Source organism: Brienomyrus brachyistius, unplaced genomic scaffold (genome assembly GCF_023856365.1).
Source record: "Brienomyrus brachyistius isolate T26 unplaced genomic scaffold, BBRACH_0.4 scaffold58, whole genome shotgun sequence".
Taxonomy (NCBI): Eukaryota; Metazoa; Chordata; class Actinopteri; order Osteoglossiformes; family Mormyridae; genus Brienomyrus; species Brienomyrus brachyistius.
The window spans coordinates 16,206-298,787 of NW_026042333.1; the positions used below are offsets into that span (position 1 = coordinate 16,206).

Here is a 282,582-nt window from a genome sequence, read left to right on the forward strand (position 1 = left end):
ACCCAACTGTAAAAGGTCTGTTTACTCCCCCCGTCGGAGAGAACGGGCAGGTGCCCAGGCAGCCTTGCCACCCCCACCCCACTGTAAAAGGTCTGTTTACTCCCCCGTCGGACAGAATGGGCAGGTGCCCAGGCAGCCTTGCCACCCCCACCCCACTGTAAAAGGTCTGTTTACTCCCCCGTCGGACAGAATGGGCAGGTGCCCAGGCAGCCTTGCCACCCCCACCCCACTGTAAAAAGTCTGTTTACTCCCCCGTAGGACAGAACGGGCAGGTGCCCAGGCAGCCTTGCCACCCCCACCCAACTGTAAAAGGTCTGTTTACTCCCCCCGTCGGAGAGAACGGGCAGGTGCACAGGCAGCCTTGCCACCCCCACCCCACTGTATAAGATCTGGCTACTCCCCCGTCGGACTGAACGGGCAGGTGCCCAGGCAGCCTTGCCCCCCCACCCCACTGTAAAAAGTCTGTTTACTCCCCCGTAGGACAGAACGGGCAGGTCCCCAGGCAGCCTTGCCACCCCCACCCCACTGTAAAAGGTCTGTTTACTCCCCCGTCAGACAGAACGGGCTGGTGCCCAGGCAACCTTGTCACCCCCACCCCACTGTAAAAGGTCTGTTTACTCCCCCGTCAGACAGAACGGGCAGGTGCACAAGCAGCCTTGCCACCCCCGCCCCACTGTAAAAGGTCTGTTTACTCCCCCGTAGGACAGAACGGGCAGGTCCCAGGCAGCCTTGCCACCCCCACCCCACTGTAAAAGGTCTGTTTACTCCCCCCGTCGGAGAGAACGGGCAGGTGCCCAGGCAGCCTTGCCATCCCCACCCCACTCTAAAAGGTCTGTTTACTCCCCCATCGGAGAGAACGGGGAGGTGCCCAGGCAGCCTTGCCACCCCCACCCCACTGTAAAAGGTCGGGTAATGCCCTCGTCGGACCGAACAGGCAGGTGCACAGGCAGCCTTGCCACCCCCACCCCACTGTAAAAGGTCTGATTACTCCCCATTCGGAGAGAACGGGCAGGTGCCCAGGCAGCCTTGCCACCCCCACCCCACTGTAAAAGGTCTGTTAACGCCCCCGTCGGACAGAATGGGCAGGTGCCCAGGCAGCCTTGCCACCCCCACCCAACTGTAAAAGGTCTGTTTACTCCCCCCGTCGGAGAGAACGGGCAGGTGCCCAGGCAGCCTTGCCACCCCCCACCCCACTGTAAAAGGTCTGTTTACTCCCCCCGTCGGAGAGAACGGGCAGGTGCCCAGGCAGCCTTGCCACCCCCACCCCACTGTAAAAGGTCTGTTTACTCCCCCCGTCGGACAGAACGGGCAGGTGCACAGGCAGCCTTGCCACCCCAACCCCGCTGTAAAAGGTCTGTTTATTCCCCCATCAGATAGATCGGGCTGGTGCCCAGGCAGCCTTGCCACCCCCACCCCACTGTATAAGATCTGGCTACTCCCCCGTCGGACTAAACGGGCAGGTGCCCAGGCAGCCTTGCCACCCCCACCCTACTGTAAAAGGTCTGTTTACTCCCCCGTCGGACAGAATGGGCAGGTGCCCAGGCAGCCATGCCACCCCCACCCCACTGTAAAAGGTCTGTTTACTCCCCCGTCGGACAGAATGGGCAGGTCCCAGGCAGCCTTGCCACCCCCACCCCACTGTAAAAAGTCTGTTTACTCCCCCGTCGGACAGAACGGGCAGGTGCCCAGGCAGCCATGCCACCCCCACCCCACTGTAAAAGGTCTGTTTACTCCCCCGTCGGACAGAATGGGCAGGTCCCAGGCAGCCTTGCCACCCCCACCCCACTGTAAAAGGTCTGTTTACTCCCCCGTCGGACAGAATGGGCAGGTCCCAGGCAGCCATGCCACCCCCACCCCACTGTAAAAGGTCTGTTTACTCCCCCGTCGGACAGAACGGGCAGGTGCCCAGGCAGCCATGCCACCCCCACCCCACTGTAAAAGGTCTGTTTACTCCCCCGTCGGACAGAATGGGCAGGTGCCCAGGCAGCCTTGCCACCCCCACCCCACTGTAAAAGGTCTGTTTACTCCCCCGTCGGACAGAACGGGCAGGTGCCCAGGCAGCCATGCCACCCCCACCCCACTGTAAAAGGTCTGTTTACTCCCCCCGTCGGAGAGAACGGGCAGGTGCCCAGGCAGCCTTGCCATCCCCACCCCACTCTAAAAGGTCTGTTTACTCCCCCGTCGGACAGAATGGGCAGGTGCCCAGGCAGCCTTGCCACCCCCACCCCACTGTAAAAGGTCTGTTTACTCCCCCGTCAGACAGAACGGGCAGGTGCCCAGGCAGCCTTGCCACCCCCACCCCACTGTAAAAGGTCTGTTTACTCCCCCGTACGACAGAACGGGCAGGTGCCCAGGCAGCCTTGCCACCCCCACCCAACTGTAAAAGGTCTGTTTACTCCCCCCGTCGGAGAGAACGGGCAGGTGCCCAGGCCGCCTTGCCACCCCCACCCCACTGTAAAAGGTCGGGTAATGCCCTCGTCGGACCGAACAGGCAGGTGCACAGGCAGCCTTGCCACCCCCACCCCACTGTAAAAGGTCTGTTTACTCCCCCCGAAGGAGAGAACGGGCAGGTGCCCAGGCAGCCTTGCCACCCCCACCCCACTGTAAAAGGTCTGTTTACTCCCCCCGAAGGAGAGAACGGGCAGGTGCCCAGGCAGCCTTGCCACCCCCACCCCACTGTAAAAGGTCTGTTTACTCCCCCGTCGGACAGAATGGGCAGGTGCCCAGGCAGCCTTGCCACCCCCCACCCCACTGTAAAAAGTCTGTTTACTCCCCCGTAGGACAGAACGGGCAGGTGCCCAGGCAGCCTTGCCACCTCCACCCCACTGTAAAAGGTCTGTTTATTCCCCCGTCAGACAGAACGGGCTGGTGCACAGGCAGCCTTGCCACCCCCACCCCACTGTAAAAAGTCTGTTTACTCCCCCGTAGGACAGAACGGGCAGGTGCCCAGGCAGCCTTGCCACCTCCACCCCACTGTAAAAGGTCTGTTTATTCCCCCGTCAGACAGAACGGGCAGGTGCCCAGGCAGCCTTGCCACCCCCCACCCCACTGTAAAAAGTCTGTTTACTCCCCCCGTAGGACAGAACGGGCAGGTGCCCAGGCAGCCTTGCCACCCCCACCCCACTGTTTAAGTTCTGGTTACTCCCCCGTCGGACCGAACAGGCAGGTGCACAGGCAGCCTTGCCACCCCCACCCAACTGTAAAAGGTCTGTTTACTCCCCCCGTCGGAGAGAACGGGCAGGTGCCCAGGCAGCCTTGCCACCCCCCACCCCACTGTAAAAGGTCTGTTTACTCCCCCGTCGGACAGAATGGGCAGGTGCCCAGGCAGCCTTGCCACCCCCCACCCCACTGTAAAAGGTCTGTTTACTCCCCCGTCGGACAGAATGGGCAGGTGCCCAGGCAGCCTTGCCACCCCCACCCAACTGTAAAAGGTCTGTTTACTCCCCCCGTCGGAGAGAACGGGCAGGTGCACAGGCAGCCTTGCCACCCCCACCCCACTGTATAAGATCTGGCTACTCCCCCGTCGGACTGAACGGGCAGGTGCCCAGGCAGCCTTGCCCCCCCACCCCACTGTAAAAAGTCTGTTTACTCCCCCGTAGGACAGAACGGGCAGGTCCCCAGGCAGCCTTGCCACCCCCACCCCACTGTAAAAGGTCTGTTTACTCCCCCGTCAGACAGAACGGGCTGGTGCCCAGGCAACCTTGTCACCCCCACCCCACTGTAAAAGGTCTGTTTATTCCCCCGTCAGACAGAACGGGCTGGTGCCCAGGCAGCCTTGCCACCTCCACCCCACTGTAAAAGGTCTGTTTATTCCCCCGTCAGACAGAACGGGCTGGTGCCCAGGCAGCCTTGCCACCTCCACCCCACTGTAAAAGGTCTGTTTATTCCCCCGTCAGACAGAACGGGCTGGTGCCCAGGCAGCCTTGCCACCCCCACCCCACTGTTTAAGTTCTGGTTACTCCCCCGTCGGACAGAATGGGCAGGTGCCCAGGCGGCCTTGCCACCCTCACCCTACTGTAAAAGTTCTGGTTACTCCCCCGTCGGACAGAATGGGCAGGTGCCCAGGCGGCCTTGCCACCCCCACCCTGCTGTAAAAGGTCTGGTTACTCCCCCGTCGGACAGAATGGGCAGGTGCCCAGGCGGCCTTGCCACCCCCACCCTGCTGTAAAAGGTCTGTTTACTCCCCCCGTCGGACAGAATGGGCAGGTGCCCAGGCGGCCTTGCCACCCCCACCCCGCTGTAAAAGGTCTGTTTACTCCCCCGTAGGACAGAACGGGCAGGTGCCCAGGCGGCCTTGCCACCCCCACCCCCGCTGTAAAAGGTCTGTTTACTCCCCCGTCGGACAGAACGGGCAGGTGCCCAGGCGGCCTTGCCACCCCCACCCCGCTGTAAAAGGTCTGGTTACTCCCCCGTCGGACAGAACGGGCAGGTGCCCAGGCGGCCTTGCCACCCCCACCCCGCTGTAAAAGGTCTGGTTACTCCCCCGTCGGACAGAACGGGCAGGTGCCCAGGCGGCCTTGTCACCCCCACCCCGCTGTAAAAGGTCTGGTTACTCCCCCGTCGGACAGAACGGGCAGGTGCCCAGGCGGCCTTGTCACCCCCCACCCCGCTGTAAAAGGTCTGGTTACTCCCCCGTCGGACAGAACGGGCAGGTGCCCAGGCGGCCTTGCCACCCCCACCCCACTGTAAAAGGTCTGTTTACTCCCCCGTCGGACAGAACGGGCAGGTGCCCAGGCGGCCTTGCCACCCCCACCCCCGCTGTAAAAGGTCTGTTTATTCCCCCGTCAGACAGATCGGGCAGGTGCCCAGGCGGCCTTGTCACCCCCCACCCCGCTGTAAAAGGTCTGGTTACTCCCCCGTCGGACAGAACGGGCAGGTGCCCAGGCGGCCTTGCCACCCCCACCCCACTGTAAAAGGTCTGTTTACTCCCCCGTCGGACAGAACGGGCAGGTGCCCAGGCGGCCTTGCCACCCCCCACCCCACTGTAAAAGGTCTGTTTACTCCCCCGTCGGACAGAACGGGCAGGTGCCCAGGCAGCCTTGTCACCCCCACCCCACTGTAAAAGGTCTGGTTACTCCCCATACGGAGAGAACGGGTAGGTGCCCAGGCAGCCTTGCCACCCCCACCCTACTGTAAAAGGTCTGTTTACTCCCCCGTCGGACAGAATGGGCAGGTGCCCAGGCAGCCTTGCCACCCCCACCCCACTGTAAAAAGTCTGTTTACTCCCCCGTCGGACAGAATGGGCAGGTCCCAGGCAGCCTTGCCACCCCCACCCCACTGTAAAAGGTCTGTTTACTCCCCCCGTCGGAGATAACGGGCAGGTGCCCAGGCAGCCTTGCCATCCCCACCCCACTCTAAAAGGTCTGTTTACTCCCCCGTCGGACAGAATGGGCAGGTGCCCAGGCAGCCTTGCCACCCCCACCCCACTGTAAAAGGTCTGTTTACTCCCCCGTACGACAGAACGGGCAGGTGCCCAGGCAGCCTTGCCACCCCCACCCAACTGTAAAAGGTCTGTTTACTCCCCCGTCAGACAGAACGGGCAGGTGCCCAGGCAGCCTTGCCACCCCCACCCCACTGTAAAAGGTCTGTTTACTCCCCCGTACGACAGAACGGGCAGGTGCCCAGGCAGCCTTGCCACCCCCACCCAACTGTAAAAGGTCTGTTTACTCCCCCCGTCGGAGAGAACGGGCAGGTGCCCAGGCCGCCTTGCCACCCCCACCCCACTGTAAAAGGTCGGGTAATGCCCTCGTCGGACCGAACAGGCAGGTGCACAGGCAGCCTTGCCACCCCCACCCCACTGTAAAAGGTCTGATTACTCCCCCGTCGGAGAGAACGGGCAGGTGCCCAGGCAGCCTTGCCACCCCCACCCCACTGTAAAAGGTCTGTTTACTCCCCCCGTCGGAGAGAACGGGCAGGTGCCCAGGCAGCCTTGCCACCCCCACCCCACTGTAAAAGGTCTGTTTACTCCCCCGTCGGACAGAATGGGCAGGTGCCCAGGCAGCCTTGCCACCCCCACCCCACTTTAAAAAGTCTGTTTACTCCCCCGTCGGACAGAATGGGCAGGTGCCCAGGCAGCCTTGCCACCCCCACCCCACTGTAAAAAGTCTGTTTACTCCCCCGTAGGACAGAACGGGCAGGTGCCCAGGCAGCCTTGCCACCCCCCACCCAACTGTAAAAGGTCTGTTTACTCCCCCGTCGGACAGAATGGGCAGGTGCCCAGGCAGCCTTGCCACCTCCACCCCACTGTAAAAGGTCTGTTTATTCCCCCGTCAGACAGATCGGGCTGGTGCCCAGGCAGCCTTGTCACCCCCACCCCACTGTAAAAGGTCTGTTTACTCCCCCGTAGGACAGAACGGGCAGGTCCCCAGGCAGCCTTGCCACCCCCCACCCCGCTGTAAAAGGTCTGTTTACTCCCCCGTCGGACAGAACGGGCAGGTGCCCAGGCGGCCTTGCCACCCCCACCCCGCTGTAAAAGGTCTGTTTACTCCCCCGTCGGACAGAACGGGCAGGTGCACAGGCAGCCTTGCCACCCCCACCCCGCTGTAAAAGGTCCGGTTACTCCCCCGTCAGACAGAACGGGCTGGTGCCCAGGCAGCCTTGTCACCCCCACCCCACTGTAAAAGGTCTGGTTACTCCCCATACGGAGAGAACGGGCAGGTGCACAGGCAGCCTTGCCACCCCCACCCCACTGTATAAGATCTGGCTACTCCCCCGTCGGACTGAACGGGCAAGTGCCCAGGCAGCCTTGCCACCCCCACCCTACTGTAAAAGGTCTGTTTACTCCCCCGTAGGACAGAACGGGCTGGTGCCCAGGCAACCTTGTCACCCCCACCCCACTGTAAAAGGTCTGTTTACTCCCCCGTCAGACAGAACGGGCTGGTGCCCAGGCAACCTTGTCACCCCCACCCCACTGTAAAAGGTCTGTTTACTCCCCCGTCAGACAGAACGGGCTGGTGCCCAGGCAGCCTTGCCACCCCCACCCCACTGTAAAAGGTCTGTTTACTCCCCCGTCAGACAGAACGGGCTGGTGCCCAGGCAGCCTTGCCACCCCCACCCCACTGTAAAAGGTCTGTTTACTCCCCCGTCAGACAGAACGGGCTGGTGCCCAGGCAACCTTGTCACCCCCACCCCACTGTAAAAGGTCTGTTTACTCCCCCGTCAGACAGAACGGGCTGGTGCCCAGGCAGCCTTGCCACCCCCACCCCACTGTAAAAGGTCGGGTAATGCCCTCGTCGGACCGAACAGGCAAGTGCCCAGGTAGCCTTGCCACCCCCACCCTACTGTAAAAAGTCTGGTTACTCCCCCGTCAGACAGAACGGGCAGGTGCACAGGCAGCCTTGCCACCCCCACCCCACTGTAAAAGGTCGGGTAATGCCCTCGTCGGACCGAACAGGCAAGTGCCCAGGCAGCCTTGTCACCCCCACCCTGCTGTAAAAAGTCTGGTTACTCCCCCGTCAGACAGAACGGGCAGGTGCACAGGCAGCCTTGCCACCCCCACCCCACTGTAAAAGGTCGGGTAATGCCCTCGTCGGACCGAACAGGCAAGTGCCCAGGCAGCCTTGTCACCCCCCACCCCCACTGTAAAAGGTCTGATTACTCCCCATTCGGAGAGAACGGGCAGGTGCACAGGCAGCCTTGCCACCCCCACCCCACTGTATAAGTTCTGGTTACTCCCCCGTCGGACAGAATGGGCAGGTGCCCAGGCAGCCTTGCCACCCCCACCCTGCTGTAAAAAGTTCTGGTTACTCCCCCGTCGGACAGAATGGGCAGGTGCCCAGGCAGCCTTGCCACCCCCACCCTGCTGTAAAAGGTCTGTTTACTCCCCCGTCGGACAGAATGGGCAGGTGCCCAGGCAGCCTTGCCACCCCCACCCTGCTGTAAAAGGTCTGTTTACTCCCCCGTCGGACAGAATGGGCAGGTGCCCAGGCGGCTTTGCCACCCCCACCCCACTGTAAAAAGTCTGTTTACTCCCCCGTCGGACAGAATGGGCAGGTGCCCAGGCGGCCTTGCCACCCCCACCCCGCTGTAAAAGGTCTGTTTACTCCCCCGTAGGACAGAACGGGCAGGTGCCCAGGCGGCCTTGCCACCCCCACCCCGCTGTAAAAGGTCTGTTTACTCCCCCGTAGGACAGAACGGGCAGGTGCCCAGGCGGCCTTGCCACCCCCACCCCGCTGTAAAAGGTCTGTTTACTCCCCCGTCGGACAGAACGGGCAGGTGCACAGGCGGCCTTGCCACCCCCACCCCGCTGTAAAAGGTCTGGTTACTCCCCCGTCGGACAGAACGGGCAGGTGCCCAGGCGGCCTTGCCACCCCCACCCCGCTGTAAAAGGTCTGTTTACTCCCCCGTAGGACAGAACGGGCAGGTGCCCAGGCGGCCTTGCCACCCCCACCCCCGCTGTAAAAGGTCTGTTTACTCCCCCGTCGGACAGAACGGGCAGGTGCACAGGCGGCCTTGCCACCCCCCACCCCGCTGTAAAAGGTCTGGTTACTCCCCCGTCGGACAGAACGGGCAGGTGCCCAGGCGGCCTTGCCACCCCCACCCCGCTGTAAAAGGTCTGTTTACTCCCCCGTCGGACAGAACGGGCAGGTGCCCAGGCGGCCTTGCCACCCCCACCCCGCTGTAAAAGGTCTGTTTACTCCCCCGTCGGACAGAACGGGCAGGTGCCCAGGCGGCCTTGCCACCCCCACCCCGCTGTAAAAGGTCTGGTTACTCCCCTGTCGGACAGAACGGGCAGGTGCACAGGCAGCCTTGCCACCCCCACCCCACTGTAAAAGGTCAATTTACTCTCCCGTCGGACAAAACGGGCAGGTGCCCAGGCAGCCTTGCCATCCCCACCCCACTCTAAAAGGTCTGTTTACTCCCCCATCGGAGAGAACGGGGAGGTGCCCAGGCAGCCTTGCCACCCCCACCCCACTGTAAAAGGTCTGTTTACTCCCCCGTCAGACAGAACGGGCAGGTGCCCAGGCTGCCTTGCCACCCCCACCCAACTGTAAAAGGTCTGTTTACTCCCCCGTACGACAGAACGGGCAGGTGCCCAGGCTGCCTTGCCACCCCCACCCAACTGTAAAAGGTCTGTTTACTCCCCCCGTCGGAGAGAACGGGCAGGTGCCCAGGCCGCCTTGCCACCCCCCACCCCACTGTAAAAGGTCGGGTAATGCCCTCGTCGGACCGAACAGGCAGGTGCCCAGGCAGCCTTGCCACCCCCACCCCACTGTAAAAGGTCTGTTTACTCCCCCGTACGACAGAACGGGCAGGTGCCCAGGCTGCCTTGCCACCCCCACCCAACTGTAAAAGGTCTGTTTACTCCCCCCGTCGGAGAGAACGGGCAGGTGCCCAGGCCGCCTTGCCACCCCCCACCCCACTGTAAAAGGTCGGGTAATGCCCTCGTCGGACCGAACAGGCAGGTGCCCAGGCAGCCTTGCCACCCCCACCCCACTGTAAAAGGTCTGATTACTCCCCATTCGGAGAGAATGGGCAGGTGCACAGGCAGCCTTGCCACCCCCACCCAACTGTAAAAGGTCTGTTTACTCCCCCCGTCGGAGAGAACGGGCAGGTGCCCAGGCAGCCTTGCCACCTCCACCCCACTGTAAAAGGTCTGTTTATTCCCCCGTCAGACAGAACGGGCTGGTGCCCAGGCAGCCTTGCCACCCCCCACCCCACTGTAAAAGGTCTGTTTACTCCCCCCGTCGGAGAGAACGGGCAGGTGCCCAGGCAGCCTTGCCACCTCCACCCCACTGTAAAAGGTCTGTTTATTCCCCCGTCAGACAGAACGGGCTGGTGCCCAGGCAGCCTTGCCACCCCCACCCCACTGTTTAAGTTCTGGTTACTCCCCCGTCGGACCGAACAGGCAGGTGCACAGGCAGCCTTGCCACCCCCCACCCCACTGTAAAAGGTCTGTTTACTCCCCCGTCGGACAGAATGGGCAGGTGCCCAGGCAGCCTTGCCACCCCCACCCCACTTTAAAAAGTCTGTTTACTCCCCCGTCGGACAGAATGGGCAGGTGCCCAGGCAGCCTTGCCACCCCCACCCCACTGTAAAAGGTCTGTTTACTCCCCCGTCGGACAGAATGGGCAGGTGCCCAGGCAGCCTTGCCACCCCCACCCCACTGTAAAAAGTCTGTTTACTCCCCCGTAGGACAGAACGGGCAGGTGCCCAGGCAGCCTTGCCACCCCCACCCAACTGTAAAAGGTCTGTTTACTCCCCCCGTCGGAGAGAACGGGCAGGTGCCCAGGCAGCCTTGCCACCCCCACCCCACTGTAAAAGGTCTGTTTACTCCCCCGTCGGACAGAATGGGCAGGTGCCCAGGCAGCCTTGCCACCTCCACCCCACTGTAAAAGGTCTGTTTATTCCCCCGTCAGACAGAATGGGCAGGTGCCCAGGCAGCCTTGCCACCCCCACCCCACTGTAAAAGGTCTGGTTACTCCCCCGTCAGACAGAATGGGCAGGTGCCCAGGCAGCCTTGCCACCTCCACCCCACTGTAAAAGGTCTGTTTATTCCCCCGTCAGACAGAATGGGCAGGTGCCCAGGCAGCCTTGCCACCCCCCACCCCACTGTAAAAGGTCTGTTTACTCCCCCGTCAGACAGAACGGGCTGGTGCCCAGGCAGCCTTGCCACCCCCACCCCACTGTAAAAGGTCGGGTAATGCCCTCGTCGGACCGAACAGGCAAGTGCCCAGGTAGCCTTGCCACCCCCACCCTACTGTAAAAAGTCTGGTTACTCCCCCGTCAGACAGAACGGGCAGGTGCACAGGCAGCCTTGCCACCCCCACCCCACTGTAAAAGGTCGGGTAATGCCCTCGTCGGACCGAACAGGCAAGTGCCCAGGCAGCCTTGTCACCCCCACCCCACTGTAAAAGGTCTGATTACTCCCCATTCGGAGAGAACGGGCAGGTGCACAGGCAGCCTTGCCACCCCCACCCCACTGTATAAGTTCTGGTTACTCCCCCGTCGGACTGAATGGGCAGGTGCCCAGGCAGCCTTGCCACCCCCACCCTGCTGTAAAAGGTCTGTTTACTCCCCCGTCAGACAGAATGGGCAGGTGCCCAGGCAGCCTTGCCACCCCCACCCTGCTGTAAAAGGTCTGTTTACTCCCCCGTGGGACAGAATGGGCAGGTGCCCAGGCAGCCTTGCCACCCCCACCCTGCTGTAAAAAGTCTGTTTACTCCCCCGTAGGACAGAACGGGCAGGTGCCCAGGCGGCCTTGCCACCCCCCACCCCGCTGTAAAAGGTCTGTTTACTCCCCCGTAGGACAGAACGGGCAGGTGTCCAGTCGGCCTTGCCACCCCCACCCCGCTGTAAAAGGTCTGTTTACTCCCCCGTAGGACAGAACGGGCAGGTGCCCAGGCGGCCTTGCCACCCCCACACCCCGCTGTAAAAGGTCTGTTTACTCCCCCGTAGGACAGAACGGGCAGGTGCCCAGGCGGCCTTGCCACCCCCCACCCCGGTGTAAAAGGTCTGTTTACCTCCCCCGTCGGACAGAACGGGCAGGTGCCCAGGCGGCCTTGCCACCCCCACTCCGCTCTAAAAGGTCTGGTTACTCCCCCGTCGGACAGAACGGGCAGGTGCCCAGGCGGCCTTGCCACCTCCATCCTACTGTAAAAAGTATGGTTACTCCCCCGTCAGACAGAACGGGCAGGTGCACAGGCAGCCTTGCCACCCCCACCCCACTGTAAAAGGTCTGATTACTCCCCCGTCAGACAGAACGGGCAGGTGCACAGGCAGCCTTGCCACCCCCACCCCGCTGTAAAAGGTCTGGTTACTCCCCCGTCAGACAGAACGGGCAGCTGCTCAGGCAGCCTTGTCACCCCCACCCCACTGTAAAAAGTCTGGTTACTCCCCCGTCAGACAGAACGGGCAGGTGCCCACGCAGCCTTGCCACCCCCACCCCACTGTAAAAGGTCTGTTTACTCCCCCGTCAGACAGAACGGGCAGGTGCACAGGCAGCCTTGCCACCCCCCACCCCACTGTAAAAGGTCTGTTTACTCCCCCGTCGGAGAGAACGGGGAGGTGCCCAGGCAGCCTTGCCACCCCCACCCCACTGTAAAAGGTCTGTTTACTCCCCCGTCGGACTGAACAGGCAGGTGCCAAGGCATCCTTGCCACCCCCACCCCACTGTAAAAGGTCTGATTACTCCCCCGTCAGACAGAACGGGCAGGTGCCCTGGCAGCCTTGCCACCCCCACCCCACAGTAAAAGGTCTGTTTACTCCCCCGTCGGAGAGAACGGGCAGGTGCCCAGGCAGCCTTGCCACCCCCACCCCACTGTAAAAGGTCTGATTACTCCCCCGTCGGAGAGAACGGGGAGGTGCCCAGGCAGCCTTGCCACCCCCACCCCACTGTTAAAGGTCTGATTACTCCCCCGTCAGACAGACCGGGCAGGTGCCAAGGCAGCCTTGCCACCCCCACCCCACTGTTAAAGGTCTGATTACTCCCCCGTCGGAGAGAACGGGGAGGTGCCCAGGCAGCCTTGCCACCCCCCACCCCACTGTTAAAGGTCTGATTACTCCCCCGTCAGACAGAACGGGCTGGTGCCCAGGCAGCCTTGCCACCCCCACCCCACTGTAAAAGGTCGGGTAATGCCCTCGTCGGACCGAACAGGCAAGTGCCCAGGTAGCCTTGCCACCCCCACCCTACTGTAAAAAGTCTGGTTACTCCCCCGTCAGACAGAACGGGCAGGTGCACAGGCAGCCTTGCCACCCCCACCCGACTGTAAAAGGTCGGGTAATGCCCTCATCGGACCGAACAGGCAAGTGCCCAGGCAGCCTTGTCACCCCCACCCCACTGTAAAAGGTCTGATTACTCCCCATTCGGAGAGAACGGGCAGGTGCACAGGCAGCCTTGCCACCCCCACCCCACTGTATAAGTTCTGGTTACTCCCCCGTCGGACAGAATGGGCAGGTGCCCAGGCAGCCTTGCCACCCCCACCCTGCTGTAAAAGTTCTGGTTACTCCCCCGTCGGACAGAATGGGCAGGTGCCCAGGCAGCCTTGCCACCCCCACCCTGCTGTAAAAGTTCTGGTTACTCCCCCGTCGGACAGAATGGGCAGGTGCCCAGGCAGCCTTGCCACCCCCACCCTGCTGTAAAAAGTCTGGTTACTCCCCCGTCGGACAGAATGGGCAGGTGCCCAGGCAGCCTTGCCACCCCCACCCTGCTGTAAAAAGTCTGTTTACTCCCCCGTAGGACAGAACGGGCAGGTGCCCAGGCGGCCTTGCCACCCCCACCCCCGCTGTAAAAGGTCTGTTTACTCCCCCGTAGGACAGAACGGGCAGGTGCCCAGGCGGCCTTGCCACCCCCACCCCGCTGTAAAAGGTCTGTTTACTCCCCCGTAGGACAGAACGGGCAGGTGCCCAGGCGGCCTTGCCACCCCCACCCCGCTGTAAAAGGTCTGTTTACTCCCCCGTAGGACAGAACGGGCAGGTGCCCAGGCGGCCTTGCCACCCCCACCCCGCTGTAAAAGGTCTGTTTACTCCCCCGTCGGACAGAACGGGCAGGTGCCCAGGCGGCCTTGCCACCCCCACCCCGCTGTAAAAGGTCTGTTTACTCCCCCGTCGGACAGAACGGGCAGGTGCCCAGGCGGCCTTGTCACCCCCACCCCGCTGTAAAAGGTCTGGTTACTCCCCCGTCGGACAGAACGGGCAGGTGCCCAGGCGGCCTTGCCACCCCCACCCCGCTGTAAAAGGTCTGTTTACTCCCCCGTCGGACAGAACGGGCAGGTGCCCAGGCGGCCTTGTCACCCCCCACCCCGCTGTAAAAGGTCTGGTTACTCCCCCGTCGGACAGAACGGGCAGGTGCCCAGGCGGCCTTGCCACCCCCACCCCGCTGTAAAAGGTCTGTTTACTCCCCCGTCGGACAGAACGGGCAGGTGCCCAGGCGACCTTTCCACCCCCACCTCGCTGTAAAAGGTCTGTTTACTCCCCCGTCGGACAGAACGGGCTGGTGCCCAGGCAGCCTTGCCACCCCCACCCCGCTGTAAAAGGTCTGTTTACTCCCCCGTCGGACAGAACGGGCAGGTGCACAGGCAGCCTTGCCACCCCCACCCTGCTGTAAAAGGTCTGGTTACTCCCCCGTCAGACAGAACGGGCAGCTGCCCAGGCAGCCTTGTCACCCCCACCCCGCTGTAAAAGGTGTGGTTACTCCCCCGTCAGACAGAACGGGCAGCTGCCCAGGCAGCCTTGCCACCCCCACCCCACTGTATAAGGTCTGATTACTCCCCCTACGGAGAGAACGGGCAGGTGCACAGGCAGCCTTGCCACCCCCCACCCTACTGTAAAAGGTCTGTTTACTCCCCCGTCGGACAGAACGGGTAGGTGCCCAGGCAGCCATGCCACCCCCACCCCACTGTAAAAGGTCTGTTTACTCCCCCGTAGGACAGAACGGGCAGGTGCCCAGGCAGCCATGCCACCCCCACCCCACTGTAAAAGGTCTGTTTACTCCCCCCGTCGGAGAGAACGGGCAGGTGCCCAGGCAGCCTTGCCACCCCCACCCCACTGTAAAAGGTCTGTTTACTCCCCCGTCGGACAGAATGGGCAGGTGCCCAGGCAGCCTTGCCACCCCCACCCCACTGTAAAAAGTCTGTTTACTCCCCCGTCGGACAGAATGGGCAGGTGCCCAGGCAGCCTTGCCACCCCCACCCCACTGTAAAAAGTCTGTTTACTCCCCCGTAGGACAGAACGGGCAGGTGCCCAGGCAGCCTTGCCACCCCCACCCAACTGTAAAAGGCCTGTTTACTCCCCCCGTCGGAGAGAACGGGCAGGTGCCCAGGCAGCCTTGCCACCCCCCACCCCACTGTAAAAGGTCTGTTTACTCCCCCGTCGGACAGAATGGGCAGGTGCCCAGGCAGCCTTGCCACCTGCACCCCACTGTAAAAGGTCTGTTTATTCCCCCGTCAGACAGAACGGGCTGGTGCCCAGGCAGCCTTGTCACCCCCACCCCACTGTAAAAGGTCTGGTTACTCCCCATACGGAGAGAACGGGCAGGTGCACAGGCAGCCTTGCCACCCCCACCCCACTGTATAAGATCTGGCTACTCCCCCGTCGGACTGAACGGGCAGGTGCCCAGGCAGCCTTGCCACCCCCACCCTACTGTAAAAGGTCTGTTTACTCCCCCGTAGGACAGAACGGGCAGGTCCCCAGGCAGCCTTGCCACCCCCACCCCACTGTAAAAGGTCTGTTTACTCCCCCGTCAGACAGAACGGGCTGGTGCCCAGGCAACCTTGTCACCCCCACCCCACTGTAAAAGGTCTGTTTACTCCCCCGTCAGACAGAACGGGCTGGTGCCCAGGCAGCCTTGCCACCCCCACCCCACTGTAAAAGGTCGGGTAATGCCCACGTCGGACCGAACAGGCAAGTGCCCAGGTAGCCTTGCCACCTCCACCCTACTGTAAAAAGTATGGTTACTCCCCCGTCAGACAGAACGGGCAGGTGCACAGGCAGCCTTGCCACCCCCACCCCACTGTAAAAGGTCTGATTACTCCCCCGTCAGACAGAACGGGCAGGTGCCCTGGCAGCCTTGCCACCCCCACCCCACTGTAAAAGGTCTGTTTACTCCCCCGTCGGAGAGAACGGGCAGGTGCCCAGGCAGCCTTGCCACCCCCACCCCACTGTAAAAGGTCTGATTACTCCCCCGTCGGAGAGAACGGGGAGGTGCCCAGGCAGCCTTGCCACCCCCACCCCACTGTTAAAGGTCTGATTACTCCCCCGTCAGACAGACCGGGCAGGTGCCAAGGCAGCCTTGCCACCCCCACCCCACTGTTAAAGGTCTGATTACTCCCCCGTCGGAGAGAACGGGGAGGTGCCCAGGCAGCCTTGCCACCCCCACCCCACTGTTAAAGGTCTGATTACTCCCCCGTCAGACAGAACGGGCTGGTGCTCAGGCAGCCTTGCCACCCCCACCCCACTGTAAAAGGTCGGGTAATGCCCTCGTCGGACCGAACAGGCAAGTGCCCAGGTAGCCTTGCCACCCCCACCCTACTGTAAAAAGTCTGGTTACTCCCCCGTCAGACAGAACGGGCAGGTGCACAGGCAGCCTTGCCACCCCCACCCCACTGTAAAAGGTCGGGTAATGCCCTCGTCGGACCGAACAGGCAAGTGCCCAGGCAGCCTTGTCACCCCCACCCCACTGTAAAAGGTCTGATTACTCCCCATTCGGAGAGAACGGGCAGGTGCACAGGCAGCCTTGCCACCCCCACCCCACTGTATAAGTTCTGGTTACTCCCCCGTCGGACAAAATGGGCAGGTGCCCAGGCAGCCTTGCCACCCCCACCCTGCTGTAAAAGTTCTGGTTACTCCCCCGTCGGACAGAATGGGCAGGTGCCCAGGCAGCCTTGCCACCCCCACCCTGCTGTAAAAGGTCTGTTTACTCCCCCGTCGGACAGAATGGGCAGGTGCCCAGGCAGCCTTGCCACCCCCACCCTGCTGTAAAAGGTCTGTTTACTCCCCCGTCGGACAGAATGGGCAGGTGCCCAGGCAGCCTTGCCACCCCCACCCTGCTGTAAAAAGTCTGTTTACTCCCCCGTAGGACAGAACGGGCAGGTGCCCAGGCGGCCTTGCCACCCCCACCCCGCTGTAAAAGGTCTGTTTACTCCCCCGTAGGACAGAACGGGCAGATGCCCAGGCGGCCTTGCCACCCCCACCCTAGTGCAAAGGGTCTGGTAATGCCCCCGTTGGACAGAACGGGCAGGTGCCCAGGCAGCCTTCCCACCCCCACCCCACTGTAAAAGTTCTGGTTGCTCCCACATTGGAGAGAATGGGCAGGTGCCCTGGCAACCTTGCCACCCCCATCCCAGTGAAAAGGTCTCGTTACTCCCCCATTAGACAGAACGGGCAGGTGCCCAGGCAGCCTTGCCACCCCCACCCCACTGTAATAGGTCTGGTAATGCCCCCGTCGGACAGAACGGGCAGGTGCCCATGTAGCCTTGCCACCCCCACCCTAGTGCAAAGGGTCTGGTAATGCCCTCGTCGGACAGAACGGGCAGGTGCCCAGGTAGCCTTGCCACCCCAACCCCACTGTAAAAGTTCTGGTTACGCCCCCGTCAGACAGAACGGGCAGGTGCCCAGGCAGCCTTGCCACCCCCACCCCACTGCAAAAGGTCTGGTTACTCCCCCGTTAGACAAAACGTGCAGGTGCCCAGGCAGCCTTGCCACCCCCACCCCATTGTAAAAGCTCTGGTTGCTCCCCCGTCAGACAGAACAGGCAGGTGCCCAGGCAGCCTTGCCACCCCCACCCCACTGTAAAAGGTCTGGTAATGCCCCCGTCGGACAGAACGGGGCAGGTGCCCAGGCAGCCTTGCTACCCCCACCCGACTGTAAAAGTTCTGGTTACGCCCCCGTCAGACAGAACGGGCAGGTGCCCAGGTAGCCTTGCCACCCCAACCCCACTGTAAAAGTTCTGGTTACGCCCCCGTCAGACAGAACGGGCAGGTGCCCAGGCAGCCTTGCCACCCCCACCCCATTGTAAAAGCTCTGGTTGCTCCCCCGTCAGACAGAACAGGCAGGTGCCCAGGCAGCCTTGCCACCCCCACCCCACTGTAAAAGGTCTGGTAATGCCCCCGTCGGACAGAACGGGGCAGGTGCCCAGGCAGCCTTGCTACCCCCACCCGACTGTAAAAGTTCTGGTTACGCCCCCGTCAGACAGAACGGGCAGGTGCCCAGGCAGCCTTGCCACCCCAACCCCACTGTAAAAGTTCTGGTTACGCCCCCGTCAGACAGAACGGGCAGGTGCCCAGGCAGCCTTGCCACCCCCACCCCATTGTAAAAGCTCTGGTTGCTCCCCCGTCAGACAGAACAGGCAGGTGCCCAGGCAGCCTTGCCACCCCCACCCCACTGTAAAAGGTCTGGTAATGCCCCCGTCGGACAGAACGGGGCAGGTGCCCAGGCAGCCTTGCTACCCCCACCCGACTGTAAAAGTTCTGGTTACGCCCCCGTCAGACAGAACGGGCAGGTGCCCATGTAGCCTTGCCACCCCCACCCTAGTGCAAAGGGTCTGGTAATGCCCCCGTCGGACAGAACGGGCAGGTGCCCAGGTAGCCTTGCCACCCCCACCCCACTGCAAAAGGTCTGGTTACTCCCCCGTTAGACAGAACTTGCAGGTGCCCAGGCAGCCTTGCCACCCCCACCCCATTGTAAAAGCTCTGGTTGCTCCCCCGTCAGACAGAACAGGCAGGTGCCCAGGCAGCCTTGCCACCCCCACCCCACTGTAAAAGGTCTGGTAATGCCCCCGTCGGACAGAACGGGCAGGTGCCCAGGTAGCCTTGCCACCCCAACCCCACTGTAAAAGTTCTGGTTACGCCCCCGTCAGACAGAACGGGCAGGTGCCCAGGCAGCCTTGCCACCCCAACCCCACTGTAAAAGTTCTGGTTACGCCCCCGTCAGACAGAACGGGCAGGTGCCCAGGCAGCCTTGCCACCCCAACCCCACTGTAAAAGTTCTGGTTACGCCCCCGTCAGACAGAACGGGCAGGTGCCCAGGTAGCCTTGCCACCCCAACCCCACTGTAAAAGTTCTGGTTACGCCCCCGTCAGACAGAACGGGCAGGTGCCCAGGTAGCCTTGCCACCCCAACCCCACTGTAAAAGTTCTGGTTACGCCCCCGTCAGACAGAACGGGCAGGTGCCCAGGCAGCCTTGCCACCCCCACCCCACTGTAAAAGCTCTGGTTGCTCCCCCGTCAGACAGAACAGGCAGGTGCCCAGGCAGCCTTGCCACCCCCACCCCACTGTAAAAGGTCTGGTTACTCCCCCGTCAGACAGAACGTGCAGGTGCCCAGGCAGCCTTGCCACCCCCACCCCACTGTAAAAGGTCTGGTAATGCCCCCGTCGGACAGAACGGGCAGGTGCCCAGGCAGCCTTGCCACCCCCACCCCACTGCAAAAGGTCTGGTTACTCCTCCGTCGGACAGAACGGGCAGGTGCCCAGGTAGCCTTGCCACCCCCACCCTAGTGCAAAGGGTCTGGTAATGCCCCCGTTGGACAGAACGGGCAGGTGCCCAGGCAGCCTTCCCACCCCCACCCCACTGTAAAAGTTCTGGTTGCTCCCGCATTGGAGAGAATGGGCAGGTGCCCTGGCAACCTTGCCACCCCCATCCCAGTGCAAAAGGTCTCGTTACTCCCCCATTAGACAGAACGGGCAGGTGCCCAGGCAGCCTTGCCACCCCCACCCCACTGTAATAGGTCTGGTAATGCCCCCGTCGGACAGAACGGGCAGGTGCCCATGTAGCCTTGCCACCCCCACCCTAGTGCAAAGGGTCTGGTAATGCCCCCGTCGGACAGAACGGGCAGGTGCCCAGGTAGCCTTGCCACCCCAACCCCACTGTAAAAGTTCTGGTTACGCCCCCGTCAGACAGAACGGGCAGGTGCCCAGGCAGCCTTGCCACCCCCACCCCACTGCAAAAGGTCTGGTTACTCCCCCGTTAGACAGAACGTGCAGGTGCCCAGGCAGCCTTGCCACCCCCACCCCATTGTAAAACCTCTGGTTGCTCCCCCGTCAGACAGAACAGGCAGGTGCCCAGGCAGCCTTGCCACCCCCACCCCACTGTAAAAGGTCTGGTAATGCCCCCGTCGGACAGAACGGGGCAGGTGCCCAGGCAGCCTTGCTACCCCCACCCGACTGTAAAAGTTCTGGTTACGCCCCCGTCAGACAGAACGGGCAGGTGCCCAGGTAGCCTTGCCACCCCAACCCCACTGTAAAAGTTCTGGTTACGCCCCCGTCAGACAGAACGGGCAGGTGCCCAGGCAGCCTTGCCACCCCCACCCCATTGTAAAAGCTCTGGTTGCTCCCCCGTCAGACAGAACAGGCAGGTGCCCAGGCAGCCTTGCCACCCCCACCCCACTGTAAAAGGTCTGGTAATGCCCCCGTCGGACAGAACGGGGCAGGTGCCCAGGCAGCCTTGCTACCCCCACCCGACTGTAAAAGTTCTGGTTACGCCCCCGTCAGACAGAACGGGCAGGTGCCCAGGCAGCCTTGCCACCCCAACCCCACTGTAAAAGTTCTGGTTACGCCCCCGTCAGACAGAACGGGCAGGTGCCCAGGCAGCCTTGCCACCCCCACCCCATTGTAAAAGCTCTGGTTGCTCCCCCGTCAGACAGAACAGGCAGGTGCCCAGGCAGCCTTGCCACCCCCACCCCACTGTAAAAGGTCTGGTAATGCCCCCGTCGGACAGAACGGGGCAGGTGCCCAGGCAGCCTTGCTACCCCCACCCGACTGTAAAAGTTCTGGTTACGCCCCCGTCAGACAGAACGGGCAGGTGCCCATGTAGCCTTGCCACCCCCACCCTAGTGCAAAGGGTCTGGTAATGCCCCCGTCGGACAGAACGGGCAGGTGCCCAGGTAGCCTTGCCACCCCCACCCCACTGCAAAAGGTCTGGTTACTCCCCCGTTAGACAGAACGTGCAGGTGCCCAGGCAGCCTTGCCACCCCCACCCCATTGTAAAAGCTCTGGTTGCTCCCCCGTCAGACAGAACAGGCAGGTGCCCAGGCAGCCTTGCCACCCCCACCCCACTGTAAAAGGTCTGGTAATGCCCCCGTCGGACAGAACGGGCAGGTGCCCAGGTAGCCTTGCCACCCCAACCCCACTGTAAAAGTTCTGGTTACGCCCCCGTCAGACAGAACGGGCAGGTGCCCAGGCAGCCTTGCCACCCCAACCCCACTGTAAAAGTTCTGGTTACGCCCCCGTCAGACAGAACGGGCAGGTGCCCAGGCAGCCTTGCCACCCCAACCCCACTGTAAAAGTTCTGGTTACGCCCCCGTCAGACAGAACGGGCAGGTGCCCAGGTAGCCTTGCCACCCCAACCCCACTGTAAAAGTTCTGGTTACGCCCCCGTCAGACAGAACGGGCAGGTGCCCAGGTAGCCTTGCCACCCCAACCCCACTGTAAAAGGTCTGGTTACTCCCCCGTCAGACAGAACGTGCAGGTGCCCAGGCAGCCTTGCCACCCCCACCCCACTGTAAAAGGTCTGGTAATGCCCCCGTCGGACAGAACGGGCAGGTGCCCAGGCAGCCTTGCCAACCTCACCCCAATGTAATAGGTGTGCTTGCTTACTCGTCGTTGCCCCCTCCCACCCTCGACTGGCAAAAGCCACTAAATTTATCTACATGCATCATTATTAATAACAGACATGTAAGAATATACACAGACACCCATTAACAATCCAGCAGTCCATTCATTATCTATTGCATTACAACTTACTTTTGTCAGTTATAATGTTTCTCTATCAAGCTGCTGCCATATTTCTTACATCTACACAAAACAAGCGATCCTTCTGGAAACAATGTGTAGTTTTCTGGGACGCCCCTAGGTGGAGACAAAAGACAGTTAACTAAATAAAGGAGGTTCAGAATTAAATTACAAGAAATCGGATATATGCGCGATATTAATTCCCATGTAAATCAGACCTAGACGTGTTTGAGTAGATTACCAGGTTTCCTCTGGTTATTGCACTTACCACACACAATATTAAGAAAATGTAAGTGAACCGAAATCTCCATGCAATGAATTAGCATCCTGTAAGTATCAAGTGCTGCACCCCATACATTAGCAATGGGCATCGGATCACTGTATTCAACAGGGTGAGGGGATATTCAGAAAGGACGAGTGTATCATTATAAAACAGACTGATAAATCAGCTGGTTTAAGCAGTTATTACTGTATGTCTTGTTCAATAATCATATTTTCCCAGCTGGCAGCTTTCAAAGAGGATTGATCTCATTGTTCTTGCAAAACTCGACATTTATGAAGGCCTCTATACCTTAACAAGCTTACGAGTAAATGCAGCACGGCCTTTGATGTCCTGTCTGGATGTGATTTTCTATACATTCCAGAGGTTCACAGGGCTGCCAGCTTTGGTATGACATTTTCATCCATCCATTTTCCTAACCTTTTCCTACTGGGTCACGGGGGGTCCGGAGCCTATCCCGGAAGCAATGGGCACGAGGCAGGGAACAACTCAGGATGGGGGGCCAGTCCATCACAGGGCACACTCACACACCATTCACACACACACTTGCACTCCTACGGGCAATTTAGCAAGTCCAATTAGCCTCAGCATGTTTTTGGACTGTGGGGGGAAACCGGAGTACCCGGAGGAAACCCCACGACGACATGGGGAGAACATGCAAACTCCACACACACACATAACCCCGACGGAGACTCGAACCCGGGTCCCAGAGTTGTGAGGCGACAGTGCTAACCACTGCACCACCATACCACCCCCCTCATGTATTTAATAATAAACTACTCAGCTAGGGCTTTGGTCTCTGCAAACTATTTCTGTTCATCAGATAAAACCAGCGTGTCATTGCTTTTCTCCCCAGTCATGTACAGCAGCGAGTTGAATGATCTTCCTCAGTCTTTTCAGGTAATCCTGAAGCTCCTCAAAATCACTCAAAGCCTCGTAGGCCCTGAGTCCAGCTGCTTGTCCTGTCAATATTGAAGCTTCCTAGAGGTTCTAATGAAAATATCTGCTCCACCTCTCATGTTATTTTTTTGCTCCCCCTCTTGGAAACGCATCTGTAAGCTGGCCAGCTCCCTCACTTACTGTAGCAGGCCCTAGTATTGCCAGATCCTCTGTATTTCCTCTGACTTTCAAACTAATGCTGGTTTTCTACTCACAGGCCCCTGTTGCCAATCTTCTGACACCATGTATAATATTCTGCTGGGAATCTCAGAATTTCCAACAGACCACGACCACAGATGCATTCAAACTCAGTCTTTTACTTCTGTATCCAAATCAAAATAATTCAGCTCAGTCATTTTGTCATTTTTATGTCTTTTGTAAATATAAAACTTACCAAAGAATAGTGTCAGAATGACAGGATGCACCTCAAGTGTCTATTTTCTACTGTCTCATTGAGCTGAAAGAATCACCCACATAATATGAGGACAGATTTTATTGGAAACCAGCTGAAAAGTATCACTGTCAACACCGACCTCTATGGCAGGTACCTTTACAGAAATGCAGCATAAAAAACCCAAAAATACCCGTATAACATGTTAAAATGAAGAAATGCCCAAACACTACTGCTCAAAAGTTTGGAATCCCTGAGAAAAGTTTGTTTTTGAAAGAAAGTTACATTTTCCACACCCAGAATTAAATAAATTGGAAACAGTCTAGATGCTGTTAATGTAAATGACTATTATAACTGGAAGCGGCTGTGTGTAATGGAGAAGATAGATAGGTGCAATGGCAGATTCACACCACTGGGGGCACTATGCTGATATGATTGGTCACTTGAGTTGATTAGCCAAAAGGGAAACGATGTCTAAACAATAATCAGCTAATCAGTGTGTGTGTGTGTGTGTGTGTTGGCGGGTGGGGGGTTGCCGATGTAAAATTAGTCAAGGGGGTTGGCTGATTTAATACATTTGACTGTTGTGGGAGGGGTCCCTGACTTTGGCACGACTCCTGGCTACAGCATCAGAGTCTCTAGCCTGAACAACAGATGCCTGTCTGGTCCTCAGCCGGCAGCTTTATTAAACAGTCCATGAGATGAAGAGAAATTTGAATGAAAATACCCACAAAAATGTCAGCTAAATGACTCCTGTCATACAGCATCTGTGTGTCAGACTCACAGCGACGATCTGGGCTGTTAATAAATACAGGTCCCTCGTGTTATCAGACTCTGTGTTTCCCCTGGTCCCTGTCAGCCACACAGCTCAGCATGTTGAGCATGTGGTTCTCTGTGAACCTTTTTGTCCTGAGTTTGAATCCTGCTTCCTTTGTTTTTGTATTTTACTCCCTAGTGTTTCATTTGTATGAATTTTTCTAGTTCCTGTGTCTGGTGATTTTGTATTTGGTTTTGGTTAAACTCTTTGTGCCCGTGCTTGTGTTCCTACCTGTCTGTTACTCCCCAGTCTTAGTTCCTGTTTCCTTGCTTAGTTCTTAGTTTCTCTCTTCAGTTCCCTGAGTTAATTAGTTCCACCTGTTGCCTGTTCTTGTACCTGCCCTTGTGTGTTTCCCTGATTGCTCGTTGTCCTGCACCTTCCCCTATCGGTTAATTGTCTGTTTCACTCCTGCTTGTCATCACCCTGTTCAGTGTTTGTATTTAAGTTCCTGCCTGAGTTTTAGTCCCTTGTGCTTCATTGGGGCAGCTTCAGGGGGGCAGCGTCAGGGGGGCAGCGTCAGGGGGGCAGCGTCAGGGGGGCAGCGTGTGGCTCACTGGGCTAAGCCTGTGTCCTTGTAATCAGAAGGTCGCAGGTTCAAACCCAGCCTCAGCACATCTGTGGGACCCTTAACCACCAGCTCCCTGGGTGCCACAATGGGTGGCAGCCCTTCACGGTCAACTTACTCCACAAAGACTGAGTAGAGGGAGGCGTGAAGATAATTTCCCTACAGGGGATCAATAAAGTATCAATTGTTTGTGATTAGTATGATTCTGTTTATTGTGAATGTTCTCATTCTGTTACATGTATCTTCTGCTTACCTGCCTGCTTGTCATTAGTCTTTGCTGATCCCCTTTTGTCTCTGACCCCTCGTGCTCCTTTTGTTTTTTCTCGTGTTCTTAGTCTTTTCTGTTTTATGTAATAAATCCCCATTTGCTGTGAGCCGCAAGTGGGTCGTCCACCATTTCTGTTCCCCGCCTGCATGACGCCTCGTTCCCGCTCAGAACCCGCCCGGATCCATGACAAAGTCTGCGTTTAAGTTTGTTTCCCCAGTCCGGTCACTGTAAAGTCATCGCGTGTTTCCCTGTGTACGATCCTGAATAAACCCCGTGTTCCTTCACTTCTCGGATTCCAGCTCGTGTTTCCCTGTAAAGAAAACAAACTACAGCAGACGTATAGTCTATCATTATCATTCATGAGGACCTATAACTGTCACATGTAAATTCACCTGCAAACTGAAAACTCTCACTTTATCTCACAAAGAGAAGGAGGGGATAATGGCATCAGAGTCAGCTTTAGGTGAGACCTGGGCTTTTCTTAATTTTCTTTTCCTAAAGACGTGCTAGCAGTCCTCTTAAACACATCCTCTTTATTACGTGTTTGGTAATTATTACATAATTGGGGAATTATTACATTATTGATCTCCTCAATGGATCTGGTTGGTCTATGAAGGCGTTCCCATGTGTCATTCTGCAGTGCTGTCTTCTGGAAAACAAAACAAACAGAGATGCAGTAATTTATTAAGCTCACTGTATCTTTTCATTAGAGCAGAACTCAGTGTAATTGGATCACAGAACTGTAAGAACATAAGAAATTTCCAAATGAGAGGAGGCCATTCGGCCCATCAAGCTCGTCCTTGTAGACTGAGACTGGTGCACTGAGACTATAATAAACAGTCTGTGTTTTCATCATGCCTAATGACACATGCATAGGCAAAGGAATTTGAGGTTGGAGATGTAGCACTGACACAGGTCCTGACATTAGTTCCTGATGAGGGCTTAGATGTTCTATATCCTCCACACAGCTCAGTGATGAGAATAGAGAGAAGCTGAGCTGGAGTCGCAGTTAATCTATGTCACAGTCAGTCAGAGAATGAGCCAAACTGACAGATATGCCCAAAATTGCAACTGTTTTTCTTCCATCCATCCATCCATCTGTCCAGATGTAGCTGATATCCTTACAGCTGATAATGTCTCTATAGCAACTTTCCCATTGAAGTTCAGGAACCTAGTTCCTGGATTTGAGTTACTGGGCCGTGTCGACCAGGAACTTATGTAGCTCTTGATCACTTCCGTGTGTTGCTTTCCCACTGCACAACGGGAAATGTGACCTTTATGCTAAGAAAGCCGGAAGACGCAAAAAGCGTGTACGATAAACTTCATACGAAATTACACCACGATCCCAAATCTCTCAACCTCCCACAGTTTCTCGACCTCCACAGACTAAAAATTATGTCACGTTATTCTACTAATAAGTGCTGGCAAGTTTCAGGACTGGAACCACTAATAGACAGAAGTACATTATACTGGCTATCAATCAAATTTTCAGATGCAGAACTTTGGGGACACAAGCAAAAAGGTCATTGATGCCTTTAATGTAACTGAGGTACAAAAAAAATCCTTCTGCTCAATTTTTGCTCTACTTTTCTTTTCCCCTCATTTCCATGAAACTTTCAAGTTGGCGCTGGGGCTTGTGGTCAACCAATTAGCAAAGTTTATCACAATAAGCCCCATCCAGTAGCTCTTGGTTGAGTGAAAAGTACATCTTCTGGAGTAGGAACTAAAAACAGTTCAGGAACAACCTCCTAGGACCTACAATCGGGACAAGTTCCTGGGGCGAGGATGTGATAGAAGTTCCAGGTTCCTGAGAAAAGGTTCTGGTTCTTGAAAATGTTTTCACCTTGCATGCACCCACAATGGCTCGTTTAAAGACACCAGTTCAGCTGCCTGTATGTTTGTCACATGCGGCAGAAACAGCAGTGACTCGGGCAAACCAGCACAAACATGAACATGCAATAGGAGGGGCTCAAATCCCCAGACAGCACCACCCACTGTGCCACCAGCCACATAGCATTTCATTTATCTGTAAATGTACATTTAAACCTTTGAGGTCCATCTAAGGATCTTTGCAAGCAGAGATCAGGTCACTGAAAACTGAAGCAGTGTGTTACTAATCTTACTAAAGCATGACAGAAGTGCTCACTTCTTTAACATTTATTCTGTGATCAAAGCATTGACTGCAAAAAACATGGAGACCATAACGTCTCTAAAAGGTAAAAACACTACATGTCAAGCGCCCCCTACTGGCTGGCTGCAGTACCATTATTAGCACCACCCATCCCATGTGTTTCAGTGGTAAAAGAGGCGATTTTCCACATCATTTTCATGTCTTTCCATCTAGTCTCTAATTCGAACAGTTTTCCCTATGCTAATATCTGCAGATTTTCCCCCAGAAATTAATCTTTAAAACATTATTCTAACTATATTGTAAGTAGGCCTACCTGACATCGACTCTGTTCTCTACGGCACGGACTCGGGCTCCAAATTTGACAACATGCTGAGGGTTTGCTTCACTTCCTAAGACCAGAAGGCAGTGCAGACAAGTGTCCATGTTTTATACAGTCGATGGGTCAGAGTATATTCACAGACAAAAGAGGCTCAGACTGAAACATGACAGAACAGAGTTATAACTTTCTCTTTAAATTTCTCAAAACAAAGGAAAGCTTAATTTATCATTAAATTTTGGAAATATAATATTCTAAATGTCCCAGACTGTTTAATATATCGATCACTTTAAACTGGTATTTCTGATGCATGTCACACCCAGGGTGAACCCCTGCCTTGTGCTGGCTGGGATGGGCCCAGGCTCCCCTGCAACAATGACCCGCATGTGGATGGATGGATATTGTATGTACATTAGTCAGCCACGTATTGTCACGATCGGCACCGATTAAGCGGGTGATCGTTCGGGCAGGCGAGCAAGGAGCAGGCAGACAGGCGGAATACGGGGAAATACTGGGGATTTACTGGCGAAACAGAGATCGGAAGCACGGACATCGACAAACATCAATGATGGACCAGGGACACAGGCAAGACTTGAACTCAAATAGACAGGACAGATCAAAATAACTAGACACAGCTGGGTACGATCAGGGAAGCACACGTGGATAATCAGGGGGGCGTGGCACACACGAGGAGCGGACGAGCTGGGCGTGACACATATGCTGTACGGCTTTGTTCTCCGGACAGTCTAGGCTACTTAGATATGTCACAATTTGATGTGTAAATGCTGACAGTCTTCATATCATCCTTCTTATCAGGAAAGACTACTTGTGCATATAGATATTTCTCAATTTTTAGTCTAATATAAAAATTGGCAGGCAGTACAAATATAATCTTATAAATGCTGAGATTAGAGTATCTGCGATGCAGGAATGCAGGGGTTTCATTGGGGACCTTTCTATGGTTTAGTTGTTGGGGAATTCTACCCCCTGATGCCGGTGTGTGATATGATTGACCGCTGGAGGGCTCCGGTCAGAGAGCACTGAGTCGTTAGGCAGAGTTAAGAACTTTACTATGTAGCAGGTTACAATTCCCACATACAAGATGGAGCACTCAAGGGACAGCATTGACACGTGGACTGAACTGAAGACAGAATTCTCTATAACAAACAAACAGAATAAAGACATTGAGGCATATGGCACTGGTACAACAATACATTCAGCACTGAAGCACAAATCACTATAATTAGAACTATGCAGTATCTATATGAACAGCCTATATCCATTAGCTTATACAATCATTATCAAATTCAGCCATTCATTTGGACGTCGGCAGTGTGCTTCAAGCTCTGTTTGTGGATTACTTCTCTGCTAGTAAGGTAGGACTCTGTTTGCTTTCTGTTTACTGTCTGTTGAAATTGTTGTTGTGTGTAGTTTCGGTCTCCCTGAAGGTGTTAATTAGGGGGCAGGGCTTACTGAGTTTAAATTGAAGGTGACTCCAGCTCAATACTCAGTGTGCTTCAAGCTCTGTTTGTGGATTACTTCTCTGCTAGTAAGGTAGGACTCTGTTTGCTTTCTGTTTACTGTCTGTTGAAACTGTTGTTGTGTGTAGTTTCGGTCTCCCTGAAGGTGTTAATTAGGGGGCAGGGCTTACTGAGTTTAAATTGTTAATTAGGTGTCTGTGGCGGATAAAGGTAAACGGTCTAGTTGTTACTACTGCTTCTAAATCTTTCTCTCCTACTCTATCCTATCCTCTACCTCGCAATCTCTCACACCATCTTCTATATTGATTAATTCTATGAAATTTATCTTACAGTAGGGCAGACTGTTTATGAACTGAACTTTGCCATTTACTGTTACATTGCAGTGTTACTTTTCACATATACCATCTCTGAAACAGTTATACAGGTGAGAGTGAAGCCATGTTAATGTGTAGTTGTGTTAATTTTGCGAACTTCTCCAATACTTTATATTCTGATCTTATGTTGACTGTGGTTATTAATTATGACATGTTGATTATTTGTCACTCTGTATACACTTATCTACGTATTTCGTTATATTACTGTGCACTAGTGATCGTAAAATGATGTTTATTTTTTCAGTGCAGTTTCATCTTCTGAAACAGTGCTGTCTACCACAGATTAAGCAAAAGGGCTTTTGGAAATGCATAGTTATGTGGTAAGCATCGTTTTTATTTATTCCACAACAAATTATTGGAATTTGTTTGCCCACCAGCTCCATTTCAACTACTGTTGCAAGCATTTAGAACAACCAGCACTTGTCATATTTAGTCAATATGCTACCGTGCTCTTATATGTTTTATTATAATTAAGTTGACGTTGGGTATCCCTGACAGTCGGTTACCAACCCAACGACTGCAGCTCAGCAAATCTACAACCGTTTGCAAATTCTGACTAGGGCCTGGTGATCGACAGACCCAGGATATTTTGCCAGAACATTTGTAATCTGTAGTTCGGCATCACATATGACTTACACATTAATGGAATGTGCTGTGTGTTTTATGTGTCGGTAAATGTGCTCGTGGATTGGGGAGGGGGGGCGATTCTTCCAGATATTTTTGTGTATGAAAAAGCGCTACCTGGATTACACCTGCTGGTCACATGCGAAGGAATTTCAGCAGAAACCAGACGTTCTCTTTCCACCCAATTTTCATACATGCAGCAGAATACGTAACCCGTGTCTCTTTGACCATCTCCTCCCTTGTTTTTGGGCAAAACTCCCACTTTTAGCTTGATCCTCCCATGAATACATATGTATGAGTAGGAAAACGTAACTTGCCATTCTGCCATCCTCTGGCATGCAGATTGCGGTTTGAGGCATGTCCGCTATGTTCGTACATAACATGCCATGTTTTTATACGCATGTTTAAATGAAATTCCGTCCGAGACGTACGCAGTCATATTACCTCATTCTTCCAGGGGTGCTGCACGTTAGCTGATCTTACACTGTGATCTCCAAGTAATAGGGAGCAAAATAGTGTCGGTGAAGAGAAGCATTACAATGTATCTCTACTGTGTGGGTTTGTTTTTACTTCATCTACCCCGCAGAATCAACACAACTCAAGAGGGCTTTATCGCCAAACCAACCAGAAACAGATACACAGTCACATGACATAACGTTCCAGACAGTGTGACACACAAAGAAAGTGGCAAGGGGGGGGGGGGGGGGTTCTACAGTGAGAAATAGGGGGCTGGACACAAAGCTTCATATATACAGTGCAATGTGAATGTAAATAAATACAGTAGAATTAAAGGAAGCAATAATCATAGAGAATTGAATAAATTATACAGTGCCAATGAGGGGGGGGAGATGACCAGCAGGGTATTTAATGTCCTGACCTCCTTGGGTCAGGTTCCTGAACCTGCCAGAACTGGATCAGATCCTCCTGTCTTGCATTTTAAGCCTTTATGCAGGTGCAGGTTTAGGCGGCCTTTGACAAACCGGAGCTAAGGCCTGGCCACAGGCAGGAAGCCTAAACCGGCCGCCTGCGAGTTGCCTTGAGTCGTCACCCAGGTGCCACCATACTGACATTGTGTCTGTGCCCCGAACTAAAAATACAGCTGATGCAGACCACCTGCACCACTAAGCTAAAAATAGGATTATTAAATACTACATCACTAACGACTAAGGCACTTATTCTAAATGAAATAATTTCTGACCACGTCCTAAACCTGCTCTGTCTAACAGAGACATGGGTAAAACCTAATGAGTACTTAGCCTTAAATGAGGCGACACCTCCGGGATATATAGTTATGAGCACAGACCCCGACTCCATGGTAAAGGGGGAGGCAGTGAAGCAATTTATGAAAAAACACCACCAATAATGCAGAAGTGGGATTTAAATTTAAATCATTCGAATTATTGTTCCTCAAAATCTCAAGCATCTGTTCAAAATCTAAAACTCTGTCTCTCCCCCTCATTATAATGTATCGTCCAATGGGTCCTTATTCAGAATTCTGAGCTGAATTTGCTGAATTCCTTTCAGACCTGGTTACTTCAACTGAGAGAGCAATAATTGTGGGGGGATTTTAATATTCATGTAGACAACGAACATGATCCCCTGACAATAGCCTTTGCAAATATACTAGACTCTATGGGTTTCACTCAAAAGAAGAATGTTTAATGTGTATCAAAAAGTGGATGTCAGACATCTTCCTCCAGCTGAACCTAGACAAGACTGAGGTTCTTCTTACTGGCACTAAAGCCACCAGAAGTAAACTATCGGACATCACAGTCAATCTGGAGGGACTATCTATTACACCAAGTACTGTTGTTAAAAACCTTGGTGTTATTCTAGACTCTGATCTTTTGTTTGATGTACATGCTTCTAACATTAGCCGTACCGCCTACTTTCACCTGCGTAATATTGCCAAGTTAAGAAACAATCTCTCCTTTCAAGATGCAGAGAAATTGGTTCATGCGTTTATTCCCTCCAGGCTTGATTACTGTAATGTCTGATTCTCTGGCTGTCCAAATAGATCATTAAATAAACTCCAGCTAGTCCAGAATGCAGCAGACAGAGTCCTCACCAAAACTAAAAAATATGATCATATTATCCCAATTTTATCTTCACTGCACTTGCTGCCAGTTAGATTTCATGTTGACTACAAAACACTGCTCTTAACCTATAAAGCTGTAAATGGTCTTGCACCGCAGTATGTGAGTGACCTCATTTGCAACTGCATTCAGAATCGTACGCTTAGATCACAAGATGCAGATCTTCTATCCATACCCAGAATAAAGAATGTTACCTTTGGGGGAAGAGCATTAGCTCATAAAGCACCACAGCTATGGAATAAACTTCCTATTAGTGTTCGGAACTCAGACATAATCTTTAGCCAGGACTGATCAGCTTTCTGTTTAATTTCCAAGAACTGTGGTGAAATTTATAGTTACTTAAAGAATCTTAACTTACAGGATTTACCTGTTTTTAGTCCTCTGTGCTTAGATGGTATCGCAGCATTCATGCATCAGCACAGAGCAAGTACTCACACGCAAACCCCAGACAGCCCTGTCACCTGTTAGATAGAAGTCAGGTAAGTGAAACGTACATTTGGATGAATGTCAAAAAAATCATACAACACAAACATTTTTATAAATATACATTTCTTTAGTTCAATTTGCATTTGTTCCAAAGCTTAACTCAAAGGCATCTTAAGTTTAATTCTATTGGGTGTCGCGTTTGAGGGGGTGGAGCACAGACGACTCCGAGCCCAGAGCTGAGGTCCAGCACAAATTAATCACTGCATATAGGCAGAGAAAATGGCAGGTTGTGTGTGCATCAGTACAATGAAACACTGCATACGGGCAGAGAAAATGGCAGGTTGTGTGTGCATCAGTACAATGAAACACTGCATACGGGCAGAGAAAATGGCAGGTTGTGTGTGCATCAGTACAATGAAACACTGCATACGGGCAGAGAAAATGGCAGGTTGTGTGTGCATCAGTACAATGAAACACTGCATACGGGCAGAGAAAATGGCAGGTTGTGTGTGCATCAGTACAATGAAACACTGCATACGGGCAGAGAAAATGGCAGGTTGTGTGTGCATCAGTACAATGAAACACTGCATACGGGCAGAGAAAATGGCAGGTTGTGTGTGCATCAGTACAATGAAACACTGCATATGGGCAGAGAAAATGGCAGGTTGTGTGTGCATCAGTACGTGCCTTGACACATAAGGTAGATGTTTTTTGTTTGCCCCCCCAGGAGCAAACAAATATTCTGCCTATGGGCTCATCATGCAGCACTATAATCAGACTGAGTCACCACTGTCTCCATTGTTGGAGTCCCCCCCAGGAATAGAATAAACATCGCCATCACTACGACGAAAACCATTTACACAGACCCTGAAGGTGCTATCGGTCAGCTGCTACATGAGATCAAAGTGTCTAAGAAACAGACTATAGTGAGGTCTGTTGAAAGGGGAGGGAAGTGTTAAATATTAACTAATGATTTACAACACCACATTTAGACATTTAGAAGCCTGTAGTTAATGATGAACAGATCATTCGCATATTGTTAATAAGATATTTATAAGCATGTAGTTAAGGGTTCACTAATCATTTGTAAAAACCTTAAACATTTATAAATGATTTAAAGGGTAAATGATCATAAACACATCATTCCTAAATGATTACTAATCCTGTAGTCAATGATGAAGAAATCATTTACAAATTCTTAAGACATTTATTAATTTATGTGAAACATTTGCATGTGATGAATTGCTGATGTTTTAGATTTGGGTTTTTAAATGACTCGTATAATAAATTGTTACCCTGAAGTGTTTTCCACCAATGACGCCATAGCCCACTAGGCTCCGCCCAGTGTACCAATAAATTTGTGACCCGTGCTGACAAAATGAGTCGGAATGCGCACAGACTAATTATGAGTCAAAAATGTTAATTTTCGTCAAAATTGAGTCCATTAAGTCATCACCTATCGATCCCAATAATCAAAATAGCAAATAAATACATTGAACCATCATAATTTAAATGTTTTGTATGGGCTTTGTCTTCAGAAATTAGTCCTTTATCTTAAATTTTCTTGTTTTTCTCCACTCACTCGCTGCATGACTGGGAATCTCCCCACTGATTGTTTGGTTTCACCGTGAAGCGAGACTCGCTTGCTTTCTAAAAATTTGCATAGAATTTCCAATGACATCACTCTGAACCAATAGAACTCGATTTTATAAAGCCCTGTTGATGTAAACAACTTCTAACGGATGTAACTCGGTCATATTTTGTCCGATTCCAAAAAAACCATGTATTAATTTGAAGGTTTTAAAAAGGAGAATCTAATAATAACTACAACTGCATGTATAATTTTAACCACAAAAATATTTGTTGATGCATTATGGGAAAATTATGGGAGTTAAGGTCTGTTAAACTTGGCTTAAAAACTGAAATAAATAAACAAACACAGATTTCAAAGTACCTTTTCTTGAAAATGGTTCAGTGAATGTTAAGCAAATTGTGTATTGGTAATAGCTTGGGACCTTGCCTTTTAGAGGGTATAAGGCTTGTTCATACACTATGGGAAAATTCTGGGATGTGTCCTGTCAAACTTGGCTCATATAAGCAAATTCACGTAGAACCATAGTTTTCGAAGTGCAATCACTAGAAAATGGTACAATTGACTAAATTTTGTCTGGAAATTGCTTAGAACTTTAACGCTCAGATAGTATATAACTTGTTTTTTGCATTATGGGAAAAGAAGAACATTTTATTTTAGTGCATCCTGCACTTCATAGATATGACAGTAAATCTTGAGCCATTTTCTATGCGCGATCGCTTAGAGTATTATTTCCCATTTGATATCGTAATGTTACGTAAAGCGCGCGTGATTTGACCGTAGTCGTTAAGATGTAACTACTTGTATGCATAAATTAGGATATATAACAACAACTGCACTGTAACCCTGAAATGAGAATTGCCACAGTATTATATATTCATGAACTAAGGTGCGGCCACCATTACCTGTGCGACTATATAAAATGCTCCTATACTTTCATTTTCGCATTTGTCTGTAAAACTGCAGCTTTCGAGGGTCGTTTGGAAAAGGTGAGCTTGTTAAAGAAATTGACTTATACACCGTATAAACTGTAGGCTAGTAAACCCCATAACTCGTTAATTTTGTCATTCTGTAATTTTTTTCTAATTTTTTAAGCTCTCTTCTGGAACTGTCAGTGATGTTCTCTAATCATTTTATATCTAAGGAACTTATGTAGATGTGCAGAAGGATTTCAAAATCTGTATTAATAATGGCAGTAATTCTAGCAATTGTATATTAATATTGTTAAATTCCAGATGTACTTATATTTTACCTTTAACCTCCGTTACCCGTGTGACTATATCCAATGCTTTTGAACTTTTACTTCCACAACTGTTTGTAAAAACTGCGGCGGTCGAATGTGGTTTGGAGAAGCCGAGTTTTTTTATACAAATATTTGCATATTTCAGTACCGTGCAAAATGTAAGAAATCCAATATAACTAGTTCGTTTAGTGGTTTTGTGTCCAGCTGATCCATGTTTTGTTGAAACGTCTTTGGCTGGAATTGGTCTTTACGCTTGTTCACCGACCGCGACATTCCTGGGGAATTCATAAAGATTTTGAAATCTTTCTACAAATCTGTATTAATATATTAACTCTTTCTAGCAATTTTTCATTGTAAAGTAGGAAAACAGACGTTGCAATTACGCCATTACCCCGGAGCCCTGTTATAATTCACGCAAATCAGTTTATTTTAAAAGATCAGATACAATATAGAAGAATCTATTTGACTGTAGTTTTACTTTTAAGCGATGTAATTGTTTTATGTTTATATTAGGCTATAGCACAGCATTTTAAGTCAACAACTGTACGGTAACCCTGAAATGACAATTGCTGCAATATTAAATATTCATGAACAGTTGTGTGGCTACCATTACCTGTGCGACTATATAAAATGTTTTGAACTGGAAAAGGTGAATTTCTTAAACAAATAGACCTATATACCGTGCAAATTGTAGCTAGTAAACCCCATATTTCGTATTCTTTTTTTTTTTTTTTTTTTGAGGCGTTTTTTTGGCGGAACTGTTTGATTCAGTTGTTGAATCACGTTATACCCACGGAACTCATTTAGAATAGTGATGTGTCGGTCGCGAACGAAACGGCTCTCGGAGCCGGCTCCTGCCTGTGAGCCGGAGTCAGAGCCGCTTTTTTAGTTCTATTTTTTTTTTCAAGCTGCACGGATTGGTCAACCACACGATGCGCGTCTGCTCTGAGCAGGACGGGGAGCGCGGTGATGCAGGGTGCGTTCGACTTGGGCTTTAAGTTTTATAGGCCATAAGGTGAACCTAGAAAAAGTGTCTAGAAATCACTTTTCGTTCCCACGTCTGGGCACTACGTTTTTAATGAATTTCTGGATAGACAACAGTCTTATGGCTTCTATGTTAAAAGTTCTCCACAAGAAATACTGCAGTTTTTGTCAGGATGCAAAAATGTGTATAATTAGGATTTACAAAAAACGAAAATCTCATGCTGCTAGTTTGGCCTGTAACTTTATTAATACGCATTTAATCAAAACGAAATATATGTCAAATCCACATTTATACATGTAGCTACATATCTGAGACAAGTATTGGTGCATTAATAAACTCAATTTTGAAGGAAGACCATGAAATAATGCAATTTGTTTTTTATAACGCACTTCAACTTCACCGATTGGCACCAAATAAAACTGAAGAACAAATTGAAACTTAAACATTTTTGTTATGTTTTATTCATCAAAATGTTCAGTAGGCACTTAGGAATCACACAAAATTAAAGATAAAAACAGTTTTTGGTCCAAGTTGGCTAAAATGACTTGAAATGCTGGACTGCTGCACTAATTTTTCAATAACGACAAATATTAAACATTTTACAGCAGCTTCATTACAGCTCAAATCCAAGTAACCTGTGACACAGATCACCTTTACTCATCACTACTATCCTTATCACTTTTATCAGAACCATCTTCACATGTAGCTCTTTCCTGTGTTTCCTGGAAAACATTTGTACAATTGAGACAGCGGCATAAATCTGTACAGGACAGATTTGCAGACATACAGGAACATCTTCCAGTCTCACATTTGCTTGCAACTGCAGTGGACAACCTGCAAGACACTATCAGGGGCTGGATTTCTAGTCATCCACGTCACTGTTAACTCCCCATCCTCGAGGTGCCATCCATTGCCAACAGGTGAAGGGGCACACATTTTACCTTTCAGAGAATGTCTCATTATGGCTGCTTGGTAGTTTGCCCTTTTGCAGTGTTGGTACAAAGCATCACTTGTCGGAGGCATGGATCGTTCTGGCAAAGCTGATGATGCCATGCAGAATGCTTTGTATCGTGCATCGTTCAGACTTTTAGCACATGATTGGCCATATAGGTGACAGACATATTTGCAAAGCACTTCAAAGGTAGACTGGTCCAAATTAAAACTGCTACCCAGATTTATAAATGCAGTCAGGTATTCCTCTTTCTCGCAAGCAACAGAAAATGACTTTTTTTCCCCCTTGCCATAAAAGGCACTTGTAGAGTCACAGCCTGAGAAGGTATGGATCCAAATAAGTGCCAAACATACACTGTTGCCGAGAGCTGATGACACCTTACATAAGTCAATGATCCTCGTTTTGTTGCCAACCCTAGTGAAAAAATACAATCTGCATGGTGAATCTGGCTGCAGACTTAATGCAATCACTGCCACATCAGTATCAGGGCTCTTGATGACTACAGTTTGGTGTTCCTGTGCAGCATGTTTTGCATGAAAAAAACAACCTGGTGTCACATTCCTCATGATCACATGTCAGATTTTCAACAGCACTGACAGTTTGTAAACCCTCTGTTACAGCCATGCAGTGACACAGGTCTCCATGTGTTATGTATAAATGTAAGTCCTTACCTAAAATGGTAAGATCAGCGTCTCGCCACATTACATAGAAGAATTCTGCCAGTGCTTCTTTGTTTGTCCCATCCGACAGAAACTTCTTCCATTGTGTTGGTGTCTTTTGATCCCGCCCATAAATTTTTACCTGTTGTGTGCCACCAACAGCTCTGCGTGATCGTTCTACATTTTTAATACTAATTTCTGGATACTTGTCTATCACAAAATCTATCCGTGTACAGTTGTGTTTGAGAGCAAGCTTGACTAAGTACTGTAGAATAGTGTCAGCAAGCTCCCCGAAGGTACTTGGTATGGACTGAATGGCTTGAATGACTGCCATGCCATCAAAAAGTATAGCTCCATTTACTGGTACTCTGTCAACTAAACAGTCTCCACCTTTGGTTTCCAGAACATCCATGAGAGCTGATTTGTTTGTTTTTGCAAGAGAACCATCAGCACTTGATAAAGGATATGACACAGTTCCCAAGGAGTAGGAGAGAATTTCCCTCAAGTCTATCTTTCTTCTTTGACCTATGACGAGCAGTCTGGAGAAAAGCTTCTTGTCTGCACGTAGAATTACTTCCTTGCCTGCTGCAGATTTCTTCTTTGTCTTGGCTTGATCACTGAATGTCTTTAGTTTTAGTTTTTTGATGGGGGCAAATATGTCAACTGATGGTGATAGCAGTCTTTGGTCCATAAATTCCTGAACAGCATTTTCCCCCTTTTCTGAAGCTGTGAGCAAATCCATCATAATTTCTTTAGCTGCAACTATTCCAGAGCTAAGACACACAATGCCATCTTGGTGTGAGTCAAAAGGATTCAGCATGGAATCTAGTAGACTTTGTCAAGAACCTGGTGTACTGTCTGTAACAGGACTTGTGATGTCGTACTTCCAGAGACACACGGTCTTTGTCTTTAATATGCACAAGAATGCTAGTGTCTTCCTTCATCTCAGCTGCTTTGAGCAACTGGCCTGTAATAAATATGTATTTAAAAAAAACATAACAGTTCTCACTGTTCATGCATATGTGTATGCAAAAACTGACTGCACTATAAACATTATAATGTACATGTAATGTAAATATTGATGTATTTGAAAGTTAGTTATGGTTCTCAGCATATGGCATATAACTTTAAGTTCAAACGTGTGCTTTATACCTGCCGACAGTGTCTCCGCTTGTGAAAGATTGTCCTTCTGGCGTTTGCCTGCCACAGTGATGTACTTGTCCGTTTTCTTGCAAATTATGCACAAAGCAGGAAGTACAGGACCCGAACAAGCTATCGGCAGTCCGGTACTGGACCTAAGTTTTTTTGTTGGGCAATACGTTGACGAAATACTATTTCCCGATGACACAGACTGGTCTGTGTTATGATCATCACCAGCTTCAGGGCGCCGTGAAACTCGTTTCTCGGCCGCATCCAAGCGCTTTTTGTCAATAAAACGCCGGTAGCAAGTGGAGTGAAACCCTGCGTCTTCGGGCACACGGTCAAACTCGATTTCTAGACAATGTTTGTATGTTTCTGCTATTTTCTGACTCTCACCCAGCAAGTCAAGCCACCGTTTGATGCAGTTTCTAAATGTATCCCACCGTGTGCGTGTAAAATCCTTCGTTTCTTCTTTTTTTATGGACGTGAGATGCATATAGCATTGTTTATAAACCCTTTTACTGACTTTTGGTGGAGGTCTGACAATAATTTTATCCTCTTCGCTACTCGATAGTGACAACAAGGGCGTTGCCATCTTGGACCATGTTTACATGTCGTTCCGACGTTATGCCATCTCATTGGTCTAGCGGCAAGCACGTGACGCAAAGCCGCATCTCTCACCTTTAAAAAATGATTACGCGAGGATGGGACTATTACCAACTTTATACACTTGTAAAAAAATAACTGCTGGATTACAGATGGAGAACTTTTATTTTTTCATTCTATACCAATTGATCCTTTTATTGGAATAAAAAGAATGTAGTGCCCCATATATGGGAACGGAATGAAACGAAAAGCTGCTTCACCTTACGGCCTATTATGTCGCCTTGCTCTCGTGAGGTTTTTGTACCATGTGACATGGTCACAGGTGGTGATGTTTTGTCGGACAAAAACAATGTAACCGTGATGCATTGCGTCGGGACCAGAATGCATTGCTTTAAGCCAGCGCTGCAAACGGCTGCGTGAAGTCGAACGCACCCATAGACAAATACAGCAATCGCAGGCACAGAGAAAGAAACAGGAAGGAGACGCGCACGACAAAATGAGTGACTGCAGGAAACGGAGTGAAATTTGGATACATTTCAATTACATTGATAATACAAAGGAATGTAGAGTGTGCAAGGTTAAAATCTCATATCGAACAGGGTCTACAAATAACCTGCACTGGCACCTGAGAACTGTACATCCATCAGTGCAGTGGGAAGAAAAAAGGCAAGCAAGTGAACCTGCTACTAATGAAAGTCACAGTTTGTCTACTGCAACTGTTGAAAGTGCCAGTTTGTCAATGTCTACACCATCATCCAGTACAGCACCACAACCACCTAGACCTACAACCTAGAGCTCTATGAGACAGTTTGTGCAAAAAGCTATGACTCAAGTAAAACAGAAAACAACTGATGAGGAATTGGCTAAAATGATTGCACGTGATTTCCAACCATAGTCATTCATTTCACTAATAATTTTACATTATTTTTCTTAAAATATATATTAAGCACCAAATAAAATCTGAAGAGCCACTTGGGAGCCGAAAGAGCCGGCTCTTTTAAAAGAGCCGGAATTCCCATCACTAATTTAGAAGGATTTTGGAATCTTTAATATGAGACCTTATTACAGTAATTATACAACTAGTAAATCCCAAACGTACTTAAATTTTACATTTTACTTCCGTGATCTGTGTGGTTATATAAAATGCATTTGAAATTCTTTCACTTTCATAATCGTCTATAAAAATGGAGGCGGTCGAAGGTATAGTTTGGACAAAGTGAGTTTGTCCAGCAAATATATGTAAGCTACATCTCAATAGCGTGCAAAATGTAACACACCCCAATAACTGGTTAATTTATTGGTTTCGTGAGAAGTCCTACTAAACAAAGTTTTTTGACACGCATTTGGCTGGAACAGTTTCCAGCAATTTAAAGATCCGGGGCTATAGGTGAAGTTTACCTGGGGTTGATTTTTTCAAGGAACATTGGCATCGGGGCGTAAATATTCGGCTTGGGGTTCATGGGGAACTCATGTACAGTAAATGTGCAGACGGATTTCAGCATCCGTATTCATATAATAACTTATAGGCCCTATTCTAGAAATTAGTTAACTATTAAATATCAACCATATTTATATTTTTCTTTGTAAATAAGCAAAACTGACGTCGTGGAACTCCATTACCCCAGAGCGCAATTATAATGAACACAAATCAGTTTATTTTAATATACAATATATAAAAACAGAATAGTCCATTTGACCTGCCTTTTACTTTAAGCCAACTCCAAAGACACTGTAAAAGATACTGCGTGTTGTAACCACAGTAATCTGCGTGACTATCAGAAAGATCTCTTCATTCCTACAGTCAGTTTCATAATAGCCTGTAAAACTGCAGCTTTCCCGTTCGGTTGGGAAAAACGAGTTTAACAACATATTTCTTGAACAGTGTGGGTCACGGAGCCATGCTGCTTATTAATGAGACTGAGATAATTCTGGTTTCAACCACAAGGTGGCCTTTATTGCACCCGGGTCAGTCGTACTCACAACGCACTCATACTGCCCACCGTGCCCGTTGATGCACACACTCCTAACACGTACGGTGGGCGCACACACACACACACACACACATACACACACCGATTAATATTTAACACTATACTTGACATTGCAATGCATGCGGCCATGGAGAACTATTTACAAGCCTAGCATCAGTCCAACCTGCTGCGCTGCCTGCCGGTACCTCAGCGCTACACTACACTTCATCTCTGGGGTTAACTGTCCCAGAACCTCCACAGAGTCCCTGAAACGCAGGGTTCTCTGCCATTTTGTCTAGCTCACAAGGTGGTGAAGTTGGGGCGAATGCTGCATACCCCCCTTGAAGCTGTGTGCACAACTGGGCAGCCTCTGGGGAGTCATTCACTGTTAAAACCTCCATCACCTTCCAGAAAAGGCCTTGGAGGGTGAAGAACGTCCCAGCCAGAGACTTAGCGGCAGGCAGCTGAGCCTCCAGCTTCCTCTAGGGGGCAGCGGCAGCAAAGCGACCTCCGGGGATACTCAGAGGTGGCTTCGGATGATCACACGAGGGGGAGTGGTACACAAGAGGATCGTACGATCAGGTCATAACACAGAGGTTAGTAATAGTAAGCAATCACTCACTGCACCTCCACACCCGCGCACTGCACTCATTCAGTGCTAAATGATAAGCAATCACACTGACACGGGTGCCACGTATTTGTGCTTCACTAAGCAGAGCAATTGTGGTTTATTGAGCGTGTGTGTCCATGAGAGAACTTGCTGGTTAACATTGTGAGACTGTAAAATATTTTTTTGACCATCTGTTTCAACTTCGCACTGTCATACTTATTTTGTTTCTGACAGGTGTTGCAGGATATTCAGTTCCCCCATGTTCTCTCGTCGAGTGCTGATTAGAAATCATGACGTCATCCGCTACTTTATATTTAGACGGTTTCTAACTAGACCCAGTTATCGCGATTACAGCGAAGGATGTAACAGGATTGTAACAGGCACCATATGAGCAACATCACTAAATATACAAAACGGAAACACAAGGTGGTCGGATGCCAAACTGAAAGGTGACTTACGGCGGGGGAGTTATACAAACTAAGAACATGTGAGGATCGGACAGGGGACACACAAGATACGGGCAAACATACACACCACGATCGAGAAGGCAACTTTAGCCATAACAACAACACAAGGGCTATTTACAATTACACAGACACAGGGTTATATACACGAGCGCTTGCGAGACATGCCGGGATTTGCAGATCTCACCAAAGTACATGCCATGCGTGACAATAATTGTGATATTGCTTAATCTAATTATAACTTCATTGTAGCAACTTACTTACATTTATCAGCTACTGCTGACAACAAAGTCTTTGTGAGCATTCAGACATAATCCAGGACATTGTGATGCATGGTTTTCTATGTTAACACACAGATACAGAAATCAGTTTTACATACATCAAAAATACATTTGTGCATGTATTTGAAGAGGGAACATTGTTACCTTAAGCCTAAAACATTGGTTCACCCTGCTAAAACAGACACACAGTGACTCTGGACCTCAGTACAAAAAAACGTAGTTTATTCACAAGTCATTTATTTATCTGAATGGCTTTCTGCCATCTCACATACTTCTCTGACCAAATATGAGAGGGTAACATTTCCTGAAATGCAGGATATTTCGTGCTGCCATGTTGATACGTGCCACCGTAATGCACACAGGCGGTTGTGTGGTTCGACCGAACACCGGCAAATATTAAATTTGGCAATACAATGTGGAACGTTGTTCTTTATTGAGCAGTACAGTTTGAATTATTCAAGTAGTCACATTTGCATTACATGAAATAATATTTCATAATAATGAACAATGAGAATCACAATGGTATTATGAAATACAATTTAAAGATTATAGGATGTATCTATTAACCCTTCATGTTCACAGAGGCCCCAGCAGGAATCAACTGGTCTGGATCAGCACAAAAATGGACAAGGAGAGAGGAAATAGAGGAGCTGCTTCTGAAATGCGCCCCCCTGTGGGGTGTAACAGAAAGAGCGCTGAGAGGTAACAGTGTTACAGCCCACTAGCATGCATGTCTCTCTGGGTCTATAGTCAGGCCACAACATAAAAGTAAACTGGGCTCCTAGCTAGGGCTGGTCAGTGGGCAGCACTTTAATATGTGTAGCTTCATAAAAAGACCTCGCCATCTTCTGTCTTCACCGTCTTCTTCCACAATCAGTCAGTTCTTTTATACTAGAGCTGAGCAACAGACCATCTCTCCAATACAAAATGGCCACATAACAAAACTAAACAAACAAAAACATATATAAACAGGTAAAAAGGAACATCAGTCAAGTCTAGTTGTGGAGGTTTTTAACGGTGATGCTAAAAGTTTCATATAATATCTAGATTTTAGATGAGATGATTTCCTTAAAAGCTGACTGTAAATAAGTTTGTTTACATCAAGAGCTTCACAGCATATCTGTCACGGGACGCTCGCGACCGCTGGGTGAGCGTGCAGGCAAACGAGTGAGCAGGAACAGGCAAGCAGGCAAAGTATGGGTAAACGGGGGTTTAATAGGGAAATACGGGACACGGACCATTAGACAGCGACTAACATCAATGACAGACAAAGGACTCAGGTAAGACATGGACTGAAATACACAGGACTGATTGAAAATAATCAGACACAGCTGAGTACGATCGGGAAAGAACACGTGGGTAAGCAGGGGGCGTGGCACACATGAGGAGGCGACGAGCAGGTCATGACAATATCAAAGTACATGAAGGCAGAGCAGAAGGCTAAACAGCAGTGTGATGTCGTCCCCATTGTATGAATTATATTTATACCATGAGGGTTTGTTTCCTCTCGCTGCCCACAGTGTCCTGATGAAGAGAGCAGACTCCCCTGTACCCAGCTGTGATTCCCTGAGGAGTGACGAATCAATGGAGCAACCAAGCATATTCAGTGAGGGACCTTTTCCTACTGATCAAAGGTAAATGTGGATTTAAACAAACACTGTTAGTGACATTCAGACTCTCAGTCAAATGGCACAGAGACACATACAAGCTATGAGGAAAAAACATATTTATAATGAATGCACCAATTTTTACCTTTAACAGATTCCATCACCTTGAGCATTTAAACAAAAGTTTTGTCTGTATTCTATATAAATAACATCTGAGGTAAATGGATGAGGATTACTGTAAAACCTGACTTTCTGCGAGCTGGAATTGGAAGTTATTTAATTGCAAAGTGGATTTTAAATTTCAGTCCTCAGCACAGAGCTGGAAATTAACTGGTTTGCCTGTTTCCCTCTGCATGTCCATTAAAGAATGACTCGACAATAGATTGTCGCTTCGTGAGACGGATGTTTCTGTTTTGATAACAAATAATTTCACTCTCATGAATTCATTAGATCAGACTCAGACGAAGGCTTCAGTTTAACATGTTTAATCGAACTGTGTGGCTTAAACAATAAACTACTATCATCAGACAAAAAAGAGAAAGACTATTGGTGTCTTTGCCAAATGTGACGTTTAAATACTTGCTGATTCAGATCATAATTAATGTGACACTGCAGTGGTTCTCATCCCCTGAGTATAAAATAAGATGATTTGTTGATCCCAGGGTTAAATTCTCTTGCGTTCAGTAGCAAAGTGCACAGATACAAACATACAATGTAAAACAAAGACAACCTGCAAAGACAGCAGATATAGTGCAAGTGAGTAAACATTTCTAGAAGTAAACAAAATTTCTGTAGGATAATAAGTTTAAGATGTACACAGTACATAATGGAAAAATCCTGAAAATACAATATTGTTCAATAAATAAATAATATATAGAAATGTATGTTATTTATATAATTAAGAACAGAGAGCAGCTTTTACCACATTAAAAATGGGACGTTAAGGCTGGCTGTGGGGGCTGCACATCGACAGCAGGCATTGTGGTGTCTAACGGCAGCAGGCAGGAAAGATCCCCAGTAGCTTCTTAGCTCACGGTGGGGGAATGAGCCGGTGGCTGAAAGTGCTCCAAGATAGCGCCCCCTGGAGCCTCGGCTGGGTTATGGACCGGGCCAGTGGGGCCAGTGCCCTGGGGCCTCAGGACATTAGTGGCTGTGAGTCGGAACATTTATAGTGCAAGCCATGAAATGCCCCCCCTGTGGGGTGTAAGAGAAAGAGCCCTGAGAGGTAACAGTGTTACAGCCCACTAACATGCATGTCTCTCTGGGTCTATAGTCAGGCCATAACATAAAAGTAAACTGGGCTCCTAGCTAGGGCTGGTCAGTGGGCAGCACTTTAATATGTGTAGCTTCATAAAAAGACCTCGCCATCTTCTGTCTTCACCGTCTTCTTCCACAATCAGCCAGTTCTTTTATACTGGAGCCGAGTAACAGACAATCCCTCCTATACAAAATGGCCACATAACAAAACTAAACAAACAAACAAAAACATATATAAACAGATAAAAGGGAGAGGTCACGTGACGCTCGTCGCTAATGGCTGCCTAACTCTGCTCGTCCGCGCGTCCCATCCACCTATTTGCCCTTTAGTCAGTCCCCTTGCCACTTACCCGTTCGCAATTCTGTACGAATTCGGCGCTCATTCTTTTATTTTTCCTGATGGCTGCTAATCAGCGCAGACCTCGCCCAGTTCTTTCCAGTCCGGAGAAGAAAGTGCCCCGCTCTGATGGAGGCGCTTCTGAAGAGGCCCTTTCCCCTCTTCTGGCACCTTTTCTTGAGGAAATGAAGAACTTCGTTTCCGAACAGGTGAACTCCTTAAATGGCACGCTCCAGCAACACCATTCGGAGCTCCGCGCTGACCTGAACTCGCTGAGGGCGGACTTTAAATCTATTCAAAAAGAAGTCGCCTCTGTGAAGTCTGTGACCGATCGACACTCCAGGGAGCTGGCTGATTTTAATAAGGGCCTACTTTCCCTGGATGTTAAAATCACTGAGATTGAGGACCGCAGCCGTCGCCTTAATCTTAAAGTAGTTGGGATTAAACTAGGGCGCGAAGGGGGCGATATGCGGTCTTTTCTTAACAGCCTCTGGCCAGCTATTTTCCCCCATCTCCCTAATTTCCAGCCAGCCATTGACCATGCCCACAGGCTGCATGGCCGGTCCGATACCTCTTCTCGTCCGCCTCCCATCCTCATGCACTTCATGGACTTCCGTGACCGGCAGGCTGTGGTACGTGAAGCCCGCAAAGTCCAGGACCTCAGTTTTGAAGGTGGGAGAATTTTCTTCTTTCAAGACTTTAGCGCCAAGACGGCTGCAGCCAGGAAGGCGATGAACGCGCCGATCCGGAGAGCGAAGGAGTTGGGTCTTTCTCCTTTCCTGATTTTCCCTGCGCGCCTGAAGCTGTCTTTTGGAAGCCAGCAGGTCATGTCCGCTACTCCGGAGGACGCGAATACCGCCATGGATCATTTTCAGTCTCTTGGGACTCTTCCCGTATAATTATTTCGCTCCCCTTTGGGTTTGCCGTTTTCTTTTTTATATATTATTATTATTCATTTATTTTTACATTTATTTTAATTTTTCTGCGATCGCTGTGGGTCCTGTATATTGTTTTGTTATGGGATGTTTTTGTTTTTGTTTTACTCTGCACTTTTCGCCTGCTTCTATTAGTTTATTAATTGGATGTCTGCTTTAGTGCTATTGCCTGACTACTCCAATTTGCCGTTTTTCCTGTTCTGTACACGGGGCAGCAGCAGTGGCACGGGGTCTGTTTTATCTGTGTCTCTGTTACTCAGAATGGGCTGGGGGACGTGTGCGCGGAGTTAGTCTGTTTTGCGGCTTAGCTTCGGGCGCCACGTGCGCGCAGTTTCTGACTTCGGTCGGAGGGGGCGGGAGGGGGGTTGTTCTGGACCTGGCCGCAGTCCCGATTAGTTTTTTAATGTCTTCTATGTTACTGCTGCGTTGCCTGTCCGGAGCATGGGTCTGGGGGATTTTTGTGTCTGCTTGGGGGGGTGGGAAGGGGTTTTTCCCTGAGACTTACTTCTTGAAGTCACGGTTCATCGACCGGCACATTCAGCTTCTGGTTCATGTCTGGCATATTGAGATTTTGTTAACTTGTTTTTTTTTCCTTGTTTACATCTTACTGTCTGTTTTGTTTTGATCATGGCCAATATAAATATAGATTCCTGGAATGTTAGGGCTCTGAATACTCCCAAAAAACGGTCCAGTGTGACTGATTTTTTGAAGAGGCAGCACGTTGACCTTGCCTTTTTAATTGAGACCCACCTTCTCCAGCGAGATGCACTGCGGGCGGCCTCCAGGTTCTACAGGGTTATCTCCACTTCATCAGCTTCCTCACGTAGATGTGGAGTAGCCATATTAGTCAAGCGGTCCCTTCAGATTCATATTCTTAACTCTGGGGGGGATGCTGACGGCAGGTACTGTTACGCCCTCTCTGACCTGGGGGGTAGGAAGGTCTGCTTTGTTGCCGCATACGCGCCCACTCCCCCACGCGCCTCATTCTTTCGGGATCTTTCTGACCACCTTCTTAAATTTCAGGAATTTGACCTTGTTATTGGAACTGATGCTAACGCTGTCCACAACCCTGTCCTTGATAAATCTCCCTCTCTCGTGGGTAGCCGGGTGCCTCCCTCCACACGTTCCCTGTGTAAATTCGTGGAGGACTTGAATTTGGTCGATTCATTCCGCCTAATTAACCCCTCCGCCAGAGAATTTTCCTTCTTCTCACCTCGCTTCAAATCCCAGTCTCGCATAGACTATATCTTTGTTTCTCGCTCTCTTGCCTCTGCTGTTTCTAATGCTTCTCTGATTTCTTCCTCTTTGTCTGACCACAAGTGTGCTCTCCTCCACTTAGCTGTACCTACTCTTTCTCCTCGGGCCCCAAGATGGAGGCTCAACACTTCTTTGCTTCAAAACTCTAAATATATAGCCTATCTGACTCCTAGACTTGAAGAATTTATTTCAATTAATACAGGCTCAACTGATGACCCAGTCTACTGCTGGATGGCAATAAAGGGCTTTCTCCGCGATGCCACGGTTGCTTTTGCCAGTGGCCTGGCTCGCGAACGTCACCGGAAGATCTGTGATCTCGAAAGGCGGCTAGCTCACTTAGAGAGTGCTCGTCCTGTAGTGGTTGATCCGGATCATGAGACCCTCATTTTAAACACCAGGGCGGAGCTAAATGTCCTTCTGTCACACCGCGCTGAGTTTATGGTTCATCGCACTAGGTCACGATATTATGTCTCAGGTGCTAGGCCCAGTAAGTTGTTGGCTCTCAGGCTCCGGCAATGTGACTCTTTCTCCTCAATTTCTTCTGTTAGAACCAAGGACGGAGCTCTCACCACTGACCCACAGGAAATTAACAGTAGCTTTTTTCAATTTTACTCAGATCTATTCTCCTCTCCCACTGTCTTTCCACCCTCTGACCCTGATTCGTTTCTTGACTCTGTACCACTTCCTTGTCTCTCAGGCCCAGAAGCCTCTATGCTCGAGGCTCCCCTTTCAATGTCAGAACTTAAAGAGGCTCTGGACTCCATGAGCCCTGGGAAGTCTCCAGGGCCCGATGGCCTCCCTCCGGAACTCCTTTCTGCCTTCTGGAAGCAGCTCTCTATTCCGCTCTTCCACATGCTGAATTCTGCCATTTCTGCCTCCCATCTCCATCCTTCTCTTAATCAGTCCTTGATGACTTTGTTGCTCAAACAAGGTAAGGACCCTACAGATTGCTCCAGCTATCGCCCGTTGTCCCTTATGAATTCAGACATCAAACTGCTTGCCAAGGTGCTTGCCCGTCGACTGCAGGCAGTGATTTCCAAATTGATTCACCCAGACCAAACTGGTTTTATTAAATCCCGTCACGCGGCCGACAACATCCGTCGCCTCCTCCATGTACTTCACACTGCTCCTTCCTTTCCCTTCCCTGCCGCCCTTCTCTCTTTAGACGCAGAGAAGGCTTTCGATAGGATGAATTGGTCTTTTTTGTGGAGGGTCCTGCATAGAATGGGTTTTGGCTCTTATTTTACCAACCTAGTCCAGACCCTTTACTCCTCCCCCTCTTCTGTCCTTTTGACTAATGCTAACATTTCTCCTCCTTTTCGGCTTCTTCAGGGGGCCAGGCAGGGCTGTCCCCTCTCCCCCCTACTCTTTAATCTGTCGTTGGAGCCTCTGGCTGCCGCTCTCCGTCACTCAGATGTTATTTCCCCTATCCTAGTGAAAGGTGTCCCTCAGACAGTTTCTTTATATGCTGATGATCTGCTTCTTTACCTCGGCAATGCTCCTGTGGATCTCCCTCATGTCCTTAGCCTGTTTCAGTCATACGAATCCCTGTCTGGCTATAGGATTAACTGGGCAAAATCCTCTCTCCTTCCGTTGAATCCTGCCTGCCGCTCCTCTTCACTTCCTCCTTCTATTCCTCAGGCAGGGTCTTTCAGATACCTGGGGTTGGACATTTACCCATCAGTTGCAGAGCTCACAGCTGCTGGCTTCCGCCGCACTCTCGAGGGCATTAAAGCCTCGATCTCCTCGTGGTCTTCTCTTCCCCTCTCATTTCGGGCTAGGCTGGCTGTTATTAAGATGAACGTGCTCCCTAGAATTAATTTTATGAGTTCCATGCTTCCCCTCTCCCCTCCACCTGGGTACTGGGCCTCAGTTAAGTCTACTATTTCTACTTTTCTTTGGGATGGCAAGAGACCCTCCGTCAGACACTCTACCCTAATCCGTGACCGGTTGGATGGAGGCGTCTCTCTACCGGACTTCGAAATTTACCACCTTGCTTTTACTCTAAGGCCAGTTTGGAGCTGGATCAGTCCTCCCCAGCATCCCCCTGCCTGGCTTCCTATCGAAGCAGAATATGTTCTCCCCCATCGTCTAGCCTCGCTCCCTTTCCTCCCTGTTAAATTTAAATCCATCTCTGCCTCAGTCGGTCCGATTATCTGTCAGGCCCTTCGCACATGGAGAAGGGTTGAGAAATTGTTGGGCCCCTTCCCAAAATGGCACCCCAGTGTTCCGTTGCTCCATAATCCTGTCCTGAACATTGGAGGCCGCCCCATCTCTTCCTCGCCGTGGTCTCAGTCAGGTATCTCCACCCTGGGTGATATTTTTGATAGCTCGGGTCTCAAATTGTTCCAGTCTCTTAAGGTCACATTTAATCTTCCCTCTTCTTCATATTTTTTCTACCTCCAGCTGAGGTCCATGCTTAGGGCCTGTAATATCTCCTTTTCCTCACCTCTTCCGTTTCACCCGCTGTGCAGATTTGCTCTGTCCCTTTCTCCTGTTTCTAAGCCCGTGTCCAGTCTCTATTCCCTCCTCCGCAAATCCTCTCATAAACCTCTCCCCATAATTGCTGTCTGGCAGGGGGAGCTCTCTCCCACCCCCGTCTTATCTTGGAGTGTTATTTTTCATAATATTAAAAATTGTTCTAAAAATCCCAATCACCAGCAAACACAATTTAAGTTTGTTCACAGATTATACCCCACTCCCAGGAAACGCCATCTCATGGGCTTAGAGCCTGACCCCTTGTGTCATCTTTGTCCCCTCCAGGTCCCTGGTACCTTTCTCCATATGTTCTGGGACTGTCCTCCAGTGGCTGCTCTTTGGGATTACGTGGCCAGATCTCTCTCTTCAGTTCTTTCCTCTCCCATCCCCCTGTCTCCCATGGTCCTTCTTCTCCTGGACTTCTCTTCTCTCTCTCTCTCTCTCGCTTCCAGCAGAGGCTTCTGATGTCTGCCTCCTTAGCGGCCAAGTTGTTATTAGCCTCTCGTTGGAAGTCTCCTGATCGTGCCATTCCTTCTGTCTGGAAGTCCACCTTTCTTGATCTGCTTCTGCTGGAACTCTCTGCAGCCCGGATTAACAACTCGTCTGGTTCTACAATCCAGAGCTGGGTCCATGACGTGCAGCTGGTCAAAGATTGGTTGCAGGTCATGTCCTGAGGCCATATTCCTTGTTTTTTGTTTTGATTTTACTTTCCTAATTCTAACATTTTTCAGTGGTATAAGTGTGTTATTTCTTTTATCCTCAATTTTTAGCTGTGCTCTCCGTGGCTGGGTGTGCCGGTGACCTTTATTGGTTTTTTGTTTCTTTATATTTGAACTGCTGTCTCAGGGTGTATTGGGGGTGGGGTGGGGGTGGAGTATGTTCTGTTTTGTTCCATTTTGTTCTTTGTTATAAAAATCTCTAATAAAAATTTGGTCACAAAAAAAAAAAAAACTCCACACACATGTGACCCAGGCGGAGACTCGAACCCGGGTCCCAGAGGTGTGAGGCAACAGTGCTAACCACTGCACCACCATGCTGCCCTACATGTACTATATTATTATTATTATTTTTATTCTATTCACCTCCTTTTGTTTTATCTGCAGTGCAATATTAACCACTAGAGGTCACTGAAATACCATGACATTTCTATATTGATTAATTCTATGAAATTTATCTTACAGTAGAGCACTGTTTATGAACTGAACTTTGCCATTTACTGTTACATTGCAATGTTACTTTTCACATATACCATCTCTGAAACATTTATACAGGTGAGAGTGAAGCCATGTTAATATGTTGTTGTGTTAATTTTGTGAACTTCTCCAATACTTTATATTCTGATCTTATGTTGACTGTGGTTATTAATTATGACATGTTGATTATTTGTCACTCTGTATACACTTATCTGTGTATTTCGTTATATTACCGTGCACTAGTGATCGTAAAATGATTTTTATTTTTTCAGTGCAGTTTCATCTTCTGAAACAGTGCTGTCTACTACAGATTAAGCGAAAGGTCCTTTGGAAATGCATAGTTATGTGCTAAGCATCGTCTTTATTTATTCCACAACAAATTATTGGATTTTTTTGCCCACCAGCTCCATTTCAACTACTGTTCAGAACAAGCAGCACTCGTCATATTTAGTAATGGTAAATGGTAAATGGACTGCATTTATATAGCGCTTTTCTACTTCTACGAGTACTCAAAGCGCTTTACATTTCATGCCTCACATTCACCCATCCACACACCGGTGGCAGAGGCTGCCATGCAAGGTGCCAACCTGCTCACCGGGAGCAATTTGGGGTTCAGTGTCTTGCTCAAGGACACTTTGATGGGGTCAGGAGGAACCAGGGCTCGAACCTGCAACCCTCCAGTTGCCGAACGAAAGCACTACCTCCTGTGCCACCATCTTCCCCATATTTAGTCAATATGTTACCGTGCTCTTGTATGTTTTAGTATAATTAAGTTGACGTTGGGCATCCCTAACAGTCGGTTACCAACCCAACGACTGCAGCTCAGCAAAACTACAACCGTTTGCAAATTCTGACTAGGGCCCTGGTCATCGACAGACCCAGGATATTTTGCCAGAACGTTTGTAATCTGTAGTTCGGCATCACATATGACTTACACATTAATGGAATGTGCTGTGTATTTTATATGTCGGTAAATGTGCTCGTGGATTGGGGAGGGGGGGCGATTCTTCCAGATATTTTTGTGTATGAAAAAGCACTACCTGGATTACACCTGCTGGTCACATGCAAAGGAATTTCAGCAGAAACCAGACTTTATCTTTCCACCAAATTTTCATACATGCAGCAGAATCCGTAACCCGTGTCTCTTTGACCATCTCCTCCCTTCTGTTTGGGCAAAACTCCCACTTTTAGCTTGATCCTCCCATAAATACATGTGCATGAGTAGGAAAACGCAACTTGTCATTCTGCAGTCCTCTGGCATGCAGATTGCGGTTTGAGGTACAAACATACCTCACATGCACAACATGCCATGTTTTTATACGCATGTTTAAATGAAATTCCGTCCGAGACGTACGCAGTCATATTACCGCATTCTTCCAGGGGTGCTGCACGTTAGCTGATCTCACACTGTGATCTCCAAGTAATAGGGAGCAAAATAGTGTCAGTGAAGAGAAGCATTACAATGTATCTCTACTGTGTGGGTTTGTTTTTACTTCATCTACCCCGCAGAATCAACACAACTCAAGAGGGCTTTATTGCCAGACCAACCAGAAACAGATATACAGTCACATGACATAACGTTCCAGACAGTGTGACACACAAAGAAAGTGGCAAGGGGGGGGGGGGGGGGGGTTCCACAGTGAGAAATAGGGGGCTGGACACAAAGCTTCATATATACAGTGCAATGTGAATGTAAACAAATACAGTAGAATTAAGGGAAGCAACAATTATAGTAGATTGAATAAATATTACAGTGCCTATGGGGGGAGGCGGGCGTAGATGACCAGCAGGGTATTTAATGTCCTGACCTCCTCGGGTCAGGTTCCTGAACCTGCCAGAACTGGATCAGATCCACCTGTCTTGCACTTTAAGGTTTTTTTGTGAAATCTGATTCACAGAATAGGGGGCGTTCCAAACTTTTTAAATTGCATTTATATTTATCTTTCTGCTCGAACTTCTAATCTGGAGAGACCGACAATCGATTAGACTTTTAAACTTTCTGCGCAGGATTATCAAGCTTATTACGCTCCTTCAACCCGGACGCGCTGGCTTTACAGCAGCTCATCTTCATATCCCCCAATACCGCTAGAACCAACTCTTCAGCGAAACTGCACAAGAAACAGCGTGAGATTTTATTCTAAGATGGCTAGTGGTGTTGATGTGTTTTGTACTGAGTGTAGAATGTTTAGCCTTAGTTCATCCGTCAGCAATGATAGCTTAAATAGTGATTAACTTTATCTGTAGGAAGTGTAAGGCAGTAGAAGCCTGGGTAGTATGAGTACGTAACCTTAAATGAGGCGACACCTCCGGGATATATAGTTATGAGCACAGACCCCCGACTCCATGGTAAAGGGGGAAGCATTGAAGCAATTTATGAAAAAACACCACCAATAATGCAGAAGTCGGGATTTAAATTTACATTATTCGAATTAAGACACACATTCGACAATCATTTTTTTAACAAAAGGTTGAACTTTACACATTACATTGCATACCATTTTGGCACCCCTCAAATTAACAATATTTCGTTTTTACTTAGTGATTCATTTATAATGCGTATATCGCACTAATGTCATGCCAGGGTCCTTTTACCGATATACGTAAATCAATTTATCTTTTAGCTCTAACTTTTTCAACTGAATAAGGTTACACGTCAACTGTATCTATTTATTATATCAAATATAACCGCTTGAATGTGATACGTAAACATACGAAAGTCGTTTATTTTTTGTAAAGGTAGCAAACATTTTTGCATTTGCCACTTTTTCATCATTTACTGCAATTTTCTGACATTTAGCTAGAAGTCAATGGTGTTGTGGATCATCAGGTTTTTTTGCTGTGTAGATTATTTTCAAAATTGTTTATCATATGTAAATATAAATGGTATGTCTATGTATGAATATTGAATGTAAATGTTAAATGTAAATATAAATGTTTAATATGAAACTTAAATATAAATGTTAAATGTCAAATATATATGTTAAATGTTAAATCTTAAAGCTAAATGTTAAATATAAATGTTAAACGTAGACACTAAATGTTGAGAACGTGTGCAAATTAACCACGCCCATCTGCGTGAAAATGGGCGGTACCGACGAGAGCGCGCTAAGTGGTTGCAGGTTAGAGCTGATGCAGGACAACATGGCGAATTCCGTTCACTTAGAGGCCATAGAACGTGCAGTTTTGGTAGGTGTTCGCGCTGCGTTACATGGTATTTCTACACAGCCCGGAGCAACATCATGTACACATTCCACTGTGACATCGGGAAGTTATGAATGTATTTTGGGCTGGAAGGAGGGATTTACCTGTTTCTCCGCCTCTCTGCTTAGATGGTATCCCAGCTTTCATGCATCACGGCAGAGCACGCACTCACACGCAATCCCTGGACAGCCCTGTCACCTGTTACGCCCATCTAGTCTGCACTCCTCGGATGGATCAACTGAAAATGAAAGTCAATAAATGTTTTTCATCTGAGCACGTCTGAGTCCTTGTTATGACATATAACTCTGAAACTACACCAATTAATTTATTGTACATTCTACTTACATGCTAATTTTCAAAAACGTTTCCCAACCAATTTGATGTTTACCTGTATTTCTTTGTGTGTCTTAATGTCCATGTCTTAAATGTAATTTAAATTATTCATATTTTTATGTCTAAATATACTAGTCTATAGTGTAGCTAGACAAGCATCCTAATGTCAATAGATCAGAGTGGATCTGACTGCAGGTGGGAGAATTCTATCTGAACCCAGTCCTAGGTAATAGGTATTACTTTGTAATACTTAGTACTATTAGTAATGAATGTGTAATAAGTCTCACAGTCCAGCTTGGCCTTATTCTGCTATACCTGGCATTTGTCTAGACAAAGCTTAGAGCAGTTCTATGGTGGAAATTAGGCATTATGCTTATCAGCTTCCTAATACGGCACGTCTGTGTTAGTGGCTAAAAAGCTGATTCTTCTGTGCATGTGCTGTGGTTTTTCTCTTCCAAATCAAAAGTCAGATTAGTGAAACATACTAATTTAAGTGGATAAATGTAAAAAAAAAATACAACACAAACACCCGGGTTCGAGTCTCCGCCTGGGTTACATGTGTGTGGAGTTTGCATGTTCTCCCCATGGTTCTCCTCTGGGTACTCCGGTTTCCCCCCACAGTCCAAAAACATGCTGAGGCTGATTGGATTTGCTAAATTGCCTGTAGGTGTGCATGTGTGAGTGAATGGTGTGTGTGTGTGCCCTGCGATGGGCTGGCCCCCCATCCTGGGTTGTTCCCTGCCTCGTGCCCATTGATTCCGGGATAGGCTCCGGACCCCCCGCGACCCGATAGGATAAGCGGTTTGAAAAATGGATGGATGGACAACACAAACATTTTTATAAATATACATTTCTTTATTTCAATTTGCATTTATTCCAAAGCGTAACTCAAAGGCATCTTAAGTTTAATTCTATTGGGTGTCGCGTTTGAGGTGGTGGAGCGCAGACAACTCCGAGCCCAGAGCTGAGGTCCAGCACAAATTAATCACTGCATATAGGCAGAGAAAATGGCAGGTTGTGTGTGTATCAGTACGTGCCTTGGCACATAAGGTAGGTGTTTTTTGTTTGCCCCCCCCCCCCCCCAGGAGCAAACAAATACTCTGCCTAGGGGCTCATCATGCAGCACTATAATCAGACTGAGTCACCACTGTCTCCATTGTTGGAGTCCCCCCCAGGAATAGAATAAACATCGCCATCACTACGACAAAAATCATTTACACAGACCCTGAAGGTGCTATCGGTCAGCTGCTACATGAGATCAAAGTGTCTAAGAAACAGACTATAGTGAGGTCTGTTGAAAGGGGAGGGAAGTGTTAAATATTAACTAATGATTTATAACACCACATTAAGACATTTAGAAGCCTCTAGTTAATGATGAACAGATCATGCACAGATTCTTAAGACATTTATAAGCATGTAGTTAAGGGTTAACTAATCATTTGTAAAAATCTTAAACATTTATAAATGATTAAAAGGGGAAATGATCATAAACAAATCATATCTAAATGATTACTAATCCTGTAGTCAATGATGAAGAAATTCTTTTACAGATCCTTAAGACATTTATTAATTTGTGTAAAACATTTACATGTGATGAATTGTTGATGTTTTAGATTTGGGTTTTTAAATGACTCGTATAATAAATTGTTACCCTGAAGTGTTTTCCACCTATGACGCCGTCGCCCACTAGGCTCCGCCCAGTGTAATAAATTTCTGACTGGTGCTGGCAAAATGAGACGGAATGCGCACAGGCTAATTATGAGCTAGAGTAAAAAAATGTTAATTTTCGTCTAAAATTGAGATTTTCTCAAAAATTAGTCCATTAAGTCATCATCTATCGATCCCAATAATCAAAATAGCAAATAAATACGTTGAACCATCATAATTTGAATGTTTTGTACGGACTTTGTCTTCAGAAATTAGTCCTTTATCTTAAATTTTCATTGAAAATCCGTTTTTCTTCACTCACTCGCGGCATGAATGGGAATTCCCCCACCGATTGTTTCGTATCACCTTGAAGCGAGGCTCGCCTACTTTCTAAAAATTTGCATAGAATTTCCAATGACATCACTCTGAACCAATAGAACTCGATTTTATAAAGCCCTGTTGATATAAACAACTTCTAACGGATGTAACTCGTTCATTTTTTGTCCGATTCCAACAAACCATATATCATTTTGAAGGTTTTAAAAAGGAGAATCTAAAAATAATAACTACAACTGCATGTATAATTTTAACCACAACAATATTTGTTGATTCATTATGGGAAAATTATGGGAGTTAAGGCCTGTTAAACTTAGCTTAAAACTAAAATAAATAAACAAACACAGATTTCAAAGTACCGTTTCTTGAAAATGGTTCAGTGAATGTTAAGCAAATTTTGTATTGGTAATAGCTTGGGACCTTGCCTTTTAGAGGGTATAAGGCTTGTTCATACACTATGGGAAAATTCTGAGATGTGTCCTGTCAAACTTGCCTCAAATAAGCAAATTCACGTAGAACCATAGTTTTCAAAATGCAATCGCTAGAAAATGGTACAACTGACTAAATTTTGTCTGGAAATTGCCTAGGACTTTGCCTCTCAGATAGTATATCACTTGTTTTTTGCAATATGGGAAAACAAGAACTTCATTGTATTTTAGTGTATCCTGCACTTTATAGATATTAGAGTAAATCTTGCGCCATTTCCTATGCGCGATCGCTTGGAGTATTATTTTCCATTTCATATCGTAATGTTACGTTAAGCGCGCGTGATTTGACCGTGGTCGTTAAGGTGTAACTACTTTTATGCATAAATTAGGATATATAACAACAACTGCACTGTAACCCTGAATGAGAATTGCCGCAGTATTATATATTCATGAACTAAGGTGCGGCCACCATTACCTGTGCGACTGTATAAAATGCTCCTACTTTCATTTTCGCATTTGTCTGTAAAACAGCAGCTTTCGAGGGTCGTTTGGAAAAGGTGAGTTTGTTAAAGAAATTGACTTATACACCGTATAAACTGTAGGCTAGTAAACCCCATAACTCGTTAATTTGGTCATTCTGTAATTTTTTTCTAATTTTTTAAGCTCTCTTCTGGAACTGTCAGTGATGTTCTCTAATCATTTTATATCTAAGGAACTTATGTAGATGTGCAGAAGGATTTCAAAATCTGTATTAATAATGGCAGTTATTCTAGCAATTGTATATTAATATTGTTAAATTCCAGATGTACTTATATTTTACCTTTAACCTCCGTTATCCGTGTGACTATATCCAATGCTTTTGAACTTTTACTTCCACAACTGTTTGTAAAAACTGCGGCGGTCGAATGTGGTTTGGAGAAGCCGAGTTTTTTATACAAATATTTGTATATTTCAGTAGCGTGCAAAATGTAAGATATTCCAATATAACTCGTTCATTTAGTGGTTTTGTGTCCAGCTGATCCATGTTTTGTTGAAACGTCTTTGGCTGGAATTGGTCTTTACGCTTGTTTACCGACCGCGACATTCCAGGGAAATATTCATGAACAGTTGTGTGGCCACCATTACCTGTGCGACTACATAAAATGCTTTGAACTCCTTTCATTTTCGCAGTTGTCTGTAAAACTAGCTTTCGAGGGTCATTTGGAAAAGGTGAATTTCTTAAACAAATAGACCTATATACCGTGCAAACTGTAGCTAGTAAACCCCATATTTCGTATTCTTTCTCTTTTTTTTTCATTTTTGAGGCGTTTTTTTGGCGGAACTGTTTGATTCCGTTGTTGAATCACGCCATACCCACGGAACTCATTTAGAATGATTTCGAAATCTTTAATATAAGACCTTATTACAGTAATTATACAACTAGTAAATCCCAAACGTACTTAAATTTTACGTTTTACTTCCGTGATCTGTGTGGTTATATAAAATGCTTTTTTAAATTCTTTCACTTTCATAATCGTCTATAAAAATGGAGGAGGTCGAAGGTAGTTTGGACAAAGTGAGTTTGTCCAACAAATATATGTAAGCTACATCTCAATAGCGTGCAAAATGTAACACACCGCAATAACTGGTTAATATATTGGTTTTGTGAGAAGTCCTACTAAACAAAGTTTTTTTGACACGCATTTGGCTGGAACAGTTTCCAGTAATTTAAAGATCCGGGGCTATAGGTGAAGTTTACCTGGGGTTGATTTTTTCAAGGAACATTGGCATCGGGGCGTAAATATTCGGCTTGGGGTTCATGGGGAACTCATGTACAGTAAATGTGCAGACGGATTTCAGCATCCGTATTCATATAATAACTTATAGGCCATATTCTAGAAATTAGTTAACTATTAAATATCAACCATATTTATATTTTTCTTTGTAAATAAGCAAAACTGACGTCGTGGAACTCCATTACCCCAGAGCGCAATTATAATGAACACAAATCAGTTTATTTTAATATACAATATATAAAAACAGAATAGTCCATTTGACCTGCCTTTTACTTTAAGCCAACTCCAAAGACACTGTAAAACATACTGCGTGTTGTAACCACAGTAATCTGCGTGACTATCAGAAAGACCTCTTCATTCCTACAGTCACCTTCATAATAGCCTGTAAAACTGCAGCTTTCCTGGTCGGTTGGGAAAAACGAATTTAGCAACATATTTCTTGAACAAAGTGGGTCACGGAGCCATGCTGCTTATTAATGAGACTGAGATGGAGACGGCACCTCCACACCCGCGCACTGCACTCATTCAGTGCTAAATGATAAGCAATCACACTGACACGGGTGCATGTATTTGTGCATCACTAAGCAGAGCAATTGTGGTTTATTGAGTGTGTGTGTGTCCAGGAGGGAACTTGCTGGTTAACATCGTGAGATTGTAAAATATTTTTTGAGCACCTGTTTCAACTTCGGGCGGCATGGTGGTGCAGTGGTTAGCACTGTTGCCTCCCACCTCTGGGATCCAGGTTCGAGTCTCCGCCTGGGTCACATGTGTGTGGAGTTTGCATGTTCTCCCCATGTCGTCCAATAATAGTGAAAGCGACTTAAACCAGGATTCGCCATTTTGTCCGGGATAATGGACTTTGCCAACGTCAAAATGACCTTTTAGGATTTTTGGAGATGTCTTTCAGCATCCTGCCGTCTGCTCTTGGACTGAACTTGCTAGGACAGCCTGCCCTGGCCATGCTGGCAGCTGTTTTAAATGTGAATTATTGTGTAAATTATTTCCCGGACAGTGGAATGGCTGATTCCAAACTCTCTTGAGATCTTTTTATATCCTTCCCAGACTCATATGCATCTACAAGCTCCTTCCTGAAGGCCTCACAGAGCTCTTAGGATCTCACATGGTGATATCACTCATTTCCACAATCAAGGGCAAACCAGACTAAATGTCCATCCATCCATCCATTTTCCAATCTGCTTATCCTACTAGGTCGCGGGGGGTCCGGAGCCTATCCCGGAAGCAATGGGCACGAGGCAGGGAACAACCCGTGATGGGGGGCCAGCCCATCGCAGGGCACACTCACACACACACACCATTCACTCACACATGCACACCTACGGGCAATTTAGCAACTCCAATTAGCCTCAGCATGTTTTTGGACTGTGGGGGGGAAACCGGAGTACCCAGAGGAAACCCCACGATGACATGGGGAGAACATGCAAACTCCGCACACATGTGACCCAGGCGGAGACTCGAACCCGGGTACCAGAGGTGTGAGGCAATAGTGCTAACCACTGCACCACCATGCCGCCCACCCAGACTAAATGTCTCTGGTTTAAATAAGACAGGCTTCACCAAAAAGCTCTGTAACGATGTTCTAACCATTTTCACCTGATTTGGTGCCACCTGAATCTAACTCTAGGCATTTTAAATAGTGATGAATGTGAGAGGGTCCTAACTTTTTCCTCAGTGGAAATTAGCATCTCAGTCAATTTCTTTTCATAAATAAGTGAATTTGTTTCTTGTTTTTGCATAGATGATGTAATTACATCACCTTTATTTACATATGGGGAGCAGCATGTGGCTCAGTGGGCTAAGCCTGTGTGCCTGTAATCAGAAGGTCGCATTTTCAAACCTAGCCTCAGCCTGTGGGTCCTTGAGCAAGGCCCTTAACCCCCAGCTCCCTGGGCGCTGCTACAGGTGGCAGCCCTTCGCAGACAACTTCCTCTATGAAAAAAGAGGAAGTTGTGGGAGGCGTAAAGACAATTTCCCTACAGGGACAATAAAAGTATTGATTATTATTATTATATATAACTTGAAAGAAGATTTCATACTCATGTTGATATTTCTTAATAAAGAACTAAATATTTAATGGGGCATCCTAATTTTTTCATGTGACTGTATGTTTTTTATATATATTTTTTATTTCAGCAAATTGGCCTGTAATATATATTTTTAAAAATCTAAATTTACTTGTCAATGTTTTTGATGAAATTACCGACGTGATGCCCCGACCCCCCCAAGTATGGAATTTTAAAATGTATATATAATATATAAGGGAGTATATATATAATCCAGTTACATTGACATTTATTGGTCACTTACGGTTCACAGGGCTATCAGGTCCCCAAGCAGTTCACACGTCATACCTTGTGTTTCTCACGCTGAGAAGTAAGGAATAACCCCCCACCATGGCGTCCCGTTATATAAGGTTAATGGACGTGGCGTAGCCAATCGGAGTGGAGTTTTCCACCGAGTTCATAGCTGTCCCGAGTTATACAGAGCTAATAGCCACCTATCAGCCAATCAGAAAATAGCAAATGTTTTTTCGGGGTAAATTTTAAAATAAGTTACACTTGATCGCTGCAAGAACATTATTGCATAGATGTGCACATGGAGTGCAGACAAGGTGGGAGTGGAAGAGCAGGATCCGATGTTCTGACGGGTTCTGCTCCCTTGTCGATATGTGCCACCGTAATGCACACCGCCGGTTGCGTGGTTCGACCGAACACTGGTAAAAATTACATTTGGCAGAACAGTGTGGAAAGTTGTTCTTTATTGTGCAGTACAGTTTGAATTATTGAAGTCGTCACATTTGCATTACATGAAATAATATTTCATAATAATGACTAATGAGAATCACAATGGTATTATGAAATACAATTTAAAGATTATAGGATGTATCTATTAACCCTTCATGTTCACAGAGGCCCCAGCAGGAATCAACTGGTCTGGATCAGCATAGAAATGGACAAGGAGAGAGGAAATAGAGGAGCTGCTTCTGAAATGCGCCCCCCTGTGGGGTGTAACAGAAAGAGCCCTGAGAGGTAACAGCGTTACAGCCCACTAGCATGCATGTCTCTCTGGGTCTATAGTCAGGCCATAACATAAAAGTAAACTGGGCTCCTAACTAGGGCTGGTCAGTGGGCAGCACTTTAATATGTGTAGCTTCATAAAAAGACCTCGCCATCTTTTGTCTTCGCCGTCTTCATCCACAATCAGCCAGTTTTTTATACTAGAGGCGAGTAACAGACCATCCCTCCTATACAAAATGGCCAAATAACAAAACTAAACAAACAAACAAAAAGGTATATAAACAGGTAAAAAGGAACATCAGTCAAGTCTAGTTGTGGAGGTTTTTAACGGTGATTCTGAAAGTTTCATATAATATCTAAATTTTAGATGAGACAATTTCCTTAAAAGCTGACTGTGAATAAGTCTGTTTATATCAAGAGTTTCACAGCATATCAAAGTACATGAAGGCAGAGCAGAAGGCTAAACAGCAGTGTGATGCCGTCCCCATTGTATGAATTATATTTATACCATGAGGGTTTGTTTCCTCTCGCTGCCCACAGTGTCCTGATGAAGAGAGCAGACTCCCCTGTACCCAGCTGTGTTTCCCTGAAGAGTGACGAGTCAATGGATGAACCAAACAGATTCAGAGAGGGACCTTTTCCTACTGATCAAAGGTAAATGTGCATTTAAACAAACATTGTTGATGACATTCAGACTCTCAGTCAAATGGCACAGAGACACATACAAGCTATGAGGAAATAACATATTTATAATGAATGCACCAATTTTTACCTGTAACAGATTCCATCACCTTGAGAATTTAAACAAATGTTTTGTCTGTGTTCTATATAAATAACATCTGAGGTAAATGGATGAGGATTACTGTAAAACCTGACTTTCTGCGAGCTGGAATTGGAAGTTATTTAATAGCAAAGTGGATTTTAAATTTCAGTCCTCAGCACAGAGCTGGAAAAATCTGGTTTGCCTGTCCCCCCCCCCCCCCCCCCCGCATGTCCATTAAAGAATGACTCGACAACAGATTGTCGTCTCGTGAGACGGATGTTTCTGTTTTGATAACCAATAATTTCACTCTCATGAATTCATTAGATCATACTCAGACGAAGGCTTCCGTTTAACATGTTCAATCAAACTATGTGGTTTAAACAATAAACTACTATCATCAGACAAAAAAAGAGAAAGACTATTGGTTTCTTTGCCAAAGGTGACGTTTAAATACTTGCTGATTCAGATCATAATTAATGTCACACTGCAGTGGTTCTCATCCCCCGAGTATAAAATAAGATGATTTGTTGATCCCAGGGTTAAATTCTCTTGTGTTCAGCAGCAAAGTGCACAGATACAAACATACAATGTAAGACAAAGACAACCTGCAAAGACAGCAGATATAGTGCAAATAAGTAAACACTTTTAGAAGTAAACAAAATTTCTGTATGATACTAAGTTTAAGAAATACACAGTGCATTATGAAAGAATCCTGAAAATACAATATTGTTGAAGAAATAAATATAAATAGAAATGTATGTTATTTATACGATTAAAAACAGAGCAGCTTTTACCAGGTTAAAAATGGGATGTTAAGGCTGTCTGTGGGGGCTGCACATCGACAGCAGGCATTGTGGTGTCTAACGGCAGCAGGCAGGAAAGATCCCCAGTAGCTTCTTAGCTCACGGTGGGGGAATGAGCCGGTGGCTGAAGGTGCTCCAAGATAGCGCCCCCTGGAGCCTCGGCTGGGTTATGGGCTGGGACAGAAGGGTTAGTGCCTGGGGGCCTCAGGCTGGGCTGCAGGGGCCCTCAGAGCACTAATGGCCCCGAGTCCCAACATTTATATTGCAAGCCATGAAATGCGCCCCCCTGTGGGGTGTAACAGAAAGAGCGCTGAGAGGTAACAGTGTTACAGCCCACTAGCATGCATGTCTCTCTGGGTCTATAGTCAGGCCAGAACATAAAAGTAAACTGGGCTCCTAGCTAGGGCTGGCTCAGTGGGCAGCACTTTAATATGTGTAGCTTAATAAAAAGACCTCGCCATCTTCTGTATTCGCCGTTTTCTTCCACAATCAGCCAATTCTTTTATACTAGAGGTGAGCAACAGACCATCCCTCCTATACAAAATGGCCAAATAACAAAACTAAACAAACAAAAACATATATAAACAGGTAAAAAGGAACATCAGTCAAGTCTAGTTGTGGAGGTTTTTAACGGTGATGCTAAAAGTTTCATATAATATCTAGATTTTAGATGAGACAATAAGTCTGTTTACATCAAGAGCTTCACAGCATATCAAAGTACATGAAGGCAGAGCAGAAGGCTAAACAGCAGTGTGATGCCGTCCCCATTGTATGAATTATATTTATACCATGAGGGTTTGTTTCCTCTCGCTGCCCACAGTGTCCTGATGGAGAGAGCAGACTCCCCTGTACCCAGCTGTGTTTCCCTGAAGAGTGACAGGTCAATGGACCCCCTAGTCGACTTCAGAGAGGGACCTTTTCCTACAGATCAAAGGTAAATGTGCATTTAAACAAACACTGTTAGTGACATTCAGACTCTCAGTGAAATGGCACAGAGACACATACAAGCTATGAGGAAATAACATATTTATAATGAATGCACCAATTTTTACCTTTAACAGATTCCATCACCTTGAGAATTTAAACAAAAGTTTTGTCTGTGTTCTATATAAATAACATCTGAGGTAAATGGATGAGGATGACTGTAACACCTGACTTTCTGCGAGCTGGAATCGGAAGTTATTTAATAACAAAGTGGATTTTAAGTTTCAGTCCTCAGCACAGAGCTGGAAAAAACTGGTTTGCCTGTTTCCCCCCTGCATGTCCATTAAATAATGACTCGACAACAGATTGTCGTCTCGTGAGATGGATGTTTCTGTTTTGATAACAAACAATTTCGCTCTCATGAATTCATTAGATCATACTCAGACGAAGGCTTCAGTTTAACATGTTCAATCAAACTATGTGGTTTAAACAATAAACTACTATCATCAGACAAAAAAAGAGAAAGACTATTGGTTTCTTTGCCAAAGGTGACGTTTAAATACTTGCTGATTCAGATCATAATTAATGTGACACTGCAGTGCTTCTCATCCCCCGAGTATAAAATAAGATGATTTGTTGATCCCAGGGTTAAATTCTCTTGTGTTCAGCAGCAAAGTGCACAGATACAAACATACAATGTAAGACAAAGACAATCTGCAAAGACAGCAGATATAGTGCAAATAAGTAAACACTTTTAGAAGTAAACAAAATTTCTGTAGGATACTAAGTTTAAGAAATACACAGTGCATTATGAAAGAATCCTGAAAATACAATATTGTTCAAGAAATAAATAGAAATAGAAATGTTTGTTATTTATATGATTAAAAACAGAGCAGCTTTTACCACGTTAAAAATGGGACGTTAAGGCTGGCTGTGGGGGCTGCACATCGACAGCAGGCATTGTGGTGTCTAACGGCAGCAGGCAGGAAAGATCCCCAGTAGCTCCTTAGCTCACGGTGGGGGAATGAGCCGGTGGCTAAAGGTGCCCCAAGATAGCGCCCCCTGGAGCCTTGGCTGGGTTATGGACCGGGCCAGTGGGGCCAGTGCCCTGGGGGCCTCAGGCTGGGCTGCAGGGGGCCTCAGAGCACTAATGGCCCAGAGTCCCAACATTTATATTGCAAGCCATGAAATGCGCCCCCCTGTGGGGTGTAACAGAAAAAGCCCTGAGAGGTAACAGTGTTACAGCCCACTAGCATGCATGTCTCTCTGGGTCTATAGTCAGGCCATAACATAAAAGTAAACTGGGCTCCTAGCTGGGTCTGGCTGAGTCGATGCACGAAAGCTAGGAGGCCGAGTTCCCTGCTAAAACAGCCACACGCCGCTGAAAAGTGCGAGAACTGAAACGTCAGTCAGCGGGACAGCAGTCAGTTTGTACCAGCTGCATCTTCCCAGTGCCAGCGGTCCCACTAAGGTAGAGAAGTACATTTATTTACAACAACAACAACAAATTTATTTTTATATAGCGCATTATCACAACATTACATTGTCTCAAAGCGCTTTACAGCATCCCCACCCAAAGCCCCCAGTGAGTAAGCCATAGGCGACAGTGGCAAGGAAAAACTCCCTAGAAGGAAGAAACCTTGAGAGGGACCAGACTCAAAAGGGGAGCCCATCCTCCAGGGGCCGGCAGGGATAGTCAAATAGAGAGATGGTTAAGTGCCAGAGATGGGCCAAGTCACATTGTCCCCAATAAGATTTAGGAAATAACTGGAGAGCAAGGAAGATGATAAGCCAATGCCGAAGCCGAGTCATCTTCCAATCGCCAGGCAACCAGAGGTAAGGTAGCGGGTCAAACATGGAAGATCAGAACGGCGAGCTGGATGCAGGGACGTCACTGGTGGTGGCGACGTCACATGTGGCCGGGTGTGCTGGATATCTTGATAGATTGAGGTCTCCAGGCATCACCCCCCAGGAGGAGTAGGGGAAATAAAATGTACAATTAGTCAAAGTAGAGGAGGCTATTGGCAGTGCTAAAAGCTAGGTGAGTGCAATATGAAGTGCAATGTGCAAACTCCGGCAGATATGGCTATGGGAGCATCAGTAGGAGGAAGAGGCAAGTGGGAATGCAGACATGGGGAGTCCCTGAATGTCAGCACTCCAATTCCACAAGGGATTGTGAAGCCAGAGTGACAGCACTGACAGTCCAGTTTATCCAAAGCCAATGGCACCGATCCCCACCCAGCTCTACACCTCACACTACAGGTCTGACTGGGAGTGAGCAGTTAGCTAGAGCTAGAACTAGTGTCCCTATACGCTAAACTAAACAGGTGTGTTTTTAGTCTGGACTTGAATATTGAGAGTGAACCTGAAACCCGCACATCCGGTGGAAGACCATTCCACAGCTGAGGAGCTTTGTAGGAGAAAGCTCTGCAGCCTGCCGTAGCTCTTTCTACCCTAGGCACTAACAGATATCCCATGGCTTGAGAGCGAAGCAAGCATGGAGGGTTGTATGTGGTCAGCAGATCACTAAGGTATTCTGGTGCAAGGCCATTTAGTGCTTTATAAGTTAATAGCAGTATTTTATAGTCAATTCGAGACTTAACTGGCAGCCAATGAAGAAAGGATAGGGCCGGTGTAATATGATCAAATTTTTTAGTGTTTGTTAGAACTCTGGCTGCAGCATTCTGTACCATCTGAAGTTTATGCAAGGATCCAGACGGGCAACCCGATAGGAGGGCATTACAGTAATCCAGTCTGGAACTTACTAAGGCGTGTATTAGTTTTTCTGCATCATTAAGTGAGAGCATCTTACGAAGCTTGGCTATGTTCCGCAGATGATAAAATGCAGTTCTAGTAATACTTCTTATGTGAGCATCAAAGCATAGATCTGAATCGACAAGAACGCCAAGATTTCTAACTACCATGTTAGGTTGTGTAGGAAGGTTACCAACGTTGAGGTGGTGGAACTTATTTCTAGCAGCCTTGGGACCAATTACCAGAACTTCTGTTTTTTCTGTGTTTAACATAAGGAAATTTTTTGCCATCCAGCACTGGATATCTAATAGACAGTCTTCTAACCGAGATAGCAGTGATATATCATCAGGGTTAACAGATATGTACAACTGTGTATCATCTGCATAACAATGAAACCCAATACCATGATTTCTAATAATGTTACCAAGAGGTAGCATGTATAGGGTAAACAGTAGCGGGCCCAGGACTGATCCATGTGGGACACCATATTCAACTTTTGTGGCCTTGGATGATTCATTGTTCACATGGGCATACTGATAGCGATCAGACAAATATGAGCGGAACCAAGAAAGTGCTGTCCCTGTAATGCCAACTACACCTTCTAACCGGTCCAAGAAGATATTATGGTCCACAGTATCGAACGCTGCAGTTAAATCTAGCAATACCAACAGAGATACACAGCCACGGTCAGAAGCCACAAGTAAATCATTCATTACTTTGACTAGAGCAGTTTCTGTGCTATGGTTTGGTCTAAAGCCAAACTGATATAATTCATTTGTATTAGTTTTTTGTAGGAAAGAGGACAACTGACGAACTACAACCTTTTCCATGATCTTTGAAATGAAAGGAAGATTTGAGATAGGTCTATAGTTTCCTAAAACACTGGGTTCAAGATTTGGTTTCTTTAGGACGGGTCTGATAACAGCCATTTTAAAAGGTTTTGGAACATATCCAAGCCTAAGAGAAGAGTTTAACACATTTAACACGGTAGTGCCAATCTGTGGTGCAATTTCCTTGAAGAATTTTGTAGGAATTGGGTCTACAAGGCTAGTAGAGGATTTACAGGAGAAAATTAAACTCAAAAGTTCTGAGTGTGTAATAGGAATGAATGATTCAAAGGTCTCATTATTGGTAGACATAAGACTAGCAGGAGGCAGGCAGCCGTAAGTAGGTAAAGGTGTGCACTGGATAGTCTGTCTAATTGTAGTTATCTTACCATTAAAAAATGTAAGAAAGTCATCACTCTTAAGAGCTTGCGGGATTTGCAAGTTTAATGAGGAATTCTGTGTTATCCTAGCCACGGATTCAAATAGGAATTTAGGATTGGTTTTGTTCATGTCTATTAATCTGGAGAGATACACAGACCGAGCAGTTACTAGTGCTTGTCTGTATTTAGAGAGGCTCTCTTTCCAGGCAGATTTGAAAACTTCCAGTTTAGTTGAGCGCCATTTTCGCTCTAGCTTGCGTGATGCCTGTTTGAGTTCACGTGTATTATCAGAGTACCAGGGGGCAGGTTTGTTATTGCTATGCTTTATACTCCTAAGTGGAGCCACAAGATCTAGAGTGCTGCGAAGGGATTTTTCCATGTTTGAAGTTGCTTGTTCAAGTTCATTTACACACGATGCTTCAAATGTAAGGCTGAAGGACTGTGGAAGTTGTTTCATAAATGTTGTTGTAGTTAGTGCCTTAATAGAACGTCTGATTCTATACTTTGGAGTGGTGGTCAACAGGAGGCTATACTGGATTTCAAATGTTAACAAGTAATGATCTGAGAGCAGAGGACTCTGTGGCATAATAGACACATGTTCTACCAGGATGCCATGACTAATGATCAAATCAAGGGTATGGTTACAGACATGAGTAGCCCGACTACATTCTGACATACACCTACAGAGTCAAGAATAGCTGCAAACGCTGTTTTTAAAGGATCATTATCCTTCTCCATATGAATGTTAAAATCACCCACAATAACGGCTTTGTCAGTACTGACCACCAGGTTTGTTAAAAAATCAGCAAATTCCTTAAGAAAATCACTGTACGGCCCAGGCGGTCTATACACAATAACCATGGTGATTTGGGGTGACGAACTAGAAAGAGATGAGCCAGCAAGGCTAAGAACAAGAGTTTCAAATGTGGTGAAACTCACACCACGTTTCTCAGACACTCCTAAGTTGGACTGAAAAATTGCAGCAACACCACCACCTTCGCGATTTGGTCGAGGGTTATGCTTATAACTGTATTCCGCTGGAGTAGATTCATTTAGTGCCATGAATTCATCCGGTTTAAGCCAGGTCTCGGTAAGGCACAGGGCACCAAGACTAAAATCAGTAATTATTTCATTTATTAATAGTGCTTTAGGGGCCAGTAATCTTATATTCAGAAGTCCAAGTTTAAGTTTAAATATTGCATCAAAACTGTTTTCTAGTGATGGATTCATTGTGATTTTAATTAAGTTATTATGGCACACTCCACGGTGGAATAGTCCTCCATGATTAAAGACGCGGGGAGCAGACACAGTCTCAATGAAATGAACCCTTACACTTTTTTCAATTTGGAGAATTACCTGGATTTGCTATGTGCATGTTAACTATGCAGAAAGGCAATAGCTAGAGTAGTAATAGAGTAAAAGTAATATCTGTGGCTCCCTATTTGAACTGGTAGATCTCAGCACACTGGCCACTTGTAAAGTAGATCTTGAGTTAAAAAAGGTTGGGCTCCCTGCAGTAGGACATTCCAGAGGGAGTGGCGCACGCTGATGACATCATGCATATTATGTCCACTGGGATGAAGAATAGGTGCAAGATGATGACATGTTTAGTGTTTCGCATTTTTAGCCAGCAGTATCGCCCCGGCTAGTGGGGGCCCAGGGACCAGCTGGTACAGAAGTGGGGGGCAGGGCAGGGATGCGGGCAACAAGCTGATTGAAATTAACTCTACTAATCAAGTGAATGACTCTAAATGTCACTGGGTACAAAGGGCTGCATAGAAAACTGTCCTTCCTGCCTGCTGTGTGTCTGTGTGCTGGAGCCTGATGTCACTGGTTCTCTTCTGCTGTCATGAGAAAATTAGGAAGCCGCCCCAGTGAATAAAGCTTAACATGGCAGATACATCTTTCCAAACTACAACCCCGATTCCAAAAATGTTGGGACATTCTGCAAATTGTAAATAAAATCAGAATGCAATGATATGGAAATTTCATAAACCTATATTTTATTCATAACAGAACACAGAAAACATATCAAATGTTTAGACTGAGAAAATGCATCATTTTAAGGAAAAAATGCTAATTTTGAATGTCGCAGCAGCAAAAAGTTGGGACAAGACCATATTTACCACTGTGTGGCATCTCCTCTTCTTTTAACAACAGTCTGTAAATGTCTGGGCACTGAGGAGATCAGTTGTTTGAGTTTTGGGAGAGGAATGTTGTCCCATTCGTGTCTGATACAGGATTCTAGTTGCTCAACTGAGTCATATTTTTCATTTTATGATGCACCAAATGTTCTCAATGACTGAAAGATCTGGACCGCTGGCAGGCCAGTTCAGTACCCGGACCCTTCTTCTACGAATCCATCATTTTGTAATTGATGCAGTGTGTGGTTTGGCATTGTCATGTTGGAAAATGCAAGGTCTTCACTGAAAGAGGCGTCGTCTGGATGGGAGCATCTGTTGCTCTAGAACCTGGATATACCTTTCAGCATCGATGGTGCCTTTCCAGGCTGCCCCTGCCATATGTACTAATGCACCCCCACACCATCAGATATGCAGACTGCCCCTGCCATATGTACTAATGCACCCCCACACCATCAGAGATGCTGGCTTTTGAACTGAGTGCTGATAACACGCTGGGTGGTCCTTCTCCTCTTTAGTCCGGATGACATGGTGTCCCTGGTTTCCAAAAAGAATTTCAAATTTAGATTCGACTGATCACAGAACAGTTTTCCACTCAGCCGCAGTCCATTTTAAATGAGCTTTGGCCCAGAGACGACGTCGGTGATTCTGGATCATCTTCATATTCGGCTTCTTCTTTGAATGATAGTTCAAAGTTTTAATGAGTTTTAACTGGCATCTGTGCATGGCAGCGCGAATTGTGTTCACTGACAATGTTTGTGGGAAATATTCCTGAGCCTATTAAGTGATTCCATTACAGAATCATGCCTGTTTGTGATGCAGTGCTGACTAAGGGCCAATATATCACAGGCATCTAGTCCGGTTTTTCACAGAGATTTCTCCAGATTCTGAGAATCTTTTGATTACATTATGTGCTGTAGATGATGAAATATTCAACCTCTTTGCAGTTTTATACTGAGGAACTTCTTTCTGAAATTGCTCCACTATTTGTCAGTGCAGTATTAGGAGGATTGTGACCCTCTGCCCATCTTTACTTCAGAGAGACACTGCAGCTCTAAGATGCTCTTTTTATACCCAGTCATGTTACTCACCTGTTGCCAATTGACCTAATTATTTGCAAATTGTTCCTCCAGCTGTTGGGTTTTTGTACCACTAACTTTTCCAGCCTCCTATTGCCCTCATCCCAACTTTTTTGAGACGTGTTGCTGTCATGAAATTCAAAATCAGCCAATATTTTTCATGAAATAGCAAAATATCTAATTTTAAACATCTGATATGTTTTCTATGCTTTGTTATGAATAAAATACGGGTTTATGAGATTTCCATATCATTGCATTCTGTTCTTATGTACAATTTGCACAATGCCCCAACTTTCTGGAATTGGTGTTGTAATATACCACAATGTTATTCTTTATCTGTAGTAACAGCAGTTTTAATGGGGAACTTTCCAGTCTCTTTGTTACATTTGTGTAGATGAATTGAGGTCTTTACGTTTCTGTCTAATTCACAGAGACCAAATGGAAGAATGCAGTTCAGATCGATATGATAAATCGGGTTTATCATCCATATTGAAGGTTTGTATTTATTGCTGAAATATGTTTTCTTGGCTGTTATGTGAATTAGCTTATATTTTATACAGCTGTATAATAATAAATTCACCATGTTAAAGGAAATATGTTTTAACTATGATTTACAAGTGAAATTCCGAAAAGGTTTGGTGTAAGTAGCTATAATTAAGTGTGACTGTTTATTTTAGTCACTAGAGGAAAAAGCTATGAAGTTCCTAAAGGACGAGCTGAAGACGTTTGTGAGGCACCTAGATCAGAATTACCCAGAATGCTCTGAACCTCAGCTGGAGGAGGACAATGGCCTGGACTGTGATGGTCAGATGCAGAAGACCAGTGTTAGAGAGGTAGCTCTGAAGATCACACTGTACATCCTGAGGACCATGAAGCAAAATGATCTTGCTGACATGCTGGAGAAGAGTAAGAGCTTTATAACATTATATACATGAACAATATTGTGCAAAAGTCTTAGGCATCCAGAGAAAAGGATGTTTAAATGGTCGTCATGTTGGTGTAGAACTACTATAACATGTATGTCAAAGTGTGTTTGCCATTTCAGAACCTCTCCCAAAATCACCCTAATATTTGCAGAAATCGTGCAGTATATCCACGTATTTTTATACTTGACCACTAACACACCTCATGTGGCTGATCAATATCTCACTGAGTTTTTAAATTAATTTAATTAATGAATGAAGTGAGCTGATGGTGAAATTTAACAAATACATGGACTGGCTGTGGTGCCCCTGAGGAGAGGTTTGGGAAATGAAAAGGGGTTTTGTGTGTTTTTTTTTGGTTCTGAGCAGATATACACTTACTACCCAGATAAATGGCTTTAAACATTTCCTTTGGCTGCCTAAGGCTTATTCAAGGTCCTGTATGCGGTGTTCCAGTAAAATACGCATGATAAAACTTTCAGTTTCACATTCACAGTCACAGGGAAATATCTGGATATGTATGTGTGAAGAAGTGTGTTTTTGGAAAATATTCTTCCTCTCATACTGGTCAGGATCACAGAATTAGTGCATTTTCCTCTCATTTCTTTTCAGGACAACTCATGCTGCAACATCAGCAGGAAATCAAATGTAAACTTAAGAAGCAGTTTGAGTGTGTATTTGAAGGGAAAGCTAAGGAAGGACAGCCAACACTTCTCAGTGAGATTTACACAGAACTCTACATAACTGAAGGTGGGACTGGAGCAGTCAATGATGAACATGAAGTGAGACAGATTGAAACAGCATCCAAGAAAAGGCGAACAGAAGATACTACAGTCAAGTGTAATGATATATTTAAACCCTTATGTGGGCGTGAGACACCTATCAGAACTGTACTCACTAAAGGGGTGGCAGGTATCGGGAAAACAGTCTCTGTGCAGAAATTTATTCTTGACTGGGCAGAAGGAAAAGCAAACCAGGATGTTCACTTCATATTCGCTCTTCCTTTCCGGGACCTGAATTTGATTAAATATGAATACAGTCTGATTGAACTGCTTCAGTACTTTGTCCCAGAACTGAAATCATTTCAATCCACTGAGCTGTTTAGGTACAAAGTCTTGTTCATCTTTGATGGTCTGGATGAGTGTCGCCTTCCTCTGGATTTTCAGAACAATGAGAGCTGGTTTGATGTAACAAAGAAAACGTCACTGGATGTGCTGTTGACTAACCTCATTAAGGGGAATCTGCTCCCATCTGCTCTCCTCTGGATAACCTCCCGGCCAGCAGCAGCCAATCAGATTCCTCCTGAGCGTGTCCACCAGGTCACAGAGATACGAGGGTTCAGTGATGCCCAGAAGGAGGAGTATTTCAAGAAGAGATTTAATGATCAGAGCCTGGCCAGCAGGATTATCACACATGTGAAATCATCAAGGAGCCTCTTCATCATGTGCCACATACCTGTGTTCTGCTGGATTTCAGCCACTGTGCTTAAGAGCTTTTTTAGTGAGACTGACAGGGGAGAAATTCCAAGGACTCTGACTGAAATGTACACACACTTCCTGATCTTTCAGACAAGTTTAAAAAATGACAAGTATATGAAAAACCATGAAACTAAGCTTAAGGAATACAGCAAGGAATTCCTTTTAAAACTTGGTAAACTGGCTTTTGACAACCTTGAGAAAGGCAATCTCATATTTTATGAGCAAGATCTGACAGAGAATAGCATTGATGTCACTGAAACTTCAGTTTACTCTGGAGTGTGTACAGAAGTCTTTAAAGAGGATTATGGGTTGTACCAGGAGAAGGTGTACTGCTTTGTGCATCTGAGCATCCAGGAGTATCTCGCTGCTTTATATGTGTTTCTGTCAAACTCATCAGCTGACTTGCTGAGGACTGCAGTGGATCAGGCATTAAAGAGCAAGAATGGACACTTGGACCTCTACCTCCGCTTCCTCCTGGGCCTCTCAACAGACTCCAGTAAGACTCTGTTACAAAGGCTACTGGGGCCGACAAGAATCAGCTCACATACCATAAAGGAAACAGCCCAATACATCAAGAAGAAAATACAGGAGAATTTATCTCCAGAAAGGACCATCAACCTGTTCCACTGTCTGACTGAACTGGGTGACAATTCTCTAGTAGAGGAAGTACAAAGATACCTGAATTCAGGAAACATTTCAGCAGATGACCTCTCACCTGCACAGTACTCAGCTCTGGCCTTTGTGATGCTGATGTCAGATGAGGAGCTGGATGTGTTTGACCTGAAGAAATACATCAGATCAGATAAACAGCACTGCAGGCTGCTGCCTGTGGTCAAGAACTCCAGGATGGCTCTGTAAGTGACGTGGGGATGGGAAATCATGTCTGGTCTGGCAGTAATACATGAATATTGTTTGAAATGTGTAATATATATTATGTATTTCTCCTCATGGATTAATAAGTGGGTTTTATTTTGATAATCACAGCTATAGCTGTTTGTATAGCAGTAGCTAATCCTGACCACAGACTTTATAATGACTGAAGGTAGTGATGTCACTTTTTGTTTGTTACTACGTTTCCATTCCCATCCAGTCTGCCTTCTGATCACAGGCACAGCATCCTAACCTGCTATAGAAACAGTGAGGGCTCTTTATCCACAGGGTGTATAAGTGGTATGTGAGTGTTATTGTCAGTAGGCGTGTTCATGTGATGGAGCCCAGAGCTGGGAGCTTCCGTATGACTGCTGTCTCTGGCTGCTCACTGGCGCCCTCTGCTGGCCTCAGCTGCACCTGGCTGAGGATGTGACGACACATCTAGTCCAGCAGACCTAGATAAACATTGTTTAAAATATAAAATGAATATGTATATATGTGATTTATTTCCCCTCTTTTATCAACAAGGTTCCATTTTAATCTAGTTTATATTAATTGAAGGTGGTGATGTAGTAAAAACCAAAAAGACAAGATTTCCACGACCATCCTTTGTGTAACTAATAACCAAAGATAGAGCATCATACAGAATGGTCCAGTTTTCATTAATAGTGGGAAAACCCCTCATATTCATTTCAGTTCTGGATGCTGTAGGAAGCATTTCTGTAAATACTGGGTGTGGTGCGTAACTCTTTAGGTTTGGACTCTGTGTCCATGAGCAGAAGGTCGCTGGTTCAGATCTCTTGGCTGGTAGAGTGATGTCATCACTGGGTCCTTGAACTGCAGGGGTGCTGGATGCTGGCCGATCCTGTGGTGCGACCCCCAATCTTCCTCTCACCTGTATATGTGTCGGCGTGTCTCTTGGAGAGCAAGATGGGAGGGGCGAAGACAATTTCCCCATGGTCTAAAAGCACTTTACAGCATCCCTGCCCAAAGCCCACAGTGAGCAAGTCAGAGGGGACAGTGGTAAGGAAAAGCTCCCTAGAAAGAAGAATCCTTGGGAGGAACCAGACTCAAAGGGGGAGCCCATCCTCCAGGGGGCAGCAGAGGAAGCCTTAACCCTACCCAGACTGAAAAGGGGAGCCCATCCTCCAGGGGGCAGCAGAGGAAGCCCTAACCCTAACCAGACTCAAAGGGGGAGCCCATCCTCCAGGGGGCAGCAGAGGAAGCCCTAACCCTAACCAGACTGAAAGGGGGAGCCCATCCTCCAGGGGGCAGCAGAGGAAGCCCTAACCCTAACTAGAATCAAAGGGGGACCCATCCTCCAGGGGGCAGTAGAGGAAGTCAAATGATCAAGATGGCAAAGTCCTAATTCACATTATCCCAATCTTAACATTTCAGTCGCAAAGTGGGGGGCAGGGAGGTGATGACAGGCAAGTGCTGGAGCTGCTTCAGATGGGAGGGCGAACAGTAGTACGGCAGCAGGGTAAACAGGGAAGATGTCACAGGCAGAAGGGTGAGGAGGCCGGAAGGACGTCACAGGTAGTGGAGACGTCACAGGCAGCGACTTAAGGATCCAGATGGGCACCCAGAAAGGAAGGCATTACAGTATCCAGCCTGGAAGTTATAAAGGTGTTAGTGTTTCCGCTTCCTGAAAGGAGAGCATCTTCCGAAGCTTGGCGAGGTTTCGTACATGATAGAACACAGCTTTAGTGATGCTTTTTATGTGAGCATCGAAACATAAATCTGAATCAACCAGAACACCAAGATCTCTGACCACTGTGTCAGGTTGGGTAGGAAGACCACCAAGGTTGAGGTTGTCAAACTTATTTCGAGCCACCTTCGGACCAGTTAACAGTACTTCTGTTTTTATGTCTTTAATATAAAGAAATTATTTACCAACCAGCACCAGATATCTAGTCGACGGTCTTCTAACCGAGAGCTGTGATGGATCATCCAGCTTAACAGATATATATAACTGTGTATCATCAGCAAAACAATGAAACTCAACACCATGATTTCTGATAATGTGACCAATATATACAGTATACAGTAGTGGCCCAGCACTGATCCCTGTGGGACACCATTGTAGGAATATTTAGCTTAGGTAAATTTTAATATCTCCACCAATATGTTTTGAAATTAATTGCCTTTCAATTAATTATTATTTAATGATGTTTATTAACTAATTTTTAGGATGAATGGTTAGTTCCTCCAAACTCAATTGCGAAACCCCGTTAGTCGGTTAATGTAAGACTTACATGGGATTCACGAGTTACCAGTATCGCTTAGTAACATGGAGTTAGAAGGCTCGTCCAGCGAGCTGCATCACCAGGTAATGTAAACGATCGGTAGTGAAGCTCCCCTCAAGGCCGATGAGAGAGAGTCTCGCGATATTTCAGTCGAGTTTGAGGTTTCAGAGCTTAGTAGCCAGATCGCACAGAGGCAGGACTATTGTGAGCACTCAATGAACGGAGGCTGAAGTGGTGTAAAAGACATGCATTTATTCCTAACTAACACTACAACTAACATAAGACAGACATTACATTTAACATAAACAACAAACACAAAATAACGGAATAGAACCAAAGAGAATGTAACATGAAAATGCAGTGACCAGATTTAAAATGGATAACCTTAAAAGGGAAATACTGTTCTGTAAAGCAAGCACAGTTTGTGGAAATACAACCCTAAAGTCATAAAGCAGGCTAACAGAACTGCTTGGGTTGTTAGAATGAAAGGAAGCTGGTTTACTTGTTTGCAGAGTGGAGGGGGTCTTGGCAGTAGGTCGCAGAGGTGATGAGCTGAGGGAATGGTAGCACCCAAGAAGGCGCGGCGTCTGGAGCGGTTGTTGGAGTGGAGCCCCTTGGATTCTCTCTCCTTGTGAAGCTTTAAGGTGAAAGGCTCTGTCTTGGTTGCAGTTCTCTGTTGGGTAGCAGGCCTTCACCGGCAGGCTTCAGGAGGGCTTCTCACGGGCTGCTCTTCTCCCGGGGCTTCTCTTCTCCTCCCTCTGCGGGGCTGATGTTCTCCTCTGCTCCTCTCTCTGTGAGGCTGATGTTCTCCTCTGCTCCTCTCTCTTCTTCCCCCTGCTCTCTTCTGAGGTGCCATGTTTTATGGTCTAAAGTTCATGTATAGGGATGACCAGGAATTGGACACCTGAAGCAATGGCTGATCATCTAGTTGGCAGGTTTTCAGAGGGGTGTCTGTGTCAGTCCTTTTGGTATTCATGACTAGACTGGTACCACTTTACCGAGGATTTTCATTAAACTGGTGTAACTACATACAGTTTCATGGTAACCACTGACCAGATTTGGAATCAGGAGTGATTTTCCATCAGTTTGACACCAAACATGCCATACCAGCCTGGCGGGTCACACCTCATACCATCTGTATTAATTAATTAACGATTTCTGATATTATGTATGTTAACAAATCCCATCCATATACATTATTGCTGTTTTGCGTTGCACATCAACAGAGGTTGCTACTTTGGATCATTTGTACGGACATTACATTACATATTCACATTTAAATAGCACATCTTACCCTTAGATAGGCGTGGCCGTTAGTTGGTGATAATACCAATTTAAATTGCACATCTGGGAACAACATGTTTTGGTTGGTGTGGCTTATCCCAGTTATCTGCTCTCCAGAATTGATAATATACACATTAATTCAGTCTTTTAATGCAGAATAGTAGAGGACAAAGAAGTGGTAATGGACCACAAAGATCAGATGAGGGCCACAGAGGATTGTGGGAAAGGGGGGGTTGTTAAACAAAGAAAGAAAGAACCTCTGATAGTTAGGAGCCACACTAAGATACCTGGTTACATTATTTAATTTTCAAGATTCCTCTGGGATAATCATGAGAGCATGTATGCAGGGGTAGCTAAACACTAAGATTGTCTAAGGACACACAAACATAAGCTATCTGGATATCAAGACTAGTAGTCATGAGTAAGTCAATATATAGGGAGTAAAAAGGCCGAACTTTCTTTTGGAAAGAAACTTTCTTTAGGGTGTTGGGTGAATGTGTGGTATGTAAGGCAGGATGTATGGGGAGGGGGTTGCGTGCCAAGTTGAGGGACCCCTGTCCTTGAGGTCCACTCTGCTGTCTGTAGGTCCCTAAATCTTTGGACCATAAAAGATGGAATGTTGGCCTCCCTTGTTATCTGTGTTTGTGTGTGTGTGTGTGTGTGTGTGTGTGTATGTGTGTGTGTGTGTGTCTGTATGAGCCGTGTGTGTGTATGTGTGTGTGTGTGCATGTGTGGGGTCACTGACCCCCCTTTTGTGCCTAGGCCAGCGAGTACCTCTCCTACCAGACTCGGCCTTGTCTCAGGCAGCCTGGAATCTCAGCCCTGTCGTATGTGCGTGTGTGATACTGCACCATATTTGACTTTAGTGATCTTGGAAGATTCATTGTTCACGTGGACAAACTGATAATGATCAGTTAAATAGGAGCCAAACCAAGAGAGGGCTGTCTCCTTAATGCCAACCACAGATTCTAGCCAGTCCAAGAGGATATTATGGTCCACAGTATCTAATGCTGCAGTTAAGTCTAGTAATACCAACACAGACATACAGCCACTGTCAGAAGCCATAAGCAAATCATTCACTACTTTGCCTGAAGCTGTTTCTGTGCTGTGGTTTGGTCTAAAGCCAGACTGATATAATTCATCAGCATTATTTTTCTGTAGGACAGACAGCTGGCGAGCAACAGCTTTTCCAGGATCTTTGAAATAAAGAAGATTTGAGATTGATTTATAATTTCCTGAATCACTAGGTTCAAGATTTGGTTTCTTTAGAACAGGTCTAATAACAGCTAGTTAAAAGGTTTTGGATCATATCCAAGCCTAAGAGACGAGTCTAACACATTTAACAGGGTGGTGCTAATCAGTGGTCGAATCTCCTTCAGGAATTTTGTAGGAATTGGGTCTACGAGGCTAGTAGAGGATTTGCAGGAGGAAACTAAGCGCAAAAGTTCTGATTGTTTTATAAGAAGGAAACATTCAAAGGTGTCATTATCAGTACGCATAGGACTAGCAGGAGGCTGGCAGCTGTATGTAGCTACAGACGTGCACTGGATGGTCTGTCTAATCTTTATTTTACCATTACAAATGTAATAACGTCATCACTCATAAAAACTTGTGAGATTGTGAGTTTAATGGTGAAGAATTCTGTGTTAACCTAGACAGAGATTCAAATAGGAATTTAGGATTATTTTTTTTCTCTTCCATGAGTCTGGAGAGGTACACAGACCTCGCAGTCTGTACTTAGAGAGGCTCCTTCCAGGTAGATCTGAAAACTTCTAGTTTAGTTGAGCCCCATTTGCGCTCTAGCTTGCGTGAAGCCTGTTTAAGTTACGCGTATGATCAGAGCACCAGGGGGCAGGTTTCTTATCTCTATGCTTTATCTTCTTAAGTGGAGCTACAAGATCTAGGTGCTGCGAAGCGATTTCTCCATGTGCACAGTTACCCGTTCAATTTCATTTTCACACGGGGCTTCAGATGTAAGGCTGAAGGACTGTGGAAGTTGGTTGAGAAACACTGTTGTAGTGAATGAGGCAATGGAACGTCTGATACTGTACTTTGGACCTGGAGCCGAAGGGAGGCTATACTGTGTATCAAACGTTAACAAGTAATGATCTGAAAGCAGAGGATTTTGAGGTTAGGGACCAGACAGTCTATACACAATAAGAATGGTGATTGGAGGTTAGGGACCAGGTGGTCTATACACAATAAGAATGGTGATTGGAGGTTAGGGACCAGGTGGTCTATACACAATAACAATGGTGATAGGAGGTTAGGGACCAGACGGTCTATACACAATAACAATGGTGATTGGAGGTTAGGGACCAGGCAGTCTATACACAATAACAATGGTGATTAGAGATTAGGGACCAGGCGGTCTATACACATTAACAATGATGATTGGAGGTGAAGATCTACAAAGAAATGATGCCGCAAGACTAAGAAGAAGAATTTCAAATGTGCTAAAGCTATAAGCACTTTGATCAGACACTCCCAGGTCAGACTGAAGTATTGCAGCAGCACCAGCACCTTTGCACCGGAAATGATAGATGAGAGAGAGAGAGAGAGAGTTGGGAAGCTCAAAATTCCCACCAGAAAGCTGCACTTGAATGGCTAAAGATAGAAGTTGGTGATGTGACAATACTGAACTTACAAGAATGGCGAACGCATGGTTACTGCAAGGGACAATGCTTGTGAAATTCTGCACAATGTTTCTTTTTAACTGCTTCAGAATCTTAGGCTAGAAAGCTGAACTGAAAACAAATCATGAATCCTTCTGTTGTCTTGCTTTGTATGTAGCCTAAGCGCGTTTCCCCAGCAAAGACGATAATCGCTGGTTAGTCACTGTCTGATATCGACACCAGGATACTCGTCTGATTACACTCATTACCGATAATATCGTCATATCACCCAGGCGTAATTGATGATTTGACATGTTCCCAGGTATAACAATACAGGGAGAAAAAGGATTTTACTCATGGGATCAGGAATCCAAGTGCCAGTTGCTGCTGCATTAGCTGCTGGGAATGTTCACATCTCCTCCTTTCAGTGATATGTGTCAAATGTGGGGACACCTGGCAGAAAGATGGCTGAGGACTTCTCTGGAAGCACTGGTCTGAGTGTTATGGGAGGTTCACGTCCATCTTGCTGTTGATGTGTTTCTATATATTCCTGTATATTCTGTGATTTTTGGCTGTAGCTTCTACTTAATGTTTTTACCTCTAGTTTTGAGCAAAGATGCACTGACTCACAATTAGTGATCATATGACTGCAGCAGATTGTCAGGACGCACAGAACACTCTGCAGACTATAATTCACTTTGAAGTGTAAGCTGTGCTGCTAATTATACTGAAAACAAATGCTTATTGTAATGCTTTGTATTTTACTAATGTGTAGGATGTGTATGTGTCTGTGTCTTAAAATGTTTTCTGTTTCAGGCTGAACAGCTGTGATCTCATAGATGAACACTGTGAAGTGCTGACATCAGCTCTCAGATCAAACTCCTCCCCCCTGAGAGAGCTGGACCTGAGTGACAATGACCTGAAGGATTCAGGAGTGAAGCTGCTCTCTGCTGGACTGGGGGATTCTCACTGTAAACTGGAGATACTGAGGTCAGTATTGCTGGGTATTTCACACTGTAAACTGGAGATACTGAGGTCAGTATTACTGGGTGTTCCACACTGTAAACTGGAGATACTGAGGTCAGTATTACTGGGTATTCCACTCTGTAAACTGGAGATACTGAGGCCAGTATTACTGGGTATTCCACACTGTAAACTGGAGATACTGAGGCCAGTATTGATGGGTATTTCACACCGCAAACTGGAGATACTGAGGTCAGTATTACTGGGTATTCCACACTATGAAGAGGAGATAGTGAGCAATTAGCTAAGGGAAAGGTAGGAGGGGGGGCTGCCTTGTCTTAGACACTAAACTGTAGTTCTTGAAATATTTATTAGAGCATCACATTTATTTACTAATTGTAATGGTGAGGTGATATTATTTATTGGGGAGTTTCTGTCTCTCTGCAGGCTGTCAGGCTGTAGAGTCACAGAAGAAGGCTGTTCTTCCCTGGCTTCAGCTCTGAGGTCAAACCCTTCACACCTGAGAGAGCTGGATCTGAGCTACAATCACCCAGGAGACTCAGGAGTGAAGCTGCTCTCTGCTGTACTGGAGGATCCCAGCTGTAAACTGGAGAAGCTGCAGTGAGTACAGAATATGCATTTTACACAAAAGTAACTGTACACCAAGAAAACCCACAATGCCTTTCAGCAGTTACATAATAAACAAACACAAACAGCTTCTGTTTTCTTCTCCTACTTCCTTATATCCCACAATCTTATCAGCCCTCCATCCATGATAGAAATAATTAAGCAGTGAAGCAGGAAACATCCATTCAACCATATAATCCATGCAAAACATTGGTGTTGTTCAGCAAAGTTAACGGCACTGTTAAACATACTGACTTTAACATGTTATGGACAAAAAAATAATGGACACCAAACAGAATCGGGATGATTGTTAAAATAATTTTTAGTAATTTAATTGTTTTCTGAAAATCCATTATGTCATGGCCCCTATTCTCCTCATTTGAATACAGAGCTGCAGTGTAATAAGTGGATTTAAAAGTGTTTAATTTTTTTAAGGGTGGGCCGGTGTGAACTCACAGAGAAATGCTGTGAGGCACTGGCTTCAGCTCTCAGATTAAACTCCTCACCCCTGAGAGAGCTGGACCTGAGTGACAATGACCTGCAGGACTCAGGAGTGAAGCTGCTCTCTGCTGGACTGGGGGATTCTCACTGTAAACTGGAGATACTGAGGTCAGTCTTACTGGGTATTCCACACTGTAAACTGGGGGTAGTAAGGTGAGTATTACTGGGTATTTCACACTGTACGCTGGAGATACTGAGGTAGAACATAATTAATAATTTCAAAATAAAGCAGGAGTATCTAAGTCTACAGGTTGACTTAAAAAATAACATTAGACTTGCTAAGTGGAATGTCGAAAGGAAGATTGCACTGGAGGCTAAGGACGACATTAAAAGTTTCTTCCAATATTTTAACTCCGAAAGAGCTCTAAAAGCTGAAATCACTCATCTGCAGGATAGTAAGGGCCTTATAATTGAAAATGAAGATTGATATAGTAAATGAGTCTAATGATTATTTTACATGGTTGTTCACAGTAGAGGACATGATTAACTTACCACCATTTAGTACAAATACAGTGTTGTATATAAACAATATACAGTCCCTCCACAATTATTGGCACCTCTTGTAAAGATTTGTATAAAAAGGGTTACCCCTTTTACAACTGGGTGCCAATAATTGCGGAGGGCACTGTTTCCATAACTGAGGCTGCTGTGGTACAAAGCCTGGCTAAGCTCAAAATAAATAAATCGCAGGGCCTTATTTGCATCTTACCTATAGTTTTAAAATAGATGAGGGATATTATTAGCCAACCTTTAACTTTACTATTTCAGAAATCGTTATCTGCGGGTGTGGTACCTTCTTATTGGAAGTATGCTAATATAACGCCCATATTCAAAAAACGGGATAGATGTAATCCAGCAAACTATAGGCCAATTACTTTAACTTGCATAATTATAAAAGTAATGGAAGCTATAATCCAAGTGAAAATGGTATATTACCTGGATACTGTGAGAATCACGGGTTATAGGACGGGTAAGGCGAACGGGCAGGCGGGCAGGAAGAATCAGGCAGGGAAGAGGCAGGCAGGCAGACGAAGGGGAAAACTGGGGATTTATTCGGGAAACGGAGGACTGGAAACATCTGACATTGACTACCATCAGTGACGGGCAAAAACCAGGGCAAGAAATAGACAATGGACTGAAATAGACAAGACTGGGAGAAAATAATCAGACACAGCTGGGCAAGATCGGGGAAGCACACGTGGATAATCAGGGGGCGTGGCATACACGAGGATCGGACAAGCCGGGCATGACAGTTACAAATAACATTCTGAGGGGTAGCCAACATGGATTTAGGAGAGGTAGATCCTGTTGAACTAATCTACTTGAGTTCTTTGAGGAGGCTACAAGAGAAATTGATCACATAGAGTACTTTGATTTCCAGAAGGCCTTGGATGTTGTCGCCCTCAAACGGTTCTCGCTTAAGCTTTAAGCTGCAGAGAATTTAGGAACTGTAGCAGCTTGGATTGAAAACTAGTTAACAGGCACAATGTTATTAGAGGCATAATGTCACAGTAGGCCTGCGTTTATAGTGGGGTACCGCAGGGTTCAATTTTAGGACCACTATTGTTCCTAATTTACATTAATGAAATTGACACCAATGCATACAGTAAACTGGTTACATTTGCAGATGATACTAAGGTGGGTGGTGTAAAAGATACTGACCTAGCAGCACAGAGGCTACAATGGGATCTTGATTTAATTAGTGACTGGGCTGATACCTGGCAGATGAAATTTAACATAGATAAATGTAAGGTAATCCATGCAGGGAGCAGAAATATAAAGTACAGATATTTTATGGGTTCCACTGAAATAAAGGTAGCTGATTATGAGAAAGACCTCGGTGTGTATGTTGATGCTTCCATGTCCCACTCTCACCAGTGTGGGGAAGCAATTAAAAAGGCCAATAGGATGTTGGGTTACATCTCTAGGTGTGTGGAGTTTAAGTTAAATGAGGTGATGCTAAGATTATACAATTCCTTGGTAAGACCCCAGATAGAATATTGTTTTAATGTGAGAGGGAGATATAGGGCTTTCGAAGGAACAATCAGGTTCGCTTTGGTCCGTTCAGAAATATTCATTAAAATATACATAGGCCCACATAACACGCAGATAATTATCTGTGACACCCATGGTGCACTATTATTAGTATGAATTCCATTTATTTCACTGTTCTGTCATATTGCTGTCGCAAGTGTTTCTATGAAGATGGCAAACAATGAAGGAGAGAGTGGGCATGCAGGCCGTCTTCCCCGTCGGAGTGTGAATGCAGGTGATGTGATCCCATCTGTGACACTGTAGCTTTGGCTGAGATGTACAGTATTTTAACCCAGTGGGTGAACGACTCTCTGAAGCCAAATCTATGCAATGTATTAAAGAGGAATGTCCACCTGACTGTCAGATGCCATCTCTGCATCTAATGATGTAATCATGGTTGTAGTGTGGGTATGCTGAGCAGTATTGACTAAATTAAATAATCTATGGATGTTGTCCGAGGCATGTCTTGTCTTGATGAAGTTTGTCTGATCAAGATGGATTATAATGACGAGTGTCCAGAGCATTTGTAATGATTTTCAAGTCTATATTGATTAGTGAGAGTTGTGGGTAACTGGAGGGTTGTGTTTGGTCTTTATCAGGTCTTAATAACACTGTAATGGCAGGTAACTGGAGGGTTGTGTTTAGTCTTTATCAAGTTTCAAATACACGGTAATGGCCGGTAACTGGAGGGTTGTGTTTGGTCTTTATCAGGTCTCAATGACACTGTAATGGCCGGTAACTGGAGGGTTGTGTTTGGTCTTTATCAGGTCTAAATGACACTGTAATGGCTAGTAACTGGAGGGTTGTGTTTGGTCTTTATCAGGTCTCAATGACACTGTAATGGCTAGTAACTGGAGGGTTGTGTTTGGTCTTTATCAGGTCTTAATAACACTGTAATGGCAGGTAACTGGAGGGTTGTGTTTAGTCTTTATCAAGTTTCAAATACACGGTAATGGCCGGTAACTGGAGGGTTGTGTTTGGTCTTTATCAGGTCTCAATGACACTGTAATGGCCGGTAACTGGAGGGTTGTGTTTGGTCTTTATCAGGTCTCAATGACACTGTAATGGCCGGTAACTGGAGGGTTGTGTTTGGTCTTTATCAGGTCTAAATGACACTGTAATGGCTAGTAACTGGAGGGTTGTGTTTGGTCTTTATCAGGTCTCAATGACACTGTAATGGCTAGTAACTGGAGGGTTGTGTTTGGTCTTTATCAGGTTTCAATAACACTGTAATAGCCGGTAACTGGAGGGTTGTGTTGGGTCTTTATCGGGTCTCAATAGCACTGTAATGGTCGCTGCGCTCATATGTGATGGGATTTGTGATGTGTGTTTAATTTCTCTTACCAGTCCATTGAAGATTGGAGATAATATGCCCCAAAAATGTGTGTAGATTTCTGCATGGTAACTATCCAGTGTGGCGATTGGTTGTTAGGCATTTGGTTGAGGACCTTATGGAGTTCTTCTGATGTTAATGGTGCATCAAGCAGAGGTGGACATTTCAGGTTCAAGGAGTACAAATCCAGACCAAGATTTTGTTTCAACAAACCAGTTGAGTACTCTGTGACTGTGACTCTTTTTACTCAACTGGTTGGTTGAAACAAAATCTTGGTCTGGATTTGTAATCTCTGGACCTGAAATCTCCACCTCTGACATCAAGGGTATCTGCTGTTTTATTGGTTAATATGGGTAAGTCTAGATTATTTAAAAATGATTCTATATCAACTGGATCTGGTTCTTGTTCTGAGAAGTATTGGTTCTCATAAAATGTTCAAAAGATGTTAATTTTGCGTGATTATTGAAATATTTATTAGAGGAGTCACTTTTGCTTAAAAGTAATGCTTGTAATGGTGAGGTGATCTTATTTATTGGGGAGTTTTTGTGTGTCTCCCTGCAGGCTGTCAGGCTGTAGAGTCACAGAAGAAGGCTGTTCTTCCCTGGCTTCAGCTCTGAGGTCAAACCCCTCACACCTGAGAGAGCTGGACCTGAGCTACAATCACCCAGGACACTCAGGAGTGAAGCTGCTCTCTGCTGTACTGGAGGATCCCAGCTGTAAACTGGAGAAGCTGAAGTGAGTACAGAGTGTGTGTCTGACACGCTACAGATACTTATGCATGTATGTGAAGAAGAGGCACCAATAAATAAATGGATACAGCAGTACTATGTCATTCTGCTTCTCCTGTAGTGTGGATCACGGTGGAGTGTGCAGGACCAGACCTGGCTTACAGAAATGTAAGTGTGTTTCCATGTTTTTGTTAATAATACCATTAATACTATGTTATGGTTGTTTTCACACAATTGTTGTGATGAGTGTGACTGTGTAGATGGATTTGCATGTGTTTGTAGGTGAGTTTCATGTCATTTTAGACAAACATCCAATCGAGAAACAAAATATCAGAATCATCACCAGAAACACTATCAATTCATGTAATCGTTTATACTCATATTGTCTTTGTGTTTGTGTGGGAGTGTAGGATGGTCAAAGTATATTCTGAATTAGTTATATATCTTTAATTTCACATAAAAGAATCCTTTGCATTTGTTCTTTTTGTGCATGTCGTGAGTGTACAGTATGTGTTTTCTGTGTGAGATTCGTTAGTATTGTCCTAAGATGGCACCCGCAGGCAGTGACACCGAACTCTCTCCTCAAGTTCAAAATGTGCATTTTTACAGGGTGGTTCTGGAACACTCCTTAATATTCATGAGAGAATATTACTGATTGGTCACTGAATCCCTTAAACCTGGGGAGCCCAAATCCAGTCCTGGAGGGCCAGAGTCCTGCACATTTTTGGGTTTCTCAACAACAACAAGAAATGTATTTTTGTATAGCACATTATCACAAGATTACATCGTCACACAGCGCTTTACAGCATCCTCACCCAAAGCCCCCAGTGAGTAAGCCATAGGTGACAGTGGCAAGGAAAAACTCCCAAGAAGGAAGAAACCTTGGGAGGGGCCAGACTCAAAGGGGGAGCCCTTCCTCCAGGGGGCAGCAGAGGAAGACTTAACCCTAACCAGACCCAGAGGGGGAGCCCAACCTCCAGGGGGTAGCAGAGGAATCCCTAACCCTAAGTTCCAAGTCACACTGTCCAAATCATAAGATTTGAGACATAACCAGGGAGCAGGGGGGAGATGACAAGCCGGTACCGACACTTCCTCCAATCGCCAGGCAACCAGAAGTAAGGCAGCGGGTCATACATTGAAGATGACACAGACAGAATGATGAGCTGGATGCATGGACATCACTGGTAGTGGCAACGTCACATGTAGCAGGGTGTGCTGGACATCTTGATAGATTGCAATCTCCAGGCAGTACAGCCCAGGAGGAGTATGGGAAATAAAATGTGCAATTAGTCAAAGTAGGGGAGACTATAGGCAGTGCTAACAGTTAGGTGAGAACTTTCTATGTTCTCCTCATTTAACACACCTGATTCAACTCCTTGTGCTAATTAGCACACAGCTCTTGAGTTGAATCATTTATGGTGGAACAGGGAAAGATCTAAGCTACACAGGGCTCTGCCCCCCAGGACTTGGATCAGGATTTGGACACCCCTGTTTTAGGCAGAAGAAACAGGCAGCGCATGTCGATGTTAACTGGCCAATCGGGTAGTGCCCCTCTCATAAATATTAATCAGCCAGCCAATCGTGCAGGGCTTCGCTCATGAATATTAAAAAGTTCTCTTGATCCACGGTGCTAATAGAAATTAGCGTCCGGGACACACTGGATGTGCGGTGGAAAATATCAGATTTAATTTCGGCGCCCATGTTAACAGATTAGAGCGGCCACCTGCCTGCGCGAGATGCGGGGCTCACGCCTCGCGGCAGCGGCGCCGCATCTAGAGTCACGTACGATAAGCGGTTCTCTATGGAAGCGTATTGCATTCATCTGTAAAAAAAAATTATTTCTGTTTTTCCGAATTAAATAATGATCCCTTTTTTCTCTAAACAATATTTTTCTGAATTAACGAGATAACCTTTATGTTTTTCATGATGCACGCTCTGTGTAGTTTAATCTGCTTTTATTGATGGTTTGTAGACGGTATTATCATTAGTTTGCCGGTGTTCTGCCATTTTTTGCTGCCTTGCCAGAATTTCCTACCCATACTCCTGAATGGACATCTATATATGGATTTATGCTATCAAAATAACTTTCCTGTGCTTTAGAGGGGGTAGCAGTTTTTTACACTTAGTTTTATGCTGCCAGAAACTACTGCCTATAGTTTTTAATGGGGTAGCAGTTTTTATAAGAAAAATGAATGCCATGATAAGAATGTAATGTCATAAAATAATCATCGTTGATGAAGTAGTTATTAGCTTCTTATGCCCCATGCAGTTCTGCTGGTTTTAACCACATTGTGGGCATCTTCCATCCACCCATCCATTTTCCATACCGCTAACCGTTGTGTATTGTCACCATCCCACAAGACCTCTCTCTGAGGGTGTTTCATCTGCTACATCCAGATTCTTAATCTTCTTTTCATCTGTAACTGCCAAAATATTACCAATAGTCCTAAACATACCTCGACATTCCAGCAGTGCACATGCGATTTCCATTCGAGATGCGCTCACAGCACTTTGGCTCATCTTCACATCACTGACGTGACCCCTTGAAAGGTGACGTAGGAGCCTAAATGCATTTCGTATGATTTGAATAATTAACAGTAAATAATATTGATTCAAGTTATAAGTTTATTAGTTTGACAGATATTATTTTACAATGTTAAGATTTATTGGATCTACCTTGTAATGTTTAAAAACAGGACTTTTAATGTAGTCCTGATGGACACTATTGGGGTGCTTTTATTATGATTAGGGGGCAGGGAATAGGAAATTGGAGGGAGAGAGGAGTTAGATTGGAGCGAAATAGTTTTTTGCTCTCGAATTTTGATATAAATGTGTTTATTTTATTTTGTGGATAACATTTTATGTTTGTAATATTGGTTAAAGACTAAGTAAACAGTTAAGTTTTGCGAAGCAGTTTCTTGGAGTTTTATGGGTTGAATTTGGACGGGAGAATCTTTCGAGCGTCAAGCTAAGCTTCAATAGGTACACGCAAGAACCTACAGGTGATGTTCTGCAAACTGCAAAATTCAGTTGTATTAATATTAGTTCAAAATAACTGTCCAGTATAACTCAGCAAACAGGTACCTTCAGAATAAGAACTGCCGGAATCTTGCTGTTGCTCGGGTTTGTACTTGCCACACTGCATCTCACATGTCTCATCTTCAGAAAATTTCTAGATATTGTAAAATACATTAAAAACAGGGTATTCAAATCTGGGAACATAAAAAATCATGCTAAGAATTAAAGCCTGTGTTTTCGCTCCAATGGTCATTACTGAAATGCACGTAATAACTCTTAACATGTTTTCAATTAAATTACATCGGAGTAACTTGTTTAATAAGAAATATTCCCACATGACATCATATGCACAGTTACATCCAATTTCTCAGAACTTTACGTTCATATGCATCTTCCTTTTCCAATGGGCCTACACTTGTAATGGTCTTCTTGGACATGCAGACAATCTTTAAAAAGGCAAATAATGTATAATAATTTCATGAGGACACAAATTACATCTAAAACATAGCGTAAGCAAACTGGATGAGAAACATTCCAAAGCTCTGCTCGTGATCATGTTATAATTGTGATTCCTCAATTTTACAAATGTACAAGAACAGGAAACACAAAATCCTTGACACCATACTTGGTTTGCCACCCTTACAAAAAGAATCCAGTGTGCTCCAAAATTCACAGGATACAGCCAGGTGTCTTCTGTGGGAAACTTCATCTGTGGGATGAGTTGTGTGGCAAGTTAGTGATGGCTCTGTTATACAACCACTTAACTTTTGGATTACTTGAATACCTTCAAGAGGCATCGGAACTTTCCAGAAAATAGTGAAGTTGACACAGTTGCACGCAGGTGGTACTGTATACTGGTTTCTGTTAAAAGTTAACACAAAAGTAAGTATGCAAAGAAGCATGCTTGCACTTTGTAGAAGCATTAGTGCATCAACAATTATAACTTGCCTGTTTTGTAATAAGATGGTGGATAAATACATCAATGACCTATAAATGGAAAATGTTAAGCAAGTTTAGTCATTTACATGGTTTGTAGTTTGTAAGGAATGGTATCGCGTAACCTTTCCATCACTTCTCATGACCCTTATTAAATTTCCCAGAATTTCACTTAAAGTTTAATTTAAAAAATTATAATTTTTATATTAAATCATAACTACACATTGCTGTTTCACTGACATTGAGAAATATTTTAATCAATATAGCAAAAATTAAAATTTAGAAAATCTTTCAAAATGTGCCACTTACTTTTTTATAAACTTTTGTAAAGGTACTCCTTATATATGTGGAGTGCTAACTTTCACTAGCCTTAACCTTCTCATCTCATGACAGACCTTAAACGAGCATTTCTATTAGCAATGTCTAGTCAACAATGCAATAACAGTCCTCAAGCACTTGCAGAAGTAACAGCTATGACTAACTAAGATTAATACATCACGTATTCCGTTATTGTCAAACATTTGCCCATGTATACTTCTGCTTTGACGTAAATTTTGGTATTGGAAGAAATACCGAAAGGCTTGGAAAACCAAATTTTTACTTTTAAAGCCTGTACAAAACCTGATGTTAAACACAACAACATAAGTAATTTTTTCTTTCTTACTTCATCTGACAGCCACTCAGTCCCTTGCAGCGTGTGAAAAGAGTGGTCATATAGCTTATAAGGTCCCACAACTGCTTCGAAATGTCCATGGTCTTTTAAAGCCCAGAGCATGATCACTAAATGATTATGGAAAAGTCAGTGTCTTCTAAACACTGTAACATAAAACAACTCAAATGGGCCAGCGGGCCAACGTAAAACTGGGTAGGGCCAACGTAAAATAATCAGAGTGTACAACACTGTTCCCCAATTCTGATGCTTAAAAAGGCCTTAAAGGAATATGGAAATACTGCTGAAAGAATAAATAAGGAAGTTGAGTTGATACAAGTTAGACAGGGGGTGATCATAAATGTTCAATATTATATTTTTGGTTGGTTATTTAACGTGTGTGGATGTAGAACTTTAGATGAAGGAATACCATCAGATAACTCATGCGTGAACCATAGGACACGCATGGCACCAATCAATAAAAATATTAAATATAACAAGCATTCTGAATATCACAGCTGGCTGTGCATTCTGAGCAGACGGCATCCTTTGTTGTGTCCAAGCTTTAGACACTGAAAAACAGGTTGTGATTTATTCTAATTTCTCCAGCCTCTGTTGCTAACTTGTAACCAATAGGTTAGTACAGCAGGTGGGTAACAAACTTGCCAATAAACCTTTATGTAAAGAACGAATTGGTGGAGTAGGCCGAGGTTGTTATAAGTAACCAACAGGTCAGAAGTAGAAATCTGAGCATGCAACCTTGTTCTCCACAGCTTCTCTTTTGACTGGATGGCATTTCCAGTGCAGGTTCTACAGCTTCTGTGGCTGCTGTTATCTCTTTTGAGTCTTCTGTATGTTCTTCATATTCTGTGGCATATGCAATAACAGATGGTCTTCTTGGGGTTGTACTGTCGTGAGGCTGCTGATCATTCTCCACGGCCAAAGGTTGGTGACTCACAGTGTACTGGGCATGAGGCGTGCTGAAACTTTCATTACTTTTAGCTGAAGATGTGTTTAACTTTCTGATCTGTCCTTATCCGTGCTTCTTCTGTATGGCTTAAGGTGACTTATGTTATATTTTGTTTTTAGCGTAGACCCTTCTTGGTTTTTTAATGTAACCAATTTGCCACACACTGTTTCAATTACATATGGACCGGAGAAATCTGGCTCAATTCTCCCTCCTTTTCATCCACACTTCCTCATATTCAACAGGAGAAGCTCATCACCGACACCATACACGACATGTTGGTACTTCTGAACCCTTTTGGCATATGCTTCTTTCTGTTTATCCTGTGACTTTTTCATATTTTGTTCTGTTGTCTGTTTAAAAGCCTTCACTGTCTTGTCTTTAGCTCATCTGTACTCAGACTCTACAGGGAGAATGACAGTGGAAAGCTAGAATTTCAAATAATTAGGAATGGAATGCCATCAAAATGTAAATGCACAGTAAGATATTTTTGACATATTACAGTGAAATGTCAAAGTTATGATTAAACAGTGTCTTCTAAAAAAGTAAGTGATAAAATATGGACGGACTCACCGGCATGTCAGCAGGAACCTCTGGAGGAAATACGGCCTCTCTGCCATACATTAAAAGAAAGGGAGAGTGTTTTGTGGTTGTGTGCATCTTCGATCACAAGGCTCAAGGATCTCAGAAGGCAACCTATAGACTCACCTTAGTACAGACCAATACTGTCACGATCGGTGGGGAACAGATAAGGCGAACGGACAGGTGGGCAGGAAGGATCAGGCAGGAAGGCGGAGTACGGAACCAAACGGGGATTTAATAGAGGGTTACGGGAATCAGGAAACATCAAAGACGCTAACATCAATGATAGACAAGGGAAACCGGTAAGACCAGGACTTAAATAAGACAGGACCAATCAAAGTAAATGGACAAAGCTAGAGACAATCAGGGAAGCACACGTGGGTAATCAGGGGGCGTGGCACACATGAGGAGCCGACGAGCCGGGTCATGACAAATACGTTACAGTACACTTTATGTAGTTCAGTATACCTATGTTCCTACATTTTCAGAGTAAGCTATACATATCCAGAAATTGTTTGTGTTGTTAAAGCACAAATACAAGACAGTGTTTCTTGTGCAGACTTTTTTAAAGAAAATTGTAAAACACTTGTTTGCAGTTTCCCCCCAAAACGTTCAGTTTTTTAAATGAACAATTAAACATTTAAGTCCTTTTAAATTTAAATAAATTCCACTCAAATTAGTTTATGTTCCACTGAATTGAAAATATTGATCATGCAGGCTGATACTGAATAGAATTGTATTGCATTGCAGTAACAGTTTAGACATCGAATCGCTGCCTTGAAAAATCGAAATCAATCCAATCCAATCGTACTGTAGTAATATAAGTGTGGAATAATGACTTTCTTTCACCAGCAAACACAACTCAGCCTTTCTTGACTCATAAATGAAGTGGGCACGAAGACCTCGCTCTCACAAAATGTTATAATGCTTTTGTATCGAATAAATGTAGTTCGAGATTAAAACAACGAATAATACTTACTTTTCTATGTATATGTAATATTTCGACTCTAACTAAAGCAGAACCCACAGATTATAGTAGTTCCAAGCAGCAAATGAAATACACGTGTACAGCCGAGTTTAATGGTAGAATTTGATCCCATACGTGCAGGATTCAGGGGAGTTGGAATGTAAACAGTACAATAACAATCACTTTGATGTGTCTAATGCACAAAATAAACACAAATATTAACAAATTATTAATAATGTTTAAGATAAGACACTCTTCCCGCCGCCGTCGCGCGCCCTCCTTATGTTTCATAAGCTTCAGTTCCCGCTTCGTTAGGGGAAGCTGTGCTGTTTTTATATCGTACAGAAACATAAAGTACAGGCGGCCTGATGGGATTAATAATTCTTCCTCCTGCCTACAGACTCCTGCCAGCTGACGCTGGACCCCAACACAGCAAGCAGAAGCCTGTCTCTGTCAGGGCGGAACAGGAAGGTGACATATGAGTCGGGGGCAAAGCAGCAGCCATATCCTGATCATCCAGAGAGATTTGACAGCTTGTGCCCCCAATTTCTCTGCAGAGAGAGTCTGACTGGCCGCTGTTACTGGGAGGCTGAGTGGGATGGAGATGCAGCTCAGATAGGAGTGACTTATAAAGGGATCTGGAGGAAAGGAGGGAGGGACTGTCTGCTTGGATTCAATGACAAGTCATGGAGTCTGCGCTGTAATACTGACGGTTACTCTGTCCGGCACAATAATAAACAGACTCTCATACCCATACGGTCCTCAGGCTCCCAAAGAGTAGGAGTGTATCTGGACTGGGGGGCTGGTGCTCTGTCCTTCTACAGAGTCTCCTCTGATGGACTGACCCCCCTGCACAGATTCACCTCCTCATTCACTGAGTCCCTCTATCCAGGGTTTTATGTTTATCCAAACTCCTCAGTGTCACTGTGACGTGTTGCTGGTTCTCCTGGCAAAAGGGTAAAATCTCTGCTTTTTAATCTTTATTATCCTTTTTACTCTGAAATGTATGTTTGACAAATATAAATGCCTGTGTTCAGTGAGCTGGATAACCATGAAAAATATATTTTTATAGTTTTTCTCTCTGACTAAAATGTAATTAAATGTAATCCTGATGAGTGGGGGGGGGGCTTTCCCCCTCCCCTGTATATGTACATTTTATATATTTATGTCCATTTCCTGTATTTCCTCTCTGTACAATGACAATAAAGACTTTCTGTTCTGTCCTATTAATGTCCTGCTTCAGCATCACCCAAAGCATAACTGAGTAACATAATGAAACCACAGTCTGCTGGATTAAGTTAAATTCACTGTATTACTGCAGCTGAACATAACTGACACAATGACACTCAATCAATGTGTATAATAATCATTTAACTGGAGACATAACAGGCACAAAAAAATTGGAAAATATAATGATGTCCTGTTACTGTCCTGCTTCAGTGGATTAAAGTAAATAAAATTATTATTCATATATTTCAATATATAATGAAGTTATATGTTGTTAAACGAGGTGTTAAACAATTAAACCCCCCTCGGTGTAGGCTGGCTTTGCCCCCATCAGACAGAAGGGGCAGGCAGGTGCCCAGGAACCATTCCCCCCCCACCCCAATGTAAAAGGTCTGGTTACTCCCCCGTCAGACAGAACGGGCAAGTGCCCAGGCAGCCTTGCCACCCCCCCCCCCCCCCCCCCTTATGTGTCTGACCCAGAGAAATTGATGCATTGATAGAAACTGAATCCATTGCCCCCTCCCACCCTCGACTGGCAAAAACCACTAAATTTATCTACATACATCATTAATAATGTAACCCTTATTTCTTGACACTGGGTAGCGTGTGCCAGTCTCTTCTGTGGGCTGTGGGTAATGAGCGGGCTACAGTTCCTGATTCAATTCTCTTTAATAAACACCACTCGGCAATACAGTACTGACAACCTTCCAGCCGCGCTCCACTCTCCGTCTTCACTCCGCGCTACACTCTAAACTGTCCCCCGTGTACCAGGGCAAGTAGGAACTAATATTACAATTAACTAAGGGAACATACTGAACGATAATGTAATACATGAAATAATACAGTACTGTAACTGAGAATAAATAAGATAAGATAATAATTAAATCTAATCATTCAACACAACATTGTAAATAAATATTAACATTAAATAAAATTACTGTAAAGCATAATAATCATATATAACATAAATCAGTGACACACTTAATTGAAATAATCCAAAATATCATGTGCACAATAACTACGATTACAATAATAATAGACGTGTAAGAATATTCACAGACATCCATTTGTAATCCACCATTGGATTTATTATCTATTGCATTTTAACATTTTATACAGTGACTGTAGTCAGTTATAATGTCAATATAATTATAAATATAATATCAAGCTGCTGCCATATTTCTTACATCCACACAGTACAAGCGATCCTTCTGGAAACAATCTGTACTTTTCCGCCACGCCACTAGGTGGAGACAAAAGACAGATAACTAAATAAAAGAGGTTCAGAATTAAATTACAAGAAATCGGATATATGCGCGATATTAAGTCCCATGTAAATCAGACCTAGATGTGTTTGAGTAGATTACCAGGTTTCCTCTGGTTATTGCACTTACCGCACACAATATGAAGAAAATGCAAGTGAACCGAAATCTCCATGCAATGAATTAGCATCCTGTGAGTATCAAGTGCTGCACCACATACATTAGCAATGGGCATCAGATCACTGTATTCAACAGGGTGAGGGGTTATTCAGAAAGGACGAGTGTATTATTATAAAACAGACTGATAAATCAGCTGGTTTAAGCAGTTATTACTGTATGTCTTGTTCAATAATCTAACATATTTTCCAAGCTGGCAGCTTTCAAAGAGGATTGACCTCATTGTTCTGACAAAACTCGACATACCCGGAGGAAACCCCACGACGACATGGGGAGAACATACAAACTCCACACACATGTGACCCAGGCGGAGACTTGAACCCGGGTCCCAGAGGTGTGAGGCAACAGTGCTAACCACTGCACCACCTTGCCGCCCCCTATTTGTAACATTATTATTATTCATATTTTTATTGTCATTATTATTATTATTATTGTTATTATTATTATTATTATTAGTCAGGATTGCGGTTAAGCGGACGGGCAGAAGGGCAGGAAGGATCAGGTAGGCAGGCGAAATACGAGGAAAACGGGGATTTGTTCATGGGTAGCGGGCTAAGGGATTCACAGGACATCGCACAGACACTAACATCAATGACGGACGAAAGGCAAGGCAAGACGTGGACTAATAAAGAAAAGAACATAGGCGAAGGGGAAATAACAAGGTACAGCTGGGTACGATTGAGGAAGCACACGTGTATAATCAGGAGAGCGTGGCACACACGAGGATCGGAGGAGCCGGGCATGATTATTATTATTATTATTATTATTAATAATGTTGTTGTTATTGATATTATTGCAGCTATAACTTTTTATTGTTGTCATCATTAGCCTGCTGTGACTTCTTTGCATTAGACTTCTTTGATGTCCTTGTAGTGAGTGTTATGTGTGTCATGCTTGTTTGTTCTCTGCACCCCCTACACTTTGTTTTCTCCATCCCACCATTATTATTATTATTATTATTATTTCTGTTCACCTCTTTTTGTTTTTTTTGTTCTTTTTTTTCTCTTTCTCCATGGTGATTAATGTCTGTTATTGTTATGGTTGTTGTTTCTGTGCCCCCCCTCCCCCCCTTTTTTTTATAATCACAGTAGTAAGGCGGGAGAGTTCGGAGTGGCCACACTGGAATTGAATATTTTTAAACTTTAATTTAAAATAAAGTTGTCTTCCGAAGAGGGGGGATGGTGGTGGGCAGAATAAACTCTTTTACTTTATTATTTCCTCTCCTTTTCCTGTATCTCCCCTTCCCAAATACTTTAGTGACCCCTAGTGTCCTGACATGGTATTACTACACCCTCCCCCTTTACTCAATTAACATAATTCTTTACTCTTCTTTTGAATTGTACCCGGCTGGTAATAGAACCCAACAGTTTTTTAACAGTATTGTGTCTGTTCTTTGATCATGAACAGCATTATTACTCTTCTCTAAACATGATCAGCCTTAAGTTTATTGTTCTTTTCTAAGCTGAAAGGGTAGACTGTCTGATTTTTGCTCTCTTGCTCTGCCTCTTGCCCCGTAAACTTTCTTTGATTCATTTTATCTTCATGTCCTTCGTTTTAATGGCCTAGAGGTCTGGTCACTCTGCTCTGAGTGTTTGAGGAGGGACTGGATCTGTAGACCTTAACCTTCTCCCCATCAACAGTTCTGCTGGTGAGACTCCGTGTCTTAATGGAGCTGTTCCGTAAGCAAGAGGGCTTTCTGATCCTAATCTTTATTCAGTATCTGTTTGACTGCTCTAACAGCTCTCTGACTCTCTGCTGCACTGGGAAAACTCAGGGGCTACTAGTGACATGTTCAAGTTGTGAGAGTCGGCAGATTGGCTCCTTCTATGTATCAGGAGAAGTGATCACTGCAGCTAAGTAGTGACCTTTTTCCCACTGGAAAATATTTGCAGCCGCTCTCTACCGTGGTCCTGCAGGCAAAGGTGTTGTGAGGAGAGGTTCTGTTACTTGGCCAGAATGCTGGCAGATTATGTCACACTGTTCCACCATTTCTCTGATGTCTCTGGTCAGAATAAGGATTTGTTCTCCCTTTAGCAGGACATCCTCTGCTACATGTGTGTCCATTCTGAACGACCAGTAAGGTAAGAGATTCCCTGGGACGGCTTTCCTGTGTTCAGGCTAAACTCTGTCTGCGAACTGTCTTAGTGCCTCATGGTTCTGTCTTTATTCAGCATGTCTCTAATCTGACCCAGTTTAGTCTTTGTCACAGGTATGTGCTCCATGACATGATCGATATAGACTCCACTCTCTCTTTCCAGTGTGTCACTCTCCCTTTCCAGTGTGTCACTCTCCCTTTCCAGTGTGTCACTCTCCCTTTCCAGTGTGTCACACTCCCTTTCCAGTGTGTCACTCTCCCTTTCCAGTGTGTCACTCTCCCTTTCCAGTGTGTCACTCTCCCTTGTGTTTTTGGATCCAAGTGCAGCTTGTGGTTACACACCAGCTGCCACCAGTTGTTATCCTGCAACATGAATGATTCTGTATTTGAATCTCTTCATCCTCAATCTGAGTCTGAGTTCCTCGAGGAAAGTCATCAAGTGGTGAAGAACCTATGAAGGAGATCAGGAGCTTGTGGTCTGTATGCACCGTGACGTCCAATCCCAAGAGACATATGATCATTCACTTACAGGCCCGTGTCACACCAAGGGCCTCTTTTTTGATCAGTGCGTATCGGGTTTCACTGGGAGTCAGACTCCTACACAGACATGTACATCACTGGTCTGTATTCTCCATCTGGCTGGGGGCAGGCAGGGAGAAAACCTGCCAGTGTAGTTCACCATCCCCACGATACGTGTCACTCCTTCAGTACTCTGAGGTTTGGGCATGTTGATAATGGCTTTAATGTTGTCGGGGTTCACCTCAGTTCCTGTGACGCTTATTTTATGTCCCAGGAACTTCACCTCATTCACTCTGAACTCACAGTGTTCATTTAGAGTGAGGTCTGCATTCTCAAACTTATGGGGAACTTTGCATAGCCTATCGTCATGCTCCCTCTGGTCTTTGCCAATTACCAAAATGTCATCGGTATAGCACATTGTTCTAGGTGCGCCTGAAACAATCTGAGAGATTCTCAGCTGGAAGTGCTCGAGTGCCGAGGAGATCCCAAAAGGCAGTCTGTTAAAACAGTACCTGCTGAAGGAGTGTAATGAAGGTCATCAAGGGCTCGGAGTCTTTATATGAGGGTATCTGCCAGAATCCCGATCAGGCATCCCGTTTGGAGAACGCTACTGCCCCGTCCAATTTTGCAAGTGTGTCATCCACAGCTGGGTGTATGTGCCTCTTTCAGCAGACACTTCCATTGAGTCTTGTTATGTCCACACAGATCCTAATATGTGGCAGAGTGGGCTAAGCCTGGGAAGATCGGAAGGTTGCTCGATCCAGCCTGGCTTTGGCAGAATAGCCACATGTCTCTGGGCCCTTGAGCAGAGCCCTTAACTCCCAGCTCCATAGGTGCCACTGCAGGTGGCTGCCCTTTGCTGCCAAGCTGACTCTCACCTACATGTGTACAGAGCTCCATGTCCAGGGGCTGACAGTGCATATGGTGATGCCACCTCAGCAAACTCTTATAATACAACCTTTGTCTCTGACCCCTCATGCTCCTTTTGCTTTTTGTCCTGTTCTTAGTCTTTTCTGTTTTATGTAATAAATCCCCATTTGCTGTGAGCCGCAAGTGGGTCGTCCACCATTTCTGTTCCCCGCCTGCATGACGCCTCGTTCCCGCTCAGAAGCCGCCCGGATCCGTGACAAAGTCTGCGTTTAAGTTTGTTTCCCCAGTGCGGTCACTGTAAAGTCATCGCGTGTTTTCCTGTGTATGATCCTGAATAAACCCCGTGTTCCTTGACTTCTTGGATTCCAGCTCGTGTTTCCCTGTAGAGAAACGCTGACTTAAGCACCAGCTTTATGGCACCTAGTAAAACAAACTACAGCAGACGTATAGTCTATCATTATCATTCATGAGGACCTATAACTGTCACATGTAAATTCACCTTCAAACTGAAAACTCTCACTTTGTCTCACAAAGAGAAGGAGGGGATAATGGCATCAGAGTCAGCTTTAGGTGAGACCTGGGCTTTTCTTAATTTTCTTTTCCTGAAGTCCTGCTAACAGTCCTGTTAAACACATCCTCTTTATTACTTGTTTGGTAATTATTACATAATTGGGGAATGATTACGTCATTGATCTCTTCCATGGATCTGGTTGGTCTATGAAGGCGTTCCCATGTGTCATTCTGCAGTGGTGTCTTCTGGAAAACAAAACAAACAGAGATGCAGTAATTTATTAAGCTCACTGTATCTTTGCATTAGAGCAGAACTCAGTGTAATTGGACCACAGAACCGTAAGAACATAAGAAATTTCCAAATGAGAGGAGGCCATTCGGCCCATCAAGCTCGTCCTTGTAGACTGAGACTGGTGCACTGAGACTATAATAAACAGTCTGTGTTTTCATCATGCAAAATGACACAAGCATAGGCAAAGGAATTTGAGGTTGGAGATGTAGCACTGACACAGGTCCTGACATTAGTTCATGATGAGGGCTTAGATGTTCTATATCCTCCACACAGCTCAGTGATGAGAATAGAGAGAAGCTGAGCTGGAGTCGCAGTTAATCTATGTCACAGTCAGTCAGAGAATGAGCCAAACTGACAAATATGCCTAAAATTGCAACTAATAAGTTTTTCTTCCATCCATCCATCCATCCAGATGTAGCTGATATTCTTACAGCTGATAATGTCTCTATAGCAACTTTCCCATTGAAGTTCAGGAACCTAGTTCCTGGATTTGAGTTCCTGGGCTGTGTCGACCAGGAACTTATGTAGCTCTTGATCACTTCCGTGTGTTGCTTTCCCACTGCACAACAGGAACTTTGACCTTTATTCTAAGAAGACGCAAAAAGCGTGTAGGATAAACTTCATACGAAATTACACCACGATCCCAAATCTCTCAACCTCCCACAGTCTCTCGACCTCCACAGACTAAAAATTATGTCACGTTATTCTACTAATAAGTGCTGGCAAGTTTCCGGACTGGAACCACTAATAGACAGAAGTACATTATACTGGCTATCAATCGAATTTTCAGATGCAGATCTTTGGGGACACAAGCAAAAAGGTCATTGATGCCTTTAATGTAACTGAGGTACAAAAAAAATCCTTCTGCTCAATTTTTGCTCCACTTCTCTTTTCCCCTCATTTCCATGAAACTTTCAAGTTGGCACTGGGGCTTGTGGTCAACCAATTAGCAAAGTTAATCACTATAAGCCCCACCCAGTAGCTCTTGGTTGAGTGAAAAGTACATCTTCTGGAGTAGGAACTAAAAAACAATTCGGAAACAACCTCCTATGACCTACAATCGGGCCAAGTTCTTGTGCTGAGAATGTGATAGAAGTTCCAGGTTCCTGAAAAAAGGTTCTAGTTCTTGAAAATGTTTTCTCTGTCACCTTGCATGGACCCACAATGGCTCGTTTAAAGACACCAGTTCAGCTGCCTGTATGTTTGTCACATGCGGCAGAAACAGCAGTGAAAACCTTTGTTCAAAAGTGCATGAATCATTGAAAATTGCTAAGTGTGGCTGCATGTCTAAGCTTTTCTGTTAGTGTTCAGGTAAACAAACTATGTATAGAAATGAGGTTTCCTTTTGCTAAGCAGACAGATGAAATATCTGTGTTCAGTAATAAAATGAGTTGAATAAGTACCTCTGACTGTCAGTCTCTTTCCCATGTGCTCATGCTTTGTGTGGCTCTGCACTGCCATCTACTGACAGAATAAAGTAATTGCACCCAAGACATGCTAAAGACATGCTGGAGAATTTCCACAGCAATATGGGATGTTCGTGTTCATTGTAACCACATTCACGTTGCCTCCTGCTGACAGGCTTGATCGTAGCACATTGCTATGAGTCTTCAGTCAAACTGAAACAGATCTATAACATTCGTGGTAACTGATATTGTGTTTCTCTCCCAAAGGACCTTCTGAAGTAAGAATTGTGCTTTTGGGAAAAACAGGATCTGGGAAGATGTTATCCTGGGGGAAGAGAACGAGTCAGTGAAGATGGTACTGAAGTGGTTTGGGGAGGAAGCCCTGAAACACACAGGTGTCCTCTTCACACATGCTGATGAGCTTAAAGAAAACCAAACCACTGAGGAATATGTGAAGGAGAACAAGGACCTGAAGGAACTTGCTGATAAGTGTGGAGGCCGAGTCCATGTCATTCACTCTCAGCACTGGAACAGAAAAGATAAAAATGCTCAGTCTGCAGATCTCATGGAACAATTACAGCAAGTGATGATAGAGAGGAGAGAAGCTGGGGAATCACAGGCTGTTCAGACACTGGAGGAGATGAAGAACTGGCAGTTAGAACAAAGATCATCACACCTGATCAGGAACCAGGCCAAGGGTCAGGAAGACCTTCAAGCTCTGATGGAAACCTGGATGAATCTGAGTACAGGAGTAACAGCCTTCAGATTAAACAGCTGCTGACAACTATAGAGAACATGGTGACAAACAATGGCAGCAGTCATTACACAAATAAATCACTATAGGTAATAACAGACGCTATAGAAATGGAGGTGAAAAAGACAAAAAAAGAGATGGAGGAGAGAGGAGAGGAAGCAGGGGAGTCTGAGATCAGGAGAAGAGCAAGAGAGAGAGTGAGCTGGGGCATTAGGGGCAGCAGGAGCTGGGGCAGTTGGGCATTAAGTGCAGGAGCAGTAGCAGGAATAGTGGGTGTCACTGCGGGGGGTTTGGCTGCAGCAGGAGACATAGGAGGGGGGGGGGGGGGGGGGTTGAAAGAGCCAGAGCTGCTGCCAGAGCAGACAGTGCAGGAGACACTGCAAACAATGCAGCTGAAGCTGTGGCAGAGATGGCAGGAAAAACTGCGAAAGAAACTTGGGAATTGGGGCAGAGACTGAGAACAGCAAAGGAAACACCTTATAAAACACTGTAGTAGGTCACATGCAGGGAAGCAGCCGCCTGAGTCATAGATGCAAGTAAATAGCTGCTGCATTAATTATATGCAAGGAAAGAGCTGCTTCATTGATTAAGCTGCAGGCAGGCAGGACTGTCTACTGTGACAGAAGTGTGGGGAGCCACACAAAAGCCAGTGAGACCTGGAGAATAAGCTCACAGACAGCTTCAGCAGGACTCTGCTAAGACGGGATGACTCTGCCCAGCATGAATGGGGTCAACTGTGATCAAATGCTGCACGTGAATAGGGGGGGTTTAAAGATGCAAAATTATCAAGCAAAGACAGACACAATACTGAAGAGATGACAAAGACACAATTTAAAAAGTAAGTATATGTTTTATTGTAAATCTCTTAACTTAGCATATCTCATCCTATTTTAACTTAGCCTATCTTATCATATGTTAACTTATGTTAATCTATTTCATCATAGCCTATCTAATCATATTTTAGCTTAGCCTATCTTATATTTCATTTAAGCCTCTTATCCTATCCTATCTTATCTTATCCTATCTTATATCTATAATAATGCTTAAACAGTGTCTCTATTATCCCTCCGTCCCCGGCCATAACCCACAAGTCCATCAACAACATCGCTATTAACCCACCGTCCCCGGCCATAACCCACAAGTCCATCAACAACATCGCTATTATCCCTCCGTCCCCGGCCATAACCCACAAGTCCATCACCAGTAATGTCTCTGTCAGTCCTCCGTTTCCGGCCATAACCCATGAGTCCGTGCATTCGTTGCAGGAGTTGCTGCTCCGCGGATCGCTGACGCTGCCCCTGGTCTCTCTCTGGTCGTAGATGGCAGGAGCCGTTGCCGTCCGTACGATGAAGGTACTTCAGCTGGGGCCTCTTCCTCGTCGCTCCTTCTTCCTCCAGCGTGGGTAGCCTGTCCCTCCCGCTCCATGGACGAACCCTCTGGCCACGGTCGTTTTCTTCTCTTCCAGTCTGGGATAGCCGGTTGTTAAAACAAGGAAAGATTATTGATATAACACATTTTATGCTATAATTAAAGTGTTCTAATAAGGTCTCTTAAGCCAGGACTTTACCTTCGGCATGTCAGACACCCTCCGTGTCAAACGGGGCTTGTTCATGTCATCCATCTTCTTAATCACGCCTTCGTTCGTTATTTTAACCTTAATTGTAATTTTAATTTTAATCTTAACTACGTTGATTTCTTTGTTCTCCATTTTTTTAGATGTCAAGTCCCTTCAAAATGTAACCAGTCTGTAGGCGGGGATTTTGGATGGTGATAAGGGTTAATAGGAAACACCTGTGAGGCAGAAGTTGGAACAACATAAATTGTCAGTGTTTGTATGTGGTGAGATCTTCTGGTAATGGAGAAGAACGGGTGTTGCACCGAAATCTGTTGAGTCCCTGTAGGTTTGAAGACCCGGATCCAATCACTGTAGCGGGGGAAACGGAGGTCGAGAGGCCAGCAGTGACCAGTGACTGGGGTGACTGGTGGGCCTACCCTTGGGTCATGGGGAATGGAGGTACTCCAGGGGTCCTGGGACCCTCAGAGCAAGAACAGACTTTACCTCCAATCCAGAGATCAGCGGAGGAACAGGGGCCATTGCCTGTGCGGCGATCTACGCCGGCAACACGGGGGTTGGTGCCCCAGAGGTATCGGGAATAGAGGTTGTGGTGATAAATGTGGTAAATGTGAGGCCCCATTTAAAAAAAAAAAGAGGGGTTGGATGTAGGTGGGGATTGTGATGGTGATTAGGGTTAATAGGAAACATCTGTGAGGCGGAAGTAGGAACAACATAAATTGTCAGTGAAGGAGTAAGAGGGGATGGGCTGGCCCGCCATCCTGGGTTGTTCCCTGCCTCGTGCCCATTGCTTCCGGGATAGGCTCCGGACCCCCCGCGACCCAATAGGATAAGCGGTTTGGAAAATGGATGGATGGATGGATGGAGTAAGAGGGGGGGGCCCATATGCTCGGTGGTGCTTGGAGGCCATGCTGCAGCAGCCATATGCAGAAGCGCATGCGCTGGGGAAAAATTACTGCATTGTGGGACATACGGCGAGTTATTGGGGTGCGCCGAGTTGGGAAGCAAACGACGCCGGTCCGCGATTGGTGGCAGCGGCGTGGATTCCAGGCGCCACAGGAAAGGTTTGTGGTTCCTTCTAGGAGTTGGATTATGGTTTGTGTTGTGGGTCTTGTTTTCGGGGGATTGGGCTGTCTTCCCCCAACTAGTTAATTTAAATAATATTGTTTGATATGAATTGATTCTTTTTCCTTGTGTATTTATGTGTTATTTAGGAGGAACCACACGTGATTTTGGTGTTCATGGCCCTTGTGTTGATGTGAGCTGCCCAGGCCTTTTTATTGTCCACGTGTGAACTTTAGCTGGGTGTTTTAGCTGAGTGTGAAATGTTTTCCCAAGTGTTTTAGAGATTGCTGTGCTGAGATCATCGTGTGGGGGGTTGCTGTGTTGCCTGGGTGCTCCATTTACTTATTGGGTCAGGGACACTGAATTGTGGAATCCTGGTAATAAAGGCTTATTGCTATTCTTCTGTTGTGAGCTGTTTCTTATACCTGGTGCCCAGTATAGTCGCGTCACAAACCTGCATCACTGGGGAGAAGTGTTCCTCTCTTACACTACCCTAAATAGGGCTTCCGGTCCGAAACGCTGGTGACGCACGCAGTCGCACATGTACGCTAAAGTAATTTGTATAAATACTCATATTCAATACAAGATGCCACATTCTACTTTGACCAAATTAACATAATCCGGTGACTGATGACAACTGTTTGACAAGAAGTTTGTGATAGTGAATGAACTATAAAAGAATTTGATGGCGCTGTTAACGTAGGTGATGCTGACGGAAATAAATTCTATTCAACTATGTAGGCAAATACTACAATTTTTTGACATTTACTTGCCCTCAGGAGCTTTAGAACTTTAGTTGTACATTGGTACCTTGGAGCATGAACTTAATTTGTTCCTGTAGGCTGATCGAGTTAGGATTTGGTCAAGTTTCAAGTCAGACTTCCCCATAATAAATAATGTTAATGAATTTACTCCATTGCAGGCCCCAGGTGATTATCTATATAAACCTGTCAAACTAGCTAACTAATGATAAAATCAATGAACAATCAATAAAAAACCAACGCAGACGTGAAAATCCACACATACAAAAGCAATAAACATGAAATAAATGGCAATTTATGGCTTTATTTTGTTGATGGTGAGAGACTTTGCAGTTATATTCCTTTCACATACATCCATTCAAATATACATTTAGGGTACAAAGAAAATACATAACCAAAATGCATTTTGTTATATATAGGGCTGTGCGATATGACGATATGTATCGGACGGCGAAACAGAAACGTCTGTCATTTCATGTTACGCCATATTGTTTATTTCATGGTGGCACGAAATGCCCTGTTTATGGTGCCATTTATTCATTATTTGGATGACAGTTTGCTTTAAATAAGTTACACGCCACCACATGGGATGTGGCACTTATATGTACGTTTTTAAGGGACTATTATTTGTAACCTACATAAGACAATCCACAAATATGTAAATAATACACAAATATATATATATTTTTAAGCTTGTGTTTCGTAAAATCATGTCCAGAAAAATACGGAGCGATTTGTACACATGAAACGCGCTTTGCACATTTGTGGATCACGTCCTACCTATTTGTAGATCGTTACATTTGTTGGCTTCCCAAATGTTTATTCGCGGAATTTTTATAGTTTGACCACTACAGCTCAGGGTGGGAAAATATTTCTTACATAGTTCTGCGTTCCCTCGCAATAGATTTGTGATCCCATTGCACTTTCCCGCTTGTTATTTGCTGCAACATGGCAGGATGGATAAACCTAAATAATAGACACGTCCTGTAAACTGTAAACTTTAAGCATTAAACTATGGGGGACAATGTACACCATGAAACTTTAATATTATGTTTATATATGTATTTTATTATTATTACTATTATAAGTATTGCGAGTGAACGCAGAACTATTGAGAAGAAACACAAAGCTATTTAAAAAAGTATTTTCTCACCCTGACATCTTAGGGGCTTTGTGTACTGCAGCTGAGCTGTAGAAAAAAAATCACAAATACATCACTACCAACAAACATATTTTTATTTATGATGTGTAAAATTGAAATCATTGGGACGCAAAGGAAAATAGCTCCCCGCAATTGTCTTTTAAACTGTAATCATAGCCTAATTGATTAAACATAAGTATTGATTTATTTCCGTGACAAAATTGTATATAATACTTATTTGTCACCCTGGTCTATTTCATTGCACATAAGAGACGCCACACAGAATAATAACCAAACGGTGAAGAATTTGATTTTGTTATGGTGTCTGTGGTTAGAAGTCAATGGTGCTTTTATTTTGAAAGATACGTTTGCTGACATCAAGACACGTAGCAAAATGCCGCCTGTATGTGGAGTTATATGTCTGTCTTTAGAGGTAAAAATATAATGTCTGCAGCTGTGATATATTAACATGCTCATTACTGCCATCTTTAGGGGTGCATTTTTTATGTCTGTAGCTGTAAAATAATGCTGCCTCTAGGCGAAAAGTTTAAGACGTTTTGGTTCGGATGGCCTTCATAAGGGGCTGCAGCGAGCGCGTAGACGGCATAGGTTTGCTGCCCGCGAGCGAGTAGACGGCATAGGATTGCTGCTCGCGAGCGCGTAGACGGCATAGGTTTGCTGCTCGGGAGCGTGTAGACGGCATAGGTTTGCTGCTCTCGAGCGCGTAGACGGCATAGGTTTGCTGCCCGCGAGCGCATAGACGGCATAGGTTTGCTGCTCGCGAGCGCGTAGACGGCATGGGTTTGCTGCTCGGGAGCGTGTAGACGGCATAGGTTTGCTGCTCTCGAGCGCGTAGACGGCATAGGTTTGCTGCCCGCGAGCGCGTAGATGGCATAGGTTTGCTGCTTGCGAGAGCGTAGACGGCATAGGTTTGCTGCTTGGGAGCACGTAGACGGCATAGGTTTGCAGCTCGGGAGCGTGTAGACGGCATAGGTTTGCTGCTCGCGAGCGCGTAGACGGCATAGGTTTGCTGCTCGGGAGCGTGTAGACGGCACAGGTTTGCTGCTCGCGAGCACGTAGACGGCATAGGTTTGCAGCTCAGGAGCGTGTAGACGGCACAGGTTTGCAGCTCAGGAGCGTGTAGACGGCACAGGTTTGCTGCCCGCGAGCGCATAGACGGCATAGGTTTGCTGCTCGCGAGCGCGTAGACGGCATGGGTTTGCTGCTCGGGAGCGTGTAGACGGCATAGGTTTGCTGCTCTCGAGCGCGTAGACGGCATAGGTTTGCTGCCCACGAGCGCGTAGACGGCATAGGTTTGCTGCTCGCGAGCGCGTAGACGGCATGGGTTTGCTGCCCGCGAGCGTGTAGACGGCATAGGTTTGCTGCTCGCGAGCACGTAGACGGCATAGGTTTGCTGCTCGCGAGAGCGTAGATGGCATAGGTTTGCTGCTCGCGAGAGCGTAGACGGCATAGGTTTGCTGCTTGGGAGCACATAGACGGCATAGGTTTGCAGCTCAGGAGCGTGTAGACGGCATAGGTTTGCTGCTCGCGAGCGCGTAGACGGCATAGGTTTGCTGCTCGGGAGCGTGTAGACGGCACAGGTTTGCTGCTCGCGAGCACGTAGACGGCATAGGTTTGCAGCTCAGGAGCGTGTAGACGGCACAGGTTTGCAGCTCAGGAGCGTGTAGACGGCACAGGTTTGCTGCCCGCGAGCGCGTAGACGGCATAGGTTTGCTGCTCGCGAGCGCATACCTGCGTACCACCTATTTTGAGAGTAATAATTTTACGCTGAGCGAGCAAATGTTGTGCAGAGCGAGCTTGAAGTGAGGATGGGTTTTCTGCAGGCGACCAGTTTTATGCGCATGAGTTAAACACCATAGACCCTTTTGAGGTCCAAATGGATAAACTTGAAAGGTTCTCGACCCATGCAGGTTTCAATGGGAATGCTCGAGTTCCAAGATTTTGGTCGAGGTACATGTTGAAAAAAATTCGATAGACCCGTTTGTTCTCTACATTCTCATTCTGCAGTATCTGCTAAAGACAGATTAATACTATTTCAGTTGTGACTTTTTATAACCCTGTTTGGCACTAATCTTGCGATACAGCAGCTGAAAAAATACACGAATGAATGTGTCTCTCTGCAGATCTACAGAGCTAGCGAGTGTCTGGGCATCCCACTAGTAAATGTGATTCCCGTGAAGAATTACCATGACGTCGGGGAGTTGAATGACACCTGTGACATCCTGCTCCTCAAGGCCATGAAGCAGATGCTGGACTTTGCTGACAATTACTTGGAAAACTGTGAGGAAAACACAGAGTAGATGAATAGATCATATTGAGGGCTTGTGCCATTGCCTTTCTCTGTCCATGTCTTTGTATTCTATGCCACACGTTAGGTCCCTGTAAACCTGCATTAGGCTGCTTCTGTACATTTCCTGACACACAAACCTTTTCATAACCTGTATTTATAATTGTCTTTTCGCTTGAGTATGAATGATGCTTTAATACAATCCAATATATAACATAATCGAGTACACACTGTAACCCTGCACTAGATTAGTCACTAAGCTATGATGATTCCAGCATGGGTTAGTATCTGCCTCAATCTTAACCATGGCTTGGCTCAGTGTTCTATGTCTATATTCTGAGTTTGCCTCAGTGTCTCTGTCAATTTGATTACTAGAATATGGGTTTGGAAATGATCAAATGAAATGGTCCCAGATTCACGTTCTTCATTACTGGAGTTCTAAGTCAAAGAATGTGTGACATGAATGATCTTTAGAATATCATTCTCAATGTAATTATCTTGCTAGTTTAAATGTGTTTTTGCGCTTCTACACTGACTGCTAATAGATAAGCAGCAATTTAATCACCGACAACTTGTTTGCAATATGTAACATTTCAGGTAATCAAACTAATAACTTGTGTAATTCACCTCAGATGTGGTGTAAAAATGAGACCTTCTGATAAAGGGAAGGGCTGAATATCTACATGGCTCAACATGCAACACGTGCAGGATGAAAACAGGTCCTGGGGGGCAGACAGCCAACAGGGAGCAGATAAGATGAGGCCCCTAGTGCAGAGCAGACAGCAGCAGCCCCAGGAGGGAAGTCAGGGCTGGGATCCCCCTCAGGGATCCCCACAGTAACATCCTCACTGCTGGGGCAGCTAGACAGCAGGCAGAATAAACACCACCATCATTACAAGCAAAACCATTTCTGTAGGCACACAGACCAGCAAAGACACAATGAGCACAATGAGCATCATCTGCATCACCTGTCTACATCCCCTCCATCATCATCACTGCCGTCATAACTTCAGTCATCTCTACCATCATCACCAACTCTGCCATCATCAGTGTAGTAATATGGTCTCAGCATTAACACAGGAGTTACCATCTATAAAACAGAGAAGTGAAATCATCTATCAGGGTTTCTGTTAAGTGTGAAATTATGCAACATCTGATTGGATGGACAAACCCACATGATCCCCATCTGTGTTCACGAGGCTTTTAAGTACCTACAACGGAGTTGTTTTTTTCACTGGAGTATATTTCCATTTAGTAGTATCAGCAACAGACAGCAGGGAGTTGATGTTGTGAGAAGGTCGAAGGTCACTGAGAAGTTTCAGGTATGAAATATAATCACGTCATTCTGGCCGTTATCTGAAATGCTCATTAACTCGATATTTTCCTCCTGATTTCAGAAGAGAAACAGCCATAACTGTGGCTAATAAATTGAAATGTTAGTCATTCACATTTTCCCTGTTTACATAGTATGATGATGGTGAAACAAATTTCCATCCATCCATCCATTTTCCAAACTGCTTATCCTACTGTGTCGCTGAGGGTCCTGAGCCTATCCCAGAAGCAATGGACACGAGGCAGGGAACAACCCAGAATGGGGGGGGGCAGCCCATCGCAGGGCACACTCACACACCATTCACTCACACATGCGCTCCTATGGGCAATTTAGCAACTCCAATTAGCCTCGGCATGTTTTTGGACTGTGGGGGGAAACCGGAGTACCCGGCGGAAATCCCATGACGACATGGGGAGAACATGCAAACTCCACACACATGTAACCCAGGCGGAGACTCGAACCCGGGTCCTAGAGGTGTGAGGCAACAGTGCTAACCACTGCACCACCATGCCGTCCCTGAAACAGATTTCCACACATTCAATTGTATATGGAACATAAATATCTTGTACTCACTTTCCAAGCAATCCCTATCATATATCTGCAGTGCAATATTAACCACTAGAAGTCACTGAAATACCATGACATTTCTATATTGATTAATTCTATGAAATTTATCTTACAGTAGAGCACTGTTTATGAACTGAACTTTGCCATTTACTGTTACATTGCAATGTTACTTTTCACATATACCATCTCTGAAACATTTATACAGGTGAGAGTGAAGCCATGTTAATATGTTGTTGTGTTAATTTTGCGAACTTCTCCAATACTTTATATTCTCATGTTATGTTGACTGTGGTTATTAATTATGACATGTTGATTATTTGTCTCTCTGTATACACTTATCTGTGTATTTCGTTATATTACCGTGCACTAGTGATCGTAAAATGATTTTTATTTTTTCAGTGCAGTTTCATCTTCTGAAACAGTGCTGTCTACTACAGATTAAGCGAAAGGGCTTTTGGAAATGCATAGTTATGTGCTAAGCATCTTTTTATTTATTCCACAACAAATTATTGGATTTTTTTGCCCACCAGCTCCATTTCAACTACTGTTTAGAACAAGCAGCACTCGTCATATTTAGTTAATATGCTACCGTGCTCTTATATGTGTTATTATAATTAAGTTGACGTTGGGCATCCCTAACAGTCGGTTACCAACCCAACGACTGCAGCTCAGCAAAACTACAACCGTTTGCAAATTCTGACTAGGGGCCTGGTGATCGACAGACCCAGGATATTTTGCCAGAACGTTTGTAATCTGTAGTTCGGCATCACATATGACTTACACATTAATGGAATGTGCTGTGTGTTTTATATGTCGGTAAATGTGCTCGTGGATTGGGGAGGGGGGGCGATTCTTCCACATATTTTTGTGTATGAAAAAGCGCTACCCGGATTACACCTGCTGGTCACATGCAAAGGAATTTCAGCAGAAACCAGACGTTATCTTTCCACCAAATTTTCATACATGCAGCAGAATACGTAACCCGTGTCTCTTTGACCATCTCCTCCCTTGTTTTTGGGCAAAACTTCCACTTTTAGCTTGATCCTCCCATGAATACATATGCATGAGTAGGAAAATGCAACTTGCCATTCTGCCCTCCTCTGGCATGCAGATTGCCGTTTGAGGTACAAACATACCGCACATGCACAACATGCCATGTTTTTATACGCATGTTTAAATGAAATTCCGTCCGAGACGTACGCAGTCATATTACCGCATTCTTCCAGGGGTGCTGCACGTTAGCTGATCTTACACTGTGACCTCCAAGTAATAGAGAGCAAAATAGTGTCAGTGAAGAGAAGCATTACAATGTATCTGTACTGTGTCGGTCTGTTTTTACTTCATCTACCCCGCAGAATCAACACAACTCAAGAGGGCTTTATCGCCAAACCAACCAGAAACAGATATACAGTCACATGACATAACGTTCCAGACAGTGTGACACACAAAGAAAGTGGCAAGGGGGGGGGGGGGGGGGGTTCTACAGTGAGAAATAGGGGGCTGGACACAAAGCTTCATATATACAGTGCAATGTGAATGTAAATAAATACAATAGAATTTAGGGAAGCAACAATTATAGTAGATTGAATAAATATTACAGTGCCTATGGGGGGGAGATGACCAGCAGGGTATTTAATGTCCTGACCTCCTTGGGTCAGGTTCCTGAACCTACCAGAACTGGATCAGATCCTCCTAGCTGCAGCTGTCTTGCATTTTAAGGTTTTTTTTGAGAATTTGCAGGTCTGATTCACAGAATAGCGGGTGTTCCAAACTTTTTAAATTGCATTTATATTTATCTTTCTGCTCGAACTTCTAATTTGGAGAGACCGACAATCGATTTGACTTTTAAACTTTCTGCGGAAGATCATCAAGCTTATTACGCTCCTTCAAGCCGGACGCGTAGACTTTTCAGCAACTCATCTTCATATCCCACCAATACCGCAAAAACCAACTCTTCAGCGAAACTGCACAAGAAATAGCGTAAGTGAGATTTTATTCTGTGGTGACATTTATGGTCACTTAGAGAATCTTTACTTACCGGATTTACCTGTTTCTCCTCCCCTCTGCTTGGAGGATATCACAGCATTCATCCATCAGAGCAGAGCACGCACTCACATTCCCCGGACAGCCCTGTCAGCTGTTACGCCCATCTAGTCTGTTGTACTCGGATGGATCAACTGAAAGTCAATAAATGTTTTTCATCTGAGCACGTCTGAGTCCTTGTTGTGACATATAACTCTGAAACTACACCAATTAATTTATTATACATTCTACTTACATGCTAATTTTAAAAATCTTTCCCCACCAATTTGGTATTTACCTGTATTTCTTTGTGTGTCTTTATGTCCATGTCTTAAATGTCATTTATATCATTCATATTTTATATGTCTAAATATACTAGTCTAGTGTAGCTATAGACAAGCATCCTAATGTCAATGGATCAGAGTGGATCTGTCTGCAGATGGGAGAATTCTATCTGAACCCAGTCCTAGGTAATAGGTATTACTTTGTAATACTTAGTACTATTAGTAATGAATGTGTAATAAGTCTCACAGTCCAGCTTGGCCTTATTCTCCTATACCTGCCATTTGTCTAGACAAAGCTTAGTGCAGTTCTATGGTGGCTATTAGGCATTATGCTTATCAGCTTCCTAATACTGAACGTCTGTTTTAGTGGCTAAAAAGCTGATTCTTCTGTGCATGTGCTGTGGTTTTTCTCTTCCAAATCAAAAGTCAGATAAGCGAATCATACTAATTTAAGTGGATGATTGTCAAAAAATTACACAACATAAACAATTGTATAAATATACATTTATTTAGTTCGATTTGCATTTATTCCAAAGCTTAACTCAAAGGCATCTTAAGTTTAATTGTATGGGCTCATCATGCAGCACTATAATCAGACTGAGTCACCACTGTCTCCATTGTTGGAGTCCCGCTCAGGAATAGAATAAACATCGCCATCTCTACGACAAAAATCATTTACACAGGCCCTGACGGTGTTATCGGTCAGCTGCTACATGAGAACAAAGTGTCTAAGAAACAGACTATAGTGAGATCTATTGGAAGGGGAGGGAAGTGTTAAATATTAACTAATGATTTATAACACCACATTAAGACATTTAGAAGCCTGTAGTTAATGATGAACAGATCATTCGCAGATTCTTAAGACATTTATTAATTTATGTAAAACATTTGCATGTGCTGAATTGCTGATGTTTTAGATTGGGGTTTTTAAATGACTCGTATAATCAATTGCTACCCAGAAGTGTTTTCCACCTATGACGCCATCGCCCACTAGGCTCCGCCCAGTGTACCAATAAATTTGTGGCCCATGCTGTCAAAATGAGTCTGAATGCGCACATGCTAATTATGAGCTAGAGTCAAAAATGTCCAAGTTAATTTTCGTCGAAATTGAGATTTTCTCAAAAATGAGTCCATTAAGTCATCATCTATCTACTAGTCATCATAACCCTAACCTTATCGATCCCAATAATCAAAATAGCAAATAAATACCTTGAACCGTCATAATTTGAATGTTTTCTACGGGCCTTGTCTTCAGAAATTAGTCCTTTATCTTAAATTTTCTTAGAAACTCGGTCATTTTTTGTCCGATTCCAACAAACCATACATCATTTTGAAGGTTTTAAAAAGGAAAATCTAAACATAATAATAATTACAACTACATGTTTAATTTTAACCACAACAATATTTGTTGATTCATTATGGGGAAATTATGGGAGTTAAGGCTTGTTAAACCTGGCTTAAAAACTAAAATAAATAAACAAACACAGATTTCGAAGAAAATGGTTCAATGAATGTTAAGCAAATTGTGTATTGGTAATAGCTTGGGACCTTGCCTTTTAGAGGGTGTAAGGCTTGTTCATACACTATAGGAAAATTCTGAGATGTGTCCTATCGAACTTGGCTCAGATGAGCAAATTCACGTAGAACCATAGTTTTCAAAGTGCAATCACTAGAAAATGGTACAATTTACTAAATTTTGTCTCGAAATTGCCTAGGACTTTGCCTCTCAGTATATCACTTGTTTTTTGCATTATGGGAAAACAAGAACTTCATTGTATTTTAGTGCATCCTACACTTTATAGGCATGAGAGTAAATCTTGCGCCATTTTCTATGCACGATCGCTTAGAGTATGATTTGCCATTTCATATCGTAATGTTACGTTAAGCGCGCGGGATTTGACCGTGGTCGTTAAGGTGTAACTACTTTTATGCATAAATTAGGATATATAACAACAACTGCACTGTAACCCTGAAATGAGAATTGCCGCAGTATTATATATTCATGAACTAAGGTGCGGCCACCATTACCTGTGCGACTATATAAAATGCTCCTACTTTCATTTTCGTATTTGCCTGTAAAACTGCGGCTTTCGAGGGTCGTTTGGAAAAGGTGAGCTTGTTAAAGAAATTGACTTATACACCGTATAAACTGTAGGCTAGTAAACCCCATAACTCGTTAATTTTGTCATTCTGTAATTTTTTCCTAATTTTTGAAGCTCTCTTGTGGAACTGTCATTGATGTTTTCTAATCATTTTATATCTAAGGAACTTAGGTAGATGCGTAGAAGGATTTCAAATCTGTATTAATAATAGCAGTTATTCTAGTAATTATATGATGATATTGTTAAATTCCAGATGTACTTATATTTTACCTTTAACCTCCGTTATCCGTGTAACTATATCCAATGCTTTTGAACTTTTACATCCACAATTGTCTAAAAACTGCGGCGATCGAATGTGGTTTGGAGAAGCCGAGTTTTTTATACAAATATTTGTATATTTCAGTAGCGTGCAAAATGTAAGATATTTCAATATAACTCGTTCATTTAGTGGTTTTGTGTCCACCTGATCCATGTTTTGTTGAAACGTCTTTGGCCGGAATTGGTCTTTACGCTTGCTTACCGACCGCGACATTCCTGGGGAATTCATTAAGATGTGTAGAAAGATTTCAGCATCTGTATTAATATATTAACTCTTTCTAGCAATTTTTCTTTGTAAAGCAGGAAAACAGACGTAGCAATTACATCCATTACCCCGGAGCCCTAGCTGTTATAATTCACGCAAATCAGTTTATTTTAAAAGATCAGATACAAAATAGAAGAATCCATTTGACTGTAGTTTTACTTTTAAGCGATGTAATTGTTTTATGTTTATATTAGGTTATAGCACAGCATTTTAAGTCAACAACTCTACGGTAACCCGGAAATGAGAATTGCTGCAATATTATCATGAGTGTGGCCACCTTTACCTGTGCGACTATATAAAATGCTTTGAACTCCTTTCATTTTCGCAGTTGTCCGTAAAACTAGCTTTCGAGGGTCATTTGGAAAAGGTGAATTTCTTAAACAAATAGACCGATGTACCGTGCAAACTGTAGCTAGTAAACCCCATATTTCGTATTCTTTCCTTTTTTTAATTTTTGAGGCGTTTTTTTGGCGGAACTGTTTGATTCCGTTGTTGAATGACGTTATACCCATGGAACTCATTTAGAAGGATTTCTAAATCTTTAATGTAAGACCTTATTACAGTAATTATACAGCTAATGAATCCCAAACGTAATTAAATTTTACGTTTTACTTCCGTGATCTGTGTGGTTGTATAAAATGCTTTTTAAATTCTTTCATTTTCATAATCGTCTATAAAAATGGAGGCGGTCGAAGGTATAGTTTGGACAAAGTGAGTTTGTCCAACAAATATATGTAAGCTACATCTCAATAGCGTGCAAAATGTAACACACCCCAATAACTGGTTAATTTATTGGTTTTGTGAGAAGTCCTACTAAACAAAGTTTTTTTGACACGTATTTGGCTGGAACAGTTTCCAGTAATTTAAAGATCCGGTGCTATAGGTGAAGTTTACCTGGGGTTGATTTTTTCAAGGAACATTGGCATCGGGGCGTAAATATTCGGCCTGGGTTCATGGGGAACTCATGTACAGTAAATGTGCAGACGGATTTCAGCATCCGTATTCATATAATAACTTATAGGCCATATTCTAGAAATTAGTTAACTATTAAATATTAACCATATTTATTTTTTTCTTTGTAAATAAGCAAAACTGACGTCGTGGAACTCCATTACCCCAGAGCGCAATTATAATGAACACAAATCAGTTTATTTTAATATACAATATATAAAAACAGAATAGTCCATTTGACCTGCCTTTTACTTTAAGCCAACTCCAAAGACACTGTAAAAGATACTGAGTGTTGTAACCACAGTAATCTGCGTGACTATCAGAAAGACGTCTTCATTCCTACAGTCAGTTTCATAATAGCCTGTAAAACTGCAGCTTTCCCGGTCAGTGTGGAAAAACGAGTTTAACAACATATTTCTTGAACAGTGTGGGTCACGGAGCCATGCTGCTCATTAATGAGACTGAGATAATTCTGGTCTCAACCACAAGGTGGCTTTCAGTCTTACTCACAACGCACTCATACTGCCCACCTTGCACGTTGATGCACATACTCCTAACACATACGGTGGGCGCACACACACACACACACACACAAACACACACACACATTAACATTTAACACCATAATTGACATTACAATGCATGTGACCATGGAGACCAATTTACAAGGCTAGCATCAGTCCAACCTGCTGCGCTGCCTGCCGGTACCTCAGCGCTACACTTCACTCCATCTCTGGCGTTAACTGTCCCTGAACCCCCACAAAGTCCCTGAAACGCTGGGTTCTCTGCTATTTTGTCTAGCTCACGTGGTGGTGAAGTTGGGGCGAATGCTGCAAACTCCCCTTGAAGCTGTGTGCACAACTGGAAAAGCTCTGGGGAGTCATTCACTGTTAAATCCTCCATCACCTTCCAGAAAAGGCCTTGGAGGGTGAAGAACGTCCCAGCCAGAAACTTAGCGGCAGGCAGCTGAGCCTCCAGCTTCCTCTAGGGGGCAGCGGCAGCAACGCGAACTCCAGGGATACTCAGAGGTGGCTTCGGATGATCACATGAGGGGGAGTGGCACACAAGAGGATCATAAGATCGGGTCATAACACAGAGGTTAGCAATAGTAAGCAATCACTCACGGCACCTCCACACCCGCGCACTGCACTCATTCAGTGCTAAATGATAAGCAATCACACTGACACGGGTGCCAGGTATTTGTGCTTCACTAAGCAGAGCAATTGTGGTTTATTGAGTATGTGTGTGTCCAGGAGGGAACTTGCTGGTTAACATTGTCTGATTGTAAAATATTTTTTTTGACCATCTGTTTCAACTTCGCACCGTCATACTTATTTCGTTTCTGATAGGTGTTACAGGGTATTCAGTTCCCCCATGTTCTCTCGTCGAGTGCTGATTAGAAATCAGGACGTCATCCGCTACTTTATAGTCAGACGGTTTCTAACTAGACCCAGTTATCGCGATTACAGCGAAGGATGAGGGCACTTGCTTGCTAGGACAGAATCACACTTTTTATTTTAGTCCTGAAATGGATTGTAACTGGCACCATATGAGCAACATCACTAAATATACAAAACGGAAACACAAGGTGGTCGGATGCCAAACTGAAAGGTGACTTACGGCGGGGGAGTTATACAAACTAAGAACATGTGAGGATCGGACAGGGTACACACAAGATACGGGCAAACATACACACCACGATCGAGAAGGCAACTATTGCCATAACAACAATACAAGGGCTATTTACAATTACGCAGACACAGGGTTATATACGCGAGCGCTTGTGAGACATGCCGGGATTTGCAGATCTCACCAAAGTACATGCTATGCGTGACAATAATTGTGATATTGCTTAATCTAATTATAACTTCATTGTAGCAACTTACGTCTTTCATTTATCAACTACTGCTGACAACAAAGTCTTTGTGAGCATTCAGACAATCCAGTTCTATTAAAACATTTGTGATGCATGATTTTCTGTTAACACACAGGTACAGAAATCAATTGTACATACATCAAAAATACATTTGTGCATGTATTTGAAGAGGGGACATTGGTACCTTAAGCCTAAAACATTGGTTCCCCTGCTAAAAGACACACAGTGACTCTGGACCTCAGTACAAAACAACGTAGTTTATTCACATGTCATTTATTTATCTGAATGGCTTTCTGCCGTCTCACATACTTCTCTGACCAAATATGAGGGGGAAACATTTCCTGAAATGCAAGATATTTGGTGCCCCTTCCTAAAACAGGGATACCAGGTCCCACGCATTGACCGTCAGACACACGCTGAGAAGTAAGGAATAACTCCCCACCACGGCGTCCCGTTATATAGGATTTATGGACGAGGCGCAGCCAATAGGAGTGGAGTTTTCCTCCGAGTTCATATCTGTGCCGAGTTATGCAAAGTTTATAGCCACCTACCAGCCAATTAGAAAATAGCATCTGTGTCACGCGACGCTGGAAGCCGGTAAGGCGAACAGGCAGGCGGGCAGACAGGAAGCAGGCAGACAGACGAATTACGGGGCAAACTGGGGTTTTAATAAGGGAATCTGGGGAACGGACAGCAGGTAACATCTGACGCGAACTAACATCAATGACGGACGAAGGACTCAGGTAAGACACGGACTGAAATACACAGGACTGAGCAAATGAACTAGATACAGCTGGGTACAATCGGGAGAAAACACGTGGGTAATCAGGGGGCGTGGCACACAGGAGGAGCGGACGAGCAGGGCATGACAATCTGTTTTTTCGGGGTAAATTTCAAAATAAGGTACACGTGAGAGCTGCAAGAACATTATTACATAGATGCACACATGGAGTGCAGACAAGGTGAGAGTGGAAGAGCAGGATCCGATGTTCTGACGGGTTCTGCTCCCTTGTCGATATGTGCTACCGTAACGCGCACCGGCAGTTGCGTGGTTTGACCGAACACCGGTAAATATTTAATTTGGTAATACAATATCAGTGCGAAAGTTATTCTTTATTGTGTAGTACAGTTTGAATTATTCAAGTAGTCACATTTGCATTACATGAAATATTTAATAATAATGACTAATGAGAATCACAATGGTATTATGAAATACAATTTAAAGATTATAGGATGTATCTATTAACCCTTCATGTTCACAGAGGCCCCAGCAGGAATCAACTGGTCTGGATCAGCACAAAAATGGAGAAGGAGAGAGGAAATAGAGGAGCTGCTTCTGAAATGAGCCCCCCTGTGGGGTGTAACAGAAAGAGCCCTGAGAGGTAACAGTGTTACAGCCCACTAGCATGCATGTCTCTCTGGGTCTATAGTCAGGCCATAACATAAAAGTAAACTGGGCTCCTAGCTAGGGCTGGTCAGTGGGCAGCACTTTAATATGTGTAGCTTCATAAAAAGACCTCGCCATCTTCTGTCTTCACCGTCTTCTTCCACAATCAGCCAGTTCTTTTATACTAGAGGCGAGTAACAGACCATCCCTCCTATACAAAATGGCCACATAACAAAACCAATCAAACAAACAAAAACATATATAAACAGGTAAAAAGGAACATCAGTCAAGTCTAGTTCTGGGGGGTTTTAACGGTCATACTAAAAGTTTCATATAATATCTAAATTGTAGATGAGACAATTTCCTTGAAAGCTGACTGTGAATAAGTCTGTTTACATCAAGAGCTTCACAGCATATCAAAGTACATGAAGGCAGAGCAGAAGGCTAAACAGCAGTGTGATGCCGTCCCCGTTGTATGAATTATATTTATACCATGAGGGTTTGTTTCCTCTCGCTGCCCACAGTGTCCTGATGAAGAGAGCAGACTCCCCTGTACCCAGCTGTGTTTCCATGAAGAGTGACGCGTCAATGCATCGACCACTCCACTTCAGAGAGGGACCTTTTCCTACTGATCAAAGGTAAATGTGCATTTAAACAAACACTGTTAGTGACATTCAGACTCTCAGTCAAATGGCACAGAGACCCATACAAGCTATGAGGAAATAACATATTTATAATGAATGCACCAATTTTCACCTTTAATGGATTCCATCACCTTGAGAATTTAAACAAATGTTTTTTCTGTATTCCATATAAGTACCATCTGAGGTAAATGGATGAGGATTACTGTAAAACCTGACTTTCTGCGAGCTGGAACTGGAAGTTATTTAATCACAAAGTGGATTTTAAATTTCAGTCCTCAGCACAGAGCTGGAAAACAACTGGTTTGCCTGTTTCCCCCCCTGCATGTCCATTAAAGAATGACTCGACAATAGATTGTCGCTTCGTGAGACCGATGTTTCTGTTTTGATAACAAATAATTTCACTCTCATGAATTCATTAGATCATACTCAGATGAAGGCTTCAGTTTAACATGTTTAATCAAACTGTGTGGCTTAAACAATAAACTACTATCATCAGACAAAAGAGAGAGACTATTGGCTTCTTTGCCAAAGGTGACGTTTAAATACTTGCTGATTCAGATCATAATTAATGTGACACTGCAGTGGTTCTCATCCCCTGAGTATAAAATAAGATGATTTGTTGATCCCAGGGTTAAATTCTCTTGCGTTCAGCAGCAAAGTGCACAGATACAAACATACAATGTAAAACAAAGACAACGTGCAAAGACAGCAGATATAGTGCAAGTGAGTAAACATTTATAGAAATAAACAAAATTTCTGTAGGATAATAAGTTTACGAAGTACACAGTGCATAATGAAAAAAATCCTGAAAATACAATGTCGTTCAAGAAATAAATATAAACAGTAATGTATGTTATTTATATGATTAAAAACAAAGAGCAACTTTTACCACGTTAAAAATGGGACGTTAAGGCTGGCTGTGGGGGCTGCACATTGACAGCAGGCATTGTGGTGTCTAACGGCAGCAGGCAGGAAAGATCCCCAGTAGCTTCTTAGCTCACGGTGGGGGAATGAGCCGGTGGCTGAAGGTGCCCCAAGATAGCGCCCCCTGGAGCCTGGGCTGGGTTATGGGCTGGGACAGAAGGATTAGTGCCTGGGGGCCTCGGGCTGGGCTGCAGGGGGCCTCAGAAAACTAATGGCCCAAGTCCCAACAATTGTAGTGCAAGCCTTGAAATGCGCCCCCCTCTGGGGTGTAACAGAAAGAGCGCTGAGAGGTAACAGTGTTACAGCCCACTAGCATGCATGTCTCTCTGGGTCTATAGTCAGGCCATAACATAAAAGTAAACTGGGCTCCTAGCTGGGTCTGGCTCAGTCGATGCACAAAAGCTAGGAGACAGAGTTCCCTGCTAAAACAGCCACACGCAGCCGAAAAGTGCGAGAACTGAAAAGTCAGTCAGCGGCACAGCAGTCAGTTTTTACCAGCTACATCTTCCCAGTGCCAGCGGCCCCACTAAGGTAGAGAAGTACATTTATTTACACTTTTTCAGTTTGGAGAATCACCTGGATTTGCTGTGTGCATGTTAACTATGCAGAAAGGCAATAGCTAGAGTAATGATAGAGTAAAAGAGTAATAGCTGTGGCTCCCTGTTTGAACTGGTAGATATCAGCACACTGGCCACTTGAAAAGTAGATCTTGAGTTAAAAAAGGTTGGGCTCCCTGCAGTAGTACATTCCAGAGGGAGTGGCGCACGCTGATGACATCACGCACATTATGTCCTCTGGGATGGTGAATAGGTGCACGATGATGACACGTTTAATGTTTCGTCATATTTAGGCAGCAGTATCGCCCCGGCTAGTGGGGCCCTGGGGACCAGCTGGTACAGAAGCGGGGGGGGGGGGGGGGTGGCAGGGATGCGGTGAACAAGCTGATTGAAATTAACTCTACTAATCAAGTGAATCACTCTAAATGTCACTGGGTACAAAGGGCTGCATAGAAAACTGTCCTTCCTGCCTGCTGTGTCTCTGTGTGCTGGAGCCTGATGTCACTGGTTCTCTTCTGCTGTCATGAGAAAATCAGGAAGCCGCCCCAGTGAATAAAGCTTAACATGGCAGATACATCTTTCCAAACTACAACCCCAATTCCAAACATGTTGGGACGTTCTGCAAATTGTAAATAAAAACAGAATGCGATGATATGGAAATCTGATAAACCTGTATTTTATTCATAACAGAACACAGAAAACATATCAAATGTCTGAACTGAGAAAATGCATCATTTTAAGGAAAAAATAAGGTAATTTTGATTGCCGCAAAAAGTTGTGACAAGGCCATGTTTACCACTGTGTGGCATCTCCTCTTCGTTTAACTTCGTTAGTCTGTAAATATCTGGGCACTGAGGAGATCAGTTGTTTGAGTTTTGGGAGAGGAATGTTGTCCCATTCTTGTCTGATACAGGATTCTAGTTGCTCAACTGTCCTAGATGTTCTGAGTTATGTTTTTCGTTATATGATGCACCAAATGTTCTCAATGGCTGAAAGATCTGGACCGCTGGCAGGCCAGTTCAGTACCGGGACCCTTCTTCTACGAATCCATCATGTTGTAATTGATGCAGTGTGTGGTTTGGCATTGTCATGTGGGAAAATGCAAGGTCTTCACTGAAAGAGACGTCGTCTGGATGGGAGCATCTGTTGCTGTAGAACCTGGATATACCTTTCAGCACTGATGGTGCCTTTCCAGATATGCAGGCTGCCCCTGCCATATGTACTAATGCACCCCCACACCATCAGAGATGCTGCCTTTTGAACTGAGTGCTGATAACACGCTGGGAGACGACGTCGGTGATTCTGGATCATCTTCATATTCGGCTTCTTCTTTGAATGATAGAGTTTTAACTGGCATCTGTGCATGGCAGCGCGGATTGTGTTCACTGACAATGTTTTTGGGAAATATTCCTGAGCTTATTTAGTGATTCCATTACAGAATCATGCCTGTTTGTGATGCAGTGCTGCCTAAGGGCCAAAATATCACAGGCATCTAGTTCGGTTTTTCACAGAGATTTCTCCAGATTCTCAGAATCATTTCATTACATTATGTGCTGTAGATGTTGAAATATTCAATCTCTTTGCAGTTTTATACTGAAGAACTTCTTTCTGAAATTGCTCCACTATTTGTCAGTGCAGTATTAGGGGGATTGTGACCTTCTGCCCATCTTTACTTCAGAGAGACACTGCAGCTCTAAGATGCTCTTTTTATACAAAGTCATGTTACTCACCTGTTGCCAGTTGACATAATTATTTGCAAATTGTTCCTCCAGCTGCTGGGTTTTTGTACCACTAACTTTTCCAGCCTCCTATTGCCCTCATCCCAACTTTTTTGAGACGTGTTTCTGTCATGAAATTCAAAATGAGCCAATATTTTTCATGAAACAGCAAAATGTCTCAGTTTAAACATCTGATATGTTTTCTATGCTTTGTCATGAATATAATACAGGTTTATGAGATTTACATATCATTGCATTCTGATTTTATTTACAATTTGCTCAATGTCCCAACTTTTTGGAATTGATGTTGTAATATACCACAATGTTATTCTTTATCTGTAGTCTTTTCAGTCTCTCTGTTACATTTGTGTAGATGAACTGAGATCTTTATGTTTCTGCCTGATTCATAGAGACCAAATGGAAGAATGCAGTTCAGATCTACATGTCAAATCAAGTTTATCATCCATATTGCAGGTTTGTATTTATTTCTGAAATATGTTTTCTTGGCTGTTATGTGAATTAGCTTATATTTTATACAGCTGTATAATAAGAAATTCATCATGTTAAAGGAAATATGTTTTAAACTATAATTCACAAGTGAACTCTGAAAAGGTTTGGTGTAAGTAGCAGAAATTAACTGTGACTGTTTATTTTAGTCACTAGAGGAAAAAGCCATGAAGTTCCTAAAGGACGAGCTGAAGACGTTTGTGAGGCACCTAGATCAGAATTACCCAGAATGCCCTGAGCCTCAGCCGGAGGAGGACAATGACCTGGACTGTGATGGTCAGATGCAGAAGACCAGTGTTAGAGAGGTAGCTCTGAAGATCACACTGTACATCCTGAGGACCATGAAGCAAAATGATCTTGCTGACTTGCTGGAGAAGAGTAAGAGCTTTATAACATTATGTACATGTACAATATTGTGCAAAAGTCTTAGGCAGCCAGAGAAAAGGATGTTTAAATGGTCTTCATGTTAGTGAAGAACTACTATAATATGTATGTCAAAGTGTGTTTGCCATTTCAGAACCTCTCCCAACATCACCCTAATATTTGCAGAAGTATTTTTTTACTTGACCACTAATGTCACGATCGCTGGGTAAGCGGGCAAGAAGCAGGCAGGTAAGCGGAATACGGGGAAAAACAGGCATTTATTAAGGTGTGGGCAGGCAGGACGGAACACTAGTACCAAGACTCACCAACATCATTGACGGACCCAGCACTATGGCAAGACACGGACTGAAATAGACAAGACTGGGCAAAAATAATCAGACACAGCTGGGCAAGATCGGGGAAGCACACGTGGATAATCAGGGGGGCGTGGCACACATGAGGATCGGAGGAGCCGGCCGTGACAACTAACACACCTCATGTGGCCAGTCAATATCTCATGGAGTTTTTAAACTAATTTAATTAATGAATGAAGTGAGCTAGTGGTGAAATTTAAGAAATACATGGACAGGCTGTGGTGCCCCTGAGGAGAGGTTTGGGAAATGAAAAGGGGTTTTGTGTTTTTTTGGTTCTGAGCAGATATACACTTACTACCCAGATAAATGGCTTTAAACATTTCCTTTGGCTGCCTAAGGCTTATTCACGGTCCTGTATGCAGTGTTCCAGTAAAATATGTATGATAAAACTTTCAGTTTCACATTCACAGTCACAGGGAAATATCTGGATATGTATGTGTAAAAAAGTGTATTTTTTGGAAAATATTCTTCCTCTCATACTGGTCAGGATCACGATGAGAATTAGTGCATTTTCCTCTCATTTCTTTTCAGGACAGCTCATGCTACAGGAAATCAAAGGTAAACTTAAGACGCAATTTGAGTGTGTATTTGAAGGGAAAGCTAAGGAAGGACAGCCAACACTTCTCAGTGAGATTTACACAGAACTCTACATAACTGAAGGTGGGACTGGAGCAGTGAATGATGAACATGAAGTGAGACAGATTGAAACCTCATCCAAGAAAAGGCGAACAGAAGATACTACAGTCAAGTGCAAAGATATATTTAAACCCTTATGTGGGCGTGAGACACCTATCAGAACTGTACTCACTAAAGGGGTGGCAGGTATCGGGAAAACAGTCTCTGTGCAGAAATTCATTCTCGACTGGGCAGAAGGAAAAGCAAACCAGGATGTTCACTTCATATTTGCTCTTCCTTTCCGGGACCTGAATTTGATTAAGGGTGAATACAGTCTGATTGAGCTGCTTCACCACTTTGTCCCAGAACTGAAATCACTTCCATCCACTGAGCTGTTTAGGTATAAAGTCTTGTTCATCTTTGATGGCCTGGATGAGTGTCGCCTTCCTCTGGATTTTCAGAATAATGAGAGCTGGTTTGATGTAACAAAGAAAACATCACTGGATGGACTGTTGACTAACCTCATTAAGGGGAATCTGCTCCCATCCGCTCTCCTCTGGATAACCTCCCGGCCAGCAGCAGCCAATCAGATACCTCCTGAGTGTGTCCACCAGGTGACAGAGATACGAGGGTTCAGTGATGCCCAGAAGGTGGAGTATTTCATTAAGAGATTTAATGATCAGAGCCTGGCCAGCAGGATTATCACACATGTGAAATCATCAAGGAGCCTCTTCATCATGTGCCACATACCTGTGTTCTGCTGGATTTCAGCCACTGTGCTTAAGAGGTTTTTTAGTGAGCCTGACAGGGGAGAAATTCCAAGGACTCTGACTGAAATGTACACACACTTCCTGATCTTTCAGACAAGTTTAAAAAATTACAAGTATATGAAAAACCATGAAACTAATCTTAAGGAATGCAGCAAGGAATTCCTTTTAAAACTTGGTAAACTGGCTTTTGACAACCTTGAGAAAGGCAATCTCATATTTTATGAGCAAGATCTGACAGAGAATGGCATTGATGTCACTGAAACTTCAGTTTACTCTGGAGTGTGCACAGAAGTCTTTAAAGAGGAGTATGGGTTGTACCAGGAGAAGGTGTACTGCTTTATGCATCTGAGCATCCAGGAGTATCTCGCTGCTTTATATGTGTTTCTGTCAAACTCATCAGCTGACCTGCTGAAGACTGCAGTGGATCAGGCATTAGAGAGCAAGAATGGACACTTGGACCTCTATCTCCGCTTCCTCCTGGGCCTCTCAACAGACTCCAGTAAGACTCTGTTACAAAGGCTACTGGGGCCGACAAGAATCAGCTCACATACCATTCAGGAAACAACCCAATACATCAAGGAGAAAATACAGGAGAATTTATCTCCAGAAAGGACCATCAACCTGTTCCACTGTCTGACTGAACTGGGTGACAATTCTCTAGTAGAGGAAGTACAAAGATACCTGAATTCAGGGACGATTTCAGCAGATGACCTCTCACCTGCACAGTACTCAGCTCTGGCCTTTGTGATGCTGATGTCAGATGAGGAGCTGGATGTCTTTGATCTGAAGAAATACATCAGATCGGATAAACAGCAATGGAGGCTGCTGCCTGTGGTCAAGAACTCCAGGACGGCTCTGTAAGTGACGTGGGGACGGGACATCATGCCTTGTCTGGCGGTAATACGTGAATATTGTTTGAAATGTGTAATATATATTATATATTTCTCCTCATTGATTAATAAGTGGGTTTTATTTTGATAATCACAGCTATAGCTGTTTGCATAGCAGCAGCTAATCTTGACCACAGACTTTATAATGACTGAAGGTAGTGATGTCAGGTTTGTTTGTTACTACGTTTCCATTCCCATCCAGTCTGCCTCCTGATCACAGGCACAGCATCCTAACCTGCTATAGAAACAGTGAGGGCTCTTTATCCACAGGGTGTATCAGTGGTATGTGAGTGTTATTGTCAGCAGGCGTGTTCATGTGATGGAGCCCAGAGCTGGGAGTTTCCGTATGACTGCTGTCTCTGGCTGCTCACTGGCGCCCTCTGCTGGCCTCAGCTGCACCTGGCTGAGGATGTGACGACACATCTAGTCTGGCAGAAATAGATAAACATTGTTTAAAATATAAAATGAATACATGTAATTTATTTCCCCTTTTTTTATCAACAAGGATCCTTTTTAATCTAGTTTATATTAACTGAAGGTAGTGATGTAGTAAAAACCAAAAAAGACAAGATTTCCAGGGGTGCTGGATGCTGGCCGATTCTGTGCTGCGACCCCCAAATACCTCTTACCTGTATATGTGTCGGCATGTCTCTTGGAGAGCAAGATGGGAGGGGCGAAAAGACAATTTCCCCATGGTCTAAAAGCGCTTTACAGCATCCTCACCCAAAGCCCACAGTGAGCAAGTCAGAGGGGACAGTGGCAAGGAAAAACTCCCAAGAAGGAAGAAACCTTGGGAGAAACCAGACTCAAAGAGGGGAGCCCATCCTCCAGGGGGCAGCAGAGGAAACCCTAACCAAACTGAAATGGGGAGCCCATCCTCCAGGGGGCAGCAGAGGAAGTCAAATGATCAAGATGGCGAAGTCCTAATTCATATTATCCCAACATTTCAGTCACAAAGCGGGGGGCAGGGAGGTGATGACAGGCAAGTGCTGGAGCTGCTTCAGATGGCAGGGAGAACAGTAGTACGGCAGCAGGGTAAACAGGGAAGATGTCACAGGCAGAAGGGTGAGCAGGCCGGAAGGACTCACAGGTAGTGGAGACGTCGCAGGCAGCAGGGTAGGCAGGACATCTTGAAAATTCAGGGTCTCCAGGTAGCACAGGCCAGGGGGAGGAGGGGAAATAAAATGTGCAATTAGCCAAAGTATGGGAGACTAGAGGCAGTACAAACAGTAAAGTGAGTGCAGTATGTAAGCTCCGGCAGATATGGCTATGGCAGCATAAGTAGGAGGGAGAGGCAGGTGGGAACGCAGGCATGGGGAGTCCCTGAATGTCAGCACTCCAATTCCACAAGGGGTGTGAAACCGCACATCCGCTGGAAGACCATTTCACAGCTGAAGAGCTCTATAAGAGAAAGCTCTGCAGCCTGCCGTAGCTCTTTCTACTCTGGGTACTAACAGATATCCTGCTCCTTGAGATGGAAGGAAGCGAGGAGGGTGGTATAAGGCCAGTAGAGTACTAAGGTATTCTGGTGCAAGGCCATTCAGTGTTTTATAAGCCAATAGCAGTATTTTGTAGTTAATCCGAGACTTAACTGGAAGCCAGTGACGGGAGCATAGAACAGGGCTAATATAATCACATTTATTAGTGTTTGTAAGAACTCTGGCTGCTGCATTTTGTACCAGCTGAAGTTTATGTGAGGATCCAGATGGGCTCCCAGAAAGGAAGGCATTACAGTACCCAGCCTGGCATTACAGTACCCAGCCTGGCATTACAGTATCCAGCCTGGCATTACAGTATCCAGCCCGGAAGTTATAAAGGTGTTAGTGTTTCCGCTTCCTGAAAGGAGAGCATCTTCCGAAGCTTGGCTAGGTTCCGAACATGATAGAACACAGCTTTAGTGATGCTTTTTATGTGAACATCGAAACATAAATCTGAATCAACCAGAACACCAAGATCTCTGACCACTGTGTCAGGTTGGGTAGGAAGACCACCAAGGTTGAGGTTGTCAAACTTATTTCGAGCCGCCTTCGGACCAGTTAACAGTACTTCTGTTTTTCTGTCTTCAACATAAAGAAATTATTTGCCATCCAGCACCGGATATCTAGTCGACAGTCTTCTAACCGAGAGCTGTGATGCATCATCTGGCTTAACAGATATATATATAACTGTGTATCATCAGCAAAACAATGAAACCCAACACCATGATTTCTGATAGTGACCAATAGTCACTAGTTACCAGTATTGCTTAGTAATCTGGGTTAGAAGGCTCGTCCAGCGAGCTGCATCACCAGGTAATGTAAACGATCGGTAGCGTATCTTCCCTCACGGCAGATGAGAGAGAGTCTCGTGATATTTCAGGCGAGTTTAGTAGCCAGATCGCACAGGCAGGGACTATTGTGAGCACTTAATGAACGGAGGCTGAAGTTGTGTAAAAGACATGCATTTATTCCTAAGTAACACTACAACTAACAGGAGACAGACATTACACTTCACATAAACATCCATCCATCCATTTTCCAAGCCACTTATCCTACTGGGTCACAGGGGGTCCGGAGCCTATCCCAGAAGCAATGGCACGAGGCAGGAAACAACCCAGGATGGGGGGCCAGCCCATCACAGGGCACACTCACACACCATTCACTCACACACACACCTACGGGCAATTTAGCAACTCCAATTAGCCTCAGCATGTTTTTGGACTGTGGTGGGAAACCGGAGTACCTGGAGGAAAACCCACAATGACATGGGGAGAACATGCAAACTCCGCACACATGTGACCCAGGCGGAGACTCAAACCCGGGTCCCAGAGGTGTGAGGCAACAGTGCTAACCACTGCACCACCATGCCGCCCCCTTCACGTAAACAACAAAAACAAAATAACGGAATAGAAACAAACAGAATGTAACATGAAAATGCAGTGACCAGATTTAAAATGGGTAACCTTAAAAGGGAAATACTGTTCTGCAAAGCAAGCACAGTTTGTGGAAACACGACCCTAAAGTCATAAAGCAGGTTAACAGAACTGCTTAGGTTGTTAGAATGAAAGGAAGCTGGTTTACTTGTTTGCAGAGTGGAGGGGGTCTTGGCAGTAGGTTGCAGAGGTGATGAGCTGAGGGAATGGTAGCACCCAAGAAGGTGCGGCGTCTGGAGCGGTTGTTGGAGTGGAGCCCCTTGGATTCTCTCTCCTTGTGAAGCTTTAAGGTGAAAGGCTCTGTCTTGGTTGCAGTTCTCTGTTGGGTAGCAGGCCTTCACCGGCAGGCTTCAGGAGGGCTTCTCACGGGCTGCTCTTCTCCCGGGGCTCCTCTTCTCCTCCCTCTGCGGGGCTGATGTTCTCCTCTGCTCCTCTCTCTGCGGGGCTGATGTTCTCCTCTGCTCCTCTCTCTTCTTCCCTCTGCTCTGTTCTGAGGTGCCATGTTTTATGGTCTAAGGTTCATGAATAGGGATGACCAGGAATTCGACACCTGAACCAATGGCTGACCATCTAGTTGGCGGCTTTCAAAGGGGTGTCTGTGTCAGTCCTTTTGGTATTCATGACTAGACTGGTACCACTTTACTGATGATTTTCATTAAACTGGTGTAACTACATACAGTTTCATGGTAACCACTGACCAGATTTGGAATCAGGAGTGATTTTCCATCAGTTTGACACCAATCATGCCATACCAGCCTAGCGGGTCACACCTCATACCATCTGTATTAATTAATTAACAATTTCTGATATTATGTACGTTAATAAATCCCATCCATATACATCAACAGAGGTTGCTACTTTGGATCATTTGTTCAGACATTACATGACATATTTACATTTAAATAGCACATCTTACCCTTAGATAGACGTGGCCGTTAGTTTGTGATAATACCAATTTAAATTGCACATCTGGGAACAACAAATTTTGGTTGGTGTGTCTTATCGCAATTATCTGCTCTCCAGAATTGATAATGTACAAATTAATTCAGTCTTTTAATGCAGAATAGTAGAGGACAAAGAAGTGCTAACGGACCACAAGGATCAGATAAGGGCCACAGAGGATTGTGGGAAAGGGGGGGGGGGTTGTTAAACAAAGACAGAAAGAACCTCAGATAGTTAGGAGTCACACTAAGATACCTGGTTACATTATTTAATTTTCAAGATTCCTCTGGGATAATCATGAGAGCATGTATGCAGGGGTAGCTAAACACTAAGATTGTCTAAGGACTCACACAAACATACTGTACCCTATCTGGGTATCGAGACTAGTAGTCATGAGTAAATCAATATATAGGGAATACAAAGGCCGAACGTAAAAGAAAGTTTCCTTAGGGTGTTGGGTGAATGCGTGGTATGTAAGGCAGGATGTATGGGGAGGGGGTTGCGTGCCAAGTTGTGGGACCCCTATCCTTGAGGTCCACTCTGCTGTCCGTAGGTCCCTAAATCTTTGGGCCATAAAAGATGGAATGTTGGTCTCCCTTGTTATCTGTGTGTGTGTGTGTGTGTGTGTGTGTGTGTGTGTGTGTGTGTGTGTGTGTGTGAGCCGTGTGTGTGTATGTGTGAGTGTGTGTGTGTGTGGGGTCACTGACCCCCCTTTCGTGCCCAGGCCAGCGAGTACCTCTCATACCAGACTAAGCCTTGTCTCAGGCAACCTGGAATCTCAGCCCTGTCGTATGTGCGTGTGTGATACTACACCATATTTGACTTTAGTGATCTTGGAAGATTCATTGTTCACGTTGACAAACTGATAACGATCAGTTAAATAGGAGCCAAACCAAGAGAGGGCTGTGTCCTTAATGCCAACCACAGATTCTAGCTGCTCCAAGAGGATATTATGGTCCACAGTATCGAATGCTGCAGTTAAGTCTAGTAATACCAACACAGACATACAGCCACTGTCAGAAGCCATAAGCAAATCATTCACTACTTTGCCTGAAGCTGTTTCTGTGCTGTGGTTTGGTCTAAAGCCAGACTGATATAATTCATTCGCATTATTTTTCTGTAGGACAGACAGCTGGCGAGCAACATCTTTTCCAGGATCATTGAAATGAACGGAAGATTTGAGATTGATTTATAATTTTCTAAATCACTAGGTTCAAGATTTGGTTTCTTTAGAACAGGTCTAATAACAGCAAGTTAAAAGGTTTTGGAAAATATCCAAGCCTAAGAGACGAGTCTAACACATACAACAGGGTGGTGCTAATCAGTGGTCGAATCTCCTTCAGGAATTTTGTAGGAATTGGGTCTATGAGGCTAGTAGAGGATTTTCACGAGGGAACTAAGCTCAAAAGTTCTGATTGTTTTATGAGAAGGAAATATTGAAAGGTGTCATTATCATTACGCATAGGACTAGCAGGAGGCTGGCAGCTGTATGGAGCTACAGACGTGCACTGGACAGTCTGTCTAATCTTCATTTTACCATTACAAATGTAATAAAGTCATCACTCATAATAGCTTGTGTGATTGTGAGTTTAATGCTGAAGAATTCTGTGTTAACCTAGACAGAGATTTAAATAGGAATTTAGGATTATTTTTGTTCTCTTCCATGAGTCTGGAGAGGTACACAGTATAGGCACCAGGCGGTCTATACACAATAAGAATGGTGATTGGAGGTTAGGGACCAGACGGTCTATACACAATAAGAATGGTGATTGGAGGTTAGGGACCAGACGGTCTATACACAATAAGAATGGTGATTGAAGGTTAGGGACCAGACGGTCTATACACAATAACAATGGTGATTAGAGGTTAGGGACCAGGCGGTCTATACACAATAACAATGGTGATTAGAGGTTAGGGACCAGGCGGTCTATACACAATAACAATGGTGATTGGAGGTTAGGGACCAGACGGTCTATACACAATAACAATGGTGATTGGAGGTTAGGGACCAGGTGGTCTATACACAATAAGAATGGTGATTGGAGGTTAGGGACCAGACGGTCTATACACAATAACAATGATGATTGGAGGTTAGGGACCAGGCAGTCTATGCACAATAAGAATGGTGATTAGAGGTTAGGGACCAGGCAGTCTATGCACAATAACAATGGTGATTGGAGGTTAGGGACCAGGCGGTCTATACACAATAAGAATGGTGATTGGAGGTTAGGGACCAGACGGTCTATACACAATAAGAATGGTGATTGGAGGTTAGGGACCAGACAGTCTATACACAATAACAATGGTGATTGAAGATTAGGAACCAGACGGTCTATACACAATAACAATGGTGATTAGAGGTTAGGGACCAGGCGGTCTATACACAATAACAATGGTGATTGGAGGTTAGGGACCAGGCAGTCTATGCACAATAAGAATGGTGATTGGAGGTTAGGGACCAGGCAGTCTATGCACAATAAGAATGGTGATTAGAGGTTAGGCACCAGGCGGTCTATACACAATAACAATGGTGATTGGAGGTTAGGGACCAGGCAGTCTATACACATTAACAATGGTGATTGGAGGTGAAGAACTACAAAGAGATGATCTTGCAAGATGAAGAAGAAGAATTTCAAATATGCTAAAGCTATAAGCACTTTGCTCAGACACTCCTAGGTCAGACTGAAATATTGCAGCAGCACCAGCACCTTTGCACCGGAAATGATAGATGAGAGAGAGAGAGAGAGAGAAAGAGAGTTGGGAAGTTCAAAATTTCCACCCGAAAGCTGCACTTCAATGGCTTAAGATAGAAGTTGGTGATGTGACAATACTGAACTTACAAGAATGGCGAACGCATGTTTCCTGCAAGGGACAAAGCTTGTGAAATTCTGCACAATGTTTCTTTTTAACTGCTTCAGAATCTTAGGCTAGAAGGCTGAACTGAAAGCAAATGATGAATCCTTCTGTTATCTTGCTTTGTATGTAGCCTAAGCGCGTTTCCCCAGTAAAGACGATAATCGCCGGTTAGTCACTGTCAGATATCGACACCGGGATACTTGTCTGATTACGCTCATTACCGATAATATCGTCATATCACCCAGACGTAATTGGTGATTTGACATGTTCCCAGGTATAACAATACAGGGAGAAAAAAGGATTTTACTCATGGGATCAGGAATCCAAGTGCCAGTTGCTGCTGCATTAGCTGATGGGAATGTTCACATCTCCTCCTTTCAGCGATACGTGTCGAGTGTAGGGACACCTGGCAGACAGATGGCTAAGGGCTGCACTGGAAGCACTGACTCACAATTAGTGATCATATGACTGCAGCAGATTGTGAGACGCAGAGAACAGTCTGCAGACTGTAATTCATTTTGAAGTGTAAGCTGTGCTGCTAATTATACTGAAAACAAATGCTTATTGTAATGCTTTGTATTTTACTAATGTGTAGGATGTGTATATGTCTGTGTCTTAAAGTGTTTTCTGTTTCAGGCTGAACAGCTGTGATCTCATAGATAAACACTGTGAAGTGCTGTCTTCAGCTCTAAGATCAAACTCTTCCCCCCTGAGAGAGCTGGACCTGAGTGACAATAACCTGAAGGACTCAGGAGTGAAGCTGCTCTCTGCTGCACTGGGGGATTTACACTGTAAACTGGAGATACTGAGGTCAGTATTACTGGGTATTCTACATTGTAAACTGGGATACTTAGGCCAGTATTGCTGGGTATTTCACACTGTAAATTGGAGATACTGAGGCCAGTATTACTGGGTATTCCACACTGTAAACTGGAGATACTGAGGCCAGTATTGATGGGTATTTCACACTGTAAACTGGAGATACTGAGGCCAGTATTGATGGGTATTTCACACTGCAAACTGGAGGTACTGAGGCCAGTATTACTGGGTATTCCAGACTATGAAGAGGAGATAGTGAGCAATTAGCTAAGGGAAAGGGAGGAGGGGGGCTGCCTTGTCTTAGACACTAAACTGTAATTCTTGAAATATTTATTAGAGCATCACATTTATTTACTAATTGTAATGGTGAGGTGATATTATTTATTGGGGAGTTTCTGTCTCTCTGTCTGCAGGCTGTCAGGTTGTAGAGTCACAGAAGAAGGCTGTTCTTCCCTGGCTTCAGCTCTGAGGTCAAACCCCTCACACCTGAGAGAGCTGGATCTGAGCTACAATCACCCAGGAGACTCAGGAGCGAATCTGCTCTCTGCTGTACTGGAGGATTCCAGCTGTAAACTGGAGAAGCTGCAGTGAGTACAGAATATGCATTTTACACAAAAATAACTGGGCACCAAGAAAACCCACAATGCCTTTCAGCAGTTACATGATAAACAAACACAAGCAGCTTCTGTTTTCTTCTCCTACTTCCTTATAGCCCACAATCTTATCAGCCCTCCATCCATGCTAGAAATAATTAAGCAGTGAAGCAGAAAACATTCATTCAACCATATAATCCATGCAAAACATTTGTGTTGTTCAGCAAAGTTAACGGCACTGTTACAGTTAAACATGCTGACTTTAATGTGTTATGGACAAAAAAATAATGGACACCAAACAGAATCGGGATGATTGTTAAAATGATTTTTAGTAATTTAATTGTTTTCTGTAAATCCATTATGTCACGGTCCCTATTCTCCTCATTTGAATACAGTGCTGCAGTGTAAAAAGTGGATTTAAAAGTGTTTAATTTTTTTAGGGTGGGCCGGTGTGAACTCACAGAGAAATGCTGTGAGGCACTGGCTTCAGCTCTCAGATCAAACTCCTCACCCCTGAGAGAGCTGGACCTGAGTGACAATGATCTGCAGGACTCAGGAGTGAAGCTGATCTCTGCTGGACTGGGGGACTTACACTGTAAACTGGAGATACTGAGGTCAGTCTTACTAGGTATTCCACACTGTAAACTGGGGGTAGTGAGGTCAGTCTGACTGGGTATTCCACACTGTAAACTGGCGGTAGTAAGGTGAGTATTACTGGGTATTTCACACTGTACGCTGGAGATACTAAGGTAGAAAATGATTTCAAAATAAAGCAGGAGTATCTAAGTCTACAGCTTGAGTTAAAAATAACATTAGACTCGCTAAGTGGAATGTCGAAAGGAAGATTGCATTGGAGGTTAAGGATGACATTTAAAGTTTCTTCCAATAATTTAACTCCCAAAGAGCTCTAAAAACTGAAATCACTCATCTGCAGGATAGTAAGGGCCTAATAATTGAAAATGAAGTTTGATATGGTAAATTGTCACGATCGGCGTTGAAGCGGGTGATCGATGGGCAGGCGAGCGGACAAAGAGCAGGCAAGGCAAACGGAGTACGGGGATAAACTAGGGATTTATTAAGGAACCGGGAGGGGCAAGACGAAACAACAGCTCGAACCTTGACGAACATCAATGACAGACACCGGACTCAGGTAAGACACGGACTGAAATACACAGGACTGATCAAAGTAACTAGACACAGCTGGGTACAACCGGGAAAGAACACGTGGGTAATCCGGTGGGGCGTGGCACACACTAGGAGCGGACGAGCTGGGCATGACATAAATGAGTCAAAAAATTATTTTACATGGCTTTTCACAGTAGAGGACATGATTAACTTACCACCATTTAGTACAAATACAGTGTCGTATATAAACAATATACAGTCCCTCCACAATTATTGGCACCTCTTGTAAAGATTTGTATAAAAAGGGTTACCCCTTTTACAATTGGGTGCCAATAATTGCGGAGGGCACTGTTTCCATAACTGAGGCTGATGTGGTACAAAGCCTGGCTAAGCTCAAAATAAATAAATCGCAGGGCCTTATTGGCATCTTACCTATAGTTTTAAAATAGATGAGGGATATTATTAGCCAACCTTTAACTTTACTATTTCAGAAATCGTTATCTGCGAGTGTGGTACCTTCTTATTGGAAGTATGCTATGCTAATATTACGCCCATATTCAAAGAAGGCGGATAGATGTAATCCAGCAAACTATAGGCCAATTACTTTAACTTGCATAATTGTAAAAGTAATGGAAGCTATAATCCAAGTGAAAATGGCATACTACCTGGATACTGTGAGAATCACGGGTTATAGGACGGGTAAGGCGAACGGGCAGGCGGGCAGGAAGAATCAGGCAGGGATGAGGCAGGCAGGCAGACGAAGGGGAAAACTGGGGATTTATTTGGGAAACGGAGGACTGGAAATTGACTGACATCAGTGACGGACAAAAACCAGGGCAAGACGTGGACTGAAATAGACAAGACTGGGCGAAAATAATCAGACACAGCTGGGCAAGATCGGGGAAGCACACGTGGATAATCAGGGGGCGTGGCACACACGAGGATCGGACAAGCCGGGCATGACAGATACAAATAACATTCTGAGGGGTAGCCAACATGGATTTAGGAGAGGTAGATCCTGTTCAACTAATCTACTTGAGTTCTTTGAGGAGGCTACAAGAGAAATTGATCACATAGAGTACTTAGATTTCCAGAAGGCCTTGGATGTTGTCGCCCTCAAACGGTTCTCGCTTAAGCTCAAAGCTGCAGGGAATTTAGGAACTGTAGCAGCTTGGATTGAAAACTGGTTAACATGCACAATGTTATTAGAGGCACAATGTCACAGTAGGCCTGCGTTTATAGTGGGGTACTGCAGGGTTCAATTTTAGGACCACTATTGTTTCTAATTTACATTAATGAAATTGACACCAATGCATACAGTAAACTGGTTACATTTGCAGATGATACTAATGTGGGTGGTGTAGCAGATACTGACCTAGCAGCACAGAGGTTACAACAGGATCTTGATTTAATTAGTGACTGAGCTGATACCTGGCGAATGAAATTTAATGTAGATAAATGTAAGGTAATCCATGCAGGGAGCAGAAATAAAAAGTACAGATATTTTATGGGTTCCACTGAAATAAAGGTAGCTGATTATGAGAAAGACCTCGGTGTGTATGTTGATGCTTCCATGTCCCACTCTCGCCAGTGTGGGGAAGCACTTAAAAAGGCCAATAGGATGTTGGGTTACATCTCTAGGTGTGTGGAGTTTAAGTTAAATGAGGCTAAGATTATACAATTCCTTGGTAAGACCCCACCTAGAATATTGTTTTAATGTGAGAGGGAGATATAGGGCTTTCGAAGGAACAATCAGGTTCCGTTCAGGTCATTAGTCCGTTCAGAAATATTCATTAAAATATACACAGGCCCACAGAGCACGCAGATGATTATCTGTGACACCCATGGTGCACTGTTATTAGTATGAATTCCATTTATTTCAATGTTCTGTCATATTGCTGCCGCAAGTGTTTCTATGAAGATGGCAAACAGTGAAGAAGAGAGTGGGCATGCAGGCCGTCTTCCCCGTCGGAGTGTGAATGCAGGTGATGTGATCCCATCTGTGACACTGCAGCTTTGGCTGAGCTGTACAGTATTTTAACCTAGTGGGTGAACGACTCTCCGAAGCCAAATCTATGCAGTGTATTAAAGAGGAATGTCCAACTGACTGTCAAATGCCTTTTCTGCATCTAATGATGCAATCATGGTTGTAGTGTGGGTATGCTGAGCAGTACTGACTAAATTAAATAATCTATGGATGTTGTCCGAGGCATGTCTTGTCTTGATGAAGCTTGTCTGATCAGGATAGATTATAATGACGAATGCCAAGAACATTTGTAATGATTTTCAAGTCTGTATTCATTAGTGAGAGTGGCGGGTAACTGGAGGGTTGTGTTGGGCCTTTATCAGGTCTCAATAACACTGTAAATGCCTGTAACTGGAGGGTTGTGTTTGGTCTTTATCAGGTCTCAATAACACTGTAATGGCCGGTAACTGGAGGGTTGTGTTTGGTCTTTATCAGGTCTCAATAACACTGTAATGGTCGCTGCGCTCATATGTGATGGGATTTGTGAGTTTAATTTCTCTTACCAGTCCATTGAAGATTGGAGATAATATGTCCCAAAAATGTCTGTAGATTTCTGCATGGTAACCATCCAGTGTGGCGATTGGTTGTTAGGTATTTGGTTGAGGACCTTATGGAGTTCTTCTGATGTTAATGGTGCATCAAGCAGAGGTGGACATTTCAGGTCCAAGGAGTACAAATCCAGACTAAGATTTTGTTCCAACAAACCAGTTGAGTACTCTGTGACTGTGACTCTTTATACTCAATTGGTTGGTTGAAACAAAATCTTGGTCTGGATTTATACTCTCTGGACCTGAAATCTCCACCTCTGGCATTAAAGGCATCTGCTGTTTCATTGGTTAATATGGGTAAGTCTAGATTATTTAAAAATGATTCTATATCAACTAGATCTGGTTTTTGTTCTGAGAAGTTTTGGTTCTTATAAAATGTTGAAAAGATGTTAACTTTGCGTGATTATTGAAATATTTAATAGAGGAGTCACTTTTGCTTAAAAGTAATGCTTGTAGTGGTGAGGTGATCTTATTTATTGGGGAGTTTCTGTCTCTCTGCAGGCTGTCAGGCTGTAGAGTCACAGAAGAAGGCTGTTCTTCCCTGGCTTCAGCTCTGAGGTCAAACCCCTCACACCTGAGAGAGCTGGACCTGAGCTACAATCACGCAGGAGACTCAGGAGTGAAGCTGCTCTCTGCTGTACTGGAGGATCCCAGCTGTAAACTGGAGAAGCTGAAGTGAGTACAGAGTGTGTCTGACACGCTACAGATATTTATGCATGTATGTGAATAAGAGGCACCAATAAATAAATGGATGCAGCAGTACTATGTCATTCTGCTTCTCCTGTAGTGTGGATCACGGAGGAGAGTGCAGGACCAGACCAGGCTTACAGAAATGTAAGTGTGTTTGCATGTTTTTATTAATAATACCATTAATACTATGTTATGGTTGTTTTCACACAATTGTTGTGATGAGTGTGACTGTGTAGATGGATTTGCATGTGTGTTTTTAGGCGAGTTTCATGTCATTTTAGACAACGTCCAATCGAGAAACAAAATATCAGAATCATCACCAGAAACACTATCAATTCATGTAATCATTTATACTCATATTGTCTTTGTGTTTGTGTGGGAGTGTAGGGTGGTTAAAATATATTCTGATTTATACATCTTTAATTTCACAAAAAAAGAATCCTTTGCATTTCCTCTTTTTGCCGTGAGTGTACAGTATGTGTTTTCTGTGTGAGATTGGTTAGTATTGTCCTAAGACGGCACCCGTAGGCAGTGACACCGGACTCTCTCCTCAAGTGCAAAATATGCATTTTTACTGGGTGGTTCTGGAACACTCCTTAATATTCATGAGAGAATATTACTGATTGGTCACTGAATCCCTTAAACCAGGGGAGCCCAAATCCAGTCCTGGAGGGCCAGAGTCCTGCACATTTTTGGGTTTCTCAACAACAACAAGAAATGTATTTTTGTATAGCGCATTATCACAACATTACATCGTCTCAAAGCGCTTTACAGCATCCTCACCCAAAGCCCCCAGTGAGTAAGCCATAGGCGACAGTGGCAAGGAAAAACTCCCTAGAAGGAAGAAACCTTGGGAGGGGCCAGACTCAAAGGGGGAGCCCATCCTCCAGGGGGCAGCAGAGGAAGCCCTAACCCTAACCAGACCCAGAGGGGGAGCCCATCCTCCAGGGGGCAGCAGATGAAGCCCTAACCCTAAGTTCCAAGTCACACTGTCCAAATCATAAGATTTGAGAAATAACCAGAGAGCAGGGGGGAGATGACAAGCCGGTGCTGACACTCCCTCCAATCGCCAGGCAACCAGAAGTAAGGCAGCGGGTCATACATGGAAGATGACACAGGCAGAATGACGAGCTGGATGCAGGGACGTCACTGGTAGCTGCAACGTCACATGTAGCAGGGTGTGCTGGACATCTTGATAGATTGCGATCTCCAGGCAGTACAGCCCAGGAGGAGTATGGGAAATAAAATGTGCAATTAGTCAAAGTAGGGGAGACTATAGGCAGTGCTAACAGTTAGGTGAGAACTTTCTATGTTCTCCTCATTTTACACACCTGATTCAACTCCTTGTGCTAATTAGCACACAGTTTTTGAGCTGAATCATTTATGGTGGAACAGGGAAAGAACTAAGCTACACAGGGCTCCGCCCCCCAGGACTGGATTTGGATACCCCTGTTTTAGGCAGAAGAAACAGGCAGCGCATGTCGATGTTAACTGGCCAATCGGATAGTGCTCCTCTCATAAATATTAATCAGCCAGGCAATCGTGTAGGGCTTCGCTCTTGAATATAATAAAGTTCTCCTGTTCCACGGTGCTAAAAGAAATTAGCGTCCAGGGCACACTGTATGTGCGGTGGAAAAATATTAAAATTTCTTTTCGGCGCCCATGTTACGAGATTATAGCGGCCACGTGCCTGCGCGAGATGCGGGGCTCACGGCTCGCGGCAGCGGCACCGCATCTAGAGTCACGCGCGCGATAAGCGGTTCTCTACGGAAGCGTATTGCATTTATCTGAGAAAAAAATCAGTCATGTTTTTCCGAATTAGTGAAATAATAATCCCTTTTTTCTGAGCAATATTTTTCTGTTTTTCTGAATTAATGAGATAACCTTTCTGTTTTTCATGATGCACGCTTTGTGTAGTTTAATCCGTTTTTTTTGATGGTATGTAGACGGTATTTTCATTAGTTTGCCGGCTTTGCGCGGCACCTATTTCGCCCCACTCGACACTGCAGTGTTTCTCCCGGATCAGTAGATAAAGTCTGACATGCTTCACGAAAATAAGCCGATGCATGTGAAATGCATTCAGACCGGCTTTGCTGTGACTAAAGACCATGTCAGACAATCGCTGAAAAAACTGGATCCTCATGGAACGCGACTCCGGCGCCGGAATCATCCTTTGTATCCAGGTCCAAACTTTTATTAAAAATCACTTTAAATATGTAATAATATTGCTTAAATATTCTGTTATTGATGGCCATTTTCAAGCCGCACGCACCGACTTTAGCGGTTAGAAGGAAAGACACTGACTTTAGTATTGATCTCTGGTGCTGTTTTGTGGTAAATATGCTTGTGGTTAATATGTCTGATGAATGTCGCTGCTTTGTTATTTAATTTACCCGTAATTACGCTGTTAGTTTAGCTCGCGCCGCATTTTGGCGGCTCTTCCCGCCGCCGTCGCGCGCCCGCCGACATTTCCTGAGCTGTTTCATAAGCTTCAGTTCCCGCTTCGTTAGAGGAAGCTGTGCTGTTTTTATATCGTACAGAAACATAAAGTACAGGCTGCCTGATAGGATTAATAATTCTTCCTCCTGCCTACAGACTCCTGCCAGCTGACGCTGGACCCCAACACAGCAAACAGACGCCTGTCTCTGTCAGGGGGGAACAGGAAGGTGACAGGGGGGGCAGAGCGGCAGCCATATCCTGATCATCCAGAGAGATTTGACCGCTGGCCCCAAGTTCTGTGCAGAGAGAGTCTGACTGGCCGCTGTTACTGGGAGGCTGAGTGGGATGGAGTTGCAGCCTGGATAGGAGTGACTTATAAAGGGATCAGGAGGAAAGGAGAGAGGGACTGTGTGCTTGGATTCAATGACAAGTCATGGAGTCTGCGCTGTTATACTGACAGTTACTCTGTCCGGCACAATAATAAACTGACTCTCATACCCATACAGCCCTCAGGCCCCCGCAGAGTAGGAGTGTATCTGGACTGGGGGGCTGGTGCTCTGTCCTTCTACAGAGTCTCCTCTGATGGACTGACCCTCCTGCACAGATTCACCTCCTCATTCACTGAGTCCCTCTATCCAGGGTTTTATGTTATAAACTCCTCAGTGTCACTGTGACGTGTTGCTGGTTCTCCTGGAAAAAAGGTAAAATCTCTGCTTTTTAACCTTTTAATCCTTTTTACTCTGAAATGTATGTATATAATATAAATGCCTGTGTTCAGTGAGCTGGATGGCCATGAAAAATATATTTTTATAGTTTTTCTCTCTGACTAAAATGTAATTAAATGTAATCCTGATGAGTGAGGGTGGGGGTCTTTCCCCCTCCCCTGTATATGTACATTTTATATATTTATGTCCATTTACTGTATTTCCTCCCTGTACAATGACAATAAAGACTTTCTGTTCTGTCCTATTAATGTCCTGCTTCAGCATCACCCAAAGCATAACTGAGTAACATAATGAAACCACAGTCTGCTGGATTAAGTTAAATTCACTTTATTTCTGCAGCTGAACATAACTGACACAATGACACTCAATCAATGTGTATAATAATCATTTAACTGGAGACATAACAAAAAATTGGAAAATATAATTATATCCTGTTACTTTCCTGGTTCAGTGGATTAAAGTAAATAAAATTATTAGTTATATATTTCAATATATAATGAAGATATATTTTGTTAAACAAGTTGTTAAACGATTAACCCCATCTGGCTATGACCCCATCAGACAGAAGGGGCAGGCAGGTGCCCAGGAGCCCTTGCCACCCCCACCCCACTGCAAAAGGTCTGGTTCCCCCCCGTCGGACAGAACGGGAAGGTGCCCAGGCAGCCTTGCCACCCCCACCCCACTGCAAAAGTTCTGGTTGCTCCCCCGTCGGACAGAACGGGAAGGTGCCCAGGCAGCCTTGCCACCCCCACCCCACTGCAAAAGGTCTGGTTGCTCCCCCGTCGGACAGAACGGGAAGGTGCCCAGGCAGCCTTGCCACCCCCACCCCACTGCAAAAGGTCTGGTTGCTCACCCCGTCGGACAGAACGGGAAGGTGCCCAGTCAGCCTTGCCACCCCCACCCTACTGTAAAAGGTCTGGTTGCTCCCCCGTTAGACAGAACGTGCAGGTGCCCAGGCAGCATTGCCACCCCCACCCCACTGCAAAAGGTCTGGTAATGCCCCCGTTGGACAGAACGGGCAGGTGCCCGGGCTGCCTTGCCACCCCCACCCCACTGTAAAAGTTCTGGTTACTCCCCCGTCAGACAGAACCGGAAGGTGCCCAGGCAGCCTTGCCACCCCCACCCTACTGTAAAAGGTCTGGTAATACCCCCGTCGGACAGAAGGGGCAGGTGCCCAGGCAGTCTTGACACCCCCACCCCACTGTAAAAGGTCTGGTTGCTCCCCCGTCAGACAGAACGGGCAGGTGCCCAGTCAGCCTTGCCACCCCCACCCCACTGTAAAAGGTCTGCTTACTCCCCCATCAGACAGAACGGGAAGGTGCCCAGGCAGCCTTGCCACCCCCACCCCACTGCAAAAGGTCTGGTTGCTCCCCCGTCGGAGAGAACGGGCAGGTGCCTAGGCAGCCTTGGCACCCCAACCCCACTGTAAAAGGTCTGGTTACTCCCCCGTCAGACAGAAGGAGCAGGTGCTCAGGCAGCCTTGCCACCCCCACCCCACTGTAAAAGGTCTGGTAATACCCCCGTCGGACAGAAGGGGCAGGTGCCCAGGCAGCCTTGACAGCCCCATCCCACTGTAAAAGGTCTGGTTGCTCCCCTGTTGGACAGAAGGGGCAGGTGCCCAGGCAGCCTTGCCACCCCCACCCCACTGTAAAAGTTTTGGTTACTCCCCCGTCAGACAGAACGGGATGGTGCCCAGGCAGCCTTGACACCCCCACCCCACTGTAAAAGGTCTGGTTGCTCCCCCGTTAGACAGAACGTGCAGGTGCCCAGGCAGCCTTGCCACCCCCACCCCACTGCAAAAGGTCTGGTAATGCCCCCGTCGGACAGAACGGGCAGGTGCCCAGGCAGCCTTGCCACCCCCACCCCACTGTAAAAGGTCTGGTTGCTCCCCCGTCGGACAGATGGGGCAGGTGCCCAGGCAGCCTTGCCACCCCCACCCCACTGTAAAAGGTCTGGTAATGCCCCCGTCGGACAGATGGGGCAGGTGCCCAGGCAGCCTTGCCACCCCCACCCCACTGTAAACGGTCTAGTAATGCCCCCGTCGGACAGAAGGGGCAGGTGCCCAGGCAGCCTTGCCTCCCCCACCCCACTGTAAAAGGTCTGGTAAAGCCCCCGTCGGACTGAAGGGGCAGGTGCCCAGGCAGCCTTGCCACCCCCACCCCACTGTAAAAGGTCTGGTAATACCCCCGTCGGACAGAAGGGGCAGGTGCCCAGGCAGCCTTGCCACCCCCACTGCACTGTAAAATTTCTGGTTACTCCCCCGTCACACAAAACAGGCAAGTGCCCAGGTAGCCTTGCCACCCCCCCCTTATGTGTCTGACCCAGAGAAATTGATGCATAGATAGATACTGAATTCATTGCCCCCTCCCACCCTCGACTGGCAAAAGCCACTAAATTTATCCACATGCATCATTATTAATAACAGACATGTAAGAATATACACAGACATCCATTAACAATCCAGCATTCCATTCATTATCTATTGCATTTTATCATTTTATACAGTGATTGTAGTCAGTCATAATGTCTCTCTATCAAGCTGCTGCCATATTTCTTACATCCACACAGAACAAGCGATCTTTCTGGAAACAATGTGTACTTTTCTGGGACGCCACTAGGTGGAGACAAAAGACAGATAACTAAATAAAAGAGGTTCAGAATTAAATTACAAGAAATCGGGTATATGCGCGATATTAAGTCCCATGTAAATCAGACCTAGACGTGTTTGAGTAGATTACCAGGTTTCCTCTGGTTATTGTATTTACCGCACAAGATATGAAGAAAATGTAAGTAAACCGAAATCTCCTTGCAATGAATTAGCATCCTGTGAGTATCAAGTGCTGCACCCCATACATTAGCAATGGGCATCAGATCACTGTATTCAGCAGGGTGAGGGGTTATTCAGGAAGGACGAGTGTATTATTATAAAACAGACTGATAAATCAGCTGGTTTAAGCAGTTATTACTGTATATCTTGTTCAAAAATCATATTTTCCCAGCTGGCAGCTTTCAAAGAGGATTGACCTCATTGTTCTTGCAAAACTCAACATTTATGAAGCCCTCTATACCTTAACAAACTTACGATCAAATGCAGCACGGCCCTTGATGTCCTGTCTGGATGTCTGGATGTGATATTCTGTCCTGAGTTAGATGAAATGCATGAATCCATTTCCAAAAGCTGTTTATCTGGGTCCCCGCGATGGGGCCCCTTGGATATGGTGCCAGTATCTCACAGGCCTCGGACACCGAATCACTCAGGCATTTCTGAGTCGCATCTTTATTTAGCTGGATCTTTATTTTTTGTCTTGCAAATTTAACACAAACCAGTGTGTGGCCTGAATGACACACTAATGAAAGCTAATTCAGTGGCAGGAAAAGGTTTCCTGCTTATTTACATACATTCCAGAGGTTCACAGGGCTGCCAGCTTAGGTATGATATTTTCATCCATCCATTTTCCAAACCTTTTCCTACTGGGTCACATGGGGTCTGGAGTCTATCCTGGAAGAAATGGGTACGAGGCAGGAAACAACCCAGGATGGGGGGCCAGCCCATCGCAGGGCACACTCACACACCATTCACACACACTTGCACTCCTACGGGCAATTTAGCAAGTCCAATTAGCCTCAGCATGTTTTTGGACTGTGGGGGGAAACCGGAGTACCCGGAGGAAACCCCACGACAACATGGGGAGAACTTGCACAGTTGTGAGGCAACAGTGCTAAGCACTGCATCACCATGCCGCCCCCCTCATGTATTATAATGTGTTTAATAATAAACTACTCAACCAGGGCTTTGGTCTCTGCAAACTATTTCTGTTCATCAGACAAAACCAGCATGTCATTGCTTTTCTCCCCAGTTATGTACAGCAGCGAGTTGAATGGTCTTCCTCAGTCTTTTCAGATAATCCTGAAGCTCCTCAAAGTCACTCAAAGCATCATAGGCACTGAGTCCAGCTGCTTGTCCTGTCAAAACTGAAGCTTCCTGGAGGTTCTATTGAAAATATCTGCTCCACCTCTCATGTTATTTTCTTTGCTCCCCCTCTTGGAAACGCATCTGTAAGCTGGCCAGCTCCCTCACTTACTGTAGCAGGCCCTAGTATTGCCAGATCCTCTGTATTTCCTCTGACTTTCAAACTAATGCTGGTTTTCTACTCACAGGCTCCTGTTGCCAATCTTCTGACACCATGTATAATATTCTGCTGTGAATCTTAGAATTTCCAACAGACCACGACCACAGATGCATTCAAACTCAGTCTTTTACTTCTGTATCCAAATCAAAATAATTCAGCCCTGTCATTTTTATGTCTTTTGTAAATATAAAACTTACCAAAGAATAGTGTCAGAATGACAGGATGCACCTCAAGTGTGTATTTTCTACTGTCTCATTGAGCTGAAAGAATCACCCACATAATATGAGGACAAAATTTATTGGAAACCAGCTGAAAAGTATCACTGTCAACACCGACCTCGATGGCAGGTACCTTTACAGAAATGCAACATGAAAAACCCAAAATACCCGTATAACATGTTAAAATGAAGAAATGTCCAAACACTACTACTCAAAAGTTTGGAATCCCTGAGAAAAGTTTATGTTTTTGAAAGAAAATTACATTTTCCACACCCAGAATTAAATTAATTGGAAACAGTCTAGATGCTGTTAATGACTATTATAACTGGAAGCGGCTGTGTGTAATGGAAAAGCTAGATAGGTGCAATGGCAGATTCACACCACTGGGGGCACAATGCTGACATGATTGGTCACTTGAGTTGATTAGCCAAAAGGGAAACGATGTCTAAACAATAATCAGCTAATCAGTGTGTGTGTGTGTGTGTGTGTGGGTGTGGGTGTGTGTGGGTGGGTGGGGGGGGGGGGGTTGCTGGTGGTAAAATTAGCCAAGGGGGGTGGCTGATTTAATACATTTGACTGTTGTGGGAGGGGGCCCTGACTTTGGCACGACTCCAGGCTACAGCATCAGAGTCTCTAGCCTGAACAGCAGATGCCTGTCTGGTCCTCAGCCGGCAGCTTTATTAAACAGTCCATGAGATGAACAGAAATTTGAATGAAAATACCCACAAAAATGTCAGCTAAATGACCCCTGTCATACAGCATCTGTGTGTCAGACTCATAGCGACGATCTGGGCTGTTAATAAATACAGGTCCCTCGTGTTATCAGACTCTGTGTTTCACCTGGTCCCTGTCGGCCACACAGCTCAGCATGTTGAGCATGAGGTTCTCTGTGAACCTTTCTGTCCCGACTTTGAATCCTGCTTCCTTTGTTTTTGTATTTTACTCCCTAGTGTTTCATTTGTGTGAGTTTTTCTAGTTCCTGTGTCTGGTGATTTTGTATTTGGTTTTGGTTAAACTCTTTGTGCCCATGCTTGTGTTCCTACCTGTCTGTTACTCCCCAGTCTTAGTTCCTGTTTCCCTGGTTAGTTCTTAGTTTCCCATTTCAGTTCCCTGAGTTAATTAGTTCCACCTGTTGCCCGTTCTTGTACCTGCCCTTGTGTGTTTCCCTGATTGCTCGTTGTCCTGCACCTTCCCCTATTGGTTAATTGTTTGTTTCACTCCTGCTTGTCATCACCCTGTTCAGTTTTTGTATTTAAGTTCCTGCCTGAGTTTTAGTCCCTAGTGCTTCATTGTTTGTGATTAGTATGATTCTGTTGACTGTGAATGTTCTCATTCTGTTACATGTATCTTCTGCTTACCTGCCTGCTTGTGATTAGTATGATTCTGTTGACTGTGAATGTTCTCATTCTGTTACATGCATCTTCTGCTTACCTGCCTGCTTGTCATTAGTCTTTGCTGATCCCCTTTTTTTTCTGACCCTCGTGCTCCTTTTGCTTTTTGTACAGGAGTAACAGCCTTCAGATTAAACAGCTGCTGACATCTATAGAGAACATGGTGACAAACAATGGCAGCAGTCATTACGCAAATAAATCACTCCAGGTAATAATAGACGCTATAGAAATGGAGGTGAAAAAGACAAAAGAAGAGATGGAGGAGAGGGGAGAGGAAGCAGGGGAGTCTGAGATCAGGAGAAGAGCAAGAGAGAGAGTGAGGTGGGGCATTAGGGGCAGCAGGAGCTGGGGCAGTTGGGGCATTAGGAGCTGGGGCATTAGGGGCAGCAGGAGCTGCAGGAGCTGGGGCAGCAGGAGCTGCAGGAGCTGGGGCAGTTGGGGGATTAGGGGCAGCAGGAGCTGCAGCTACAGAAGCTGGGGTAGTTGTGGCATTAGGTGCAGTTCTGATCTGCTTGCGATTTTTGCCTAAAAACAAATGCTGGTGTTATCAAAAACTATGTTATGTGGCTATATTCCAGATTTATTACAGCCAAACACATCTGGGAGCTCCGAGGAACCTCCTTCTCCTTACATTTCCCTCCTTCCCACTCTTCCCTCAAATACTGTCACATTTGTGTTTTTTCCACACTCACACCCTGTCTTGATGATGCTCTCCCTTAGCAAAAAGTAGTTTATTCAAGTGTACTTCGAGTATACTTATTTTAGGCTAAAACTGAGTGCATGTTGCCATATGCATGGAAAACTATTTTACAGTCTTATCTTGTATAATAGGACATAAACATTTAATTTGATAGTTATCTTATATTTTCACATCCGAACACAACGCACGAACATGAAGGGGTGGTTTGCATTTGCAACCAACCCCTCCGCAAACCCCCCAGCGGAATACTGGCCGTGGACCGGGGTGGGAATCCCCAAGCTGGAAGACTGTACTGCGTCATGTTAACATTAGTTAGCTAGTTAGGATGGATACAGAGTGCACCGGACTAAAACTATAAAGGAAGTAAGGTGTATGACATAGTAAAACACTTACTAACTGGTAATGCACGTTAGCATTACGTTAAATGACAACTTTACCTGTTACTTACCAGAATAGTCTCCTATACGTTCGCCGAATGACAGCAGGCAGAAGGCGGCGCGTTTTTCAAAAATACAACGTTACGTCACGTTATTTACAGGCACTTCTAACACCAACATTTGCAGCCATTAATTCATAGGTGGTAGTAACACTGAAATTACGTTTTCTGCTTCAAAATAAGGTAACACTGTAATTTCGATAATTTATTATTTTTCTTTACTTAACCGTACCTTCCTCCGTCTCTGCTTATTGACGTTGGAGAAAGTGTCAAATATAAATTAAAGATGCAAAATTATCAAAGACAGACACAACACTGAAGAGAAAACAAACACACAGTTTGAATAGGAATTATATGGTTTATTGTTAAGCTCTTATCATATTTTAACAGCCTATCATCATATTTTAACAGTCTATCTTATCATATTTTAACTTAGCCTATCATATATATTTAACTTAGGCTGTTAAAATATAATTATAGGCTATCGTCATATTTTAACAGCCTATCTTCTTATATTTTAACTTATCCTATCTCATCTGAACCTCTTATCCTATCTTATATCTATAATAACACTTAAATAATACCTGTATTAACCCTCCGTCCCCGGCCATAACCCACAAGTCCGTCAACAATATGTGTATTAACCCTCCGTCCCCGGCCATAACCCATAAGTCCATCAGTCCTCTTTCTTGTGGCTCCTGCTTCCTCCAGGGGGGGGTGGCTCGTCCCTCCCGTTCCATGGGCGAATCCTCAGGCCACGGTCATTTTCTTTTCTTCCAGTCTGGCACAGCCGATTGTGAAAACAAGGAAAGATTATTGATATAGCACATTTTATACTGTAACGGAGTTGGACTGTAGGGGGCGGCGGCACCCATAATGCATTGCTCCCACCGAGGGGGAGAATCTGTTTACCTGTGATTCCTGTTGTTGTTGTTTGTGTTGTTTGGGGGGGGAAGTTGTTAGTATTTGTTAATGTAATTGGGTTCTGGCATGTTTGGAAATGTGTTTGGGTGGTTTTTGTGTAAACGCACACAGGCTACCGTGGACGGGATCCTCGGTAGTACTGTGTATCTGGGCAGGGTTTTTGTGTGTAAAAGGAGTGCGAGCAAGTAAGCTTATGGTAGAATTTGCCCTTTGCTTGCCTTGGCTGTGCTTTTGTTCTGTTCTTTGCTGATGGAATAAAGCTCGGATACTTCTCTCCTATTAAGCGAAGTTCCTCGACTGTCTCCATTACTCCCTGGTGGCAAAACCCAGAAAACGCTACATTGGTGTCAGAAGTGGGATCATGGAGATTTCGACGCTCGATGAAATCGAAGAGCTCATCCGGCGGCTAGAAGGAGCCAGACCAAAGAAGAAGACTCCAAGAGGCACAAAGTATCAAAGGACAGCTGAGGGTCCTCCGGTGGGGTCTAGCGCGGCTGGCCCAGCCTTCCGGCAGCTGAGCGAGCGCCGAGGGCCGGCAGAAGATGACGCCACTGAGCGGCCCCGACAGCCCGGCGGCTCGACGGTGAAACTTCCGCCGTACAAGGGTGACGAGCCGCCGGACTCCTTCCTGACCCAAGTGCGGCTGGCGTCGGAGTTCAACGGCTGGACTTCGGCAGAGACGGTGGTCCGGGTCGCGTTAACCCTGGAGGGGAAGGCGCTGCGGGTCCTGGACGATCTCCTGCCGCACGAACAGAGCTCGTGGCCCGCCATCAAGAGTGCCCTACAGCGCCGGTTTGGCCAGCGGGTTTGCCTGGAGGACGCCCGTGCCCAGCTAGTTGCCAAGCAACGCCGCGACGGTGAGACACTAGGCGCCTTCTCCTCCGACCTTCGACAGCTGGCACAGCGGGGCCATCCAGACTTCCCGGTGGCCATCCAGGAAGAGCTAGCGTTACAGGCCTTCCTACGCGGTCTTCGGCCGGAGCGGCTGCGGGAATATGTGCGGCTCTCCGCACCCTGCACCCTAGAGCAGGCCGTGGACGTGGCTGAGCGGGCCGAGCACATCCTGGCGGACAAGCGCACAACATCCACCACGGCGGAACGGGTCCGGCAGGTGTCCTACGAGGCGAGCGGCGACAATGCAAGGGTCTGCAGAGCGACGGAGCCGCCCAAGCGGACTGGAGTTCCGAACGTCACGCCGGGGTCAGGACGTCGGTGTTTCCGCTGCGGAGAGCTGGGGCACATCGCTCGCTATTGCCCTGCTCCTACGCCTTTGGACCACGTGCCCCAGCAGCAGTTAAACTAAGACGGGGTGGCGTCGAGGGGGAGCCGCCACCCGCCTCAGTTCCCTTTTCCCCGCTCTGTGGATTTAGTGCGCGTACTGGTCAGGACGGATTCTATGTGGACTGTAAACTGAACGGCGTGCCATGTCGTGCCTTGGTGGACACCGGTTCCACCGTGTCGCTGATCCGTACCGGACTTTTAGCGGATACTGACTCTGTTGTGGACGAGGGGACAGATGGGTGGGGAATCACTACGGTTACGGGACAGAGAGTGACTATGCCAGTCAGGAGGACAGTGCAGGTCATGGTGGGCCCACTCACTCTTGGACACTCGTTCCTTATCGGGGGAATTCAGGACCAGTGCATTTTGGGGTTGGACTTGTTGCGACGGATGGGCGCGGTGGTGGACACTGCTCGGGGGGTTGTACGGCTCGGGAAACGGACTGGGGGAATACCCTTACGCAAGCCAGGGTGGAATACGTCCGGGGCTCTTCTGCCGGTGCGGACTTGCGAACGGCCCTCGGAGTCGGCTGAGGGTGCCACGCGTACGGGACTGTCGCCAGATCGGCAAGCAGTGGATCAGCTGTTTAAACGCAGTTGCGAGGGACTGAATCCAGCCCAGAAGCTCGAGCTGCGCCGGCTGTTGGACAGTTTCATGGGCATTTTCGCAGTTGACGAGAAGGACTGCACCCACACCAATCTAGTCCAGCACCACATCGACACTGGTGACGCGCAGCCAATCCGCCTTCGGCCGCGCCGACTACCGCTGGCCAAGCGTGGCCCTGCCGAGCAAAAGGTGCAGGAGATGTTGGAGGCGGGGGTGATCGAGCCGTCTTCCAGTCCCTGGTCAGCACCGGTGGTGATGGTGAGGAAAAAGGACGGTTCGTGGCGATTTTGTGTGGATTACCGGAGACTAAACGCGGTGACACACAAAGACTCATATCCACTCCCCCGCATTGACGAGGCCCTAGACTGGATTGCCGGCTCTACCTGGTTCAGTTCACTGGATCTGCGGAACGGTTACTGGCAGGTGGAACTAGCTCCGGAGGCGCGGGCAAAGACGGCGTTTACCACTGGGCACGGACTAATGCAGTTTAGAGTGATGCCGTTCGGGTTATGCAACGCTCCGGCCACATTCGAGCGACTCATGGACAGGGTTTTAAGGGGCATTCCACGTTCGTGCTGTGTGGTTTATCTGGACGATCTTTTAGTGCACGCTAAGGACTTCGAAACGGCACTGGGGAACCTACGGGGGGTGTTCACCGCCATACGGCACGCCAACCTGCGCCTGCACCCGCGCAAGTGTCATTTGTTCCGCCGAGAAACTGCGTTCTTGGGGCATGTGATCAGTGAAAAGGGGGTGGCTACAGACCCGGCCAAAATTACCGCTGTCAAGGACTGGCCTGTGCCGGCTAACATCCGCCAGCTCCGGAGCTTCCTGGGGTTGGCCTCCTACTACAGGCGGTTCGTGCGGGACTTTGCCACGATTGCAAGCCCCTTACATCGTCTCACACAAAAGGGGCAAGCTTTCGTGTGGGACAGTGATTGTGAGCGTGCTTTCTTGACTTTGAGAGCCGCACTGATTTCCGCCCCTGTGCTGGATTACCCGGATCCCAAAGGGACATTTGTGCTGGACACCGATGCCAGCGATGTGGGGCTGGGGGCCGTGTTGTCTCAGGAGGGGGGGCACGTTGTTGGATACTTTAGCCGTGCGCTTTCTCGGGCAGAGCGGAATTACTGTGTCACGCGACGGGAGCTGTTGGCTGTGGTGGCGGCCCTCAAGCACTTCCGCCCGTACCTGTATGGGCAGAGGTTCCAGCTCCGGACGGATCATGCGTCACTCACCTGGCTACTGAGTTTCAAGGAACCGGAGGGTCAGCTGGCGCGTTGGTTGGAGGTCTTACAGACCTTCGATTTCGAGATTCAGCACCGAGCGGGCCGCCTGCACGGCAACGCTGATGCCCTGTCCCGGCGGCCGTGCTCAGAGGGGGAGTGCCGTTTCTGCGAGCGGACGGAGGTGAAGGACAGCGCGGGGGAGCAGCTGGCCGCGGTGTGCACGGCGCGCCCTCAGGTCCTCGAGGAGGTGGACGAGCAGCGGTTGCGGGTGGAGCAGAGCCGTGACAGCACCTTGGGCCGGGTCGCAGAGTGGCTACGGACCGGTCATCATCCGCAGTGGGCTGAGGTCTCGGACGGCGACCTGGAACTTAAGGCGTTCGTGTCGCAGTGGGGCAGCTTGGTCGAGAGGGACGGCTTGATCTACCGCCGCTGGACACAGGCAGATGGCGCGAGGGCAGTGCTCCAGCTCATCGTCCCCAGGTCCCTGCGGTCTGTGGTCCTTCCCCTAGTCCATGGAGCGGTGGGAGCGGGCCATTACGGGACGGCCAAAACTTTAAACCGTCTGCGCGCGCGGTTTTACTGGCCGGGCTGTCACGTGGACGTGGCCCTGTATGTCCACAAGTGTGACACTTGTACCGCCCAGAAGGGGCCGTCACAGCGCTCCCGGGCCCCCTTGCAGGATTATCGGGTGGGGGCTCCTATGGAACGGGTCGCCGTGGACGTGCTGGGCCCGTTCCCTGTGACAGACCGGGGGAACCGCTACGTGCTCGTGGCCATGGACTATTTCACAAAGTGGCCGGAGGCCTACGCGGTCCCCGACCAGAGCGCGGCGACTACAGCGGCCGTCCTTGTGGACGAGATGTTCTCCCGTTTCGGGGTGCCGGAGGAGCTCCACAGCGACCAGGGCCGCAACTTTGAGGCTGAGGTTTTCAGCGAGGTTTGTTCGCGGTTGGGGGTGAGGAAAACCCGCACCACTCCCCTCCACCCACAGAGCGATGGTCTGGTTGAGCGGTTCAACCGGACCCTGGCCACACAGCTCGCCACCCTCACGAGCGAGCACCAGAGAGACTGGGACGTGCACCTGCCGCTGGTCCTGTGGTCGTACCGCACCGCGGTGCAGGAATCTACGCAGTCTACACCCGCGGCGCTACTGTTTGGTAGGGAGCTTAGGACGCCGGTGGATTTGGTGTTCGGCCCTCCGCCCGAACCGGAACTTCCAGGTAGGCCAGGGCTGGACTATTTTTATGAGTTAAGGGAGCGATTGAGGGTGGTCCATGGGTTGACCCGACGGGCCTTGGCAGACGCTGGCTCCAAGCAACGGCGGGCGTACGATGTGCGCTCCCGCGGCCGCGACTTCGTTGCCGGGGAAAGAGTTTGGGTATATAGCCCGATGAGGAAGAGGGGGCTGTCACCCAAGCTCATGTCCCATTGGGAGGGCCCGTGCGTTGTGTTGGAGAGGCTGTCTGACGTAACCTATCGGGTCCGTTTGAAGAGAAGGCCGCGGGTGGTTGTCCTCCACCGGGACCGTCTCGCTCCCTACCAACCATCGGTTCCGCCGGTAGAGACTCAAGGGGTGGGGCAGGTTGAGGACGAGCCCCCGTCCCCTGTCTCTCCAACTCCTTTTGAGCGTGGTGCTGGGGACCGGCCGCGGAGGCGTCGCCGCCGGCCCCGGCGCCTTGCAGACTTTGTTACGGACTTTGCGTATGGGGACATCCGCAGCTGAGGTGGGGGCAGTGTAACGGAGTTGGACTGTAGGGGGCGGCGGCACCCATAATGCATTGCTCCCACCGAGGGGGAGAATCTGTTTACCTGTGATTCCTGTTGTTGTTGTTTGTGTTGTTTGGGGGGGGAAGTTGTTAGTATTTGTTAATGTAATTGGGTTCTGGCATGTTTGGAAATGTGTTTGGGTGGTTTTTGTGTAAACGCACACAGGCTACCGTGGACGGGATCCTCGGTAGTACTGTGTATCTGGGCAGGGTTTTTGTGTGTAAAAGGAGTGCGAGCAAGTAAGCTTATGGTAGAGTTTGCCCTTTGCTTGCCTTGGCTGTGCTTTTGTTCTGTTCTTTGCTGATGGAATAAAGCTCGGAGACTTCTCTCCTATTAAGCAAAGTTCCTCGACTGTCTCCATTACTCCCTGGTGGCGAAAACCCAGAAAACGCTACAATACTCTAATTAAAGTGTTATAATAAGGTCTCTTAAGCCAGGACTTTACCTTCGGCATGTAACACACTGTCCATCGGGGCTTGTCCGTGTCATCCGTCTTCTTAATCACCTTCACCATATCCACCCTCTCACCGCTGTTCGTCTCCAGTGCCTCATTTTTTTTCAGAAAATGTCTCACCTTCCTTATGTGCTATTTTCACTTTGATTTTAATTTTAATTTGAATCTTAAGAACCTTAATTTCTTTGTTTTCCATTTTTAAACGTTAAGAGTCTTCAAAATACGACCAGTCGCGAAAGAAATTTGATAAGATAAGTACATGTGATTCAAAAGTAATCAAGCTGTTGTCACGGACGCCCAGGCATTCGTACCATAACAGACAATGCGATCCTATGCAGCTCGTCGGCGACTTTCGGCCGCGTTCGGCTCTGACTGACCGGTCGTAGGTCCGATTCGGCTGTAAGCAGGTTGCCAACTCTGACGCATCTGGCGCGAGACTCGGGCTTTGAGACTCAAACGCTCACAGCAAGAAATCTTACGGCAAATCTCTATTAATCAATTTTAAACCTAACATTAGCTACATCAAAAGCTTTGGGGCAGTTTTGCAAACCCCATTTACAAGGTAATAAAACTGTTATATGCATGTGAATACGTGTGTAGACTTATCCCGAATTGAAAATTTCACTCCAACCAGCTGACCAAAGTTGGCAACCCTGAGTAAGTCGGCCCTATATTTTATATACAAAAATATGCAGGGGGCACATAACTTGTATGAAAGTACTCATTCGCTGTCTAAAGCGATACGTGCGGTAATGTTTTGTTTTGACAGGAAATCACTGCATTTTAGCCTTCATGCCGCGAAAGAAGTACAAATTAGTCACATAAATGTTAAGCTGTACGGTCATTTTATGTCATGACAGCGTGAATGCACATAAAATAAATACGCATTCGCGCTGCTACAACAAGGAATTGCCGCGCGTGTACGGGGAATGCGTACTTGGACTGTGGTGTGTTCATGTTGATTGTTGTCACATCACTGATCGGGGAATCAGGAAATAAGGGATTTATGGGGGAAACCAGCTAGGAATACGGGGCAATACAGGTAACGACTTCAAGGACATGACTGGGGAAATACATTTTGACGCAGACTTAAATATACAGGACTAATGAAAACAGCTGGAAACAGCGAATGACATCGAGATTCCACACGAGGTAAACGAGGGGGCGTGGCACACGGGAGGAGCGGACGAGCGCGCATGACAATTGACATTGTCAAAGACAGACCACCTTGAATTGTTGGACGTGTATTGATTTTTTTCCCCCCCTCCCCTGCCTTTTATCAGTATGCACTGCGCATGGCCTTGGTGTGTCTTGAGTATTACAAAATGCACCATGAACTGTCTATGTTATATGTCTATGTTTTATCTTTATTTAAGCAATAATATGTGCTCTTGATGTGTTGTTTTTCAGAGAGCTGGAGGGATTTGACAAAAACATCCTTTTAGAAATGCGTGAGGAAGTAACTTCTTTTCTTTTTCAAAAGTAGTCTATCTGTCAGGTTTGCGACACGATAGAGAAATTAAATATTATGTTTCACTCAGGGTCAAGACTCTGGTCTCCAGCTCACCGCTCTCTGTCACATTTCCATGGCCATTTTGCCCGATAGTATTATTGGATTTTTCTATGCTGTATTTTATTTATGTGTAGTCATTGTGTGCTGTGTAATAAATAATAGTTTCTTCTCCCTGTGAACTCAGCAATTAAAACCCTTTGTTTTTGGTGTGCGAGGCTGTAAAATGTCTCTCCTTTGTTACCTACAGTGAGGCTGACATTTGGTTAACTGAAATACACATGAATTATATTTATTTAAAAGGAAGACATTTTTATTTAAATCCACGTTAATATGATGGGGAAAAAATCGTTATGTTCATATAGTAGTAATGAACTTGTAATGAATACTGAATGCTCTCAACTGACCAACAGTAAACCTTCCTTAATAATACAACGGTATTTAATACTCAAACATTAATTGCAAGGGGGTGTAGTGTTCTCGTATATGCAACATAACAAACGAGAACTGTAACGGTAATTTTAAATTATGCACCGTATCAATTAAAACATGGCAGATGGGTGCCCCACCCTGGGTTGTTCCCTGCCTTGTGCCCATAGTGTCTGTGATTGGCACTGGACCCCCCCCTTAACAGAACCAGTGGTTGCAGAAATGGATGGATGGACTTTAAGCATCATGTTACCTTAGGAACAGTAGTATGTCAGGTTGTCTACAGAGCCCAAGTGGAAATCTCTGCCTGTCTTCAAACTGACTGGCAGAGTGCCCCTAGACCCCTTGATACTGTGTGATCCTTTAAATTTGGACCCATGGCAAACATTAACTGAATAAATAGTTCAGTTTATCAGAACTGCATAGGCGGAATTGGGCGCTTTTGACTGGAGTCGCTGGAGACCCAAAACATTTATATTTTTAAAAAACGCTCATCATAACAGAAATAGAAAACAATAACATTAATTGATTGACAAATTTATAAATAACTGGAATTTTAAAAAGCACCATTGAGATATGACAAAAAATATATACCCCTTTTGGGTAGATGTGATCTGAGAGTGGGATAATTGGGGATAATTGGTAGATGTGGTTTGAGTGTGTGATAAAAGGGGTTCGTCTGAGTGTGGGATAATTGGGGTTTGGGGTAGATGTGGTCTGAGAGTGGGATAATTGGGGTTTGGGGTAGATGTGATCTCAGTGTGTGATAATTGGGGTTTGGGGTAGATGTGGTCTGAATGTGGGATAATTGGGGTTTGGGGTAGATGTGGTCTGAGTGTGGGACAATTGGGGTTTAGGGTAGATGTGGTCTGAGTGTAGGACAATTGGGGTTTGGGGTAGATGTGGTCTGAGTGTGTGATAATTGGGGTTTGGGGTAGATGTGGTCTGAGTGTGTGATAATTGGGGTTTGGGGTAGATGTGGTCTGAGTGTGTGATAATTGGGGTTTGGGGTAGATGTGGTCTGAGTGTGGGATAATTGGGGTTTGGGGTAGATGTGGTCTGAATGTGAGATAATTGGGGTTTGGGGTAGATGTGGTCTGAGTGTGTGATAATTGGGGTTTGGGGTAGATGTGATCTGAGTGTGGGATAATTGGGGTTTGGGGTAGATGTGGTCTGAGTGTGGGTTAATTGGGGTTTGGGGTAGATGTGGTCTGAGTGTGTGATAATTGGGGTTTGGGGTAGATGTGGTCTGAGTGTGGGATAATTGGGGTTTGGGGTAGATGTGGTCTGAGTGTGTGATAATTGGGGTTTGGGGTAGATGTGATCTGAGTGTGGGATAATTGGGGTTTGGGTTAGATGTGGTCTGAGTGTGTGATAATTGGGGTTTGGGGTAGATGTGGTCTGAATGTGGGATAATTGTGGGACCTCAGTAATCAAAGATCTGTATCACGCACCAGCGGTGACTTTACAAAACAGTCAAATTGAAGATATGAGTTTCTTAACCTATAATAACAAGATGTTTCAGACAAGGCTGGAGAAAGTCAGGCAAAATCTTTCACTGTTACCATTTTATTTAGATAATTCATCCTAAATCTCTTGATTTGATGGATTATTCAGATTATTTTCTACAGATTAGTATGACGTCTCTCCTGTATTGAATTTGGTACATCAGAGTGAAGAAGGATAAAGCCTCATGTTTAACGCATAGGAGTGGCTGTGGTTCATTAGATTGCATATGTGATGTATGTGTACCTGAAGGCAAGCACAAGTGCAGCTTTCTGATTGGTGCATGCGTGCATATCTCTGATTGGTGGGTTAGACATAAGGTGGATTACACTTCTAAAGAAATGTAAGTCTTAAAAAGCGTCATTGACACAGTTGTGTAAGTGATAAGGTCGGGTTACTGGGTTACTGACACAGGGGCAGTTTCTGCCGTGTGTGTGTTCGGCTTTGCTAAATCTAACATGACAAGTGGAACATTCTGTCTTTCTGTCTTCCACTGTTTTTACTCTTGCAATTATCTCTCTCTCTCCCTCTCTTTCTGTATCCAAGTCTTCTCTTTAAACCAGCAAACGTACAATCATTTAACACTATCTGACGTCACAATACACTTTCTTAAATCACTTTCAGAAAGGTTCGCTGATTGATGATTAGCAAACAGGTATATTTCTGTGCAGATACCAGATAACTGAGATATTAACTCATTCATCTTATAAGCAAAGTGTAACACAAGCTCACCCATGCAGATAACAGGAAGCGCAGTAGCAATGCTGGACTGATGAGTGTAACTGCCGGTTTCTCTGGCTCAATTAAGACGTTTTCTCTTAATTACTGCTTGACTTGAAACATGTTTTTCTCTGAAGAAGGACAGTCGCACAACAAGCAGGTGCAAATGCAAGTCACACGTGTGAGTCCATATTTACACGCTGAGCTGAAGTCTGACACATGGCACCCGGACCTGCATTAGAAGGATCGGTGCTTGTACACGCTGTACATCATCACTCTCACAAGGGGACGACCACCTCTGTTTACAAAAATCCATCATGTGATGTATTCACCAAGTAATAGAATACTAGACTACAGAGAACTGCAAAGATTTCCCTCTCAGCCCAAACCCAGAGGTGATCCATCTACTGTATTTCTCCATCATGTTCCCCTAGGAGCAAAGCTCATCACAGAACTAGTCCAAATGCACCTAGGTATCTTCCAGAAGAAGATTTCATAAAACAGGTATTTAAATTATCCCCTATTAGACAGAAACACTGTGGATGTTTATTTCTGAAATGCTGAAGTCACTGGTATGGGAGGAGCTTTGTCGGGATTAGCTAAAACAGGAAGAAGCAGACTTTGATAGGCTCATCACTTTCTGGCTGTATCAGAATCATCTAAATGGCTTTTGGCTGCTGCTTCGCTCCTGTGATGAGTTGCTGGACCTTGTCATCGGGATTTAAGAGGTGGGGCCATCTGAAATGTGATCAAATGAAAAAAAAGTGAATTATTTTCTAAACCCACTTCATTATCAGGCATTGCTGAATGAGCCTAAATGTCATTTCATGTTTCCATTTAGCCAGGTCAGTACTGGGACTCACCACTGACAGGTGTCCATTCTTGGCTTTGGCCACCACCAGCTTGGATCCGGGTTTGAAATCAATGACGGCTTCCTTTCCTCGGCCCACTGCAAACTTTATACTTGGGGGTGGGGGGAAGGGGGGCAGGGGAGGAGGGCACTGTGTCAGCCCGCATTTTACTACAAAATAACTTAATGTGGAAAAAGTAACATGTCTGGAAAATTGATGGAATGAAAACTGGAAAAGTAACAAATCCAGTTAATGACCTGTAACCATCTCTGGAGGGAAACAGTACATCAGCCAATCACAGCGCACCAACACACAAGCAGATTTAGGGGGCAGACATGCAGTCCCAGGAGGTCACAGACAATCTGGCACTCACTTACCTGTCCTGGCTGACATTGACACTGTGGACCTTGTCAGCGCTGATGGGCAGCTTGGTCACGGACTCAATAACATGTTCAGTCTGCAGGACCACATCACCCTGGAATGCAAAGAATGTCTGAACATCTACATGCCTGCACGTCTACATACCTTCACACCTACATGGCTGTACACATACATGTCTACATGCCTGCACATGCACATGCCTTAGTATCTACATGCCTGTATCTCTACATATCAACATGCCCATACATGCCTGCACATCTACAAGTCTGCACATCTACACGTATGCACGTCTACGTGTCTTCATCTGTACACATATGCATCTTTATACGTCTACAGGCCTGCATGTCTACATGCCTTCGTGTCCACACCCCAGAACTTCTACACACTTGCACATCAACACCACACACAGCAGGTCTGGAGTGAAGACACATAACTACGTGGTCACATGATCAGAATGTGTCACATGATCAGGTCTGAGGCCGACTCTTACCTTCTGCTTCTTCTCCTCATAGGGCAAATGCAGAACAAAAATGCCATCGCTTAGGGAGCTGACGGAGATGCCTATGGAGACAAACCCATCAGCCACATCATTGTCACCCCACCCCTCAAAGCTGACCACTGATACATGGCTGTGACCTGACCCGTGTGGCCCCGCCCCTCAAAGCTGACCACTGACACATGACTGTTACCTAACCTGTGTGGCCCCGCCGCTCAAAGCTGACCACTGACACATGACTGTGACCTAACCTGTGTGGCCCCGCCCCTCAAAGCTGACCACTGACACATGACTGTGACCTGACCCGTGTGGCCCCGCCCCTCAAAGCTGACCACTGATACATGGCTGTGACCTGACCCGTGTGGCCCCGCCCCTCAAAGCTGACCACTGATACATGGCTGTGACTTGACCCGTGTGGCCCCGCCCCTCAAAGCTGACCACTGACACATGACTGTTACCTAACCTGTGTGGCCCCGCCGCTCAAAGCTGACCACTGACACATGACTGTGACCTAACCTGTGTGGCCCCGCCCCTCAAAGCTGACCACTGACACATGACTGTGACCTGACCCGTGTGGCCCCGCCCCTCAAAGCTGACCACTGATACATGGCTGTGACCTGACCCGTGTGGCCCCGCCCCTCAAAGCTGACCACTGACACATGACTGTGACCTGACCTGTGTGGCCCCGCCCCTCAAAGCTGACCACTGATACATGGCTGTGACCTGACCCGTGTGGCCCCGCCCCTCAAAGCTGACCACTGATACATGGCTGTGACCTGACCCGTGTGGCCCCGCCCCTCAAACCTGACTACTGGTACATGGCTGTGACCTGACCCGTGTGGCCCCGCCCCTCAAAGCTGACCACTGATACATGGCTGTGACCTGACCTGTGTGGCCCCGCCCCTCAAAGCTGACCACTGATACATGGCTGTGACCTGACCCGTGTGGCCACGCCCCTCAAAGCTGACCACTGATACATGGCTGTGACCTGACTCGTGTGGCCCCGCCCCTCAAAGCTGACCACTGATACATGGCTGTGACCTGACCCGTGTGGCCACGCCCCTCAAAGCTGACCACTGATACATGGCTGTGACCTGACCCGTGTGGCCCCGCCCCTCAAACCTGACTACTGGTACATGGCTGTGACCTGACCCGTGTGGCCCCGCCCCTCAAAGCTGACCACTGATACATGGCTGTGACCTGACCCGTGTGGCCCCGCCCCTCAAAGCTGACCACTGGTACATGGCTGTGACCTGACCCGTGTGGCCCCGCCCCTCAAAGCTGACCACTGATACATGGCTGTGACCTGAGTCGTGTGGCCCCGCCCCTCAAAGCTGACCACTGATACATGGCTGTGACCTGACTCGTGTGGCCCCGCCCCTCAAAGCTGACCACTGATACATGGCTGTGACCTGACCCGTGTGGCCCCACCCCTCAAAGCTGACCACTGATACATGGCTGTGACCTGACCTGTGTGGCCCCGCCCCTCAAAGCTGACCACTGACACATGACTGTGACCTGACCTGTGTGGCCCCGCCCCTCAAAGCTGACCACTGATACATGGCTGTGACCTGACCTGTGTGGCCCCGCCCCTCAAAGCTGACCACTGATACATGGCTGTGACCTGACCCGTGTGGCCCCGCCCCTCAAAGCTGACCACTGACACATGACTGTGACCTGACCTGTGTGGCCCCGCCCCTCAAAGCTGACCACTGATACATGGCTGTGACCTGACCCGTGTGGCCCCGCCCCTCAAACCTGACTACTGGTACATGGCTGTGACCTGACCCGTGTGGCCCCGCCCCGCGCTGCTGAGTTCTACTGTCTGACTGTGGCCTACAGTTACAGCACTACAGCAAGTACACTACATCTAGTCCAACCCCCATATCAAAAAACAGAATAACAACCCAACCAAACATTGTGGGAACATCTTCACATCACCTACATACACGGCAAGGACAACTACAGGACTCACCAGCACTGTGTCATCACCCAGTACCTGCAACACCTTGGGGTTGATATCTTCACTGTCTGAGGGAGGGCACAAGACCACGAATGAAATCAAATGCACAGCTGTTTCAGAAAGCTCCTGTCAATGTTCTTTTTAAATCTAGTAGAAAGGAAAATTTTGACCAGGTAGCATTTATACTTTTTAGTCAAAAGTAGAAAATTACTAACAACAATACCAGCCCAATATGAGGTACAGTCACGTGAGGAACTGATACATTGTCTTGTAGGAAAAGATTCCTTTATTGTTGTGACTTACTGAGAAACACGTTTCCCACATTTGTTCCACATGGATCAAAAGCTGAAACAACAGTAACTAGATAATACTTTTAGCGTAGAGGCGTTCTCACGCATGTGTTATCATAGATAGGGAGGCTACTGTAGGCGGGGATTGTGATGGTGATAAGGGTTATAGGAAACACCTGTGAGGCGGAAGTAGGAACAACATAAATTGTCAGCGAAGGAGTAAGAAGGGGGGCCCATATGCTCGGTGGTGCTTGGAGTCCATGCTGCAGCTGCCAGATGCGGAAGCGCATGCGCTGGGGAGAAATTATTGCATTGTGGGACATACGGCGAGTTACTGGGGTGCGCCGAGTTGGGAAGCTAACGACGCCGGTCCGCGATTGGTGGCAGCGGCGTGGATTCCAGGCGCCACAGGAAAGGTTTGTGGTTCCTTCTAGGAGTTGGATTATTGTTTGTGTTGTGGGTCTTGTTTTCGGGGGATTGGGCTGTCTTCCCCCGACTAGTTAATTTAAATAATATTGTTTGATATGAATTGATTCTTTTTCCTTGTGTATTTATGTGTTATTTAGGAGGAACCACACGTGATTTTTGGTTTTCATGGCCCTTGTGTTGATGTGAGCTGCCCAGGCCTTTTTATTGTCCACGTGTGAACTTTAGCCGGGTGTTTTAGCTGAGTGTGAAGTGTTTTCCCAAGTGTTTTAGAGATTGCTGTGCTGAGATCATCGTGTGGGGGGTTGCTGTGTTGCCTGGGTGCTCCATTTACTTATTGGGTCAGGGACGCTGAATTGTGGAATCCTGGTAATAAAGGCTTATTGCTATACTTCTGTTGTGAGCTGTTTCTTATACCTGGTGCCCAGTATAGTCGAGTCACAAACCTGCATCATTGGGGAGAAGTGTTCCTCTCTTACACTACCCTAAATAGGGCTTCCGGTCCGAAACGCTGGTGACGCACGCAGTCGCACATGTACGCTAAAGTAATTTGTATAAATATTCATATTCAGTACAAGATGCCACATTCTACTTTGACCAAATTAACATAATCCGGTGACTGATGACAACTGTTTGACAAGAAGTTTGTGATAGTGAATGAACTATAAAAGAATTTGATGGCGCTGTTAATGTAGGTGATGCTGACGGAAATAAATTCTATTCAACTACGTAGGCAAGTACTACTATTTTTTTACATTTAATTGCCCTCAGGAGCTTTAGAACTTTAGTTGTACATTGGTACCTTGGAGCATGAATGTTAGGTTGAAGAAACTGTTATTAATCATTTTGTTATCACTCCTGTATGATCAGCAATGAATGTAAATATGTATATACATTATTTTGTTTTCCCCTAGCCTCATACTTTAGATTATATTAATAATAGCATTCCCACCTTAGCAAAACCAGAACTTTCTCTCACCTCCCTGTTCTGCATGACTCTTGCGCCTCCCACTGACTATAAATAAAGGAGTCAAGGGGAACCACCCTTTGTAACACATTCTGCTGTAGTTTGCATTGCAGAGAGTGTGGGTACTCTTGCAAGTAAAAACTATAAAGTGTGTGTCTCGTAAATGTGGAGTTGGGGTGGAAACGCCGGGCGCTTTCCCCAACAATGAACTTAATTCGTTCCTGTAGGCTGGTCGAGTTCGGATTTGGTCAAGTGCCAAGTCAGACGTCCCCATAAGAAATAATGTTAATGAATTTACTCCATTGCAGGCCCCAGGTGATTATCTATATAAACCTATCAAACTAGCTAACTAATGATGAAAATCAATCAACAATCAATAAAAAAACCGACGCAGACGTGAAAATCCACACATACAAAAGCAATAATAATGCTTTAAATGAAATAAATGGCAATTTATGGCCTTATTTTGTTGAAACGATGGTGAGAGACTTTGCAGTTATATTCCTTTCACATACATACATACAAATATACATTTAGGGTACACAGAAAATACATAACCAAAATGCATTTTGTTGTTATATATAGGGCTGTGCGATATGACGATATATATCGAATGGCGAAACAAAAACGTCTGTCATTTTATGTTACGCCATATTGTTTATTTCATGGTGGCACGAAATGCACTGTGTATGGTGGCATTTATTCATTATTTGGATGACAGTTTGCTTTAAATAATTTACACGCCACCACATGGGATGTGGCACTTATATGGAAGTTTTTATGGGACTATTATTTGTAACCTACATAAGACAATCCACAAATATGTACCATAATACACAAGTATATATATATATATTAAGCTTGTGTTGCGTAAAATCATGTCCAGAAAAATACGGAGCGATTTGTACACATGAAACGTGTTTTGTACTTTCGTGAATCACGTCCTGCCTATTTGTAGATCGTTACATTTGTGGATCCCGTCCTGCCTATTTGTAGATCGTTACATTTGTGGATCCCGTCCTGCCTATTTGTAGATCGTTACATTTGTGGATCACGTCCTGCCTATTTGTAGATCGTTACATTTGTGGATCACATCCTGCCTATTTGTAGATCGTTACATTTGTGGATCCCGTCCTGCCTATTTGTAGATCGTTACGTTTGTGGCTTCTCAAATGTTTATTTGCGGATTTTATTACAGTTTGACCACTACGGCGCCCCTGAGAGCTCAGGGTGGGAAAATATTTCTTACATAGTTCTGCGTTCCCTCGCAAGAGATTTGTGATCCCATTGCACTTTCCCGCTTGTTATTTGCTGCAACATGGCAGGATGGATAAACCTAAATAATAGACACGTCCTGTAAACTGTGCTTTTAGCATTAAACTATGGGGGACAATGTACACCATGTGACTTTAAGATTATGTTTATATATGTATTTAATAAAATTATTACTATTATAAGTATTGCGAGGGAACGCAGAACAATTGAGAAGAAACACGAAGCTATTTAAAAAAGTATTTTCTCACCCTGACATCTTTGTATGCTGCAGCTGATCTGTAGAAAAAAAATCACAAATACATCACTATCAACAAACATATTTTTATTTATGATCTGTAAAATTAAAATCATTGGGACGCAAAGGAAAATGGCTCCCCGCAATTGTATTTTAAATTGTGATCATAGGCTAATTGATTAAACATAAGTAGTGATTTATTTCCGTGACAATATTGTATATAATACTTATTTGTCACCCTGGTCTATTTCATTGCACATAAGAGAAGCCACACATAATAATAACCAAACGGTGAAGAATTTGATTTTGTCATGGTGTCTGTGGTTAGAAGTCAATGGTGCTTTTATTTTGAAGGATACGTTTGCTGACATCAAGACACGCTGCAAAATACCGCCGGTATGTGGAGTTATATGTCTGTCTTTAGAGGTAAAAATATGTCTGCAGCTGTGAAATATTAACATGCTCATTACTCCCATCTCTAGGGGTGCATTTTTTATGTCTGTAACTGTAAAATAATGCTGCCTCTAGGCGAAAAGTTTAAGACGTTTTGGTTCTGATGGCCTTCATAAGAGGCTGCAGCGAGCGCGTAGACGGCATAGGTTTGCTGCTCGTGAGCGCGTAGACGGCATAGGTTTGCTGCCCGCAAGCGCGTAGACAGCATAGGTTTGCTGCCCGCAAGTGCGTAGACAGCATAGGTTTGCTGCTCGTGAGCGCATACCTGCGTACCTCATATTATGAGAGTAATAATTTAAAGCTGAGCGAGCAAATGTTGTGCAGCGCGAGCATGAGGTGTGGATGGGTTTTCTGCAGGCGACCAGTTTTATGCGCATGAGTTAAACACCATAGACCCTTTTGAGGTCCAAATGGATAAAGTTGAAAGGTTCTCGACCCATACAGGTTTTTACAAGAATGCTCGAGGTCCAAGATTTTGTTCGAATTACATGTTGAAAAAAATTCGACAGACTCGTTTGTTCTGTACATTCCCATTCTGCAAAAGACAGATTAATACTATTTCAGTTGTGACTTTTTATAACCCTGTTTGATACTAGTCTTGCGATACAGCAGCTGAAAAAATACATGAATGTATGTGTCTCTCTGCAGATCTACAGAGCAAGCGAGTGTCTGGGCATCCCACCAGTAAATGTGATTCCTGTGAAGAATTACCATGACGACGGGGAGTTGAATGACACCTGTGACATCCTGCTCCTCAAGGCCATGAAGCAGATGCTGGACTTTGCTGACAATTACTTTGAAAACTGTGAGGAAAACACAGAGTAGATGAATAGATCATATTGAGGGGTTGTGCCATTGCCTTTCTCTGTCCATGTCTTTGTATTCTATGCCACACGTTAGGTCCCTGTAAACCTGCATTAGGCTGCTTCTGTACATTTCCTGACACACAAACCTTTTCATAACCTGTATTTATAATTGTCTTTTCGCTTGAGTATGAATGATGCTTAAATACAATCCAATATATGATATAATCGAGTACACACTGTAACCCTACACTAGATTAGTCACTAAGCTATGATGATTCCAGCATGGGTTAGTATCTGCCTCAATCTTAACCATGGCTTGGCTCAGTGTTCTATGTCTATATTCTGAGTTTGCCTCAGTGTCTCTGTCAATTTGATTACTAGATTATGGGTTTGGAAACGATCAAACAAAATGCTCCCAGATTCACGTTCTTCATTACTGGAGTTCTTAGTCAAAGAATGTGTGACATGAATGTTCTTTAGAATATAATTTTCAATGTAATTATCTTGCTAGTTTAAAGGTGTTTTTGCGCTTCTACACCGACTGCTAACAGATAAGCAGCAATTTAGTCACTGACAACTTGTTTGTAATATGTAATATTTCAGGTAATCAAACTAATAACTTGTGTAATTCACCTCAGATGTGGTGTAAAAATGAGACCTTCTGATGAAGGGAAGGGCTGAATATCTACATGGCTCAACATGCAACACGTGCAGGATGAGAACAGGTCCTGGGGGGCAGACAGCCAACAGGGAGCAGATAAGATGAGGCCCCTAGTGCAGAGCAGACAGCAGCAGCCCCAGGAGGGAAGTCAGGGCTGGGATCCCCCTCAGGGATCCCCACAGTAACGTCCTCACTGCCGGGGCAGCTAGACAGCAAGCAGAATAAACACCACCATCATTACGACCAAAACCATTTCTGTAGGCACACAGACCAGCAAAGACAGGATCACAGTCATGACCATTATCTGCTTCATCAGCACAATGAGCATCACCTACATCACCTGTCTACATCACCTCCATCATCATCACTGCCGTCATAACTTCAGTCATCTCTACCATCATCACCAACTCTGCCATCATCAGTGCAGTAATATGGTCTCAGCATTAACACAGGAGTTACCATCTATAAAACAGAGAAGTGAAATCATGTGTCAGGGTTTCTGTTAAGTGTGAAATTATGCAACATCTGATTGAATGGACAAACCCACATGATCCCCATCTGTGTTCACGAGGCTTTTAAGTACCTACAACAGAGTTGTTTTTTTCACTGGAGTATATTTCCATTTAGTAGCATCAGCAACAGACAAAAGGAATCATATTGGTTTTACAGCAGGGAGTTGATGTTGTGAGAAGGTCACTGAGAAGTTTCAGGTATGAAATATAATCACGTCATTCTGGCCGTTATCTGAAATGCTCATTAACTCGACATTTTCCTCCTGATTTTTCAGAAGAGAAACAGTCATAACTGTGGCTAATAAATTGAAATGTTAGTCATTCACATTTTCCCTGTTTATATGGTATGATGATGGTGAAACAGATTTCCATCCATCCATCCATCCATCCATTTTCCAAACTGCTTATCCTACTGGGTCGCTGGGGGTCCGGAGCCTGTCCCAGAAGCAATGGACACGAGGCAGGGAACAACCCAGGATGGGAGGCCAGCCCATCGCAGGGCACACTCACACACCATTCACTCACACATGCACTCCTATGGGCAATTTAGCAACTCCAATTAGCCTCAGCATGTTTTTGGACTGTGGGGGGAAACCGGAGTACCCGGAGGAAACCCCACGACGACATGGGGAGAACATGCAAACTCCGCACACATGTGACCCAGGCGGAGACTCGAACCTGGATCCCAGAGGTGTGAGGCAACAGTGCTAACCACTGCACCACCATGCCGCCCCTAAATCAGATTTCCACACATTAAATTGTAAATGAACATAAATATCTTGTACTCACTTTCCAAGAAATCCCTCTCATATATCTGCAGTGCAATATTAACCACTAGAGGTCACTAAAATACCATGACACTTTTATATTGATTAATACTATGAAATTTATCTTACAGTAGGGTATACTGTTTATGAACTGAACTTTGCCATTTACTGTTACATTGCAATGACCAGCAGGGTATTTAATGTCCTGACCTCCTCGGGTCAGGTTCCTGAACCTGCCAGACCTGGATCAGATCCTCCTGTCTTACATTTTAAGCCTTTATGCAGGTGCAGGTTTAGGCGGCCTTTGACAAACCGGAGCTAAGGCCTGGCCACAGGCAGGAACCCTAAACCGGCCACCTGCGAGTTGCCATGAGTCGTCACCCAGGTGCCACCATACTGACATTGTGTCTGTGCCCCGAACTAAAAATAGTTCACGTAGACCACAAAAAGCATCCCTTTCAAATTTAATTTGTATTAAGTTAGAGCAGCTGATGCAGACCACCTGCACCACTAAGCTAAAAATAGGATTACTAAATATTAGACCACTAACGACTAAGGCACTTATTCTAAATGAAATCATTTCTGACCACATCCTAAACATCCTCTGTGTAACAGAGACATGGGTAAAACCTAATGAGTACTTACCCTTAAATGAGGCGACACCTCCGGGGTATAGTTATGAGCACAGACCCCGACTCCATGGTAAAAGGGGAGGCGTTGCAGCAATTTATGAAAAAACACTACCAATAATGCAGAAGTCGGGATTTAAATTTAAATCATTCAAATTATTGTTCCTCAAAATCTCAAGCATTACCTCCAGGCTCGATTACTGTAATGTCTTATTCTCCGGTTGTCCAAATAGGTCATTAAATAAACTCCAGCTAGTCCAGAATGCAGCAGACAGAGTCCTCACCAAAACTAAAAAATGTGATCATATTACCACAATTTTATCTTCACTACACTGGCTGCCAGTTAGATTTCTTGTTGACTACAAATCACCTATAAAGCTGTAAATGGTCTTGCACCGCAGTATGTGAGTGACCTCATTTGCAACTACATTCCGAATCGTACGCTTAGATCACAAGATGCAGGTCTTCTATCCATACCCAGAATAAAGAATGTTACCTTTGGGGGAAGAGCATTTGCTCATAAAGCACCACAGCTATGGAATAAACTTCCTATTAGTGTTCGGAACTCAGACATAATCTCTGCTTTTAAGTCAAGGCTTAAGATGAACCTCTTTAGCCTGGACTGAACAGCTTTCTGTTTAATTTCCAAGAACTGTGGTGAAATTTATGGTCACTTAAAGAATCTTAACTTACAGGATTTACCTGTTTTTAGTCCTCTGTGCTTAGATGGTATCACAGCATTCATGCATCAGTGCAGAGCACGCACTCACACGCAAACCCCGGACAGCCCTGTCACCTGTTAGATAGAAGTCAGGTAAGTGAAACATACATTTGGATGAATGTCAAAAACATCATACAACACAAACATTTTTATAAATATACATTTCTTTAGTTCAATTTGCATTTGTTCCAAAGTTTAACTCAAAGGCATCTTAAGTTTAATTCTATTGGGTGTCGCGTTTGAGGTGGTGGAGCGCAGACGACTCCGAGCCCAGAGCTGAGGTCCAGCACAAATTAATCACTGCATATAGGCAGAGAAAATGGCAGGTTGTGTGTGCATCAGTACAATGAAACACTGCATATAGGCAGAGAAAATGGCTGGTTGTGTGTGCATCAGTACAATGAAACACTGCATATAGGCAGAGAAAATGGCAGGTTGTCTGTGCATCAGTACAATGAAACACTGCATATAGGCAGAGAAAATGGCAGGTTGTCTGTGCATCAGTACAATGAAACACTGCATATAGGCAGAGAAAATGGCAGGTTGTGTGTGCATCAGTACAATGAAACACTGCATATATGCAGAGAAAATGGCAGGTTGTGTGTGCATCAGTACAATGAAACACTGCATATATGCAGAGAAAATGGCAGGTTGTGTGTGTATCAGTACGTGCCTTGACACATAAGGTAGATGTTTTTTGTTTGCCCCCCCAGGAGGAAACAAATATTCTGCCTATGGGCTCATCATGCAGCACTATAATCAGACTGAGTCACCACTGTCTCCATTGTTGGAGCCCCCCCAGGAATAGAATAAACATCGCCATCTCTACGACGAAAACCATTTACACAGGCCCTGAAGGTGCTATCGGTCAGCTGCTACATGAGATCAAAGTGTCTAAGAAACAGACTATAGTGAGGTCTGTTGAAAGGGGAGGGAAGTGTTAAATATTAACTAAAGATTTATACCACCACATTTAGACATTTAGAAGGCTGTAGTTAATGATGAACAGATCATTCGCATATTGTTAATAAGATATTTATAAGGATGTAGTTAAGGGTTCACTAATCATTTGTAAAAACCTTAAACATTTATAAATGATTTAAAGGGTAAATGATCATAAACACATCATTCCTAAATGATTACTAATCCTGTAGTCAATGATGAAGAAATTATTTACAAATTCTTAAGACATTTATTAATTTATGTGAAACATTTGCATGTGATGAATTGCTGATGTTTTAGATTTGGGTTTTTAAATGACTCGTAAAATAAATTGTTACCCTGAAGTGTTTTCCCACCAATGACGTCATTGCCCACTAGGCTCCGCCCAGTGTACCAATAAATTTGTGACCCGTGCTGGCAAAATGAGTCCGAATGCGCACAGGCTAATTATGAGCTAGAGTCAAAAATGTCAAAGTAAATTTTCGTCGAAATTGAGATTTTCTCAAAAATGAGTCCATTAAGTCATCATCTATCGATCCCAATAATCAAAGTAGCAAATAAATACCTTGAACCATCATAATTTGAATGTTTTGTACGGGCTTTGTCTTCAGAAATTAGTCCTTTATCTTAAATTTTCTTAGAAAATCTGTGTTTTTCTCCACTCACTCGCAGCATGACTGGGAATCCCCCCACCGATTGTTTGGTATCACCGTGAAGCGAGGATCGCCTACTTTAAAAAAAATTTGCATAGAATTTCCAATTACATCACTCTGAACCAATAGAACTCGATTTTATAAAGCCCTGTTGATGTAAACAACTTCTAACGGATGTAACTCGGTCATTCTTTGTCCGATTCCAACAAACCATACATCATTTTGAAGGTTTTAAAAAGGAGAATCTAATAATAACAACTGCATGTATAATTTTAACCACAAAAATATTTGTTGATGCATTATGGGAAAATTCTGGGAGTTAAGGCCTGTTAAACTTAGCTTAAAAACTAAAATAAATAAACAAACACAGATTTCAAAGTACATTTTCTTGAAAATGGTTCAGTGAATGTCAAGCAAATTGTGTATTGGTAATAGCTTGGGACCTTGCCTTTTAGAGGGTATAAGGCTTGTTCATACACTATGGGAAAATTCTGAGATGTGTCCTGTCAAATTCGGCTCACATAAGCAAATTCACGTAGAACCATAGTTTTCAAAGTGGAATCACTAGAAAATGGTACAATTGACTAAATTTTGTCTGGAAATTGCTTAGGACCTTGCCTCTCAGATAGTGTATCAGTTGTTTTTTTGCATTATGGGAAAACAAGAACTTAATTTTATTTTAGTGTATCCTGCACTTCGTAGATATGACAGTGAATCTTGAGCCATTTTCTATACGCGATCGCTTAGAGTATTATTTGCCATTTGATATCGTAATGTTACGTTAAGCGCGCGTGATTTGACCGTAGTCGTTAAGATGTAACTACTTGTATGCATAAATTAGGATATATAACAACAACTGCACTGTAACCCTGATATGAGAATTACCGCAGTATTATATATTCATGAACTAAGGTGCGGCCACCATTACCTGTGCGACTATATAAAATGCTCCTACTTTCATTTTCGCATTTGTCTGTAAAACTGCAGCTTTCGAGGGTCGTTTGGAAAAGGTGAGCTTATTAAAGACATTGACTTATACACCGTATAAACTGTAGGCTAGTAAACCCCATAACTCGTTACTTTTGTCAATCTGTATTTTTTTTCAAATTTTTTAAGCTCTCTTCTGGAACTGTCAGTAATGCTCTCTAATCATTTTATATCTAAAGAACTTATGTGCAGTAGTAGATGTGCAGAAGGATTTCAAAATCTGTATTAATAATGGCAGTTATTCTAGCAATTGTATATTAATATTGTTAAATTCCAGATGTACTTATATTTTACCTTTAACCTCCGTTATCCGTGTGACTATATCCAATGCTTTTGAACTTTTTCCTGTAAAAACTGCGGCGGTCGAATGTGGTTTGGAGAAGCCGAGTTTTTTATACAAATATTTGTATATTTCAGTAGCGTGCAAAATGTAAGCAATCCAATATAACTCGTTCGTTTAGTGGTTTTGTGTCCAGCTGATCCATGTTTTGTTGAAACGTCTTTGGCCGGAATTGGTCTTTACGCTTGTTCACCGACCGCGACATTCCTGGGGAATTCAGAAAGATTTTGAAATCTTTCTACAAATCTGTATTAATATATTAACTCTTTCTAGCAATTTTTCATTGTAAAGTAGGAAAACAGACGTTGCAATTACGCCATTACCACAGAGCCCTGTTATAATTCACGCAAATCGGTTTATTTTAAAAGATCAAATACAAAATAGAAGAATCTATTTGACTGTAGTTTTACTTTTAAGCGATGTAATTGTTTTATGTTCATATTAGGCTATAGCACAGCATTTTAAGTCAACAACTGTACGGTAACCCTGAAATGAGAATTGCTGCAATATTAAATATTCATGAACAGTTGCGTGGCCACCATTACCTGTGCGTCTATATAAAATGCTTTGAACTCCTTTCATTTTCGCAGTTGTCTGTAAAATTAGCTTTCGGGGGTCATTTGGAAAAGGTGAATTTCTTAAACAAATAGACCTATATACCGTGCAAACTATAGCTAGTAAACCCCATATTTCGTATTCTTTCTTTTTTAAAAAATCATTTTTGAGGCGTTTTTTTGGCGGAACTGTTTGATTCCGTTGTTGAATCACGTTATACCCACGGAACTCATTTAGAAGGATTTCGGAATCTTTAATATGAGACCTTATTACAGTAATTATACAACTAGTAAATCCCAAACGTACTTAAATTTTACATTTTACTTCCGTGATCTGTGTGGTTATATAAAATGCATTTGAAATTCTTTCACTTTCATAATCGTCTATAAAAATGGAGGCGGTCGAAGGTATAGTTTGGACAAAGTGAGTTTGTCCAGCAAATATATGTAAGCTACATCTCAATAGCGTGCAAAATCTAACACACCCCAATAACTGGTTAATTTATTGGTTTTGTGAGAAGTCCTACTAAACAAAGTTTTTTTGACACGCATTTGGCTGGAACAATTTCCAGCATTTTAAAGATCCGGTGATGGGTGAAGTTTACCTGGGGTTGATTTTTTCAAGGAACATTGGCATCGGGGCGTAAATATTCGGCTTGGGGTTCATGGGGAACTCATGTACAGTAAATGTGCAGACGGATTTCAGCATCCGTATTCATATAATAACTTATAGGCCCTATTCTAGAAATTAGTAAACTATTAAATATCAACCATATTTATTTTTTTCTTTGTAAATAAGCAAAACTGACATCGTGGAACTCCATTACCCCAGAGCGCAAATCTAATGAGCACAAATCAGTTTATTTTAATATACAATATATAAAAACAGAATAGTCCATTTTACCTGCCTTTTACTTTAAGCCAACTCCAAAGACACTGTAAAAGATACTGCGTGTTGTAACCACAGTAATCTGCGTGACTATCAGAAAGACGTCTTCATTCCTACAGTCACTTTCATAATAGCCTGTAAAACTGTAAAACCTCCATCACCTTCCAGAAAAGGCCTTGGAGGGTGAAGAACGTCCCAGCCAGAGACTTAGCGGCAGGCAGCTGAGCCTCCAGCTTCCTCTAGGGGGCAGCGGCAGCAAAGCGAACTCCGGGGATACTCAGAGGTGGCTTCGGATGATCACATGAGGGGGAGTGGCACACAAGAGGATCGTACGATCAGGTCATAACACAGAGATTAGCAATAGTAAGCAATCACTCACAGCACCTCCACACCCGCGCACTGCACTCATTCAGTGCTAAATGATAAGCAATCACACTGACACGGGTGCCACGTATTTGTGCTTCACTAAGCAGAGCAATTGTGGTTTATTGAGTGTGTGTGTGTCCAGGAGAGAACTTGCTGGTTAACATCGTGAGATTGTAAAATATTTTTTGACCATCTGTTTCAGCTTCTCACCGTCATACTTATTTTGTTTCTGATAGGTGTTACAGGATATTCAGTTCCCCCATGTTCTCTCGTCGAGTGCTGATTAGAAATCATGACGTCATCCGCTACTTTATATTTAGACGGTTTCTAACTAGACCCAGTTATCGCGAGTACAGCGAAGGATGAGGGGACTTGCTTGCTAGGACAGAATCACACTTTTTATTTTAGTCCTGAAATGGATTGTAACAGGTACCATATGAGCAACATCACTAAATATACAAAACGGAAATGCAAGTTGGTCAGATGCCAAATTGAAAGGTGACTTACGGCGGGGGAGTTATACAAACTAAGAGCATGTGAGGATCGGACAGGGTACACACAAGATACGGGCAAACATACACACCACGATCGAAATGGCAACTATAGCCATAACAACAACAACACAAGGGCTATTTACAATTACACAGACACAGGGTTATATACACGAGCGCTTGCGAGACATGCCGGGATTTGCAGATCTCACCAAAGTACATGCTATGCTTGACAATAATTGTGATATTGTTTAATCTAATTATAACTTCATTGTAACAACTTCTTACATTTATCAACTACTGCTGACAACAAAGTCTTTGTGAGCATTCAGACATAATCCAGTTCTATTAAAACATTGTGATGCATGGTTTTCTATGTTAACACACAGATACAGAAATCAATTTTACATACATCAAAAAATATATTTTTGCATGTATTTGAAGAGGGAACATTGTTACCTTAAGCCTAAAACATTGGTTCTCCCTGCTAAAACAGACACACAGTGACTCTGGACCTCAGTACAAAAAAACGTAGTTTATTCACATGTCATTTATTTATCTGAATGGCTTTCTGCCATCTCACATACTTCTCTGAACAAATATGAGAGGGTAACATTTCCTGAAATGCAGGATATTTGGTGCCCCTTCCTAAAACAGGGCTATCAGGTCCCACGCATTGACCGTGAGACACACGCATTTCAACCAGTTCTCACGCTGAGAAGTAAGGAATAACCCCCCACCACGGCGTCCCGTTATATAGGATTAATGGACGAGGCGCAGCCAATCGGAGTGGAGTTTTCCGCCGATTTCATAGCTGTCCCGAGTTATACTGAGTTAATCAGAAAGTAGCATCTGTTTTTTTCGGGGTTAATTAAAATAAGTTACACGTGAGAGCTGAAAGAACATTATTACATAGATGTGCGCACGGTTTGCAGAGAAGCTGGGAGTGGAAGAGCAGGATCCGATGTTCTGACGAGTTGTGCTCCCTTATCGAAACGTGCCACCGTAATGCACACCGGCGGTTGCGTCGTTCGACCGAACACCGGTAAAAATAAAATTTGGCAGTACAATATCAATGTGGAAAGTTGTTCTTTATTGTGCAGTACAGTTTGTATTATTGAACTAGTCACATTTGCATTACATGACATAATATTTCATAATAAAGACTAATGAAATCACAGTGGTATTATGAAATACATCCTATAATCGTTAAATTGTATCTATTAATCCTTCATGTTCACAGAGGCCCCAGCAGGAATCAACTGGTCTGGATTAGCACAAAAATGGGAAAGAAGAGAGGAAAAAGAAGAGCTGCTTCTGAAATGCGCCCCCCCATGGGGTGTAACAGAAAGAGCCCTGACAGGTAACAGTGTTACAGCCCACTAGCATGCATGTCTCTCTGGGTCTATAGTCAGGCCATAACATAAAAGTAAACTGGGCTCCTAGCTAGGGCTGGTCAGTGGGCAGCACTTTAATATGTGTAGCTTCATAAAAAGACCTCGCCATCTTCTGTCTTCACCGTCTTCTTCCACAATCAGCCAGTTCTTTTATACTAGAGGCGAGTAACAGACCATCCCTCCTATACAAAATGGCCACATAGCAAAACTAAACAAATAAACAAAAACATATATAAACAGATAAAAAGGAACATCAGTCAAGTCTAGTTGTGGAGGTTTTTAACGGTGATACTAAAAGTTTCATATAATATCTACATTTTAGATGAGACAATTTCCTTAAAAGCTGACTGTAAATAAGCCTGTTTACATCAAGAGCTTCACAGCATATCAAAGTACATGAAGGCAGAGCAGAAGGCTAAACAGCAGTGTGATGCAGGCCCCAATGTATGAATTTTATTTATACCATGAGGGTTTGTTTCCTCTCGCTACCCACAGTGTCCTGATGGAGAGAGCAGACTCCCCTGTACCCAGCTGTGTTTCCCTGAAGAGTGACTGGTCAATGAACCCCCCACTCACCTTCAGAGAGGGACCCTTTCATACAGAGCAAAGGTAAATGTGCATTTAAACAAACACTGTTAATGACATTCAGACTCTCAGTCAAATGGCACAGAGACACATACAAGCTATGAGGAAATAACATATTTATAATGAATGCACCAATTTTTACCTTTAACAGATTCCATCACCTTGAGAATTTAAACAAAAGTTTTGTCTGTATTCTATATAAATAACATCTGAAGTAAATGGATGAGGATTACTGTAACACCTGACTTTCTGCAAGCTGGGATTGGAAGTTATTTAATCGCAAAGTGGATTTTAAATTTCAGTCCTCAGCACAGAGCTGGAAATAAACTGGTTTGCCTGTTGCCCCCCCCCATGTCCATTAAAGAATGACTCAACAATAGATTGTCGTCTCGTGAGATGGATGTTTCTGTTTTGATAACAAATAATTTCACTCTCATGAATTCATTAGATCATACTCAGACGAAGGCTTCAGTTTAACATGTTCAATCAAACTATGTGGTTTAAACAATAAACTACTATGATCAGCCAAAAAAGAGAAAAACTATTGGCTTCTTTGCCAAAGGTGACAGTTAAATTTTGCTGATTCAGTGCAAATAAGTAAACATTTTTAGAAGTAAACAAAATTTCTGTAGGATAACAAGTTTAAAAGGTACACAGTACACAAAGAAAAAATCCTGAAAATACCATATAGTTCAATAAATAAATATAAATAAAAAATTTTAAATAGTTAAAAATCAGATGTTAAGGCCGGCTGTGGGGGCTGCACATCGACAGCAGGCATTGTGGTGTCTAACGGCAGCAGGCAGGAAAGATCCCCAGTAGCGCTTCTTAGCTCACGGTGGGGGAATAAGCCGGTGGCTGAAGGTGCCCCAAGATAGCGCCCCCTGGAGCCTTGGCTGGGTTATGGACTGGGACAGAAGGGTTAGTGCCTGGGGACCTCAGGCTGGGCTGCAGGGGGCCTCAGAGCACTAATGGCCCCGAGTCCCAACAATTATAGTGCAAGCCTTAAAATGTGCCCCCCTTGTGGGGTGTAACAGAAAGAGTCCTGAGAGGTAACAGTGTTACAGCCCACTAGCATGCATGTCTCTCTGGGTCTATAGTCAGGCCAGAACATAAAAGTAAACTGGGCTCCTAGCTGGGTCTGGCTCAGTCGATGCACAAAAGCTAGGAGACCGAGTTCCCTGCTAAAACAGCCCTCTGCCCATCTTTACTTCGGAGAGACACTGCAACTCTAAGATGCTCTTTTTATACCAAGTCATGTTACTGACCTGTTGCCAATTGACATAATTATTTGCAAATTGTTCCTCCAGCTGCTGGGTTTTTGTACCACTAACTTTTCCAGCCTCCTATTGCCCTCATTCCAACTTTTTCGAGACGTGTTGCTGTCATGAAATTCAAAATCAGCCAATATTTTTCATGACATAGCAAAATATCTCATTTTAAAGATCTGATATGTTTTCTATGCTTTGTTATGAATAAAATACGGGTTTATGAGATTTACATATCATTGCATTCTGTTTTTATTTACAATTTGCACAATGTCCGATCTTTTTGGAATTGGTTTTGTTATATATACCACAGTATTATTCTTTATCTGCAGTAACAGCAATTTTAATGGGGAACTTTTCAGTCTCTCTGTTACATTGGTATACATGAATTGAGATCTTTACGTTTCTGCCTGATTCACAGAGACCAAATGGAAGAATGCAGTTCAGATCTACATGATAAATCGGCTTTATCATCCATATTGAAGGTTTGTATTTATTGATGAAATATGTTTTCTTGGCTGTTATGTGAATTAGCTTATATTTTATACAGCTGTATAATAAGAAATTCACCATGTTAAAGGAAATATGTTTTAAACTATGATTCACAAGTGAAACTCTGAAAAGGTTTGATGTAAGTAGCAATAATTAACTGTGACTGTTTATTTTAGTCACTAGAGGAAAAAGCCATGAAGTTCCTAAAGGACGAGCTGAAGACGTTTGTGAGGCACCTAGATCAGAATTACCCAGAATGCTCTGGGCCTCAGCTGGAGGAGGACAATGACCTGGACTGTGATGGTCAGATGCAGAAGACCAGTGTTAGAGAGGTAGCTCTGAAGATCACACTGTACATCCTGAGGACCATGAAGCAAAATGATCTTGCTGACATGCTGGAGAAGAGTAAGAGCTTTATAACATTATGTACATGTACAATATTGTACGAAAGTCTTTCGCAGCCAGAGAAAAGGATGTTTAAATGGTCTTCATGTTGGTGTAGAGCTACTATAATATGTATGTCAAAGTGTCTTTGCCATTTCAGAACCTCTCCCAACATCACCCTAATATTTGCAGAAATCGTGCAGTATATCCACGTATTTTTTTTACTTGACCACTAACACACCTCATGTGGCTGATCAATATCTCACTGAGTTTTTAAACTAATCTAATTAATTCATAAAGTGAGCCGGTGGTGAAATTTAAGAAATACATGGACTGGCTGTGGTGCCCCTGAGGAGAGGTTTGGGAAATGAAAAGGGGTTTTGTGTTTTTTTGGTTCTGAGCAGATATACACTTACTACCCAGATAAATGGCTTTAAACATTTCCTTTGGCTGCCTAAGGCTTATTCACAGTCCTGTATGCGGTGTTCCAGGAAAATACTCATGATAAAACTTTCAATTTCATATTCACAGTCACAGGGAAATATCTGGATATATATGTGCAAAAAAGTGTGTTTTTGGAAAATATTCTTCCTCTCATACTGCTTAGGATCACGATGAGAATTGGTTCATTTTCTCTCATTTCTTTTCAGGACAGCTCATGCTACAGGAAATCAAAGCTAAACTTAAGAAGAAATTTGAGTGTGTATTTGAAGGGAAAGCTAAGGAAGGACAGCCAACACTTCTCAGTGAGATTTACACAGAACTCTACATAACTGAAGGTGGGACTGGAGCAGTCAATGATGAACATGAAGTGAGACAGATTGAAACAGCATCCAAGAAAAGGTGATCAGAAGATACTACAGTCAAGTGCAAAGATATATTTAAACCCTTATGTGGGCGTGAGACACCAATCAGAACTGTACTCACTAAAGGGGTGGCAGGTATCGGGAAAACAGTCTCTGTGCAGAAATTTATTCTCGACTGGGCAGAAGGAAAAGCAAACCAGGATGTTCACTTCATATTTGCTCTTCCTTTCCGGGACCTGAATTTGATTAAGGGTGAATACAATCTGATTGAACTGCTTCACCACTTTGTCCCAGAACTGAAATCATTTCAATCCACTGAGCTGTTTAGGTACAAAGTCTTGTACATCTTTGATGGTCTGGATGAGTGTCGCCTTCCTCTGGACTTTCAGAACAATGAGAGCTGGTTTGATGTAACAAAGAAAACGTCACTGGATGTGCTGTTGACTAACCTCATTAAAGGGAATCTGCTCCCATCCGCTCTCCTCTGGATAACCTCCCGGCCAGCAGCAGCCAATCAGATACCTGCTAAGTGTATCCATCAGGTGACAGAGATACGAGGGTTCAGTGATGCCCAGAAGGAGGAGTATTTCAAGAAGAGATTGAATGATCAGAGCCTGGCCAACAGGATTATCACACATGTGAAATCATCAAGGAGTCTCTTCATCATGTGCCACATACCTGTGTTCTGCTGGATTTCAGCCACTGTGCTTAAGAGGTTTTTTAGTGAGACTGACAGGGGAGAAATTCCAAGGACTCTGACTGAAATGTACACACACTTCCTGATCTTTCAGGCAAGTTTAAAAAATGACAAGTATATGAAAAACCATGAAACTAAGCTTAAGGAATACAGCAAGGAATTCCTTTTAAAACTTGGTAAACTGGCCTTTGACAACCTTGAGAAAGGCAATCTCATATTTTATGAGCAAGATCTGAGAGAGAATAGCATTGATGTCACTGAAACTTCAGTTTACTCTGGATTGTGCACAGAGGTCTTTAAAGAGGAGTATGGGTTGTACCAGGAGAAGGTATACTGCTTTGTGCATCTGAGCATCCAGGAGTATCTCGCTGCTTTATATGTGTTTCTGTCAAACTCATCAGCTGACCTGCTGAAGACTGCAGTGGATCAGGCATTAAAGAGCAAGAATGGACACTTGGACCTCTACCTCCGCTTCCTCCTGGGCCTCTCAACAGACTCCAGTAAGACTCTGTTACAAAGGCTACTGGGGCCGACAAGAATCAGCTCACATACCATTAAGAAAACAGCCCGATACATCAAGAAGAAAATAAAGGAGAATTTATCTCCAGAAAGGACCATCAACCTGTTCCACTGTTTGACTGAGCTGGGTGACAATTCTCTAGTAGAGGAAGTACAAAAATACCTGAATTCAGGAAACATTACAGCAGATCACCTCTCACCTGCACAGTACTCAGCTCTGGCCTTTGTGATGCTGATGTCAGATGAGGAGCTGGATGTGTTTGACCTGAAGAAATACATCAGATCAGATAAACAGCACTGCAGGCTGCTGCCTGTGGTCAAGAACTCCAGGACGGCTCTGTAAGTGACGTGGGGATGGGAAATCATGTCTGGTTTGCCAGTAATACATGAATATTGTTTGAAATGTGTAATATATATTATATATTTCTCCTCATGGATTAATAAGTGGGTTTTATTTTGATAATCTCAACTATAGCTGTTTGTATAGCAGTAGCTAATCTTGACCACAGACTTTATAATGACTGAAGGTAGTGATGTCACTTTTTGTTTGTTACTAAGTTTCTGTTCCCATCCAGTCTGCCTCCTGATCACAGGCACAGCATCCTAACCTGCTATAGAAACAGTGGCTCTTTATCCACAGGGTGTATAAGTGGTATGTGAGTGTTATTGTCAGCAGGCGTGTTCATGTGATGGAGCCCAGAGCTGGGAGCTTCCGTATGACTGCTGTCTCTGGCTGCTCACTAGCGCCCTCTGCTGGCCTCAGCTGCACCTGGCTGAGGATGTGACGACACATCTAGTCCGGCAGAAATAGATAAACATTGTTTAAAATATGAATATGTATATATGTAATTTATTTCCCCTTTTTTATCAACAAGGATCCTTTTAAATCTAGTTTATATTAACTGAAGGCAGTGATGTAGTAAAAACCAAAAAGACAAGATTTCCACTACTATCCTTTGTGTAACAAATAAGCAAAGATACAGCATCATACAGAATGGTCCAGTTTTCATTAATAGGGGGAAAACCACTCATATTCGTTTCAGTTCTGGATGCTGTAGGAAGCATTTCTGTAAATACTGGGTGTGGTGCGTGACTCTTTGGGTTTGGACTCTGTGTCCATGAGCAGAAGGTCGCTGTTTCAGATCTCCTGGCCAGCAGAGTGATGTCATCGCTGGGTCCTTGAGCTGCAGGGGTCACTGCGACCCCCAAACTTCCTCTCACCTGTATATGTGTCGGCGTGTCTCTTGGAGAGCAAGATGGGAGGGGCGAAAAGACAATTTCCCCATGGTCTTAAAGCACTTTACAGCATCCCTGCCCAAAGCCCCCAGTGAGCAAGTCAGAGGGGACAGTGGCAAGAAAAAGCTCCCTAGAAAGAAGAATCCTTGGGAGGAACCAGACTGAAAGGGGGAGCCCATCCTCCAGGGGGCAGCAGAGGAAGCCCTAACCCTAACCAGACCCAAAGGGGGAGCCCATCCTGCTGGGGGCAGCAGAGGAAGCCCTAACCCTAACCAGACCCAAAGGGGGAGCCCATCCTGCTGGGGGCAGCAGAGGAAGCCCTAATGATGACAAAGTCCTAATTCACATTATCCCAATCTTAACATTTCAGTCACAAAGTGGGGGGCAGGGAGGTGATGACAGGCAAGTGCTGGAGCTGCTTCAGATGGGAGGGAGAACAGTAGTACGGCAGCAGGGTAAACAGGGAAGATGTCACAGGCAGAAGGGTGAGCAGGCCGGAAGGACTCACAGGTAGTGGAGACGTCACAGGCAGCGACGTAAGGATCCAGATGGGCACCCAGAAAGGAAGGCATTACAGTATCCAGCCTGGCATTACAGTATCCAGCCTGGCATTACAGTATCCAGCCTGGCATTACAGTATCCAGCCTGGCATTACAGTATCCAGCCTGGCATTACAGTATCCAGCCTGGAAGTTATAAAGGTCTTAGTGTTTCCGCTTCCTGAAAGGAGAGCATCTTCCGAAGCTTGGCGAGGTTCCGCACATGATAGAACACAGCTTTAGTGATGCTTTTTATATGAGCATCGAAACATAAATCTGAATCAACCAGAAGACCAAGATCTCTGACCACTGTGTTAGGTTGGGTAGGAAGACCACCAAGGTTGAGGTTGTCAAACTTATTTCGAGTCGCCTTCGGACCAGTTAACAGTACTTCTGTTTTTCTGTGTTTAACATAAAGAAATTATTTGCCATCCAGCACCGGATATCTAGTCGACAGTCTTCTAACCAAGTGCTGTGATGCATCATCCGGCTTAACAGATATATATATATATATATAACTGTGTATCATCAGCAAAACAATGAAACCCAACACCATGATTTCTGATAATGTGACCAATATATACAGTGTACAGTAGCGGCCCAGCACTGATCCCTGTGGGACACTATTGTAGGAATATTTAGCTTAGGTAAATTTTAATATCTCCACCAATATGTTTTGAAATTAATTGCATTTCAATTAATTATTATTTCATAATGTTTATTAACTAATTTTTATGACGAATGGTTGGTTCCTTCAAACTCAATTGTGAATCCCTGTGAGTCGGTTAATGTAAGACTTACATGTGATTCACTAGTTACCAGTATCGCTTAGTAACCTGGGTTAGAAGGCTCGTCCAGCGAGCTGCATCACCAGGTAATGTAAACGATCGGTAGCAAAGCTCCCCTCACGGCCAATGAGAGAGAGTCTCGCGGTATTTCAGGCGAGTTTGAGGTTTCAGAGTTTAGTAGCCAGATCGCACAGAGGCAGGGACTATTGTGAGCACTCAGTGGACGGAGGCTGAAGTTGTGTAAAAGACATGCATTTATTTTTAACTAACACTACAACTAACATAAGACAGACATTACGCTGAACATAAACAACAAACACAAAATAACGGAATAGAAACAAACAGAATGTAACATGTGAATGCAGTAACCAGATTTAAAATGGGTAACCTTAAAAGGGAAATACTGTTCTGCAAAGCAAGCACAGTTTGTGGAAACACGACCCTAAAGTCATAAAGCAGGTTAACAGAACTGCTTAGGTTGTTAGAATGAAAGGAAGCTGGTTTACTTGTTTGCAGAGTGGAGGGGGTCTTGGCAGTAGGTCGCAGAGGTGATGAGCTGAGGGAATGGTAGCACCCAAGAAGGAGCTGCGTTTGGAGCGGTTGTTGGAGTGGAGCCCCTTGGATTCTCTCTCCTTGTGAAGCTTTAAGGTGAAAGGCTCTGTCTTGGTTGCAGTTCTCTGTTGGGTAGCAGGCCTTCACCGGCAGGCTTCAGGAGGGCTTCTCACGGGCTGCTCTTCTCCCGGGGCTTCTCTTCTCCCTCTGCGGGGCCGATGTTCTCCTCTGCTCCTCTCTCTGTGAGGCTGATGTTCTCCTCTGCTCCTCTCTCTTCTTCCCCCTGCTCTGTCCTGAGGTGCCATGTTTTATGGTCTAAAGTTCATGAATAGGGATGACCAGGAATTCGACACCTGAAGCAATGGCTGACCATCTAGTTGGCAGGTTTTCAGTCCTTTTGGTATTTATGACTAGACTGGTACCACTTTACCGATGATTTTCATTAAACTGGTGTAACTTTTGATACATACAGTTTCATGGTAACCACTGACCAGATTTGGAATCAGGAGTGATTTTCCATCAGTTTGACACCAAACATGCCATACCAGCCTGGCGGGTCACGCCTCATACCATCTGTATTAATTAATTAACAATTTCTGATATTATGTATGTTAATAAATCCCATCCATATACATTATTGCTGTTTTGCGTTGCACATCAACAGAGGTTGCTACTTTGGATCATTTGTACGGACATCACATTACATATTCACATTTAAATAGCACATCCAACCCTTTGATAGGCGTGGCCATTAGTTTGTGGTAATACCAATTTAAATTGCACATCTGGGAACAACATATTTTGGTTGGTGTGGCCAATTATCTGCTCTCCAGAATTGATAATATACACATTAATTCAGTCTTTTAATGCAGAATAGTAGAGGACAAAGACGTGCTAATGGACCACAAAGATCAGATGAGGGCCACAGAGGATTATGGGAAAGGAGGGATTGTTAAACAAAGAAAGAAAGAACCTCTGATAGTTAGGAGCCGCACTAAGATACCTGGTTACATTATTTAATTTTCAAGATTCCTCTGGGATAATCATGAGAGCATGTATGCAGGGGTAGCTGAACACTAAGATTGTCTAAGGACACACAAATATAACCTATCTGGATATCGAGACTAGTAGTCATGAGTAAATCAATATATAGGGAATACAAAGGCCGAACTTAAAAGAAACTTTCTTTAGGGTGTTGGGTGAATGCGTGGTATGTAAGTCAGGATGTATGGGGAGGGGGTTGCGTGCCAAGTTGAGGGGCCCCTATGCTTGAGGTCCACTCTGCTGTCCGTAGGTCCCTAAATCTTTGGGCCATAAAAGATGGAATGTTGGCCTCCCTTGTTATCTGTGTTTGTGTGTGTGTGTGTGTGTGTGTGTGTGTGTGGAGTCACTGCCCCCCCTTTTGTGCCTAGGCCAGCGAGTACCTCTCATACCAGGCTAGGCCTTGTCTCAGGCAGCCTGGAATCTCAGCCCTGTCGTATGTGCATGTGTGATACTACACCATATTTGACTTTAGTGATCTTGGAAGATTCATTGTTCATGTGGACAAACTGATAATGCTCAGTTAAATAGGAGCCAAACCAAGAGAGGGCAGTCTCCTTAATGCCAACCACAGATTCTAGCCAGTCCAAGAGGATATTATGGTCCACAGTATCGAATGCTGCAGTTAAGTCTAGTAATACCAACACAGATATACAGCCACTGTCAGAAGCCATAAGCAAATCATTCACTACTTTGCCTGAAGCTGTTTCTGTGCTGTGGTTTGGTCTAAAGCCAGACTGATATAATTCATTAGCATTATTTTTCTGTAGGACAGACAGCTGGCGAGCAACAGCTTTTCCAGGATCTTTGAAATGAACGGAAGATTTGAGATTGATTTATAATTTTCTAAATCACTAGATTCAAGACTTGGTTTCTTTAGAACAGGTCTAATAACAGCAAGTTAAAAGGTTTTGGATCATATCCAAGCCTAAGAGACAAGTTTAACACATTTAACAGGGTGGTGCTAATCAGTGGTCGAATCTCCTTCAGGAATTTTGTAGGAATTGGGTCTATGAGGCGAGAAGAGGATTTGCAGGAGGAAACTAAGCTCAAAAGTTCTGATTGTTTTGTAAGAAGGAAAGATTCAAAGGTGTCATTATCAGTACGCATAGGACCAGCAGGAGGCTGGCAGCTGTATGTAGCTACAGACGTGCAGTGGATGGTCTGTCTAATCTTTATTTTACCATTACAAATGTAATAACGTCATCACTCATAAAAACTTGTGAGATTGTGAGTTTAATGGTGAAGAATTCTGTGTTAACCTAGACAGAGATTCAAATAGGAATTTAGGATTATTTTTGTTCTCTTCCATGAGTCTGGAGAGGTACACAGACCTCACAGTCTGTACTTAGAGAGGCTCTTTCCAGGTAGATCTGAAAACTTCTAGTTTAGTTGAGCCCCATTTGCGCTCTAGCTTGCGTGACGCCTGTTTAAGTTACGCGTATGATCAGAGCACCAGGGGGCAGGTTTCTTATCTCTATGCTTTATCTTCTTAAGTGGAGCTACAAGATCTAGGTGCTGCGAAGTGATTTCTCCATGTGCACAGTTACCCGCTCAAGTTAATTTTCACACAGGGCTTCAGATGTAAGGCTGAAGGACTGTGGAAGTTGGTTGAGAAATACTGTTGTAGTGAATGAGGCAATGGAACGTCTGATACTGTACTTTGGACCTGGAGCCGAAGGGAGGCTATACTGTATATCAAACGTTAACAAGTAATGATCTGAAAGCAAAGGATTTTGAGGTAAAGGACCAGACGGTCTATACACAATAACAATGGTGATTGGAGGTTAGGGACCAGACGGTCTATACACAATAACAATGGTGATTGGAGGTTAGGGACCAGGCGGTCTGTACACAATAACAATGGTGATTGGAGGTTAGGGACCAGGCGGTCTATACACAATAAGAATGGTGATTGGAGGTTAGGGACCAGGCAGTCTATACACAATAACAATGGTGATTGGAGGTTAGGGACCAGGAGGTCTATACACAATAACAATGGTGATTGGAGGTTAGGGACCAGGAGGTCTATACACAATAACAATGGTGATTGGAGGTTAGGGACCAGGCGGTCTATACACAATAATAATGGTGATTGGAGGTTAGGGACCAGACGGTCTATACACAATAACAATGGTGATTGGAGGTTAGGGACCAGGCGGTCTATACACAATAACAATGGTGATTGGAGGTTAGGGACCAGGCGGTCTATACACAATAACAATGGTGATTGGAGGTTAGGGACCAGGCGGTCTATACACAATAATAATGGTGATTGGAGGTTAGGGACCAGACGGTCTATATACAATAACAATTATGATTGGAGGTTAGGGACCAGGCGGTCTATACACAATAGCAATGGTGATTGGAGGTTAGGGACCAGCCGGTCTATACACAATAACAATGGTGATTGGAGGTTAGGGACCAGCCGGTCTATATACAATAACAATGGTGATTGGAGGTTAGGGACCAGCCGGTCTATATACAATAACAATGGTGATTGGAGGTTAGGGACCAGACGGTCTATACACAATAACAATGGTGATTGGAGGTTAGGGACCAGCCGGTCTATACACAATAACAATGGTGATTGGAGGTTAGGGACCAGACGGTCTATACACAATAACAATGGTGATTGGAGGTTAGGGACCAGCTGGTCTATACACAATAACAATCGTGATTGGAGGTTAGGGACCAGACGGTCTATACACAATAACAATGGTGATTGGAGGTTAGGGACTGTTGGAGAAAGCGCCAAAGCTTTCCACCCCAACTCTGCACACACTATGAATTACAAGACAACACACTTTAAAGTTTTACTTGCGCAAGGGTACCCACACTCTCAGCAGAATGTGCTACAAAGGGTGGTTCCCCTTGGCTCCTTTATTTATAGTCAGTGGGAGGCGCAGGGGTCTCGCAAAATAGGGAGGTGAGAGCAAGAAGAGAAAGTTCTGGTTTTGAATCTAAAGTATGAGGCTAGAGGAAAACAAAATAATGTATATACATATTTACACTCATTGCTGATTATACAGAAATGATAAAAAATGATTAATAACAGTTTCTTCAACCTAACAGAGACCAACCGGTTTATACACAATAACAATGGTGATTGGAGGATAGGGACCAGGCGGTCTATGCACAATTACAATGGTGATTGGAGGTTAGGGACCAGGCGGTCTATACACATTAACAATGGTGATTGGAGGTTAGGGACTAGGCGGTCTATATACAATAACAATGGTGATTGGAGGTTAGGGACCAGGAGGTCTATACACAATAACAATGGTGGTTTAAGGTTAGGGACCAGGCATTCTATACACAATAGCAATGGTGATTGGAGGTTATGGACCAGATGGTCTATACACAATAGCAATGGTGATTGGAGGTTAGGGACCAGCCGGTCTATACACAATAACAATGGTGATTGGAGGTTAGGGACCAGGCGGTCTATACACAATAAGAATGGTGATTGGAGGTTAGGGACCAGCTGGACTATAGACAATAACAATGGTGATTGGAGGTTAGGGACCAGGCGGACTATAGATAATAACAATGGTGATTGGAGGTTAGGGACCAGGCGGTCCATACACAGTAGCAATGGTGATTGGAGGTTAGGGACCAGGCGGTCTATACACATTAACAATGGTGATTGGAGGTGAAGAACTACAAAGAAATGATCCCGCAAGACTAAGAAGAAGAATTTCAAATGTGCTAAAACTATAAGCACTTTGCTCAGACACTCCTAGGTCAGACTGAAATATTGCAGCAGCACCAGCACCTTTGCACCGGAAATGATAGATGAGAGAGAGAGAGAGAGAGAGAGAGAGAGAGTTGGGAAGCTCAAAATTCCCACCAGAAAGCTGCACTTGAATGGCTAAAAATAGAAGTTGGTGATGTGACAATACTGAACTTACAAGAATGGCGAACGCATGGTTACTGCAAGGGACAATGCTTGTGAAATTCTGCACAATGTTTTTTTAACTGCTTCAGAATCTTAGGCTAGAAGGCTGAACTGAAAGCAAATCATGAATCCTTCTGTTATCTTGCTTTGTATGTAGCCTAAGCACGTTTCCCCAGCAAAGACGATAATCGCCGGTTAGTCACTGTCAGATATCGACACCGGGATACTTGTCTGATTACGCTCATTACCGATAATATCGTCATATAAGTGCCAGTTGCTGCTGCATTAGCTGCTGGGAATGTTCACATCTCCTCCTTTCAGTGATACGTGTCGAGTGTAGGGACACCTGGCAGAAAGATGGCTAAGGACTGCACTGGAAGGACTGGTCTGACTGTTATGGGAGGGTTCACGTCCATCTCGCTGTTGATGTGTTCCTATATATTCATATATATTCGGTGATTTTTGGCTGTAGTTTGTACTTAATGTTTTTACCTCTAGTTTTTAGCAGAGATGCACTGACTCACAATTAGTGATCACATGACTGCAGCAGATTGTCAGGACGCACAGAACACTCTGCAGACTACAATTCATTTGAAGTGTAAGCTGTGCTGCTAATTATACTGAAAACAAATGCTTATTGTAATGCTTTGTATTTTACTAATGTGTAGGATGTGTATATGTCTGTGTCTTAAAGTGTTTTCTGTTTCAGGCTGAACAGCTGTCATCTCATAGATAAACACTGTGAAGTGCTGACTTCAGCTCTAAGATCAAACTCTTCCCTCCTGAGAGAGCTGGACCTGAGTGACAATGACCTGCAGGACTCAGGAGTGAAGCTGCTCTCTGCTGCACTGGGGGATTTACACTGTAAACTGGAGATAATGAGGTCAGTATTACTGGGTATTTCACACTGTTAACTGGAGATACTGAAGTCAGTATTACTGGGTATTCCACACTGTAAACTGGAAATAGTGAGCAGTTAGCTAAGGGAAAGGGAGGAGGGGGGCCTGCCTTGTCTTAGACACTAAACTGTAATTCTTGAAATATTTATTAGAGCATCACATTTATTTACTAATTGTAATGGTGAGGTGATATTATTTATAAAGGAGTTTCTGTCTCTCTCTCTGCAGGCTGTCAGGCTGTAGAGTCACAGAAGAAGGCTGTTCTTCCCTGGCTTCAGCTCTGAAGTTAAACCCCTCACACCTGAGAGAGCTGGACCTGAGTGACAATGACCTGCAGGACTCAGGAGTGAAGCTGCTCTCTGCTGGACTGGCGGAATTACACTGTAAACTGGAGATACTGAGGTCAGTCTTACTGGGTATTCCACACTGTAATCTGGGGGTAGTGAGGTGAGTATTACTGGGTATTTCACACTGTACGCTGGAGATACTAAGGTAGAACATAACTAATGATTTCAAAATAAAGTAGGAGTATCTAAGTCTACAGATCGACTCAAAAAATAACATCAGACTCGCTAAGTGGAATGTCGAATGGAAGATTGCACTGGAGGTTAAGGATGACATTAAAAGTTTCCTCCAATATTTTAACTCCAAAAGAGCTCTAAAAGCTGAAATCACTCATCTGCAGGATAGTAAGGGCCTTATAATTAAAATGAAGATTGATATAGTAAATGAGTCTAATGATTATTTTACACGGGTGTTCACAGTAGAGGACATGATTAACTTACCACCATTAAGTACAAATACAGTGTCGTATATAAACAATATACAGTCCCGCCACAATTATTGGCACCCCTTGTAAAGATTTGTATAAAAAGGGTTACCCCTTGTACAATGGGGTGCCATTAATTGCGGAGGGCACAGTATGTATAACTGAGGCTGCTGTGGTACAAAGCCTGGCTAAGCTCAAAATAAATCAATCGCAGGGCCCTGATGGCATCTTACCTATAGTTTTAAAATAGATGAGGGATATTATTAGCCAACCTTTAACTTTACTATTTCAGAAATCGTTATCTGCGGGTGTGGTACCTTCTTATTGGAAGTATGCTAATATAATATAATATAAGAAGGGGATAGATGTAATCCAGCAAACTATAGGTCAATTACTTTAACTTGCATAATTGTAAAAGTAATGGAAGTTATAATCCAAGTAAAAATGGTATATTACCTGGATACTGTCAGAATCACGGGTTATCGGACGGGTAAGGCGAACAGGCAGGCGGGCAGGAAGAATCAGGCAGGGATGAGGCAGGCAGGCAGAAGAAGGGGAAAACTGGGGATTTATTCGGGAAACAGAGACCAGGAAACATCTGACATCGACTAACATCAATGACGGACAAAAACCAGGGCAAGACGTGGACTGAAATAGACAAGACTGGGCAAAAATAATCAGACACAGCTGGGCAAGATCGGGGAAGCACACATGGATAATCAGAGGCGTGGCACACACGAGGATCGGACAAGCCGGGCATGACAGATACAAATAACATTCTGAGGGGTAGCCAACATGGATTTAGGAGAGGTAGATCCTGTTCAACTAATCTACTTGAGTTCTTTGAGGAAGCTACAAGAGAAATTGATCACATTAAGTACTTAGATTTGCAGAAGGCCTTTGATGTTGTCCCCCTCAAATGGCTCTTGCTTAAGCTCAAAGCTGCAGGGATTTTAGGAACTGCAGCAGCTTGGATTGAAAACTGGTTAACAGGCACAATGTTATTAGAGGCATAATGTCACAGTGGGTCTGCGTTCATAGTGGGGTACCGCAGGGTTCAATTTTAGGACCACTACTGTTCCTAATTTACATTAATGAAATTGACACCAATACATACAGTAAACTGGTTAAATTTGCAGATGACACCAAGGTGGGTGGTGTAGCAGATACTGACCTAGCAGCACAGAGGCTACAACGGGATTTTGATTTAATTAGCGACTGGGCTGATACCTGGCAAATGAAATTTAATATAGATAAATGTAAGGTAATCCATGCAGGGAACAGAAATATAAAGTACAGATATTTTATGGGTTCCACTGAAATAAAGGTAGCTGATTATGTGAAAGACCTCGGTGTGTATGTTGATGCTTCCATGTCCCACTCTCGCCAGTGTGGGGAAGCAATTAAAAAGGCCAATAGGATGTTGGGTTACATCTCTAGGTGTCTGGAGTTTAAGTTAAATGAGGTGATGCTAAGATTATACAATTCCTTGGTAAGACCCCACCTAGAATATTGTTTTAATGTGAGAGGGAGATGTAGGGCTTTCGAAGGAACAATCAGGTTCGCTTTAGTCCGTTCAGAAATATTCATTAAAATATACACAGGCCCACAGAGCACACAGATGATTATCTGTGACACCCATGGTGCACTGTTATTAGTATGAATTCCATTTATTTCACTATTCTGTCATATTGCTGCCGCAAGGGTTTCTATGAAGATGGCAAACAGTGCAGGAGAGAGTGTGCATGCAGGCCGTCTTCCCCGTCGGAGTGTGAATGCAGGTGATGTGATCCCATCTGTGACACTGTAGCTTTGGCTGAGCTGTACAGTATTTTAACCCAGTGGGTGAACGACTCTCCGAAGCCAAATCTATGCAGTGTATTAAAGAGGAATGTCCACCTGACTGTCAGATGCCGTTTCTGCATCTAATGATGTAATCATGGTTGTAGTATGGGTATGCTGAGCAGTACTGACTAAATTAAATAATCTATGGATGGTGTCCGAGGCATGTCTTGTCTTGATGAAGTTTGTATGATTAAGATGGATGGATAATGACGAGTGTCAGGAGCATTTGTAATGATTTTCAAGTCTGTATTCATTAGTGAGAGTGGCGGGTAACTGGAGGGTTGTGTTTGGTCTTTATCAGGTCTCAATGACACTGTAATGGCCGGTAACTGGAGGGTTGTGTTGGGTCTTTATCAGGTCTCAATGACACTGTAATGGCCGGAAACTGGAGGGTTGTGTTTGGTCTTTATTTGGTTTCAATAACACTGTAATGGTCGCTGCACTCATATGTGATGGGATTTGTTATGTATGTTTAATTTCTCTTACCAGTCTATTAAAGATTGGAGATAATATGTGCCAAAAATGTGTATAGATTTCTGCAGGGTAACCATCCAGTTTGGTGATTGGTTGTTAGGCATTTGGTTGAGGACCTTATGGAGTTCTTCTGATGTTAATGGTGCATCAAGCAGAGGTGGAGATTTCAAGTGCAGGGAGTACAAATCCAGACCAAGATTTTGTGTCAACCAACCTGTTGAGTATAAAGAGTCACAGTCACAGAGAACTCAACTAGTTTGTTGAAACAAAATCTTGGTCTGGATTTATACTCTCTGGACCTGAAATTTCCACCTCTGTCAACAAGTGCATCTGCTGTTTCATTGGTTAATATGGGTAAGACTAGATTATTTAAAAATGATTCTACAGTATATCAACTGGATCTGGTTCTTGTTCTGAGAAGTATTGGTTCTTATAAAATGTTCAAAAGTTGTTAATTTTGCGTGATTATTGAATTATTTATTAGAGGTGTCACTTTTGCTTAAAAGTAATGCTTGTAATGGTGAGGTGATCTTATTTATTGGGGATTTTGTGTCTGTCTCTCTGCAGGCTGTCAGGCTGTAGAGTCACAGAAGAAGGCTGTTCTTCCCTGGCTTCAGCTCTGAGGTCAAACCCCTCACACCTGAGAGAGCTGGACCTGAGCTACAATCACCCAGGAGACTCAGGAGTGAAGCTGCTCTCTGCTGTACTGGAGGATCCCAGCTGTAAACTGGAGAAGCTGCAGTGAGTACAGAGTGTGTGTCTGACACGCTACAGATACTTATGCATGTATGTGAAGAAGAGGCACCAATAAATAAATGGATGCAGCAGTACTATGTCATTCTGCTTCTCCTATAGTGTGGATCACGGTGGAGAGTGCAGGACCAGACCAGGCGTACAGAAATGTAAGTGTGTTTGCATGTTTTTATTAATAATACCATTAATACTATGTTATGGTTGTATTCACACAATTGTTGTGATGAGTGTGACTGTGTAGATGGATTTCCATGTGTGTTTTTAGGTGAGTTTCATGTCATTTTAGACAACATCCAATCGAGAAACAAAATATCAGAATCATCACCAGAAACACTATCAATTCATGTAATCGTTTATACTCGTATTGTCTTTGCGTTTGTGTGGGAGTGTAGGATGGTTAAAATATATTCTGATTTATACATCTTTAATTTCACAAAAAAAGAATCCTTTGCATTTGTTCTTTTTGCGCATGCCGTGAGTGTACAGTATGTGTTTTCTGTGTGAGATTCGTTAGTATTGTCCTAAGACGGCACCCGTAGGCAGTGACACCGGACTCTCTCCTCAAGTGCAAAATATGCATTTTTACAGGGTGGTTCTGGAACACTCCTTAATATTCATGAGAGAATATTACTGATTGGTCACTGAATCCCTTAAACCAGGGGAGCCCAAATCCAGTCCTGGAGGGCCAGAGTCCTGCACATTTTTGGGTTTCTGAACAACAACAAGAAATTAATTTTTGTATAGCGCATTATCACAACATTACATCGTCTAAAAGCGCTTTACAGCATCCTCACCCAAAGCCCCCAGTGAGTAAGCCATAGGCGACAGTGGCAAGGAAAAACTCCCAAGAAGGAAGAAACCTTGGGAGGGGCCAGACTCAAAGGGGGAGCCCATCCTCCAGGGGGCAGCAGAGGAATCCCTAACCCTAAGTGCCAAGTCACACTGTCCAAATCATAAGATTTGAGAAAGAACCAGGGAGCAGGGGGGAGATGACAATCCGGTGCCGACACTCCCTCCAATCGCCAGGCAACCAGAAGTAAGGCAGCGGGTCATACATGGAAGATGACACAGACAGAACGACGAGCTGGATGCATGGACATCACTGGTAGTGGCAACGTCACATGTAGCAGGGTGTGCTGGACATCTTGATAGATTGCGGTCTCCAGGCAGCACAGCCCAGGAGGAGTATGGGAAATAAAATGTGCAATTAGTCAAAGTAGGGGAGACTATAGGCAGTGCTAACAGTTAGGTGAGAACTTTCTATGTTGTCCTCATTTAACACACCTGATTCAACTCCTTGTGCTAAATAACACACAGCTCTTGAGTTGAATCATTTATGGTGGAATAGGGAAAGAACTAAGCTACACTGGGCTCCGCCCCCCAGGACTGGATTTTAACACCCCTGTCTTAGGCAGAAGAAACAGGCAGCGCATGTCGATGTTAACTGGCCAATCGGGTAGTGCCCCTCTCATAAATATTAATCAGTCAGCCAATCGTGTAGGGCTTCGCTCATGAATATTAAAAAGTTCTCCTGATCCACGCTGCTAAAAGAAATTAGCGTCCGGAACACACTGGATGTGCAGTGGAAAATATCAGATTTAATTTCGGCGCCTATGTTAACAAATTAGAGCGGCCAGGTGCCTGCGCGAGATGCGGGGCTCACGCCTCGCGGCAACGGCGCCGCATCAAGAGTCACGCGTGATAAGCGGTTCTCTATGGAAGCGTATTGCATTCATCTGGAAAACAAAATCAGTTGTTTTTCCGAATTAATGAAATAATCCCTTTTTTTCTGAGCAATATTTTGCTGTTTTTCTGAATTAATGAGATAACCTTTCTGTTTTTCATGATGCACGCTCTGTGTAGTTTAATCCGCTTTTATTGATGGTTTGTAGACGGTATTATCATTAGTGTGACGCTCCTTTCTTGACTGGGGTTCGTTAGGCTTCGGGGTTTATTTAGGAATGAGGCCGGAGACTGTATAGGGATGTATATATATATTTACTCCCCTGATATAAAATAACAAGAACATATAGCTCTGCTCAGCGCTATGTATTTCCCGCTGCTTTTCTTCTCTCTTCTCCCACGCCAACTCTCTCCTTTTATTTCCTCCGTCACCTCATCTCACCCCCGCGCTCCATCCGCGAGCCCCAACAAAGCAGACCCTCTTCCCCCTCAACACCAAATTACTCTTACATTAGTTTGCCGGCTTTGCGCGGCACCTATTCCGCCCCGCTTGACACTGCAGTGTTTCTCCCGGATCAGTAGATACCGTCTGACATTCTTCACGGAAATAAGCCGATGCATGTGAAATGCATTCAGACCGGCTTTGCTGTGACTAAAGACCACGTCAGATGATCGCTGCAAATACTGGATCCTCATGGAACGCGACTCCGGCACCGGAATCATCCTTTGTATCAGAATCTAGGTCCACAATTTTATTAAATATCACTTTAAATATGTAATAATATTGCTTGAATATTCTGGTATTGATGGCCATTTTCAAGCCGCACGCACCGGCTTTAGCGGTTAGAAGGAAAGACACTGACTTTAGTATTGATCTTTGGTGCCGTTTTGTGGTAAATATGCTTGTGGTGAATATGTCTGATGAATGTCGCTGCTTTGTAATTTTGTTTCTCCGCAATTACACTGTTCGTTTAGCTCGCGCCGCATTTTGGCGGCTCTTCCCACCGCCGTCGCGCGCCCTCCGACATTTCCTGAGCTGTTTCATAAGCTTCAGTTCCCGCTTCGTTAGGGGAAGCTGTGCTGTTTTTATATCGTACAGAAATATAAAGTACAAGCTGCCTGATGGGATTAATAATTCTTCCTCCTGCCTACAGACTCCTGCCAGCTGACGCTGAACCCCAACACAGCAAGCAGAAGCCTGTCTCTGTCAGGGGGGAACAGGAAGGTGACACATGGGTGGGGGGCAAAGCAGCCATATCCTGATCATCCAGAGAGATTTGAGGGCTGGTGCCCCCAACTTCTGTGCAGAGAGAGTCTGACTGGCCGCTGTTACTGGGAGGCTGAGTGGGATGGATATGCAGCCTGGATAGGAGTGACTTATAAAGGGATCGAGAGGAAAGGAGGGAGTGACTGTCTGCTTGCATACAATGACAAGTCATGGAGTCTGCGCTGTAATACTGACAGTTACTCTGTCTGGCACAATGATAAACAGACTCTCATACCCATACGGCCCTCAGGCTCCCGCAGAGTAGGAGTGTATCTGGACTGGGGGGCTGGTGCTCTGTCCTTCTACAGAGTCTCCTCTGATGGACTGACCCCCCTGCACAGATTCACCTCCTCATTCACTGAGTCCCTCTATCCAGGGTTTTATGTTAATATAAACTCCTCAGTGTCACTGTGACGTGTTGCTGGTTCTCCCGGCAAAAAGGTAAAATCTCCGCTTTTTAACCTTTTAATCCTTTTCACTCTGAAATATATGTTTGACAAATATAAATGCCTGTGTTCAGTGAGCTGGATAACCATGAAAAATATATTTGTATGGTTTTTCTCTCTGACTAAAATGTAATTAAACGTAAAGCTGATTGGGGGGGGGGGGGGGGCTTTCCCCCTCCCCTGTATATATACATTTTATATATTTATGTCCATTTACTGTATTTCCTCACTGTACAATGACAATAAAGACTTTCTGTTCTGTCCTATTAATGTCCTGCTTCAGCGTCACCCAAAGCATAACTGAGTAACATAATGAAACCACAGTCTGCTGGATTAAGTTAAATTCACTGTATTACTGCAGCTGAACATAACTGACACAATGACACTCAATCAATGTGTATAATAATCATTTAACTGGAGACATAATAGGCACAAAAAAATTGGAAAATATAATGATGTCCTGTTACTGTCCTGGTTCAGTGGATTAAAGTAAATAAAATTATTATTTATATATTTCAGTATATAATGAAGTTATACACACGTGGACAAAATTGTTGGTACCCTTCAGTCAAAGAAAGAAAAACTCACAATGGTCACAGAAATAACTTTAATCTGACAAAAGTAATAATAAATAAAAATTCTATGAAATTTAACTAATAAAAGTCAGACATTGACTTTCAACCATGCTTCAACTGAATTAATAATAAAAAAAAAAAACTCATGAAACAGGCCTGGACAAAAATGATGGTACCCCTAACTTAATATTTTGTTGCACAACCTTTTGAGGCAATCACTGCAATCAAACGATTCCTGTAACTGTCAATGAGACTTCTGCACTTCTCAGCAGGTATTTTGGCCCACTCCTCATGAGCAAACTGCTCCAGTTGTCTCAGGTTTGAAGGGTGCCTTTTCCAGACGGCATGTTTCAGCTCTTTCCAAAGATGCTCAATAGGATTGAGGTCAGGGCTCATAGAAGGCCACTTTAGAATAGTCCAATGTTTTCCTCGTAGCCATTCTTGGGTGTTTTAGCTGTGTGTTTTGGGTCATTGTCCTGTTGCAAGACCCATGATCTGCGACTGAGACCAAGCTTTCTGACACTGGCCAGCACATTTCTCTCTAGAATCCCTTGATAGTCTTGAGATTTCATTGTACCCTGCACAGATTCAAGACACCCTGTGCCAGATGCAGCAAAGCAGCCCCAGAACATAACAGAGCCTCCTCCATGTTTCACAGAAGGGACAGTGTTCTTTTCTTGATATGCTTCATTTTTCCGTCTGTGAACATAGAGCTGATGTGCCTTGGCAAAAAGTTCAATTTTTGTCTCATCTGTCCATAGGACATTCTCCCAGAATCTTTGTGGCTTGTCCACATGTAGTTTGGCAAATTCCAGTCTGGCTTTTTTATGACTTGTTTTCAACAATGGTGTCCTCCTTGGTCGTCTCCCATGAAGTCCACTTTGGCTCAAACAACGACGGATGGTGCGATCTGACACTGATGTTCCTTGAGCTTGAAGTTCACCTTGGATCTCTTTAGAAGTTTTTCTGGGCTCTTTTGTTACCATTCGTATTATCCGTCTCTTGGATTTGTCATCAATTTTCCTCCTGCGGCCACGTCCAGGGAGGTAGGCTACAGTCCCATGGATCTTAAATTTCTGAATAATATGTGCAACTGTAGTCACAGGAACATCAAGCTGCTTCGAGATGGTCTTATAGCCTTTACCTTTGACATGCTTGTCTATAATTTTCTTTCTAATCTCCTGAGACAACTCTTTCCTTCGCTTCCTCTGGTCCATGTTGAGTGTGGTACACACCATGTCACCAAACAACACAGTGACTACCTGGAGCCCTATATATAGGTCCACTGACTGATTACAAGATTGTAGACACCTGTGATGCTAATTAGTGGACACACCTTGGATTAACATGTCCCTTTGGTCACATTATTTTCAGTCTTTTCTAGGGGTACCATCATTTTTGTCCAGGCCTGTTTCATGAGTTTTTTTTTTTAATTAATTCTGTTGAAGCATGGTTGAAAATCAATGTCTGACTTTTATTAGTTAAATTTCATAGAATTTTTATTTATTATTACTTTTGTCAGATTAAAGTTATTTCTGTGACCATTGTGAGTTTTTCTTTCATTGACTGAAGGGTACCAACAATTTTGTCCACGTGTGTATGTTGTTAAACGAGGTGTTAAACGATTAACCCCCCCCCCCCCCCCCCCCCCCCCCGGTGTAGTCTGGCTTTGCCCCCATCAGACAGAAGGAGCAGGCATGTGCCCAGGAACCCTTCCCACCCCCACCCCACTGTAAAAGGTCTGGTTACTCCCCCGTTGGAGAGAACGGGCAGGTGCCCAGGAACCCTTCCCACCCCCACCCCACTGTAAAAGGTCTGGTTACTCCCCCGTCGGAAAGAACGGGCAGGTGCCCATTCAGCCTTGCCACCCCCACCCCACTGTCAAAGGTCTGGTTTCTCCCCCGTTAGACAGAACGGGCAGGTGCCCAGGCAGCCTTGCCACCCCCACCCCACTGTAAAAGGTCTGGTTGCTCCCCCATCTGACAGAACGGGAAAGTGTCAAGGCAGCCTTGCCACCCCCCCCACCTTATGTGTCTGACCCAGAGAAATTCATGCATAGATAGATACTGAAGCCATTGCCCCCTCCCACCCTCGACTGGCAAAAGCCACTAAATTTATCTACATGCATCATTATTAATAACAGACATGTTAGAATATACACAGACATCCATTAACAATCCAGCATTCCATTCATTATCTATTGCATTATAACTGACTGTAGTCAGTTATAATGTCTCTCTATCAAGCTGCTGCCATATTTCTTACATCCACACAGAACAAGCGATCCTTCTGGAAACAATGTGTACTTTTATGGGACGCCACTTGGTGGAGACAAAAGACAGATAACTAAATAAAAGAGGTTCAGAATTAAATTACAAGAAATCGGATATATGCGCGATTTGAAGTCTCATGTAAATCAGACCTAGACGTGTTTGAGTAGATTACCAGGTTTCCTCTGGTTATTGTACTTACTGCACACAATATGAAGAAAATGTAAGTGAACCGAAATCTCCTTGCAATGAATTAGCATCCTGTGAGTATCAAGTGCTGCACCCCATACATTAGCAATGGGCATCAGATCACTGTATTCAACAGGGTGAGGGGTTATTCAGAAAGGACGAGTGTATTATTATAAAACAGACTGATAACTCAGCTTGTTTAAGCAGTTATTACTGTATGTCTTGTTCAATAATCCAACATACTTTCCCAGCTGGCAGCTTTCAAAGAGGATTGACCTCATTGTTCTTGCAAAACTCGACATTTATGAAGCCCTCTATACCTTAACAAACTTACGGTTAAATGCAGCACGGCCCTTGATGTCCTGTCTGGATGTCTGGAGGTGATTTTCTGTACTGAGTTAGATGAAATGCATGAATCCATTTCCAAAAGCTGTTTATCTGGGTCCCCGCGATGGGGCCCCTTGGATATGGTGCCAGTATCTCACAGGCCTTGGACACCGAATCACTCAGGCATTTCTGAGTCGCATCTTTATTTAGTCTGATCTTTATTTTTTGTCCAGCAAATTTAACACAAACCAGTGTGTGACCTGAATGACACACTAATGAAAGATAATTCAGTGGCAGGAAAAGGTTTCCCGCTTACTTACATACATTCCAGCGGTTCACAGGGATGGCAACTTTGGTCTGGATTTTCATCCATCCATTTTCCAAACCTTTTCCTACTGGGTCACAGGGGGTCTGGAGCCTGGCAATTTAGCAAGTTCAAATAGCCTCAGCATGTTTTTGGACTGTGGGGGAAACCGGAGTAACCGCAGGAAACCCCACAACAACATGGGGAGAACATGCAAACTCCACACACATGTAACCCAGGGGGAGACTCGAACCCAGGTCCCAGAGGTGTGAGGCAACGGTGCTAACCACTGCACCACCATGCCACCCCCCTCATGTGTTTAATAATAAACTACTCAGCCAGGGCTTTGGTCTCTGCAAACTATTTCTGTTCATTAGACAAAACCAGCATATCATTGCCTTTCTCCCCAGTCATGTAGAGCAGCGAGTTGAATGGTCTTCCTCAGTCTTTTCAGATAATCCTGAAGCTCCTCAAAATCACTCAAAGCATTGTAGGCACTGAGTCCAGCTGCTTGTCCTGTCAATATTGAAGCTTCCTGGAGGTTCTAGTGAAAATATCTGCTCCAGCTCTCATGTTATTTTCTTTGCTCCCCCTCTTGGAAACGCATCTGTAAGCTGGCCAGCTCCCTCACTTACTGTAGCAGGCCCTAGTATTGCCAGATCCTCTGTATTTCCTCTGACTTTCAAACTAATGCTGGTTTTCTACTCACAGGCCCCTGTTGCCAATCTTCTGACACCATGTATAATATTCTGCTGTGAATCTTAGAACTTCCAACAGACCACGACCACAGATGCATTCAAACTCAGTCTTTTACTTCTGTATCCAAATCAAAATAATTCAGCCCTGTCATTTTTATGTCTTTTGTAAATATAAAACTTACCAAAGAATAGTGTCAGAATGACAGGATGCACCTCAAGTGTGTATTTTCTACTGTCTCATTGAGCTGAAAGAATCACCCACATAATATGAGGACATAATTTATTTGAAACCAGCTGAAAAGTATCACTGTCAACACCGACCTCTATGGCAGGTACCTTTACAGAAATGCAGCATGAAAAACCCAAAAATACCCGAATAACATGTTAAAATGAAGAAATGCCCAAACACTACTGCTCAAAAGTTTGGAATCCCTGAGAAAAGTTTGTTTTTGAAGGAAAGTTACATTTTCCACACCCAGAATTAAATTAATTGGAAACAGTCTAGATGCTGTTAATGTAAATGACTATTATAACTGGAAGTGGCTGTGTGTAATGGAGAAGCTATATAGGTGCAATGGCTGATTCACACCACTGGGGCCACAATGCTGACATGATTGGTCACTTGAGTTGATTAGCCAAAAGGGAAACGATGTCTAAACAATAATCAGCTAAGCAGTGTGTGTGTGTGTGTGTGTGTGTGTTTGTGTGTGTGTGTGTGTGTGTGTGGGCGGGTGGGGGATTGCCGGTGGTAAAATTAGCCAAGGGGGGTGTCTGATTTAATACATTTGACTGTTGTGGGAGGGGGCCCTGACTTTGGCACGACTCCTGGCTACAGCATCAGAGTCTCTAGCCTGAACAGCAGATGCCTGTCTGGTCCTCAGCCGGCAGCTTTATTAAACAGTCCATGAGATGAAGAGAAATTTGAATGAAAATACCCACAAAAAATGTCAGCTAAATGACTCCTGTCATACAGCATCTGTGTGTCAGACTCATAGCGATGAACTGGGCTGTTAATAAATACAGGTCCCTCGTGTTATCAGACTCTGTGTTTCCCCTGGTCCCTGTCGGCCACATAGCTCAGCATGTTGAGCATGCGGTTGTCTGTGAGCCTTTCTGTCCTGAGTTTGAATCCTGCTTCCACTCTTTTTGTATTTTACTCCCTAGTGTTTCATTTGTATGAATTTTTCTAGTTACTGTGTCTGGTGATTTTGTATTTGGTTTTGGTTAAATTCTTTGTGCCCGTGCTTGTGTTCCTACCTGTCTGTTACTCCCCAGTCTTAGTTCCTGTTTCCCTGTTTCCTTGCTTAGTTCTTAGTTTCCCTCTTCAGTTCCCTAAGTTAATTAGTTCCACCTGTTGCCTGTTCCTGTACCTGCCCTTGTGTGTTTCCCTGATTGCTCGTTGTCCTGCACCTTCCCCTATTGGTTAATTGTCTGTTTCACTCCTGCTTGTCATCACCCTGTTCAGTGTTTGTATTTAAGTTCCTGCCTGAGTTTTAGTCCATAGTGCTTCATTGTTTGTGATTAGTATGACTCTGTTGACTGTGAATGTTCTCATTCTGTTACATGTATCTTCTGCTTACCTACCTGCTTGTGATTAGTATGATTCTGTTGACTGTGAATGTTCTCATTCTGTTACATGTATCTTCTGCTTACCTGCCTGCTTGTCATTAGTATGATTCTGTTGACTGTGAATGTACTCATTCTGTTACATGTATCTTCTGCTTACCTGCCTGCTTGTCATTAGTCTTTGCTGATCCCCTTTTGTCTCTGACCCTCGTGCTCCTTTTGCTTTTTGTCCTGTTCTTAGTCTTTTCTGTTTTATGTAATAAATCCCCGTTTGCTGTGAGCCGCAAGTGGGTCGTCCACCATTTCTGTTCCCCGCCTGCATGACGCCTCCTTCCCGCTCAGAACCCGCCCAGATCCATGACAAAGTCTGTGTTTAACTTTGTTTCCCCAGTGTGGTCACTGTAAAGTCATCGCGTGTTTCCCTGTGTACGATCCTGAATAAACCCCGTGTTCCTTCACTTCTCGGATTCCAGCTCGTGTTTCCCTGTAGAGAAACGCTGACTTAAGCACGAGCTTTATGGCACCTAGTAAAACAAAATACAGCAGACGTATAGTCTATCATTATCCTTCATGGGGACCTATAACTGTCACATGTAAATTCACCTGCAAACTGAAAACTCTCACTTTGTCTCACAGAGAGAAGGAGGGGATAATGGCATCAGAGTCAGCTTTAGGTGAGACCTGGGCTTTTCTTAATTTTCTTTTCCTAAAGTTGTGCTAACAGTCCTGTTAAACACATCCTCTTTATTACTTGTTTGGTAATTATTACATAATTGGGGAAATATTACGTTATTGGTCTCCTCCATGGATCTGGTTGGTCTATGAAGGCGTTCCCATGTGTCATTCTGCAGTGCTGTCTTCTGGAAAACAAAACAAACAGAGATGCAGTAATTTATTAAGCTCACTGTATCTTTGCATTAGAGCAGAACTCAGTGTAATTGGATCACAGAACTGTAAGAAGATTAGAAATTTCCAAATGAGAGGAGGCCATTCGGCCCATCAAGCTCGTCCTTGTAGACTGAGACTGGTGCACTGAGACTATAATAAACAGTCTGTGTTTTCATCATGCATAATGACACATGCAAAGGCAAAGGAATTTGAGGTTGGAGATGTAGCACTGACACAGGTCCTGACATTAGTTCATGATGAGGGCTTAGATGTCCTATATCCTCCACACAGCTCAGTGATGAGAATAGCGAGAAGTTGAGCTGGAGTCGCAGTTAATCTATGTCACAGTCAGTCAGAGAATGAGCCAAACTGACAAATATGCCCAAAATTGCAACTGTTTTTCTTCCATCCATCTATCCATCCATCCAGATGTAGCTGATATCCGTACAGCTGATAATGTCTCTATAGCAACTTTCCCTTTGAAGTTCAGGAACCTAGTTCCTGGATTTGAGTTCCTGGGCCGTGTCGACCTCTTGATCACTTCCGTGTGTTGCTTTCCCACTGCACAACAGGAACTGTGACCTTTATGCTAAGAAGACGCAAAAAGCATGTAGGATAAACTTCATACGAAATTACACCACGATCCCAAATCTCTCAACCTCCCACAGTCTCTCGACCTCCACAGACTAAAAATTATGTCACGTTATTCTACTAATAAGTGCTGGCAAGTTTCAGGACTGGAACCACTAATAGACAGAAGTACATTATACTGGCTATCAATCGAATTTTCAGATGCAGAACTTTGGGGACACAAGCAAAAAGGTCATTGATGCCTTTAATGTAACTGAGGTACAAAAAAAATCCTTCTGCTCAATTTTTGCTCCACTTCTCTTTTCCCCTCATTTCCATGAAACTTTCAAGTTGGCGCTGGGACTTGTGGTCAACCAATTAGCAAAGATAATCACTATAAGCCCCATCCAGTAGCTCTTGGTTGAGTGAAAAGTACATCTTCTGGAGTAGGAACTAAAAAACAATTCAGGAACAACCTCCTATGACCTACAATCGGGCCAAGTTCCTGGGCTGACAATGTGATAGAAGTTCCAGGTTCTTGAAAAAAGGTTCTAGTTCTTGAAAATGTTTTCTCTGTCACCTTGCATGCACCCACAATGGCTCGTTTAAAGACACCAGTTCTGCTGCTGTATGAAACAGCAGTGAAAACCTTTGTTCAAAAGTCCATGAAACATTGAAAATTGTTATACTCTGACGTTGGTATGTATAAAAAGCCGCTAATCTGTTTAGAATAAATGTTTGCTGACATCCACTGAGCTGGACAGAAGCATCTGTCGTGAAATTGCTAAGTGTGGCTGCATGTCTAAGCTTTTCTGTTAGTGTTCAGGTAAACAAACTATGGATAGAAATGAGGTTTTCCTTTTGCTAAGCAGACAGATGAAATATCTGTGTTCAGTAATAAAATGAGTTGAATAAGTACCTCTGACCGTCAGTCTCTTTCCCATGTGCTCATGCTTTGTGTGGCTCTGCACTGCCATCTGCTGACAGAATAAAGTAGTTGCACCCAAGACATGCTAAAGACATACTGGAGAATTTCCACAGCAATATCACATGTTCGTGTTCATTATAACCACATTCATGGTGCCTCCTGCTGACAGGTTTGATCGTAGCACATTGCTATGAGTCTTCAGTCAAACTGACACAAATCTATAACATTCATGGTAACTGATATTGTGTTTCTTTCCCAAAGCACCTGCTGAAGTAAGAATTGTGCTTTTGGGAAAAACAGGATCTGGGAAGATCAGCACAGGAAATGTTATCCTGGGGGAAGAGAAAGAGTCAGTGAAGATGGTACTGAAGTGGTTTGGGGAGGAAGCCCTGAAACACACAGGTGTCCTCTTCACACAGGCTGATGAGCTTAAAGAAAACCAAACCATGGAAGGAATATGTGAAGGAGAACAAGGACCTGAAGGAACTTGTTGGTAAGTGTGGAGGCCGAGTCCATGTCATTCACTCTCAGCACTGGAACAGAAAAGATAAAAATGCTCAGTCTGCAGATCTCATGGAACAACTTCAGCAAGTGATGATAGAGAGGAGAGAAGCTGGGGAATCACAGGCTGTTCAGACACTGGAGGAAATGAAGAACTGACTGTTAGAACAAAGATCATCAACACCTGATCAGGAACCAGGCCAAGGGTCAGGAAGACCTTCAAGCTCTGATGGAAACCTGGATGAATCAGAGTACAGGAGTAACAGCCTTCAGATTAAACAGCTGCTGACAGCTATAGAGAACATGGTGACAAACAATGGCAGCAGTCATTACGGAAATAAGTCACTGCAGGTAGTAACAGACGCTATAGAAATGGAGGTGAAAAAGACAGAAGAAGAGATGGAGGAGAGAGGAGAGGAAGCAGGGGAGTCAGATCAGGAGAAGAGCAAGAGAGAGAGTGAGCTAGGGCATTAGGGGCAGCAGGAGCTGCAGAAGCTGGGGCATTAGGGGCAGCAGGAGCTGGAGCATTAGGTGCAGCAGGAGCTGGGGCAGTTGGGGGATTAGGGGCAGCAGGAGCTGCAGCTACAGAAGCTGGGGTAGTTGTGGCATTAGGTGCAGTTCTGATCTGCTTGCGATTTTTGCCTAAAAACAAATGCTGGTGTTATCAAAAACTATGTTATGTGGCTATATTCCAGATTTATTACAGCCAAACACATCTGGGAGCACAGAGGAACCTCCTTCTCCTTACATTTCCCTCCTTCCCACTCTTCCCTCAAACACTGTCACATTTGTGTTTTTTCCACACTCACACCGTCTTGATGATGCTCTCCCTTAGCAAAAAGTAGTTTATTCAAGTGTACTACGAGTATACTTATTTTAGGCTAAAACTGAGTGCATGTTGCCATATGCATGGCAAACTATTTTACAGTCTTATCTTGTATAATAGGACATAAACATTTAATTTGATAGTTATCTTTTATTTTCACATCCGAACACAACGCACGAACATGAAGGGGTGGTTTGCATTTGCAACCAACCCCTCCGCAAACCCCCCAGCGGAATACTGGCCGTGGACCGGGGTGGGAATCCCCAAGCTGGAAGACTGTACTGCGTCATGTTAACATTAGTTAGCTAGTTAGCATGGATACAGAGTGCACCGGACTAAAACTATAAAGGAAGTAAGGTGTATGACATAGTAAAACACTTACTAACTGGTAATGCACGTTAGCATTACGTTAAATGACAACTTTACCTGTTACTTACCAGAATAGTCTCCTATACGTTCGCCGAATGACAGCAGGCAGAAGGCGGCGCGTTTTTCAAAAATACAACGTTACGTCACGTTATTTACAGGCACTTCTAACACCAACATTTGCAGCCATTAATTCATAGGTGGTAGTAACACTGAAATTACGTTTTCTGCTTCAAAATAAGGTAACACTGTAAGTTTGATCATTTATTATTTTTCTTTACTTAACCGTACCTTCCTCCGTCTCTGCTTATTGACGTTGAGGAAAGTGTCAAGTATAAATTAAAGATGCAAAATTATCAAAGACAGACACAACACTGAAGAGAAGACAAACACACAGTTTGAATAGGAATTATATGGTTTATTGTTAAGCTCTTATCATATTTTAACAGCCTATTTTATCATATTTTAACAGCCTATCATCATATTTTAACAGTCTATCTTATCATATTTTAACTTAGCCTATCATATATATTTAACTTAGCCTATAATTATATTTTAACAGCCTATCGTCATATTTTAACAGCCTATCTTATTATATTTTAACTTATCCTATCTCATCTAAACCTCTTATCCTATCTTATATCTATATGTAATGAGGTGGAGCTGGAGGGTGCGATCTGGTTGGGGCATGGTAATTTCATTAACCTGATTGCTTAATTGTTGCAGCCAGCACGCGTATATAGGACCCGGTTGTGGTTGCGTGTGTGACTGATTTGTAAGCGTGACGTGACTCTCCGTGCGCCAGTATCTCCTTTTCCGGAAGTTGTGGCTATATCCAACGCTGCAGGTAGGGCATCAGTGGACGGGGTCGTTTGCTTGCTGTATGGGTGGTTGTAATGTGCTTTGGTATCTTTCTTACAGCTGCAAGGGCTTGGTAAATCTAGCAGCTTGCGGTTGCTTCCGCTTTTAAGGTTTTCCAACTTTTACCGCGTGTAATCTGCCAGGTATGTCTCGTCTCCTTTTACCAACGTTTGGGTAGTAGGGGCATACCTAATACTGTGTTTGTATTTGTAGTGGATCGCGACTTGGAGTGTCCCGGACCGATGTGAGCCAGACCATCAACGGGATACTAAGTCACTACAATTGCTGCTGTTTTGCCCGGATGTTTTATGTTTTGTTTCATGTTTTAATTGGTTTTAAGTATTAATATGTTTTATTGATTGGATGTACATTGGGGGGGGTGTCGTTGGGAAGGCTTGGTGCTGGGCGGTGAGGATCCGTGTCGGGCGATACCGCGCTGCGTAGTCGCGTTGCTTTCTTTTAGCCCACCCCTTGGGTGGATGTACGTGCGTCATGTACTGCGGGACCCCTTGGAGTGTTGTCTGACTGTACGCCTCCCATTCCCCTCCCGATAACAGCTGCCTGGTTTGGGTTTCCTTTTTTGTCGTGTGATTGGAGTGTTTTAAACATGATTTGATTTGTATTCTTTGTGCTGTGATTTTGGTTTCTTTGTGTTTTTATTTTGAGTGTTAATTGACAGCAGCCTAATAAAGGGAGTGTTTATGGTCTTCGCGTCTCCCCTATGGTGATCACGAATCTGTGTCCTTTTATATTGGAGTGGGTTTTGAACTCCGGTATTCTAATTCTCTGGGTGAAATTCCCAGAGTGGCGTAGTCGGGTTGTCCATTTCCGTATTCCCTCGCTACTTCCTCCCTCAGTAACGCCACATATAATAACACTTAAATAATATGTGTATTAACCCTCCGTCCCCGGCCATAACCCATAAGTCCATCAGTCCTCTTTCTTGTGGCTCCTGCTTCCTCCAGGGGGGGTGGCTCGTCTCTCCCGTTCCATGGGCGAATCCTCAGGCCACGGTCATTTTCTTTTCTTCCAGTCTGGCACAGCCGATTGTGAAAACAAGGAAAGATTATTGATATAGCACATTTTATACTATAATTAAAGTGTTATAATAAGGTCTCTTAAGCCAGGACTTTACCTTCGGCATGTAACACACTGTCCATCGGGGCTTGTCCGTGTCATCCGTCTTCTTAATCACCTTCACCATATCCACCCTCTCACCGCTGTTCGTCTCCAGTGCCTCATTTTTTTCAGAAAATGTCTCACCTTCCTTATGTGTTATTTTCACTTTGATTTGAATCTTAACAACCTTAATTTCTTTGTTTTCCATTTTTAAACGTTAAGAGTCTTCAAAATACGACCAGTCGCGAAAGAAATTTGATAAGATAAGTACATGTGATTCAAAAGTAATCAAGCTGTTGTCACGGACGCCCATTCGTACTATAACAGACAATGCGATCCTACGCAGCTCGTCGGCGACTTTCGGCCGCGTTCGGCTCTGACTGACCGGTCGTAGGTCCGATTCGGCTGTAAGCAGGTTGCCAACTCTAACGCATCTGGCGCGAGACTCGGGCTTTGAGACTCAAACGCTCACAGCAAGAAATCTTACGGCAAATCTCTATTAATCAATTTTAAACCTAACATTAGCTACACCAAAAGCTTTGGGGCAGTTTTGCAAACCCCATTTACAAGGTAATTAAACTGTTATATGCATGTGAATACGTGTGTAGACTTATCCCGAATTGAAAATTTCACTCCAACCAGCTGACCAAAGTTGGCAACCCTGAGTAAGTCGGCCCTATATTTTATATACAAAAATATGCAGGGTGCACATAACTTGTATGAAAGTACTCATTCGCTGTCTAAAGCGATACGTGCGGTAATGTTTTGTTTTTCGCGCTGTTATGACAGGAAATCACAGCATTTTAGCCTTCATGCCGCGAAAGTACAAATTAGTCACATAAATATTAAGCTGTACGGTCATTTTTTGTCATGACAGCGTGAATGCACATAAAATAAATACGCATTTGCGCTGCTACAACAAGGAACTGCTGCGCGTGTACGGGGAATGCGTACTTGGACTGTGGTGTGTTCCTGTTGATTGTTGTCGCATCACTGATCGGGGAATCAAGAAACAAGGGATTTATTGGGGAAACCAGCTAGGAACACGGGGCAATACAGGTAACGACTTCAAGGACATGACTGGGGAAATACATTTTGACGCAGACTTAAATACACAGGACTAATGAAAACAGCTGGAAACAGCGAATGACATCGAGATTCCACACGAGGTAAACGAGGGGGCGTGGCACACGGGAGGAGCGGACGAGCGCGCATGACAATTGTAAGATAGACCACCTTGAATTGGACGTAACACTTGTGTGTATTGAAGTTTTCTTCCACTCACCCCTCCCTTTTATGAGTATGCACTGCGCATGGCCTTGGTGTGTCTTGAGTATTACAAAATGCACCATGAACTGTCTATGTTATATGTCTATGTTTTATCTTTATTTAAGCAATAATATGTACTCTTGATGTGTTGTTTTTCAGAGAGCTGGAGGGATTTGACAAAAACATCCTTTTAGAAATGCGTGAGAAAGTAACTTCTTTTCTTTTTGAAAAGTAGTGTATCTGTCAGGTTTGCGACACAACAGAGAAATTAAATATTATGTTTCACTCAGGGTCAAGACTCTGGTCTCCAGCTCACCGCTCTCTGTTACATTTCCATGGCCATTTTGCCCGATAGTATTACTGGATTTTTCTATGCTATATTTTATTTATGTGTAGTCATTGTGTGCTGTGTAATTATAAATAATAGTTTCTTCTCCCTGTGAACTCAGCAATTAAAACCCCTTGTTTTTGGTGTGTGAGGCTGTAAAATGTCTCTCCTTTGTTACCTACAGTGAGGCTGACATTTGGTTAACTGAAATACACATGAATTATATTTATTTAAAAGGAAGACATTTTTATTTAAATCCACGTTAATATGATGGGGAAAAAATTGTTATGTTCATATAGTAGTAATGAACTTGTAATGAATACTGAATGCTCTCAACTTAACCAACAGTAAACCTTCCTTAATGATACAACGGTATTTAATACTCAAACATTAATTGCCAGGGGGTGTAGTGTTCCCGTATATGCAACATAGCAAACGAGAACTGTAACAGTAATTATAAATTATGCACTGTATCAATTAAAACATGGCAGATGGGCGCCCCACCCTGGGTTGTTCCCTGCCTTGTGCCCATAGTGTCTGGGATTGGCTCTGGACCCCCCCTTAACAGAACCAGTGGTTGCAGAAATGGATGGATGGACTTTAAGCATCATGTTACCTTAGGAACAGTAGTATATAGAGCCCATGTGGAAATCTCTGCCTGTCTTCAAACTGACTGGCAGAGTGCCCCTAGACCCCTTGATACTGTGTGATCCTTTAAATTAGGACCCATGGCAAACATTAACTGAATAAATAGTTCCGTTTATCAGAACTGCATAGGCGGAATTGGGCGCTTTTGACTGGAGTCGCTGGAGACCCAAAACATTTGTATTTTTAAAAAACGCTCATCAAAACAGAAATAGAAAACAATAACATTGATTGACTGACAAATTTATAAATAACTGGAATTTTAAAAAGCACCATTGAGATATGACAAAAAATATATACCCCTTTTGGGTAGATGTGATCTGAGACTGGGATAATTGGGGATAATTGGTAGATGTGGTCAGAGTGTGGGATAATTGGGGTTTGGGGTAGATGTGGTCTGAGAGTGGGATAATTGTGGTAGATGTGGTCTGAGAGTGGGATTATTGGGGTTTGGGGTAGATGTGGTCTGAGTGTGGGATAATTGGGGTTTGAGGTAGATGTGGTCTGAGTGTGGGATAATTGGGGTTTGGGGTAGATGTGATCTGAGTGTGGGATAATTGGGGTTTGGGGTAGATGTGGTCTGAGAGTGGGATAATTGGGGTTTGAGGTGGATGTGGTCAGTGTGGGATAATTGGGGTTTGGGGTAGATGTGGTCTGAGTGTGGGATAATTGGGGTTTGGGGTAGATGTGATCTGAGTGTGGGATAATTGGGGTTTGGGGTAGATGTGGTCTGAGTGTGGGATAATTGGGGTTTTGGGTAGATGTAGTCAGAGTGTGGGATGATTGGGGTTTGGGGTAGATGTGGTCTGAGTGTGGGATAATTGGGGTTTGGGGTAGATGTAGTCAGAGTGTGGGATGATTGGGGTTTGGGGTAGATGTAGTCAGAGTGTGGGATAATTGGGGTTTGGGGTAGATGTGATCTGATTGTGGGATAATTGGGGTTTGGGGTAGATGTGGTCTGAGTGTGGGATAATTGGGGTTTGAGGTAGATGTGGTCTGAGTGTGGGATAATTGGGGTTTGGGGTAGATGTGATCTGAGTGTGGGATAATTGGGGTTTGGGGTAGATGTAGTCAGAGTGTGGGATAATTGGGGTTTGGGGTAGATGTGATCTGAGTGTGGGATAATTGGGGTTTTGGGTAGATGTAGTCAGAGTGTGGGATGATTGGGGTTTGGGGTAGATGTGGTCTGAGTGTGGGATAATTGGGGTTTGGGGTAGATGTAGTCAGAGTGTGGGATGATTGGGGTTTGGGGTAGATGTGGTCTGAGAGTGGGATAATTGGGGTTTGGGGTAGATGTGGTCTGAGTGTGGGATGATTGGGGTTTGGGGTAGATGTGGTGTGAGTGTGGGATAATTGGGGTTTGGGGTAGATGTGGTCTGAGAGTGGGATAATTGGGGTTTGGGGTAGATGTGATCTGAGTGTGTGATAATTGGGGTTTGGGGTAGATGTGATCTGAGTGTGGGATAATTGGGGTTTGGGGTAGATGTGGTCTGAGTGTGTGATAATTGGGGTTTGGGGTAGATGTGGTCTGAGTGTGGGATAATTGGGGTTTGAGGTAGATGTGGTCTGAGTGTGGGATAATTGGGGTTTGGGGTAGATGTGATCTGAGTGTGGGATAATTGGGGTTTGGGGTAGATGTGGTCTGAGAGTGGGATAATTGGGGTTTGAGGTGGATGTGGTCTGAGTGTGGGATAATTGGGGTTTGGGGTAGATGTAGTCAGAGTGTGGGATAATTGGGGTTTGGGGTAGATGTGATCTGAGTGTGGGATAATTGGGGTTTGGGGTAGATGTGGTCTGAGTGTGGGATAATTGGGGTTTGAGGTAGATGTGATCTGAGTGTGGGATAATTGGGGTTTGGGGTAGATGTAGTCAGAGTGTGGGATAATTGGGGTTTGGGGTAGATGTGATCTGAGTGTGGGATAATTGGGGTTTTGGGTAGATGTAGTCAGAGTGTGGGATGATTGGGGTTTGGGGTAGATGTGGTCTGAGTGTGGGATAATTGGGGTTTGGGGTAGATGTAGTCAGAGTGTGGGATGATTGGGGTTTGGGGTAGATGTAGTCAGAGTGTGGGATAATTGGGGTTTGGGGTAGATGTGATCTGATTGTGGGATAATTGGGGTTTGGGGTAGATGTGGTCTGAGTGTGGGATAATTGGGGTTTGAGGTAGATGTGGTCTGAGTGTGGGATAATTGGGGTTTGGGGTAGATGTGATCTGAGTGTGGGATAATTGGGGTTTGGGGTAGATGTAGTCAGAGTGTGGGATAATTGGGGTTTGGGGTAGATGTGATCTGAGTGTGGGATAATTGGGGTTTTGGGTAGATGTAGTCAGAGTGTGGGATAATTGGGGTTTTGGGTAGATGTAGTCAGAGTGTGGGATGATTGGGGTTTGGGGTAGATGTGGTCTGAGTGTGGGATAATTGGGGTTTGGGGTAGATGTAGTCAGAGTGTGGGATGATTGGGGTTTGGGGTAGATGTGGTCTGAGAGTGGGATAATTGGGGTTTGGGGTAGATGTGGTCTGAGTGTGGGATGATTGGGATTTGGGGTAGATGTGGTGTGAGTGTGGGATAATTGGGGTTTGGGGTAGATGTGGTCTGAGAGTGGGATAATTGGGGTTTGGGGTAGATGTGATCTGAGTGTGTGATAATTGGGGTTTGGGGTAGATGTGATCTGAGTGTGGGATAATTGGGGTTTGGGGTAGATGTGGTCTGAGTGTGTGATAATTGGGGTTTGGGGTAGATGTGGTCTGAGAGTGGGATAATTGGGGTTTGGGGTAGATGTGGTCAGAGTGGGATAATTGGGGTTTGGGGTAGATGTGATCTGAGTGTGGGATAATTGGGGTTTGGGGTAGATGTGGTCATAGTGTGGGATAATTGGGGTTTGGGGTAGATGTGGTCTGAGCGTGGGATAATTGGGGTTTAGGGTAGATGTGGTCTTAGTGTGAGATAATTGGGGTTTGGGGTAGATGTGGTCTGAATGTGGGATAATTGGGGTTTGGGGTAGATGTGGTCTGAGTGTGGGATAATTGGGGTTTGGGGTAGATGCGGTCTGAGTGTGGGATAATTGGGGTTTGGGGTAGATGTGGTCTGAGTGTGGGATAATTGGGGTTTGGGGTAGATGCGGTCTGAGTGTGGGATAATTGGGGTTTGGGGTAGATGTGGTCTGAGTGTGGGATAATTGGGGTTTGGGGTAGATGTGGTCTGAGTGTGGGATAATTGGGGTTTGGGGTAGATGTGGTCTGAGTGTGGGATAATTGGGGTTTGGGGTAGATGTTGTCTGAGTGTGGGATAATTGGGGTTTGGGGTAGATGAGGTCTGAGTGTGGGATAATTGGGGTTTGGGGTAGATGTGGTCTGAGTGTGGGATTATTGTCGGACCTCAGTAATCAAAGATTTGTATCACGCACCAGCAGTGACTTTACAAAACAGTCAAATTGAAGATATAAGTTTCTTAACCTATAATAACAAGATGTTTCAGACAAGGCTGGAGAAAGTCAGGCAAAATCTTTCACTGTTACCTTTTTATTTAGATAATTCATCCCAAAGCTCTTGATTTGATGGATTATTCAGATTATTTTCTACAGATTAGTATGACGTCTCTGCTGTATTGAATTTGGTACATCAGAGTGAAGAAGGATAAACCCTCATGTTTAACGCATAGGAGTGGCTGTGGTACATTAGATTGCATATGTGATGTATGTGTACCTGAAGGCAAGCACAAGTGCAGCTTTCTGATTGGTGCATGCATGTGTATCTCTGATTGGTGGGTTAGACATAAAGTGGATTACACTTCTAAAGGAACGTAAGTCTTAAAAAGCATCATTGACACAGTTGTGTAAGTGATTAGGTCGGATTACTGGTTACTGACACAGGGGCAGTTTCTGCCGTGTGTGTGTTAGGCTTTGCTAAATCTAACATGACAAGTGGAACATTCTGTCTTTCTCTCTTTCACTGTTTTCACTCTTGCAATTAACTCTCTCTCTCTCTCCCTCTCTTTCTGTATCCAAGTCTTCTCTCTAAACCAGCAAACGTACAATCATTTAACACTATCGGACGTTACAATACACTTTCTTAAATCACTTTCAGAAAGGTTCGCTGATTCATGATTAGCAAACAGGTATATTTCTGTGCAGATACCAGATAACTGAGATATTGACTCATTCATCTTATAGCCAAAGTGTAACACAAGCTCCTGGAAGAACAATCTCACCCATGCAGACAACAGGAAGTGCAGTAGCAATGCTGGACTGATGACTGTAACTGCCGGTTTCTCTGGCTCAATTTGAATGCTCCTTTAAGAAGTTTTCTCTTAATTACTGCTTGATTTGAAACATGTTTTTCTCTGAAGAAGGACAGTCGCACAACAAGCAGGTGCAAATTCAAGTCACACGTGTGAGTCCATATTTACACTCTGAGCTGAAGTCTGACACATGGCACCCCGGACCTGCATTAGAAGGACAGGCCCTTACACATGCTGTACACCATCGCTATCACAAGGGGGCGACCACCTCTGTTTACAAAAATCCATCATGTGACGTATTCACCAAGTAATAGAAGACTAGAGTACAGGGAACTGCAAAGATTCCTCAGCCCAAACCCAGAGGTGATCCATCTACTGTATTTCTGCATCATGTTCCCCTAGGAGCAAAACTCATCGCAGAACTAATCCAAATGCACCTAGGTATCTTCCAGAAGAAGATTTCATAAAATAGGTATTTAAATCACCCCCTATTAGACAGAAACACTGTGAATGTTTATTTCTGGAATGCTGAAGTCACTGGTATGGGAGGAGCTTTGTCAGGATTGGCTAAAACAGGAAGAAGCAGACTTCGATAGGCTGGTTGAGGAGGCAAACACGTCTACATAACTCTAACCATTTATTTCTCACTATAGGTCAGAACCACTATCACCCATTTCCATGCTTGGTGGACTAATACAACAACCTCAAACCAAAACGCATCCTTATTAGGAATAAAGGCGCATGACAAAATAGACCCTCACAACACATCACCCTTCCTTTGACTTAACTAGATTCAAGATTCTTTATTCTTCACATACATAGTTATAACAAGTACAACACGTAGTGAAATGAACCCTGACAGATCCAAAGACAAGAATTAAATAACAATTTACAGTAGCTGAGTATGAAAAAGTACAGACAATATAAAGTGACTTTAACAATATATACATAGAATAGAATAAAATAGAAAATAGAAGAAAAAAGAAGAATCTTAGACCACAGCAGGAACAACTGACTGTACATCGACTGCAAATGTGCATAAAGTGGCAAGTGGTGACATGAAGTGATTGTTGTGCAGTGTACAGTGAACAGGAATAAGTGATGCATTTAAAGTGCAGTGTGCATTGACCTAGGAGAGTAGATACACACAGTTCTATATACAGTTGGCAGTTTATGCATCAGCTGAGTAATATTTTAAGAGGTAGTGGTGTCATGTTCTGGTTGAGAAGTCTTACGGCACGAGGATAGAAGCTCCTCCTGAGTCTCTCTGTTTTCGCCATAATATTCCTGAAGCGTTTGCCGGATTTTAGCAGCTCGAAAAGACAGTGACTGGGGTCAGATGATGATCCTGATCGCTCTGCTCCGGCATCTCCTAGTGTACAAGTCCTGCAGAGATGGTAGAGCAGATCCGGTGCAGCGCACTGCTGCCCGAATCACCCTCTGCAGTCCCTTTAAGTCCTGGACATGGCTGTTTCCATACCTGGACCTGATGTTCTGGGTCAGGACATTTTCCACAGCACCGGAGTAGAGATGTTGCTTCGCCTTGCTGCTCTGGCTCTGGATGTGTTCTGTCCATGTCAGGTCCTCAGTGATGCGAACGCCCAGGTATCTGAAACTGCTCACTCGCTCCACTGCAGCCCCGTTGATGTAGAGGGGGGAGTAGGAGGGCTCCTTCCTCCTGCTGAAGTCCACCACCAGCTACTTGGTCTCGCTAGTGTTGAGTTGGAGGCAGTTCTCCTGGCACCACGATGTCAGGTTGTCCACCTCCTCCTTGTAGGCCGCCACGTCGTCGTTGGAGATGAGACCCAGCACTACTATGTCGTCAGCAAATTTGATGATGGAGTTGAGCAGTGTATGGCCTCGCAGTCTCTGGTGTAGAGCGTGTAGAGCAGTTGGCTGAGAACGCATCCTTGAGGTGCACCTGTGCTAAGTGTGATGGAGTTGGAGACACAGCCACCTACTCTCACCAGCTGTGGTTTGCCTGTGAGGAAGCTGTGGATCCAGGCTCACAGGTGGCTGTTCAGTCCTACCTCCTGCAGCTTAGTAGACAGTCTGTGAGGGACTATAGTGTTGAACAGCCACGAGGGCTGAGGGCGGCGTGCAGGACGTGACAGATGGCATCGTCTGTGGATCGATTGGGGCAATAGGCGAACTGGAGTGGGTCTGTGGAGCGTGGGATGGAGGCAATAATAAAGTCTTCAATGAGTCTAAGACCTTCATAAGTGCAACTGGCCGGTAATCATTTAGGCATGAGGGCCAAACATCCTAACAAATAACAAAGTAGCTGTTAGGGGTTTATCAGAACTCCTAGGGTTCCTTTCGATATGAACATAAAGTTTGTTTTCTTTCTTTCCTATGTTCCTACACAGATTCCTCATAACGTCGCTCACTAAGTTTAATTGGCTATTCTAACTAGCAGAAGAAATATTCTACACAAAGTCTTTATATCTCTCTGGAGGTCTGATAACTGCCACAGCGTGGTCTTGCCGGGGTTGACAAACCCTCTGCTGCAGGTGACCGTTCTGTGAATTCCTGTTCTGGTGGAGCGTCTATGACTGGCTGCGCAGCCGGCTGAGGAGTCTGTGGTTCCAGCGTAGGTGTTTCTTCTGCCGTATCCGTTATAAGCCTCAGATGACGTCGATTACGGCGGAGCACCTTCCTTTTCAGTTAGAATGAGGCAAGACCTCGATGTGTCACACATCCTGAAGACTCAACCAGACTTCTTCCATCCTTGTTCGCTATCAAGCTTCATCGCAACTGTTGTTCCGGGACTAAGCTCAGGTAAATGTTTAACGCTGGATCTCTTATTGTAACTGTGCCTGTAGCCATGTTTAGCTTTCTCGTCAGCTCTTCTCACCTGCTGGAAGTCAGGCCACGATGGCTGCAGGTCAGACTTATCTGTCTGCCGAGCATCAGTTGGACTGGACTAGCACCTATGGCTTGGACAGGGGAGGCTCGGAAACTCAACAGGGCAGCAAATGAGTCTGACTGTCTCGGGATTTTCTTTACAGTCTGTACAGCCCTCTCTGCTTCCCCATTAAGTTGAGGATGGTGGGGATTGCTCGTGACATGTTTAAAGTCATAGTCCTTTGCAAATTCTTGGAAGGCTCTTCCCAAGAATTGTGGTCCATTATCTGTAACGGTAACATTCGACATTCGGACAGCCCCACCTCGCAAACATATTCTTTAGTTATAAGCATGTTGTCTCTCCGGACAGGTCTGGAAGATGAGATATTTCTATATATCTTGAGAAATAGTCTACAGCTACCAGATAGTGCTGTTTGTTGAATTCACAAAGGTCGTCTCCTACTCTCTCCCATGGGTGGGTAGGTAATGGAGTAGTAATCAAAGGTTCTCTCCTCTGCGTTGCCCTTGATCCCTGACAGTCTTTGCAGCCATCGACTAGCTGTCAAATTTCTTTCCCTAATCCTGGCCACCAAGCGTTCATCTGGGCCCTGGCTCAGCCTTCTCCAGTGCCCTGGTGGCCGCCATGAATCCTCTGAAGTACGTCAGTACGTATGCTGTTTGGAATTACAATGCTGTCAGCATACAAAAAAAAAAAACCCTGGGAATGAGACAAGTGCTGTCTTTCTCTGTAGTATGATTTAACTGCATGTGGAATGGTGGAGGCATAAGTAGGCCAGCCGTCACTCACATAGCGCATCACCTTTTCCTGAACTTTGTTTTTTCAAGTTTTGTGGATGAAATAGGCCACGCACTGCATGCAGCTTCTTCATGGGCCTCTAGCTCTCCCATCAGCTCACAGACTTCTGCAGCGACGACCGATTGAGGACGTCATGCGCTTGTTGACATGACAAGCTCAGAAATAATATGTCAGATTCTGTCACTATCAAAGCAAAAACGTACAGTACTGTGCAAAAGTCTTGGGCATGTGCAAAGAAGTGGAGCAAGATAAGTTTAAAATGTAATATAACTACACATTTTTGCTTAAAAGCACAACACTAACAAACAATAATGAACAGTACTAGATTAATGTCAACATTGGGTGTGTCAATTCTTCTTTTATATAGTTGGAAAAGTAATGTGGCTTTTGCACAGTCCTGTATGTCAGGTTTTCAGTAAATGATTAAGCCAACTACGCCATGAGTGATGATTGATTCACAGGCTGCGGTGAGGAGAAAAGGCTGCGATGTGTCACGGTGGACGTGTGGGACTCTAACAACCTCACTTCAGAGAGACAGTAGTTCCTGTGGGGTGTCGGTGTGCAAGGTAAGCATCAAGTAATGTTTTGGTTATTAGCAAATGTTTTTTAAAACAGAAATATCACATGATTTTAAGTTTGTGGAATGACTTGAGCATGTTTGCAGAAAGACTTTTGGAAAACCAGTGTCTTTGGTTTATTACTGGACATAAAATAAAGAATGTGTATGCATATTTTTGGCTCAATTTTTAAATAAGCACAAATATATCCAACATCAGGTGAAGACATGGGTTCCCCTGCACTTTTCTGGGCAAAGAAGTATGTAAGAGATCTGAAAATCACCGAGGTACATAATTACATTAGCACAATCTAGTTTTATTAGTACTGAGGCCTAGAGTTGCTGTATACCTGTTTTAACAGGGGGGGACCAAATATCCTGGATATCAGGAAATAATGTTTCCTCTAATATTTAGGCAAACATGTATGTGAGATGTCTGAAAATCACTCAGGTACATTATTATATCTGAATACAGTAGATCGTCACGCATAATATAGTCTTACAAGCAAGACCACCGTTTTTATCAAGAAATATCTCTATTCAGCGAATTAAAGATACTAAATGAAATTATTTAAAGTCAAAGAAACATCGAAAAGGCATGTGATGATTTAAAATATATGGCTTGTTTACCTCAAGAGAACAAGGGGGGGATTGAGTTTCCCGTAACACCGGAAGTTGGACTGGAAACGGTCATCGACTCTGGGCAACATTCGTGCTGCCGGACACACCGCAGTCGTGGCCATGTTTTTGCGGTCTCGAAACGGTCGTAAGTCACTGACAAAGAGTCACTGAATTTGGAGTTTAGCCTTTAAATTAGGAGACACCCTGAGCAGGACGCCACACCATTACAGGCTATTATGGAAACGCCTTTGGACGGTGGAGGTGAACCTCGGTCGTCTTATTCGCAACTACATCTGTTTAAGGTTTTAGTCCAATATTCGGCCACATATTCTGGTCGAGGTGACGGGGGCCTGGAGTGTATCCCAAACAGCATTGGACACAAGTGAGGACACACACACACACACACACACACACACACACACACACACACACACACACACACACACACACACACACACACACACACTGTGAAAGCTTCAGGGATATCAGCTGCAATAGGGGGGCAGACACAAAACTGCAGGCCAGTGCAAATCCAGCACACTTTAATATATAGAAAAAGTGACAATTCCATACAAATAAGAGGGACTTAGAAACTGACATGATTCTCTTCATTCATGACCTTCAAATTTGATTCACTTTATGTATATAATTTACATACAAAACTGTACTCAGACATACAAAAGCCCAAAAAAGGACAGGAGTGGGTATCACAGCGCTCAGAACATTCTGGCGAAGCTGGCCCACCCCCTGTGGACACACACCATGTGCTCACCGTGGGTGGGTAAGTGGGGGGGGGGGGGTGAGCACACGGTGTGCAGCAGCACCAAACTACGCATTCGCACGGCCCCATGCGCGGTAACGTTCCGGTTTCCCGTGGTTACGGGAGCCGTCACTGAAGGATTCATCCGTCTCAGAGGCTGTGCCATGACTTAAGGCACTGGCCCCGATGATGGGGGGGGGGGGGGGGCTACCAGGAAGGTGGAAAAAAAATACAAAAGTCCCCAGTGAAATTAAACGAAGACGCCAACCTCAGCTCAGTAACCCTTGCTGGGCTTTGACAACTATGACATTATCTCAGGTGTCGTCTTGAAACCCGAACCAAAAAAAACTAATATCCCACGTCCTTCCAGAAGAGAACAACAGCATCAGCCTTTCTGTACAAGAGGATGCAAATACAAATTCATCTTGATTTGGGATGCAACTCTGCCATTAAGGGGCCGTTCACTGTGGCCGTTTATACAGCCTGACCCCAAATGCTGCCTGAAGTATGAAACTGTCCCCCTTAGAAAAGAAAAAAGAAACCCAAGCCGACTCGGTACCGTTCCAGTCTGATCCGTTACAAACAGAAAAGCTGTCATTTTAAGTCGGCTTAGGTGCATTTCAGCCGGACTTCCGTCTTCTATTCCAGCAGCTGAGTCTGATGCTAGATCGTGTCTGTCAGTCTTCACTCAGATGACTGAGAGCCGAAGGTAGAAAAACAATCCCAGCCCTCGTCACTGCAGACAGACTCCACAGCTCCTCTGAAGCACCTCCTTCGGAATTCGGAGACGTCACGCCCACCAATGGGACAATGTTCTGAAGACCGGGATGTACTGTAGGGGGGTGCCAGCCGGCACCTTCATCAGCACTGATGCCCCTCCCCGACTTTCTCATTGGGGGTGGGGGTTGGAGATCCTTTCAGGATGGTCCTTAGAGTGACTAACAAGCCTACTCGTGTTTTCAGTGTGTAACCATGTTACTGAAGTGGAGGGAGGTGCAGGGAATAAGTACGGCTGCGTAACATCCACAGGTCAGCGAGGGACCGAGGAGGCGTGCTGTGATTCGCTGTCCGTGGTCACATGACTACCTGTAAAGCAAAAGGCTTGGACAGCAACAGGAAACCGCAGGAAGATCCCAGCTGGGTCAAGTGACGGAGAGGAAGTAGTAGCTGTTAGGGCACAGAGCTGGGGCGTGCATCTTCACTGGGAGGATGAGATCAAGGGAGACAGACCCCACCACCATTATGGTAACACAGCCAGATGCACAACCCCCACCCATCCGTCACTACATCACATCCACAAAGAACTCGCTGGGGTTGCCCATGGCCAGGTGGAAGGACTGGCGTGAGGCAGTGAGCTCGGGGGGCACGGAGCCCAGGTCACGGATCGGAGGGGCCCCGGGCGGCCCCCCTGGGGTGCTAGTAGGAGGCAGGGTGGGGTGAGGGAGCCCAGTGGGGTGCGGAGGCAGCGGGGGGCCCATGGCCGGGTGTGGGTGCTGGGGCAACATCATGACCATCATGGGGTTGTAGGGCAGCGGGATGCCGGGGGGGTAGGGCATGTGTGGGGGCGGGGCGCGGGAGTGTGAGCGCTGGCTGATGTGGCTGTGCTCACTGGGCGTGGCCGAGCCGTGGTCACGCCTCCGGCTGCTGCGGGTGGAGTACTCCGATTCGCTGCCGCTGCCCGAGCACGAGTCGGCCCCGCCCCCCACCGGGGACTTATCCTCCCGCACGCTGCCCGCAGTGCTGCCCCCAGCACTCTTGCCTCCCAGACGCCTGTCGCCCTCGCTGCGCGTTGAGCCGCTGCTTCGACTCCCTGGCAGAAAGAGATGGACAAATGTGAGCCGGCGGACCAGACGAATCAAAGCGGCCAAACAAAACTGAACCAAAACCTCTGCTAAACAAAACAGAGCCAAACGAAAGAGCCAGACTGAAGCAGCTAAACGGATATCTAAGTAAAAAGGAAAGGGAAATGCAGACTGGCGCACCTTCGCTGTGCTGGCTGCCAGTGCTTCCGGGGGCGTAGCTGTAGCTGGACAGCTCGTGGTAGGGCGGCGGCTGGCTGGGGTAGGGGTGGGGGTACTGATAGGGGAAAGAGTGAAGCAGCGGCCACGGCGTGGCCCCCGGGAGGGGCAGGGGGGCCAGCGTGTCCTGGTCGGATGCCCCACTGGAGCCATCATTGTCATTCAGGGAGAGGTTCGCCATATCTGTGAGGGAGGGACAGAGACAAAGATGGAGACAGAGACCCTTTCAAAGACCCAAAGTTTACTCAGCTAGTGAAGGTCAAACATTATACAGAAACCATTGAGGTCGGGGGATTTTTCCCGGGTTCTCCTGCTCTTTACCTCAGAAACAATCCCGACTCTCAGCTGAATTATTCCATAACAAGCAGCATCTAAATGTAACCCAAGCTCTGCTGAATCATCCTGCATGAACATCCACTAAACACTCGCAGGGTGTTGGCACCGCTTACAGTTCTCGCAGTCGCTGAAGTCCCCAAAGATGTAGTAGCACTGTTCAGAGAAGGTGATCTTGTTGACGGTGTGGCGGATGAATCCGGCCTTCAGCAGGTTGCTGGCGTACTTCCGTGCCTCACGCCGGTCCTGGAAGCCCTCGATGTGGTGGTACAGCCAGTCTACCACATCCGAGCCTGCAGGCGGGCAGACAGATGGACACACCCCCCCCGTTTTAATCTCACCCCTGGCTATCCACCCTGGGCAGCCTGCCTTCCTCCCCACCCCCGGCTCCACCCTCACCCAGGAAGGCATTAGGGATGGTGATCTTTAGCCACATGCGGTCTCGGACCTCCAAGCCCGACTCTGGGGATGCCATAGCCTTGGCCACAGACGCCATGTCTGAGTGCAGAGATAAGCTGAACTCATCGAAACCTGGAGATGCAAAACGAGAATTACTGAATTGCTAAGACAGACAGACAGACAGAGAGACAGAGAGAGAGAGAGAGAGAGATGGACTGATGGATGGGTCAGATGGTCAGTGAAACCAGCATGCTGGCCGGGGTGATTCTCACGCTCGGTCTCCGCGACAGAGGAACTGGAGGTGATGGTGCTGAGTGAGGAGCTGCCGGGAAACGGGGGGTACACCCCAGTCAGGGCCACCGAGTGGCTCACCCACACCGCGGGGTCGATGGGCCGGATCGGCTCATCTGGAAGAGAAGCAATGTCATCAGTGCCATTCCCATAATGCATTTCACCATCTGCTTTACCAAAAGCACCCGTGCAGTTCACCTTTGAGCTCAGGCCCAAATTCCCAAAATGCAAGGCTGCCCATTGTAAAGCAACTTCAACCCTGAAGCTGGAGAAGGTGTGGTGTTGTCTACCCCAGGCTGTTGGGGGGGGGTGGGGTGATGCTCACCGCGTGGGAGTGTGAAGTAGCCTTGAGGTGTGGGGTCCCAACACTTGGCCACTGTGAGGATGATGGGCCTGGTGGAGAGACGACAATCCATCACTGGGGACACCACAGACAACCACTCTCTCATCACCATGGAGAAAGACCCCTCAGGCCGACAGGGGGGGCAGACTTACCCCGGCTTGTGGACGATCTCCCGCAGCACCCTGACTGCGTCGTCGTTGCTCATGTTTTCGAAGTTGATGTCATTGACCTGGGGAGCACAGCATGTTGCGTGAGGTACGAGACTGACAGCGGTCCGGCAGAGAGAGCAGCGGAGCGTTACCACGGCGATGCCCCTCACCTGCAGTAGCATGTCCCCAGGGTCGATGCGGCCATCTGCCGCCACCCGCCCCCGCCCTTCATAATGGAGCCGATGTAGATGCCCCCGTCGCCCCTCTCATTGCTCTGGCCCACGATGCTGATGCCCAGGAAGTTGTACTTCTCTGTTCGACAGCAAGGGGGCGCCATAGCCAATCAATAACTAACCTTATTACTTCACATAATAAACCAAAAAACGAGAACTGATGAACGCCACAATTTATCAGATAACAAGCAAACATCACACAGGGGGGGTTACGAACAGCTAAAACGACACCAGAGGGGGAAGCGAGGCAGAGGAGGAAGACGATGGCGCGGGCTGGCCACACGCACCCATGTTCAGCGTCACCGTGATAATGTTCAGGGACATGGTGGAGTCCGTGACGCTACTAAAAGAAGATGCCTGCAACACCAGAGAAAACAGTCATCTTCCGAAGCAGCTCCCACCCAAGGCACAGCACACCTACTGGAGGGAGGTCCAACATGCAGGCATCGAGACGCTCTCTCCTCCACATTATTGACTCAGAAGATTCCACACACATCAGCTCTGCGTCATACATGCAAACATTTTGTATGTGGCAACCTGGACAGTATAGCGGCCACTGTGGGGCTGCGCGGAGAGCTGTGCACCAGTATTTCAGAGCGCATGCGTGTAATCGGATTTGAAAAATCTCTAAATGCGTATTGAGATTTGTAAGTATGTGTTCAGAATCCACTGTAAATGTGTAGACAAATCTGCAAATGGATAAAAGGTCTAAGTATTTCACTCCAATTCGCTGTAAATACAGAAAAGTCATCAGTTACAATTCAGGCGGAATTCTCAATCGGCTGCCGTTTTACGTGTGACTTTTGCTACACTTCTGCCCTGAAAGACCTGCAAATGCGCGTGGAGATTTGTCTGAAATCGATGACGTTTTGAGAGCTTAGGCCTGTCCCACTCGCAAGCTTTTCAGGACTTGGGTATGGAACACCGTCAGGGTATAAACTGTGACAGAATACGTCTCCACACTGCATCCCCCTCCCTTTATGTCTCTATGGTAGTTTCACCCTTTAGACACAGCATTAAAAAACGCATTTAAAAAATATAGGTAGACATGCATGTTCATACCATGTCAACACAGTACAAAGCTACCTGTTAAATAAGGTCTTTCAGTACAAAAATATCTACACTAATACTTCCTATTCAAGGGCAAACAACTATAAATGCATTATATCGGCTGTTGTACGATATTATTTTGGTTTTTAATCATAACCACTGAAACTCAAAATGTATTAATAACTTCATATTTAGAGATTTTTTCACACATTTACAAATTTGATTACTCGCACACAGATTGAGATACAGGTACACAACTCTCCACACAGATTTGAAAATAATTTTGCCCCATATACCACCCCCCTTCCCATGATCGCATTCACCCTCCCCCCATCCTTAGGTGCAGTACCCGCTCCAGCCTTGAGGGGCGCTGTTTCTTCCGCCTGCGATGCCTCTTCAGCAGGCGGGACGCAGTGCTCTGCTCCGTGGCACTGCTAAACCTGTGTGGAGGGGAGGGAGCACAAATTTTCACGCCATCGGTTCTGGATGACGATAATGAAAGAGGAAGCCGATGCTTCTCTAGCACACCGACCTGCTCATGGCATCGTCCTCATCAGAGTCACAGAAGCTAGTGGTGTCCAGTTCGCTGCTCATCAGCGTGCTGGAACTCTCATAGCCCGCTAGGTGGCGCTCTAGGCGACTCTGCCCGTTCACGCGCTGCCCTGGTGGCGAAGGCAGAACGGTCAGCGGTGTCAAGCGTGTGAGCGCTGACGCGCTAACGAACCGAGCGATCGGCGGCGGTCACCGTGCTGCTCCTCGCTCTCCCTCCTCCGCGGCCGCTCCCTCCGCAACGACACCACCGACTCCGTCTCCGTTCGCTCATCCAGGTTCTCCATGCTGTCCGTGGCATTGGGGCTGCACAGAGGGCGGCACACGGGGCTCATCGCCGATCTCGCCCCAGGTTCCATGGCGACAGCCAAGCGGTTTCACGGGGGACTTTCGAAGCCCCAAAATTAAAGCGGTCTTCAGGAATCGCCGGCAGCAGAGTCTGCTACAATTCTTAAATTCCGTGGCTAAGCCGTGTAGCCGATTTTGGTAGCTAAATTTGGCGCCGAAATTTGGTTGCCGTGGCGACTGTTTATTATTTCTCCCCAGAAGAGTCAAGGTGACCGTTACTGTCACCTACACTACCAATCAGAAGCTTCTGCACATCACAGGTTTTTACCACTTTCCCGTTTATTGAATAAACTGCAGAATTTGTTTTGTTGCAGGTTCGTTAAGCATCAGACAGTTGAGTGAAGAACTATAAATGAAAATAAGTCAAATAAAACAAGTTTCCTTTATAACATGGAAAGAGTATGTAACATGTCTGACACCCTATTAACTGGCTGTGTGGTGATGGCAGAGTCAAATTATAGGCTGTGCTTTAACTTTAAATGCACTAGTTAACTGTTTCATGCCATGAAGCAGAGCAGTATTTAATGTCCCTTGTACAAATGCCTTGATTTTCTCTGCTGTTATAACTGCTGGAGGAGGTTACTTTGATGAATCAAAGATGTGACATTTTCTTGCTAATGAAGGTATTTGAACGGTGAATATACACGAAGTTTGTCACCAAAGAATACCGAGTGTATTTTTAGTAAACGTTAAGTGAGTAACTTGCAAATGTAGAAAATCTCAGCGTGTGTAAGAACCTTCGGCTAGTCGTGTACATGAATCTGGGGAACGGATCACAGAAGCTGGCAAAATGGACTCAGCCAGGTGAATGGAACCCCCCAGGAGTGAGGCTGTCATGGTGACAATCCAGATGGTCACATGATGGTTTCCCAGGAAGAGAGAGAGACTTACTGGAAGGAGGGGGGGCGGGAATCCCCAATGCCCCCGGTCCTCTCTGCGGGTGGGGGGGGCAGAGGCGGCGGCGGGGGGGACGGCTCGGGTCGCACCTCTACAGGGGGGGGCCCTGCCTCCACGAGAGGGCCTTCGGAGGAGACCAGCTAACGGGAGAAGGTGAAGTGTGAAGGGTGGGATCAGCTTAGGGATATTGATTTCAGGGAAGCAGACGAGGGGCACCCAGGAAGGCGGGGGCGCTGGCCAGTACATGGCTGGTATATATACTGCTGACTCGGATGGGGGAGAGTGGGGGGGGACAAAATTTGCTGCTAACGAGTGGTGGTCTAATTTGGGGCGAGGTTACAGCGGTAAAACATCTTGCCAGCTGATTTTACCATCGCTGAACGACAGACGTCTGGGATCGTGCATCATTTGCGGGTGTCAGAGAGCTGCTGCCAATTTAACGGAGACCCCCAGAACTGAGGGATGTGGGATGTCTGCAGAAGGACTGCCGATGCAGTCACACCATTCCCATAGTGCAATCAGACGCTTGGGGATTCAATGCACCTGCCCCACAGCCATGAGACATGGTTCCTATGGTAACATCCTTCATCCTCACAGTGATGACTGCCTAGATGTTCTTCCTCAACCTCAACCTTTCTTCTCTAATTCTCCATCCCTCCACCCCAATCCCAGCCTCCATCCTCACCGCTGCCATGGCTAACCCCCCACCCCCCCCCCCCCCCCACAGCTGCCACATCTGGACTCACCCACGACACCACCCGCCCATTGAAACACGGCAGTTTGGCGCTGTCGTCGGAGATCTCCTCTTTCACAACCCTGCAGACACACAAGAGTGAAGAGAAGAGCGTCATCACACATGGGCGTGGAGCAGTGGAGTGACGGTTCTGAAATTGAGACAAACATTCACAATCTCGTTCACAACCTCGTTCACAACCTCATTCACGACCTCATTCACGACCTCATTCACGATCTCGACATCCACCCAACACCAACCTCCTGCCACCACCACAGCTGCAGCCTCAACACAAAACTCACTTTTTCATTTCACAATTAACACAGCAACACCTGTAAAACACAACGCTATTATTCTATTTAAAATGGGGGCAAGCTGTATATCCCGTAAAATTTTACACATTACGCCTATTTCATTGTTTTTCAGCTGCGTGTGTCGCGTAACTTTTGGTCCAGTCATGATGGAGAGATGGCGCCGATGGTAAGCGCTAGGCTAGCTTCATTAGCTCGAGGTGGATAATAACCTTGAGACTGCAGAGGAGCCCGGCACATTCAAGTCAGTGGTGTGGGAACATTTTGGTCATCCAGTGGAGCATAAGGAATGCAATCGTGCTGTTTTCTGACTGGTCTTCAGAAAAATGTGGAGTTTTTCCCTTTTTTTTTTGACGTAGTTATTTCATGTGAATTGAGGTTAATCTAAACAAAAGAACACTAAAGAAAATGTCAGTGTTCCAAATCCCCCCCCCCATTTCTTTATTATTCACCTACACTCCCCCCCCCCACCCCCCAAAGAAAAATGTAAGCTAAACTGTGGATTTGTAGAGTCATTACATCTCTAGCGTGGAGAATAAGGACACCTGAAATCCCCCGGGTCATAGTGCCCCCCCCCCCCAGCACACGGGAGCCATGAGTCACAGCAAGCCACCCACCAGACACAAAATACAATGGAAAACCGGCACCCTTCACTCCCCCCCCACACCTCGTGTTTTGTCTACACGTTTATCTCGTTATCTTACTGTGCCACAGAACTTGCCGCGGCCTGCCCGCCCCGTGAAACTCGAGCTCAGAACCCAGCATCTACGTTACAGGAAAGAGCGGCCGCCCATTGACGTGAAGAACGGAGACCCCTGTCGGTGACTTCAGCCCTTCAGCGCTCACGACAAAGACGTTAATTACGCCGCAATTACAGCGGCGGGTTATTTTCGTCGACTGTACGCCCTCACTTAAAAAGCCTGCAAGTCTGCACTTTTCAGCATGTCTGAGCTCTTTTGAAAGGTTTACTGGTGTTTCACTGCAGGGCAAAACAGTATAGTAACAAAAAAAAATAAAATCACCAATTCAGACTCGTATGCCAGGGATGGATCGGTTTCGGGGCTGCGTTTGGCTGCAGGAGACACGGGATGGCAGGAACGGAACTGTTCACTTCATAAATCCTCCCACCTCCCGGGTGCAAGACATAGTGAGAGGATCATGCGCCACATGCAGAAACACTTTCCCTTGGACCCCACGGACGGCTTCAGGAGAGCTGGACCCCATGAACGTCTGGGCCCCAACCGCCAAACAGCACCGACAGCCAAAACGATTTAAGCCTCGACTGAATGAAAGGAGGCTTTGAGTACAGGCGGGGAAACGGGTTTAACTAAAACGCTGGAGAGGGACCAAAACAAAAGGCGAAGCGACCGAACAGGCCCATCCCCTGACCACACCCCCTCCCGCAATAGCCACGCCCACCAGCGATTTCCATTCCACGGACGATTAGAGACTCGTGACATATTACGGCGGGTGCAAATGACCGGCTCGACTGCCGGGGTGATGTATCGAATGCTTCGGAAACCTACAGGAGGTCCAGACGACGAAACTCGATACGAAGCGCCAGTCCAGAGACCCCCCCCCCCCCCCCCCCCCGAACAGCTGCAGCCACTGACGTCGCCCGAGGAAACCCAACAGCAGCTTAAAGCTCGTTAGCACGTCCTACACGACACACTGCTTCCTAGACATGCTCCCCAGGAGAGAAAACGTAAAGCCACAAAGGAACAGAGGGACCGGTTAGCGGGGAACCCTCCGGCCATCCCCCTACATAACGTCCACATTTTCCCACCACCTCGAGCCTGTTTACCTGCTATGTTTAGAAGCTTGCTGGCCTGTGTGCTACAGCATATCTGAGAAATACCTGAAGTCCACACCATGGGGAATGAGGGGCAGTATTTCGGGTTTGTGCGTCTGGAGGGAAGCCGGGCAGCTGGGAAAGCCTGCGCCAACCCGAGACCTCATTACGATGGTGCCAAACCATATGTTCTCACAAAGATATGGTCATAAAACAAAGCTAGTAAATACTGCAGGATTAAGGAGAAGGTCTGGCTTTGGGAATCATTCTTCCTCTCTTACAGCATAGACTGCCATGCCCCCCCCCCCCCCCCCACGAGTCTCTTAAAATTTTACCAAGGTCCTCGGGCCGGGGGGGGCTTTGAGACCTCTGTCTGCTCATCAGCTGATGCGCGATTTTAGAGCAACATCAACCTGCTTCAGATTAATTCCAGCGACAGGCAGCACGCTGGATGCCTCAGGAGCAGGAAAGGACCCCACAGGAGACCCTGCTGGAGATGTGCTACCAGAGAAAGAGTCTCACCCCACTAAACCTGGCACCGCCATTCAGCGTGCACACACACACACACACAAACAAACAAACAAACAATGGCGCTGTGTGCTAAATGGATTTTACTGTCCTGGATGCTTAAGAGAGCAGCCCGGTCTTTAAATGATTAAACCTAAAAGAGTGGAATTAAATTAAGGGCAGGAGAGGGTTCACTTCCACTCTGCACACATACCTTTATACTGCGAATGTCATATATTTAAGCATTTTAGATTATGTAAATTCTTTTTACCTATTTAGTTAAAATCTTTGGCAACATTACATTTGACATGATGAGAAAAATATAATGTAGAAATTACGGAAATCTTACTCCTTTCTGGAGAGAAAGTTAATATTACATACAAGAGATGCGCCTACGTGTTGGAAAACTGTATTTTTAAAATGATGAAACGAGTTAGTTCAGCTAACTCACAAGTATGCTAGACTAGAGCATTGGCTGAATTTATGTAAAACTGATCGGTCGTACTTTATGCTAAACGACAGATATCTAGCAGCAACGAGCATGAAAACACTACAGGTCATAAAAATCGTATCACGTGGATTCAGGTCACGTGGTACAGTTAATCAATACAGAAGACGTAATCAAAGATATTTCCAGAAATGTATTATGTGGTTAAATAAATTATTCGAAATAATACAAAACACGATTGTCTCTGCAGATTGTTATTTCCCGTCTTTTTTCGATAACATCTTCATTCAAAAGTACATGAACTCCAAATAATAAGCATTAGTGCAACATGTGCTTCGGGGTAAAAGTACTTAACATTTTATACGAACTTTAATAACCAAAGACATTTTCCATGCATACTTTTTGCATAGATAAATATGTCTAACTTTCCATTTCACAGTATTATAACTGCTCAAACATTGCACCAAAAGCAAGCAAATAAAACAGTTACATGTGGATATACAGTGGGCCAGTTAGAGAATGCTATATTTATTTTTCCATTTAAAAAATGTTTCTCAAAACTGCTGTTACGTTACTGACGCTGCAAACCAGGGAAAGTAACAAGTATTTAAGTTTAAAAATCTGTGGCAATCGCAAAAGAAGTTGTAATGTTAGTGTGGAAAGGGACACTTTTCGGGCAGGACCTCCAGGCGCCCCCTGGTCATCAGCAGACAATCCACCGTGTGCGGGACTCACCCGAAATCCTGGTCCATGGATTTGAAGAAAAATTTGTAGCTGGGCTTGTTCAGGACCTGCTTGAAATCCAGCAGCGTGATTTCCTCCGCCGCGACGGGGATTTTCACCAAGTACGGCGTCTCCTCCTCGTCTATATGGTAAATTATTTTGGTTTCCGCCATTTCGCCCTGCTCCGTTTCTCTGTCCCACGATCAAACGAGGAGAAGGAGGGATTGCAATCCAGATACCAAGCTTGTTCCAGCCAGATAGCGACCGAGTTTAAAAGGTTAAACTATGTTCTCGGTTTCCATATAATCGCCTGCCTTCTTCCCCCCCTTTGCTGAAGGAGCTGCTCCTTACAGTGGTATGCATTCACCCAAACGGTGTAAGTTTCTTCCTTGCTCTTGCCAGGGGAAAAAGTGGGGGCGGGGGGTCCAAAAAGTTTCTCCAGCGCGAGCCAACGCGGCGCATGACGTCACGAGCGCGCCCCCACCCCCTAAACGCCCCCCTCCTCCTTTCCCACTCTTTCGTGATGTCCGCCCTTCACGTTAAACCACCGCGAACCCCACTAACTCCCTGCACCTTGCCCCGTTTCCTCTCGATGTAACGACGAACCGAAATCCAATGGTTTCCCGTAATGTTGTCATTAATTGCGGCGTCACGTGGTCTGCCTACGTTCCACCACTTAAACGCTCATTTTCTAGTTAATTCCTTAATGGCTCTAGCTCACAGTCACACATGTTGCTGCTAAATTTGTTTGCGAAAGATTGAGACCATCGTGTAGTATTTCACTGTATTAATGCATTTAAGTAAGTGCTGATTAAGTTAACGTGCTTTGTAGGAATTCAGGGGTGACGTAGAATCTTAAGATGGGCTCAGTGCAGAGACCTAATTGGCCCCAGGCAAATTTGGAAAGTTCAGGTCCAGAAAGTACAAATTCAGACTGAGGGTTTTGTCTCAACCAATCAGCTGAGTACTGTTACTGGGAATCTTTATGCTGAACTGGTTAGTACGTTCCATCTCTAGCCCCAGGGTCATTATATCAACTTCTGACTGATGTTAAGATGACTGTATTACTATGAAGGCTGAGAAACACAAAATTAAGCTGCCCCAATGTCTTGGACTCAGTCTCCTTTCAGGCACCTGTCCATTCAAGAAAACATCTAGACAAGAGACCAAACTGACACCCAGTTAATACTGAATTCTTTACTCAGAAGATAAACAGAATAAAAATATATAATTTCTCTGCTCATCCAGAGTAAGTGGTGACTGCAGGGACAGCAGGCAGACGTTCACTTCCTGGCACAGGGAATGCTGGGTAGCAGAAGTGGGACCATGCTGGGAGCTTTGTAGAATTGGGGGGGGCTTCCACAGGATGACCAAGCCAGTGGCCATGGAGCTGGTGTTGGAGGAGATGCAAAATTAAGAAAGTTCTAGTTACAGAAAATATAAGATTCTGTCCACTGGGATATTCTAGCCAAGTCTAGCGATCAGCTTCTATGATTCACAAAATGTGCTGCCCATAAATCAAAGATTCAAGAGATTCAAGTACCTTCATGGGTGAGATACAGGCATCTGTGCCAAGCTGCCATCCGGATGAGATGGTGGGACAAGATGAATGAAGTCTTTCTTTCTAAGAACTGCAGGCTTAGAAGAAAGTTCACCCAACAGAACCAAAGAGCTGGTCAATCCGACATCTGCTTGAGGCTGAAGGACTACGGAGGTGCCATTTCGTTCATGCGTTATTGGGCCAACTGCAGTTTCCTTCTCTTCTGAAAAGGAGGAATTCTCAATCTTAGAGATTTTAATGAGACCACCCATTCTGTAGGTTTTAGCAACAAAATCAGCCCATTTCTCACCAGCCATTCTGTTTGGCAGATCATCATCTTCTGCAAGGTCCAGGATAGAGTGTGAACTACCATCATTCTGCCAGTCTGGAAGATGTTACAAAAACCTTAGACACAGCAAGGAGGCCGACCTATTCACTCTCAGACCTCTTGGTATTGAAATGTTCCTAGAGAAATGGGGTCTGACATCAGTTAGCCACTGATATGCGATCAGTTCAAGCCTCAGCAAAAAATAAAATAAATTCCTGATGAACATTTAGAATTCAGGGATTGTCATTGTTGACAACGAAATGTGTTCTCCACATTTAACCCATGTGTGACATAACAGGCAGCTAATTCAGCGCCCAGGGAGCAGTGCCTTGCTCAGGGTACCTCAGTGGTGCCTTGCTGGTCGGGGACTTGAACCTGCGATCTTTCAATTACAAGTGCGCTTCCCTAACCATTGAGCCACCACTGCCCATATAAGGTTCTCACCGTGAAAATCAGAATTCAGCTGAAGACGCCGTTATTGCAGAAGTGTAGAAACGTGCCAGATATACCTCTTATGGAATCCTTCGCAGGTCTCCAGTAGGCTCCAGATGGCTGTGGTGGAACGTTTGGGAACAAGGCGTCGACAGCCCCCTTGTTTCGAAGGACAATTACAGGCCCCATGGTTATCTCCATTTCCCATTCTAAAATAGGGGAGACAAGCAGCTGTAATTCGAGTACAAAAATGGAGCATATGACACCACCCATACCGCTCAGAGTGCCGATGCCATCGCGCGAGATGCTAGTCGGCCGCTGCCGACTACCAGGACCAGAGGACCAGATGGGCCGGCCAGACCTGTGGTACGTGTCGCAGCCACCGCACACCCAGTCATTCCCATCTGCAGATCGCCACCTGGGAACAGAAGCGCGAAATCAGCCTACATCCTGGCTCATACGTGCATCTAGAAGCCCAGGACCAGACCTTCCACTAATGGCACTTTTCCCCACTGGCGTACAGGAACCAAGCCAGCCACAGTCGACCTGTACTGCAGAGACACTAGTTACAGTGCAGTTCCAGTGTGGGTTGGTCACTCCAGGGCCACGTTGACAATTATCACTGTCATATACTACACTGGAGAGCCACCAATTCACTGTAAGGCTTAGTTCTTGGTGACAGTGGAAAAGCAGCAGAATTCAGTGGCTAGTTAAAAAGGTACAACTGACAGGACGACTGACCAATGAAATGCAACCTTGTTGTAAATGAATGCTGCAGTAAGTACAGTTAACTGGTACAAAGTGTGCACACCTAATCTGATCTAGTATATAAACCAAATTGTAATATGCTTATGTATTACTGGTTACTTTATGAATGTACTTACTGTAAAAAAGTTGCGTCTTGGACCATTACCTGAACCAACAGGCTGCAAGTGCCTGTATGTACAAAAACTCAATGCAGCAGACCACTTTAGAATTAACACATACGCATGTTCAATTTGCACACTGTCATGCAATAGACATAGAAGATCATGGGCAATTTTTGGTAAAGATCATTTCAGGATCAATGAGATTCGAGTCGTTGGCAAGAGCCTATTAGCAGTGTGTGTTAATGGTGTACCCTGTGAGAATTACCTTACGACATGTACGCTGTAGCAGGAAACAGGGTTGGGAAACATTGACTTATTGTCTATTCCAACATTCCTTGCACTGATTTCAGCCACACATGCACATTGTATACAGACTGTATGGACCATTGTCTTGTACATGCAGGAAATGCAGGACAGCCACAGACACAGAATTCCCTGTGTTTTAACATACTTGGCTAATGAACCTGATTGAGAGTGATCTAACCTTCCATCCACAAGGGAACAAGCGCGCCGTTTGGCACCCACAGCATCCCCACTGACTGTGGCCACCAGGTGACATGTGATGTACAACTGTGGGTCAAAAGCAACGAAGCATCAGGAATGGGAGCCATCAGCTACTGATGGAAAAAAAAAAAAAAAAAAAAAAACCACCAGACCAACCCTATTTGCAAGTTGCCGAGGAAACACAAAGGCCTCCAGCAAGAACTGCAGCGTGGTCTGCTGGACCCTGGGCAGAATCATGGACCCGGACCCAGTCAGCAGTGTGTCAATCAGGCACCTACAAAGGAGTAAAACGTCAGCAGCTGCAGCTCCGAGTTTGCAGTCGTTCGTATGGATTTGCTCACCCATTGTTCTCGAGAAATGAGTATCTCGGGTGAGAACCCTGAGATGGGTGGAGAGTAGCAACGCAGCTGTCCACAAACAGGGTGAGGGGAAGGCGACTGTCTGATCGGACAGAGGCTTGGATGTATAGGAAGTCCCCCAAGAAGTAGAACGGAGAGGTTCGTTCAGCTCGCCAGTCACCTGGAGACAAGTTTAACAATTAATTCTCCAGTTTCCTCATTTCGGAGGGAGACTTGGAAATTCTGCTACGGTTCCTGGGGAACTAACAAACAGCAATGCTAAAGTAGGAAGTCCCAGTCAACAGAAGCCCCCCCCCCCCCCCAAATCTCTCTCACTCACACACACACACACACACACACACACACACACACACACAATTCACAGAAATTCTTACTAGACATGAGTTTCAGGGAGAAATCCAGTAAATCCCCAGAAGGAGCCGACGACATAGGCATCCACGTTGGTTTAAGGGCACTACTTTCCACATGGAGTCTCCTGAGAGGGACAGCAAGTCAAATCTCAGTTTTACCATATCATGCAGCAGCACCACAAACCAGCGCGACTTACCGCCTATAACGGCACTCAATCGGAATAACAACGCATTTCATCCGCACGATGCCGATTCGAGATGGTTTCGGTGAATAGACGAGGAGGTTTGCATAAATCAATGAGTCCTCTATGACCTAGGCAGAGGAGAATAAAAACGAATACTATACAGCAGTAGAGGAGCATTTGGTCAAAATGTCTGTTCTAAACTTCAATGCGCAGTTCATGAATAGGGCACACACTCTAGCAGCCAATTTACTAATAGAATAAAGCTAAAGAACCGCCCCATATCTCAGTTTAATGGGCACAACATTGCAATTTCCTAATCACCGGTGCCGGAAAACCGCCGATATTTCAAAAACAGACGCGCAATTCATGCGTCAGTACGCGATGTGTACCATTGCGCTAAGGTTTCAATTAAAATACAAACCATTCTGTGAGTGCCGCAGTCCTTTAGGTCAGCGATTATGGTATACGCGGAAGGTCCAGAAGCCTTAGCCTTGCATGATTCCCTAACGGCAGGATCCGCTCCTAATCTCAGATCGGACCCCTCGATAGGAGTACCTATGTTATAAAGATCGGCTTTCACCGCAATTTCCAGCTCAGACTCGCGGCATTTGACGCTGACAGTCTTTGGCAAATTGGGAGAGGCATAGTTATTTCCTAGCTGATAAGGCTGTCGGTGTTCATCCGTAGGAGCGCTACTTAGTTCTGGCACAACATAGTAGCAGTCAGTTACTAAAGAAATGATCGTCAGGGAAACGATCAGACGCGTTACTTCCACGGTCCCCATGAGTGCCTACAACGCTTAATTCTGCCAGCTCGGGTCACTAGGGTCGATGTTACCCCTCTGACAGCCACCAAGCAACGGCTAGTAGGGGTCCATGCACAGACTAAGTAAGAAATGCACACCAGAGTTTAATTTACACACTGATTACATTGACTGTTCTAAGCATATCAGAATAGATCAGCACTCACAACCCCTGTTGTCATCGCCAAACATGTGCGCGGGGTTTCAGTATAAAACTGGTCAGAAATAATACGTAAAACAATGAAAAACATCGTACTTTCAACTTGGCCTGGTATCGTTGACACCGACATAGTAAAGCGTGATATTTCAAGTTATGCATTTGACTGGGTCTTTAGATGACAGTGTTTAGGGAAACAGGCAACACGCTGCCGTTTGTTTTTTCCCCGAAATCGCATCCATTCATGTTGATCAGTTACGTTGCTGGCCCACCTAGCTGTGCAGATATGGATAAACCGAGCGTATTGTTTACGTACGATACTCATTTGCGCTGAGTTGTTATCGTTGGACAATTAAAATTGATTAATTAAGTATTCGCTTCATTTAATATCATTTTAACGTTTATTTTGTTTTTAATTATCAAATAAAAATACATGTCAATTTCCACATCAACTGCTAGACTAAGAAATACATTTGAAATAATAAAGATTTAAACAGCAGAACAAAACAAAATCAATAAATGGCATGAAAAATATCTTCCAAGAGCGACACCCAGAGGCAATTCTGTTGTTTCGGAGGGATTTTCAGTTACGTACCATTCATATCAGTTGCAGAGACGGAAAATATCATAATCACTGTATAAACATTATTCTTTTAAATGAATTAATTCTTTTTAGTGCAAATACAACTTCAACATTTCTTAAATTATTAGGCTCCGAATCCGCGTGACCGTGCACGGCACAAGCGGGTATGGAAAATGGATAGATCGATGGATGGATGGATGGATGGAAATGATTTTTTTTTTCAATAAACAGGCCTTATACCTATAATATTTAAATATAATTATATTTGATTATTTACATGATGCGCATGTTAATTTAATTATATTATATATGCTGACTCTTACTGATCTGTCCACCATAATACAAGTATTTCTGATTAAGTATTTAATGCAATATTCAAAGATGGATACAATAATAATGTACTTCACATTAGATGCATTCACACAAATCTCAGGAGTATGGTAGACACTGATTGTCATCCAATTACATAAAAACAGCAGCAGAAGACCAGGAAGGTGAGGCTACAGTGGGCACTGGCTCACCAAAACTGGGAAGACTGGGAAAACTTTGCCTGGTCAGATGAGTATCAATTTCTGTTTCAGTCCTCAGATGATAGAGTCACAATTTTTCCTAAATAATATGGATGGATGGATTTATCCTGCCTCGTATCAACAGTTTGGGCTGGTAGTGGTGCTGTAATGGTTTGGGAGATATTTTCTGCTGCTGCTGAGTACTGCTGCTGACCATGTCCATCCCTTTATGACCGCAGTGTACCCAGCTTCTAATTGCTACTTCCAGCAGGGTAACACGCCATGTCAGAAAGCTCATGTCATCTCAGAACGGTTTCTCGAACATGACAATGCGTTCACTATACTCAAATGGCCTCCACAGTCACCTAATCTCAATCCAGTAGAGCGCCTATATGGGATGAACGGGAGATTCGCCTCATGAAGGTGCAGGTGACAATCTGCAGCAATTGTGTGACCATGTCAACACAGTCCAATGACAATTGGGTCAGTTCTGAAGGCAAAATGGGATACAACCCAGTACTAGCGAGGTGTACCTAATAAAGTGGCCAGTGAGTGTATTTATTTTGAAACAAACTCTATGATTTTTGCGACCTGCCAAGTCACCAAGAAGTAAATGTACCTTTAGTGTATTGAGATTTATATAAATCACATCTACATTTCTGATAGTATTTACAGTTTTTTGCAGGGTTTCATTTTTAAAGACTATACTATGTGAAAAGATATATGATCTGTAGTGTTTTTCTAATGCGAATGTAACCATATTCAAAAATAACTGTTTAACATATGACCATTATTGCATTATTGAGTCATTTCTATGGTCATTTCTATGGTATTGGAAACTTATACTTCAGCTAATAACTCTGACTCTGCCTGCTGTCAGATACCTGTAAAAGTTTCATAAAGGCGTGTTTTCACATAGTTTTGCTGTCCTCATACCCCACTCAGACCCTGTGTTAACCAAACACACCCTCTCTGTGCCTTACAAATGCCGGTTAATGTTGCAGCGTGCACATTTACTATGGGTACTATCGTTACCACGGAGATACTGTACCTATAGTTTTCCACTAGAGGGAGTCCTATTCCACCATCTTACATAAACCCTCCAGAAATTGCGAATCAGTTTGTACGCTACTGGTCTGGTATAAATGCAGATGTAAAATGTTTATGTTCATATGTCCACTGTGACGTTGCTCTCCCCGCCGTCATCCTCATTATTCCCACGCCTCTAGCCATGGCAGAGGAGACAGTGCTCAGTCGAGCTGCTTGGCGCTGCCCGTCGAGTCCATGAAGGTCCTGGTGGAGTCTTTGGGTGTGAGGCAGCCATAGTTCCATCCATCCATGTCCTGCCCGCTTATCCTGATATGGGATCATCCTTCACTGTCCTGTTCTATGTGCCACAGGAAGAGGCAGAAGCTGATGACCAGCAACATCAACCATGAAGGTAAGTGATGCGTGCATGATGGGGTGGTGGGGGGGGGGGGTGCAGGCTGTTGTTGTAGCTTAGTGCCATCATCATTGTCATCTCATCAGTTGTTTTTTTCATTAAGTATGTAAAATGCAGGGAGAAGGTTTTGTTTTGCAACCACTTACAAAACGTCACTACATTAAGTGAAGTTGTAGCGGTACTTATCGTATAATTAGCTTTGTAGCAAATGAGTATTGATAGTGATCATTAGGATAAAGGGACAGATTGTTTCACAAAATGAAACCGAAAGTAGATAGATTGCTTTGGCTGCTTTAGAGACATGTGATATGTGGAGACTTTTTTTTTTTTAGTTTGCTGACATTGCGGCCTGTATTTCAGGGCTGCCGTCTAAGTCATGATCCATGTTTGCAGCTTCCTGCCCGACTGCAGCTCTGTACGTGACTCTTGGTCTGTGTCACTGCGTGTCTGAGGTTTGCTTTGCTTTTCTTTAGCAGTCTGAAGTGGGCAGTGGTGGCGTAATGGTTAGGGAAGCACACTTGTAATTAGAAGATTGCAGGTTCGAATCCCCATCCAGCATAGCATCACTGAGGTACCCTAAGCAAGGTACCGCCCCCAAGCACTGCTCCCCGGGCGCTGAATTAGCTGCCCCCTTGCCTGTCACAAGGTCACATATGGGTTAAATGCAGAGGACACATTTCATTGTTGTGCGCTGTGGTGTGTCAACAATGACAATTAATCTTCATGTGTGACTGTGCTGAATTTAGGGTCTCTTCTGGGATACCTGGGATTACCTGTCAGTGATTGGTGAGATGAAAAAGGTGAATGGAAGGATTTGATTGGTCACGGAATTCTTGTCGCCGCCTCCTAGAATGTCAACATTGTCTGGGTTATTACTATTATAGTTATATACTATATTATTATTGTTATGGGTTATTGCGGCCAAGCATAGTGGTGGGGCACCAACCCACAGGAAGTCTGGTTTGGGAACAGAGCCAGATGTTTTTGCCCATAACCACCAAACCCTCGTCACATGACTCTTGTGAGGATAGTGAATGTTAAAAAAAAGGTTGCTGACCATTTAATACCGAAAGCATGTGATGGCCATCGGATTGTTTATTTACAGGAAGGAAATGGTGCAGTGAAAGTCTCTGGGAGGTTTGTGTTGGTCGTTGCGAAGGACATGCCACAGTCCAGGCAAGCGTGTGAACTTCAGCATGAGATCCTACTCAGCTCCTGTCCAGCATCTTGACCTTCTGTCTTCTCTCACAGCTTCACACAGCTTCAGGGATGATATATGACCTTTACCAAAGCCACCACATGTGTCCTGCACCAAACGCTGAGCTGGGACCTCGGTCATCTTCACACGTTAGGCCGCTCATGGCTTCTGAGCGTGTAATGGTGACCTTTTTTCCACCAAACCAGTTTGATCACCTTGTTTATCCAGTATTCATATGTCTCTATCTCACAACACAATTGTCCACATTCTCTACTTCCAGGCTGTGGTGTCTCACTTTAAATATCATTTTTCGGACGTTCGGCTGGGTAATATGGGCTTGTGGTTTGTTTCAGTAAGAGGTGAACCTCTGTTTAAGGCTATGGGCATCCCAGGGTTTTGTCTCTGTTGGCCTAATTTGAGTAGCTGAGTTTCCATTGGTTCAGGGCTTTTGCACCTGACCAAACAGTCTGACTGAACAGGCACCTGTTTGTTGGCCTGGACAGAGGCCTGATTGTAAAGGCTCCCGCCCGCAAGTTGCAAGCTTTTCAGGTGCGTTCTTTGGCTTCTGGCTGCCAGGATGAGGGTGTGTGCTGGGGGGGAGGGGGTTAGCTGACAGATCAAGTTGCCTGGGGGGGAGGGTCATGTTTCATTCTGACACTTGGAAACTTCCTGGTTCCAAGCACAGAAAATGTCAAATGATGATAAACGAGGGCCGATGTGAGATTTAGGGTCTGAATGTGAAGCCTGAACTAGAGCCCTGCGCGGGACTGTTTTTTTAAACCGGCTCCCGCTGAATTTATGACCATTACCGCCCGCTCCCGCTGAATTTCTGACCATTACCGCCTGCTCCTGCTGAATTTCTGACCATTACCGCCCGCTCCCGCTGAATTTATGACCATTACCGCCCGCACCCGCAGACGCATTAACGGATATACTGTACGATGAAATAAGTTTATATGCATTAAATGTTTTATTCCTGTAGAACAAGAACTGAATAAAGCAAATTCAACAAAAATCTCTCAACTTTGAATCGCAAATAAATGTAAACAGAGCCCAAAAACTAATCAGATGTGCAAATATATGCACAGTTATAAAAAAAAACAATAACCAAACCTATACAACAAATATTAAAATTTCACATTATTATAAACAAACAAGAGCAGCTTAAAAACAGAAGAGAACCCTGAACCTTATTTCAAAGAAATATATTAAAACTAGCTGAACATCACAACTTAATACAATGGCTCAGAACAAACACGAATATACAACACAAAATAAATGACATCAGTTACATTCTCCATCCTGCCAAAAATCTTGGGACCCGCTGTATATTTTTAGCAGCCCGCTCCCGCCCGCGGCAACCTTAAAATCGCCCACTCCAGCGAGATTTCCGTTGGGTCCCGCGGGATCCCAGTCCCAATGCAGCGCTCTAGAATGAAGTCTATATGTGAGCACTGGAGTCTATATGTGAGCACTGGAGTCTATATGTGAGCACTGGAGTCTATATGTGAGGACTAAAGTCTATTTTTGAGGACTGGAGTCTAAATTTGAGGACTGCAATCTAAATGTGAAGATTGGAGTCTATATGTGACAACTGAGCATGAAAAGTTTTGTGGATAGTGGGCTGGTTTTGTCAAATCATGTCAATGTTGTCTGACAAGCTGTTGCAGAAATTGATCTAAAATAGAAGAAAGTTAAATGGGTCACATTAACTGTATGAGGAGCACTATGTTTTACACTGGATATATTACACAATTGAAATCAACATCAATTTAATCCATGTCTTGATTTCTAGTTTTAATTTAACTATCATTGCTTTTACTTTTTTCCATCATAACGAAACGGCCAAACGAAAAATGTCGGACTTTTTACTCAATGCTTTCTCATCCATACCCTGCCTTGTCTACTTCTGAACAAACAGATAATGATTTAATCATGAGGTACAGTCAATGTCGCCCGTCAATATGCAGCTATTAACAGCGGATGATGACACAGGGCCGTTAACAGTCTTCTGCCCCCACGGCTCCAACGCCTGGAAGAGAAATCAGCTTGGTTACAGGAGTTTTCTTGGTTAACATATGACAAGGGAAACATGTTCTGCAGGTTTATGCACAAGCAAGACATGAAATTACTGGTAAAACAGAATTCATTAGTGATACGAGCCATTTTAAAAAGGAAACTGAAGCAACATGGTGATAGTAAGGAGCATAAGAATCCCAGAGATTGATCAGTAGGTCTGCTTTTCTCTCTATTTGACTATCCCTGCCGGCCCCTGGAGGATGGGCTCCCCCTTTGAGTCTGGTCCCTCTCAAGGTTTCTTCCTTCTAGGGAGTTTTTCCTTGCCACTGTCGCCTATGGCTTACTCACTGGGGGCTTTGGGTGAGGATACTGTAAAGCGCTTTGAGACGATGTAATGTTGTGATAATGCGCTATATAAAAATAAATTTGTTTGTTTGTTGTTCGCTCCCATTCAAGCAACTAGAGAAGGCAGGAACAAGACATCTGATTGGTTGGTCCTGCCTCCTCTACAATCTGATTGGATATCTCTCTGAACCAATCATTTTTTTGGATGAGTGCAAATTACATCTCTCTTATAGGTGATTGTGGAAGAGACGTCTCAGGGAAAGGCAGTGTTATCACATACTGTAGGTATGTATCTGATGGAACAGCCGTCTAACAGGGTTGGCTGAGGTTGATTATGGTCATGCAGAAGGGATTCTGAACACCATTAAATCACTGCTTCAGAATGCTGACCCAGCCCTGCCAAACTGGTGGGATCACAAAACGAGCAATTTTTGGAGCAGATGGTGCAAGTGGGAACTTGGGTGCAATAAGGGGATTGGGGGCACTTTTCAGAAGTGAGAGAGGTGAACACGCCCAGTCTTTCCACTGTCTGCCCCATCGGCCGGAACTGGCAATGCTAAGCACACAAAGTTCAGCGCCCATGATTGGGAAAGTGAATGACCTTGAGAGCTTGGGGGGGGGGGGGGGGGAGGGTCACGTGCCTCCAGCAACATCAAGGTGGCCAGCTAGTACACCGTGGTGGCGATCACCTCAGGGACGGCACCCAGGCATTAAATACAGTAAGCTCAGCTCAACTCCATCCATAACACACTGTTATGAGCTTTTAGCCTTTATTTCATTTCTCTCCAGCCTCTTGCCTGTTCAGTTCCCTGCAGACTGATGACTATGTCATCCCTGATTTGTCCCTGCCTGCTCAGCATGGCCTCCTGCTCCCAGACAATGGCCCTGAAATCCTCACTTCCTCAGTCACTAGCAGCACCGCGCCTCTGGTGGAGTCACAGAAGTATAACGTGATGTCCCTGCCGTAGTCTGACTCCCGAGACGAAGTGCTTCCTACACTGACAGCAGCTTTGTAAAGAGAAATAAAGAATGAGGTCTTAGGTCCTTTATCTAGTATGATCCTTCACACAATGCCCCCCCCAGTCACACCCACAGAGCCAATGGAACCAGCCTCACCAGTTTTGGCATAATGTGCATGCTATTCTGTTTTTTAACACGTGAATGTTTTACAAATAAAGAAGTTCTTATAAGTATTTGTCATTGGTGAATTTCTCCAGGAAAGTGTGTATGCGCGCATGTGTGTGTGTGCGGTGGTGGTGGTGGTGGTGGTGGTGGTGCAGGGTTGAGGTTAATGACAAGTGTTAGAGAGGTGAGCGTGTCACAATCTCCCGATTGAAGTACCCGTCGCGGTGTGGGCTCCGCGCGCAGTGCATGATGGGACCAGTGATCTGTCCGGAATGTGTGTTTGCTGCGGGCGTGCTGAAAGATCCTTTTAATAATTGTGGCGTTGTTTGTCCGTTCAAACTCAACGTCTGAAAAGCCATTGTGATATAAGGAACATCGTTAGATGGACTGGCTCATGGGCGTCGCCGGACTCCTTTTGCTGGGGCACGTGCCTCAGTAAAATCTCACGTACAGCTTTCGAAAATCATGGGGAAATGGGACTGGGGGGCTGTGTCCCATTAGAGCTTTATTTTTAGCAACGCCCATGGATTATCTGCTGTAAATTTTCCATAATTGTTCCCAAATGTATTTGGTTTTCCTTTGATATAGCTGTGGGGTCGTGACATCACTACAGTGCTTGTACATACTGTGTGAATCACATCGCCGTCAAAAGTACTTCACTCTCATCAGTATAGAAGCGGCAGCACAAGCAGTGCGAAAGACCACGACTGCAGGGAGAAGAGTAGAAAAAATGAATGGGGAAGCACTGCAAGTTCTGCAAGATCCATCACATGACACGCCACAGAAATTAATTACTAAATAGTCAGCCGACTGCTTGAAAGGCCACGCACGACGAACAGTAATGTGGAATTACCTGCCTGTAAGTTTATCGCCAGTAATCCCAAGTACGCAAGCGTTCGCACCATTAGTACATCACAAACTATCAAGCCTTTGGATCCCGTAGATCGATCCTAATCCGCGGGGCAGGCTTTCGGCTGTGTTTACCCAGGGTCTGCTTTTTAACCCCGCACTTTACGTCAGTGCTGCTTGCCCACGCCCCATAGGCCCGGGGCGCTCAAGAGGAGCGGGTCTGCTCTGTTTTTACTTTCAAAAGCTGGATTCCGTTGTAACCCATTCATCGCTAAAACTTATCTTGCAAAACAGTCTTTAAAAATAGGAGTGCCGGGGTTGATTTGTCAGCAGCTCCGTGGAGGAAGAGGAAGCGCGATTTTCGGACCCTGCCTCAGTCGCCCGCTGCGACGCTTCATCCTGCCGCGCATTACCTTCAGTTTCGCTTTCTTTCCAAACAAGGATCATTTTCACCCCACTTGGTAAGTCCCAAGGAGGAAAACATTCCCTTTTAAATAATATTATTATGCTCTAAGTGAAGCTGAACGTAAACGATTGTCGAAGGATAAAAAAAATGGGAAAACTGCTGGGTTACTGCTTTTGTACCAGTATTTCTGCGATCAAGTTGCATTTATTTGTACTGATTTAACATATTTAAGCCTAGCATGTTTATTGATACTGAGTTCATGAACTTCTTTCTTGTAGTATTATCGTTTTTAACACAGCCTATGCATTTCCTAGCGCATATGGATGTGTCAGTGCTGTCCGTTTCGTCGCCGTCAGCCTGAAACGCGGTCAGAAAAACGTATAGTCTTACAAAGTTATGGTCTATTTCACCAACACGTAAAAGTGATGCTTGCGCTTTAACTCATAAAACGCTGCGTGTCACGTGTAAATCAATCTTACGCATTTAAGAAACCACCCTGCAGTTCACGTATCGAAATCAACTGGAGTTTGTAAGTCCTTCTGAGTATGTAGATTTTCAAATATGTTCACATGGCAATTAATGCAGCTAGATCATAAAATATACACTAGGCTGATTCGAGGCTCCCTTTACCAAACGGGTCGCCTCAGGCACTTATTATAATTGTCATCAACGGACGAGAGTTTTTGATGATCTTCGCACGTTTCTTATAAAACCGGTGGATCTGCCATTAGGGCGTATTTGGGTGGATAACCATTTGCTGTATAACGTAGGCCGAATTAAGTAAGCCTATATGCATGTCGTATTACACAACAGTTAGGCTACTTCCGACCAAGAAATCTGATTATATGCAGTAACATTTCTCATCTCCATCAACACGGAGCCGGTGCTGGGCTGAATCTCGCTTAGACCCGCGTCGTGCTATTGATCTTCAATGCAAAGGTATCCCGCTAATAAGTTAGATAGTTGTTTCACTGATGTAACCGGCGATATTAGAGAACTGTATCGGTAATAGACTGAATTTCCGCGTGTGGAAGGTTTAATATTTAATAATTGCTGCTGAAAATAAGTGTGCGCAGATGGCTGCAAATTTCATAAATGTTTACCTTATTTTGGTAGTAATAGGCTTAAGTCTCTTCCCGTGTGTATTCCCGAATATTGTCAGTGATTTAAAAGAGTGAATCGCCTCGAACTGGGGGGGGGGGGGGTAAATAATCCCTTGGCTGATAAATCTGCCGTCTGATATACTTGTAATTAATAGATGTAATCCATTTTACACAATCAAATTAAAAAATAACGTGGAATGCGTCATTGGTTAACATGTCACTGTAAATGATGGGAAATGATTACAGAGGATGCTGAAAATGACAGATTACACTAATGATGGAGGATAGTTTCGGTTTGGACGTCCTGTTGGAAAATCCCCTTGTCCTCACAGCAGACCTGCTTTTCGCCCCCTGCAGGCCACTGACAGTAAGTAAAGATGGAAAACCGCAACTTGCTCCGCAACCTCCCCCAGGCCCCGAAGCCCTCCCTGCCTGTACTAGGTGAGCCACCGGGGGCACAGTGCAGTTCAGGGGCCCTGTGAGTGCCATGTGCAGGCTGAGCCACCGGGGGCACTGTGAGTGCCATGTGCAGGCTGATAATAAGCTCAGGCCCCATCGCCTCATTGATGGATGTTGATGTCCGTGTTTGTAAGGCAGAGTCCCTGAAACGTGTCTTTGGGAAACTGTGCCCCTAAGCTGCTTCAGCATCTCCTAAACGTCTTTATTTAATATTTAGCGCAGTGACTATTTATGGCCAACAAGGGGCGCCATGCAAATGTGTGGTTTGAGTGTTGGTAGACTGGCTGCCTGCGAATAACTGTGCTGACCTCTTCCTCCCTCTCGCCAGTGCTGTCCAAGTTCTTCATGATCGTCCTGCCCGTCGCGCAGATCGCCATAGGTGAGCGTCACCCTGCCTGGCCGCGTGCCGTCAAAACTCTCCATGTGCGCCATGCGTAACGCCGCTGCGACCTACCCCCCCCCCCCCCACACCTTGCCTCCCCTGCACAGGTGCGGTGTACATGAAGGAATGTCCGGCACAGCGCTACATTCCCATCTACCTGGTGGTGACGGGCTCCTTCAGCCTGGTCCTCGCCGTGCTCTCCTGCCTGCCCTGTGCCCAGGAGTCTGACGAGGGCGATCAAGGTCCTCTCTCCAGGCTCTGCACCACCTGGAACTCCCTGGTCTCCCTCTTCCTCTTCTGCTGGTTCATCACCGGTAAGATGTTTGCTTGGGGGGGGCTGTGGCGATTGCCAGATGAGGTTGTTCTCCGTCAGGACGTCGGCAAGGGGCCTGTCCACCTTCCAGACGGGAGGCCGGGAAAAGGCCAACAAACGTGTAAATCCGCAGCCCGATTATCAATCGAATCGCCCTGCTTGGTTTTTGACCTGAACGTGGGTGCAAAAAGCAGCCAAAGCTTTTAAAATATATATATATATAAAAAATTACTCTTCATGAGGTTTGCAGGCCAACTGTAAATTTATTAGTAAATTCCAGTCTGACTACCCCAGTATCTGACATGGTGGCGTCCAGCCTCTGGAAAGGGGGGGCATGTGTCTGTGACACTCGTGGTCCTCATGACGATGTATCCACAGGTAATGTGTGGATATACTCCATTTATGCCCCCAACTATGACTCGGCGGCCGGCGACTCCTACTGCAACAAGACGCTGTACCTCTTCGCCTTCTGGACGACCACGCTGTGCTACATTCTGCTGGGACTCATGTTGGTCGGAGGCTGCTGCATGCTGCTCTGCATGTGTCTGCTGGGCAAGAGCGTCCAAGAGGGGGCCGACGAGGCCTGAAGAAGTCCCGCCTCCCACCGACAGCCCCCTGACCGCTGGGAGAGTCAGAACTGGAGTAACCATGTAGCGCCTTATACCGTCTGTTCTATCTTTTGATTGTCTCACACCGTATAGAAAAGATTTTTTTCCTCTCCCATCCATCCACCCACCCCCCCCTTTCCTCTCTCCTCCTCCCCCTCTCGCTTCCCTGTCCTAACCCTCATTTTCAGCACCCCCCCCCATCAAAATTAGCAGAACTTCACATACCCCTGTAATTCCAGCTGCCTCACTCTGTACTCCGTACAGAGCTTGATTCCTCACTGTTCACATACATGTAATCTATTTTGCTGAAAGGAAATGTTATATGGTGTGAAATCCATGCGTATTTAAGGGTAGAAAATTCGCAGGTCGTATCAGATCAGCGTTCCAGAGCTGTTGTCGGTGCCTAGATAGATGCCAAAGAGGACAGGATGCGCTCAGGCTTTACACACACTGAGTGTGTGAGCGAGAGCTCCACAGTTTGCATGTTTTGCACTGAGATATTATGCCCTGTATACGCTGCACTGGTGTGTATCTGATCTAATGTAGTACTGGTCCGATGTGGGATCCTTAATCAGGGGATCCTGCACTGTCGAGGGCCAGTTTCACTGCGATAATTATACTGCTATGGAATAAACGTGCATTATCACCAACAATGTTATGTCACCTCAATCGATTGGATGTTGTCACTCGGTGCCCTTACAGTGCGAAGCACTGGAGAAGGGAAATGACAAGGAATAAAATAAGCCAGTCAGAACAGTGTCCACTGCGTCTAACATTTCAAACTTCCATCCATCCATCCATTTTCTGTAACCATTTGTCCTATTCAGGGCTGCGTGGGGGCCGGAGCCTACAGGCGCGAGACAGGGAACAACCCAGAATGGGGGTCCCATCCCGTCTCATTTCAGAGTTGTATGTGTTTTTTTTATATACTTTCATATTTCACAAAGTTCACTGGTGGTTTTTACCACATCCAGCCTGGGTTCTGGCTGGACTCCAGACTTCCTCTTTCAGGACCGCTTGGGGTCTCGCCAGTTTCCCTCAATGTTGCTGCTTAACTGACGGCTCAAAAAGCGATAGTGTATCGCCGAAGTTTCAGAAGTAGGGTGGCCAGATGATCCACATCAAGGGAGAGGCTTTGAGTTAGGATGTGATTTGCAGACTAGCATTTAAATTGAAAGGACCTGGATTTCACCAAAGCACAGAGTTCTTGCTGTGTGCTGATTGGTCAGTCTCCTATAATCCATGCATGTGCCATTAGTGTCAATGGGAAACAGCCGGATGATTCTTTCAATCAAGGAAACAAGTTAAAGCACAAGAATAACTTAAAGCATTTAGCCAAGCAGAGGAGCTTTTCAGTGTTAAAGCAGTTGGCAAAACCTGTAGCTCAAAGTGTGCTGCCTGACATGGATTATCTGGTCATCCTATTAAGAATGAAGCAGGACAGAGAGACGCAAAAGGAGGCAAAATGATTTTTCATTGTACCTTTGAGAACCTGCTGGCTACGCAAAAGTTTATAGTCCCCTAGTGAAAATGCATCTGGGCCGAGTCATTTCTGGCAACATGTGATGTCAGGAAGCTTCTGCGCTGGTCACCTACGGCCCGTAGCCCGAGCGGCTCTTTAAGCGTCGCTGACCTGGTCCTGGGAATATCTGCAGTGCTACGTTCGTTTAATGGGGTGTAACTGGCAACGTGTCACGCTTTTCCCGGCAAAGAAACATGTACAGACGCACAAGATCCACACTGACGTGATTAAAAACAAACCGGCCTGACGACACATGCTGGAAAACAGCTGGCTGACAAAAAGCTTGCTTCTAAAAAAAATTAAATAATGAAGAAAAGCAAGATTCTGCAGATTTTTTCCTGATTCGCAGGAATAGTGCTGAGAATTTTTAGTGCACATTTAAATAGTCACGTTTGGCATTTATTTATTCATTGCGGCGTATGCGTGACTTTACCGACTTTCTCCAAATGAACCCGTTGCTTCCAGAAACTCGTCTGAGGTGCAGAAATGCGTTGCTGGGTTTTGGCAACGTGTAACTCTTTGTGACATCCACTCAGATTTTAAGCCACTTGAGTAAACAGAGCCGATTCACAGTCTGCGAAACTGGTTGCTACGTTGGAGCCAAAGTTGCGGGACTGGTTGCTACGTTGGAGCCAAAGTGTGGCTTGGGCGTGTGCGGCAATTGGCCTGCAGTCATGCCGAGGGATTCTAGACTGTAGCTGCGCAGTCACGTTACCTGGACGACCTGCTTGGTCGTTTTGACATCTTCCCTGCTTTCCATAACGCGAGTTCTGGCAGGGGAATAGCTAGTCCTTGTTCAGGGGGCAGAGAGCAGCACAGGTGCCCTGTTGTTACCGCCACGCAGGCTGGTGGGTGTGGGCGGCGGTATCCATGCGTGAGTGGCGACAGACACTTTCCAGGTGATGTTGTTCCTTTCCATTGTTTAACGAGATGACGTTGTGCATTTAAACCACCTCGCGCCTTATTTTAAACGATTTTCCGTCTGTCAAACACGTAGGCTGGTGTCGGGTATCGTAACTTCCCCTTTAAAGCCAGCCCTGGCCGCTTCAGTTTGAAATTTAACGTTTATCACCGGACTGAATCGCCAGTCAGCAGACAGACTGGCTGCCGGGGAAGTGTTAATCTACCATTCGACAGAGCAAAACAGACTTGCACACGGAGCAGGATGTGCTCTTTTCCCCCAGCCCAGGGTGTTACACACCAGCAGGAAGGGGCGGGGCTCTCTGTTCAGCCACGCCTCCCTCACTTTCCACGTTGAATCTCATTGGAGTCTGTTTACATTCCACCAGCCCTCCATTTTCCCAGCAGCTCCACGGTTAACCTGACTTACCCGATGCACAAGGGCCTTTCCTGTACGCGCTTCCGTAAAGTGCAGCAGAGCCAGAAAGGTTAAATCGAGGATTTAATTTCAGGTGACAACTCAATTTACAGTTCAGCCAGTTACATTTTTAAAACGCGTGATCGGAAAAACACCAACATCTAAAGAATGTGGCCCAATATAAAACGAGTTAAGTGCCTGAAAGCAGTCTGTGCCCGACGGTAACGATACCCACAGGCTGTCAAACCACTTCTCCTCCCAGAGTGAGATTTCACCTCACCACATTAGGCTTCAGTTTACCCACAATGCACCAGCCAGGCTTCCTGTAATGCCTCGTTCCTCCTTATCTCTTCATTTTGAGGTTTCCTTGCAGCATGTCAGCTGGGATCGCTCGAGTCGGCGTGAAGTCCCGTCTTTGAGCCTCACGCCTCTGAGAACTCCCCAGGAGATCACCCTGACGCCCGATCCCACCCCAACCCCCAACCACTTAATCCGCAGCAGCGATGCTCCCCGGACAGTCACTGAACATCAGCAAAAAGTTTTCTTCTGGGTACTTCAGAGAACACTATTTTTTTCCCAATTTGTCTGGACCTACACAGATGAAAATGTCGTAAATACCCACAGTGGGGGGGGGGGGGGGTATGCCTGTTCCGTAAAGTGAATCTACAAGCTTCAGGGTTCAGCTCCCGTCCTTTAAACAGGAAACTAACCAGAAAGAATGTGTCCATACCATCCAGATCACTTATCTCTCTTTTCTCGGCAACCTCCCTTCAAAAAAAAAAGAAAAACCTAATCACTCCTTTTTCTTGACGCAAGAGAGAAATGTAAGGGTCCTGTTGGGTCCAGTAGTCCCTGGGGTGGGGGTAGAGGGGTCTGCAATATTTGATAAGCTGTCAGACAGGATGCCCCTCTTCTGGCTCACTCTCACTGGATAGCAGGAAACCAGGCTCCGCCTCCTCCACTGACCCACCTACACCGGCGAGGGGCCAAGTGTTAAGGCACATATAATACATTCATACTATTACTGAGATACATTCTGCATTCCATATATCACTGGGAAACTTGGAGATAAGCAACAAGGAATCCTTCAGGATCAAGAAGCCTTGAGTTATGAATACTGGCAATAAAAAGGACAGAATAGCATCTATAGTACTAATTCACATTGTAGTGTATTGTGGCTGCCCGCATCACCATGTCAGGCCTCACCTTTGGCCAGGTGTGTCAGCAGTGTGGCACTCCTGGACTCCTGATTCGACAGACCCGGGAAGCCACCACTGGCAGGGCCCTCCCCTTGCGTCCGATTGGAGGAATCGCCCTGCCAGTCATTGAGTGCCCTTTGAAAGGCGGTGGCCAGGCAGGCAGTGAGTTCCTTGGCCCGCTCGACCCGGCTGCACCAGAACACGCGGCACTGCAGCTGCCGGTTGCGCTGCTTGCAGATGTAGAGGAAGACATTGGGGTGCACGGTGTCGGCGGCGCAGTACGCGATGTCCTGCAGGAACGTCTTGGACAGCTGCCGGCCCGTGCTGAGCTCCTTCACCTCCACATACCGCGGCCGCACCACCAGCGCGTGCTCTTTACCCGGCCTGCTGGGGGCGCCCTCCAGCAGCCGGCCGATGGCGTCCCGGGCCTGCTCCAGGTCCAGGGAGTAGATGTTCTCCGAGCCCAAGTACTGCAGCTTGAAGAGAGGGTCGCCATGCGACAGGTCCTCGGTCCTGTCGCGGCGCAGTCGGCGCCGAAGCACGGCGGGAGACTTCTTCAGGCTCTGCATCAAGGACATGCTAGCTCTGGGTCGAGGGCCTGCACTGAAAAAACATGCCATTAAAAAACAAAGCACCACATTCCCCACAAATATCCAATCCATCCCTTATCCCCCTACCTGCCCCTCATCACCTCAGCGACGGCATTCTCTGCCTGGGATGACATCATGTCGAAATTCACTGCACACAGTGTCTGCCTGAACACCCCCTGACTGAGTTCACCGCTTCACGCGTCGGTGAGCGGAGCAGCCACATGTGCAGTGATGTGCTCCAAAAGATGGGGGACGGTGTGAGACTATGCAGGTTAGAACGCTATGCTTGTATCCGGAAGGCTGCTGGTTTGAATCCCGGGGCTGATCAATTAAATGTAGATCTGCAGCCAGCACAGCTTATTCGTAAGTTATTTTCTGCCTTAATTACTTTTTATTATATGTGACCACATCAGCCAAAACGCTGCTGGTGAGATTACTCCGCATGGGCCAGTGTACTACACACATTCAGCCTGTAAAGTATAAGGTCCGGTAGGAGTGCTCAGGGGCCTGTTTAGTATAAGAAAAACATTGCCTTATGTTAATTTACTCACAATGTCCCAGGGCTACTTTTACGGTGATTTCTCCAAAAAGACCGATGATACAATAGAACATCATTAAAGTGCATTGCTCGGTGCGATTTCCAGCACACTAAACTCAAAACGTCTTCGCGCGCTTATTGTGAGACCTGTCTGTATTTCCTGAGTAAATGTGCTAGTAATCTTTAAAGTAATCTCGCGATTTATATCTGATCCTATGATAATTCCACCTGTACCTAATCACGGAGGAATGCATCCACGTGAAAAAAACGAGTAATTAATAAAATACTGCAACTGCAATTTGAGACGGAAAGCGTTATAATTGCAAATCTCTTTTAAATTCTTAATTATTATAAAACTAATCCTAACAACATTTCCGACAGATCTAAAATATTCTTCCACGTCTCCAAGAAACAGACTCTTCCCAAAAAGAGACATACGGTCAAAAACGGATACCACTCACATAGGAAGAAAAGCATCAACAACGCCTACGTGTACATGGAGATATGCGCAGGAACACACGCACAGCTGTTTATCATTATGGAGCATTCGTAAACAGTGGCGCGAATATTCGGGTTTATCGACCTTTATCGCAATGCCACCTACTGCCGCCTTCTGCACGCTAATCGCCGAGCCGCTGTACAGTACGCGGCTTGGCCAGACCATATCGCCCTGTTTTTTTACAGTTATAAAGACCGCATGTTCTTTAAATAAATGATAAAGCGCTTTTCCTACCGCTGAAGCCACTTATATTTATGAATGTACCCTGCACGTTATTACCTAAACGTTTTCCAGTACTGAATCTCAAATCTATTTTATCTTGATTATTAAGTTACAGTAAACGGAAAAACGGCGCAAAAACATAAACCAATGCAGGTTTCAGGCCGAGACGTGACGTAAATATTGTACTGTTGTTCTATCATGTCTGATTACTGTAAGCTGCAAGATCCTATATCACTCTCAGAAAAAGGGTAAAAATTTATACCTTTGCTTGTCACTGGGGCTGTACCCTTGTACCTTTCAAGGTACAGAAATATATTCTGAGGAATATTTCAAAGATACAAACAGCATTAATAATATTCCTCTCTGTCCATTTCTGTACCTTGAAAGGTATACAATTATCTACAGCTAATGGTATAACTGGCAGTGACAAGCAAAGGTACCCATTTTTACCTTTTTTTCTGAGAGCATATAGTTTCCCGCAACTGAAAACTTTAACATTTCTGGCAAACTCGTCCAACGTGGCCAACGCGGTCTCCAAATGTTTATCTTGTACTATCTGTGTAGTCTTCCAAAACTCGACCTTTCAAATGCCGATGATCTAGCCTACTGATATCCAGAATGCAAGCAAACCACTAAATGCATTTTTATAAATGCAGTTATACTGATGGACTACTAGAAGACTTCTTTCCTTTCGTAAAAGATGATCAAGTTCAGAAATCACCTTCATAAGTGAAAGTTTGAAAGTAAAATGTTTTCCCTTTACTAAGTACAAGTAAGTTCAGTCAGTGACAATATATAAACACATCATAAAGTGTGTGAATGTAAATAAACACATAAAACACAAAATGCCTGCACGAGAAATGTGTCGAACACTGCTAAAGTCCTGAATGTTCAAAAAAGCAATTGATTTCATTATGGTGTTATGGCAGAATCTCTTAATTTCTTGACTCTTCCTAACTATAGAGGCAGACCTGAAAGAATCGTAGATTAAGTTCATCGCAAGCGATTTTGATTTAATCGTGGAGATTAAATTAAAATAGCTTGTGATGAACTTAACATTATTTTACGCTATTTCTTTTTGTTTTATCGACAGAAGGAAATATTTCAATGTATTTTGTCGTGTGTAAATGTCGCCCTTTAGCCAAGGCGTCCATGCCTGAACTGTAACGTGCAGTTAGATGGCGGCATGAATAGACTGAAATCGAAAAGCGCCGCTGATCCAAAATCATCATGAACTGCAACTATACTGCTGTTTATCTAGTAGGCTACGTTTTCAACTTGGTGCGAACTTTATCTCACAGTAATTCGTGCAAGGAGCTAAGCGACCGGCTTGTAACTGTTTTTCTTTTTCTTTTCCCGGAAGAAATCCATAAACTCAAATATACCCCATACCTGAGCCATGCAAGTTGCGTGAAAAAGGCAGAGTTAACGTATTGTTATCCAGGAATCCAGGATTATGGAGATAAACTTCTTTTACTTCACGAGCAGAGGGAGCAGTCGCTTATTCCGGTTATTCCGCGCAGATGTAAGTGAACCGTACCGGTGTCTGGCGCGCCGCATTTCACCGTAGGCGTCGCCGTGTTGCAGCACTGACGTTACGCGCGCCTCCGCGTCTGCACTTTCCCCGGCTGCGCGCGTTTCCTCCCGTCTATCTCTTCTTTTCCATTTTCCTCTCCAATTTGAAGGAGGATATATATATATGTACGTGCCAACGAGAACAGTTGAGATATGTAAATGATCACTGGATGTTCTGGTTAAATGGGTTTGTTCCAAATAGGGAAAGACAAGGATATCCGGCACGTCCATGTGTTTGAACATTATTAAACTAAAATGCCGTGGGAAAAACTGCATATTATTTCTGACACTGTTTAATGTGATCGATTTTAACGAAGATTAAATTTCTGAATACAAAAGTGATAGAAGGGATAGATGTTTTTAATTTTATTATTTCTAGATGCCCTCGCTGTACCCTGGTACATGCGTTTCTCTTGTCTAAATTAAAGCCACTTGCTGTGATAAAACCAAATCGTATCTCCATAATTCTTACACCTCAGATGAGGATCTGTGCGCAAATAACAGAAATACGTCATAACATGATTATATAAATTAATTTTACTCACAAAATAATACTGAACGACTCGGAATATGCATGCCATGGCCTTCACAAAGCAGAAAAGCCTATCCAATTAGTTTCCTTGAATTGTGTAAGTACTCAGTGGGACTTAATGGTTTACAAGCAGATATGTAAGGATATGGTTCTCTTTCGATGTCCGAAACCATCCAGTAAGATGAATTGGTCTAAATTATCCATAGTATGTTTGTCTGCTTTGGACAATGATCGGGCTGTCAATTTAGATGTTTGGATTGGTGGGACAGAGGTATGTGAGGAAGCATGTGAGAATCAGTAGGATGAAATGGTAACATGTTTATTAATAACTTTGAATATTTTAACGTGACGTTACTTGTGGGGCGACATCATCTGTTTTTAAGTAGGACTAATTCTCTCTAACACCAAACGTCCACACCCAAATTTATGTGACTTTGAGCCCTGGGATTCATTCGGTCATGCTATACTTAGGTCATGGCAGAAACTCCGCAAACAGCACAACTATTACCACACCGATGTCGTGGTTAAAATGTCCAAATACGGTAAAAGGGCGACGTTAGTCTGGAGTCTGCTGACATCGGCGCGGCGAAAAAACTGTGGGAGTTAAAGATTACCGCCTCCAGCTACGTCACTGCTATAATGAATCAGACATGATTCGTTCAAAAATAAACAGTGCATGGGAATCGATACCGTGAAGGCCACCCAGTCAGCATATACTTTCAAGGGTAGACTGTATGCCTTCAAACAAACCAGATTTTGACGCATGGCAGTCTGAATAATAAGCATTTATTCTTGAAATTAAACGATTTCCTGTTTGCCTTCATGTGGAAGCGGATCTGTTGCCTGCGGTTATGCAGGGTGGTTGACATGCACAAGCCATCTGCTTTTATAGGTGAAATTTGTGGGTGTGTGATTTTAAAGACGTCATGTATTTTAAACTGTAAGATGACTCTCCTGGTGCATGATTAATACAATTTGCGAAGAATCTCGTATAGGTTTGCAGCATTCAAATCGTCATTGCCCGATTTTTTTGTTTTTTTTTTAGCAAAGTTGCATAAACCTCCAATACAAACTTTATTTAAAAATAGTTTTAAAACTTTCTACACTTCAGCGCACACTTTATGGCCCCGCCCGATAAACTTGACTCCCTACAAAATACCCTATGCGCAATCCGATCTATCTTGTATAGTTTAAATATTTGTTATCGCTAATGTCACTTTCATTATTACTGTCACCAGAAGCAGACAACGAAGCAACATTGACAATATGTTCGTAGTTTCCGGTTTTTAGTTGCTTATTAGGAATGTTATCGAGGTCCGAAGCCCGCTTATCCAATCAGCACCAAGGACCGAGTCACGAGTGCGACCTTTAGCCAATAAAATCGAGGAGCGTCCTCGGTAACTGCAAACAGGAGGTTGCTGTCAAATATAAAGCCTGCAAAATAATTCGTTCTTACTGTAGTTTAGTCCAGCGTCATTTCTGAACTAGGACAGGAATTGTGAACTACCATTTCAATTAAAAGGACCTGGATTGCACTTCAGTATTGAGTTCTTGCTCTGTGCTGATTTATCAGTCTCCTATAATCATGCATGTGTCACTAATATTAATGTGAAACGGCTAGATGATTCTTTCAGTCAAGGAAGCAAACCAGTCAAAGCACACGAAGAGCTGAACTGTTTAGCCGAGCACAGGAGCCTTTCAGTTTGAAAGTAGTTTGTAAAAGCTGTATCTCAAAGTGTCCCTCCCTCACATGGATTTTCTGGTCACCCTATTTACAGATAGTTTGTGTAATTCTACCATTTTATATGTTAAGCATCAATTCTAAAGCAATCTACATCCCGTAATAAAAAGTACCTTTAAATCAGGTTATTTATTTAAGCTCGTCATAGCAAGTTTAACGCCTTAATGCAATGAGGTATCCTACATATGTGCTGCATACGTCATGCATATATAACGAATAAACGGAATAGATCTGTAAGGGCTGTCGTAGCGCTTACAGACTGATCCATGTTACAATAAGATCAAGAAAACCAGGTGCACACCTTTGGACCAATCCTAAAGGCACACATATTACCTCGCCCACCTCCTGGCAAACGGAATACGAGACGTTTTCTGACCTCTTCAGACAGACAACCAATAAACGCGAAAGAAGCCGTTTTCCAGTTTTCCCTTTAGGATTCGTCTAGTCGAAATGGAGAAAATTACCCGTTTTTTCGTTTTTGTTTTTTCCGTCTAAAGTTGAAAAACGAATTATACTCACGTACACGGACCAAAGTCCCAGGTCTGAGTGATTTCAGCACAGCTAAGTGTTAACTGAGCACACGGTCTTGGAAATGGATTTCATAATTCGCGCTGCCACGCCGGGTGACTGCAAAGATATATCGCGGATGATCATGGTAACCCAGCAAAGCATTGCTTTTAGTTCGTATCATATTGTGTGCAGAAAAGAATTGCAGCAGTTAGCCGCAAAATAACAGTTCTCCTATTGTACATTATGTGCCGAGTTCGCCGGTTACACGCGTCATGTGCAGCTCCAGTTCTATTTTTGGTACTGGGAGCTACAACTACGCCTTTCATTTTCATTCTCATACTATGTATGGCGCTATGTAAAATATAATATCCTAACAGTTGTATCACTGAAATCGAATCAGGTTGGTTTCAGAGTGACTGCCTGAGTTCCCCTGTTCTCTGTGCTTCTAGGAATTGGCGGTTTATGAGAATATGCCCGACCAGGTGAAGATTTCACATGAAGGTACAACAGTGTTGGAGAACTCCCACAGAAGGATAGCTAGGATCGAAGGCATCTGGCGTTATTTTTGTATCGTATAAAGCTTCCGGTTCGAAGTAATAGTCAGGGCAGCAGATGCTAACGCTGCTTAGCCGGGTGGGCTAGCTGTTCAGGAACCTTCACGGTTAGAAAGTGGGGATTTTCTTATAATCAGCCCCTCCCCCCAAACGCTCTCATTTCTGTCCCCAGTGCTAGAACAAGATGGGTTTAGCAAAAATCCTTTCTTTCAATGCCTTGTTGCGGAGGTGCCAGAACAGTACAGAAGGACAGAGGGTAGGTGAACAGATGAGTGAATCAATATAGGTGTGGATCTTTGCATGCTTACATCAGGCATTGTTGAGTACTGGGAGCAGGGACATATCGGTTAATTCATAACTCCAGCGTAGACTTCAACCCTCCCACATAGTTATCCGTCTAGTCTTTCAATGACTGATTAACTGCTGAATCTGCCGAGGAGGGTGGCTGCAGATCAGCCTTTATCTCATTGACTGCAAGACAGCATGTCCCTTTGTCATCACTTGTAATTGGTCCTAACTGCCATCTGACATTCTGGCCCTTTGTGTTGCTAACCAATCAGAGCTCGGCATGAAAGACATTGACCATATTTGTCTTTGCAGGATATACAGTGGTTGGCTATGCCCTGTTCTTCTACACCTACAGCACATGGAAAGGCCGTTCTGTGTACATGGAGGATCTCTATGTCATGCCGGAGTTCAGAGGTAAGTTTCCAAGTGAGCGCTTGTCCATTTATGCTCTGTGTGCTGATCCACAGCATTGCATTTACATGCAATTTTCTATGTCTAATAACGACCGGGTTTTGGTGGGGGGGGGGGGTCCTGATTTTGTTTTTGCTCTGCAGGGAAGGGTGTTGGCACGGCGTTAATGAGTAAGGTTGCTCAGGTGAGGTCATTTTTCTTTGCCTATGTGCAGATGCATATGGAGCAGCAGTGTATGTTGCATAATGTAATATAAGGAGTAGCGATGCATGATGGGTAATGTATTCTCTGCCATTGTAGGCAGGTGATGGGAAACAATGTATGGTGGGTAATGTAGTTTTTTTTTCCTGTGCAGGTGGGTAAGGAGCAGCGGTGTGTGCGTCTGCAGTTCTCCGTGCTTAACTGGAACACTCCATCTCTGGACTTTTACAAAGCCAAGGGTGCCCAGGACCTGACAGACAGTGAGGGCTGGCATGTACTGCGATTCGACGGGGAGGCGCTGGACAAACTAGCGCAAGAGGCACCCAAAAATTAATGTATGTACCAAAACGAGGACAAGTGGGGCCCCAAATTAAGTGAAATAAATATCCCAAAGTGTATTTTTGGACTTTTTCCCTTTGACTTGTTAAAATAAATGACAGAGGAGCATCTGATGGGGAATGCACCTTTCTGCTGTCTTACTGTTTATCACAGTCTTCAGTTCTGAAGTCTATGCCTTGGGCTGTTGAAAGGGATAAAAGTAGACTTCAGGACTGCTTGTAGCAAAAGAAGGACAAGTGAAGAAGGTTAGGGTTTGGGAGGAGATAGACCTGAGCATAGCTTCCTCAGCTGGTCCATACCTGACAGACAATCCAGGGTGATAGAGGGAGCTGCCCATCTTAGATGATTTGGCTGCCCTGGGATTCGCAGGAAGAAAGGCCCAGTCTTGCTGTCCCCACCAAAGGCCTCTCTCTCCATTCACAGAGCGCACGTTCTGTCCTCCTCCTGTTTGTCGCTTCCACTTTCCCATGACCTCCCTCTAAAGTCCGTCTCGCTCCTGTCTCTCCCCCCCCATCACACCGGCTTTCAGCCCTGCTGCCACGTGACCCCCCTCCCTCCTTCCACCCCCCCACTATTCCTTTCTCAAGCCTTTCACTCATTATTCTGAGGTTGTTTTTGGCTCAGCTGTTGCAGGGCAAGTTTCCCCTTTTCAATCCAGGCTTTTCCCTAATATAGTCATTTTCAAATTCGTCCCAGTTCCTCATTTGGCTGCGGCGCCGTCTGTGCCCCTTTGGTGCCGCAGGTCCAGGTTGGGCACAGGCACACACACACACACACACACACACACACAGGTTTTTTTCTTTGCTGTCTGCCGTAGCTGTGTCTTTGCCAGCTACAGGTCACCTGACTTGGGGTAAAGCCACATTCTTTAATCACATGACCTATTTAGGTCACCCAGTAATATTCTGGCCTTAGAATAAGAAATCAGTGAGTCGGGGGGACAAAATGGACTAAGGGAGCAGGTGCCACACAGGTAAATGTCCAGCGTAGTTTACGGAAAGGTACTAAACCTGAACATTTTCATTGAAGCACCCAACTGTAAATGAGCTAAAGGTTGCGTCGGTTAAAATTCTCAGCTGATCAATTAATAATTAGCAAACTTTCGCCAAATCTGGAACCGGAAGAGTACAGCTAATTCAAACACCCTGCCCTGTGTGAGTTTCTGTGTCTTACAAGTTCAGTTTTTCTGCAGTATTTCTGTGGGTGGCTTTTTGATGAACCTCTATGCTTCTTTTTTGAGTAATTTGGTGATTTTTTTTTTTTTAATGCTGGCATGGCTTTGTGGCAACCCTCTGTCTAGAAGCTAACTCAGCTATTTTTTAATGTGAAGTACAGTGATTGACAGTAATTACTCAGTATTACAACTCTTAAACAAATGAACTGTTAAAAAGGGATCAATGGTTACAGCACCTCCATGTGGCCATATTAGGTATTTTCCGTGTTTTGTCTCAGTCTGGAGGCCTTTTTCTGCGTTGGATCTCCGTCCTGTCTTCTACATTATTCTTTTCCAACTCGGACCTCGGGGACCCCCAGACAGTCCACATTTTTGCTCCCACTCAGCTCCTGTAACATACCTGTACAAGGCATTCGGTGTTCCTAATTGGCTGGGTGCTGATAGGGAGCGAAAATGTGGACAGTCTGGGGGTCCCTGTAGTCTGGGTTGGGAAACACTGCTCTACATCAGTGTGTCCCTTGATCCTTTCCCTGCTTTATAATGTAACTATTGGCTGTATCTGCCAGGGCATACTGACGATTTCATGCTGACGTGCAGGCCTACGAATCCCTGCCTTCATACTCAATACTATTCATTACAAGTCTGCATAAATTGATATTTGCTGAATGAACAATTGACTGCCTTTCAGAAAATAAACAACTTGACACAAAAAGATGTGCAACTATTGCAGTTCATGTACTAGTGTTTTTATTTATGACACATAGTTTGCGCTTAAAAAAAATTTAACGTTACAAAGAACACATGCATTATTTCTGTTTTAATCTACTCAACGCAGAAAATCCTTCGATTCACGGTAATTCACTTTACGTTGTTTTCGGTCCGGCGCGTCTTGAGTTTCGACCCACAGACGCATTTCCTTAACGTTTTTTTTCTTTCAGTTAAACGGCATTAAAACATTAAAAGCAGTAGGTTTCAACATTAAGGTCGGAGCAAACATTATTCCTACGGCACAACAGGTGAGTGCGATAAAGTCTGATTAGATTAAATTGCATTGATTGTTTCAAATAGTTTCGTTAATTATAAGGTGTTTCTTTGCTCTGCCGAAACTATTATATATAACAATGTTATTCTTGTCTTAACACAAGTGTTCACAGCGTCGCCCATTAAAAAGTCAGCATAGAGACAAATTACTGAATAAAAATTTCCATGGTGATGCAACAGAACAGGAGAATAAGAGTCTCAATTGTCCCCGAGGTCAAATTTTAGTTCATTTAACGCCTTCATTTTAAGTTAAGGGTGAACTTCCCTGGTAATATATGGTTACATGCACAGGACTTAACTGCTTTTCCAGTGACACTTGCAGGCTATATAATAGCAGCAATTTAAACAATTCAATATGATTATTTCACAGCTACCCCACTGCGTTAGCTTACACTGCTGGTGTCTTATTACAGCATTGTGAGAATATGCTCAGTGGCAAGTGATCTCCATCTTGAAAGTTACCATTTAAAGTAGCTATTACTCAGAGATGCAAGACATTTTATTGTAGACTCTCCGGACCAATGGGAGAGAAGGTTTGAGATGCACAGTTCTGGGGGAGTTAACGCGGAACTAGACTGGCTCAGACGTAGGCGTTCCTGCCGTAATGACTGGGCGTGTTCGGTAGCCTAGCGTCCTCGATTCCTTGCCTCGTTGAGTATACTGTACCTCTTGCAGACTTATGGTGATAAGGCCTGAGTGGAGAGAGATAAAAACACAAGTTTATTGTTGTAAACGTTTGACTTGGCCTGCAGATACAGCCAGGGGCGTTTCTAGAGATTTTGGGGCCCCCAGTCGAGACCAATCCAGTTATTTTCCAAATTGTTTAGGCTCCCTGTCACTCAAGGTCCCTTGGAATCCTTTTAACTCCAACCCCCTCCCGCCCCACCCCCCTTACGGCGCCCCCGGGTACAGCACACAAGCACGGAAATATATATTATAGCGGAACTCTGCTGGACTCACAGTTTCTCTGAATTCGCCGACTTGCAGGAGCACAGCAGACATACCCCCGCACAGATGGCGATCGTAGCCGAAACCCAACCGATATACAGCGCCTCTCCGAGTTCGTACCTGCGAAGCAGCACATTTCCACTTCGTTCATTTCCGTGTGCCGACGACACAGAATGGGAGCGGCTTTCGTGCCCCTGAGAACCCGCGTTATTGAATAGTAGAAATCGGCTTTAGATAAAAGTATTTAGTGCAACCAGTATAAGGGAGGGTTTCTGGCGCAAGGTGGACGCTGAAAAAGTACTGTGCAATAACAGTAGATGGCAATAACGTAACATAAAAAGGGGACTGAGCCCTAACGCATACTTACTTTATCCCTGGATAGAGTGGATCAAAAAACTCTTGGGTGATATTAAACGCGTACCAAGATACAGATATCATAGTGCATAGACCTAGAAGGGGAACATCAAGGACAAAAATGAAAGGAGTAAATTACTGAATTACTGCGTCGCTATAATTTAACGTAAGTGTCCCTTCTCACCTTGGAGCAGGAAAAAAGCGCCCCCAGTTCCAGCGATCCTTCCCTTCAGCGCATAGTTTTCTCCCATGACTTTGGAACACTTCATTCCGACCAGGGTGGCAAAGACGCCGACCGCGCCCATGGCTATAGCCGCAATCATTAGCGCTCGGGACGCTTGAAGGTGCCCTGTCAAAAACGGCAAAGCAAATATTAGTAACGTGTACGGTGCTAGGCCTATTTTAATGGATTTCGACTCGGTTAGCTTTCTTCGAGACGTTGAATTTACATAAAGCACACAAGGTAGAAAAGGCAAAGTCTACATTTTTAATTCAGGTTCATTTTTTTCGTCAGATTCTCGCGCTTTGTTCATGCTTATCTTATCCGACTTATTTAGGTATACCTATTAAGGTGGATGCCCTTTTAAAATCCATCCTCCTGAACGGTCAGACGTGCATTTTGAGGGCGGGCTGAGTATCGGTTTACAACAACGTACCAGATAAAGCAAAAAAGGCACTTGAAGTTTTGGCATTTGTTGATGCTCGTGGAATCGGTTACACAGGACAAATTCTTATAAATGCGCAAACAATAACAGTAATAACGTTTCCATCCACGGTGGATACCTTCCAGTAACGGTTGCAGGTAAGACATCCCTCAGCGTAACCCACCCCAAAAGCCCAAGGAAACAAAGATACAGCTTCAACAATGACATTAATTCTGAGTATGTTCTGCGAAAACTGCCACAAGCTCAGTTGTAAATTTTCCGTAGGCCTAATTATATTTGGCGTCAATGTGGGCAAACGTTCCGCTTATCTTCAGCTCGTCCCTCAGTTGCAGGCTGCATTTGTAAGTACTATCTTGCACCAATACTTGGTCGTAGTTTAAATCTTACACACATCAGCCTCGCGCACTCTTCTGTGACATGACGATTGTTAAGGGATTAGTTTGTTGCTATAAAAACTCCAATAACGTTCAATGTTCAAACGGGACACGGTTTCACCGCGGCCTTCATTGTATTATGCCTGCAGAAATAACCCCCTTTGCATTACTCTATTTTACTATAACGTTCGCAGGCCGAAATTTTAAGTCCTTATGTTTTTTCTTTCCATTAAGCATTTTAATGGGGGGAATGCCAAAGAACTAATTAGTTGTTCTAAGTTGCCAAGACTATCAGAAGAATTCTCAATTGCCAGAAAACATTATTTATATTATAAACTGCCGTCTACTTCATTGCATGCTTCATAAGTAACTTGGATCAATTTATAAGCCGTTACGCACACTAGTAGTTGTATTGGCAAGTAATACGTTCTTTCTCATTTTAGAAATACAAACAAAATGAGAGACTTGTTTCTAAGCAAGTCAAAGACATACCCCATGTCTTTATGTCTAGCAGGTTGTAATCATTTCCTGACTGCCCCCCCCCCCCCCGCCCAAAAAAAAAAAAAAAAAACTCCACAAATCAGCTTCAGCTTATTCAAATCGCTGCTGCTAGGATTTTAACAAACCCCAAAGAATACCGAGCACATCATTCCAGTTCCCAGATCCTTGACTGCGTTTCGGTTAATTAGAGAACTTGAAATCTGCGGCGTGGGGTTACAACTCGGCGAATTCCTAGAACCTGTGAAGCCTGTCTGTATCAGATCTGGACTCGTCAGCCAATCGTGCCCAGAGCCGGGGTTAAATATGGTGAAATGGCATTAAGTTATCACGGGACTCACTGCGGGTGCTGCTCACATTGAACACCAGGAGGACCCCAACAATAAGACCAAGCTCTCAGACCAACCTGAAGACTATTGTATTTCCTATAACTTTTAATTAATTTTAATGAAAATACGCGTTTTTATCATCCTGGACGCTTCATGTTTATTATTTCATATGCGAATACTCGAATGTTATATCCTTTTACGTTTAATTTAGGTATGTGCTTTATATTTCTGTAAAGTACTTCGAGTGCCCTCTGTGCATGCATGGTAAAATACCAGAGGTGGAGATTTCAGGTCCAGAGAGTACAAATCCAGACCAAGATTTTGTTTCAACCATCCAGTTCAGCCAACTCTGTCTGTGACTCTTTATGCCCAACTGGTTGGTTGAAACAAAATCTTGGCCTGGGTTTTTACTCTCCTGACCTGAAATCTCCACCTCTGTAAAATAATATAAAAATAAACTTGCCTGCGTATTATTTATGTGGTTAAGCACACTGACTGAACTCTTGTGTCCTATGCTGCCTGGAGAGGCTCCAGCCCCCCCCCCCCCCCCCCCCCCCCCCCACGACCCTGATTAGGATAAACGTTTAGAAGATGGATGGATGTATGTATGGATGGATGGAAGTGTGTTTTGCTGAATTATGTTATCCAGCCCTGCGAGTGACTGATACCCCGTCCGGCGTGCACCTCTGCCTTGTACCCTAACACTGCCTGGGAAACCGTCCACATCCCCAAGCGACCATGACCAGAGTAAGAGTTTGGAAGATGGATATTCCATTTGTGTGACGCTGGCAGTACCTTACCGGTCAGCGCGAAGAGAGAGGGGAAGTCGCGGCAGTTGAAGGAGCCGCTGGAGTCGCTTGCGCAGGACATCCAGAGGTTCTCGTAGATAGTGGAGGTTCTGATCACGTTCCCGTCATCGCTCGATACTCTCCAGTACGGATTTTGCAAAGAAACTCCGACCATGATTACACTCAGGAAACCAAGAAGAAAAGCTAATACTTCAGCGGTAGCACGCATGTTCCGAATGCTTGAATGAATCCCTCGAAGCGTTCAGGTGACACGATGTAAAATATACAGACACGATTGCAATATCCAGAATAGAACTGACCATCAATAATGCAAAATTACTTCGCTTTTGTCCCAACTCTGAATGATCTGTACACCGTCGATGATATGATATGATGTATTGTTTTATTGTATGTAATCTACAAGGACGAATGTGAACCTTCACGTCTGATTAGCTTCTTCCGCCTTCTGCGATAGTCCTTCTCATCCGAATGTAGTTACTTCAGTCCATATAGAAATTACATATTTATATGTGAAAGGACACTAGTCGTGGGTTAGATTTCGTCGTGACATGTGCTAGGCGGATATGGCTCCTCTAGTGGCCAGACCTTGTGGTTGTCGTCCCGCAGGTCGGGTGCGAGTCCGGGTGTTTCCAGGGGATTCCCTCCAGTCTCCGACGGTCTTCCAAATAATGCAGGATCGCACTCCAGTCACTCGCATTTGGCTCTGAAAGCCTCCCACGGTTTAAGATTGGACCCTGACCGCCGTGAGCACACCTGTGCCGTAGCGATAAACCATAGCCCACTAGCAAACGTTTTACCATTCCAAACGCATACGATAAACCGTGTAATACTAAATGTGCAATACAAAATTTTATCATTTGTTGAAACAACTTAAATAGGGGGGATTTAGCCTGTCCGCCATTAACAGATTTTTCTCTTATATGCCTAAGCAGAACCACTTTCAATATTTACGGTTCCAGCAAAGACGGAAAACCTTAATTTAGTAATAGAACGGCATTCCTATATGAATCTATTCATTTGCACAGTCATTTCATTGCCGATCCCTTCTGCCTGCAGACGCATATCCTGGGTAGGGTCGCCGGAGACTATTCATGTTTTTTTTATTAATTTAGTGTGGGTGTTTCAACCTTTCTCCTTTGTAACCGATATTTTTCGCCCCGGAACAGTGGTGCATGAGTAAACAAACTGTTAATACTCGTGATCCGCTAAAGGAAACAACTCTACAGACCCGCTACCCAATTTCGAGCCATAATTACCATAAATAAATAAGGTTTTTAGTTTCTAGGACGGTGTGAATAATCTATACAAAATCTAATTAAATGACTGACTTTGTTTTTTTTTTTTTAATGAAAACGTTGAGTCTTCACCAGTCTAACCAATTCAGACACACGCTGGTAGTGCTGATAATGCAGAAACCACAATAACACCGACGAATACAACTCTGGAAGAACTTTCTGCAGGTATTTTTCTTGGAAGATCGGGGATAAACAATCCCGCATTTTAATTATTATTGCGGGGATGTTTCACATCGAAGATCCTTTTGGCGATGTCTTGGGCGTGTAGTAACACAAATACACTAAACGCTCTCTAAGCTTTATTTAATTTAAAAGGTGCCTTTTAGCAAATTTTCTAATGGATTTTTAAAAACCAATGCATTTAAGTGACACGCTTGCAAACGTACTCAGCAGAACATACTCTTTAACCTGAAGCATTTCGGGGTCACCGTAGAGATCAGTAGCTAGCTCCCTTCCAGGGTACGAGACGACAATAAGCGTTCAGACCCTAGGAGTGGGTTAATGTTTTAGAGACTCGCGGCTTCGAAACTATTTCCTTATTGTTCTCTAAGTGGAGTAAAAACCCGCCAATGTAGCCTAATCTCAGCAATGCTGTTATATTGCTGGTTTTAAAGAAACAGTGTACACATGCAATCAATAGTGCGACCAGACAGCTCCCCTTATGGGTTTGCGAGGCTTCCCGTGGCTCTCTTTGGAGATGTCGCAGCATCGGATAGCAAGCATGCTCCCGCTATATTAAGACCTTTAATACATTCTACAGCAATCATATTCTCAGTGACTCATTCACTCATTAAATTAATCTATCTTCGATAACTGTGTATCCCTTTAGAAGTACAGTATTAGGGAGTCAATGCTGGGAAGAACTAAGCCTACGATAGAGCCGGCGGCAGCATCGAGGGGCCACAATTTAACAGAGTACTCCCGTGCACCAGGAGCGGAGGCCCTGTTCGGATCGGCCCCTCAGCATGACCCCTAACTTCCATTGGCTATGAGTGCTGTCAATCATGGATGTTTTCCCAAAGGCACGTAAGTGATGCGAATATTATTTTACTAGCTTCCAGAATTGCATGAATATATATATATATACACACACACAAGTAATACCCATAATTATTGTGCAGTTTGAGAAAATAGGTCTTTATGTTGTGAATTTCGAAGAAAGTGGATGAAAGCTTTAATTTTTCCTCTTTGGATAGCCTACCTCCACAGGTTTGGCCTCCCGTCCTGGGTTATTCCCTGCATTGCGCCCGTAGCTTGCGGGATAAGTTGGGGATCCCCGCGACCCTGCGTATATAGGATAAGCGGGAATGGTAAAGGAATGGATGGACGGACCCATACAATCATTTAACAGTTGCTCCCCAATACCTATCCCACGAAAATAATACATCTCCGCCCCAACCATACACATATTCACTCACAGCGTCGCACCGCATGTGTAGTTTAGAAGCACTAGTTCGTCTGAACTACGGTGGAGATTGCGGAGATTGAGAGACCAGGTTTGGTTCGATTTGCTTTGATTCCCATAGCTTTCCTTTTTCCTTCCAAAATGACTTTCACCACTGGATGAACTGCCGTTGTGTCAAATCAATGATGTTGCTCTGTATACGTCTGACCTACATTTTAATTGAACGCCTTGTGGTTAATTTATTTCCAGATAAAAAAATACATTTAAAAAACTGAAATTGTGACATTTTTAAACAAATGTTTTAAATGGTTTAGTAACAAGATAACCAAAGCGCATGAGCACACTTTAAAACATGTCAAAATTTTTACTCTATATATGTAAAATGCCGAAAATAACGAATATCAGTATAATTTTCTATAACTTTAATTTAAACATTTGGGAAATATAAAACTGAACGTGAAACGAAACCCAGCATCGAAATTAATAAATGTGATATTCCTGATTCTCCATGTATTTGTTGTTATCATTTTAATGAAATGTGGTTAACGAATAAACCCGTACGATTTGAGTTTTGTAACGTTTTAAAATAGAATAGTATCGTTTTCGATTGTTTTGGCGATGCAACTATATCATGCCTAGAAACTGTCAATTATATTGTCAATTATATATACAAACCTGATTTTTTTTTTACATTTATCAGAAATGTATAGCCTACTCAAATCAGTACAGGTGACATGTTAAAAATGTTTTCAGATAAACGAAGCAATTTATTGCATGCAGAATTACATATAGATTATGCAATAAGGCACTTGACATTAATTATTCTGTATTTTCTCGAAACGTCGCGTATTGGTTTAATCGTAGCCAAACACTTGTTTATGCTTTCGATCTTTCATTTTATGCTTCATTTGCATTTATCTACTGGCGTCAAGGTGATAATCAGTATGAGATTTATCAGGTATCTGTCCGCAAACGGGCAAATAGACACGTTGCATCCTCGAACACGCCGCCTAACACGTGACCTGCCAGAGCTTATACAGGCACCGTGAGGTTCCTCACCAGTACGCTGGCTTCTGTCGGAAATGACAGAGTACTTCATATTATATTGCAACTGTAACTGTAGTGTAAAATTTCGTCTGTTTGAGTTTATGGCCTTATATATTCGCGTTCATAAATGTGGTTGAAGGTGATCGGTAATCTTTGTGTATGTTAGTCATGCACTGCGTTCCGATAAGACTGTTTACTTTCTTGTGCTCCGACAAAAATGACAATAAAACGAATTTTTATTGTAGAAAGTGTACAAAAACACACCCAAAAGCATGCTTAATGAATTAAAATATTTCTAATTATATTGTAGAAAAATGAATGGCCAGACAGAGTATTCACGTATATTTATAGCCATATTTATAGGGGACAGAGACTTAATTATATATTAGATGAATTTAAAGTTTAAGGAATATTTCTTAAGAATAAGGTATTTGACTGTCTTTTGGATGAAAGAAAATTGTGTAAAAATTGTGCCACATCCATTAATGTGTTAAAAGGCAGTACGTATGTAATGGAAAAAAGGAGTAAACACCTTTATTAATCAGTTCTACTTGAGACTAAAGCTGAATTTAGACTGTTTGAACAATTATTTCTGTTGATTAAAATATCATTCCGTCTATCCATGAATCATCCATCCCATAAAGCACAGGAAGCACAGGGCATCTGGAAAAAGGACTCAAAGTAAATGAAGAGCAATTTCTCCCTTTTCTCCTTTTGAGACACTATATTGGGTCTTAACTTGGATAGTTTTTTTCCTGCCATGTTATTATATGTTGGTATCCACTGAATTAAATAGGAAATGCAATGCTACTTTGTAAAGCAGTAATGAATGATTTTTATATATGTGTATCATTTAAGATATTAAAAAGAAAATGAGTATTTCTGTACTTTAGAGCTGGAGCATCCTGAAATGAGAGAATACTATACTGTACTTTAGTCAGCTACTGATTTTCCAGATGACTGCCGTTTCTCACCAGCCGTTTACAGAGGTTTGTTAAGGTCAGGGATTTTTTTTTTATAAGAGTTTATACAAGGACAGTGCAATTATGAGTGCACTTCAAAGTGGTGGACGTTGATCTTTCCCTTCTAAGGCATTTTCAGCTGCAGTAGCCTGATAGGTGTCCTCTCTGACCCCTGGTTTACCCATTGTCCTCCGACTGACTTCACTGTACACTGACACTGCAGTTTGAAAACCTATAATCTGCTGTACAGTGTGGTGATATTTTCCGCTCCTCTGTGTAATGTGCTACACACATAACCCGTCCATCCATTTTCCGTAACCACTTGTCCTATTCAGGGTTGCGAGGAGTCCAGAGCCTACAGGCACAAGACAGGGAACAACCCCGGATGGGGCATCAACCCATTGCAGGGCACACTCACGCATCATTCATTCACACACATATGGGCAATTTGGTAGCTTCAGTTAGCCTCAGCATATTTTTGCACTATAGGAGGGAATCAGAGTACCCAGAGGAAACCCCACAACTGCACGGGGGGAACCCTGGCGGAGACTTCATTTACATTTACATTTACAGGATTTGGCAGACGCCCTTAGCCAGAGCGACTTACATAAGTGCTTTGAGACTCTGCAATGAATTTTTCCGATACTAGCTCAATAAGGACCCAGGCTATGAATACCATCTATCTGAATACTCTGTTGAGAAAGTGCAAAAAAATATATATATTTTTTTTATATACACACACAAGGAAAAGAGCTGAGTAAGAATACAGAAGTACTATTTCAGGTATTTCTACTTACAGATACTTCAACCCTGGTCCTAGAGGTGTGAGGCGACGGTGCTTCCTGTGGTGTTACCTAGCAGCCCTGCTTACAGCTGCCCAGCACCTCCAGTGAGATTCCTTGGAGGATCCTTGGAGTAGCCGAGGTGAACTAGTCTGAGCCCGAAACGTATGGGAGAAGGCAGAGTATGATCATACAATGAAGGGCTACATGCCATATAATCAATGTGACTATATAATGAAGGGCTACATAACATATTACCCATGTGGCTATACAATGAAGGGCTACATGCCATATAATCTATGTGACTGTATAATGAGGGGCTACATAACATATAATCTATGTTACTATATAATGAAGGGCTACATAGCATATAATCTACATGACTATATAATGAAGGGCTACATAGCATATAATCTACATGACTATATAATGAAGGGCTACATAATTTATAATCTACGTGACTATATAATGAAGGGCTACATAACTTATAATCTACGTGACTATATAATGAAGGACTACATAACTTATAATCTACGTGACTATATAATTAAGGGCTACATAACTTATAATCTACGTGACTATATAATGAAGGGCTACATAACATATAATCTACGTGACTATATAATGAAGGGCTACATAACATATAATCTACGTGACTATATAATGAAGGGCTACATAACATATAATCTACGTGACTATATAATGAAGGGCTATTGGAGTAAAACCAGGATGAGAAGGAAAAGTCATGAACAAGGACAGGTAAAGCATTTAGGCTTCATATCCACACAAAAAATGTCTGTTTATGAAGCGAGGCTCTTGCAGCTTCAGTATGGGCGTGAAGCCTCCATGTGGTGAACCGGAGGGACTGCAGGGGGGTTCAGCAAGTTCAGAGAGCATGGTCGTGTGGGAGACAGCACCTTCCTCCCTCTGACGATTCAGAGATGGCCTTCTTTTCTTCAGTGTGTCCTGAACTGGCCCCATTGTTTCTCCACACGAAAACATGGCAAAATACACAAAGATACGTAGTCGAGGTAACAGTGTGTAGGATGTCAATGGCATATTAAATTGTTAAGGCATGATCTGGGACTAGATTCAGACAAGCTTTCTAAGGTTCAGGTAGTTAAGTGCTTTCCTCTGTATTATTGTTTATAGCCAATGGTGTAAAGTTCAGGTTCAGAAAGTACAAATCCAGACCACGATTTTGTTTCAACCAACCAGTTGAACATAAAGAGTCACAGACACACAGTCTCTCCTGGTTGGTTGAAACAAAATCTTGGTGTGGATTTGTACTTTCTGAACCTGAACCTTACACCTCTACTTATGGCTTTGTTTACAGCATACATTGCAGATGCAGATTGTACAACAAAATTTACAAAAAAACAGCAAACTAATTTGCATAAAAAACATATCTTTGAGTTTGGTGCAAACAGAAACGAGAGGCTATTGAATGTGCCCCCCACCCCCTCACCCCCCCCCGGTGTGTTTAGAGAGAAGCGTTTGTGACTTTAGCGTGCAATCGGACTGCAAATGCGTCTGGCCCACTGGGTTGTGGGGCACTCAGCCGCACACTTGGCAGAACCACCGTGACCCAATCAAAGCCTGTTCTGAGGAGGGGGGGAGGGGTTATTTCTTTATGGAAAGCTTGTTTCTTCAGCGTTTTGTTACCCAGGTGATTCCGCTTCAATGTTGCATTTTCTTTGCACCCTCCAGAGACTCGCCTTCCATCCCGCGTCATCGTCCCCCAGCTAAGAGGAGCTTTGTGAACCCTGGGAGAGTCTGGTGACTCAGCGTCTCTCTTCTGGTTAAAGAGATGGACGTGGGTTTGAGACTCGGGGGGGGGGGCCTACCGTAGGACCCTTGAAGGCACTAGTCAATGGAATGTAAAACTGGGCGGCTCAACGCTGTCGCTGAAGATCGAGTTAAAGGCACGACTCCTGTTTTTTTTTTTACTATCTAACAGAGGTGGATTGTTCAGGCCTAGAAAATAGAAATCCAGGCCAAGATTTTGTCTCAACCAAGCAGCTGCGCATAAAGAGTCTCAGTCACAGAGAACTCAACTGGTTGGTTGAAACAAAACCTTGGACTGGATTTCTACTTTCTGGACCTGAACTATCCACCTCTGCTGTCTAAATGTGGGTGTCGTGCTACTGTAAACCTGCAATTTCCCCTCAACATTAATAAAGTAGCCATGTACAATTTTTTTTTTTTACTTATTTAGCAAATGCTTTTATCCGAAGTGGCATTTTTTCCCCTTGTTTTTCTGAGAAAGCAGGGTCTGCCCGTCCGTGGAGCAACTGGGGGGTTAAGGGTTCGACGGTGACATCACTCTGACAGCCATGGCATGTGAACCGGTGACCTTCCGATCACAATCACGGCATCCCAACCTACTGAGGCGAATCCATCCATCTCTCCATCCGTCCATTGATCTCTCTGTCAGTCTCAGAGCAGACACAGGCAAAAGCCGCCCCCAGAGGCGTCCGGGAGGGAAGCCTCCTGGCGACACGGTTTCCCACAAAGCGATTGGCAGAGCCTCCTTCTCTGGAAAAGGGCTCATTCACAGCGGCTTACATCATAACGGCCTGCCTGAGGAATTAGCATGAGGGCCGCGCTAGACCCTTGTAGGCATGACTGGCCTCCTAATATACGCAAAACCCACGAACGGAAAGCAAAACATTATATTAGGTCTTATAAACACTTTCCCAAACAAGCTCACACTGAGTGAATTATTTATACTCAGACCATTTCGATGACAGCTTGTTGAAAGGCATAAGGCTGGAATTCCTCGAACTCCCTTCACTGTCATATATAGGGAAGAATCGATCGTTCTGTTCTTCCTTCAGTTGTATATCTCTTGGCTTTCTTTAGATTTAATGACGTCTCATCTCCTCGGAACCACACAAGCGCCCAATAAAAACGGCTTTGTGTGTCTTCTTGTTCTTTTGAAGCATTTTACGAGTCATGTCTTCCCACAAATATTCTGATGGGTTTTTATTTTTCCTTGATTGCTTGGGCACATTTCATGAAATGTATCTGACAATCGCACGACCATTACAGCATTTATCACTGCAAATAGTGAACCAGTATGATTAAGCTGCAAAAGGCAATAACTCTTTGCTCTAAAGGAAATAACTGAAGTGTCTTTCAGAACTGAGGAGCTCAGGAACATGGATAATTCAACATTATTTCTGAGCATTTTGACTCTCATGGTTAAAACAATGCTGAAGGTACTTTTCATTCTAGTGGCACTTCATTGATAGAATTTTTTGCTTTGGAGAAATTAGTTAATTGTTTTGGGTGAGTTATGATCTTTTGCAGCTAAGCCGTAGTGTAATTTGAGAAATGTGCCAAGGTAATAGAGAAAAACTGTAAAACTGCAGGAATGACCTCTGTCCTTCACAGAAGTAGGGTTTAAGTTTAATAGATTTTCCTTCGATAGGTACAAAGACATGCTGCTGATGATCCATCCACCTTCCCGGCAGGTTATCCTGGTCTGGGTCACCTAGAACCCATCACCGGGCTGGGATACCGGTCTATTGCAGGGCTTATATAAACACCAAGAGACTCTGAGGTACAGCAGGAGTCTGCCTGAAAGCGTGTCTTTGGCCTGTAGACATAACCCACGCGACACTCGGAGATCATGCAAACCCCGCATGCAGAGCAGAAGCAGGACTGCAACCCCCAACCCAGGAGGTGTATGCCAACAGCACCACCCACTGAGTCACAGGGCTGTCACTATATTACTGATAATCATGTTGTTTAAATAGCATGATGCATCAGCGAATGCAGCAGTAAGAGCTGGGCAGGGTAAGATCTGACACACGGTGGGTGGGTTTTTAAACTTCCCCAGGCTTCCTAATTCCAGTCCTGGGCAGCCAGAACCTGATATTTACACAGTTTACATATTTCCCTGCTCAGACATCTTAATCAGCTACTTACCACAATTAAACCTGGTAATTAGCTCATTAAGGGGTGTTTGAGCAAGAAAATCTGTGGACAGTGTTAGATTCTGACCCTCTAGGACCGGAGCTTGGAAATCCTGCTCCATATTGTACCATGGCGACCCCAAAAGGAGCCCGGTTATGGCTACATCATTCAGAAACAAAGATAAGGACTAGACTGAAGGCTCCTTACATAATTATAAGAATTTCTACCTCAGAGATGCGCAAATCGATGACTCAATTTTGTACAAAGCTGGAATTACTGTTCAGTAGCTGTACCGGTGTTGTGACCTGATCCACTACCAGCAAACAGGCACGAGCTTCGCTGCAGAGACCCAGCGAGTATAGACTTTGAACCTCATTTAGCGAGCAACAATATAGTTTGCGCAATGAAAACATTTCGGTGAAATAAATCGGTTTCGGTGAAATATTGTGTCAGATACGCAGTGTTTGTTTTCTGCCTTTGAAGAAAGTCACGCGAGCTGCGATACGGCGCTGAAAGTGAAGATCATAATCAGTAAAACTCACCTTTAATTAGCTCCTTTTATGGTTGATATCAGTTTATAGTGTAGTCTCTTAACAATAGAAACAGCAGAATGGAGTAGTAGTTTTGTATTTTCTTAGGTGCAGTCGGGATGTCCCAGATATGGAGATTACTGTGCCTGCTTATATGAAGCATTTTTATGATTTAAAATCTCGTACACGCTGGGGGTGTGGCCCTCAGTGGAGTTCCCACGACGTCGTTTTAACTATATGCTGCGCATCAGCCAAGGTCAATGGATTCTCCGCTCCAAGTTACCGCCTGTCACTTGATATTCTTATAACACTGTAAACTGCCCATTTAAAAGAGCCTTTCGATTTTTTGCCAAAAAGATGCAATAGAATGAAACGTATTAGATCAAAGTCTGATGTCTGATGTCAACCGACACCCCCCAGCAGTCCCCATCTCTTACTTCGTTAACGGTAAGTAATCAGTGGAGGGATAGAAAGTAAAATAGGGGCTAAAATCATTAGCATATCTTGACCTGTCTCTGACGCCAAATACTGTAGTGCAGGGCTCTCAAATTACCGGTCTCACATGACCCGCGATATATTTTTATTGTACTATTTAATAAGGCGCACAAACCGATCTTTACTTTGTGCTTTGGATTAAATTGTTACCGGTTTCATGGTAAAAGTCCTGAAACTATTGCGCTATTTCTGGTGTGGTCGTGTTTTGGTTTTTAGTCTTCGTAACCACCACGCATTAGGCCTACTTTATGGCGAATGGCAAGTAAGTTACCTTTCAGCTCAATGTATGATGTTGGAACTTCGGAATGTCCTAATTTGTCTAACTTGCTAATAGTTTGTGAGAAAAAGGTAATCGGAAGCTGTCAGTGTTACCTCCTCTTGTAAGAACGCTGCACGTTGTCAGTGCTGTAGTGGAGATGGCACTTATTGCCTTAGCCACAGAGCTATAGTTGAATACTAGCTCCAAGAATGAATTCTGGGTACATTCTATTTATATATTCTCGAAGGAGAACAGTTTAGACCTGTTTCCTTCTTCTTTATGGATTTTCCAGTGTAACTATGTTTGTCTAGAGTTCATACATAATCAGTTTAACTTTTATGAGATGATGATGTTTTCATATGTTTATACGTATTGGCTTTTGTTATTTTCATGTTTATGCGAACAAACAGTGAGTAGTGCTGCTAATTATTTTTGTGGTTTTCAATAGAGTACTTGGTGAAATCGCTGCGGTTTCTGTATCAGTACTTCTAGAACAGAGCTGGCCTGCTGCTGGGAGACGTGCTGGTGTGCCCAACATGTTAGCCCATCCTCTGGTCTCTGTGGACCCCACTGACGGGGACACCTTGCTGTAGAAATGGTGCCGTCCTTTG

At 45.0% G+C, this 282,582-nt stretch overlaps 8 protein-coding genes, 2 long non-coding RNA genes and 1 pseudogene across 30 annotated transcripts; 7 read left to right on the forward strand and 4 right to left on the reverse strand.

Annotated features, from left to right (window-relative positions):
- Positions 1–34,353: 34,353 nt before the first annotated feature.
- On the forward strand, positions 34,354–144,926 carry LOC125724886 (NACHT, LRR and PYD domains-containing protein 12-like). Of its 14 annotated transcripts, XM_049001311.1 has the most exons (18): positions 34,408–34,449; positions 41,315–41,611; positions 41,860–42,074; positions 42,953–43,072; positions 43,891–44,004; positions 62,730–62,843; positions 64,576–64,689; positions 72,292–72,355; positions 72,538–72,766; positions 73,396–75,115; positions 82,096–82,269; positions 82,690–82,863; positions 83,305–83,478; positions 87,299–87,472; positions 137,573–137,746; positions 141,333–141,506; positions 141,619–141,665; positions 144,117–144,926. In XM_049001311.1, the coding sequence occupies exons 3-18, from the start codon at positions 42,013–42,015 to the stop codon at positions 144,632–144,634; spliced, it is 4,146 nt and encodes a 1,381-aa protein (XP_048857268.1). In that variant the 5' UTR covers positions 34,408–34,449; positions 41,315–41,611; positions 41,860–42,012; the 3' UTR covers positions 144,635–144,926. The 14 variants fall into 14 exon arrangements, with proteins under 14 accessions (XP_048857273.1, XP_048857277.1, XP_048857271.1 ...); XM_049001315.1 differs by lacking the exons at positions 41,860–42,074; positions 42,953–43,072; positions 43,891–44,004 and adding an exon at positions 62,082–62,201 and having other exon boundaries at positions 34,409–34,449; XM_049001316.1 differs by lacking the exons at positions 41,315–41,611; positions 41,860–42,074; positions 43,891–44,004 and having other exon boundaries at positions 34,354–34,449.
- On the forward strand, positions 123,486–186,291 carry LOC125724888 (protein NLRC3-like; annotated as a pseudogene).
- On the forward strand, positions 175,927–179,955 carry LOC125724893 (uncharacterized). Its single transcript, XR_007387256.1, has 3 exons — positions 175,927–176,024; positions 177,953–178,147; positions 179,885–179,955. It is a non-coding gene; the product is annotated as an uncharacterized LOC125724893 (long non-coding RNA).
- Positions 186,292–190,120: 3,829 nt separating the features above from the next.
- LOC125724892 (uncharacterized) lies at positions 190,121–192,913 on the forward strand. The gene is made up of 8 exons (XR_007387255.1): positions 190,121–190,685; positions 190,731–190,775; positions 191,046–191,225; positions 191,271–191,360; positions 191,451–191,585; positions 191,631–191,675; positions 192,105–192,149; positions 192,555–192,913. It is a non-coding gene; the product is annotated as an uncharacterized LOC125724892 (long non-coding RNA).
- Positions 192,914–193,370: 457 nt separating this feature from the next.
- Positions 193,371–201,113, forward strand: LOC125724889 (stonustoxin subunit beta-like). 4 transcript variants are annotated; one of them, XM_049001330.1, is made up of 5 exons: positions 193,371–193,728; positions 193,973–194,045; positions 197,473–197,573; positions 197,688–197,734; positions 200,423–201,113. In XM_049001330.1, exons 1-5 carry the CDS (start codon positions 193,724–193,726, stop codon positions 200,947–200,949), a joined length of 753 nt encoding a protein of 250 aa, XP_048857287.1. In that variant the 5' UTR covers positions 193,371–193,723; the 3' UTR covers positions 200,950–201,113. The 4 variants fall into 4 exon arrangements, with proteins under 4 accessions (XP_048857287.1, XP_048857284.1, XP_048857286.1 ...); XM_049001327.1 differs by having other exon boundaries at positions 193,376–193,728; positions 193,973–194,146; positions 197,400–197,573; XM_049001329.1 differs by lacking the exon at positions 193,973–194,045 and having other exon boundaries at positions 193,378–193,728; positions 197,400–197,573.
- A 23,690-nt stretch (positions 201,114–224,803) lies between these two features.
- LOC125724911 (segment polarity protein dishevelled homolog DVL-2-like) lies at positions 224,804–236,811 on the reverse strand. The gene is given in 16 exon segments (XM_049001377.1): positions 224,804–226,858; positions 227,031–227,249; positions 227,516–227,692; positions 227,799–227,961; positions 228,087–228,205; positions 228,415–228,482; positions 228,585–228,661; positions 228,752–228,796; positions 228,799–228,893; positions 229,102–229,171; positions 230,214–230,304; positions 230,397–230,526; positions 230,610–230,719; positions 231,653–231,798; positions 232,405–232,474; positions 236,185–236,811. Coding segments are annotated over 16 exon segments (2,268 nt in total). The 5' UTR covers positions 236,346–236,811; the 3' UTR covers positions 224,804–226,331.
- A 543-nt stretch (positions 236,812–237,354) lies between these two features.
- On the reverse strand, positions 237,355–241,611 carry LOC125724904 (zona pellucida sperm-binding protein 3-like). 2 transcript variants are annotated; one of them, XM_049001366.1, is made up of 10 exons: positions 241,161–241,611; positions 240,752–240,867; positions 240,579–240,679; positions 240,187–240,364; positions 240,002–240,119; positions 239,826–239,911; positions 238,550–238,890; positions 238,023–238,097; positions 237,716–237,932; positions 237,355–237,562 (listed from the first exon to the last, which is right to left on the reverse strand). In XM_049001366.1, the coding sequence occupies exons 1-9, from the start codon at positions 241,521–241,523 to the stop codon at positions 237,718–237,720; spliced, it is 1,593 nt and encodes a 530-aa protein (XP_048857323.1). In that variant the 5' UTR covers positions 241,524–241,611; the 3' UTR covers positions 237,355–237,562; positions 237,716–237,717. The 2 variants fall into 2 exon arrangements, with proteins under 2 accessions (XP_048857323.1, XP_048857322.1); XM_049001365.1 differs by having other exon boundaries at positions 237,716–237,935; positions 241,161–241,610.
- Positions 241,612–249,474: 7,863 nt separating this feature from the next.
- On the forward strand, positions 249,475–253,694 carry LOC125724907 (transmembrane protein 272-like). Of its 2 annotated transcripts, none has more exons than XM_049001372.1 (5): positions 249,475–250,231; positions 251,637–251,720; positions 252,067–252,117; positions 252,228–252,434; positions 252,812–253,694. In XM_049001372.1, exons 2-5 carry the CDS (start codon positions 251,657–251,659, stop codon positions 253,018–253,020), a joined length of 531 nt encoding a protein of 176 aa, XP_048857329.1. In that variant the 5' UTR covers positions 249,475–250,231; positions 251,637–251,656; the 3' UTR covers positions 253,021–253,694. The 2 variants fall into 2 exon arrangements, with proteins under 2 accessions (XP_048857329.1, XP_048857330.1); XM_049001373.1 differs by lacking the exon at positions 249,475–250,231 and adding an exon at positions 250,425–251,115.
- A 2,258-nt stretch (positions 253,695–255,952) lies between these two features.
- LOC125724906 (low density lipoprotein receptor adapter protein 1-B-like) lies at positions 255,953–260,810 on the reverse strand. Of its 2 annotated transcripts, none has more exons than XM_049001370.1 (3): positions 260,322–260,810; positions 257,088–257,683; positions 255,953–256,851 (listed from the first exon to the last, which is right to left on the reverse strand). In XM_049001370.1, exons 2-3 carry the CDS (start codon positions 257,656–257,658, stop codon positions 256,775–256,777), a joined length of 648 nt encoding a protein of 215 aa, XP_048857327.1. In that variant the 5' UTR covers positions 257,659–257,683; positions 260,322–260,810; the 3' UTR covers positions 255,953–256,774. The 2 variants fall into 2 exon arrangements, with proteins under 2 accessions (XP_048857327.1, XP_048857328.1); XM_049001371.1 differs by having other exon boundaries at positions 257,088–257,678; positions 260,322–260,809.
- A 2,209-nt stretch (positions 260,811–263,019) lies between these two features.
- On the forward strand, positions 263,020–265,204 carry sat2b (spermidine/spermine N1-acetyltransferase family member 2b). Of its 2 annotated transcripts, XM_049001374.1 has the most exons (6): positions 263,024–263,432; positions 263,737–263,788; positions 264,014–264,097; positions 264,442–264,543; positions 264,684–264,724; positions 264,896–265,204. In XM_049001374.1, the coding sequence occupies exons 1-6, from the start codon at positions 263,370–263,372 to the stop codon at positions 265,073–265,075; spliced, it is 522 nt and encodes a 173-aa protein (XP_048857331.1). In that variant the 5' UTR covers positions 263,024–263,369; the 3' UTR covers positions 265,076–265,204. The 2 variants fall into 2 exon arrangements, with proteins under 2 accessions (XP_048857332.1, XP_048857331.1); XM_049001375.1 differs by lacking the exon at positions 264,014–264,097 and having other exon boundaries at positions 263,020–263,432.
- A 1,780-nt stretch (positions 265,205–266,984) lies between these two features.
- LOC125724905 (claudin-15-like) lies at positions 266,985–271,968 on the reverse strand. Its single transcript, XM_049001369.1, has 5 exons — positions 271,264–271,968; positions 268,782–268,946; positions 268,611–268,692; positions 268,256–268,363; positions 266,985–267,987 (listed from the first exon to the last, which is right to left on the reverse strand). The coding sequence occupies exons 1-5, from the start codon at positions 271,478–271,480 to the stop codon at positions 267,876–267,878; spliced, it is 684 nt and encodes a 227-aa protein (XP_048857326.1). The 5' UTR covers positions 271,481–271,968; the 3' UTR covers positions 266,985–267,875.
- Between the last annotated feature and the right edge of the window lie 10,614 nt (positions 271,969–282,582).

Coding starts and splice junctions, on each gene's coding strand:
- LOC125724904 (XM_049001365.1), bottom strand. CDS start 241,523: ATGGGGACCGTGGAAGTAACGCGTCTGATCGTTTCCCTGACGATCATT. Junction 240,365..240,578: donor CTCCCTGAAACTCATGTCTA/GTAAGAATTTCT, acceptor ACTTGTCTCCAG/GTGACTGGCGAGCTGAACGA. Junction 239,912..240,001: donor CTCGGCAACTTGCAAATAGG/GTTGGTCTGGTG, acceptor TTTGACCCACAG/TTGTACATCACATGTCACCT.
- LOC125724905 (XM_049001369.1), bottom strand. CDS start 271,480: ATGCGTGCTACCGCTGAAGTATTAGCTTTTCTTCTTGGTTTCCTGAGT. Junction 268,693..268,781: donor CGCTTTTTTCCTGCTCCAAG/GTGAGAAGGGAC, acceptor TTCCCCTTCTAG/GTCTATGCACTATGATATCT. Junction 268,364..268,610: donor CCACTCTATCCAGGGATAAA/GTAAGTATGCGT, acceptor GCTGCTTCGCAG/GTACGAACTCGGAGAGGCGC.
- LOC125724889 (XM_049001327.1), top strand. Junction 197,574..197,687: donor TGTAAACTGGAGAAGCTGCA/GTGAGTACAGAG, acceptor CTTCTCCTATAG/TGTGGATCACGGTGGAGAGT. Junction 197,735..200,422: donor CAGACCAGGCGTACAGAAAT/GTAAGTGTGTTT, acceptor TCCTGCCTACAG/ACTCCTGCCAGCTGACGCTG.
- LOC125724907 (XM_049001372.1), top strand. CDS start 251,657: ATGGAAAACCGCAACTTGCTCCGCAACCTCCCCCAGGCCCCGAAGCCC. Junction 252,118..252,227: donor CGTCGCGCAGATCGCCATAG/GTGAGCGTCACC, acceptor TCCCCTGCACAG/GTGCGGTGTACATGAAGGAA. Junction 252,435..252,811: donor CTTCTGCTGGTTCATCACCG/GTAAGATGTTTG, acceptor ATGTATCCACAG/GTAATGTGTGGATATACTCC.
- sat2b (XM_049001374.1), top strand. CDS start 263,370: ATGGATTTCATAATTCGCGCTGCCACGCCGGGTGACTGCAAAGATATA. Junction 264,544..264,683: donor TGTCATGCCGGAGTTCAGAG/GTAAGTTTCCAA, acceptor TTTGCTCTGCAG/GGAAGGGTGTTGGCACGGCG. Junction 264,725..264,895: donor TAATGAGTAAGGTTGCTCAG/GTGAGGTCATTT, acceptor TTTCCTGTGCAG/GTGGGTAAGGAGCAGCGGTG.
- LOC125724906 (XM_049001370.1), bottom strand. CDS start 257,658: ATGTCCTTGATGCAGAGCCTGAAGAAGTCTCCCGCCGTGCTTCGGCGC. Junction 256,852..257,087: donor GCTGACACACCTGGCCAAAG/GTGAGGCCTGAC, acceptor TCGCCGGTGTAG/GTGGGTCAGTGGAGGAGGCG.
- LOC125724886 (XM_049001311.1), top strand. CDS start 42,013: ATGAGCAACATCACTAAATATACAAAACGGAAACACAAGGTGGTCGGA. Junction 137,747..141,332: donor TGTAAACTGGAGATACTGAG/GTCAGTCTTACT, acceptor GTCTCTCTGCAG/GCTGTCAGGCTGTAGAGTCA. Junction 141,666..144,116: donor CAGACCAGGCTTACAGAAAT/GTAAGTGTGTTT, acceptor TCCTGCCTACAG/ACTCCTGCCAGCTGACGCTG.